The sequence below is a fragment of the Pseudorasbora parva genome, chromosome 7 (genome assembly GCF_024679245.1).
Source record: "Pseudorasbora parva isolate DD20220531a chromosome 7, ASM2467924v1, whole genome shotgun sequence".
Taxonomy (NCBI): Eukaryota; Metazoa; Chordata; class Actinopteri; order Cypriniformes; family Gobionidae; genus Pseudorasbora; species Pseudorasbora parva.
The window spans coordinates 20,455,130-20,726,712 of NC_090178.1; the positions used below are offsets into that span (position 1 = coordinate 20,455,130).

Sequence of the window (271,583 nt, forward strand, 5' to 3'; positions counted from 1 at the left end):
TTGCCTTGTTCAGCTACCACTTCAAGAACATCTTCTAAGGTGACACGTTTTTTTTCTTGCACCGTGAGAACTGAACATTGTGTCATGTTACTACTACAACGAGACTTAGTAACTTTTGAACTCGCTGGGGGCTCTTCTACATACCAAAGCTGTGCTTCATCTCGCACCTCTATCATTGTGCACCTAGGGTGGTCTCGCACGAATTTGCGAAGCTCTCTCCGCAGAGATGGGTCATGAACCCCTTCAATGAATTGATCCCTCAGTGCCACCCGTTCGTTTGCAATAGCACCAGGGGAACATTTTAAAACCAAGCTGAGGGCTTGTGACAGTGCATGAGAGAAGTCTCTTAAGCTTCCCCCCTCTAGTTGTCTTCGGCTGTAAAAACTGTGCAAAAGCTGAGGTGCACTGCGTCTGTCTCTAAACGCCTCTCTGAGGTACTCGAATACATCGTCAACCCCATCATCAGTAACACTGCGAAGACGTACCTCTTCCAAGGCCGTGCCCCTTAACAGAGACATTACAAAGTCATACTGATCCTGCTCGGACTGATGCCTAGCACGCAGCACCCGCTCGACTTCCTCTACAAAATCATCGACTGACCTGCCATCTTTCTCCATATCGCCGCAATATGGTGATATGTGTCTCTCTCTCGGGACGTACACATAAGACCGTTGATTAAGTGAGGAAATGGCCTCCATTGCTTGATCATGTTTACTTTGCAACTCTCTAATTTGTTCTGTCAAATTATCTCCGCTATGGTCATCAACTGGGTCTGAAATTGTGAGAGTTTAAATCTTAAAAGTCTCTTTTACAAAGCTCTGAAAAGGATAAGTGCTTGTAGTCCCTCTGATCCAATGCAACACCTGTCCAATAGTCTTTTGGTCCCTGGCCGATGAAATCTAGCTGGGTCCTGCAATGCTCCACAACGATCCGTCCCTCTGCTCCCCACAGCCGCCACTCTCCTCGCTTGCAGGAATCTTTAGTCTTATCTTCACCACTACCGCATTATCTCACTACATTTCCTTTATATTGCACACATAAAAAACTAACACTCTTGGAATACCCCACTCCTGGTACCAAATGTGGCCACTGGAAATGACACTCAGGACCAACAGATATAGGTGAGGTTCGTATTTTATTCCTTAACAATTGAGTTGGGGTCTCTACTTCTTTTATTTATAGTATGTGGGGCGAAAAGCCATAAGAAACCAAAAGGCAATGTCAGAATATCTTCAGATTTCACAACAAACGATAACCCCAAAAATAAAGACAGTATAAAGTACAATTTGTTGTCTCTTCTTGTGTGCAATAATAAAGGAACAATGCAAAAAAAGTACAACAGCAGTAATAATAATAATACGGTAGTGGCACTCTAACCAAAAAAAGAAAACAACATCTTAGAACTGCACAAACAGTTAGACTGTAATACCACTTACAAAAATACACTTAAAATAATATAGTGTGGACATTACTCACTTTTCCTGTGTTTCTTTTAAACACACTGATATATCACATCTTTCACGTGAACAGGCCTCTTCTATACAGGTGGTACGTTAGCTCAGCCACACTTACACATCTACGCAATCCTGCGTAAACATCCAACTCCCTATGGATATAAATTTACATTCAATGCAATCTTCCAGTAAACAGCTAATATACACTTTCATGAAAGCATTATGCATATATCCGTACCTGGACGATATCAAATTACACCTAAGCAGCAATTGTGCGCACATACAGCATAACTCTGTCCCTGCGTCCCAATTCGCATACTATCCATCCTAAATAGTATTCGAAAATAGAATTAGTATGTCCCAAATCGTAGTATGTTGAAAAGAGTATTCCAAAGATTCCCGGATGGTTTACTATTTCCGGTCCGAATTCACAGTATGGATCGATGGGCACTCTAACGGCTGATATTGCCCACAACCCATTGCGAGTTGGACGAGGATTCGATTAGAACTACAAACGCGGATAAAAAGCGTTAAAAAACTACAAACATGACGGATGTGCGAGTTCGACGGTTAAGTAGAGAAGTTTAGATAAAGGGGTTTGAGTGACCAACTATCAATATTTAACCTGACAAAAATATATTTATTCAGTGTTGTCACATTATATTTCACCCGCAGCAGCATTGAGAACTTTTGAAATGACACGTTTGGCCATTAACTTTTAAATGCATCATTATATTTAAACTGTAAACACATTAGGAGAGTCTCTGCATTAAAGACCCACAAATGGCAGATCAACGAGCGGCTACATTTCTCTCCGATACGGCAGGAGATTAAACTGAATGTGAAGGATTTGAACTGTGACGAATCTGACGATGATTGACAGGGCAGATAAACGGTGACGGGATGCACGTAACTAAGCGACAGAGTCCGTTAAAGATGGCGAAGTAGTATGTCCCGAAGCTTGCATACTTTTCTGCTACACACTCAAAAGTATATACTTTTTCTTCACAAAAAGAGTACATACTTTTAGGACGTAGTATAAGTAGGCGAATTGGGACGCAGCATGTGACTTCCTCATCGCGAGTGTGCGCCTGTGTTTGTCCCGACATGCGATGACGTCACCTGACTTTTCTTAAAGGAGCCTCGTTATTTTCTCTGCAGATATATACTGCACTATCATTAAAAGTATTTAAACTCCCCTTAACCATCACCTGGTTACATTAATAAATCACAATTTTTCCAAAAGTGGAGCTACTTTTCAATAACGTCTGGTTCTGTATTTGCAATGATAATCTGATCTAAATCTGTGAAACTCCAAATAAACCTTGTTTTATGGATCATGTAAAATTGGGATCTTAAATGACAATGTGTAGTTAGGTGCTAATTATTTCGAAAGGACATGATAGATTTTTTTTGTTTTGCTTCCATCATGTTTGCATTTACTGTATTTACATTTTCCACTCGTTTACACACCTATAGGGATGGATTTGTGGTAATCAACAGTTTGCTAACATTAAGTTAAAAACAACATCCTTAAAGGCTTGTTTGGAAACTTTTTTTTTTTACGGTCCACACTTAAGACCAGAGTTGGCTGTCACTCTCGTCAAAAGGCTCATTTAATCGCTGAAGCACATGTTAAGGACAGCATGACTGACCTGTCCAAATGGGACTGTCACGGGGTCTATCAGTATACAAATGCCATATAATTAAACCTGACAAATCAGCTTTTCTTGAGAGGCTGCAAAATGTCTTCAGTTTAGTAAACCAAAGAAATGTGTCTGTCTATCTATCTATGGGCCCTATTGTAACGATCTAAATGCATGGTCTGAAGTGCATGACACAGGTGCGCTTAGGGTGTGTCAGAATCCACTTTTGCTCGTTTAATGACGGTCGGCGTGCCAGGCGCATGGTTCAAAGGGGTTGTGCCTACTCTCATAATGAGTTATGGGTGTGTTTTGGGCTTAATGTGCAATAAACCATTCAGGGCCTCATATCCCATTCCTTTTTAAAGCCAGTTGCTCTTGCACCATGGCAGATTCGCTATTTGCATGACGGAATTTGCGAGTGGAAAGACTGAACGCTTCTCCAGAGAGGAATCCTTTTACTTTTAATATTTAAAAATGTTTGTGTTCTGCTGAGTCTCCCTGTGTGTGTAATAAGCAGAGTGTAGTGTTGTGTACCCACTTATAAGCACCTTTAAGTGCGCAGGATTAAAGGAACACTCCACTTTTTTTTAAAATAAGTTCATTTTACAAGTCCCTTAGAGGTAAACAATTGAGTTTTACCGGTTTGGAATCCATTCAGCCGATCTCTGTATCTGGCGGGAGCACCTTTTAGCTCAGCATCCATCATTGAATCGGATTAGACCATTAGCATCGCACGCAGAAATGACCAAAGACTTTATTTTTCAAAGATAATATTTTTCCTATTTAAAACTTGACTCTTCTGTAGTAACATTGTGTAATAAGACCAACGGAAAATTAAAAGTTGCAATTTTTAGATTGATATAGATAGGAAATATTTTCTCCTTCCTGCATAATCACGGAGCTTTGCTGCCGTATCATGGGTTCAGCGGTGCAATGATATTACACAGTGCCTGAAAGCAGTACACAGATAGGTAACTTCCAATGTGACCGGAACTAAGTTTGTGTAGTTGCAGAGAATGCACTTTTACGACAGTAGATATGTGATTATTACGCAGGGATGAGAAAATATATGAATTTAAAACTTTAACTCGGTTTAAAGGGACTTGGAAAATAAGCCCCTTTTTTAAAAAAAAAAAAAAAAAAAAAGTGGAGTGTTCCTTTAAATACCACAAAATTGTTTTATTTTAGACCAGGTTTTTGTCGGCCTATCTATCTATCTATCTATCTATCTATCTATCTATCTATCTATCTATCTATCTATCTATCTATCTATCTATCTATCTATCTATCTATCTATCTATCTATCTATCTATCTATCTATCTATCTATCTATCTATCTATCTATCTATCTATCTAGTATGTCTAATGTCTAATCTCATCTCATCTTGAGTTTCGTCAAATATAAAGCTAAAACAGCAAGTTCAGTTGATTCAAGTTATGATATTTTAAAAGGAGGGTAATTCAAGTGTTTTGTAATTACATTTTGTCTCCCTGGCTTTTTAATAGTCTATTTATTGCATCAAAGCAACATTCACTCATGCAAGCGAGACAGCGAGTGTTTTAAAAGGCAATGACTCCTCTCTCTATTGGAGAGGGAAAGCTTCCTTTCGCCTTGCATCTATGTCAGGCTCACAGATCAATGAGCAAACATGGCGATAGATTGTGTGGAGGAGGAGGATGAAGAAGGATGAGAGAAACTGGAAAAGGATGAGCAGAGGTCGGACACTGCTGCATCAGCACTCCGATGGACAACCATCCATCCTGGTCTGAAAACACACACACACACACTTTAAATACAACCTTATCTCATTAATGCACACATGACCTTCCGCACCGAAGCCCCCCTTTCCCCCATACAGTGCTGTAAACACACCAAGGCTGATGTGCAGCGAGTAATTTGTTTAAACAGAGCACAATAATGGATTGCCTAATTTGCCTTGCTGATGTAAATGAATGGATCAGTTAACTTACGGGTGTGGGAAAATTCTGTGAGTGGACCTGGAGGAGTCACAATGCAGAGTTCAGTATGTATGTATGTAACCTAGATTTCAAAGTGACTGTAAAATCACCCAGCACTTAAGGTAGATGGAACCTCCCTGTTTGAAAGGAGAGAAAGTATGTCTTCCCTTTTAAGGGAAAAGAGAGGATTAGCTGTTGCTTTGAAGGGATGAAAGAGTATGTTTCAAATAAGATTTGTTTCGTTCTACTAAATCACATCAATGATTCACCAAGGCAAACTAATAAAAGATACTTAACTTAAGAGATGGACCCAAATACCTTTCCAGTAACCATTTAGTCCATAACATGCTTCACTTCCTGACAATATTCAATATTTTTCTTAGAAGCCTCATTATTCACATGCAGGAGCTTTAAGATTTTAACAGCAGGTCCCCATTATGATGAGTAATCCAGATGAGTAATCCGAATTTACATCAGACAATCAGATTACATTATTTCTGAGTCCAGAATTAGATTAAATGGAATCTTTTGAGAACTGAAATTGGAAAAAGATTATATTGTATATTGTTTATTACATTCTAACATTTAGAACTAATATTTGTCTCCTTCACTAAATCAAATAAGCTAATTCATGATCAAATTTAGAGCCCTCTGCAACCACTTGTATGCGAAAACCACATACATCAAATTTGTTAAACCAACTTTTAAAATGATTAGAACTGCAAAACTAAGTGACTCTACAAAAGTACTCATTATTTCTGAGTTAAAAAAACAAAACAAAGCAAATTTGCGTGAGAACATTTTCTGAGCAAATAAATATGCTAATTATACAACAACATCATTAGTGAAAGAGGCCCTTTGTCTTCAGCGCTTTGCTAAGGTAATGTTTTAGAGCAGAACGCAACATCTTGGCCTTTGAGGCGATTATCTGTTCGGTGCAGCTTAATACCCAGTGTCTGTCCAATTCCCAAATGTCAAACGTTCAATTCCAAATTCACAAATGTCTCCTAACTCACCACAGACTGTTACACCACTGCGTTTAATATAAGAATCAATATTCAGGAGAGTGGCTGTGCGCATTCAGGAGGTGAGTGTTTTTAATTGATTCGCAACGACCACAGATAGACCTCGGGGAACAGAATCTGCTAGACAGCCAAAAACTCACCCAGAGTTCTTCATCCCTGCCCTCAATAATCTCTGGTAAGAGAGTAATGGAGTGATCATTTAATATGAGTTCTGACAGCCTTTTTGTCTCCAGTGCCAAATTGCCTCTCTCTCTCTCTCTGCATTATTGTGACGATGAAATATGACTGGTAAACATATTTGTTCAAAAAAATTACCCTTAATGCAAAACGAGCAATTTGGACAGGTGTACTAAAGTGTCAGGAGTTCGAGACAAAACACTTGTCTGTTTGCCAGTGCTGCGAATGCTCACAAGTCTTTGTTTTTATTTATTCATTTATTGTTCGTGTGAGAAAGACTGCCATTTTTCTCATATTATTCCAAGAGCCTACCTCTCGCTGACGGAACGACCATCTATCACAACCCTCCTCCGCTACCGTGTCCTCTCCCCTGACTTTGAGAAAGCACTCCATCATGTTTGTTTGTGTCCTGACAGAAAGCCACACTGTTTAACCAAACCAGGAAGTTGCACGGTTCCATTCCAAACTCTTGAATAATGCAGATGCAATAAGTTGCGCATGTGATAATTGCTACTCTCGATCTTAGCGTATTGAGCACTGAAGAATCAAAATAATTTGAAAAGAGGGAGTGCGGCTCCCTAACTCTTTATATTGAACGAGAGGCAATTATACCACTGTGCATCAACCCAAAACAGAAATCAACTGGAAAGAACTGTGCTAATGATTTACAACACAAACAGTAATGATGCACAGATGCAGAAATGTTATCTGCCACCTTGATTCATGTCAGCATCACCAAGATCAATAACTTCCGGTCTTAACTATCATTTCCATTATCATTTCTCAGAAGTTGCATCACAGCGGCAGACTCCACTACTATATCGCACATTCACAGCAATCTTCGGGGATTACACTCACTTCGCTTTTCTGAGGCTATAGCTACTCTAGTTCCCTTCCCGCTGCAAGTTGTCCCATCCAACTATTGCTATCTGCCCACGAATAAAGTAAAATTGCTAAAAAAAATGTAATCAGATGCACTTTTGCAACTAAGTTTACTGAAAAATATAACCAAGGGACTAGACTCTGTGATTAATTTCAACATACAGAACATGTATATATATAATTTCCTACCATTTTGAAAAGAGAAAAGAAGTAGCACTGGAAATCTGCCAGTCTTTTATGCGGAGAACTCGCCTAACATATCTTAACCTAAGTCCACATTTTTGTTGCAGATGAAATATAACATGGATAACATCAAATAAATATTTTATATCAGTTCAAATATTAATTATTAATCACTCAAACCTCTTTAACCAATTTAACTTTCACTTACGCACACCACCATGTGTTTGTAGTTCTGCACTGAATCCTCCTCCAAAGAGCAATGGGTTTTAGGCAATATTAGCCACAATAGTGTGCACAGAGCCACACTTCGAAAGTCTACCGGAAATAGTAGACCATCCGCGGACTTTTGGCATACTCTTTTCAACATACTATACACTTCTTGTAATCTCACATACTATTTGATAGTATGCACATTGGGACACAGGGATATAAAAAGGAAGAGAAGCGGGAAAATGGGGAACAAAGGAAGCGGGAACGGAACACAGGTCCAAAGTCCAAAAACAGAGCATGATCGTTACACATCTTTTTCCTATAATTTTTTCCAATATTATACCCATACCCAAAAAATAAATCCAAACCAGTTCCATTACCATTATGTAGATTTGGTATTGTCTTCTCATAATGGTAAAATGAAAATTTTTCAAGAGTAAAAAATTGCCACATACCCCCTGACACCCCCTTCAGAGCTTTCACTTTGAAAACTCTATAATGCCACATTTTTTATGCATGTGTAAAACATATGGTTGGAGTATTATCTGCCATGAGTTGTCCATCCCTCACTACACCTGGCTCCACCAGTAGCAGAGTGGTGCTAGCCTCCAACCCTATAAAACGTGACTCCATGCACTCTTTTTTTCCCTTTCTGTCTTCCTCACACTGCCCTTCAGTACTTCCAAACTGGATAATGCACTGTAAATGTCATAAATGTTTAGGTAGGAGACAGAGCTGCACTGGGGTTAGTATGTCTGGGCGGAGGTGGATTTAGCTCTGTTGGGGAATCACATCTCCATTGGATATTAGATGACATTTATTGGAATGCACCTGGCGTCATGGGAACCGTCAATCAGATGCGAAGCACTTCTTTCCTAAGCTGTTTACTTGTAGCCACAGACACAAATCAATCCAGTATTCAAACATGCACACAGACACAGACACAGAGACAAAATCATGATATATGATGAAGTCTGTTTGTGTTTGTATAATGTTTCATTTAGCTTTCCTGTTCTGTTCTAGTTATTTCTGTCAGTTTGTTAATTGGTTCAGGTCTCATCTATTCCCTAACTGTTTGTTTCTATGGTTTCTAACTGATTAGGTTCCTCAATTCAGGTGTTGTGTAAAATATCTAGTTAGTTTCTCCCCCTGTTTGCTATTTAAGCCCTCTGTTTCAGTTAGTCCCTTGTCTTGCTTTGTTATTGTCCATGTGTAACGTTGGTTGTTTTTATTCTTGGTATGCTCCTGTTGGTTTTGTTTATTCTTCAATTAAATGAATATTTTTTTCATTGTTGTGTGCTCCACTATACAGTCACTATCTGTGACAATATCAAAGTGGCTTATAAACCACAAAGATTTTTCTTATACAATTTATATGTTGATGAAATATTTCCTTAATTTCAACAATGTTTGTTCTGTTAGGCTCTTCATAATGGCCTTTTAAACTTGGTGAGTGCTCATATTAAACCTGTCTGTACTGTATAATTTTAGAGGTACTGGGTCCAATTCAATTTAGATTTACATTTTGCATGATTCTCTTCACTCCAACAGTATTTTTGTTAAATGGTAAATGGACTGAATTTATAAAGCGCTTTCAACAGACCTATGGCCATCCAAAGTGCTTTACATTTAAGCCTCACATTAACCCATTCATACACAGACAGTGATGTCCGCCATGTAAGGCACCATCCAGCTCGTCGGGAGTAGCTGGGGTTAGGTGTCTTGCTCATGGACACCTTGACACTTGGTCAGGTGGAAGCGGGGATTGAATCACCAACCATGTAGGTTTGTAGACAACCTACATGAATCACTGAGCCACTGCCGCCCTATTATATTATATGCAAGTGTGGCGTGGTGGATGAGCGAGAGACAAGAGAGGACTCGAGACCTCTCACTCCTCCAACGTCTCTCACTCATCCACCTCGCCACATATCCTCATTGCCCCTCGCAAGCCGGAGGAAACACCCGAGATGGTGCCTGCCTAACCCCCCCTAAATGGGTTCCTGCGAATTGGGTTCGGGGTAATTTTGGTGGAAGCGGGTATAAAATGAAAATAATGCTGACAACCGTCCTTATATGCATCCAAGCTCCCTCATGAGAGGACTCGAGAAAACAGCCACCTTCCACCTCAGAAACATCACTAAGCTACGGGACATGCTAATCTTTTCTGATGGAGAAAAGTTAGTTTATGCATTTATGACCTCTAGACTGGATTACTGTAATGCATTACTAGGTGCTTGTCCTGTATCATCAATAAACAAGTTACAATTAGTCCTAAATGCAGCTGCTATTTCTTACAATGTCAAGAATATATAACCCAAGTTTTCAGTACATTGGTTACCTATCAAGTTCTGTATCGGTTACAAAGTATTGGTACTGACCTAAGGCCCTAAATGGTTTAGCTCCTGTATTTAACCAATATTCTATCGCCCTACAATCCATCACACTGTTTAGGGTCTGGACTTTTATGATGGCCTGATGTTGATAGGAGTTGTGTTGTATTGCTTGAGGCAAATGGTGGTCACACCAGATACTGACTGGTTATCGGCAAAGGAGAAGTGCTAACAGCAACAACAAAAAAATCTGATTTAGACAGATTTGAGAATAATATTTAAGAGAAAAAGGCCTTAGATGCTTGAGTTTAGCTCATGAACAAATTGAGGCAAAAACAACAGTGTTGCGTTTATAATTATATTCAGTTTAGATTAAAGGTGGGGTAAAGGTATTCTGGTAAACGTTGTTGATATTTCAAATCACCCCCCAAAAGGGTCTCACCCATAGATATGGAGCGTTCGAATGAGGTATCTACGTATACATAGCTATGGGCGAGACCCTATTTTGATAGCTCCGCCCCACACATACGTAACCCAGGCAACGACTATGGCAGATTCTGTGTGTTACTAATCCAGGTCGAATATTCAATGAAAAATTTAAGTCACCCCTTCCATCACAAAAAGTTCTCATGAACAACTCGATCCAACGACAATCCAACTAATGACATGTTACAATTATGACCAGATTCGAGTTATATAGCCATAACAAAAACAAACCCATGACAATTCGATAGTACACAAGCACGGCACTCCAACTAATGAACATAATAGAATTATGAAAAGATTAGAGAGTTATATCGATAACAAAAAACACAAACTGTTCTCATGAACAACTCAATAGCAAACGAGCACGACAGTCCAACTAACAACATATTACAATTATGACCAGATTAGATAGTTATAGCGATCACAAAAACACAAATTGTTCTCATGACAACTCGATAGTACACGAGCACGACAGTACAACTAACAACATATTACAATTATGACCGGATAAGGGTTATATAGATCATGAAAAGAGGAAACTAACATATATTAGGACTATAGTATCTTACTTGTCGGACACATTTTGTAAACTGACGCTTTGAAACAGTGAGGAGATTTAGATGCTCCATAGGGTGTGGAAATGAATGGGTCTTTATCATCACTTGAGTGAACATGACACAACCATATTCAAGCAAAAGTCAGCATATATTAGTTCTCGGCTAATGTCCATCATTTGTGTCATGTGTTTTGAATATTGATGTGCACTGAGCGCTCTCTTCTCACCATTATTAGTAGACACGCCCCTTACCTACTGATGGCTATTGGACTTGGCCCAAGTCCGAGGACACATAAACCCCACCTTTAAGGACACATATCTTTAGCCAAGCATTCACCTAACACATCTTATAACCTTGAACTCTATTTATATCAGATCAAATGTACATGATTTTTTTTTATAATTGAAATGTTATGAACAACTAATTATTTTTCAATTGCTTTTCTGTTTGATCTCTTATACCCATCCTGAGTTAACCAAAGAGTGCATCGGCTCCAGTTTGGATCTGGCCTCTTAGGATGACGTCAGTTGCCTCAACACCTGTGAAGAGATGACTTCAACTCCTGCGAGGACTTCAAATGACGCAAAAACTTAATTAACATGCTACATTTTCTATTGTAATCATTATGTTCACAACTTGTAATAATTACTTCAGTGAGCTCATTGTTTCTGCCTAAATTGTATAAATTATGTAAGCTACCCAAGAGATTTAAATGTGTTCATTTCTAAAATACATTGCTTGGACACAGTCACCTGTTAATCAAAATGAATCTGAAGTAAATATGAATTGAATGTGAATCTAAATGAATGTGAAATGAATGTAAAGTGAATATGAATCAAAATGAATGTGAAGTTAATGTGAATTCATTGTGAATTGAAATGTAAATTGAATGTGATTCAAAGTGAATGTGAATGGAATGTGAATAAAAATAAATGTGAATTCAATGTGAATTCAATTGTGAATTGAAAGTGAATCAAAAAAAATGTGAATTGAAATGTGAATCAAAATAAAATGAGAAGTGAATCAAAATGTGAGTTGAAATGTGAATTGGATGTGAATCAAAATAAATATGTGTGTGTGTGTGTGTGTGTGTGTGTGTGTGTGTGTGTGTGTGTGTGTGTGTGTGTGTGTGTGTGTGTGTGTGTGTATGCGTGTGCGTGTGTGTGTGTGTTCACATACAAACAGTGGTGGGGTGAAAAGTCTCTTCACTTCACTTAAAATTCACCATGCTAGCTACTGGTGTTACAATTATGTTTGGTTTTGTCTTCACCTGTGCTTGTTTTTCTCTTATTAGTTTGCCATCTCCACCTGTGTTTTATTAGTTCCCTCCTTCACCCTGTGTATTTATACTCCCTGTTCTGTTCAGTTCTTCGTTGGTTATTGTTTGTATACATGGTTGTGTTAATGTATTCTAAACCATCGCTGCATGTTATTTGGATTAAAGACTCTTTGTTACCATCTTATACTTTGTTGTGTGCTTTCTACAAAATTAGATTGTAACAACTGGTAATTTAGCATTTAAAGTATATGCATAAAAAGGACGTTTACCTGAGCCCGATCTCACGAAAATGCGTATAAATAGTACGAGTTTGCAATCTCGTGGAATGTATACGCCAAAATGAGTTTTTGCGTGCATATGGTACGCGGTTTTTCGTGTGCATATGATATGCACTTTATGGCGTATTATACATACGAACCCCCCACCCCACCACCCTAAACCTACCCAAGAGCGTGTCATATGCACATCATAAAGTGCGTATCATATGCACGCAAAAAACTGCGTAGCATTTGCACACCAAAACACATTTCACACTCGTACTATTTATACGCATGACCATGAGATTGTGTTGGTTTACCTTTATCATTTGAAAATGAATATTCTGCATTCTCTTTTCAAACACTGTCAGACATTTTTATTTGTAACATTTAAGAAGACATACGAGAATATATGAGTGTGTAAATATTTGGAATTTAACACTTCCAGATGCAGAGGTGGGTAGTAACAAATTACATTTACTTCGTTACATTTACTTGAGTAAATTTTTTGGGTAACTTGTACTTTTAGAGTATATTTAAAAATGGGTACTTTTACTTTTACTCAAGTACATTTCTTGTGAAAAAGCTGTACTTTTACTTCGTTACATTCGGTGGCGTTCCTCCGCTACTGTCAATGGTGATAATTAATTATATATTTTAAAATAAGTTATGACTTGTTCGCAAGTCTCGCGAAACGTTGGAGAGTCTGCTTCGCGAGAGGTGGATATTGTCACCCGCATAAAATAAGCGCGCGTTTAGTCAGAAGATGATGGCCGAAGCAGAGGGACATGTGTGAGCTACGGCAGATCACCCGTACGTGGCCTCATGTTCAGCCTGTTTTCAGTCCAAGATGTCAAAAAGAACAGTTTCATAATTTAATGCATGCTGTGTTCACCAAAACGAACTGACATCTCAGCATACAATAATTCCAGCTCCAACCTGAAAAAACAGCGGTAAGTGTAACAATGATGCCTATATTTGAACACTATTAATGGTATTTGGTAACTATGGGCACTTTTCCTTTATTGTAATACTATTTCACACACTGTCCGAGTGTTTTCCTCATATGCGCCCTTGTGCAAGCATTGACAAATCGTTTGAATCCTCCGAACACACGTCCACAAACAAACGTTCACATCTGCACATTTACATATCTTTTTTTTCTCACAAAACGAGCAACCTCATTGGCAAAATGTACCTGTGGCAATGTTTTTGCAAACCACAAAATACGCACCAATACACACTGCAGGAATTCCAACAGAAATGAACACTATAGGCAGAAAAACTGCATTTTTTTAGTCTGGTTTGTAAACTAAAACATTTTGAATTTTGCGTCACAGCTCCATGTTCTGCTTTTCTGATTCACCAGACTTGCTCGATAGCTCAGCTGATACAGATTTGTATTTACAATGCGAAAAGCTTGAGAACGAACCCCATGAAGAACGAGTCATGATAAAAGAGCTCAAAGACAAGTTCTAAACACAAGCTAAAAATACATGGACACAATTTTATTTTTGTCACATTTGCTGTTGTTAACACTTTCGGGTAGGTTTAGTGTGGGTGTACGTTAAAAACACAACGTAACAAAACATGTCAGATTCACGCAAATCTGTTCTGGAAAAAAATAAGGTTTTAGCGCCACCCAGTGGACATTTCACTTTGAAACTGTCGCAATATGTACATATTGGTACATACTTTGTGGTTTGCATAAACGTTGCCATAGGTACTGATGAGATCAGGCTAAAAACGAAACAAATTGAATAGCCTAATGTGACATCTTGCATTTATACACATATCCGGACAGACAACAGTCTGCAGTATATACATACATTTAAAAATGGGACTGTATTTTTAAGAATGCATATACTTATAAAAATATAAGAACAAAGTATGTTTTAAAAAGAGCTGTGGTTAGCCCAGCACACCATTAATTTACACGGTTTAACCATTAAACACACACACACACACACACACACACATATATATATATATATATATATATATATATATATATATATATATATATATATATATATATATATGGAGGTGTGTGAAAGCTCTCTAAGTAGTCTGAAATTCAGGGTTTTTGGATCTTATCAATCAGATCGAAAGTAACTAGTAACTAAGTACTTGAGTAGTTTTTTCATCTAATACTTTTTTACTCTTACTCAAGTAACTATTACGATTGTTACTTTTACTTTTACTTGAGTAAATATTTCCGTAAGTACTTGTACTTTTACTTGAGTAAAGATTTTGGCTACTCTACCCACCTCTGTCCAGATGTCATCTTATCAAGGGGGGAAAATTCCTGACATTGACTGGAGAAAAAATATACCAGAAAATCAGGTCACTAAATTATCGGTGACATGTAACACATTGAGGAACCATATCATTATGGAAGTCTCTGGCCTATTTATCTAATTGGTTTAATTGGTGTAATGTGTGCAAAGCAATTCATCCCAGAAATTTGAGAGCTGAATCTCAAATTTCAGTTCCTCTGGTCAATCTATGTTTTTACTATTTTTATAATGATATTAAATGTCTTGGATTTTATCCCTGTATGAATAATTCCACAGATTCTTCCCACAAACACTACTCTGACTCACAATTACTTGATCTGCTCTCTAATAAATGCACTGTTATGAATCCTGTGTGAGCCTGCCATCGACCCCCTGCAGAGACCGTTCTGGTGCAAAGCCTGAATGTTGTAACATCAACACGAAGAAGCCTGCAGCTTAGAATAGCCCCTGCATCTTGCATTATCCCAAATTTACAGTGTTTATCCGACAGCCAGTCGTCCTGAGAGGCAAACAAAAATAGAGCCACAAGGCTGAAATGGCTTATGAAATAGAGACACAGTGGGTTGTTATTTATGACAGAGTATCACCATGTTGCCAGGCAGCCCCTGCATTCTGTGAAGAGGTCTGATATGTTCTCTCTTCATGCTGATAAAGAGTGATTAATGAAAGAGAGAGAGAGAGAGAGAGAGAGAGAGAGAGAGAGAGAGAGAGAGGGAGAGGGAGAGAGAGAGAGGCGTGCAGCATTGTGTCACTGTCCTGTCATGATCGACCAATCACCCCCTCCATTACAGGAAAGTGAGTCCGTCACATACCATTACCGTATTATTGACCAATTGAAATTCAAATGATCTTTATCATGAATAATAATGTTACTTGATGCATAACGTTCCACCATTTTTGTAAATATATAATTTCGAAAGAAGTTTAGTGGGGTAGGCTGCTATGACACTGCATTTACATGCACTCTCAAGGGAGAAAACATCAAATTTGAACTTATGAAATTACACAAAACATAACTAGAATTAGAATATACCCTAGTTTTGATAACTGTAATTCTTTCAGTCTCTTTGTTTAGAAAACTGTCCAAATTGGAATAAAATGTCTCGATTCAATGCTAGACTGAGAGAACGATTAAGAACAAATTGATTCATTAGAATGAATCAGACTTTTCAGTGCCGACAGATAAAGAGGCATTTATGATGAAACGATTCATTATAATGAATCAGACTTTCCAATACTACACTTCAGAGAAAGCCATTTAGGAGGAACTATTCACCAGATTGAATCAGACTTTCCAGTGCTACATATATGAGAAGTAAGAAGATGAGTTTAATAGATTTTTGCCGGTGTTGTAAAAAGAAGTTAAGGATGCACAGAGTACTTACCAACATGATCATAATTTTTGAGAGAAATAGTAAATGTGAATGCTTAAACAAACAAGTTAATTCATTTAGGATTAGAATGAATTCAACCCAAGCGCTAGTGACGTGAATGCTTATGGTACTGTTTATCATCTGTCCATCATAGTATAAAGCCCGCCCTGACAATTTCATTGGTCGCAATAGAAGCGCAAAGTTGCTTGACAATGGATCAAGTCCAGACCGAATTTCCCGAATTCAAATGTCTTTGGGCTAAATTCGGCTGCCATCCAGCCTAATGAGAGAGGGTTGTTTGAATAAAACTAGAACGAACCACACATTCCATTGCTACATATATGAGACAGTCATTTAGAATAAAACAAGACTCACTAGACTAAATCAGACTTTCCAATGCTACACATCACGAGAGTCAAGTAGGATGAATCAGTTCACTAGAATGAATCAGACTTTTGTTGCTACAAATGAGGGAGAAAAGGTAATTTATGATGAACTGATTCACTACAACGAATCAGACGTAGCGCTAAAACAACTAACCAAAGATATGTAATGTACTTCCCACATATTTCATGACCTAACTCGGGTCGCTCCAAGGAAACCTACTAGTTAGTTTGAAGCAAAACCAGCAGCTTTAATACTAACTGCCACATTTATACAATCATGTGTTGGACGTAGAGTTAACTGAATTAGACAATGTTACAAAACAATGCAATTAATCGTGGCATTTTGCTTCCCTTGTGACCCTTAGAGCAAATATAAAATAAATATTTGATGACAGAACAGATGGCCATGAATTCATCCCAAAGTCTAAAAGTGAGACATGCAGTAACAGCATCTCTAAATTTAAAAACAGCAACTTCTCAGTCTCGAAACAAGTCTTAAAACCGCTCTAAGTTTATCATGCATTTTTAATGCAGCTAAACAAAAACATCTGAAAATACCTTCGAAAAATGCAGTCCTCAATCCCAGTTTGCCCTACTACATCTATTTGTAAACCTGCTGAGGTGTAAATCACTCAGCATATGGTTTATGTCAGGGCCTTAATATGGAACTGCAGTTTCTCAATTTCTCATTCCAGATTGACGACTTCATGTTTAATGAATAAGGTATTATGTGATCTTATAAATAACTCATAACCATAACGTTGACATTCACCCTAGTCCCGCGGGTACGTATGGATCGGACATTCAATTTTGTGCAAATGTTGACTCGGGGAGGTTCTTTATGGGGCTAGAAATGTTGCTTTGTTGATACTGAATTCTGCTGGAAGGATGCCTGGACTTTTTCTCCGCGGTGGCCTGCTTCCTCTCCTCCTTTCAGAAAGAGGCTGGCAGACAGGCATGCTCGACACTTCAGAGAAATTCTTTCATTTGGAGGCAGTTTTGTAGCTGGCAGTTTGGCTGTCAGTTGGGGATCGGTGACCTTGCTGAACGGGTTTGCCGGCGAGAAGGAGGGACAATGTTTCCTGGCTTCTGCTGCGGCCTGTCAGACTGTTATCAATGCAATTGAGCAATGGACTGCAGGGAAACGGGCTTGAATAACCCAGGAGGGGCCGAGAAGGGCCCATGGGAGGAGGGACAGGGGTCTGCAGGTGATCATACCAGGCTGTGCGCTGTTTTGTTGACTTTCTGGCTGTCAGCCACTGTAATGAAGTTAAATGAGCAAAACATGCCCGCAGAGAAAGAGAGAGAGGGGGAAAGGATGATCACTACAGCCGAACAAAAAGGAAGTGGACAACAGAAGCGAGATGGAGGCGAATACAGTCAATCAATACCCCTTTTACTCTCTCTCTCCGGCCTCTCTGTGCGCTTCTATGTGTCATTTCTGTGAAAAGAAAAGTCACCTTTAGATGCTTAATGGGATATTTTAACAATAGGGATTCACAGTGCAGGCAAAGACTTCCTTTTGTTGTGCAGTTATGTGGCTTCAACCAGAAAATGTAGTCAGCCATTAGAAGAAAGGTTGAAAAAGCCATTAAAACAATTGCATTCGACAATTACCTTAACATAAAAACTAGACTGTCCGCTTTTTTAAACTCGCAATTTTGAGCGTTGAATTATTGGATAACTGCAGAAAACACCTTGAAAGCTGCATTTGTTGGAAGTTGGGGGTGGGGGGTGGATGGGATTGAAAGTTACAGAGCTTCAATCAAATGGATGTGAAGTGATCTTGAGAAGCATTCAAAGAGCATTCAACTCATACAGAAATGAAAGCTTTAGCATAAATTCTGCTAGGAAGACTCAATTACTGCGTCACTTAATGCCTTCACTCTAATCCAATGATATTCTCATGCTCACGGTATAAAGTAGGGGTGTGCATTGGCACTGCCTTCACGATTCGATTCGATTACGATTCACCAGGTAACGATTCGATTCAATTCGATTCTACGATGCATTGTGATGCATCAAAATTCTACTGCACACAAAGCAAATTTTTCATTAGTCATGAGGCAATACAAGCAGATATTAAACAACAGATTGTATTGGCTGCTATGTGTCTCCTTTATCTTTGACATAAAAGTTCTTAAATAAAATAAAATGTAATTTAAAAAAATTAAATAAAATGCAATTAACCCTTAAATGCATGACTGGTACACAGAACATTCTTACATATTCAGGTCGTTAGCGACCCAGATCTATATTTAACATGGATAGACCTCTAGCTGTCGTGATAATATATAAAACTCCTGATTTTAGAGTAACAGCTACAGAAGAATAAAATAAAACCTATTTCGTTACCTTTTGGAGCTTGGAAGGATTCAGTTTGAGCAGATGTTTAATACCATCATCATATGACCTCGTCAGAGCTCGTTTACCAGTATATTCAGCATCTGCCTCATATTCGCGATCTCCAGCTTATTCTCCAAACTCATTTTCAATGTCTTCAAAATCAATATTTTGATCACTGACAGCTTCTTGACCACATCCATCATCAAGAGACAGTGACACTAACATATAATTGTGTTTAGTACTTGCTCTCTGAAGTAAATCACTAAGCCATTTCAAGTTTTGCAGATTATATTATTGTTTCGTTTTCTGTCAGAGGTAACTATGAGTGAAACGTCACTTCATCGTTGGGTATCAGACATTGCCACCTTGTGGAATAAAGGTGAACTGCACCGTATTTCGTCATTAAAGATTAATTTATTATTGTGCAAAAAATATATACGTACAATCCTACACACCTCGGGTTGTTAGCGCGTTTTTAATAACCCATCTATCGCGGTCATCTCCCTCTGCCTCAGCCATCTTCCTTGTTGTTGTTGTTATTCTCCCGGAACCGGAAGTATTTGAAACTTCACAACTTTATCGTCCGCCAGAAAATAAACAGTGACATAATCGATTATGGCACTTTGCCGCATCAATGCTGAATCGTTCATGCCCCGCATCGCGATGCATCGCCGAATCGATTATTGTTGACACCCCTAGTATAAAGGCTCTGTACTTACACGTTTAATTTTGCAGATACTAAAGCGACGATTACCCCCATCCTCCCCACCACCACCAGGATGGCCCTGTCCATACCCTGCCGGGGGTTCGGCTGTGCCCCTGCCCTCGTCTTCAGGCAGGAATTGCAGATCCGAGACCCTCGGATTATGCTCTTCGGACGGGGCCTACGCCAAATGACACTATCAGCTTGCTGAGCTGTTAATAAATGCACTATTGTCAATATATTTCTCCCGAGTCTTTTTGGTAGAAATGTAATATATGTACATATATGTCCTATATCCGAGCAGTGATGTCATATATGTTTCATATAAGACAATATGTTATTAGCACATATTTACATCCTCATGATATATGAAGATATAGGTTTATAACATGTATGACATACCCATAGAAGAATTAATATAGTACTGTATATTAAAAAGATTTATATGATGACTTTTTATATGGTACTGTATGTTAATGCAATATACAGCTCTTGAATTTATTTATAAATGCAAGTTTATTTAAACAACGCATACGCAAACATTCAGTATGCTTAGGATTTTATATGTATTTCTATAGTATATAGTGTATAATACCTATAGTAAAATTTGTATATATGCATATATTACAGAAATTAATTAATTTCTATATGGTACTGTGCAGTATGTTAAGATCATATATGTAAAAAATATTTATTTGTAATAATAAATATTACTTTTAATAAATATCCCCCCACCCACCCCAGTTAAACAAGGATATCATGTCAATGACAGTAATTTGTCACATGTATAATTTGAACATATATGATATATGGAATACAGTTATATGTCAGTATATGGAATTGTATGGAATTTCTCATGGTTTCATTGCTGTGCGTGTCCATTTATGTTTTTACTTTATATGAGCATATTGGGATATTTCATATATGAGATATAAATATATATTATATATATATATATATATATATATATATATATATATATATATATATATATATATATATATATATATATATATACATAAACATATATAATATATAGGATACATTAATGTAAATATTTGGAGTTGTTCCAATTTTGAAAAGGTTTCGTATGTTTTTACTTTATATGTGCTTATATTGCATATCTTGATATACAGTATATTAAATAGGGATTATTGTCTATCACTTGTCTGCAGTTGGTGTCAGCAGAAGTGATAAAGGGTTTCGACTTCTCTAATAGAAAACAACCTTAACTTTGTGACCACCTCAGAAGTCCCTCTTTGATCATTATGTTCCTGGGGGTTACTGGCCAATTATCAGGCAGTACAAACAGCTTCCTGGCATTCGCTGTCTCTTTCTTGGTGGTAAGTGAAATTGACAGCTGCAAGAAAGAAGCAGCAGGAGGTTACAAGATTTTTTACAATCTGATTGGCATTATTCCTCCATCTCTCTCTCTCTCTCTCTCTCTCTCTCTCTCTCTCTCTCTCTCTCTCTCTCTCTCTCTCTCTCTCTCTCTCTCTCTCTCGCTTACACCTCAACTTTGCTTCTCCATCATCTCTGCCTCATCCATGAGACGTCTGGGATCAGCTCATTTAGTTTTGATGAATCAGGATTTTATGCTTCCAGGGGGAAGACAAATCTTTGAATAAACTACATGTATCAAAAATATGAAAAAGCATCTCAGAAATTGGACCTGGACCTAAAAAAACACACAAAATGGAGTGCAAAGGAACAAAACACAGCACTAACAGTGAACCATGGTCAAGGTGGATGTCATATTTAATTTAAATGTGAATGAAAATAAGATCTATTCAATGGGTTGCACTGTTGTGTGTGTATAGAAACAGTGGTGACACTGCGACAGGGTCATGGATGGCCAAGGCTCACTGATGCACGTGGGGAGCGAAGACTGGCCTGTGTGGTCCGAGCAAACAGACGAGCAACTGTAGCTCAAATTGTTTAAGAAGTTATTGCTGTTTCTGATAGAAAGGTGTCAGAATACACAGTGCATTGCAGTTTGTTTGGGCTGCATATAGCTGCAAACCAGTGCCCAACAGTGGACACGTGAGCATCAGAACTGGACCACAGAGCAATGGAAGAAGGTGGCCTGGTCTGATGAATCACGTTTTCTTTTACATCACATGCATGGCTGGGTGTGTGTGCGTTGCTTATCTAAGGAACACATGGCACCAGGATGCACTATGGGAAGAAAGCAAGCCAGCGGAGGCAGTGTGATGCTTTGGGCAATGTTCTGCTGGGAAACCTTAGGTCCTGCCATCCATGTGGATGTTACTTTGGCACATACCACCTACCTAAGTATTGTTGCAGACCATGTAGACCCTTTCATGGAAACGCTATTCCCTGGTGGCTGGGGCCTCTTTAAGCAGGATAATGTGCCCTGCCACAAAGCAAAAATGGTTAAGAAATGGTTTGAGGAGCACAACAACAAGTTTGAGGTGTTGACTTGGCCTACAAATTCCCCAGATCTCAATCCAATTGAGCATCTGTGGGATGTGCTGAACAAACAAGTCCGATCCATGGAGGCCTCACCTCGCAACTTACAGGACTTAAAGGATCTGCTGCTAACATCTTGGTGCCCGATACCACAGCATACCTTCAGAGGTCTATAGGAGTCCAAGCCTTGACGGGTCGGGGGGCAACACAATCATAATGTTATGCCTGATCGGTGAGTGTGTGCATGTGTGTGTTTTATATATATACAGTCTTGTTTAAAACTAATAGCAGTACAATGTGACTAACCAGAATAATCAAGGTTTTTCGTATATTTTTTTATTGCTACGTGGCAAACAAGTTACCAGTAGGTTCAGTAGATTCTCAGAAAACAAATGAGACCCAGCATTCATGATATGCACGCTCTTAAGGCTGTGCAATTGGGCAATTAGTTGAATTAGTTGAAAGGGGTGTGTTCAAAAAAATAGCAGTGTGGCATTCAATCACTGAGGTCATCAATTTTGTGAAGAAACAGGTGTGAATCAGGTGGCCCCTATTTAAGGATGAAGCCAACACTTGTTGAACATGCATTTGAAAGCTGAGGAAAATGGGTCGTTCAAGACATTGTTCAGAAGAACAGCGTACTTTGATTAAAAAGTTGATTAGAGAGGGGAAAACCTATAAAGAGGTGCAAAAAATGATAGGCTGTTCAGCTAAAATGATCTCCAATGCCTTAAAATGGAGAGCAAAACCAGAGAGACGTGGAAGAAAAAGGAAGACAACCATCAAAATGGATAGAAGAATAACCAGAATGGCAAAGGCTCAGCCAATGATAACCTCCAGGATGATCAAAGACAGTCTGGAGTTACCTTTAAGTACTGTGACAGTTAGAAGACGTCTGTGTGAAGCTAATCTATTTTCAAGAATCCCCCGCAAAGTCCCTCTGTTAAAAAAAAGGCATGTGCAGAAGAGGTTACAATTTGCCAAAGAACACATCAACTGGCCTAAAGAGAAATGGAGGAACATTTTGTGGACTGATGAGAGTAAAATTGTTCTTTTTGGGTCCAAGGGCCACAGGTAGTTTGTGAGACGACCCCCAAACTCTGAATTCAAGCCACAGTACACAGTGAAGACAGTGAAGCATGGAGGTGCAAGCATCATGATATGGGCATGTTTCTCCTTCTATGGTGTTGGGCCTATTTATCGCATACCAGGGATCATGGATCAGTTTGCATATGTTAAAATACTTGAAGAGGTCATGTTGCCCTATGCTGAAGAGGACATGCCCTTGAAATGGTTGTTTCAACAAGACAATGACCCAAAACACACTAGTAAACGGGCAAAGTCTTGGTTCCAAACCAACAAAATTAATGTTATGGAGTGGCCAGCCCAATCTCCAGACCTTAATCCAATTGAGAACTTGTGGGGTGATATCAAAAATGCTGTTTCTGAAGCAAAACCAAGAAATGTGAATGAATTGTGGAATGTTGTTAAAATCATGGAGTGGAATAACAGCTGAGAGGTGCCACAAGTTGGTTGACTCCATGCCACACAGATGTCAAGCAGTTTTAAAAAACTGTGGTCATGCAACTAAATATTAGTTTAGTGATTCACAGGATTGCTAAATCCCAGGAAAAAAAATGTTTGTACAAAATAGTTTTGAGTTTGTACAGTCAAAGGTAGACACTGCTATTTTTTTGAACACACCCCTTTCAACTAATTGCCCAATTGCACAGCCTTAAGAGCGTGCATATCATGAATGCTGGGTCTTGTTTGTTTTCTGACAATCTACTGAACCTACTGGTAACTTGTTTGCCACAAAGCAATAAAAAATATACTAAAAACCTTGATTATTCTGGTTAGTCACATTGTACTGCTATTATTTTGAACAAGACTGTGTATATATATATATATATATATATATATATATATATATATATATATATATATATATATATATATATATATATAGTCTTACACCTATTTATTTTCCAAGTTCGTCATTCACCTCTTTTTAATTATTTTCCTTGCTTGACTACCCACATTGATTTTGGTGCTGTTAATATATTTTTCACCATGGACTTTACTAAACATGAGTGCAAGTTTTTTTATGATAATTTGTCCAGACTGGCTAATTCACTTAATAAACTGTGGCCATGATTGAAAACCAGGATGAATTAGCATACTCTAATTGAATGCCACGCCCCTTTGAGTGTTTCACAGATGAGGGTGTTGAACTCTGAAGGACACCTGTAGTATGACTGACAAGGTGAGATGAAAGCACCTGCATCCACATCCTGACATGACCTCCCATGACGGAAAGCAGCGAGTGTGTGCTTACACTCAAAGGTTGAAAGTAGCCAGCGGTCTCCCTGGTCTGCAGTCTTAATAATGTTATTGTATGGTTACCTTTCAAAGTGATATCATTCTCTCTCTCTCTCTCTCTCTCTCTCTCTCTCTCTCTCTCTCTCTGAGCGGATGCTGTGAGTGAGTGGGCGGAGTTTGCGTGTGAGCGAGGTTGCTGCAGTGAGTGAGTGTGCTCTTTCTTTTTTCTTTCTTTATTGTTTCTTTACTGTTCTCTGGTTTCCTGTTTATACGTTTACTTGGGAATTAAGTTAGGAAAGCTTAAGGAGGGTTTGGGGTTGTGGAGCGCTGTCAGCCAGCGTTTGCTGGTCGGCAATGGCGGGTCCACGCCAAACAAAGTTTGAGCAGCTTTCTCGTAGGCATGGGATAAAACTCGCGCCTGTGATGAACTGCTCTGTGGAAGATTGTAGCCTGGCTGTTGGTGAAGCTGTGGGTTTCGACAGTATTATGTCGGCTTCACGAATGAACAGTGCTGTGGTCATTTTCCTGGATTCTATTGAGAAAGTAAACAGTGTAGTTCAGAGCGGAGTTGTCATTCAGGACACTTTTACACCGGTAATGCCGCTCGTTCAGCCGGCAAAAAGGGTAACGCTGTCTAATGTCCCACCTTTCATTAAAGATGAACTCCTAGTTAATGAATTATCTAGACATGGAAAGATTGTGTCCCAAATGAAAAGGATTCCACTGGGGTGTAAATCACCTTTGCTTAAACATGTAGTATGTTTCAGACGGCAGTTACATATGATCTTAAAGAGCGATATGGATGAGCTGAACGTCACTTTTAAATTCAGAGTCGATGGCTTTGATTATGTTGTATTTGCATCGTCTGATACTATGAAATGTTTTGGTTGTGGGCAGGAGGGGCATGTTAGGCGTGCATGTCCTGAGAGAGAGAATGAATTAGACTCTGAGTCGGGCCCGAGTAGGGAAGCAGTGCGGGATAGCGCGAGTGTAATCGCGACTGATGATGATGATGATGATGGTAATGTTGCGGGGCGAAGCACAGAAGGTGAGAGGGAGGAAGCCGGTTTAGTGCTTACTGCTGGTGTAGGGGAGAGCACAGAGGAGAAAACTAACACAATGGTGACTGAGTTGGTGGAGGAAAGTTCGGAGAGTGGGGAGAAAGAAACGGTGTCTGTTATGGAGGAGGAGATGGGGACTGACATGTGTGATGAAACACTGTTTAAAATACCCAATACTAAGAGGAAAAGGGTTAGGAAGAGTACAGAAGCAGCCAAAGTGAGCAGACTAATGAACATAGAGTCTGAAAAACACTCTGATACAGAATGCAGTACGGTTGATGATTCTGACAATGATTTAGTGGACAGCAACGAGAGACGCAGTAGACGCAGTGATTACAATTTTGACAAAATAAGGTTATTTCTGCAAAAGACCAAAAATATGAAAAATGTTCAAGTTGAAGACTTCTTTGCTGACCGCAGGAAGTTCATCCACTCAGTGACAGTGCTAATGAGAGGTGAAGGAGGGCAACAGTTTACAGTGCAAGAAATCTATAGATTGAAGAAATTTGTTACCAAACTGAAATTAGAACTACAATCTGAGGATGGTTTTGAAACCACATAATCTGTACTTTTTTATGCTTTTGTTTGGTTTATGTTCCCTCATACTATTTTTTTATAATGAGTGCAATGAGGGTGAGCTCTCTTAACTTGAACGGGGCCCGAGATATGCATAAAAGAGCATTGTTGTTTGAACTTATCAAACAAAAGAATATTGATGTGATGTTTGTTCAAGAAACACACAGTGACTGTAATAATGAAATAGAATGGAAGAAGGAATGGGAGGGTGATGTGGTTTTTGCTCACATGAGCTCTACCAGAGGAGGGGTGGCTGTTCTCTTTGCTAAGAATTTTTTGCCTATTTCATGTGATGTTAAACATGTGGTTCCTGGCAGATTATTATGCATAAGGGCTCAGTTTGAAAAATTCAGGGCTGTTTTTATTAATGTTTATGCTCCTACAAATGGAAGTGAAAGAGTAACTTTTCTCAAAGATGTTGATACTGTCCTGCAGAATTGCGGTTCTGATGATTTTTTGTTTTTTGGTGGCGATTTTAACTGTACAGAGAATTATAGAATGGACAGGAATCACACTGAACCTCATGCTGCTTCAAGCCGGGTTTTAAGTGAATTAATTGAGACTCACAGCTTGTGTGATGTATGGAGGGAGCTAAATAATAATGCAAGACAATACACATGGGTACATAATAGAGGAAACCTTATTTCCTTGGCCAGGTTGGACAGGATTTATTGTTTTAGACATAATTTTAATATTGTGAAAAGATGTTTTATTACACCAACTGGTTTTTCTGATCATTGTTTAATATCATGTGATGTATATATAGCAAATGTGAAGTTAAAGAGTGCATACTGGCACTTTAACACCTCCCTGTTAAGTGATGTTCATTTTAGAGATGTGTTTACTTCCTTCTGGAATAATTTTAAACTGAGAAAGCATTGTTTTAAAAATTTGCTTGAGTGGTGGGATTGTGGAAAGGTTGAGGTGAAAGCTTTTTGTCAACAGTATACTTTCAGTGTTTCTCGGGACATCACTAGATCAATGGAAAAACTTGAATCTGAAATAATAGAAGCGCAAGGGTTAGCAGAGGTTACTGGGGAGGGAAGACATATTGAGACACTTAAAACTAAGACGTCTCTTCTTGCTGATTTGCTTGGCATTAAAGCGCAGGGGGCTTTGGTCCGTTCTCGTTTTCAGAACTTAACACAAATGGATGCCCCATCAAAGTTTTTCTTTAGTCTTGAAAAAAAGAATGGTCAGTGCCGTTATATTCACTGTCTACGCTCTGAGAATGGGCAAGAGCTAACACAGACATCTGATATCAGAAAACGAGCTGTACAGTTCTATGGCAATTTGTACAGCAGTGAATACAGAGAGGACAAGCAGTTATCTGCTAGCTTCTATGAAGGTCTGCCAGGTGTCCTGGAGGACTCAAAGGCAGAGCTGGAGAGGCCTTTCTCTGCAGAGGAACTTCTGAATGCTCTGAAGGGCATGGAGAGCGGAAAAGCTCCTGGGATGGATGGACTCCCAGCTGAGTTTTATAAGGAGCTTTGGGCTGTGCTGGGCGAGGACCTGCTGGCCGTCCTAAATGAAAGTTTGTCTGTTGGCTCTTTGCCCTTGAGCTGTAGGAGGGCAGTAATTACACTGATACCAAAAAAAGGTGACTTACAGGAGATTAAGAACTGGAGACCTGTGAGTTTGCTTTGCTCTGATCTTAAAATTCTTTCTAAGACCTTAGCAAATAGACTAAGAAAGGTGATGGGGCAGGTCATTCATGTTGACCAGACGTACTGCGTGCCAGGCAGATCAATTATTGATAATGTTAGTCTCATACGAGATGTTTTAAATGTTTCAAGTCTTTTAGGGGTTAATTTGGGTTTTATCTCTATTGACCAACAGAAAGCATTTGATAGAGTGGAGCACCAGTATTTATGGGACACCTTAGAAGCATTTGGTTTTAGTTCTGACTTTATTGGAATGATAAAAGTGCTGTACCAGGACACCGAAAGTTTGCTGAAGATCAATGGTGGTTTGAGCGCCCCTTTTAAAGTCACTAGGGGGATCAGACAGGGCTGTGCACTGTCCGGCATGCTCTACTCATTAGCTATTGAACCAATGCTGAATAGATTAAGAACTGTGATTAATGGTTTAGTACTGCATCATGATATTCAACATCAAATTTCTGCTTATGCTGATGATGTCATGGTAATGGTAAACGGGCAAGAAGACATTAATAAATTGGTTTCTGTCATTAATGAATTTGGAGTTATTTCAGCTGCCAAAGTTAACTGGGAGAAGAGTGAAGCATTGGCTGTTGGGAAATGGGAGGGAGGACTTCCAAAATTACCCAGTGGGATGGTTTGGAAAAGAGAAGGATTTAAGTATCTTGGTGTGTATCTTGGTGATTCAAATACCCAACAAAAGAATTGGGAAGGAGTTTTTGAAAAAATAGAAGGAAAATTAAAGAAGTGGAAATGGCTTCATTCACAATTGTCTTTTAGAGGGAGAGTTTTAATTGTCAATAACTTGGTTGCCTCAACACTGTGGCATAAATTATCTTGTGTGGATCCGCCTGTTGGACTGTTGTCCCGATTACAGACAATTTTAGTGAACTTTTTTTGGGACAGTTTCCACTGGGTACCTCAAAGTGTGCTTTTTCTTCCTAAAGAGGAGGGAGGACAAGGACTAGTCCATTTACCAAGCAGACTTGCTACTTTTCGTCTGCAGTTCATCCAGAAATTTCTGACTGGGCCTGTGGATCTGGTGTGGCGGAAAGTGGCAGGAATAATCCTACACACAGTGGATGGACTCGGACTGGATGCTGCTCTCTTTTTAATGGATGTGAAGCAATTACGACTGGCCGGACTGTCTCAATTCTACTGTGGACTTTTCAAAGTATGGGGACTTTTCAATGTGTGCAGGATGGAGGATACCAAATCTTTGTACTGGCTGTTACAGGAACCTCTTATTAAAGGAGCTCGTATGGACATTTCGGGTGGGAATGTCCCAGGACTTGTGCAGAGACTGTGTGCTACCAAAGCGGTGACATTTAAGCACATAATTGATGTGGCTGGACCCGAACTGAATGATATAAATGCGGTGGCCAGTTTGTTGGGTCAGAAATCAATTCGCCACACGTCAACTGTAGTAGAGATGTGGAAAACAAGGTTAACAAATGAGGAATTGTCTTTGATTAAGGAGTTTAAAAATGGAAGAGCAACATTTGATGTAAGAGACCCTTTTCCAAAGCTTGGGATGACACCAGACCTTAAAGAATTATCTGGTCCTTTGTTGGACCTTAATGGACTACAAGATCTGGTACTGAAGGAAGTAGGAGGGAAAGTGATGTATAAATGCTTTGTTAAGGTTTTAAATAAAGCAACATTAAATGGGAGGAATGATACAGTTTGGAGAGAGAAACTTGGGTTGAAAAAAGAAATTTGTCCAGTGTGGAGGGTGCTGTACAAACCACCATTGACAAAACGATCTGGTGATTTACAATGGAGGATTTTACATGGGGCTATAGCGGTTAACGCTTTTATATCAGTCATTAATCCCGATGTTGATGATAAATGTGTATTTTGTGGATTGAGGGAAACCATTTTTCATTGTTTCTTAGAGTGTAAAAGGCTCTGTGCACTTTTTGACTTGTTGAAGTTATTGTGTGGTAAATGGGGGCAACATTTTACTTCAGAGGTTTTCATTTTTGGGGCTGGGTATAATCAGAAACAAAAGATAAAATGGCAATCGATTAATTTTCTCTTTGGACAGGCAAAGATGGCAATTTACAAAACAAGGAAGAACAGAATTGAAAATAGGTGTGGTCAAGAGATTACATCTTTATTCAAGGCTTATGTCAAGTCAAGAATTGTTGTAGAGTTTAAGTATTATAAAGCAATGAATGATACAGAATCTTTTAAACTACAGTGGTGTTACAATTCAATTTTTTGCACAGTATTGGAGGAAGAATTAATTTTTGATCTGGTTTGGATTTGATGTGTTTAATATTTATGCTGTGATGATTGAATAAAGTTTTTTATTAAAATCAAAAAAAAATCTCTCTCTCTCTCTCTCTCTCTCTCTCTCTCTCTCTCTCCCCATCTCCATCTCCATCTCCAGCATCTTTTGTTGGCAGGAGTTAGTGTTCTCCTCATGGGTCTCTTTGATGCTGGACCCCTTTTGGCAGATGGATCCATCCTGCCTGGCACGATCAGTGCACGATCAGTGCCGTATCTTATTCCTCTCTTTCCATCCTACGTTTTTTTTTTTTTTTTTTCAGATGAGAGGGTTTTTGGCGGTGGAAGGGGTGAACAGCAGAGGGAGTGTGAAGTAGCTTCACCCTCCCTTTAATGAGGCTTGGAGAAAGAAAAAAAAGTGCTTCTCGAATCAGATTCCTTCCTCCTGTGTGATGAGAATGAAGCCTGCCCTGGCCGATAACTAAACAAAAAATGAAGATTCTCGCTGTGGAAGAGGAGCTACGAGCTCAGGTGGAGATGAAGGGTTCTGAAATAGCACTGATCATGCACCCTAGAACAAATAGAGCGCTCTCTGACTCACATCTGCCTTTTCTCTCGCAGCAAACTTTCTTTCCAGAATCTTTAAACTGTGTTTTACATCACTTTGCTTTAAGCCTATAAATGGAGGCTTTTATCTATAACATCTTATATTTGTCTTGTAGTTTTAAAACATAAAAAGTAAAGTTGAACTTGTATGACTTTCTTTCTTTTGTGGAACATAAAAGAAGATATATGGAAGGTACGTAAGAGTTCCCGTTGACTTCCATGGACAAAAAGAATACCGTGGAAGTAAGTGGGAATCAAAACTGCTTACCAGCATTCTTCAAAACATTTTCTTTTGTGTTCCACAGAAGAAATGCATATAGGTTTGGAACGTCATGATAGTGAGTAAATGGAATAAAAGTGAGAATTATACTCAATTCTACCAGACAAAATTCATTTTTTTTAACAGGCAAATTTACATCATTCAATTTTTTTTTAAAGTTTTAGAAAAAAGTATCTTATGCTCAGGAAAGCTATAGTAAAATACACTGAATATGGTGAAATAATAATGTAACTATTAAAATAACTGTTTCTAATATTTTAAAACTTTCTTATTCCTGTGATGGAAAAGCAGAATTTTACCTCACAGATGCACACTTCATATGCACTTTCGGTCTTGTAGTCTTAAAATGGCCTCTGCGTGCGTGTGTCCGTTGAGTCCACAAGACTGCGGGGTGTCCCATTTGTCATTTTAGGTCTCAGAAAGGTGCTCGCGAGTGCCCCCTTTGAGGTCAATATTCACATAACACTTCTGCCGAGCCCGTACTGATGCGGGTTATGCAGCGGACTTCTTCCCAGCAGTCAAAGCGGCATAACGTTGTGAAAGTACGGGCTTAGAGGAAGACCGTGAGTAAGGGTGTGCGTTATTGACCAAAAATGATATCTCAATATTTTCTGTGATTTTCTCAATAACAATAATTTTGCTGAGCGTGTTATTGTGCTGGTATTTTGGTGCTGGTGATCAGCTGACTCCTTAAGTTTTAGATATTCTTCATATTCTGTGTGGTGGTCAGTTCACAGCAGTGACAGAAATCATATTTTCCAAAAAGTTTGGACTGTTTAATGAGCTTAGAGGTGACAAATAACCTGCAGTTATGCATAAATAATATTTTGATGTTTTAAACACACAACATTGTATACTGATATTTGAAATTATTTAAAACATAAAAAGATACTTTAAAACCACAAATAGGCTGCAGCAAGTCACTGTTAATGAGTGAGTCATTGAGATTCAACCGATTAATTCAAACAACTGATTCATTCAGGTACAAATCATTTGACTATCTTAATCTATCTTAGTCACTGAATCATTGATTCAACTGATTCGTTCAGAAAGCTGATTCATTCAGTAAGGAAACACCATGTGTTGCTCAGAGACGCGATAATTACAGTGCTGTGACTTTGTTTTGAACTTTTCTCGTAGGTGAAATAGAGTAAAAATGGGCAATATGGTGTCTAAAATTTAAGTCACTTAATATTAAATTCTTGTTTAGTAAACATGTAAAAAATAAATATCACATAAATATAGACACAAACAGTGAAAGCGTGCACCCGCACTAGTCTAATCTTCAAGACGACATCACATGTATGCACGCGCACACTCTAGGTGTATGAGGGATGTACTCAATAATGTCAGATTGCACATCGTTAAAACAACAATTATGATATCGCAGACGATATACACTCACCTATAGGATTATTCGGAACACCATACTAATACTGTGTTTGACCCTCTTTCACCTTCAGAACTGCCTTAATTCTACGTGGCATTGATTCAACAAGGTGCTGAAAGCATTCTTTAGAAATGTTGGCCCATATTGATAGGATAGCATCTTGCAGTTGATGGAGATTCGTGGGATGCACATCCAGGGCACAAAGCTCCCGTTCCACCACATCCCAAAGATGCTCTATTGGGTTGAGATCTGGTGACTGTGGGGTCCATTTTAGTTCAGTGAACTCATTGTCATGTTCAAGAAACCAATTTGAAAGGATTCGAGCTTTGTGACATGGTGCATTATCCTGCTGGAAGTAGCCATCAGAGGATGGGTACATGGTGGTCATGAAGGGATGGACATGGTCAGAAACAATGCTCAGGTAGGCCGTGGCATTTAAAAGATGCCCAATTGGCACTAAGGGGCCTAAAGTGTGCCAAGAAAACATCCCCCACACCATTACACCACCAGCAGCAGCCTGCACAGCACATACTGGAGGTTTTTCATTTTTAACACCATTTTTTGTAAACCTTCGAAATGTTTGTACATAAAAATCCCAGTAACTGAGCAGATTGTGAAATACTACCAACAACTATGCCACGCTCAAAATTGCTTAAATCACCTTTGTTTCCCATTCTGACATTCAGTCTGGAGTTCAGGAGATTGCCTTGACTAGGACCACACCCCTAAATGCATTAAAGCAACTGCATTGTCATTGGTTGATTAGATAATTGCATTAATGAGAAATTGAACAGGTGTTCCTAATACTGTGTTCCTAATACAGTATATTGCACACCCCTATGTGATTTAGGGGCCCATTTGGGACAGGGGGTGTGTCTCAATCAGCTCTCTAGTTCAGTAGTCAGGGCACTGATCAGGGAGTCAGCCCATTGACTTATGTCCTAATCAGTGCCCTCACTAGTGAACTAGGGAGCTGATTGAGACGCAGGGAGGGTCTTAGTTTGCTTTCTTCACTGCCATACACTTCCTGGTCTTATCATGTGACTGCTTGCCCACCGGTGTGTCCCTTGTAAGACCGTGTGTATTTTAGACCATGTGTATGTTTGCTATGGGCTTTTTCAAGTATTTTTCCCTGTAAACTACTGTTGGGGAGTGTCTGTTTTCGAGCCAAGCCTGTTTCCGGTTTCCGAGCCAAGTCCGTTTCCGTTTTGTATTTGTTCACGCTGTTAATAAACTGCACTTGGGTTCATCACTACAACTTGCCTCCAGTGGATTCCTTCATTACAACAGTAAATGTCTGGCACACTGGATGTCAATGATTAGAAAATGTGATAAAACTAAATACAATTCTGTATAAAGTCTGAAAGCAACCAGTGCACAAATTTAAACATTGTGTCAGAGGCAAACATTTATAATAAAACACAGCAGAATACTGCTCAGCGTTACACACTCTGTCAGCACAGTTGAGTTTCGACTTATAAACCATCAGAGTATTTTCTACGGGTGGTGAACATCTGTTCTCTCAGAGCAAAGGATTCAAAAGGTGCTTTGAGGGGAACAATCTATGATTTACTGTCCATTCCAGGCAATTAGGCATCAGAGAGAATAAAGAGGGATTCTCATTAGCTACATGAGCTGCAGCAGAAGCGATTAAAGGCTGCGTGGAGTTCTCTATAACCTCCTCATTATTGTACAGTACGTGCTTTTCACTTCATCAGAAGCACTAGACGCTAAGTGAATGTTTTAAGACAAAAGTGCATTGCAAATCATGTCTAATACCTTCTGCAACACAGACCCTGCTAGACGCTTTGGTGCTAACGGTTTAGAGCAAATACAGTGATTGTTTGAACTGTGTGCTAAACATGCCTAAATATCCATGTGTGCTGTTTGCAAGAGAGCTGTTTGCCTCCTCTAATGAAATGCAAGTAAACACCGGTGCACAGGGTAGACGGGGAGTCCGCGCAACTCTAGCCCTGGGTCAAATACCACTGAAGTTCAAAGACTCACAAGTATGACTGAAGCAAAATGCTGACTAAAATCAAAGAAAAAAAACCTGACACAAAAAAAACGAAAAAACAAAGAGCAATATTTCCCAAAAATGGTGCACAATAAAACTAAATTCAGAATATAATGTAGATTATAAACTACAGATGGATGGATGGATGGATGGATGGATGGATGGATGGATGGATGGATGGATGGATGGATGGATGGATGGATGGATGGATGGATGGATGGATGGATGGATGGATGGATGGATGGATGGATGGATGGATGGATGGATGGATGGATGCCATCCCTGTAGTCAATACTGGCTCCAAACATTTTACGAGCATTTTACATTTTCTGCCATTTCTCACTCATTCAGTGCTAATGGAATTGTCTCTGCGTGTACATCTTTGTAAAGCATTATCAGTGATAACATGAAAAAAAAGAATCCTTTTTAAAAATAAATAAATATAGATTTTAAGATAGTATACATAAAAAATATATAAAACTTTCACAGTGCTGCACATCCTAGCTGTCAGAAGAAATCAGTTTCTCAATAATGCAGCCTCACACTCTTTTGTCACCTTACAGAGGGTCTTTCCCAATGCGGCAAGGAGATAGAGAGGAATAATATAGAAAAAGCAGATAAACAGAGAGGAAGGGACAACAAGAAACAGCAGGCTTGTATCTCTGGTTATTTTAGTATATTCCATCACACGGCAGTGACATAACATACAGCCCTGATCCAGGACGAGCCAACTTGCACCCTAATTTAAACTTTCCCCACAGAGAAAGAAAATACAGGTGTCAGACAGGCAGTGAAAAAGGGCAAAGCCAATTATTATGTTGTCCTTGTAGTGTACAAAGTAGCTCAGAGACAGCAAGAATTGATTTGGTTCAGGTTTGAGGTTAACAGCCTGACATGCCTGGCCCTTATCGTATGGGTCAAATCAATGACAGAATAAGTCGTGAACAGATTTGCAATTCATTCGCTAATTTACAAAATTACTAACTCTTAATACATTATTATTTTTATTATTATTATTATTATAAACCTTTTTAGGAACATCTTTTTTTATTGTATTTTATTTAAGTAAAGGGAGAATGGGATTGGACCTTTATTAATTCATCTACCAGGACCTTTCATCCATAATGACTTACAAATAAAAATAATACTAGCAGAAATGAGCATAGCAAATTTAAATTACCTACAAGAAAAGTGCATGACATAGGCCTGGCTCAACCCTGAGTCCACAAAAAACTCATTGTCACAAGCGAGTACTACCCACTACACCCAATACTCTAAATACTGGCTCTTTGTAACAAGTTTAATTCACTAATCGTTTTGAGCTAATTCAAGGAGAAGATGTAGAATACTTAGTTCACAATTATTTCAACTGTGGCTTAAAAACTGGCTCCCAACCACCAGAGGGAGCCCTTAACAGAATATAATCCCTTTGGACCAAGGAAGTTCCTGCTTTTGAATATGCTTCTATACTATATGAAAAATATCTGAGTAGTACATCCGAATTCATAGTATTCACTTACATAAAATACCCCGATGACTTATTACTTCCAGTGTGATTCTGCAGTGCCAGAGGTTGTCTTATTATTGGGAGAAATGAGGGTCTGTGGGTCTACCATTGGATAAAGGGTATAGTGACTAATTTGGATCACGTTTGCCTTGATAAACAATCAAATTACATCCTTGATGTCACTGAGTTTCTGTTTGCAGATACCATAGAAGTGAATGATAAGTGCCAAAAAAGCTGAATCATACATGTCATGCAATTATCCATGACTTCTCTTATTAAACAGAATTTTTTTCATAATTTTCTGTGTAAACTCTAAAAATAGACAATCCAAAACTAATGTTTAAGAGCAAACATGTTGAAGATTAGCCGATGGGTTGTCGATTCAAGTGATAAGCTATTTCCTCACAAAATGTATAGCACAGTGAAGCCTCTCCTCCACTGACATTCTTTTAAAAAAAACAACCTCTTGTCTCCTTACCTGCATACCAAAACGTTAGCAGGCGTTAGGCTTTTTTTTTTTTTGGCTAAGGTCGCAGGCTTGCCTTCAAGTGGCTTTAGAAGTGCCAATCCACTGGACACTGTACTGCGATGTACCATGCGATGTACTGACGCTACAGGTAATATGGCAGACTTAGTGTGTCAGAATTTAATTTATACTTTATAGAACATGATTGTTTACGCTGCAAAGTGCTATACGTGATTTTTGACACAGTGAGTTATCTGTTATCATTCACATCATCTCAGACAGGAGCGTCTCTCATTTCGAAGGTTATGTGTCTTTCAGAGGTTGCATTTGTCGGACGAAGACCTACATCGTTGAGGTTGTCTCGTTTCAGAAAAGTAACATTAAAGGGGGGGTGAAACACTCAGTTTCAGTCAGTGTCATGTCAATCTTGAGTACCTATAGAGTAGCATTGCATCCTGCATATCTCCGAAAAGTCTTTATTTTTTTAATAATTATATAAGAAAGATGCGCTGTTCCGAGTCTTTCCGAAAAAAGCGGGTGGGGGGGCGTGTCGTGTGAGCGGAGCTAAATAATGACGTGTGCTCGCTGCTGCTATTGTGTTGAGTCGAGTGCGTCGTAAAGCTGTGTCATCCCTAACAGCGGGAAAAAACTTTATTCAAAATAAAAATATGGCTTTTAATCAGATACAGCCATACATCTATGATCCGGAATCAGACCCAGAGGCTGCAGTTGAACAGGAGCAGCAGCAAAAACGACTAGAGCAGGACGTCTCTATGTGGTACAAGTTATACACTAACTATATAATATGCTTAGCGGCTTGTGTTATTTACATATTTATACTTGAATTATATCGTCGTATTTTTGTCTTTGAAGGTGTACATGTGGGAAGTGCAGTTGTGCACGTGTGTTTGTGTGTTTACGCGTGGTTTGTGTAGACGTTATTAGGCGGACTGGTTTTGTACGGCAGGCTAAGTGTTTACATAGAAAGACACGGAATAGTAGCGCATTTGAATGAAGAAGCGTGCTTATTTAGTTCAACATATTTCCCCCCTCTTTGTGTATTGTTGTTTGGAGTGCTTTTACAATACACAAACATAAAGTTACACATATAGTGGCCAGCTAAACAAATGTACACGCACTACACATCGCATGCTCCATTGATCAATTAACTATACGTGATCATGTTTGGGCTACTTGATGAGCATAGGCAAAAACACAGACATTTGAAGCAGTCTCACTCACCGCCTGCGGTTCTAACGTTGGGACTGCTCCATCCTTCAGCATTAGGCGATCGGGAAAATCCGGCGTCGAGCTGGGCCTTGTTTATGAAACAGTCGGCACCGAAATGCAGCGAACAGATATAAACATTCGCGCAACTCAGTTGCTGATCCGGAAAAGCAAATTCCATCCACTGTTGCCTTAACGCGGGGTTTTGGGGGAATCTGTGCAGGACTGTCTTGGTCTGGCAACCAAAAACGCACTTTTTTGGTGACATTGTTAGTTGTGCACATCACCTGTCCAGCATCCTACAAGCCAGCGCTTTGATGGGCGTAGCCTGTTACTTTCGCTCTCTCCCTCTCTCTCTCTCACACGCTTCCGGTAGAATTGTCCGTAAGGCCCATACAAGGAAATTCCGCCCCCATTAACGTCAAAGGGAACGCATGATCTCAAAAAACTTGCCGAAACTTATGACTACCCGGAAGTAGTATTTTTGACAAAGAAATACTCCCATCAAACGTCCACCTTAACTTTTGAAACTTTGTCTATGTTTAGTATGGGATTCCAAGTCTTTAACAGTGTAAAAAGATCAGTATGCATGAAACAGCATTTCACCCCCCCTTTAATATAATTAACTGTTATAAATCATGGTCATTTCTTTTTACTTTAGAGAATGTAATCGTTACTTTTTCTCTTCTTTAAGTTATATTTTTGGGCTTTGTTCCCTTAATTTTGAGAGAGCAGTAGAGAGAAACAGGAAGCAATAGGGGAGGATAGAGGACAGTGGGACTGGGAAAGGACTATGAACCAGGACTCAGGTCGCCCGAAGCACCGTTATGCTATATGTCCACGTGGCTAGGGCTCCGACATGGTTACTTTTCTGAAATGAGACAGCTTCGATGATGTACACGACCGATAAATTCAACCTCCGAAAGGGCACAGCCTTCAAAATGATGCTATCATATTGAAAATATTTATGGTGACATCATAAATTGTCAAAGGACTGAAATGCTCTAAATTCTATGCTAAATGAGTCCTTCTTTGCTGAAGCAGGCATACCCTGGCTTATGCAACACTTGAAATCATGGTGGCAATGGATTCTGGCTGATGGAACCTTGCTTGGTATTGATGGCAAGTCAAATTTTTTTGTCCTCAGGTGGTTACAGTTAGTGTTCCATATTGATCTCAGTTCATCTTTAAGATTCAGAGGAGCAGCTGGGCTAACAGCAGCATGGTGACAGGTGTGTATTGAAAGGTCAGTGAGGAGTCTCCTACCTGAGGGAAGCTGGAAAGGTTGGTGCTGCTCTGCTCCATCAAATATTAATCTCAGTAACGCTTTCCCATCGGATTCAACCCCAACAAACAAATAGAGCAGCTTTCGATTATGAATCCAATCACAATGGGGGAAAAAGAGAACTCCAGAATGGAATTAAGGGGCTTTCGATTTGATGGTTAGCTGGGGTTTGAAGAGTCTCTTTTTTTTGACAGCAACATTATTTAGGGTTTTAAAAGCAGCATTGATCTACAAAATTACAGATGAAAATGATTGTTGACAAAAAAACTAATTGTCAATAATAACACAAAAAATACATCATGACGATAATTATACGATTTTTACTGATGTGACTTGTTTTCAGAGATAGAAATGTAGATAGAATTGATTTAAATACTCTAATCCAGCGGTAAATTTAGAGTCCGAGGAACAATAATACTATTGTTTAAAAAATACAAATGCTAACTTCAAGTAAAGAAAATTCAGAGTTAATTAGAATTCAACTAAATGCTCATTTAAAATGTATATTATATGACTATGTACAATGTACAACTAATAAGTTATAGGCTATTTTCTGCACTGGTTTTGAGGCTCTCACCTGAACACTGGGTTTTGATGGCCGTGCAGCCCTGGAGACTTGGAAGTAAACGCCCACGGCTAGGATTGGATAAGATTAGCATATTTAATGAGCTTCAGCTTCCCTGTTTAGTTCAGTTCACATGAGGGAGCGGCAACCGGAAGCAGCAACCGGAATAAACATCTTTATCAAACAGACACAATGATTTATTTCTCATTCACCTTCCGTTTGGTAGCCTGTCTGGAAAACAAATAGCCCAGGGACATTGGGCTTTGTGAGCCCTGGTCCATGTCTGAATTCAGCATGTTAAAGGTATGTTCTGTTTGACACGTACACATAAGCAAAATGATCTATAACAATGCAATACTAGTACTATATTACATATAAAAAAACATGTTTTACTCACATAAGTGTGTTACACCCTTCCTGTCAGATCCAATATAGAAGAAACAACATTGTGTTATAATCTCAAAAGTCTGCAAATTCTAGCCTGACAAGCCAGACCCACATCAAGATGTTTGGTCTGGATACTCCCCATAGACAGGGCTCAATCCGAGGGGCGGGATAAACGGTTGTCTTTCAAACTCCCTCTGCACGCGATAGGATAGCGCTACACCAACCAGAGCAACGAAGGTGAAACAGAGCTTGTTGATAGATTAAACATTCGCCGTATCCGGTCGGCAAAACTCAGAACACATCTTCATTTTTTAAGAATGACTTCAGTGCCGTTCTTTGTTCTTTTCTCAGAGAAAAGCTTAACTCCAAGTATTTCAGAGTCGCAGTCAGACCAGTTTCTGTGTTTACTAGAAGCACGCAAACGCAACTCGGCCATCGTCATTATGGCCCCGCCCACCGACTCTATATACGATGTGATTGGCCCGGCAAGAGTTAGGCGAAAACAGCTCAGAAGGGTATTGAGAGTCGCGGGCAGATTAAATTTGCTGCCGCTAGGGTGCGTCTAGATTTCTAGGCTATGCAATTCCAGCATCGACCGTAGATTTGTTTACAAACGATTCCACAGTGAACTTAAGTGAATATGTCTTCCCAACGTGAGCTGGAACTTTATTAAAAATAAAGTTTAACCACACATTTCTAATATTTAGGATCCAAAGGAAGCTTATGCAGCAACTGTTCTTCCACAACCAGGAATAACGCAATATCTAGCTATCTTCTTCGCAGCTCCATGAGTCGGTGGGCGGGACTACTGAATTAGACGCGCTGTAGAGGCGTGTTTCGCTGCGTGATGATGTAAAGATACGCACAATCGTTTTCTGGGCCTGGTGTCTATAAAAGCTTTTCTTTGACTAACAAGGACATTTTCAGCTATGAAACTTACAGGATATTTATATTATCATGACCTTTTATATATCAAAAGGGAAAGTGAAAGTTGATTTCTCAATTAATCACCCCTTTAATGAATTTGCAATGTACACATTAGTGTTAAAATTGGAGACAATACATTTTTTAAATAGATCAATTATTGTATTTAACAAGGACAAACTGATTAAATACATACATTTATAATGTTATACAAAATAAATATTGTTCTTCTGAACATTCTTTTCATCAAAGAATCCTGAAAACTGCCCAACTGTTTTCAACATTGATAAGAAATGTTTCTTGAGCTCCAAATCAGCATATTATAATGATTTCTGAAGAATTATGTGACACTCTAGAATGCAATGATGCTGAAAATTCAGCTTTGTCATCTTTAAATTACATTCATAAATATATTAAAGTAGAAAAAGTCATTTTAAATTGTAATAATGTTTGAAAATATTACTGGTTATCAGATAAATTCAGCCTTAGTGAGCAGAAGAAACATCTTTCAAAAAATAAAATGTACCAATCCTAAACTTCTGTAGTGTAAATATTCAGACTACACACAGCCAGGCTTCAAATGCATCACTCAATTTTACAAAACCAAGAAATAGAGCATCAATCTGTCTATCCGGTCTATTTAAAACAACCCATGATCTAATGACAAAATGTACTATGAGATTAATAAACTATATGAGCAACATTATGCCTTACATGTACACAAACAATGAAGCAAGACCTCAGGTAAGTAAGGTGCTCAGCACAGATTTGAAGACCTCAAGCATTCTTCCCCTGAAAGACTACATGTGTCCGAGTTTCAGCTGAAATGTTTTTCATTTGTTGCCATTTGGGACAACCCGATTAGTTTGACACGTAACACATCACGTAGCCTGAGCCACTGACCTCCTCAAGCCAAAAATAAAAAATAAAACAATTCTGTGCAATAGAGAGTATGATTTTTCATTTTGCGCGGGTAGCACAGTTGCTGTTCATTTCACTGTTGTGGTTTCATCCTCACAGCTGTCTGTTAAAGGTCAGAGTCATAAAGGCCCAGGCTCTGTGCCCTTACCATTCAGCACGAGCAGAGGCACCTATATCGTCTCAATGACTCACACAGGACTCTTGGAAAGGTTACAACCAAATGCTAAGGAAGAAAAAGGAGGCAGACTCAGGGCTCTCACAGAGAGAATCACAGAATCGCTCACTGTAATGTCAGTCGGCTTAATAACATACCTTTGCTCCATTTGCCACATTCTCTAAATATATTCATTCCGTCGCTTCACAAAAAAGACTTATGTTGTTTACATGATAGAGAACAAGGATTACTGTGTCATTTATGTGCCACTAACATCACTACACACATTTCTAACAATTCCTTCATCAGAATATGCTTAATTACATATTATGCAGAGAGAAACATAACTGTGTATGTTACGAGGTGGCGATTTCTTATACATTTATATGATGTGCATCATACAAAAACATATGATTATTAGGAAAAAAAACAAACATGAAGGTCCGCCCCAACCCATCTCTAACATAGCAGATTGTATGAATGAGACTGTATGAATACGAATTGGTATCCAATTCAAAAAAGATACAAACTGCATGAGAGTTTGTTGGAAAAGCAGCAGGCTACATCAGTTCAACAAAATGGTAATCATTAATGTTGTCAAAAGTGCCGAGTTCGGTACCAAGTTGTTAAGAATGTGACGATACTAGCATTTTCAGTTTGCATTTTGAACACCACTCAGTGGATTCTTAAACACCTCTGATTGGCCATTGTGATAATGCTGGTATCATCACATTGCTATTACCAACTACAACTTGGTACCGAAGTAGGTACTTTTGACAACACTAGGTTTTGTCAGCGATAACGAAAATAAAAACAATTTTAAAGGGATAGTTCACCAAAAATGAAAATTCTGTCACCTCACCGTCATGTTACTCTAAATCTACAAAGGATAATTTAAGGAATGTTTACATACAATGAGTCCAAAAAAAAAAAAAGCTGGAGAGCCTATGATCACCACCAGAGGGCACGGCTTCCATATCCTGTGCTATCTCATCATGAACGCCATTTCTCACCCTGCGTCCCAATTCGCATACTATCCATACTAAATAATATTTGAAAATACAGTAAGTATGTCCCAAATAGTAGTCTGCTGAAAAGAGTATTCCAAAAATACCCGGATGGTTTACTATTTCCTGACTGGTTTACTCTAACAGCTGATATTGCCCACAACCCATTGCGAGTTGGACGAGGATTCGATTAGAACTACAAACGCGGATTAAGTGTTAAAAAACTACAAACATGCCGGATGTGTGAGTCCGACGGTTAAGTAGGGAGGTTTAGATAAAGGGGTTTGAGTGATCACAATTATCAGTATTTAACCTGACTAAAAAATATTTTCAGTGCTATCCACAATATATTTCACCCGCAGCAGCTTTGCGAACTTTTGTATCGATACTTTTGCATGGCCATTAACATCATTATATTTAAACTGGAAACACATGAGGAGTCTCTGCATTAAAGACCCACACATGGCAAATCAACATGCTGCTACGTTTCTCTCCGATACGGAATTAAACTGAATGTGGAAGATTTTAACAGTGACGAATCTGACGATGATTGACAGGGCAGCTTAAACGGTGACATGATGCACATAACTAAACGACAGAGTCCGTTAAAGATGACAAAGTATTATGTCCCAAAGCTTGCATACTTTCCTGCTACAAACTCAAAAGTATGTACTTTTTCTTCACAAAAAGAGTACACACTTTTAGGTTGTAGTATAAATAGGCGAATTGGGAAACATCCAATACCTGCTTTCATCCAGCATCAGTATCCAATACCTGCTTTTATTATGTTTGATTACATTCAGCTGTGTGTCATTATCTGGTAAGTTAAAGGGATACTTCACCGCTTTTTCATATTTAACTATGTTAGTCCCTTAACTAAAACAAGTTGATGCATACCTGTCTCGTCTCAGTGCGTGCACTTAATCTCTCTGACACATGGTGACCATCTGATAGCATTTAGTTTAGTCCACTAAGCCCAGTTCATTCACTATGGTACAGAGATCAAGTTAGAAGCGACCAAACACCTCCACGTTTTCCCTTTTTAAATACAGTTACATAAATAGTTAAACGACCTAGTAATGTGACATAAAATAAAACGTGGCGCTTTTCTAAGCGGATTAAAAAGGAGAACTATAATGTATGGCGGAACTTCTGAGAGTACTTCGACTCGGCGCAGTAAAAAGTCCCGGCTGAAAAATCCTCCCTCACATCTCCCCCTCCCCCCTATTGACAGAAATGAGAGAAAAATGTACTTTATTGTTAAAAATTACTTTACTGTATTTGCATTAACATAGCCTAATAAAATACTCCTCAGGCTGGTAATGGAAAATAACTCTTTTTTTTTCATGGTGAAAACATGTTTTTTCTTGTATAAAATCTTACTCAATTGACAGTTGCTACACTTGCATAAAGCTGACAGTGAAACCTTTAATCAACGACTGTATATTTTAGAGCTGTAACCAATGAAGTGGAAATGTGCCACATAAGTGTAAAAAAGCATATTGATTTACTGCTGGAAAGACGCTGCACCAACGGCCATTAAAGTTGAATGTAGAGTATCCCTGCCATATATTTAAGATTCAAAATAGAATATGGTACAAATAAAACCCTTGTTGTTGCCCACTGCAGTTTAATATGTCAATTTGTAGAGCTCACTCAGCCAAAGTAAGCCACGGGGAGCCTGGGCTCGTTGTGTTTATAAAGTATCATATAACAATATGGTACTCAGAGTGGATATGATACAGTATGATTTCCATTCGCATATGATTTTGTTCTCTTCTTACTAAGTGAGGAAAGAGCCAAGTATAACATACAAATGTTGTTATAAAATATCTTATTTCATCCTTTAAAAAAACCTGCATAAACAAAAATAAAGATTAGCATTTCCTTAGTAGAACTTGAAGGGCTGCATCTCTGAAAAATAAATCCCACTTAGAGACATTCTGCCGCTAAGATAGACGTCCGCTTCCTCCTCTCTCCTCTGCACATTGAAAACAGCTGAATGATGCATAAGATCCAGTCAAATATAACCTTAGAATAAATGCAATACCGATTCAGGTCTTTCTTATAACGTGAGCAGAGGGACGAGAGAAGCCATCCCGTCAGCCTTCCTCCAGCACTAAATAATGGATTGTGGGTAGGTAAACGTTGGCAAATCCCACATTCTTCCAGAAGCTAGACAAAGAGGTCATTGCACATGCTCCTCGGGGGTTTAAATTGGAGAAAGAATTTGCCCTTTCATCCAACTCACTCTCTTCCCTCCTTCATGCTTGTGCAATCCAGATGTAAGAGCAAAGAGACATCAATATAATGGATTTACAGATCATACGCTACTGATAAGGATCAAATTGGTATTAAGCATTCAGTTCTGTATAGGAAACATGCAATCTTTACAAAATACTATGTGAGCAAGTCTAAGAGTGTTCACACAAAGGTAAAGGTCATTAAGAAGGACATTCACAGTCTCGGTCTTATAGACGGCACACCTGGAGACCGTCAACAGAATAAAATCCTTCTGTCTGATGCAAACTGCAATTTGATACAAAAATTCTGAATTGAAGCGTCATCAGTTTGAATTTAAATTTAATTGGCCACACCCCACAGGAACTAAACTGGGACTTTAATTGGAATGAAAGAAGATTCATATACTGCAATTCAGTTGAAAACAAACAATTCAACAAGGAGATGCATTCTGTAAAAGGAAGTGTTCTTCCACACTGCTCCATAAAAGATTATTTGTCAAAGGATTTTGTCAATTCAATCTTTAATGCACACAGCCCTATGTGCTACAATGCATGGTCAGGGGAATGTGCTGTATTCATCAACTGGTTTATAGTGGTGTGTGGCCAATGAACGGTAAACCAGGAGAGATAACAGCTCAAGGACATCCAATGACAGAGCTTAAAAAGAAGGCTCCAACACGCACAAATACACATACGCTCAGACACCAGCGCTCTCACAGGATAAAGCCTATCTAAAAGAAAGCTGTGTATGAGCAAAGGGAAGGACTCTCAGACGGACCCCTGAGATGATAAGTGGGATGCAGCCGGTCATTTGCAGCATGTTGGAGCTCAGTTGGCAAAGCGTCTGTGAGCTCCCACAGGAGACACACGGTATATTAATATAACCTACCAGTTAAGATGGAAAAGAGTTTGCTCTGTTTACTACAGAATCAATGCCTTTACAGTTTAACCTTGTGTGAGATACGAGGTCACACTGAGGCGAGGCAATGATGGAACAAGAGACAGAGAAACAAAGTGAAAGACCATTTATACTGCATTTATCTCTCTTGATACCAATGCGAGCATGAAAGACATGGATTGGGCCTTAAAAGGATTGTTCACCCAGAAATGAAAAATCTGTTATCATTTACTCGCCCCCATGTGGTTTCAAATCTGTATGCATTTCTTTTTTCCATAACACTTTATTTCACAGTGTCCTTGTTACACATTTTGTTACTGTAAAAAATAAATATAAATTATGCATAATTACATGCAACCAAACCCTAATCCTAAACCTTTAGTCAGTACATTTTGTTAAAGGTGCACTATGTAGTATTTTTGCAGTAAATATCCTAAAACCACTCGGCCAGTGTTATATATTTTTATTAAAGGGGTACTTCAGCGCTGGGAAGATGAATCTGTATTTAAACTGGGTCATCAATGCAGTAGAAATGTGAAATTATTTTTGAATTTGGTGTCTTCTAGACTGAGAAAAGACAGAAAATGTATTTTTGTCCCATGGGGATGAAAGACTACAATTCCCAGAATGCTTCGCTGCCCTGTGAGGCCATTCCCATACACCACCAACTTCATTACTGTGACTGAGTTAGAGAAGACACTACAATTAAAAACTGAACGTGTCTGTTCAATATAATGAGTGAGTCACCGCGCGAGTGTCACAGCACTGAGCACTAACTGCAGGAGTGATGAGAGCTGAGGTAATCGCGACTACATTCGCGGCATACATTCACACAGGAGTTCAGTCTGGCACGCGTTTCAGTTCATGCCTTTGCAAGCTTAACTTTCATAGAAATGAATTTGAGAAGTTAAAAGACTTACATTGCTCACCATAGCTCCGTTTAAATGATCCTGTCTGCAAGCTGAGCTCTCCCTGCCAGCTGAGTGTAATCTCCCATCCCCCATGCGCAGATTCAAAACATGCGGAAATGGCTCCCTCTGCTGGCTGTAGTCTTTAGCCTCTGGGCAAACATTCCTCCTATGATGCAAAAATCGTCATTTTGCATCATAGGAGGAATTTTTCCAGAAATAAAATGCATAAATCTCTTGTCTCAGGGAGATATGAAGGGGGAAAGCACAATAATTTGAATATTCTCCAGGGTTTCTACTGATACAAAGCCATATGCTAATCGCTGAAGTAACCCTTTAAGGGAGTTCTTACAATACCCCAAATGTTTCCAACTATATGTAAATTGTGAGAAAATAGCTATTTTCACCAACGAGCCAAGACGTCTGAGAGAGTCGCCTGTCAATTGTGTCATATCTGCGTTACCCTCGGTTTCAGAAACGCTTTACTCTTAGCAGTGTGCACGCTCACAGTGAACATCAGAACATAATGTTAAACACACTTAAATGTATCTAATATGATAAACAGAGCTTTGTTACCCCATACTCATGACCGGAAAAGCGGAAATGGCACCCACGATTGTGTCCCGTCAAAATAAAAGTCATAATGTTAACATAACATATAGGGGTGTAACGGTTCACAAAATTCACGGTTCGGTTCGATACGATACACTGGTGTCACGGTTCGGTTCGGTACGGTTCGGTATGTTTTAGATACAGCAAAAAGAAAAAATTGGCAGATAAATTACCTTTTTTTTATTTTTATTAAAACTAACAAAGTATGATTTTTTTTTTTTTACATTGAACAATGATGGAGATATACTTTACCCATCTTCTATGTAGTTACAGGAATAAGACATTAGCTCTTTACATTAGCGTGTGCGGTGCGTGTTGCGTTGCGTGTGCGTTGCAGGAGCCCCACACCCTGTAGTGCTTTCACATATGCTGCGTTTGCAGTCCGCAACTGATCCGCTGTTGCACACCACAAACACAGCATTGATTCATTATTTTTTATTTAAAATCCAAAAGTTTTTACTGAACATGGCTCTTCAGAATTCCAAATCTCTTTGTTTACTCTTTAATAGAAGTCAGGTTACGTTGCCTACTACATTTAAACAACATTTTATTAAATTCATTTATTCATATTTATATACTTTAGATTTAGCTCACACAAGTGGCAAAACATTTAAACATAGGTTATAGCCTTAAATCACAAACATTTTAAATTAGAAACTTACAATAGTCTATTCAAAAACAGCCGACTCTCGTCTTTTCTTTCGTTTTTACACCCTTTTAAAAGAAATCCTGCAGGTCAAAAAGAACTTTGCTTTTCACCTCCAAGAAAGTACGAGTGCTATCCATTATGGCACTTTTTTTTTTTTTACCTAAATGCCAGGAAAGGTGTCGTTTTGTTGCTTTACTTGAGAAAAAAAAGCCATGTGTTGACTTTGAAACAAGAGTATATTTTAAATGATCTCATCTGTGGTGAAATTACTAGATTTTCGCGTCAGTACATGTTTATTTTAATGCGAACAATGTTCTACCACTTTAATGCAGCAACGCAGCGCAGCAAAAAATAGACTCGGTACGAAAACGATCTGTGCACTGCTGCACACGCAACGCTCCTGGAACGGACTGACGGACCGCATCCGCGTGCAGTGTCAAAGCTGTCATCCGTTAACATGGGTACTGAAAAAAATACACACGCACTGCAGACGGAGTGTGTGTGAAACGGGCGTAAGGTCTCATATCCGCGGCTATAAATGGACCACTCGCCGCGGTGATGTCTTTTGCCATTTGAATAAGTTGGAAATGTCTGTCTAAATGCTGCGGGGATAGTTTGTGGCTGTTTCTCCTTTCTATCGTCTTGTTGTCGGCGTAAATGAGTTGATTGACATGACATTAATTATTCCCGCTGCTGTACCATCAGCAAATGCGACATACCGTTGTTTTTTAATCCATCAATCTTGCCAACACCATCATAGCTTACAAAGAATCCAAAGTTCACCCAAACACCAGACCTGTTGGTTATTGGAGGATCTTTATTTCTGGTTTGTTAAACGCAATAGCCATTTTGCCACGAGCATTCAGCGCGTAGCCTACTGAGTAAGCGAGCACCTGACTGAGCAGCCTAAAACATATTTAGTGTTTTGTTTTTTTTTCACTTCGGCGGTGTCAGGGGGCATTGCCTGTTATGTCGTTTTGGTTATTGGGCTACCTTGTTGAACGCATATTATTATATTTCACACACTTTTTTATTTTCCAAATTTAATTAATTAGTCCAAGAACCGTTCGGTACATAATGCGTACCGCGTACCGAACTGAAAGCCTCGTACCGAACGATTCAATACGAATACGCGTATCGTTACACCCCTAATAACATAATGTTGCTAGCAAGGCATGTGTTTGCGTAACAATCGCTCCATTGGCCTTGCTCAGCTCTACAACACTCGGTCCTGCTCTGCTTCATACTACAATAACGTTAATAACCGAATCCATGAACATGATTTCTGCCCGAGTCCTATTTTCCACTGGCTGTGAGGTGAAGATGGTATTTGGGAATACGTTAGACTATTTTGCTGTGCCAATACTGTAAAGGTGTAAAAGTGTTTAATCAGAATTGTTTTATTGTGACCTAGCTGTGATAAACCCATCATAAAAGTGGTCTATCCAACATGATACAATAATCATATGCACTGAAATAAAATAATCTAGAATTCACTTTGAAACCATTTTAACTTAAAAATTGCTCAATTTTACAAATAATTACAAAGCAAGCAAAACATTGAATTAGCTAATCTTTTGTGAGTATATGAAATAGTAGTTTCTCATTAAACACAGTTCAGTAATCTCTGTTTTATTTACAAATTCAAAAAATGCGTACAGTGTGGGTGTAAGAATTAAAGAATTAATTCACCAAAAAATGATTAATGAATGACAACAGAAGTTTTGGTATTTTCATCTTTGCCTGAATGAAATGAGGAGAGGCGACATGGTTTTATTATCTCCACTGTTAAGAACAGTTATGTAGTGGGTTACTTAGGAATTTGCTTGAACAAACCATAAAACAACTGCACTATGTCACAGCAACTGGTTAAAAATGTGTGTGGCTGCAAGCATTTTTTCTGAATTATTCAGAGCCTTGGAAATTCGATTTGAGTGGTAGAGTAGAGGTGAACATTGTTTCTTTTTCATATTGTGTAAATGATATTAGTGTCAAAAGGTTTTGTACATATCCAGCATTCCCTGTGATTAAAATGCCATCAAGGGAAATGTTTTTTTTTTTTTTTATGTGCATGTGTGTGTGTGTGTGTGTGTGTTTTGTTCTTTAAGCTGGGCTGGCCCCAAGCATTAAATAATGTCAAAACAGACTTGTGTAATGAGCCCCATATCTGCGGATGAAATATTTAATATGTTTCCCCCTTGGGCAGCTCATCTTTAATAAAAGAAAGCGGTTTTGTATCTGTATTTACATAAAGACAAAGAGAGAATATCTAATCTTTATCAGAATTACAATAAAGCAGAACTTAATTATTCCTCTCACATTGTAAGATTGCTTTTTGAACACTTGCTAGCTATGATTACAATTCAATTGGAACTTATTACTGGTGAGTAATAATCCTGAAATCTTGAGCAAAAACTTGATTGTGGAAAATGAGAAAAATATATTATGCATATAATTATGCATGACATTTGCAATGGTATAGGAATAACAATGTATGATAATGCCGACTGGCTCATCTAATGTCTCAGAAATGTTTCATTCATTTATCCATGAAGAAGATTGAGATTTAGAAGGTTGACATTTACGCATCATCATAGCCTAATTATCACAGAGAGACACACTCATAACCGAAGCACATAATATACACAGATAAATATACAGTAGTGGAACAGATAAATATAGAAGTAAGTGATGTCTGGCCTAGAAATATTGTCATTTTCACCCTTTATTCAAATATTATTTTAAAAATGTTAAAGTTTTTGTGAGCATATTTCTAGCATTTTCTAGTATATTGCTTAGTTGTGCTTGAAGTCATTTTTTTTATTTATGATAACACAATGAAACATGCAAAATTGTGTTTTTGACACAAAAAATTGACATATTTTTTTAGCCAGGCAATCAAAGAAATGATAAACATACAAAAACAAGAAAATCTATTAAATAACTGAATATGTTGTTGTCAATGCTTTTTCTTGTGAGCTTTTTGTTTTATGCATTTTTGTCAAATAAAACCTGTAGCTGTAGTTTGCCTTTCTTGTCAAATATTTTTTGTCAGATAAACATCTAAACAAAGTTACAATAATTAACATAAAAAAATTGCATTGAAAAAAGTTATGAATGCCATTACATTAATTATAAAATATTATACTGAGTGGGCATTTATTTTAGGGATTTTTTGTTTTAATTAATTAATCAAAACTTAAATTTCAGAAAAACTGTATTTTTGGGTTATTAAATAAAAAATATTGATATATCCCAGCTGAAACACCATCTTAAACCAGCCTAAACCAGTCTTGGTTGATCTCACAACTTGGCCAGGCTGGGTTGTTTTTATTTTTTTGAGAATAGGGTTTGGGCAATTTGTTAGCTGGTCAGTCTGGGAGACCATCTGAAGACCGGCTTGACCAGGCTAGGAGACCAACTTAGACCACTTCAAACCAGTTAAGACCAGCAAAACATTTGGTTTAGGCTGTTTGTTGTTGTTGTTGTTGTTTGTATTTTGAAGAGCAACTGTTAAAAAAAGATTATTTGGAGAGGAGTATTTGGAGAAAGTATCTGGTTGTTAATAGATGATAAGATGAATCAGTGGATAAGTGGAATCAGTGATGAATCACCTACACCAGTGGACTTAACGGGAAACTGACAACACTGTAAACTAGAGATGCACCGATTGCAATTTTCTTGGCAGATTACGATTTCCGATTTTTTTTAGTGAGATCGGGCAATACCGATTTTTGCCGATTCCGATTTTATTTCTAAGAACTATAATTGACAGCATTTACAAAAATCCACTTTTTCTTTAAAGCAAAATTTTATTTTTATTATAAAATAAATTAGTAAACATTAGGATCTTCTCTCACTTAAACAACTCTCAAAAAATGTGTCCTGTGCCAGGATAATCAGTTTATCAGTGAAAATCAGTTGCTTTATAAAACAAAACATTATAAATAGACCTTTTTTCTCTTTTTTACTTTTACTCTTTTTTGTCTTACAAAAGTCAAAAGATCCTACACTCTAAAAAATTCTGGGTAAAAAACAACCCAATGCTGGGTCAAATATGGACTAACCCAACAATTGGTTTGTTTTAACCCAGCGATTGGGTTGTTTTAAGCTCTGACATCTGCTTAGCTTTAGCAGTTACTAACTTACCTTCTTCAAACTGGTCATATTCCACCTGTTGATGGAGTTAAGTGTCTAATTAGGTTTGTAGGTTTGTCAAGTTTCACAAATGGCATAATTATTGTCTTCTTCGCTCACTGTGACATCAACGTCACGGCCGCGCTCGCGCCCACAGCCGCATGTAGAGGGATCGGCTCAAAAACGGCGACACTCAAAATAATTAATTTGTTTGAGCAGAACCAAATCAAATTACACAAATGAGTTCAATCAAATTAACTTTTATAAGTATTCAGAACTTTTTATTTTGCATTCATAACTGACACATTTTAAGTAATCTGAATTGCTTCATTGTTCTGAGTTTTATGAACTTGTTTCTTCTAATTTACACAAATGTAAATTTAACTGAAACAAATCTGGGATTTATTTCCCAGCATGGTTTCTAAAACAATCAAAGAGAGAGTAAAAGTTCAAATTATGAGTTAAGGTGGAGATTTAGAGTTTTTAATGTTTTGCTATGTTAGTTTAGATGAGTTTCTGATATGTTGGGGGGGGGGGGTAATTCATTCAGCAAGAGCTATGCAATGCTAATGCTATTGAATTAGCTAGTTTCCACTACTGTACAATATACTGTATTTAAATTGATCAATTGAAATGCATGAACTAACTTACTCAAATACTTACAAACTATTTGAAGAGCAATAATGTATAAATGCATGCATATGCATATTCTACTTAAACTTTACATTTCTAAACATTTCTGTAACTTTTTTTTAGTTTTTTCAACCTATTCAGGTTTATAGTGCATCTACAAAAAATTATTTGAGTAACAGTTAACAGAATGTTAAAAGCTTGGCTAAAAAAAAAATATGTGACAATGGTTCTATGGCTTCTTTTGTTTACATTATCCAACTGCTATGAAATAATTTTGTCTACTGCAAAGACATTCAGACACTTTTAAGCGATAGCATAAGCATCCACTTTTTAGGGCCAGTGTACAATGTAAACTCTGTCACAGGCCATGCTGATGATTTGGAAAGAGCTGTAAATCTCCTTTTTAATGTTCACTTTCCTACACAGCCCAGCAGTATCATAAACTGATTGGTTTCCCCGCATATCCAGCTGAAGAGAATTAGATTTGATCCCTTTTTCCCGCTTTGAATGACTGAGTGTTTGGCCCAGAATAATGTGCCATAAAAGAGCTCAGCAATGAAGAAAACGGTTTCCTTTCCTTTTCAACCTCACAAACGTTAAACACCTTGACAGCATCCTACAGTGAAAAGAAATGGGCTGGAAAATGGGAGTGTGACATCCAGACAGATGGTGTCAGAGTCCTGGCACAAGCTAGAGGAAGAGGGCATATGCCCACATTTGGACTGGCACAACTAGATCTACTGGCAGAAACAAGCACAGTCGAACATGCAGCAGTCAAGCAGGATTTATCACACCACCCAGTGTTTCAGAAGACATAGACCCCTAAACACCACAATCTGCATGTGTGTGTGTGCATCCTGTTTCCCCGTTGAAGGAGATTTTGAGCTAGTCTTAATCCAAGTGTGACAGAATTACACAGATTTGTGAGGCAGTAACAAAGCGAACAGGATCTTTGCAAAGTAAATGAGTGTCACTCTTGTCTTGCCAACGACTGAGAAATGGTTCCGTTGATTGCCAGGAATCATCACAAACACATTTACCAGTGACTGAAACGCTCTGATCACACAGTATACGCAGAAGGATTCAGTCCCCAGAGGGCTATCACTAGGACACTTTCATCTTCATAGAGTGAAGAATAACGGTGCATTTTCAATGAAATGTCAACAAAAACTACAATCAAGAAAGTTGGAAAATTCAAAGACATCACAAAAAAAAAAGCGAAAGAATAATGGTAAACACATCTTCACATGGAATAAGGTGTGAATCTTGTCAATTAGATCATTTCATGTAACATTATAGATGGTGTTACAACATCTAACATTTACACTGTCATATAAAATAACATCAAATACGGTATGATTAACACATCTGCTCATCAGCTGCTCATTCAATTTTCATTTGAGTTTAGTTTCTGAAGAATCAATATCTGCAAGAACATCAGGGTGCTTTCACACATGACTGCTTTCCAGGAACATACTGTGATTTCTTCCTAAATATGTTAACAGAACAGTTTGATTCAACACCATGCGCTCAAATCATAAATCACACATCATTTGACATCTAAATATGACATAGCAAAATCCTGACTTCATAATCATTTTCTTAATCAGTATTTGTGTCATTTTTCAGTAAAAATCATACTATTTTTCAATCCTAGGAAAAGCTAATTTTCATATTAAGACTTTTATCTTAAATTACATTTATTTGTCTTATACCCAATTTCTCTTTCTTTTTTTAAGCACGTGCTTTACTAAATTATTGAACTTATTTTATGTTCAAAAAAGGCAGATGGGGTAATTTTCTAAAAACAAATATATTAGTTCTAAAGTAAATCTTGTATTATGGATATCTTTTTAATTTTTTTAAATGAAGATAATACATTGCATTTTTCTTAATCTGCATTGTGAGGGTGTAGGGGAAGCATTGAAATGTAGAGCTGGAAGTAAAATGGTATTATCCTGATTTAAGGTTAGTTTGGACAACAGTCTATTCACCAAACAGCCTCCACATTTATTTAAATGACACCTGCACAAAAGTAATCAGGTCCTCATTTTAATCATTCAGCAGCTGAATTCAGCCAGACAAAGGGTGAAGAGTAGGCCCGCTGTGAGCAGAGAAATTAGAAGCCTCCACATCACATTAATGCTCCTTGCCAGGAGGAGAGATCAGCCGAGAAGAGCCCCTCAATGGATGAGTGGGGTCCAGATTCCTCCAGGACCGCAGTAATGTGTGCCTGAATCCAGATTAGGAGCATCATTGACTCAGCATGCTTGGCTGCGAACCAGAGCTTCTACAACGCAACCAAAATGCACTGATGAAGAAAGATCCAGCTTCGATGACACCCTCAAAATGTCCCAATCCCTTTTCTCTTTCCGTTGCCCACTTTGACCTTTATCTTCCTTCATCTCACTCTTTATCTTTCCACTTCATTATGTCTTTCTCTCTGGGACGCATTCTTTGAGCAGGGAAATAAAGGCATGAGATCTATCGGGTGCCAAACTCACAGAAGGAGAAAAGGCAAATGGCTGTGGAGAGAGAATGACAGAGAGGAGGGGGGAGGGGGGCAGACATTGCTGCAGGAAGAATACAAGCACATTAGTTCACAGCAGACAGCGTTTCACAGGGCCCGCTCTTCTACACTACATCACAAAGGTCTGCAGGCGAAGCAACGGTAGGAACCCGAGCCACAGACAGGAGGTGCAGGAGAGATCATCAGTCTGTCTCTGGTTCTTCCCTCCCCGGAGCACTGTTGGCTTCTGGGGGAAAAGCAGACATGCGTGTCCAAACATTGGTGATTTTGGTTGGCGGGCGGAAGAGCAGAGATTGAGCCCTTTAACCAAAGACTCGATCACAAATTGTCACACATAACCGATCATAAAGAACCACTGTCAAAATAAGCAATGCGATGAAAATGCAAATGGCCAGGAATTTTCACTTCAAAATCAGCCATAGTGAGCAGGATGCTATAGAAAACAGGTGTTTTACATGAAAAATGTACAACATTCCTGTTTTCACAGACAGTATTAGATTAAGCCAGGAGTAGGTCTTAAGCCGGGTGCACACTGTACGATTTTGCCCACGATTTGGCCGTCTGAGACAAAAATCCTAAAAGATCCTCTGATCCTAGCCTAAAATCTGACGTCTTTGATCGTTAGTTTGACATGTTCGCCAGCAGCCGATTAATGATCACTGCTTACATCGGGGATCATGTTCGTACAGTCTGACAAGGAACATTTGCAAAGGATTTTGAAAAATCAGCAGGACCCTTTAGTTAAATTAGAACATGTAATTAGCCATATATATATATATATATATATATATATATATATATATATATATATATATATATATATATATATATATATATATATAGGCTCCATGTGGAGTATGTTTATTATGGGTGGATGTGCTTTTTTGAGCTTCAAATGGACCCCATCATTGCTATTATAAAGCTTGAAAGCATCAGGATATTTATTAATATAACTCTGATTGTGTTCATCAGAAAAAAGAATGTCATATACACCTAGGATGGATTAAGGGTGAGTAAATCCTAGGGTAATTTTCATTTTAAAGTGAACTAATCTTTTAACGATGGTGTCAATTTCAAACCAATTCAAGCTCGATTCAGACTCTGACCATGTTAACGAATAAGAGGATCATGCAGAAAGGATTTCAATTACAGACTTTTCAAACACAGATTTCACAGGGACAGGAAGCTTCAGAGTGGTATGTTGTTTAATTTTCTTATAAATACAATATTTTCCACCATTTAATCATATTTGTCAGAAAACTATGGTATTACAAACAGTAATCGATCACTAAAATTATGGATAATTGTCCTAAGGGGTGGCAAACAGTCTTACAAAAGCAAGAGCTTACAAAAGCTACAGTAAAAACTAACATTATATCAATACTGTAATGTTAGTTAGCAGGCTGGTGGAGGCAAACCTTTGCCCGTCGTAGCTATAATAGATAATATTATATATTTTTACATAAAATATTACATAAAACATAATTTTTATTATAAAAACCACTAGGGAGCTCCCGAAGTGCGGTAAAGTTAGTTTTCCTTGCCTTTTCTATAGATTTGCCAGTCTTAAAAAGATGTATATTCAGTTTAGATTTGAAGTATTGATTTTGTTGTGTTGTGGCTTTTTTGTTGTGTTGTGGCTTTATTTTGTTGTGTTGTGAACTTATGTATGCTTTTTTAATTGTGTTGTGTTGTGCACTCCTGGGCCACCGTATAAAACGCTTTCAGGGGTGGGAAAAAAAACAGTGACAGAATATTATTATTATTATTATTTTTTTTATTGACTATTTAAATTTGCAGCAAAATTGTGATATTAGTCTGAATTTATTTTAATAGCATAAAAAAACAGCATAAGGCCAAGAGTGACCCATTCAGAGCTCTTTTGCCAAATTAGAGTAGACAAGTGACACACAGGGTAGAATATATGTAAATAAATTCACACATTCATGAGCGTTACACCCTGCAAACTTTTCTGCCAGACAGTGCATAGTTATTCATTTTCTATTTCACTGATGGCCATTCCGCTGATTAAAACTCAGTTACAAACTCCTGGTACACTGAATAATAAACTAGTATTAATAAATACAGCAGAGTCTTTGATGTACACTATAAAAGTGTTGAAAGTGAAAATCTCGCTCACACACAGATCCAGTTTACATTTGTTTTGCCGAAGCAGTTGCAGCTTAGCAGCGGGACAATTCCTCCTCCCTCTCTCTCTCTCTCTCCCTCTGTCTGTGCCTGAGGGGTAAAAGATGACAGCACAGCCCATTTTTTCCGTTATACTATAAAAGTCTACCTAAGCAAACACTCTTGGGAGCCCTTCATTTCCGAGGTAAGCAATCCCACACTATTGCACACTGACACACACACAGACACAAGTGAGCCCTTCATCTCAGGAGTTCGGTGTCAAACTCAGCTTTTTATCGCAGTGCTAAATTTATACATTTATATAAAGAAGCTTAGGGTTTTCTACCCAATAGGGATTTGCAGGAGGTAAATATGAATTCATAGTTTTTGTTTCTTGAGGTTTGAAAGAGCAGCTAACACTTAGCCAGTGCTAAAAGCGCAAAAGCTTTAATATTGGCTAATTAGCTGCTGACAAACTTCTCACAAGTGGAAATGTACAAACCCGATTCCAAAAAAGGTTGGGAAACTGTACAAATTGTGAATAAAAAAGGAATGTAACAATTTACAAATCTCATAAACTTATATTTTATTCACAATAGAATACAGATAACATATCAATGCTGAAAGTGAGACATTTTGAAATGTCATGCTAAATATTGGCTCATTTTAGATTTCATGAGAGCTACACTTTCCAAAAAAGTTGGGACAGGGAGCAATAAGAGGCTGGAAAAGATAAATGTACATATAAGGAACAGCTGGAGGACCAATTTGCAACTTATTAGGTCAATTGGCAACATGAGCCTCTCAGAGTGGCAGTGTCTCTCAGAAGTCAAGATGGGCAGAGGATCACCAATTCCCCCAATGCTGCGGTGAAAAATAGTTGAGCAATATCAGAAAGGAGTTTCTCAGAGAAAATGTGCAAATATTTAAGTTATCATCATCTACAGTGCATAATATCATCCAACGATTCAGAGAATCTGGAACAATCTCTGTGCGTAAGGGTCAAGGCCGGAAAACCTTACTGGATGCCTGTGATCTTCAGGCCCTTAGACGGCACTGCATCACATACAGGAATGCTACTGTAATGGAAATCACAACATGGGCTCAGAAATACTTCCAGAAAACATTGTCAGTGAACACAATACACTGTGTAATTTGCCGTTGCTGGCTAAAACTCTATAGGTCAAAAAATAAGCCATATCAAAACATGATCCAGAAGCGCAGGCGTTTTCTCTGGGCCAAAGCTCATTTAAAATGGACTGTGGCAAAGTGGAAAACTGGGACGCCATGTCATCCGGACTAAAGAGGACAAGGACAACCCAATTTGTTATCAGCGTTCAGTTCAGAAGCCTGGATCTCTAATCGGTAGGGGTGGGCGATATCTCGATATTTAAAATATAGAGATATTTTTTAAACTCGATATGGATTTTGACATATCATATATATAAATATATTGTTTATATTGCATTCTGATTCCGCCACTTTGCTTGTTTTGCCTTCTCTGTGCTGTGCTCGACCCCGCTCGCGCGCCTCCCGCCTCGTTGCCCTTCCCCTCGCGTGTCGTCTCATTGAACGCGGCGGCGTCCGCAACAAGGTGAGGATTATTTATCAAGTTGACAAGTGTGCACGTTATTCAATACTCAGTTTAGAGTATTCTAACACAACTGCTTGCTAAAATTCATAAAGAAATATTAATGTTCATCATAGTTCAAATCGCAAGTTTCACCCACTGTCAGGTGATTGACACTATTGGTGAGAGACGCACTCGCAGTCGCAATCATCGGTTTATGATTTGTTTCTAACTGATCGCAGTTATTTGAAAACTGATATTTGTCTGATGTCAAAATGATCGCATATTATTTAAAAACATTTAGAAATGATTGCAATATCGTTATTTTTATTTTGTCAGCTTTATCACGGGATTATGATGAATAGGTCTATTCATGTTTTAACCAAGAGGGAAATACGAGACATTCTGGGTGTCCTATGAGATACAGTGCTCTTCTGGAAGTTGTACTATAGCCATCATATTATCGCCTACCTTCTGACATTCATATTTCGTTCTGTAACTGGAAAAGAAGTGAATATCGGCTCATGTGTACATGATCCGCATGATGAGGCGCTCAGTCACGCTTTAGTAAAGAGCGCGACATCTAGCCTATACTGTTTGAATTTTGGTACAAATTTAACAGGAAGTGGTGTTATGACAAAATCAGTTTATTAATATCTCAGGCATTCCCCCATCTTTCTGCAAAATGCTTACTGTTTAAGTGTAAAAAAGGGTTTTGATTCGTCTTTTAAAAGCATGAAATAACTGAAAAGATATGTAGGCCTATTATTTATTTTATCTTACAGTTAAATTATTATTATTTATGTTAACAGGGAGTTTTCTTTAAATGTCACAAAATCACTTTGTTCCTTTGTGAACTGACTAGCTCTTTGCACTTCAAAAAAAAAAAAAAATTGTGCTATTTGGCATATTTGTTTTTGCTGTAGTTTTTGGGGGGTTATTTTTCCTGTAAAGATATCGAGATATAGCAAAATATAGAGGGTTTTTTTGCTCCATATCGCCCAGCCCTACTAATGGGGTTGCATAAGTGCGTGTGGCATAGGCAGCTTACACATCTGGAAAGGCACCATCAATTCTGAAAGGTATATCCAAGTTCTAGAACAACATATGCTCCTATCTATATGTTTTGTCTTTCAGAGAAGACCTCGCTTTTTACAACATGACAATGCCAGACCACATACTGCATCAATTACAGCATCATGGCTGCGTAATAGAAGGAACCGAGTACTGAAATGGCCAGCCTGCAGTCCAGATCTTTCACTTATGGAAAACATTTGGTGCATCATAAAGAGGAAGATGCGACAAAGAAGAATTAAGACAGTTGAGCAAGAAACCTGTATTAGACAAGAATGGGACAACATTCCTATTCCTAAACTTGAGCAACTGGTCTCCTCAGTCCCCAGACGTTTGCAGACTGTTATAAAAAGAAGAGATGCCACACAGTGGTAAACATGGCCTTGTCCAAACTTTTTTGAGATGTGTTGATGCCTATGAAATTTAAAATAAACTTATTTTTCCTTAAAATTATACATTTTCTCAGTTTAAACATTTGATATGTCATCTATGTTGTATTATGAATAAAATATTGAAATTTGAAACTTACACATCATTGCATTCTGTTTTTAATCACAATTTGTACAGTGTTTAAAAAACTTTTTTTTTTACAAACTTTTTCAGAATCGGGTTTGTAGAATAAAAGTGCTTGACAGTGTTTTGTGGGTCCACTATATATGACATATGGTTATGTTTAAAAATCATGATAATTAAAGAAATGTTTAAATACAATTAATACAAAATCACAACTTTGAAAAAGCATTTTCCTGTGAGATCAGGTATGCATTTCAACATTTACGAATAAGCCCCATTCACTTCAACTGCAGTGATTTGCAATTTTTAGTTTATTTCGGTTGAAACACTCTTCACATCCTTACAGCTATCAATGACAGAAGTGGCCCAAAATACACTATAAAAAATCATCTGTGGTAGTCTCAGGACCAATCATTTGGTTTGAATGGAATGATACAATGTCCAACCTGCCTGTCAGTGTATGTATACTCATTCTACTCACACAGACACCATACGTCATCAGCATGTTTAAGGAGGCTATGCAGTTATGGACAGACAGTCACCGAGCGCTGCAAATAAATGCACTTTAAAATGGTGGCAGGTCTTAAAGCGAAGTGGGACTCTAATGCTATAGCCAGCACTGCTCAGAAATTACCTACCCTATCTTTAATTTGTACTCAATATTCCTTATAGAGTGCTTTTTAATAGAGAAACAGCCAAACACATTCACAACAGCTCTAATGTGAGCCTGTTGCTGGTGTGATTTGAATCTGCAGGTTGGCCTTTGTTTTAGCCTGTGATTTGCATATGTGGATAATCTAATATCCCTGTTCATACTCCCTGGAGTCGCTCTGCAAGGACTGGCTGACCTTCCTACACCTACCATTACTCAGCACTCACACACACATACACACTCAGACACACTATCTGTTGTTGGTGACAGCAGGAGGAATAATAGGGACACAATGATTGCTCCACAGAGCAATGGATTTAAAGAGCTCTTTTTGAGGGGGAAATATTTCACCTTACTCCATTTACCAAGTCTGGTCAAGGGCATTTAAGATGTTACATTGTCTACAAAGAAAGCATATTCAACAGCTTTACCTGATGAACTGACAGAGGAATTCTGACAGTGCAGTCAGTCACTTCAGAGGCAGGAGGAGGAGACATGACAGTTGTACATCCCCTATTGAAGTAGACAGGAGCATAACCTTTGAGCCATACCTACCTAAATTATCTATTTGCAATGCAATATTTATCGTATCACATGAGCCTTCAGAAAATTGAATTACTTTCAAATTAAATAAACACAATTGTGTTGCACGCACACGCACACACACACACACTTATATACCGATCAGGCATAACATTATGACAGGTGAAGTGAATAACAATGATTATCTCTTCATCGCAGCACCTGTTAGTGGGTGGGATATATTAGGTTAAGATGTGTTAGAAGCGGGAAAAACTGGCAAGCGTAAAGATTTGAGCGCGTTTGACAAGGGCAAAATTGTGATGACTAGACTACTGGGTCAGAGCATCTCCAAAACTACAGCTCCTGTGGGGTGTTCCCAGTCTGCAGTGGGCAGAATCTATCAAAAGTGGTCCTAGGAAGGAACAGTGGTGAACCAGCGACAGGGTCATTGGTAGCCAAGGCTCATTGATGCACGTGGGCAGTGAAGGCTTTAGAATTGCTTAAGCAAATTGCTTAACAAGTTAATGCTGGTTCTGATAGAAAGGTGTCAGAAAACACGGTGCATCGCAGTTTGTTGCGTATAGAGCTGCATAGCCAGGCCAGTCAGGGTGCCCATGATGACCCTTGTCCACCAGAGAGTGCCAATAGTTACTTTGACACGTACCACCTTCCTAAACATTGTTGCATACAATGTACACTCTATCATGGAAACAATATTCCCTGTTGGCTGTGGCTCTATCAGCAGGATAATGCACCCTGCCACAAAGCAAAAATGGTTTTGAGCTTTTGACTTGGTCTCCAAATTCCCCAGATCTCAATCCAATCGCGCATCTGTGGGATGTGCTTAAAGAGGTCAGATCCATGGAGGCTCCACCACGCAACTTACAGGACTTAAAGGATCTGCTGCTAACATCTTTGTGTCAGATACTACATATCTATATATGCACTCACCTTAAGGATTATTAGGAACAATTTCTCATTAATGCAAATTATCTAATCAACCAATCACATGGCAGTTGCTTCAATGCATTTAGGGGTGTGGTCCTGGTCAAGACAATTTCCTGAACTCTGAATGTCAGAATGGGAAACAAAGGGAATTTAAGCAATTTTGAGCGTGGCATGGTTGTTGGTGCATTTCACAAACTGCTCAGTTACTGGGATTTTCACGCACAACCATTTCTAGGGTTTACAAAAAATGCTGTGAAAAGGGAAAAACATCCACTATGCGGCAGTCCTGTGGGCGAAAATGCCTTGCTGATGCCGTCTTTCGGATGAGACGTTAAACCGAGGTCCCGACTCTCTGTGGTCGTTAAAAATCCCAGGATGTCCTTCGATAAAGAGTAGGGGTGTAACCCCGGCATCCTGGCCAAATTTGCCCATTGGCCCCCTTCCACCATTGGCTTAATCACTGGGTCTCCTCTCCACCAATCAGCTGGTGTGTGGTGAGCGTTCTGGCGCAATATGGCTGCCGTCGCATCATGCAGATGGATGCTGCACATTGGTGGTGGTTGAGGAGATTCCCCCTTCTATGTAAACCGTTTTGAGTGCCTAGAAAAGCGCTATATAAATGTAAGAAATTATTAATGTTACTTTAATTCAGCCGATCAAGCACATAAAATAAAATATAGGCTCGGTGCGGAAACGATCGCCGTACTGCTCTATACGCACCGCTCCTGGAACGGTTCGCCGGACCGCGTCCTCTGTCATCCGTTAACATGAGTACAGGAAAAGATACGCACCGCATATGCACGGCAAACAGAGTATGTGTGAAATGGGTGTCGCTTGTAGCAGCACTCCGGTCTACAATTAACGCTCTGAAAGCTGTCACAGTTGCAACGAGACGGCGCGGTGTATCATCTTGATAGCACAACAACTCTTTTTACTTCTGTCCAACTTCCAATTTTTTTTCTATTTTTGGTAGCTGGATATTTATCATTTGTTGCGTCTCAATATGAATGAGGATACGGTTATTGATAAATTAAATTGTTATTGTTGTTCATTATTATTTAGGGGGGCTTAGGAACATTTTAGGGTAGCTTCAGCCCCGCTAAAATAGGCCTAAAGAAGTCCCTGGAGTTCAATGTACTAAAATGGCCCCACAGTCACCAGATCTCAACCCAATAGAGCATCTTTGGGATGTGGTGGAACGGGAGCTTTGTGCCCTGGATGTGCATCCCACAAATCTCCATCAACTGCAAGATGCTATCCTATCAATATGGGCCAACATTTCTAAAGAATGCTTTCAGCACCTTGTTGAAGCAATGCCACGTAGAATTAAGGCAGTTCTGAAGGCGAAAGGGATTCAAACACACTATTAGGATGGTGTTTAAAAATAATCCTTTAGGTGAGTGTATGAAATTAATACATATGAGAGTAATAAGTCATATTACTATTACATTTATTTACTCAAATGATGTGTGATGACAGATTCAGGGTATTCTAAATGAACAAAATGTGTCAAATGATTTGTACTTCATCCTTTAGTCAGTGAGTATGCAGTGAACCCCAGTGCAGTGAAGCAACAGCGAAATAAGACTATAATGCGTTGCACAATAGAAAAAAGGCTCTTATGATTGATTAATCCCTCCCACCAACACTGCCACAGGTGATTATGGGGGGGATTGCGTTTTAACACGGCAGTTTGCTTCAGATTTAAGGAATTAAAAATGTCCATTAAAAATGTGAGGCTGATTGCGTCTGTTTAGGGGTTGAGTATGCGAGTGTATGTGTTTGTGTGTGTGTGTGTGTCCACACGCATTTTAAAGGCAGATGTGCTGGAATCGGTATGTGTATTAAGCCCACCTTGCTCATCCAGTCCACAACAGCTGTGGCCAAATGAACTTCACTAATGCAATTACAGAGCAGCTGTTGCATCCAGATAACACAAAGGTGCAGACAGTGTGTGTGTGTGTGTGTGTGTGTGTGTGTGTGTGTGTGTGTGTGTGTGTGTGTGTGTGTGTGTGTGTGTGTGTGTGTGTGTGTGTGTGTGTGTGTGTGTGTGTGTGTGTGTGTGTGTGTGTGTGTGTGTGTGTGTGTGTGTGTGTGTGCGTGTGCGTGTGTGTGTGTGTGTGTGTATACCAGTGGAGGCATCAGTATACATAACCAAGCAAGCAGTGGCCCCAGAAGGGCTGAAATTGGATTAGTGTCAGCCTTGATAAGACGAAGGACAGTAAAGGGAAGAGTGAGAAATTGAAGAAAAGAGCATCGGCTGTAGTAATTTCATTTCCAGATCAGGTGGCTGAAGGTATAAAGGCACTGCTATGGTGCTCCAGTGCAGTAAATGGAATATTCATGCACTGATTGCTTCCCTCTCTCCTTCTGTCTGTCTTTGTCTGTATTTCTTTCTTTGCACTCCTTATCCTTCGTGCATTGTACTAGCTGTCATTCAGACACTGTAATCTTATTGTGTTCCTGCCTATGGCTCAGAGCTGAGAGATCTGCTGCATAGCAGGCCCAAAGGGAGGTGCTAGCCAACACTGTAGTAATGGCTTTTGGTAGGCTGAGGACTTATGGGTTTCTCCTTGGTGTTTAAGGCCTAGCTTAGTAAGCATCATGTATTCTCAGCTGCCACCCTGCTGGAAAGTCCAGGTTTTACAAATCACAACCAAACAAATAAATTCAAATGCCAATATTAATGTTGCTCAATGCTCAATACTGACAGTATGTCATCTGACTCTCACATAGAGGAAACTCTATACTTTTGGTTCTTTCGAGGTGAAATGTACCACAATAATTTAAAAGAGTGCTGACATATTTTTGTAGGCAAAAACCTAAAAAACATATTAGCATTTTAGTAGTTCCAGTTCCATCATCCTGTAACGCCGCATCAGCAGGGGGAGCCCTCTCCCAAGTACTGACTTTGTGCCACTCCCTCTGCTTCATTGGTTACTTCCTGTTTGGTGGACATTGAAGCATGGCCATGCCATCATTCCTATGCGAAGTATTGCCAGTTAACCTGCCTTACCGAGCATTTCTTTCTACAGGTCCTTCTCAAAAAATTAGCATATGTGATAAAAGTTCATTATTTTCCATAATGTAATGATACAAATTAAACGTTCATATATTTTAGATTCATTGCACACCAACTGAAATATTTCAGGTCTTTTATTGTTTTAATACTGATGATTTTGGCATACAGCTCATGAAAACCCAAAATTCCTATCTCCAAAAATTTGCATATTTCAATAAAACAATAAAACGAACAATAAAAGAAAAGTGTTTTTAATTTAAAAAGTCAACCTTCAAATATTTATCTTCAGTTATGCACTCAATACTTGGTCGGGAATCATTTTGCAGAAATGACTGCTTCAATGCGGCGTGGCATGGAGGCAATCAGCCTGTGGCACTGCTGAGGTGTTATGGAGGCCCAGGATGCTTCGATAGCGGCCTTAAGCTCATCCAGAGTGTTGGGTCTTGCGTCTCTCAACTTTCTCTTCACAATATCTCACAGATTCTCTATGGGGTTCAGGTCAGGAGAGTTGGCAGACCAATTGAGCACAGTAATACCATAGTCAGTAAACCATTTACCAGTGGTTTTGGCACTGTGAGCAGGTGCCAGGTCGTGTTGAAAAACCAAATCTTCATCTCCATAAAGCTTTTCAGCAGATGGAAGCATGAAGTGCTCCAAAATCTCCTGATAACTAGCTGCATTGACCCTGCCCTTGATAAAACACAGTGGACCAACACCAGCAGCTGACATGGCACCCCAGACCGTCACTGACTGTGGGTACTTGACACTGGACTTCAGGCATTTTGGCATTTCCTTCTTCCCAGTCTTCCTTCAGACTCTGGCACCTTGATTTCCGAATGACATGCAAAATTTGCTTTCATCCTAAAAAAGTACTTTGGACTACTGAGCAACAGTCCAGTGCTGCTTCTCTGTAGCCCAAAGTGGCTTGACCTGGGGAATGCGGCACCTGTAGCCCATTTCCTGCACACGCCTGTGTATGGTGGCTCAGGATGTTTCTACTCCAGACTCAGTCCACTGCTTCCGCAGGTCCCCCAAGGTCTGGAATCGGTCCTTCTCCACAATCTTCCTCAGGGTCTGGTCACCTCTTCTCATTGTGCAGCGTTTTTTGCCACACTTTTTCCTTCCCACAAACTTCCCACTGAGGTGCCTTGATACAGCACTCTGGGAACAGCCTATTCGTTCAGAAATGTCTTTCTGTGTCTTACCCTCTCGCTTGAGGGTGTCAATGATGGCCTTCTGGACAGCAGTCAGGTCGGCAGTCTTACCCATGATTGCGGTTTTGAGTAATGAACCAGGCTGGGAGTTTTTTAAAGCCTCAGGAATCTTTTGCAGGCGTTTAGAGTTAATTAGTTGATTTAGATGATTAGGTTAATAGCTCGTTTAGAGAACCTTTTCATGATATGCTAATTTTTTGAGATTTTGAGACTGGAATTTTGGGTTTTCATGAGCTGTATGCCAAAATCATCAGTATTAAAACAATAAAAGACCTGAAATATTTCAGATGGTGTGCAATAAATCTAAAATATATGAAAGTTACATTTTTATCATTACATTATGGAAAATAATGAACTTTTATAAATTTTTTGAGAAGGACCTGTATATTGTTTTGCTATCTTGTTATTGACCATTGCCTGTTTCTGCCTTTTGGATATCCCTTTGTATAGTTGCCTGAATTGGACTGCCTTATTGTGTTTGAACCTCTGCCTCCCTCACGTGTTTATGTCCATTGCCTGTCGATTTGGAATTGTTTGCTCTAGCCTGCAAATAAACATAGCATATGGATTCTAACGCCTCCTCAGCGTCCTTACACATCCTAAAGTCAATGGGTTTTTGTATAAACAAAATAAAGTCTGTGATATAAGCTTAAAATATTTTACATTTTATTATTTGACATAAAATTTAGTAATAACAACTTGTAATATTTTAATTTTTTTACTTGTCTTACAATCATCACATCGAACATGTAAAGTCTACTTACTAGTCTGCTTTTACAGCCTTGTTATTGGGTTTCCATACTCTTGCCACAAAACTTTAGGTAAATATTTTTATAAAGACTGAAAGAGTAGTCAGAGGCGTTATGATTTATGGTGCTTTATTTGTTTTGTTTTTACTTCTGACGATTGTATTACGCTTAAAATTTCACAAAATGTGTATTTATTTGTGAATATTGTTCTTGATGTAAAAAAAAATCATGCACTTCTGTTAGTCAAATAGCTTATTTTCTGCAATAATCCAAAAACCAATGGAGTTAATTTACTATAAATTAAAATGCATAAAACTTTTTTAAAAAAGGCTTAAAGATTTTCTCTAGTGCATGTAACCACAGCACTGCTGATTTTCAAAATATCAGAATGTCTGAGGATTTGCTAACAATTCACATTGCTAACAATTCAATAAACAAGATGTTAGTAACTTAAATATTATAAAATGTATTCAGTTATTAACTATTTTTGCTCCACCAACAAAATATTTCTGTGAGTATCCGAGCAACACACAATAGTAATATTTACTTCTTGAATGAATTAAACGTATAATTAATTGGATCATTTTTATGAGTAATTTATTGAACAGATTAATTCAAAACACGGATTTATGAATTGGTTAAATCAATCATTCAATGAATCAATCATACCCATGTAAACAAGTCATCAAAAAAAAAAAATCATTAAAGTTCTACACTTTACAATCAGAACAGCAAAACGTATTTTTCTGAGGTTCTCACCATCACCTAATATATGCCACTTGCAAAGAGATACAAACCAATAATACATTATTAATGTGAAGCTCAAAATGCTGACAAAGGTATGAGACTCTCTCTCCCCTGAAAATCTATATCTCTCAAATAATTACTATGGAAAGCTGATTATGTGGATTTATAAAGTATTTCCCTATGAAGTGCATTTTAGGTTGGAGGGAGAGATACAGGGCAAATAACTTCAGTGCATCAAATATGAATCACTCTGCTCACAGCTGATTGGCTCATGCCTGTTGGAGATCTGTGATCGAGAACATAAACTGCCCCAGAGCACATACCCACCTTCTTAGTAACGAAAATAAAGGTCTGGCTCAGTGAAAGTGATAGTGTGCTTGCAACTAATTTGATCTAATATTCAATTTTTCAAAACTTTTTTTAAATTTGATTTTTACAGAGTTAACATGTTCTCAAAGTCTGTGATGAGCTTTGATTTTTTTGTTAGCGAAATACCAGTAGGCCCTAAATAATTAAATGAGCGCCTGAAGTTAGAACTTTTTGTACATTCATCCAGATTTGGGGGGCCTGTATAAATAATAGAATTTGGTGCTCCAGTGCAACTGTAATAGGTTAGCTTTGTTCTTAAACATCTAAAATATCTAATTACCTTCTAATCTTATGGGTATAAACAAAACTTAATTGAAGTAGCCATTGCAGAATCTGAACTAAAATAATGCTGCTTATATGAACCTTTTACTAAAATGTGAACATAATGAAAAGAAAATGTATTGCAAAGTTAATCTTTAAATATCAATACTAATATAGAAGTTGTATCTTCTATAATTGAAAGCGCAACTGAAAGCAAAGGCCATATTGCATATTAGTAATGTGATTTTTTTTTAAGCTGTCTGCTACATCATCAATCTGATATCCATCAACCCTGAGAAACAAACTGTCTTCATGTGGTATGGCGCGATATAAATCAAAACAAAATCTGTTTCACATCATTCTAAAAGTCTGACAAGCAAATGTCAAGGTCACACCAGCCTCTCCAAATCAATACTGTTATCAATAATTTTATTAAAAGCACAAGATGAATTGTCTGTGCTTCGCTTGGGGTTTTGCATCCCATGGTAAGATAGTGCACTTCTACAGTTCAACATCACTGGAAGATCAATCCATGAATATGAAACAAGCATTTGGCTTCAGAGCTAGAAGTGAAGTGATCATAGACTTTTTAACTGCTTGTGTGGTTAGACATGAACTCTTGTGGCCGTAGATAAAATTATGCTATTGATAGGCATGAACGTTAAGGTCTCTGTGAGAATTGTAGATGATTGAGGGAATTGGGGGAAGAAAGAGGAGAAATAGGAAACAGACGCAGACGGTTATTCAGGATTCAGCTATGGGGCATAATGGCTTCGGGCTCATCTGCCAAGAAATTTCCATTTCCACAACGTGTGAATTATCCACATTGCCTTTGTATGGTCACGTTCCTATTAAATAAGCTGCAGACTCAATCCTATCTACAGGGACCACACAAATGATTTGCCAAATAGTGAGTTCATATTTAAAAATGTGGCAATATTTTTCCGTGAAGTCATTCTGGTGGTAAATACGTACACTCATTGAATTAACATTTATGAGTGAATACATATTAGATATGATGATGACATTTGCATTCTTCCCACTGACATGGCTTGAAAGTATCTGGCCTTATTATGCATGAAATCCATCAGTGTCAGACCACAGGATGTGCCGCCATGTACATGCATTAGTAATATTTTTGACTGTAATGTAAACAAGATTCATCCATCATTCAGCAGTGGAGCAGCAAACACACATGCAGGCCGACAAACATAAAAGCATTATACAAGCACTTGAGTTCACATGTACCAGCTGTATGTTGGAGATTTTTGAAGGATCTTTATATGATTCCTTCCTTCTTGTTTTATAAAACAACAAATCAATAAAACATCTTATGTAATTCTTTAACCTGCAATAAGAATAAAACAACAATTTTGCTGAGGTTTTGAGAGCATTGGCTTTGGAACCATAAGCATGCCATCCTCCCACACGTTCATGCACATGCATTCACATATGCTGCATTCAACCTCACCACGGCATCATGGCTCCTCTGAGAGCTCCTGATTTGCCTCGCAGATATTCTGACATGGGATTCTCGAAAGATTTTTAGCATAAAGCTGAAATGCTAATGCAAACAAATGATCGAAGTATTTATTATGCATATCCTCAGAGGCTAGAGTAAAAGTAACTCGCTAGATGAAAACGAGGAAAGGTTCTTGGAGACAACATCTCTAAAGTATTCATTTGAATATAACTGCATATAGGGGAGATGAGGGGGTAGTTGTCAGTCGGATTTTACTGAATACTTTAGGGTACGTTTATGTTTGAATTTTCTGTATAGACACATCCTGAAACGTTGTGGCTACAAAAAAAAAAAAAAACGATATAACCACTATTCTTGTAATAATAGCTGGTTATATACTAATGTCAAATGGAATTGAAGTTTGAACAATATAAAATTGACATTAAAGGTGCAGTGTGTAACATGTATGAGGATCTTGACAGAAATGCAATATAATATACATATATAACGGTTTTCAGTGGTGTATAAAGACCTTACATTATGAACCGCTATGTTTTTATTACAGAATGAGCCATTTCTATACACCGTGGGTCCCATTACTGTGAAATCACCATTTCACGCTGCCATGTTTCTACAGTAGCCCTAAACGGACAAACTGCTCTACAGAGCGCAAGCTACTCTCTGCTGTCTCAGGCCCCGATCACACAGAAGCCGTTTTTAAGGTTAGAAAACAAACTGCACTGCCTTTTTGGTTGGCCTTTTTTCATATCAAAAAGAGAAGAGCGCTGCAGGGTTTTTTTTTTGTGTGTGTTGCTAGAACCCCAAATCAGCTGTCCTGTCAGTCTAATAAAGGTAACGGTCACCACAACGGAAAGCCCGCCTTTCCAGTCATTTGATTGGGCAATAGAAAAAAACGCGATGACCTTGGGCGCTTTCCCACTGAGAGTTGTTGGGGATTTTTTCAAATTCATGCTCCTTTTAAAACGCACGGCGCAGCAGGTCATTAAAGTGAGGCGCCAGAACAGCGCACATAACGCTCTCTGCCAACAGAAATATTCTCAAAAAAGGCGCCTATCGCTGCCTGAACGCATTCTGTGTGATCGGGCCCTCAAACGACGACATCTTGGTCCTGTGTCGGCCACCGTAGCTTCTTTATGTGCCTCGAAAGGGAGGGGTGAGTGTTTGCAATTCGCAACCTCACTGCTAGATGCTGTTAAAATGTAAACAGTACACATTTAAAATAAATTCGGAAATATCTAAATGTACAAAGTTATTTTCCCCCCTCTATATACTATATTTTCTATACATATATTTCCCTCTATATAACATGTAGCCTAATCTTCTTTGTACAGGTTGGTAAATAAGTAAATAAATAAAACTGTTATTATACAGGAAAAAAGATACAATTTATTGAAACACTTGAATCTTGACATCTGGGCAAGTTTGTCACAATGGACACAATGATTGTCAATCAGTGTAATTTTTTGTGTTCTCGTTTACTCAACAGCTTCAGCTACTGCAAATAAAGCGGTTATAGCCTACAAATGAGTCAAGGACATTTGTTTACAAAAATATTTTTAATTATAAGAGTTTTTAAAAAAGTGTTTAAAAACAGCATCTAACATTCACTGTGATGTAGCCCGTGCTGTGTGACTACCCCTGATCTGCCCTATCTATCATGTTTATCAAAGGAATTGTGGCCTACTGTAACATATCCTGTACCCTCATGCACAGTAGAGAAAGAAGTACGGTAAGTAAACACAAATTAGATACCTAAAGGTGACTTTTGGATATGAAAAATGGTCTTTAAATAGACTATAGAGAGATAGAGGCTGATAGGTGCTGATAAGGTTTTCTTGGGTGACTGGAAACAAAGACATGCTAATTATTGGCTTGCGGTAAAACTACAGGAACAATTCACGCTTCTCTGGTCCATTCCCCACACACCACTAATTGCACTGTCAGGCGTTCACAGGTTCTCATACGCTCATGTCACACGCACGCACATGTAGACATACATACATACATAGGATAAATGTGATGTAAGCCATTTCTTGTTTTTTTTGCAAAGCAATGACAATGAGTCGTTTGAAAGTAAAGGGCACCAACCTAGTCGTTGTTATGCTTTCAGCGGTGAGTCAAAACATAGCGTAACGACAATGTGTCAACAGTGGCCCCTAGCGGATACTAAAAGTAATGCACAAAGACACAACAAGAATCGACTGTTGTTGTCGTGTTTATAGTTTGAAGAGAGAAGGAAGTCGTTAATTTATACGTTTTTAATTAACTATTTTGTTTACTTTAAAGTTATTTAAAATCCTTAAATAAACAATGGAATAATTGATTCCCTCAAATTATCCACTATCCACATAAATTTGGACACGGACATTAAAAAAAACACATAAATAGGCCTTAAGGATATATGCATGCATTTCCTGTAGTTACAAGGACAAGCAGTTTTTTCTTTCTTGTCAAACAAGTAGCAGCTTAATAAACCTAATAAATCACGTCTTAATTTATACACCAAAAAAAATGGTTTCTACAATGGTTAGCTGATGATTAGCTTAAATTAGTCAATACAAACAATAGAAGTCGATGGCAGCAGGTCGTCCATAATAGAAAAACAAATCACAAATGCGCCCCTCTGTGTGTGTGTGTGTGTGTGTGTGTGTGTGTGTGTGTGTGTGTGTGTGTGTGTGTGTGTGTGTGTGTGTGTGTGTGTGAGAGAGAGAGAGAGAGAGAGAGAGAGAGAGAGAGAGAGAGAGAGAGAGAGAGAGAGAGAGAGAGAGAGAGAGAGAGAGAGAAGGGGGGGGGGGTTGTTCGAAAGCAAGTTTATTTAGAGACAAAAAAATTCTAATTTCAATCATTATGGCAAAAATTATGGTTAGGGTTATAGCAATGTAAATGAGAAGTATGATGATTGTACATGCTTTAGTGTTGTTTAGCACCTGCCAAAACCATACCCCTGCTCTCTTGTTTTAGCCCATGTGGCCATTGTACTGACAGTGCATTGTATGAAGTGCTTCAAGTGCCAAAAACAGGTGTTTAAAGACACACACAGAGAAAGCGAGATGGGGGGGGGGGGTCTGCTTTAGCTAAATTCAGACTCATCTACACATTACACAGGACTGAGGGTCTGCAGGTAAGCAACATACATTTACTCTTACTTTTCTATCATATATTTATCATATATTAAAATATATAGCTGTTAGAGGAAGTTGTACATTAAATAGCCTCTGTCACAGTGGAGTTTATATAACAGCATCCCATCGATCAACCAGAATAGCATTTTACAAAAACAGACCAAAAAAAAAGAGCATGACTAAAAACGGGCTCTTAGACTCTCTCATAGATTGCTCCAAATTCTCAGCAGCAATATAATATCTAGCGAACCTCTATTTGTTTAAAACAGGACAATATATTCAGAGATGACTTATATGTTTTTCGAGTCCTATAAATCTCTGCTTGTTTATGCACCTTATCTCTTTAGCCATTATATAGATTTTTGCCATATAAAAGCCTAACTAAAAGCTGAACTAAAACCTCCATGATGTCCATGAAGCATCTTAGATCTTGATATTGTGCTCTCTGCAGGCTGATCAGATTTCTGTGGTAGCACAGTGGAGGTTTCAACCCCCCTGAAGATGTATGGCCTTTATTTGGAAGCGGTGAATGACTACATTAATGAATCATATGGAGAGGATGTATGGAGGCTAATCGAGGCTAGAGCGGAGATCCCACACCTCAAATTTGTTCGACACCAGATGTACAAGTAAGTCCTGAAAGTGCAGTGTCGCATATCTGATGAATTAAGTGTCAGGGATTGCATCTGGCTAATTTATCAATGCTGGTGTTTATTATTCCAGCGATAATCTGATCCTAAGATTGGCAAAGGCTGCTGGAGAGGTTTTGGGGAAAACTCACGATGAACTGATGTATGCTTTCGGGGTCTACATGGTCAAGCGGATAGGAAACGTACTCGGTTACTTTCGTAACCTCGGTTCCCTGAGAGAGAGGAACGAGTATTACGTATGGGAAAACTCCTTTTCTCGAGAATATGAAGCAAAACTTTAATAAAGGTATCCATGTAAAGCGCAGTGCCGCTGAACGGCCATAACTCAGCGCGAGGAGCGCTCTGATTGGCCGGGCCACGGCAACTGCATGAACCTATGGTGAGGCGGCTGAGAGGAACGAGCCAATGGGGGGCGTTCCAGAAGCCCGCCGAAAAAAGGTGCTTATATTTGCATACAGGAGGCTATATAAAGCCCTGATTTCGCCATAGGTGTCAGGTTTTTAGATCGACTGAAGCGATACCTGAGAAGCATAAACACGGCACGGAACGTAATACTCGTTCCTCTCTCTCAGGGAACCGAGGTTACGAAAGTAACCGAGTACGTTCCCTTTCGAGAGAGGTTCCTCGTATTACGTATGGGAACACAATGTAAAGCGCCGTGTGTGCTGACTGACCCAGTATACCCAAGCACATGTAAATAACCCCCGAGACACCGAAGAGGCGGCTATAAGGGGGGATGAAGAACCGGAAGAGTCGGTTCATTTGAACGGCTGATCGGACAGAGTCGGTTCATTTGAACGGCTGATCGGACATAGTCGGATCTTATGATAAATGAAAGTGCTTAAGGACTGAAGTGTACAGGCCAAAACTAAAGGCAATCTGTTTACCAGGGTCAAGATAGAGCCTAAATGGAGAGAAGCCCTGCTTGTAGAGCTGGAACCTCCAATTTATAGAATCTGATAAAAGTGGACGGAGAGGCCCAGCCTGCCGCCGCACAGATATCTTCCAAAGAAATGCCACACGACCAAGCCCAAGATGAGGCCATGCCTCTAGTGGAGTGGGCTTTAACGCCTATAGGGCAAGTCAGGTTTTTAGACTCATATGCCAGCGAGATAGCGTCCACTATCCAGTGTGAGAGTCTTTGCTTCGTGACAGCACAACCTTTAGTGCGGCCGCCGAAGCAGACAAACAGCTGGTCCGACTGCCTGAAGGGGGAGGAGCGCTCCAGATACAGTCTCAGAGCTCTGACCGGGCAGAGCAGATTCGCGTCCTGTTCACCCTGAGATACGGGTAAAGGAAGCAGAGTAATAACCTGTGCTCTAAAAGGGGTAGAAAGCACTTTGGGTATAAAACCATGTCTCGGTTTAAGAACAACTTTGGAGTTGTTGGGCCCGAACTCGAGACAGGACGGACTCACTGAGAGTGCGTGTAAGTCACTCACACGTTTAACCGAGGCCAGAGCCAGCAGAAACGCAGTTTTGAATGATAAAAGCTTTATGGTCGCGGTCTGGAGAGGCTCGAAGGGGGGACCCTTCATAGCGTCTAGAACCACCGCGAGGTCCCAAATAGGGACCGAAGGGGGGCGAGGGGGGTTCAATCTCCTGGCCCCTTTAAGAAAACGTACAATGAGCTCACTTTTCCCTAGTGAATGTCCAGCGACCTGAGCGTGGTTAGCTGCTATGGCGGCGACATAAACTTTGAGCGTGGAGGGGGAACGACCCGCGTCCAGTAGCTCTTGGAGAAAAGCGAGCACTTCTGTTATCTCGCATGAGCGTGCGTCGATATTTCGGACGGCACACCAGTTAGAAAACACTGACCACTTCAGAGTATAGAGCCGTCTCGTCGAGGGGGCTCTAGCTTCCGCTATGGTGTTCATAACTCTGTCAGAGAGGTTTCCCGATACCAGTTGATGGGCCATACGTGGAGGGCCCATAGTTCGGGACTGGGATGCCAGATCCCCCCCTTCGCCTGCGTGAGGAGGTCTTTCCTCAGCGGAATGGGCCATGGGGCTGTGTCTGACAGCTGGATCAGATCGGAGAACCACGTTCGGTTCCTCCAGAGCGGGGCTATTAAAAGCACCGCGGATGCTGTCTCCCTGATTTTCTTGATGGTTTGTGGTAGCATCGCGATCGGGGGGAAAGCATACAGCGGGAGACTGGGCCAGACATGGGCCAGGGCATCCCTGCGTTTGGAGAAAAATATTGGGCAGTGAGTGTTGTCTTCTGAGGCGAAGAGATCCACTTTCGCTCTGCCGAAGGTGTTCCAAATTAAGAGAACCGTTTGCGGGTGAAGAGACCATTCCCCTGGGGGAATGGTTCTCCTGGATAACATATCCGGACCCACATTCAGAATACCTGGCACGTGAGCCGCCCTCAGGGAGCTCAGGTTGTGCTCTGCCCATAAAAGGAGATGCTTCGCCATGCGGTGAAGGGAATATGATCTCAGGCCACCCTGGCGGTTTATGTACGCTACCACCGACATGTTGTCTGAACGAACCAAGACGTGGTGGTTCTTTATATGTGGAAGGAAAGCTCTCAGCGATAAGGCGACCGCTTTCATCTCTAGACAGTTTATGTGCAGCCGCTTCTCTGTTTCCGCCCACAGGCCAGAGACCGGCTTGCCCTCGTGTAGGGCTCCCCACCCCCGAGTGGAGGCATCTGTCGAGACCACTTTCAACTTCGTGACTGTGCCCATAAGCACGCCCCTCCGATACCACTCTGTCCTCGTCCAAGGAGCCAAAGTTTTGACAACGCTGTGGCTCACTTTGACGGGAAAACGGCCCCATTTCCATGCATAAGGAGGGACACGGGCGCGTAGCCAACGCTGGAGGGGACGCATGTGTAGCAGTCCCAGCCTGAGCACTGACGATGCCGAGGCCATAAGGCCGAGCATTCTCTGAAAGTGTTTCAGGGGAACGCGAGTTCCGGCTTTGAATGAAGTCGCCATGTTCTGGACGGATAGCGCGCGCTGTGACGTCAGCCGCGCGTTCATGAGTCTCGAGTCTAGAACAAAGCCCAGAAAAGATATCTTTTGAGTGGGTGACATCGAGCTCTTGGCGATATTGATCCTGAGACCCAAACAGTCTAAATGGTTGAGGAGCCAGGATCTGTGTGTTAGTAGTTCTGCTCGAGACTGGGCTATCACTAGCCAGTCGTCGAGGTAGTTGAGCACCCGCATCCCTTTCAGCCTGAGCGGGGCTAATGCCGCGTCCATACATTTCGTAAACGTGCGGGGCGCCAGGGATAAGCCGAATGGCAGGACCGTGTACTGATAAGCCTGCCCCTCGAAGGCGAATCTCAAGAATGGCCTGTGGTGGGGGGCTACCTGCACATGAAAGTACGCATCTTTCAGATCTATCGTGAAAAACCAGTCCCCAGGGCGAATGTGCGCGAGGATCTGTTTCACCGTTAGCATTTTGAACGAGCGAGTCATTAGAGCTTTGTTCAAATGCCTTAGATCTAGGATGGGCCTGAGCTCTCCGTCCTTCTTCGGAACGAGAAAGTATCGGCTGTAGAAGCCCGACTCGCTTTTGGAAGGGGGAACGGGCTCCACCGCTCCCTTCTTTACCAGTTTCAAAATCTCGGTGCGAAGCACGTGACTGACGCTGCTTCTCACCGAGGTCTCGACCACGGCGCGAAAGCGCGGGGGCCTGCGAACGAACTGTAGCGAGTAGCCCCTTTTTACTATGTTCATAACCCAATTTGATACCCCGGGCATGGCTTGCCAGGCCTGAGCTCGACACGATAGCGGCTGGAGCCGGCGCGGATAAGGGTCGCCTACTAGAGGGAACTCGGTAGCGCTGCCATTTTGTGCTTGAGACATAGAGGGGGTAGTGCTTATGTGTGGCGGCGTGCACTGTGGAGTGGGCGCCGGGACATTTATAGCATGGGTGGGAGGGGTGAATGAGTGTAGGAGTGCAGACTGATGTGTGGGCACATTTACTACAGAGAAAAAGCTCTTTTTGAGATTTATTTGGGTCGCCGTGATAACGGCGTTTGTGTGCAGGCGAGTGCGTTTGACAACGGGCTCGTTGGCTGCTAAACTGAGGTCGGCAGTCACCTGGGTGCGGGGAACTGGGAGACCGGGAGGGAGAGATGGGGGTCCGGCCGAGGCGAGACCTGACCATCTCCTTTTTATCCCTGCGGCTAGGACGGCTTCGGAGGCTCGGGGTTCAACACAATCCTGGGTCGAGGTCCCCGGCGTTCAGGCCGACTGCTGCGGTTCGCGGAGCGGGAACGTTGGCGCGGTCCAGAAGAGGAGCGAGGCCGGGAAGGTGGCTCTGCCGGCTTAGCGGGTTGAGAAGGCGGGGGTCTACCTCGAGAGCGTCTCTGGCCTGAAGACGAGCTGGAGCGCTTAGGCAGGAAATGCCTCATAGCCTGCGAAGCCTTCTGCGCTTCGGTGAAGCGCTCCGCGAAACCCACGACTGACGGGCCGAAGAGACCGGTAGTGGAGATGGGGGCGTCCAAAAAGGAGGCTTTGTCCGCGTCCTTCATCTCGGTCAAATTCAGCCAAAGGTGCCTCTCTAAGACCGTCAGGTTAGCCATATTTTTCCCGATGGCTTGTGCAGTGGCTTTAGTGGCGCGAAGGGCCAAGTCCGTCGCGCTGCGGAGGTCCTTCAAAACATCGGAGTCGGGGACAGACTCATCCAAGGAGCGGAGAAGTCTGGCCTGGAACACCTGAAGGATAGCCATGGTGTGAAGGGCCGCGGAAGCCTGGCCAGCGGAGGCATATGCCCGGCCAGCGAGAGCAGAAGTGGTGCGGCAGGGCTTGGACGGGTGCTGAGCCCTGGACTGCCATCCTCTGGAGGAGGAGGGCGGGCAGAGGTGCGCGGCGACAGCCTCCTCGAGGGGTGGAAGAGACTCATAGCCTTTTTCCTTAGCGCCGTCGACAACGGAGAGCGCTGGGGAAAAAGCGGATCTGGCGCGAGCAGAGTAGGGCGACTTCCACGACTTCGTAAGCTCGTCGTGTACCTCAGGGAAGAAAGGCGCGGGCTTCTGAGGAGAAGAGAGGCGGCGGCTTTCCAGGAACCACTCGTCCAGTCTGCTGCGTGTTGGCTCATCGGGCTGGGACCACTCGAGCCCGAGGTCTTCCACGGCCCTGGAGAGCACGCGGATGAGTTCCGCGTCGACGTTAGTTTTGGCGCTCGTGGCGGTCTGCGTCGAAGCGGGGGGCTCCGAGACAGAAGTTGACCACTCGCTACCAGAAGCGGCTGTGGAGAGGCTGTCCTCATCATCCTCTGGCGGCGGGCCACCGAAGGAAACCGAACAGGCCGCTGCATGAGAGGGACGCTGTTCCTCCTGGGTGAAGGTGACCGGCGATGGCGAGGCACGCGGGGAGTCATCCGGCGTGCAGTCGCCAGACCGTTCCGGCAGCCTCTGGTCGCGGCGTTTCTTGCGGCGCGGCCCAGCGGCAGGAGGAGGGACCTGGTCGAAGGTGGCGAGGCGAGCCCGAAGGGTCTGCAGCGCCATCTCATCGCACTCGGGGCAGCCGCCCTGAGAGAGTGCGAGCTGCGCGTGGTCCCGTCCAAGGCATGCCACGCAGATGACGTGACGGTCGCCGCCAAGGAGAGGAGCTCTGCAAGAGCCGCAGGAAATGCGAGGCATTTGAAACAACGCCCCGCGCTCTTTTAGGAGAAGAGAGTATAAAAGGATACGATCGCCGGATGGCGTAGCTGGAACGGCAGAGAAGGCGGAGAGGGAGTCCGTCGTCCTCAGCTGCAGGTTCCGCTGGTGCCTTTTCGACGGCGGTTGCTTCTTCCGGAGGTCAGCGAAGGTATCGCTGAAGGAGATAAAATCTGACACCTATGGCGAAATCAGGGCTTTATATAGCCTCCTGTATGCAAATATAAGCACCTTTTTTCGGCGGGCTTCTGGAACGCCCCCCATTGGCTCGTTCCTCTCAGCCGCCTCACCATAGGTTCATGCAGTTGCCGTGGCCCGGCCAATCAGAGCGCTCCTCGCGCTGAGTTATGGCCGTTCAGCGGCACTGCGCTTTACATGGATACCTTTATTAAAGTTTTGCTTCATATTCTCGAGAAAAGGAGTTTTCCCATACGTAATACGAGGAACCTCTCTCGAAAGGGAACTATGGCTATGAGAGGATCTTAAAGGTGATTTTCAAGCACGGTAGACTCTGTATGTGACAGGTACTCATTTAGGTAAACATACATTATCATTCAAAAGTTTTGGGTCAGTGCGATTTCAGTAAGTGTTGAAAGTAAAGACTTTCACATAAACACAAAAATAGTATTTCAAATAAATGTTGTCCTTTTAAACGTTCTATTCTTCAAAAAAAATGTACTTTGTTTCCATAACTATAACTGTTTTCAACATTGTTAATAATGTTTCTTGAACAGCACATCAGCATATTAGAATGCTTTCTGAAGCATCATGTGACACTGAAGACTGCTTCAGAGTCTGAAAATTCAGCTTTACCATCACAGGAATAATAAAAAATAATAAAATAGAAAAGATTCATTTTTAATGTTAATATTTCACAATATTGCAGTTTCCTCTGTATTTAAATAAATAAAGATTCAATGAGCATAAGAGTACAACAAAAATGTAAATCTACTTTAGTTATATATATATATATATATATATATATATATATATATATATATATATATATATATATATATATATATATATATATATATATATATATATAAACGCATATAACTGTTTTAGCCTATATTTAAAAAGAATTATGATTTATTCTAATATCGTTAAAACAAGTTTAAAAAAATCTCTTACCAACCTCAAACGTTTTTTTAATGGTAGTGTAATGACTTTTTACTTCTGTTTTTCTTTATTGGGCATTTCTCAATGGATAATTGTAAAATTGTACAGATATTTTACAAAGCTTTTATTTTTCTTCTAATGTCTGTGTCTCAGGTACTAGGGCGCAATGTACGAGATTTCATCAATGAGCTGGATAACCTGCATGAGTACTTCCGTTTCTCCTTCCCAAAAGTCCAGCCGCCCAGTTTCTGTGTAGAGGAAGAATGTGAGACAAGTCTTACCCTTCACTACCGTTCAACAAGGAAAGGATTCACACAGTTTGTCAAAGGTAATAGTGCAAAATGTTACATTCAATGCATGACTGCAAGTGTGATATTGATTTTAAACAACAGTACAGTTCAATAAATAACAAATCAATAACATACATTCAGACACAATATTGACAGTTGCTCCGCCATCCAAAAAATGTTCCAAGTAAAGTCAAAGCAGAATTAAAAATGTAGCATCTCAGAGCAACAAAAAGTGATGTTTCGCTGCTGAAATAATCGAGTGCATGATTTTATCATATGATTCATGTAAGTCATGTGTTACGTTCCCGAATCAATCAGAACAAATCAGTTGATTGAATGATTCAATGAGTCATTTACAAAGACAGTTTCATGTTGCCACCTACTAGCCTGACATGGTCATACTCAATTCTAGTCAGAATATGAGTCTGAAACTGCTCCATTGGGCTGTGATTATGGGGCGTGTTTCAACCCTCAATTGGATAGAGCTACAACCAATCAGGTGTGTTTCAATCCTCAGTTGGATAGAGCTACAACCAATCAGTGCAACGAAGCGACACATTATGCTAGTTGTTAAATGTCAACAGAGCTCAACTGCACTGTGTTGCCAAGTCCGCGTTTTTTTCCTGCAGGTTTTCTTCTATGTCAGCGGGTTGAAGTGACTATTATGTGATATATATAGCCTGACAAGCCTGACCCACATCAAGATGTTTGGTCTGGAAACTCACCATAGACAGGGCTCAATCCTAGGGGCGGGATAAACGGTTGTCTTTCAAACTCCCTCTACACGCGATAGGATAGGGCTACACCAACCAGAGCAACGAAGGTGAAACAGAGCTTGTTGAGAGATTAAACATTCACTGTATCCGGTTGGCAAAACTCTGAACACATCTTCCCTTTTTAAGAATGACTTCAGTGCCATTCTTTGTTTTTTTGTCAGAGAATAGCTTAACTCAAGTCTTCCAGAGTCGCCGCCATTCGCCAGTTTCTGTGTATACTAGAAGCACGCAAACGCAATTCGGCCGTTGTCATTATGGCCCCGCCCACCGACTCTATACACGACGTGATTGGCCCATCCAGATTGTGAGGAATACAGCTCAGAAGGGTATTGAGAGTTCCTAGACGACACTTGCGGGCAGATTCAATTTGCTGCCGCTAGGGTGCGTCTAGATTTCTAGGCTATGATATATATACACCACCTGATGATTTCATTGGTCCGAACAGTTTCTGTTCGGGGATAATCACTCCTCTATGGATCGAGGCCAGACCAAACCGCCCAACCTAAAAATGTTGTGGTCGGGGCTAAGTTCGGCTGGCATCCAGGCTAGCAACCTATGGGCATAGCAATGAAACCAACAAAAAGAATCACCGGAAATGCAAAGTCAATGCCCAGAATGAACATTTTTATAAAAATAAAAAGTCAATTATTGCAAGCCAAGTATTGAGATTTCTGCCTGATTACACCAAGACACAACTAATATAATTTACATCCAATAACTGTACATCTGAGAGAAATAGTTCCCCACTGAGCCTCCTTATGTTTGCTTAAAAAATCTGCTTTATGCATAATTTACTGAATGAACGGTTACCATATTAACAGGATGAGCTTAATGGTGACCTCTGCATGCGTGCTTTCTGAAACTGTTTGCATATTAAAATTCTTGAGAGATGTGTTAAAATAATGATCTCAAAGTGAAGTTTAGATAATTGCAATGCCATAAAATGATGTTTGACTAGATCTAACACAATGAAAGCTGGTCAGCAACAGTGTTTGTAGCCTAAGGCTGTTTAAAATTCAGAAAATGTCTGTCGTGGCTTCTCTGTAGGGCAGCTCTCTCAGGTGGGCCGACAGTTTTACAACACAGACATTGAGGTGGAGATTCTGTCCAAAGAGGAAACAGAGAAAATGACATATGTGGTAGGAGTCCAAACATATGAGATATTTACCTTTCTTCTGTATCCACAAACCCAGCTCTTTTATTCTTTATTTCTCACATTTCTGATCTTCTCACTCTCTCTGAAGGTGTACAAGATGAATTTTGACAACGCTGCATTTAAGCACCGTATGCCCCAGCAGAAAACAGCTCCAGGCTATGAGAAACTGCCCATGAAGCGAGGAATCTTTTTTGACATGTTCCCCTTCAGCGTGATATTCCGCAGGGACATGATCATGTATCGGATCGGAGACGGATTGAAAGAGGTGTTTTCTGATCTGCAGGGCAAAAAGGTCAATGAGGAGTTTACACTGGTGCGACCCATGCTGGAATTCAGCTGGGATAATGTGAGTGAACGGGAGGGTAGGAGAATAGATCCAAAGCCAAAGTAGCATGAAAGTAACAACCAACAACTTAAAGATGAAGCAAAAATGTTTATGCTTTCTTTTCTTGCTCTTGGCATTTGTGTCCTGAAAAGGCGTTTTGTTGATGTGTGCTCTTTCAGATCTACACCCACCTCAACAATGTGTTTGAACTGCTGTCTAAGGCTGTGGTGGAGAGCAAACAGAAGGTCAGCATCCCTAAACTCAACAAAGAAGAACCAGAGGAGAAAGAGGAGGGTGAAAAACCTAAAAAAGAAGAGAGAGGTGCAGTGCTTAGATTCTGCTTTGGTCCAAACATAATCTGCAGAATGTTTTCACAATTTTTACACTGATGATGAGGTCAGTGTGGTCAAATGTGTAACATATATTATCATGTTTAAAAATAAAAATAATAATAGGAGTCAGTGACGTAACACAAATTTTGGTCCTATATTTTTTTTCAATAATACATTTAAGATCCAACAACAATAATAATAAGAGTACCTTTTTACTTTTAAAATATTACCATTCAAACGTTCAGTCAAGCAAGGATCAGTAATATACAGCTCTGGAAAAAATGCGGAGACCACCTTACATTGAGAAATCAATGTGAAGTGGTCTCTTATTTTTTTCCAGAGCTGTATATTTTTTATTTATTTTATTTAATAGTGACAGTGTGTGTTAATGAACAGACATGATTATACATGAATGTAAACACACCGGATTGTAGCCAAAGGCTAATTTCCATCCGTTGTCCCGGGGAATGAGGTCACAGAGGGCCACTGCACCATTAAACATTATTGCGCATCCTCAAACTGCACGCTCCACATTATTGCACACACCTCACATTACACACTACTTTATATTGCACAATTCACAATATTACACAATCCACTCGTTACACTCATTATTATAGTACAAATCGTAATTATTGCCCAATCACAATAATGCACAGTCATATCAACCGCAATTCAAATAATATAAAATTTCTACACACACACAATCAGCCCATACATGCAGTTATGTCTCAAAAAAAGATTAAATGGAAATGTAGATTGCTACTGAAAATGAGCGCAAGTTTGGTTTAACCAGAGTCGATTCTTCATCTGAGCTTTAAAAGAATCATACGTAGAACTTTCTCTCAGTGCTAATGGAAGGCTATTCCACAGATTCCCACCGTGAACAGACAACACAATCTGTCCAAAGGTGGTGGGTCTGTGTGGTATTACCAGGTCGCCTAGTAGAAGCTCACGTGATCCTTTCTTAACCATCTTTATGTTTGATCAAATCATTCAACAGTGGTTGTGCAAGGGAGTGTAAGACCTTGTAGATCAGACAAGCTCTTTTAAGGTTAATCATGATGTTAAGATCCAATAATCTATGTTTTTTCAAGATATTACAGTGATGGTAAGAAATCAATTATTTTTTAACTTTTTTTATAAAGATATTCAATGGTTTTAAGTGTCAGAGTAAAAGGAAGTTTTAGCGGCACTCATGGTTAGATTATTTTGAATATGTTTGAAAATTACGATTGTTGAATTGAATTACTTGTGCCAATTTTTTACATGACTTTTAAATGACAATGTTGGATCCAGGGTAACTCCAAAGTACTTCAATTCTGGAACAAGGTCAAGTTCTACTCCATTTATAAAAACATTTGTTCGGTTTAATTCAAAATTACTTTTTGAGAAGTACATACAGACCGTTTTTGTGGTGTTTAACAAGAGGCATGAATCCTTGAGTCAGCTATGCACAAACGACAATGCAATTGTGAGATCGTCACCAGCTTGCAGTATATATACAGTACTATATTGTCAAAAGTTTTGGGACTTTTCCCTTTACATGCACATTTAATGACATCCCATTCTTAATCCCTAGGGTTTAATATGGAGTTGGCCCACTCTGTGCAGCTATAACAGCTTCAACTCTTCTGGAAACAGTTTCCACAAGGTTTAGGAAAGAGATTATGGGAATTTTTGACCATTCTTCTAGAAGTGTATTTGTAAGCTCAGACACTGATATTAGACCAGAAGGCCTGGTTTGCAGTCTCTGCTCTAATTCATCCCAAAGGTGTTCTTTCGGGGTTGAGGTCAGGAGTCAGGAGTTTCGGGGTTGTGCAGGCCAGTCAAGTTCCTCCACACTAAACTGACTCATCAATGTCTTATGTACCTTGCTTAGTTCCCACAAAGTTGGGGGCATGAAATTGTCTAAAATTTCAAGGTATGCGGAAGCATTAAGAGTTCCTTTCACTGGAACTCAGGGGACAAGCCCAACCCCTGAAAAACAACCCCACACCATAATTCCCCCTTCACCAAACTTTACACTTGGCACAATGCATCAGGCAAGTTCTCCTGGCTACCGCCAGACCCAGACTCCTCCACCGAATTGTCAGACAGAGAAGTGTTATTGGTCACTCCAGAGAACACGGTGTCACTGCTCTAGAGCACTATTCTTGCTAATCTGAAGGCCACGTTTGGAGGTCTGTAGCTATTGACTCTGCAAAAAGTTGCAGACTTTTGTGTGCATTAGCATGTGCTGACACCACTCTGTGATTTGTGGACTACCACTTTGGGCCTGAGTTGATGTTGTTCCAAATTGCTTCCACTTTGTTATAATACCACTAAAAGTTGACTGTGGAATATTTAGTAGTGAGGAAATATCACAAATGGATTGTACAGCTGGTAACCTATCACATACCATGCTTGAATTCACTGAGCTCCTGAAAGCGACCCATTCTTTTACAAATGTTTGTAGAAGCAGCCAGCATTCATAGGTGCTTGATTGTATACACCTGTGGCCATGGAAGTTTATTTTATTTATTTATTTATTTTATTTATTTATTTATTTATTTGATTGGGACAGTGCATGTTAATGAACACAACATGGAGTACATGCATGTAAACATGCCGGATTGTAGCCGAGGGCTAATTTCCATCCGTAGTCCCACGAGCTAAGGTCACATAGCTCACAAAAGGTCACATAGCTCACAAAAGTGATTGGAACACCTGAATTAAATGATTTGGAGGGGTGTCCCAATATGTTTGCCTAATATAGTGTATATTAAAGAAATTAATACTCTATTCAGCAAGTGCAATTCATAGGTGCTTGATTTTATACACATGTGGCCATGTAAGTGATTGGAACACCTGAATTAAATGATTTGGAGGTGTGTCCCAATACTTTTGCCTAATATAGTGTATATTAAAGAAATTATTCAGCAAGTGCAATTCATGTATTAAACTGATCAAAATAGTATATATATATTAATTATATATTACTATACTGTACAGAATTCTGCGCTCACATAATCCATGCCTAATAATAGCCAAAGCCTACCGTGCTGTGTGTGACATTTAACCATCTAGCCTCTATACAGATAAAAGCAGATAATGTTCTAGAACATCTCATGCTGACTTTTCATTGTGCCTCTGCTGTTCTCACAGATATTAAAGTGATGGAGGAAATGAAGGGGACAGATCAGGAATATAGCGGCACGCTGACTCAGTACAACAGCTCATCTAATTCTGGAGGAGAGGACATCGAGCTACTGGCTTTTCAGACTGTCACCGGTTAGACACATTACAGTAAAGTGATGCTCTGAATGACCTCCACTGGCATCTTTCGAAACATTGTTTTACGCTGCAATGAAATGATCACATTTAGAAACTGTCATCGCATTCAAGAACACTTCTGTGGCACAACACTGATCCAAGACAACAATGAGAAATTCTATCAATTCATTGAGATTACAATCATTATTCAAAGTGTTTTGGGAACCAAAATGGACTCAGAAAGTGCCTCTAGCCTTGATCATCCATATGAATGCAAATCTTCTGTCTATGCAGTGAAAAATTAAACTTCTCTCTTGTTCAGGTAAGTGCAGTGAAACCATATTTGAAGACATGCGAGAGCCCCCTAAAAAGCCTCTCCACCTCAAGGGCCAGATGAAGTACGTCTCTCAGTGGGACTCCCTCATCTTTCTAGGAACTCCCATGTAAGCTCTCCTAAACTCACATTTACAACAATGTAGTCTGAGCTAATAGAAATCAGTAGTTTATAGTTATTGCCACATACAACTGACAATCAAGAGTTCTCTGCCAAGTCATTTCAAAGGCACTATATCCTACACTCTCGTAGCTTTTTAAATCATTTCGTTTAAAATTACCATTTTCCACTCTTTCTGACTCTTTCTGACTCTAAGAATTAAACAGGTTCTCAACATTTTGTTCCAGAATCCAACTTTTACATTGGACATCATCCAACACTGCAATAATGTTAAGCGTACAAAAGCAAACAAATATGCCCTTAAAATCTTGCTAAGCCCATTTACTTTGCTTGGTTAGTTGGCGTTTTATAATCTGCATTACTGTATTTTTTCCACTACTGTCCCCCTAACATTGGACACATCTCCCCAATCAGAACAGACCTTTAACCTATAAACTATACAATAGCACATCTAACTCTTTTATTTACATCTTGTTTTCCATGATATTGACCCATTCAAATGTGTACTTTAAAGTCTACGATTGTTAGATTTGTCTGTAGAAAAACAAGCTGTTATAAAAAGGTTACAGCTATATATGGAGAAGTCTTTATTAAAATATATTCGCCTTTTTACAGTATCGAGACAGTGGAGGACATGATAAAAATGGGTGTTTATGTCAACGATTTAAACCTGCACGACTCAAGCAGAGAGCTTATCCTGGCCGGAACACAGCAATCAGCAGAGCTGCAACTGGTATAAATATCACACTGCAACAGGTATAAATATCACACTGATGCCACAGAGCCCAAAATCCCGTCCTTAAAGAGACACATTTTATTTAAAATGCAGGAGTGATGTAGCAAAATGTCCCGTATGGACTGACTCAAGTCTATCAAGCCAATTACAGTAATAAACGAGTCTGTGGCTGTGGTTATTTTATCAAGAAATGACATGCAAATGACAGGCCGACCACTGACTGTGCCTCCTACAGGAGCAACAGAAGTATGCACAGCTGCAGGAGATCATTAAAAAGCTGGATGAGGAGAAGAAGAGAGGAGACTCCCTGCTGTACGCCATGATACCCAAAGCAGTGGCGGACAGACTGCGCAAGGGAATCACAGCCTTGGAGACATGTCAGGTACACACAAACCCACCCATTAAACCCACTTCTAAACACACATGGCACAATGAAACACTCAGTTTAAAAGCACTTCACTTAGTATAGTCTGGCTTTTGAGATCAAAATCTCAAGTGGGTTAATGAAATACGATGAAAAACACTCTATTTTTCCTCTAGTGCTGTCCTGCTTTTATTAAGCGCTGTTCTTGATCTGTTATCTCCCCCCAGGTGTTCCCAGACGTGACCATTCTGTTCAGTGACGTGGTGAAGTTTAATGAGATCTGTATCCACATCACACCCATGCAGGTGGTGGACATGCTAAACGAGATCTACATTGTTTTTGACACACTCAGCGAGAAGCACAATGTTTATAAGGTAACATAAGGAACTCCAACAAAGGCAACTTGTCCACTGACTCAACATGTATGTTCTTTGACCTAAAAAACAATCCTCTATTTTTTTCTTCACAAGGGAGTCACGATATATCATGACCATATCAGTTATCAGCCTATATTAGATTATTCTATAATCTAATACAAGCCGATAAGTATATTTTCTATATTAATATATTTAAAAATGAAAATGTAAAAATGGAAATCATTATTCCGGTCTACATGATGCTTCAGAAATCATTCTACTGATTAGGTGCTTTTCTTATTACTATCAATGTTGAAAAAAGTTGTGTTGCTTAATATTTTCTTTGATGAATAGAATTTAAAAAGAACTGCATGTATTTTAAATACAAATATTTTATAATGTTATACATCTTCCCATTTAAATGCATCCTTGCTGAATAAAACAAAATAATAAAATAAAAAAATCTTAATCCTTTGGCGAATCATGAATAACAATTTATTACACCGTGCATTATTAATGATTTTAATATCGACCCTGGCCTGAAAATAATTTTGGATGTAAATATTGGTAAATACGGGAAAATATCAGCTCAGTGGTGTCTGCCAGAATTTTTATATCTATACGCATCCCTATTTTTAGCCATCTTTTTCCTAATTAAAGTGACAGTTCACTTTGAAATGAGCGGTTTGTGTGAGAAAACAAACAGTATTTATAACAGTATAACGAACCTCTTGTACACCACAGGAAACACGCACGCGCGCCCTCGGATCAGTCGGACGTAGTGGTGTACAAGAGGTATAAACGATATAAATACTGTTCGTTTTCTCACACAAACCGCTCGTCTCGTGTCTTAGGCCATCAGTGTGTACTTACGATGGGGGATTGTTTAATTTGGACTTCTCTGTGTATGCTCTTTGAGGTGGTGACCATAGACCTGCAATATGTGAGGCACAGACAAGAACGGTTTGACCTAAAATGATCAAAATTGAAACTACTGGGGAAACAAATACTCCTACATCTCGGATGCCCATGAGGTAAGCTAAACCATATCAAAATTTAATTTCAAAGTGAACTATCCCTTTAAAGGTGCACTGTGTACATCAGGGCTATTCAAATCTTACCCTGGAGGGCCAATGCGGTGCAGAGTTTAGCTCCAACCTTAATCAAACACACCTGAACTTGCTAATCAATGTCTTCAAGATCATTAGAAAATCACAGGTGGGCGTGTTTGTTCAGGGTTGGAGCTAAACTCTGCACCGCATTGGCCCTCCAGGGTAAGATTTGAATAGCCCTGGTGTACATTTTAGCAAGGTGAAGTTGTGAATTATAACCGTCTACCACTCACCCCTCCCTTTCGAAGCACGTAGAGAAGCTACAGCGGCCAACACATGACAAAAATGTCATCCTCTGAGACAGCAGGGATAGCAAGCGCACTGTACTGTAGAGGAGTATGTTCGTTTAGGGCTGCTGTGGATTTATGGCGGCTCAAAATGGTGATTTCACTGTAAGGGGACCCGCGGTGTATATAGATAGAAATGGCTTGTCCTAAGGTGATAAAAACATAACGGCTCATTAAGTAAGGTCTTTATATTCCCCTGAAAACGAATTAGTTATGTATATAATATTGCATTTCTGTCAAAAGATCCTTATAAATACTACACACTGCACCTTTAAGTAATTCTTTAATCTTTATTGTCATTATTCAAGCCCTCAAAATTGAGTGTGTAATGAAACTCTCAACTAAAGGCTTCAGCATACTCTGCAAGAACAGAGAAAAAAGTTTTCGCTCCCAGGGGTGCGAGAACAAAATTACATCATTTTGTTCTCGCAGCCCTGGTTTGGGAGTTCTCGCAGCTTGTTCTCGACACATCTCCTGAGCAGAACTTTTTTCTTGCGGGTGTCCGAGAACTATTGTGTGATTGGTCATTTAAAGTGGGCGTGGTTAATGCGGAGAAACGCAGATGTTCGGCACCTGCTTTTCTCGTGAAGTATGGCATGTACTGCCAGAACGAACTTTGTTCTTGTTCTTGCCACCTCAAGAAAACGAACAAATTTCTTTGTTCTTGCAGAGTATGTTCCAAGCTTAATGCTCTTGCTCCCTCAGGTGGAGACCATTAGGGACGCCTACATGGTGGTGGCAGGTGTGCCCAATAAAACCACATTTCATGCCCACCACATCTGTGACATGGCTCTAGATATGTTGAGCTCCATTGATCACCTAAAAGACCCCTCCACTGGGGACAACATCCAGATCCGCGTTGGTAGGTGCACCCGGACTCACACACTATCACATAGCAAAACAACTGCAAACCTTTCATCTGATTTTTTTTTCTTTATGTATTTGTTATTTATATGCTTGCCACACAATGTAAGAACATGATTTATAGCATGATGCTCCAGCTTAATGCTTTTGTGTTCACGCAGGAATTCACTCTGGAATGGTGGTGGCAGGGGTGGTGGGTCTGAAAATGCCCAGGTATTGTTTGTTTGGAGACACGGTGAACACAGCTTCTCGGATGGAGTCAAATGGTGTGGTGAGCCACTGTTTCAACTGTTTCATCATTAAATAAATGAATCATTATAAATTATATTTTACAGGAAATACAGTTAATTAAACAGCTAATTGTGCTCTCTCTCTCTCTCTTTCTGTGTGGCTAGGGCATGCAAATCCACATCAGTCAAACCACCAAAGACCATCTGGAGCATGAGCCGTACATCATTGAGGAACGTGGAAAGATTTTTGTTAAGGTAATACATAATTATCATACCAACATCTTCACTGTTATTATCAACAATGTTATTCACATCAAAACTTCCAAAACTATGTACACTTTTAAAAAGTTCAGATTTTTTTTCCCTCACCAAGGGTGCATTTATTTGATCAAAAATACAGTAAAATAGTAATATTATGAAATATTATGCTAATTTAAAATAACAGCTTTCCATATTTTTGAGACGCTGAGACGCTGGTTTCGAACCCTGCTCCGAGCAGAATGAATAGTAAGAGGGCAGCTAGTAAAGAACTGTTAGTAAACCTCACTTCACTAGCCTCAAGATGCAATCTACAGGCTCCCATGCCGGAAATGCCGGTTCGAATCCTGCTCGAAGCAGAGTTGAACCCGATGGGTTACATAAGCTTATATCCAAATGTACCATTCTCTCTTTGTGTAAAACTTTAAAAATAAATCGTTTTTAGCACTTTATATTACTCATACCGCAAGCAAATAAAGTTGTGTTAAATCAACTTTAATCCCTCTTGATTTAGGGGAAAGGTTATATGAAGACATATTGGCTGAAAGGAAAGAAAGATCTGTCATTTAAGACTCCAGCAGAGCTCAGATACAGCAGTGAGCAGAAGGACTGATGACAGAAGCTCAAATGGGTAAGTTTGAAAAACACAAGTCAAAGCACAACAACTATGTGATCTTCTACACTGCTGAAAAATACATTCTAATTCTAACTAGGTTTACAAAACTTGAAAAACCTCATAGATGACCAAAGTTAGCTAGTCAAAAAAGCTTAGTGGGGACACTACTAGCAAACACAAAACATAACATATGCAGGTAGCTTGTTTTGCTGGTAAGCACACATTACACGATGGATTAGCATAAAATGTCCATTTAATATTGTTATATATACTCTGCTCTGTATGAATCATTTTGATGCCTGAAACATATAACTCACCTGCCAATCATTTGAGCAGACCATAACCTTGTACCTTTCAATTCATCATGTTTTTCCATCCATCAGAAAAATATCCTGACAAAATATCCTGTTTCTGTCTAATTCCATCTTGAATATATTTTCGTTCAGGTCCACTTGCACCAACAGCAAACATTCCCCATCTAACCTGAACACCCCCATTGAGGAGCAGGCTGAGGGCAAGCCCACTCCCACTGACCTGCCCCCTGATGCCCTACCAGCACTAGAGGGAGCTCCAGACCCAAACACATTCACCAATGAGTCCCAGCAGGACAAAGAAAAGGTTAAAAAGACAAAGAATAACAAAGGAGGGAAGGCAGAAAATGCTTCAGGCAATGCCCAGGAAAGCTCTCCACCTGCTGGCGGCCAGGAGAATGCAACTCCAAAGCTTAACAACAAAAAGCACAGTTTCAGAAGCCAATACTCACGACTACCAGTGAGCATCCCCATGCGAAGCACAGCCTGCAATCTGCTGTAAATATCCGGGAAAGATTTATAAAATAGTACTTATTATATTAGTAAATCTTTCAAGCTTGAATTTCATGGACCGATCAGGTAATGGTCAGGCATAACCTGTTTTCACCAATTGCAACATGTTACGAACAACATAAAAAAAAAAAAAATGTGATTTGACAGTTTACATTTTATGTCAATTTTAGACTTACAGCCAGGATAGGGGTCAGGGTAAGGGGTAGGGGCAGAGATATGGTTATGGATATATTTACAGACAGGAATTTTGCTCCTGGATCAACAAAATATGTTGACCCAGGAACACGCATCAAAATCAGGACATGCTAATTGTCAAATAGCTGCATCTGAGGAAGCAAATTCTGGGAATGAATCTGGTGGATAAATGTGAATAATCAATCTGACTGCAGTACATAAACCTTATTTTTCATGTAAACTTCTTCTTATGTGCCAAAAAATACAGGTAACTAAATTCCATGATGTATTCGGATCCCAATTTGACAGTAAATAAATAGAAAATAAGAGAGGTCGTCCAAAGTGCAGTTCGTCTGCTATTTCCTCTTTGAAAAGTTTGAATAACTATTTGAATCCTTTATTTAAATTAACAGATGTGTAATGCTTAAATCAATCTATAAGAGCATTTGCATGTACAGTAACAACCTTTATGTTAAACTTTAGAGAGGTTCATATGATACAGTACATTGCTAAATCCCTGTATTCATTTAGCCCTGTAACGACAGTGAGTTTGTTGTATCTCTTAAATGTTAAATGTGATTGTTTACGGTTTATGTTTGAATTCATTTTTAACAATCATTTTCAAACACATACTTTGCTTAAGTAAGAGCAAATATATCAGATAATCCTGTGACCTAAATAAAGCATTTGAACATGCACACCCGAAAACACACCCACGTTCAGACAGGCCTACGTACACACACACACACACACACACACACACACACACACACACACACACACACACACACACACACACACACACACACACACACACACACACACACACACACACAAGTAGACACAAATAGATAAAAGATAAACCAGGAAATAAACACGTTATACTTAGAATGAGACCTTTTTCTGTCTCCTATGCCATATTAACTGTTACACTGTAAAAAAAAATATTTTAAGAACAAGCTACCTGTTTGCCTTAAAATTTTGAGTTCATTGAAATTAAAAAATCTGATTTAATACAATAAACATTTTTGAAAATTGACTTTATTCAAATATTATTAAAAGTTTTTGTAAGCATATTGGGTAATTGTTTGTGTTTTATTTGTGATGATGCTGTGAAACATGCCAAATTGTGCTTTTTTCATGATTTATCACATTTTCATGTGCTTCAGATACAATAATATTTAGAGTTTCTATTTATAAAACCAATTTCCTTTATTGCCTCAACTCAATTTTTTTTATTTCAATAAACTCAAAAATTTAAGGCAACCAGGTTACTTACTTTTTTTAAGTTAAACCAACAATATATTTTTTACAGTGTAAGTAAGTGCATAGTCAAACAAATGTAGAACACACATAATATACAGGTATAAGTAAATGTAACAGAAACGTGAAAATGTGTTGATCATTCGTAAAAGTTTTTTGTTTAACCAAATTAAGGCTGACATTTACACTATCACAGACATCACAAAGCATGTTAAATTCATCGAGTTGTAGCTAGCTGAATATCCATTGCTTTATCTCTGAAACGCATTACACATTTGCACACACAACATGTCAGATACCATTCGGTGATAAAGAGGAAGCCATCAGGAAACCACTTAAGGGACACTTCCTGTCTGTTGCCTTGGAGACTAGCTTAATTCTTACTTTGCCCAAACACTCTAAGCTTTGCAGAAAAACACAGATGCCATGTTTTCAGTATCAATCTCACAACCGAAAGAGAAAACTATTGTAATTCAGCCGATGGATCTAACCTATACTACGGGTTGTAAACAACACTTTTATTTTAAGAGCCGAGCCAGATACATCGATTCCTTTTGTAGTCCATTATTATATGCATTAGGGCTTAAGTCCAGATGGTTTCCATTCAGATAGCAGGCAGATAAGCAGCCATTTTTAGTATGGACATTACCAATGCACTGACATTAGCCCTAAGGGTGTCTATTACACAGGGCTAATTCATTGTACAGTCCATTTCTAATGTTAGAGACTAAACAATGAAGTTTGCACAAGAAAAGGACAAATAAAGTGATGTTATCACCCAGCTCTCCATCAGTCTCTGTTTGTGTAGTATTTGGTTGTTAGGCCTCTAAAATAAAATGGAATATATAACATAATCAACTGCTTAGGGACATACATTATTTGTTCAGTTATCAAGGGATGTTCCCTGGATCAAGAGCATTTTTAACCTTGTGGAAGTTTAGAAAATAAGCTTCCATTTGAAACATTTTCACACTTTTAATTTGTCTACTAACAATATGTGATTATATACATGCGTTACTGGAGAATTCTTAGATTTACAAAGTATACAAATGTTTAAACTTTTATTGGGAGCACAAAAAAATCCTTAATGCCTCTAATGAACATGCCGATTTGTTATCTACTTATCAAAGTTTTAAAATGTAATATTTTTATGATGCATTTTCTTATTAAACTAGACATAAAAATTGACACCGCTGAAAACATTGAATAGCTTCATAATATAAAGAAGTTAAGCTGAATCTTGCTGGCACATAAATGTCAACGAAAAATCTATGAACTGAGCCTCATGCAATTTGCATAAAATCAATGAAATTTCTGTTTGCTGTGTTTGATAGGTAAACAAATTGTCCTCCTCATGCAAAGTAAGATTGTTATTCAGTAAAAATGTAATAATTTTGTAGGCGCAAAAGATCAGTAAGTAAACACCACTGCCTGATGGAAAATAGACCACAAAATGAGGATTGGACACTAAATATATATATTAATTTAGTGTCCAGTCCTCAATTCCTCAAATCGGATTGTTCGGCCACATTTCTAAGAGTGCTGCTATGCAGTACAATACTGGGACTTTAACCTGTTTGTTATTGTTTGCAGCACTCCAGACCAGAAAATATGGCTTAATATAGGACGTAATAAATTAAATGTCACAATCTGAATCCAGTAATAATGTTAATGGATATTTTATTGAAAAACATAGCCATGTTTGTGATGACTGTGGCTGCATACCAGTTCAACTGATCACAAAGAGACCAAAACCTCCCCTTTCACTGAGCCGCATCCAGGATTACTGCTGAATTCTTTACAAGGGTTGCACTTGTTAGGGCAAGCAGACACACCATGTCAGCAGCTAACGCACTGACAGGGTGGAGAGAGAGAGAGAGAGAGAGAGAGAGAGAGAGAGAGAGAGAGAGAGAGAGAGAGAGAGAGAGAGAGAGAGAGAGAGAGAGAGAGAGAGAGAGAGGGGTGTGTCTTATACATTTAGTTCCTCAAGGAAGTACAAGTCAAATTATCTTGTTACAGTGGTCTTGTTACAGCACAAAAGAGTTTGTAGAGGAGTTTTCTTTTATTTCACCTGTCTGAGGAGATTATTTCATCACTCACACGCTGGATTTCAACAACCTGGTTTGAGCGCAGAGGGAGGACAGAGAGTTTAAACGGAAGAGGGAGAGTGAACGAGAGAAAAGCCAGGTGAGTTTGTCTTGGTCTTGACCTCTGCCCTCTCCTCCATCATCTTAGAGAGTTCTGTGATTATGTACACATAAAATGATACTTAAATGGATTGAAAGTTTGCCACACTCTTCCAGAAGATTTTTTTTTTTTTTTTTTAAAGATGTCAGCATTCTGTTTTAACAGTAAGAGCCTTTAATTTTACAAATTTGCTTTGGTTTAAAAAATATAGAGGTTTGTAGATAATAATGTCAAGTTGAAACTTGTTTTACATTACAACCACTCCCATGTTTAACAACTAAAACACACTGGAATAGTTGATTTTCCATCCGGTGGACCTTTTATAAACAAAACAACGTCCAGTCTCTTATATATGAAGAAAACACACCTTCTATACATAAATAAAGAGTGTGATGCCTCATGTTCAGGGTCAGCAGTGTGCTAACCTTGGTGATCTCAGGCTTTAGATAGAATGTGAGCTTTTTTGTAGTAGCATGTGTTAGGAAAAATGAGCTGTTGTGGGTTTAACTGACAAAATCTGGGGGGAAAGCTATGCCAACAACCCCAAGTTTCACTTCCCTTATGATCAGGTTTGTACATTGTTTGGTCATATTAAAAAAATAACTTCTCTGCATGAGTGTTTATGGTTTTTTACTGGATTTTTACCGCATGCATAGAATGAAAATGCCAGTAAATAAACTGTAAAACAAAACACAATACAGACAGTAATAAGGAAGGTTTTGCACAATACGTGACATCATCACATACTCACATCTCACTGTTCATGTAGTATGGGAAAATACTGAGGGAAAACACATGGCACAAGAAAAAGTTATTAGAGAATACCAGGTTGAAAAGACCAGCATATGATGTGTTTTGCATGCTGACCCATCGGGTTCTGAAATGCTGACCTGGCATCTTAACTAGCTTAACCAGCTGGGCTACCTCAGCCAACCAGTTTTATCAGAAAGGTCATGTAAATTAGTTTTTGTTAATGAAGAACATCATTACACCATCTTTCAACTCCATGCTGGTTTAAGATAGGGTTCTCTCAGCTAAAACTTACCATCTTAAACCAGCTTAAGCTGGTCATACCTGGCCGGCCGCCCAGGCTAGTCTGTTTGGCTTGTTTTATAGGGAGACCAGCTGTTAGCCTATTTAAAAACGTTTAAGTTTAATATCAGTAAACCATCTTAGGCTGGATTAAGCAAGAGTGTTTATCATTTCTTCAAATTAGCCTAGAGCCATTCAGAAACAAAGTGCTCCCACTCACACACTTAAAACAGGACTTTCCACACTCTCATTTTTATGAATTTAAACGTCACATTTGACCCTTCTGAATATAAACCCACAAAGAGTGGGCTGCCAAGTCCTATGGATCTCAGGTGCAGGTTTTGACAAGTCTCTTCTGTGCTGTCACTAGGGCTTGGGCTGTGACTTGCTGCTTTTGTAATGACAGGGTGACTACTGTGGTCTTTAGGATGGAGGAACAACATGATTCCTCACATCCTGTAAATCCCCTGGGCTTTACACATGTGCACACACAGAGAGAGAGACAGCCACAGGCTATGCGCTGAAGCCATCTGAGGAATGCTAAATATTTACCTTGTCTGTGATAAACCTTTATATTAAGAGAGTGGATACAGATGGCCATTTCAGATTGTAACTGAAGAGGTATAAAGTTTAGCTTAGAGTCTTGGACTAAAAGTCAATAGTAATCAAATTAAGGTAAGGTTGCTTATATCTTATCTTGTCAGGAACGAATGAGCTTAGTGTGGGCCTAAAAAATCTATGAGCAAAAGTTATCTTAAAATTCTTTAATAAATATATAGCCATTTTATTCATTAGTAAATAATATGATTTAATATATTGCATTAAATATCATAATACGCTTGATCAAATAATATTAAAATTCAATTATTATTCATGAATAAATATAATTTTATCAAATAATATTAAGATTAAAAATCACTTTAAAATATGAAGAACTGTTACAATTATTATTTAATATCTCTTTTTATTATTAATTATATCAACTATTGCTTCAGCCACATAATTGACTGTTCTTACAAAAATTGCTGTTTCTTTTTTTAAATCGTATATGGTAACACTTTATTGTACAGTGTCATTGTTACATATGTTACATACATAATTAAATGCAACTAAACCAAACCAATCCCTAATCCCATATAGTACAGTAAGTACATATTATTACTTAATATTACACAGCACTTAAATGTATAGTTACAGTGTAACAAAGACAACTTCAAGTGTTCAAGTGTAACCTCATAAATAATATAATGAAGAGAGAGAGAGAGAGAGAGAGAGAGAGAGAGAGAGAGAGAGAGAGAGAGAGAGAGAGATTAAATATATCATAAAATATTAGTAATATGTAGTTAGATTATGAATACATTTAGCATTTTGATCCATATATATATATATATATATATATATATATATATATATATATATATATATATATATATATATATATATATATATATATATATATATATATATATATATATATATATATATATATAAAATCAAAAAATTTAATTTATACATATTAAAGTACATATAAGTATGTAGTGAGGTAATGTAGAGTAAAAATTGCACAGAATAACTTCAAAAAAGGAAATATCAAGCCCAGTATAAGCCTGATCTGGTCAGATTTAATCCCAAAAAAAATCTCTAACAGTTTTGCTCTAATTAGAGTAAATGAGAAGTAGTGAGTGTTAAACCTATATGATTATGCTGCTTTCACAGTTCAACTGAAGTGAACAGCATGTTGATTTGTTCAAATCAGTATTTATGTAGTTGTTTTGATGTTCCATGTCACAGAACGTAATGCACCCAGTGCTTCTAATTGAATAGAGTTCATTAGGAAATGAAACTCTAACTGCATTAAAATTTAATCAGGTTGGCTCGCCATAAACAGAATTGGATTTAAAAAGCAAAACAGAGCTAATGCGGCCTTGAAATATAACTCACTTTTGACATGTCTTGATTCATTTAAAAGACCACAGTGCATGTCATTTGCATGTTAATATAATTTGCAGTTATTGCATTTGTTACAGAATTACTGCACAAATTATGAGTAGGGCCTACTCTATTTATTTAAGAATTTTTAATAAATGCTGCACAAAAATATAATCAACAATGACAAGAACAGTTGCATATGCAAATATGCAAGACCTCAAAATTGCAATAATCCACCGAAGAACATTTCTAAGCACATAGATGCCTGTATCATGATACAATCCGATTCATGTAGGAACTTGTTAGTACTATGCAATAAGTATTTGTTTTCATACATGTCTTTGCACGCTCTCCTGACTATAAAATATGTGAAGCAATCCTATGTCTTCATCCGCCAAAACGCATAAAGTGCACGCCTATGATAGTTCAGCTAATATTATTGCATTTAATTATACTGCACAACAATATCAGGTAAATTTGAACAAGATGAAATACTGAATGTACACACACTGATCACAGATGTTTGGATGTCATTGAGCAGCACTGAGAGTCTAGCGCTGGATATGATGACACGTCATGAGAGTCTTGAGAACAATTAGTGTTGTTTATGAGATGTGTGGGCAATGATGAGGTCCTATATGGCATGTGCTTTCCCCTGAAGAACAAAGTGTTAGAGACTGTAAGGGGACTTCCCCACGGTGAGAGTTCTCCCAGGGCTGACACTCTTACCAATACATAAACTAAAATAAAATTCTAGGGAAAATTCACAATGAATCATATGAATGTTTCATAAATATCAGTCATATGCATGTCATTATTTTTTAGACTAATATTAAATCTGTTATTATGCTAGTATCTTAAAGGGTTAGTTCACCCAAAAATGTTTTTATATGTTATATGTCATTATTGACTCACCCTAATGTCGTTCCACACCCGTAAGACAGTTTAAGATATTTTATTAAGATAGATTATTTAGTCGGACAGCATATCTAAGTGTATGCACACTATACTGTCCATGTCCAGAAAGGGAATAAAAACATCATCACAGTAGTCCATATGTGACATCAGTTAGTTAATTAGAATCTCTTGAAGTATGGAAAATCCATTTTGGTCCAAAAATAGCAAAAAATATGACTTTATTCAGCAAATAAAAACGTTGACATTTGGCGATCTGAATTATGAATCAATACGCTGATTCATGACCGTTTTAATCTTAATTTGAGGTTTGAAAACAAACGCGGAAGAGAAGACAATGCTGAATAAAGTTGTAGTTTTTGTTATTTTTGGACTAAAATGTATTTTCGATGCTTCAAGAGATTCTAACTAACTAACTGATGTCACATATGGACTACTTTGATGGTGTTTATTCCCTTTCTGGACATGGACAGTATAGTGTGCATAGATACGCTGTCGGACTAAATATAAAATATCTTAAACTGTGTTCCGAAGATAAACGGAGGTCTTACGGGTTTGGAACGACATTTGGGTGAGGAGTTAATGACATAAATTTCATATTTGGGTGAACTTAACCTTTAAATAAAGAAAGAAAAGGTGGTACACTAAGATTTAGCACACCAGGAAGTAAACCAGAAATATCAGCATCTTAAATTCATATTCAACTCTCCTTTTCCTTTTTAAGATATGGAGTCGTTCAGCTCAAAGGACATGGCTCTCAAGGCCCAGAAAAAGATCCTGAGCCAAATGGCCAACAAGTCTGTGGTGCAGATGTTTATCGACGACACAAGCAGCGAGATTCTAGATGAGCTGTACCGTGTGTCAAAAGAGTACACTGGGAACCGCTCAGAGGCCCAGAAAGTGGTGAAAGACCTCATTAAGGTGGTGGTGAAGATAGCGGTCCTTTTCAGGCACAATCGATTCAGTGACGAGGAGCTCAAGCTGGCCCAGAGTTTCCAGAAGAAATTGCGCCAAGGAGCCATGACAGCCATCAGTTTCCACGAGGTACACAACATATTGTTCCATGAAATGAATTCTAATATCTTTGGATTTAAACAGGCAAATACTTTGACTGGATCATTATTGCAGTGATTATGTTTCTAGCATGTTATATGTTTGACAATAGTTCTTCTAACCCGATTTGATGGAGTGTGAAGCTTTTCATTGGTTTTCATGGTCCACGCCATGGCCATAAGCCAGAATGACAATGTCAAGATTCATCAGGCTCAAATTGTGAAAGAATGGTTGGGAGAGAGCATGAATAACCATTTTCGCATATGAATTGGCCCCTCTGAGTTCAGACCTAAATTCATTGGAAGTATTTGGGGACTTTACAGAGTGCTTGACTCTTGCATACAAGATCTTGACCAAAAAATGCACCTCTTGATGGAAATCAATATTTTGATGTTATTTCCAACAAGAAGTGCATCATAGTACATACCAGGCCCATTGCCAAGCAGGGGGCATTGGGGAGCAGTGCAAACTCTGTTTTCATCCACCAATTGCCTGTATAGTTAATAAATAAAAAGCGAACCAACAACTTCGGAAATGGATTGTAATGCGTAACAAACCCACTTGCATGTTTCCATGGCCTTTGAGTGAGGCTGAAAGGCTGCTGCGTCTTTCTATTTTTAATACATTTCTTGACTACATGTTTTAATTACAGTAGGCCTATACAGTTATTGTATTTGTGGCTTTAAAGCAATGGCTATGCTATATCGTAAAAAGTGTCATAAATGAACATGACTTCACTGGAGCTGAATCGCAGAGCTGGTGCAAATGTATCTATATTGATATAATCAGATCAGACGTTTTCTCTCTAAAATGTCATATTTGGTGTGTGTGGTTTTTTTTTTTATATGTGCATAGCACATATTCACATGCTATTCATGTAAATTGTGGTTAGGTAGCCCTAACCCACTCTTGAAAGCTTTCTGTCATGCTAAATCCTGCATATAGTATGCTTGCTTTTCTGTTAAAATTCTGTTAAAACAGTGGTAAATGTAGAAAACTGGTAAATGTAGAAGCTTTAAGAACAAATAATTTTTCTGTTTATGCTGGGGTGTGTAGGTTGTGCGGTGACATGAAACTTGAAACTATTTTAAAGAAACCTAAAAATGTTTTTAAAGGGGAGGCGCATATCCACATGTGTTGGTTCACCCTCTGTCTATAATCATAAAAAATCATATTTTGTGTTTTGGTGTTGTTTTAATATAGAACTTGCTCTATTTTAGTTATATTAGGATAAATACAGGATGTTGTTTTTGTGAATGTCTGTTTGGTAGATCATAAAAAAGTGTGCCCCCCTATGAAAAGGAAATTAATGGCCCTGATACATATACATATACATATACATAAAAAGAGTTGCTGTTATTTAAATAGATAAATTCTTAAAAGTCTATCACTGGCTATACAGGGTTTGGACAATGAAACTGAAACATGGCCAATATAGTGTAGGAGGATTCATGCTTATATATTCATGGTCTGGTGGCCAATTTCCACTGATTTGAAATTTTTCAGTATAGAGTAGAGTATGAAAGTTGAATTAGCTGAGCAACAGCAGAGCAGTACAAGAAATATTGCAATCCACACATCATAAAGGGAGACATAGAGATCAAAAGAGGACAAATTGTTGGTGGAGTGGTAAGATTTGCTGGCTCATCTGTGACCGGGACAGGAAGTCTTTGAGGTGTATCGAGAGCTATCCAAGGTAGTAACTGTCGACGCAAGAGGAAGCTATCTGAAATGGATTTCCAGGTACTAACCCGGATGGTATCCAAAAAAACATAAAACCATAGCTGTCTAAATCACTGCACAACTTAAATGCACACCTCGACTCTCGTTTTTCCACCAAAACTGTTTGCCGGGAGCTCCAGAGTCAATATTTATGGTTGGACTGCTATAGCCAAACTTTGGTCACATGCCAAATGTAATTTCATTACAGTGCAAATCTAGGGCTGTCGACAATGTGAAACTTGTGCTATTGTTCTCTAAAGAGACCACCTTCATTGTCTTTCCATCATCTCTAGAAGTTTCGTGCCACCAGAGTGAAGCAGTGATGGTTTGCGATGCCATATATCATGGCATTCCCTACTGTGCTTGATGGGCTGGGACTACCGAACCATTCTCGAGGACCATGTGCTCCTAATGGTTCAAACATTTACCCTAAATGGGGTGTTGTGTATCAGCATGATAATGCACCTATACACACAGCAACAATTGTGACAAAATGGTTTGATGAACATAAAAGTGAAGTGGCCTGTACAGTCACCACATCTAAATATTTTTGAGACACTTTAGGGTGTTTTGGAAGAGCATGTCAAAAAAAAAATTCTTCTAGCAGCATCACATAGTGACCTGGCCACTGTTCTGGAAGAGGAATGGCTTAAAAGCCAGGTGTTTAAATTTCCATTGTCCAACCCCTGTATATATATTGACACAGAATAAAGAACCATCTAAAGTTTAGACCGTCCAGAAGTATAAGTCTGCATTAACCATTGAAAACATTTGGGATTTTTATTGGGTGCCACATGACACAGTGGGAATAGAATAGAATAGAATAGAATAGAATAGAATAGAATAGAATAGAATAGAATAGAATAGAATAGAATAGAATAGAATAGAATAGAATAGAATAGAATAGCCATTTTCAGTCACAATATTTAAAACACGGACAAAAATGTTGACCATTTGACCATTTTGACCACTACCGACTTATGTAACATGGGTGCACCTTCTGGTATAGTGGGGATAGGATGATATGATATATGACAATATGATACAATAATTCTCTTTACAGAAATTTAATGATTGATTGATGTTAAGTATTTGCCAATTGATGATTAAGTGGCAAAAAAAAAAAATCTTCCAGCTTCAAACAAATCAAATGCTGCGGTTCTAAACAAAGCCATATTTGTAACCAGATTTGTACTTTCTGCTAAGTAAAGTCTCTTCTTTCTCTTTTCAGGTAGATTTCACATTTGACAAGGCGGTTATGTCAGGGATCCTGAAAGAAAGTAGGGACATGCTTCTGAAGCTTGTAAATACTCACCTCACAGCAAAATCCCACGGACGCATCAATCACGTCTTCAACCATTACGCTGACCCTGAGCTCCTCACCCAGCTTTATAACCCATCCGGACCCCTCAAACCCCACCTCACCAAAATCTGCAATGGGCTTAACAAACTGCTGGAGAACGAGACGTTATGAGGGTGGCAAAGCACTGACAGACTTTTGCAGGAATGGCATGGAGGGCCACCCGTGATCTCAACTGCATACAATGCAACCGAAAAGACAGAAAGTGACTGACTGACGGCATCAGACTTCAGTTCAACCTTTGAAATAGTGTTGCTGTGCTGTTAATGAATATTAGATCATTCAGTGGCCTGATAGTGTTAACACAGCCACTAGCGCTGCCTAAACGAGCTCAGAACAAACATAAAAATATCGTCTGAACAATTTTTTTAAGCTCCGAGACTCCAGCTGTGTTGGATGGAGATTTTCAAGACTACTTTTGTTTTTTTTAATAATGAGGTCTAAACCACTGGGGTTCTGCCACTGTAATTCAGAGCACATTGTATTGTGTTCAATACTGTTAACATTGTTTTGAGCGGAATATTTACCTCCCTGGACCACAAAATAACAAGAAACAGAACACATAAACAAATGTTTTAGTCACACTCTTCATACTGCCATCTAGTGTTACCCTGTGGTTATGGCTATGATATATAAATCTAAGCGTGGCACTACAGTCAGCAAATATATTTGATATATCTCTAAAGGCGGATCTGTTGTGTTCTGAAAGAGAACGACCACTAAATAAATAATTACAGCCCTCGCTCATTTCGTATTATGTAATGTGCATACAGTGTTGCAATACACTACATCTAACATTTTGTGGTCAAAAAATGTTTGTTTTTTTAAGAAAATAATACTTTAAGCAAGCATTCTATTTTAAATAAATGCTGTTCTTTTGAATTTTCTATTCATCAAATAATCATGGAATTATGTATCACGGTTTCCTTGAGCACCAAATCAGTATAATAGAATAATTCCTGAAGGATCATGTCTGACCACTGGCTGCTGAAAATTCACAGGAATACATTACATTACAAATATATTAAAAATGTTATTTTAAATTGTAATAATTTACCCTATTTTTTACTGCAAGCTACTGTAATGTATTTGTATTGTAAATGTATGAGTGACGCTATGACTGATTTTGTGGTTTAGAAAACATAATTCACACCCTAATATGAACATGACCATATTAGGTCATGCATTAACATCTAAAAGTTTTCCGGGTTAGAAATACACATGATTGATGGAGCACTGCTTGCAGTTGTGACTAACTGAATAAAAACAATGTATGATTTAATAACAATGTTACAACTTAGACAAGAAAGAGACTTCCGTTTTTAAGACAGAGTTTGCAACTAAAAGTGTGAAACTTTATAATGCGTTTTTGGCCATTCATTTACATGACAACAGCAATTTGGGGGCCTTTTCAAAACCGGTTTCAAGTTTTTGAAAAAGTTACTGCTATCATCTCCGTATTAACTACAAAAACACAGATTTGTGAAAGCGGTGATGGCATACACATTACATTTTCTTTACAATGTGACATTGCAGACTTCTGGCTTGTAAAAGCATACCGGTAATACAAACTTAAGTCGTCTTCGTGGCTGTGCGAACCAGGATCATTTTGACAATGTTGTCATCTGTATTCAAAAATAATAATTCTATTTTTAGTAAATTGTCGTCGTGTAAACGTACCCTAAGATCATCTTTACGTACCCTTAGATATTCTTTGCCACTGCTTATCCCTCAAGATTTCAAAGACCAAGAATTTCAAAGACCAAGATCAATTTGTTTATGGCATTTAATCTGGTTCACATTACATTCATTTACTGTGAGGTGTTGCGTTCACATATCACTGATGCAAATCACAAACCGATCCAGTAAAAGAACAAAGGTTCTTTATCATTTGTAAACCAAACTGAAAAAACAAGCAGGAGACTGCAGTGCAAAACTATGCATTGAAAGATGCAGATGTCCAATGGCATATTCCCAAATACTTTTTCAATTTCCTAAAGCTAAAGTACTTCTATCAATTATTTGTGAGGTAGTATTAAATATCAATTAGCATGTGCACTATTTTTTTAAATAGTATTTAGATTTACTTTGCTCAAATACAGTCGTCCACATCACGCTCCTATTGCTTTGGTTACAGCAGAATTATAATTCACATTATTACTTTTAGACATCAGGCTAGAGTTTTTACAGTGCTCATATGTGTGCATGTCTAAAGCTAGTAGTTTTATAATAATAAAAAAAAAACTGGACTATTGCAAATCCCTCCAGGAATCTCCATCACATTTTAAAGACATGAAACCAGAAGAGGGAGCCCTCTAAAAATTCAATTTGTATGAATAAAACAGAAAACAGTCAGAAGAGTCCTGGACCAGAATAAACACCTGCATCAGAGCTGGAAGATTTCATCCTCCATATTCCTCAAATTCCTGGTCCGCCTGGTGATGGTAATGGGAACAGCTCCCAATACGGCCTGCTGGGGGGATACTGTGTCTGACTTCAGATTGCTGTAATGGAGTTGCTCCATAGAAGAGAATCTTTAAAATGCAAAAGTTAAAGTTTTATGTGATTTAATTACTGGACATGTTATAAGTATGAAAAAAATACATTCATGGCTTTCTAAATAGGCTAGGTGTAACCAGTTTAATGCATCAGCTGATGTTCATTGTAATCCCTCCTGAGTCATATGACTCATTGTTCTTCCAATTAATTTAAATTTGCTGAATGACTCGACTGACTGCAAACAAAAGGTTTGCAATAAGTCAATTCTGTAATACCAAATCTGTAATATCTGTCAATTCTGTAATACCCTAACAATAATGGCAGCAGTCATAATTTCATTTTGACAACTTACTGTTTCTCTCCCTCCTGGCAGGTCTTCACAGCTGCTTGTTTTGACTGACTGATCAAGTTGTCTATTTTTCTCAGGTACTCCACCGGTGACAGATCAGCATTCATTTCACATCTGCTAGAGTCTGTTTGGCTTTTGGGTGTCTCATTAGAAATCTCGGTATGTGTTCGTGCTGGACCTGTCTCCTCCTCTGCCAACTCCACTCCATTTGTGAAAGACACAGACTCTGTCAGTATGGGGATGAAGAGGGACTCCTTCAGGAATATTGAATCATTTGTGTACAGTCTGTTTGCCCTTTTGATTTGCTCCATCTGTAGAGAAATTAAAAAATATATTAATAATGATGTAATAACTTCCAACTAAAAGTTCAAAAAGTCAGTAGGACATTATTCCTTAAATACCTGCTTTCTGATTAGCCTACTTACAGACACGCCATACTTCAGTGATAGTCCTTGCAAAGTTTCACCGGGCTGAACTTTGTGTTCAATCCGTCTCTGTCTCACGGGTGATAATGAAGATGACACCAGGCTGCCGTAGGACCGGGTCCGCTGGCCGCGCAGGAGGCCGTGAGACCCGGTCAGCGCCGCTGAGTGATCCGCGGACATGACCCGAGCTTCCAGAGGGATCAAGCGTTTATTTAATAATGACGTAAGATGAACTTCAGCTGACCATCTGCGGCTGCTGAACACACGACGGCAGGACTCATAACACCTTGGTATGCGAGTCAAATTAACAGGGATAAATAAAGTCTGCAGCAATAAACATGAACAATCCCTGACTTATGTCACGCACTTGAAATACACTTTTTAGCAAGCGACATAACGAACCGATATAAGTTAAAGCTTTTAACGTCACTTAACTAACTAAAAAATCGCACTGTGAGAAATAATAATTCAGTCTTAGAGAAGTGTTAACAATGTTAACGTGCTTCGCTTAATTACAATGGCGCCCCCAAACTTATCAATTCAAACATTAATTAATACATAAACATATAGAGACATATACGGTAGACGTTACATTCTAAATCGAGACACTTTTGAAAATTATCACACACCCTTAGCAAATTAGCTTAGCTTTCGTTGCCATAGCGTTAGCTAAATATAAGATCCGCCCATGTTGCGTTCGTTTCGGCGAATCGGTTCTTTTGGACAAAAAAATGTTATAATGATTCATCATCAGTTATTTTCCTTGGCGTGTAAATTAAACATGTTTCCGCAATTTAAAAAAATAAAATAAAATAAAAAAGTAATTGCGACTTTTTATGTAACAATTCCGACCTTTTCTCGCAATTGCCAGTTAGAATGTCAGAATTGAGTGATAAAGTCAAAATTGTGATACATAAATTCACAATTCTGAGTCTGTGTCCCCCTCATAATTGTAATTTATAACTGTAAACTCAGAATGTAAGCTCGCAAGTATATTTTAAATTGTTTTGGGTGGAAACCGTCTGTCGGACACATAGGTCGGACATCACAACAACCGATTCAGCTCTGAACGGATCAATTTCAAATGAATCGTTCATTCTTGCGAACTGACTCAAATAAATGATTCATTCATGCATCGGACATCACTACCCACAATTCCACAGACAAAAACAGGAAGGAAGGGGTGGTTTTAGCTTTAAGTAAGACTGATTATCGGTTGTTGCAGAGAAATAAGAAAAAAAGTATAGTTCCTAAAAGTATAATACTGCAGGTCACCAAACATGTCTTTCAAACGGGAGGGTGATGATCAAAGTCAGCTAAATGCACTGAAGGTATAACAAAAACAGAAAACAGACAAATATGTGCTGTTTGCACCAGCCAGTATTCATTTTCTCACTGTCCTTCTGTCTATATTTCTCTTACAAGAAACGACGCGTTGCAGATCTTCTGTCAAACTTTATCCCACATGATGAAGCTGTTTTGATGAAAAACGGAAGGTGGTTACTGTAGTGCTGTTTGGTTGAATTACACCAAGAAGTATGTTACTGAATGTAATAACCCATTGACTAAGTAATCTGTTATTCCTCATTGCAGATACAGCTGTGTTGTATGTTCTCATTGTCCTGTATTTGACACTGTTGAAATGCTCATGGTGCACAGGAAGGGAAAGCGACATCTTGAAGGTGAAATTCGACCTATGCATTTCCTTAACCTCTGTTTAAATTGGTGTTCAAGTCCTCTTTGGTCTATTTATTTATAGGAATGAAATGGTTCTACGGCAAAAAGAATCAACTGAAACGTGAAATTGATAAAAGGAGGCATCAAGACTATGTCAAAGCAGAAGATGATCGACAGGTATCTGAATTAATTTTCTTCAATATACAAAAGTCCATTCTTCTATCTTGTATTTGCAGATTTAATTTACTTTTTTAAAAGATAACTTTTTTTATCATATCAGATTATAAATTGTATATTAATTGGAGTGAAAAGTTTATACAAGTCTTCGTATTGGATGTTTTCAATGGACACAAATTTGCTTATGTGATTAGTGACTTAAAATGGTGTGCAGACTTGTTTAATTTAATTCAAGTTTTATTTACAAGTTTTGTTTTTGAATCCCAGATTTTCATTGTAGTCCAGACTTTCAGACCGCACGGTACTCACACATAACAAGGTTATGTACATTATTGCTTGTCCTCAGGAACCCTCCAGTTCAGCTCCTCTACTGAGCCAAACGCGCAAAATTACCCATCATGCCTTACTCAGAACAGCTCCATACAGTAGCTGCCACAGAAAGGCCAGGTAATGTCTGTGAGCTGAACTTACATGAGATGAATAATAAAACTATTGTCTTCTGTAGAGCTGCTTTACAGTAGAATGTGTCTCATCTTTGTATGAAATTGTTATTTTCCTGTTCATTACTGTGATGCTGCTTTGAAACAATCTATAATTATAAAGCAGTATATAAAGGTGACTTGACTTGGTTAATTTATCTTCATTTGGCACTTATTTTATCATTTTCTGCATCCATGTAGTGAACGAACGGAATCGTCAGGATGTGGCCAAGAAGATATAAATGATCAATTCAACAATATCAACCCTCACACATCTATTAGGACAGGAAGTATTGACTCCATGTCAACAACTAGCACAACAGGTACAGGAAAAGTCTTTTTATTTTCTTGCAAAATACATTTTATGCTTATAATTCCTTTTTATTTTCCATATGCATTGTGTTAATTGTCACCTGTAGTGCATCAGGGCCAGACTGAAGGGAAAGAACAGACAAAAAAGAGAAAGAAGGGGTCCAGCATTGTGACCTCCATTGATTGTGAACCTCTAACAGAGGAGAGACGCAGAGAAATGGACCACTACCTTAAGTTAAAGAGGTATTACAACACAATGACTCACATTTAACTCGCATAACTGACTATAGAACTGGGGCCAGTTGCATAAACACATCCAAAATGTTAAGACTAGATGTGTCCCAATTCACTTACTTGTGCACGATTCCTAGCTATTTTGTAGTATAAATATTAGTGTGGCAATTAGTGTTAACACTGAAAATTCCTACAAGAAAAGTGCACTTTATAGACACAGATTATTAACTTATTTATTTACTTATTAACATGCATTCAACAGTTGCAGTTTTAAACTAGTCTGACCAACTGGGTGTAATCTACCTTTTAATGCAGTTGACTTAAAGATATAACCATTCTTAATGTTAAAAAAGATGACCAACTGACTAAGACTAGTCCAAGCTGTTTATAGAAATGGCCACTAATGTTGCCATAAAAATAAGAAGTGCTGGGTAGTAACAGATTACTGATAATCTGTAACTGATGACAGAGTAACTGATACTCTGGATTACATAATCAGAGTCCAAAAAAGAAGTACTTGTCATTAGATCATATTACATTTTAAAATACTCATATTCAGACTACAGTAACTTAAAAAGTCTCTGATGTGAGTTAATGGTAACATGGCATGCAGGTAAGCAAATTTGATTGTAAACAATATTTTTTAGTAAGTGTTTCATTTTATTGTTTTTATTTTTTAATTATTTATTTTATATATTTTATATATTTTATTATACGACTTTATTTCATTTATTATATTGATTTAATTACTAAATAGTATTTAATTAAACTTACAAACCCTTGCAGTTCTCTCATGAACCCGGTCTGGGAAACCCTGACCCTGCACCTTATGTTGTTGATAACAAAGAATGGAATATATTTTCTTTGTCTTTTTATTATTGTTTTTTTATATCAATATGGTACAATATTATTCTACTGATTATTCTACTGTGATAAACAAGTTAGGTCAAAAGTAATCTAAAAGTAATACAAAAGTAGTCTACCTTAAATATGTAATGTAATGGGTTGCTAACTACACTTTCTGTCATGTAATTTAGAATCAGTAACTGGTTACAGTTAGTAAGTAATCTACCCATTTCTGCAAGTAGGTATTAGAAATAAATGTTCACACTCACAGATCATTGAGATTATTAAATGAATGTATGATTCTTATTTATCAAAATTTAGTGAGAGAATGTGGCCATTCTGTTTTTCTCCTTTTTTCCTCACTCCACTATTCCAGTTCAGGGTGGCTGCAGGACCGAAGTGGTAAATGGGTAAAAGATGAGAATGTCGAGTTTGATTCGGATGAAGAAGAACCAGCTCTGTTGCCTCCTTGCAGTGAATCTTCATCATAGCAGACTCCACTGAAACAGCTCCGTAATCTTTGGCAACTGCCAAAAAAGCTTCAGGCTACATTTAAACTGAACTTTGTGCAAGATAACGATAATGTTCTCAATATGATATCTTTTACGCATGATCCACTTTATATGCAACAGGGTTGAAACTTTAAGACATTCTTTTTGGAAAAGATATTGTGGTATAAGTACCGTGTACTTGCCATCTTGTTTAAACAATTTGATTCTAGGATATTTTGTAAAATGTCATAAATAAAGTTATGACCTCCTCAATCTGTTCAATCTAATGTGGTGTATTTTTACAAAAATCATTATCATTTTTCTTTCCATGTGTGAATGTTGGTTAAATGATTGAATAGGTCCAAATCTGTTCCAAATCGAGAACAGAATGTGGAACGGCTGCTACGTACTGTGGTTCCTTTGCCAAATGCCACCAGGGTGATCTTGGCATAGTGGGACCGCATTCTGCAGTAGACCTGTGAAGTTTAGTCACACACAGAAACCGATAATTCACTTTTGTGACTGCTATCCCTTTTTACAGATTCTTTAAAAACTGTACTTGTTATTTGGTGAGGCCTGAGAACTTTCATAGGTTAGCAGCTGTTCCAAAGGGGAGTATAAATCTCTCGGAGGAAGGAGGTATATTTGGAGCTTTGTAACTCAAAGCCATCAGCCTGGGTTTCATGACTGGTTGCTTTGCATGTATAAATAGGTTAGTGGAGGGGGAGCAGGAAGCACAGACGTATAGTTCCATCTGTTTTATGCCTCTGAGTTTTCGGTCATTATTTGAACGAGTTAATCATATAATCAAAAGATATGAAATGACTCATGCATCATTTTATCTCCATCCTCGATTAATTTAATAATGCATAATCTAAATCGTCCAGAGTCCAGATCTTCAAATGATAATGAAGCTGTTTTTACAGTCTTTGAGAATGCATTACAGTGTTTACACTGCCTAAAAGTTTGTTTTTTAAAAATCTCAACAAGCCTGTCAAAAATACAGGAAATATTTTAAATAATTAATTCTTAATGTATTTAAAAACGCAATGTATTTCTGTGATGTCAAAGCTGAATTTTCAGTGTCATGTGCCCCTTCAGAAATCATTCTATGATTTGGTGCTCAAATATTTCTTGTTATCAATGATGAAAACAGTTGTGCTCCTTAATATTTAGTTTGAAAAAAAAAAATCAGAATTATTTGATGATTAGAAAGTAAAAAAAAAATTTTGTTTTAAATAAAAAATGTCTGCAACATGTAAAAACGTCTTTACTGTCACTTGTGATCAGTTTTATGCATCTTTGCTGAATAAAATATTTTCTGACCCACTTTATATTAGGTGGCCTTAACTACTATGTACTAACATTTTAATTAATCATTTGATACAATGCACTTATTGTGTAAATAAATGTTTTTTACATTGTACTTACATTTTAAAAAATGGCACTTCCCTTACACCTAACCTTAACCCAAGCCTTAACTCTACCCCTCCGTATCCCACCTCAATATCAGCAAAAGTGCTTTGCAATACAACTTGAACACAGTAAGTACATTGTACTTATTTTCTGATGTAAGTACATAATACTTAAGGCCACCTAATATAAAGTGGGGCCATATTTTCTTAGGAAGAAAAAACTCAAAAGTTTTGAACAGTAGTGTATGTAAGTGCTTTGATAGAACAAACCTGAATTAAATTGTGCTTTTGTAATTTAATAAAGCTTTGAAGTCTGATTAGACAACATAGATTGTAATATTTTATTTGAAATATTTACAAAAAAAACTTTGCCGGGAGCACCATATTACCAGAAACTAGTGTCTTTTCAAGTTTGCAAACTGAGGTATTAAAGAGCAGGTCAATTTTATTAGATCAGAGCTTTTGATTAGATGAAATCCACAAAAAGCAAAGAAGTCTTATCAAGCTGGCGATAATGATATCCACAATGGCCGTCGGTGAATGGGAAAAGCGTATCAGGGTCATCTGTTGTCATGGCTGTCGCTGGAGTGTCTGTAAGACTCCAAGAGTGCACATGGAGAACTTCGATACCTTCTAGATGAATAAAATTGTATCTTCTTTTCATCTTACTCTCTGCTGACGAACTGGATATGGGGTAGATACAAAAAAATACCAAGTTCAATGCATCAACAAAAACGAATAAAATTCCTGTTTCAGCTGCAGACACAGAACACTCACGGATGTCATTGTTTCTGGTGATGGCTATGGCGGCTCTTGCACGCGGGCCCTGCTGAGTGAAGTGATAGCCAATCTTTATGATGCTGGGGTTATTCTCCAACATGGATGCAATCTCCATCTCAACTGAGTCGCCCAGTTTCTGTCTCTGTGAGAATCCGCATGAACAATTTATTTTTACGATTTAAACAGCATGCCGTCAGATGTTTTTGGCAGTATTTTTGCCTCTTACTTGGTTGTCAATCTTAATCTCAGTCAGGGTGGAGTTCTCTCCCAGTGCCTTGACGATGGCCATCATGCCTTGTGCAGTAATGAAGTTGGACTCGATGTTGAGGCTCTGCAGGGTGGAGTTGGACTGTAACATCTCAGCTACAGCCTAACTCAAAAGAACAGAGCAAGAGAAACAACTGACATCGACTGTCCAGCATTTCCAAAATACGTACAGAAGAAAACAGAAGTGAGCGATGATTTTATGATGACTGTTAAAATGAAAGAAAAATACACTACAGTTTAAAAGTTTGGGCTCGATGAGATTTTTTTATGTTTTTGTCTCTTATGCTCACCATGGCCGAAATTGATTTGATCAAAATGCAGTAAAAACATTAATATTGAGAAATATTTTTACATTTTGAAAAGTTTTCTATTTTCATTTATTTTTTAAGTGTAATCTCTTCCTGTGATGGAAAATATCATTTTTCAGCATCATTACTCTCACATGATCCTTCAGACTTTTTTTATTATTATCAATGTTTAAACAGTTGTGCAGCTTTATTTTTGTGAAAACAGTGATGAATTTTTTGAGGATTAACATCACTTTTGATCAATTTAATGTATCCTTGTTAACAGAAAGTATTCATTCTTTTAAAAAAAAAAAAACATATTATTTAGACTAAATTGATTAGTTTAGATTAGTAAAAGATTTTAATTTTATTTATTTATTTATAAGTTTAAAGCAAAGGAATGAGAGAATGAAACCGCACAGGCTTCAGGACTTACAAAGGCCACAGGGTCATTACTGCGTGTCCCAGCGATGCTGAGGCTTTGCACGTGTGTGTTGCACTTCATAGCCTCGAAAATCTCTTTCAGTGTTGGGATGGGAATGTCCTACATCAACATAATCACCCATTAATAAATCCATTCTGCTCAAGCAGAGAAATGCACCAATTTTTATGTTTATTCATTCTAATCAGCAGTTTGCAAGAAAACAAATACTGAAAGTGTAAATGAGCAGTGTAAATCTGTTTATAATATTTATCTTATGTCTAGTCTGTAATGTAATTATAATTATGCTTATTGAGTTGTCAGTGCTGTTGGCATGTTTACCGGGATGTTGTTGAGGTTGACCTCAATAAGGCTGCTGTCATTTTTCTGGATGTAGTGGAGAGTTTCCTCCACATTTGTGTCATTTGGAGGCTCTTCAGGATAGATCTTATACACATCTGGTTTCACCACACCTAAAAGAGAATAGACCGACCAGCTTATGATACAGAACTTCATACTGTGAATATAGTGGCATTGCGTGAATTAAAAAAAAAATCACTTTGTCAAACTTTTGTTTGAAATTAAATGGTTTAGTGTTAAATGTGTTGTATGTATACATACTGTTGATGCCTTCTGTGTTTGCAATCTTGCCAGTGGTGTTCAGGGCATCATAATATTGCTTGTTGCTCATAAGTGTGTACATCCCCAGGATGGCTGTGAGGATATAAGCATTGCATTAGTTAATGATTTAAATACTCCAATACTCTCAGACTAATGTTTTAAGATGCCATTGAATATATGAATATATTTTAATTAAAAACATAATCATAATAAATCATTAATAATTAAAAAATAAATAAATAAAAAAATAAATTAATTAATATATATATATATAAATTACATTTAAATTATTTAAAAAATATATCAATTGAAATATATCTAAAATGAAAAATAAATGGAAAATGAATAGGCTACATGTTTAATAAATTAGTAATGGTTTTTATAAGTAATCTTTTCATGGAATAGCTTGTGGAGTGGACTGCAGAGAACTGTAAATGTGTAGTTGAACAGCAGGTGGCGCTAATTAACCAGTAAACCCACCATTAATAAACCTCTCCATGTTTCAATTAGCAACTGTAGCTTCACTGGTTTAAAAAAAAAAAAAAAAAACACTTCACTGGTTATCAAAATTGAGGCAATAGCAGATGATATTGTTGTTTGAGGTCCACCTATAAGGTTAGTAAGATTTTTACAATAAAAGAAACTAATTTAGAAGTATAATTGGCTATTTTTTATCCTGTTTTTGACTCTTTCACTACATTTAGATGGGCGTGTCTCATAAAGTACTTGGAAGTGACCGCCCACTGCTATGATAAGCTATGCTGTGGGTAACAGTCTTGCATTTTAAAATAATTTTCATTGTCCAGGCTACATGGGTGGAATTGTTTTAAACTTCCCACGTTTGCCATAGAGTGACATGGGGGAAGATGCCCCCTTAAGAACAATGTGCATTTTACTTTTAAGTTTAAAATGTGAAAGATGATGATGACACATTAGCCAATGTTTTATTATAGGATAAATAGAATAATTTGCTAATTTATAGCACAAAATATTAAAAGACGGGTATAAGATGGCCCCTACTGAGGTAAAAAGCATCAAGCATTAAATGCTAAAAAGCATTAAAGCATCATTCATGTAAAATACTAAATAAACGATTGTGTTTAAAATTGAATCAATATTCAATAACTGAATAACCCATAACACACAAAGCAAAATGGTAAAATATATTTATCTGTAAGGTACAGTTATTTTATGACTTGTATGCAGATATACAAATATTTAGTTATTTAGTTGCCCATATTTTAATGGAATATATGTTATAATATCTATGAAGGCAAATTTAATAATTTAATAATTTCACTCAACTAACCTATAGGTTTTAATGAATGCAAAGATGGATGATATGTATGTCTAATTCATGGGGAAAAAAATAACTATTAGCTACAATAATTATTAAATAAAATAAAAAATAACACAACAGCATCCCACTTGAAGCCTTCTGTTCCGATTTATCTTACCCCAAAGGTCTAATTTGATCTTTTTACATTAAAATAAAAACTTTTACTTTTACTTCATAAATCTAAAAACATTAATGTGTCCACAAATCCCTCATTAACAAAAAAACATTGATAGTCAACATAATACAATGTCATATATCACTGTTTACCAGAGACACATCTAATCAATTAACCTTTTCGACTGATTAAATCTCACGAATGATGATATTCAGATGAAATTACAAAATTGAAAACAGTGTATCCTAGCCTAGAAATCTAGACGCACCCTAGCGGCAGCAAATTTAATCTGCCCGTCAAATTTAATCTGCCTCCCCGATTAAAAATTTAAAGTGTCGTCTAGCAACTCTCAATACCCTTCTGAGCTGTATTCGCCTAACTCTTGCCGGGCCAATCACGTCATGTATAGAGTCGGCGGGCGGGGCCATAATGACGACGGCCGAGTTGCGTTTGCGTGCTTCTAGTAAACACAGAAACTGGAGAACGGCGGTCTTTCGAATCAGCTTTGACCGCGACTCTGGAAGACTTGAGTTAAGCTATTCTCTGAGAAAAGAACAAAGAACGGCACTGAAGTCATTCTTAAAGAGGGAAGATGTGTTCGGAGTTTTGCCGACCGGATACGGCGAATGTTTAATCTCTCAACAAGCTCTGTTTCACCTTCATTGCTCTGGTTGGTTGTAGCGCTATCCTATCGCGTGCAGAGGGAGTTTGAAAGACAACCGTTTATCCGCCCCTCGGATTAAGCCCTGTCAATGGGGAGTTTCCAGACCAAACATCTTGATGTGGGTCTGGCTTGTCAGGCTAAGTATATCCATTTAACCATTTACATTTATTGTTTACATCTCTTTAGTTTTCTACTACATAACATGCCATGTGCGAATCGGTGGGCGGGGCTAAAGAGGCAGTGAGGTAGAAGTAAGTGTTGATCTGCTTCTGCAGAGGCGGTCCTTTGTCCAATTATAACCATTACGCCATACTGAGACAAAATCTGAAACAAGTCGTTTTTGGAGCTTACTTTCAGTAAAAGCTGTTTTTGACTATCTTTTGAGTTCTGAAACTTTAAGGATTTTGCAAGGAAAATTAGATTTCTCAGTTCATGACCCCTTTAGGAATAAAATGGAGTATTACAGCTATCTGTGTCTGTACACTCTCCAGTTAGCTGCATCTCAGCAAAAGCAGACTCATCCATAAAATCACCAACGGCAAACCCCTATTGACAGTTTAATCCTGAACTGGACGTGTTCCAGAGTTAAAACTGTTCTGAATGAGGGGCTCTGCTGAATAATCTGCACCCAGTGACACGCTCCAAAACTCATGTGTGCTACGTCCACAGCTTTAAATGCCCTTAAGGGCAAAGGCTTATTATTAAGTGCTCACAACCCAGCTCAAGGACAATTAAGGCTGGGACACACCAAGCTGACGGTCGGGTGTTTTTGAGTGTCGATTGGCTTAGTTTTTTCTGTGTTCCGCACCGCCGGCTCTGGTGGGACGCCGTCTGGGTTTTTTGGGCTGAATCAGCATGTTGAATCGACACTGTGCCGTCGGTGACTATTGACTGGTTTCCATCAATTTAGTATATTACATCAAGAAGAATGTGAATTCTTTGTATATTGCATTTTTAACAGGAAAAGTAAAATATTTGATATTTATGTTCGGCTAAATACTGCCAACACACAGTCACAGAGTGTTTCTAGCCTACAGACTACTTGCAGCTAAACATTTTCACTCCACCTCCGCTCATGTTGACTAGTTGGCTGTCGCTCATTTTATTTTAGTGAGCTGCTGAGCTTGGGAAAATTGATACTGCATGGTATAATTCTGTGTATGACCTACTCCATTCATAGTTCCACATACAATACAAGTCAGCTAAGCTGTTTTGTATATATATATATATATATATATATATATATATATATATATATATATATATATATATATATATATATATATACCTTTAAAAAAATGTCATATGAGACACTGATTATACAAATAAAGTTTGACTGACAAATGTTATTCATGGGGTATTGGGATCAGCTGTTTTCAATAGCAAATAGAGGATTAGTCCTTAGTCAAGGATCAAATTTTGGATTACAGTCAGAGCCGTTACAGGACATTACAGGTTATAAAGTAAGGATTAGTTGTAATACATATATTTAGAGCACTCTGGACCGGATATCATAAGTTATTTTATGTCATGTGAATAGAAACAACAGGACCAGAGCAGATTGTCATGCCCACCTGCAATGTCACACATTTCAGCATCTGTTGCATTCCTCAGTGCTTCCTCCAGCTCAGGTTCCAGAGTGATCTGTTCCTCCACAGGGATTTGTCCTGACCCTGGTTTAGGGACAAAGGCTTTACCTACAGACAGCAAAAAGAAAGAGAAAGAGAAATGCTCACTCGCTAAAATAAGAATAAACAAAGGTTAACAAACAAACTAATAAATATTTATAATATTTATAATATACTCTTTCTCTGCCATTGACGAGCTGACTCGTCATTTGTGAGAATACACTTCCCTGCCATTGACGTGTTTTTACTATAGATTGTATAAAACAATGGATGTCGTGTCCGTGATGTCACCCGTAGATTTCTGAAGTGAATTTTTGAAGCCCAAAGTGGGCGGAGCCAGTCTGCATCATCTTGGCAGTGTTCCACGCCTGGATAACCAAACATGGGCAAAGAGGCGGAACATCCGAAATCACCCCCCATACCCTAAATAGGGCACTATGTGGTGTCCAAAACCATAGTGGACGTTATTGAGTTCACTCATTCTATCCCACCTTGCACTGCAATAGTTGGGCAGGAGGTTTATGGGATTGACTCCCTTTTGGAGCAGCCTAGCAGCCACTCGATGAATTACAGTTCAAGTCACTTCCGTGTTGGATTCAAGAGAGAAAACAGAATGTTTCCACAAGTACAAGTAGGGGCGCTATTACACATCTCCTGAACGAGTACTGAATCTCCAGATCAAAACACAGGGGGGAAAAAAGAATTAACGAGCAACCTCATATGTAAGCAGATGCACATTAAAAATGATGCGATCATCAACAATTAACAGCATATAAATAAAAAACGTCAACCCAGAAAATGGATAGGACTGTGCAAACCTTGTGTTGATAGACTCAATCTACTCCATATGTTTTGCTTATCGTACTGAATCTGGTCCAGATGTAGTCTTTGACAAAAATTCATTTTTCTCAGCTTCTTGCTCAATATGTTGCTTTTTTATGAAACTTACCCACATTCAAGTGTTGATAAAAAAGAATGCATAAAGTAAAGCTAGAATAAAACTTTTGTTTTATTTTGTTTTGTTTAAAAGCAGAGGTTCTGTTCATTCTTTTGATATATTGTATGTTCAAAAAGACACTGGCTAGCATTCAACAAAAATATTCTCGGGGCCATAAATTTTTTGTGAAAAAGGACCAAAAAAACGTTGGCATGGCTGGCAACTGACACTGACGGGAAAGAGTTAAAAATGTGGCTTTATTCTTTATGCGTGTTTGTTTACTAAGGCTTATCAGATATTGGAACTGTTGTGTTATTATCAGTCCAGTGGTGGTGGTACCTCTCCTCTCCCCTGTAAAGGGTACCAGATCATCTCTGTCCTTGTGTTCCATGGCCTGCTTCTCCAGGTAATCCATCAGGGCGAAGCGATCAAAGGGGCCTGTGGGACTTTTCTTGGTCTGGTCACGCTGGCGGAAACCGGCTGGGAGCATGGCATTCTGAAAGGTCAAGAGAAGTGTATGAATTTTAAAACCATCAATGCTACACTCACCTGCCTGTTTGTGCTGTCTACATGTGCTCATGTAGAATTTTGAGCTTAGTAGATTTTAACTTTAATAAAATGTATGTTCAATGATTTAAACAGAACCCATTGTGTATGATATAAGTTTCACATGATTTCTGCAACCAATGAATCGTCCATTCACATATCAAAATTTGATCTGTGAATCATTCCAGAAACATTTGTTTTAAATAGAAAGATCCGTTATCATCTACTCACCCCAATGTCACTACAAATTCGTGGGACTTATTTTTCTCAGTGGGACACAAAATCTATTTTCAAAATGTCAAAGCTGCTCTTTTTCAGCAGCAATTATGCTTATTTATTATGCAGCTCACTGGAATCATTGACTCTCATTGGTCAACCGCAGCATTCAGCGGTCACATACATCCGAATATTCGCTGTTGCCCATGGCATCTCTTTATATCAGACCACTCTTCAGCTGAAACAGCGCTAGTTTCATGTCTCTCATATCACACAGCAGGCTCTTTCTTTTTTGTTTTATGCAAGCACAACATACATTCAATATTTTCTCATCTTGTCTACAACTGATGTCTCCTTGCAAATAGAATGTAAAATCCAACAGTTGTCTAACAATTTTTTTAGCTAACTTTACTTACCCAAGTTTCACAGACAAGGCTTAAACTAGTCCTGACCTAAAATTCATGTCTGAGCTTTAATTGAAAGCAACTTGTACTGACATTTCTTTAAATATGTCAGTGCCATTATGTCTCAAGATGCACACCGGTAATGTTTTTTAAGGCACGTTTATAAAACCTAATTAAATGTCTGAACTGAACTAGGGCCTAATCCTGGCTTATTCTAAGTCCTGTTTGTGAAACCGGGCCATAATGTCTTAATTGATAAAAAAAAAAAAAAAAGTAATTTGTACTATTTACATACTATGCCTTGTTTACTCAAGTTTAGATTAATTGATTAGTTTGAGTGCCGTTTTGTCAAGCAAAAAAAAAAAAGTATTTAATGCGCTGCAATTCTTAATAGAGTTTTTACAGTTATCTTGCTCTGAACTCACCATTATGGTGATTAGTGTTCCCTTTGGTTGGGACTTGGGACGTTTAGGACATTTATATTATTTAGTGCTGGGCAATCAATTAATCACATCCAAAATTAAAGTTTGTGTTTACATACTGGTACTGTGCATATTTATAATGTAAATACACACTCCTTCATGTGTATATTTAAGATATGCTTACGGTATATATTTTTATATCATTTGTCTTATATTTAAATATTTTTATATAAATATTTCATATTTTACTTAAATATATGCATGTGTGTGTATTTATATCTAAAAAATTATTATACACAGTACACATATATATTATGTAAACACAAACTTTTATTTTGGTTGCGATTAATTGCGATTAATTTTATTGTAATTCTCTTCTTATTGATGCAGCGATGCAACAAGAAATCACAGTTATTTGGTTTCAAAGGAAGGGAAGTAATAAATAGGTTGCTTTTAAAAAGTGACCTAACTTCTAACTAAATCACAGATTATTTTGCATGTTCAATAATCATCTTTTAAAATTGCTAACATTTATGTATTAAACAGCTTGTGAAACTTGTATTTGGGCTGATATAATCTCTCTTGCAATTGACCATGCTTGAGTCACACACACAGACTTCAATATTAATCATACAAAACACAACAATTTAATGAATTAGTAAATGATAAAGTACTCACTACACTTTTTTTAGTTATTAGAACTCTTGTGTAGGTGAACTTTACAACCTAAGATTTTGAAGGTAACATATTCCTATTTTACTTAGTTTTTAAGGCAATCCGTTTGCCTGCTTTTTGAAGTAAGTCTAACTAATTCGATTTTACAGTGTAGGTACATGTGGCAACATGTGGTACATTGCTCATGCAAAAGCTCCATAACGTACTCAAATGATACCTAGCCATACTTGAAATTTAAACAGTTGCACGGCATAGTACCTCAGGGTCCATCTCCTGTAGTTCATACTCCAGCTTCTCCAGCTCCTCTGCGCTGAGGCCCTTGAGGATGGCATCCTCGTCAATGTCTCGGGGATCGCTCTTAGACATGCTTGCTGCTTGTTGGTACTCTCAATTCACACAGCTCGCCCAGAGACAGCGGGCCCTGAGAGGGAGAAAATGTTAAGCCAGAAACTTGCACAAAAAAAACACCTCGTTTTACTATATTTGGCTTGCAAATAAGGCACAATAATGGCCGCTTGCTTTATTCAGTCCCTCAAAGCTTTCTGAGATTGAATAGGAAAACCTGATTTCCAGTCCAAGTCACCTTCAGCCTGGCCAAAAGAGCCAGCCACTGAAAGTCCACGATTGGGAACCGCTTACAGTGTTAAATGCCAAAAAACCCTTCTGAATAAAAAGGACAAGGCTAGCATTTGTGTACAGGAACAGGGTACAGTGTACTTGGGAATAGAGATACGCCTTTCCGACAACACCATTTAAGACACACTGATCATATGGGACATGAAGAACTCACTGCTTCTTTGATTCAAAGGCACAGAGACAGAGAGAATCTTGTCTATTTTTAGTCTCTGAACAGCAACGCTTGGGTTTTGGGTTACAGTAAGGAGGAGAAGGTTAGAACTGTGAGGAGTTATCACTAGCTCACACTCATGTGAAGGTTGCCCATTCTACCGCCTGTGAAACTGGCTGATAGAGCCACGGGCTAGTCAACAGTTTCAGACCACCACACCCAAACTAGATCTGCAACACAAACTATACAGCCTAACATGTTGTGTAACATATTCAACTCAACAGTCTGTATCAACAGAATGGTCTTAACTTGTTTTTTTAAAAAGCTACAGCTCTTCAAAAATGTTTTGATTGTAATCCTCTCAAATGCTTCTGATATGTAAATATGAATCAAATAACTTTTTTTAAGATGGGCGATCAATGTTAACAATCATGTGGTAAAACCATTTAGAGGCCAATGAGGTCATGATCTATAAATATATGCTAATAAACATTACTGCTGAATTTCACACAATGAATCACACAGATCTGTTATGTTCCACGCTTTCATGAACACACACTCCTGAAACTTGCTACAATCAAATAAATATAGTAAAATAAATTAATCAGCAGATTATTAGAGTTAATTGGGATGCCAACGTTATATTAGGGGTACTAAGAAAACAAATGCGTTTTTGTGTGTGTTTTTGTGTGTTTATTTGTGGTTGTCTGTCTATCCGAGGTGTTAGACCAGAGTAGCATGGCTCTAATTTGTAAAGCCAGTGACACAAACACAGGATCAGAGAGCTTAGAACAGAAAATATAAAAAAGACATCAGAAAACTCAGTCCTCATGTCATTTTAAGAAGAATTATTAAATATATAGTAGGAAGTTTAGTTTATATTAATTATATAGCTCACCTGGACTAACAGTAAAGACTCTGAGATAGTACTGAACGCTATTCTTCCAAAGCACTTTACAGCAGATATGAAAAATTAACAATTTTTATATATCTAATTGTCCAATCCCAGTTTTAAACAAAGGTTAATGACAACTATTTTCTAAATGGCCTTGCCCTCAGAAATGGACAATGCATCAATGCACTAGTCTTTCAGGAACCGGTCAGTCTACAAGATCGACATCTCAGGGATTATAAATAGCTATTAACTATTGTCGCTTCAGTCTTACAATAAACATACAGGCCAAAAGCAGGCCTTTTGTTGACCAGGTGTCCTCTTTTTATGTTGTGCGCATGTCCCAGAAAAAAAGCGGCGGTCTGCCTGTTCTTCACACCTGTTCTCTCAGCTCTTAAGTGACAACAACACTAGCCTAAAAAAAATATTAGCTGACTTTCACCTGTTCAGGCTCGCTGGTATGCAGAGGGTCTTTTAAATGAGTCCTTCAACATGGAATCCTTGTTATTTCCCTGTTGGTTTCGCCTTTGTTACATATTCAGGTCTTTAGCGACCCGGATCTATATCTAAAAAGGATAGATCTCTACCTGTTGCAATCATATAAAACCCTCCTGATAGTAGCAATTACAGAAGAATAAAATAAAGCATTTTTCATACCTTTTGGATCTTGGAAGGGTTCGGTTTGAGCAGATGTTTTATATCATCATCACTGAGCCTTTCAGAGCTCATTTCCTAGTACATTTAGCATTTGGCTCATATTTGCGATCTCAAACATATTCTCAAAACAGCATCTTCAAAATCAGTATTTATCACTGGCAGCCTCCTCACCATATCCAGCATCAAATGACACTAATATTTGACTCTGTTCAGTATTTGTTCTGCAGTAAATCACTAAGCCATTCGAAGTTTTGCTGATTATGCTTCATGTTCTTTTGTTTTCTGCCTGCAGTAACTATGAGTGAAACGTCACTGCATCTTGTGGAATAAACATGAGTTGCACTTATTCAGTCATCAAAGATTCAATTTTTGTTGTGCAGAAAAAAATATATACTTACACACCTCGGGTCATTAGCAACCCTATACAATTAAATAAATGGGAAAACAGGCATTCTTCTTGTTATATTGTTTACAATTAATTGATTGAGGAATACTAAGAAGATTCACGTCTAAATTAAAAACATAATAACCGGGTCACTGAACACCCATGGTATGCGTTTAAGGATTAGCTAAAAAAAAATTGTTAGTACAGTAACTTCAAAAATCATTAAGATACAACATTCAAATTATAAGTATTCTTAGATATTTTAAATAAAGAACAGACAAACAGAAAAACAACATTGACAGAACTACACTCTTTAAAATAAAGGTTCCAAAATGGGGTTTGTAGCGATGCCATAAAAGAACAATTTTGGTCCCCAAAAGAACATTTCAGTGAACAGTAGTAAAGGTCCATTGTTTCCTTTAGTGTGAAGAACATTTTTAAAAATCTAAACAACATTTTGTGCAATGGAAAGATTCTGTAGATGTTTAAGGTTTTTCATAGAACCATTGTTTTTAGAAATGCAGGTAGAACTTCTAAACTCTTAAAAATAACATTTCAAGATGGTTCCATTGAAACTTTCTATTGTACAAAAGATTAAAAAAGGTTAAAATCTTGAATGTTTTTTCTATGGAATTGCTGTGAAACCCGCCTTTTGGAACCTTTATTTTTATTCCTTAGTCTCTACTATTGTAAAAGATGGCAAATATCTTTAAACCTGTCCTTCAAACTTCAAGGCATCTCCAAAAGCAACCTGACTCTTTTGACTGCTCTCCTTTAAGAGGCCACAAAGTCATTATCGTCCATATGACAAAAACTTTGGTTCTGTCTCAGAAACCCAATTCTCCCTCTGGTACTTCAAAAGGATGCAGAACAAATATCAGGCACTGACACATCAGATACCATATCATCCACCAGAAAAAGTGATTCTACCAAGTGGCCAGAACTCTTCTGACATGCAGCAAGAGACTAAAACAACTTTCTTATTCAGATTCAATTCAGTTATGGAGCATTTTCCAGCTGACACACAGCTCATGAGACTTCACACTATTTGTAGTTTGACTTCACCAAGTCTAACCACCCAAGTGTAAAATTCCAAATCAACCTCAGATTAATTTTAGCTTCACAAGTCAGCTACTTCCAGCTGCGTAAATCCTCTCCGCTTGCAAGCTACAGTGTGCAGTAGCACTGCAAGCAAAGACAGCTGGGGAAATAATGGCTGTTTTGAAAACAAAAATATGTATAAGAAAATTGTATTACATGGCATTAAACAAGAAAAAAAAAAACAGTTAAAAAAGAAAAGAAAAAAAATCAACAGGTGCATGCAGGGAGACACTGGAAACCACTTTTCCACAAAGCCTTACTCCAAAACAAAATCTACCCAACTAATCTAACTAGATCTAGTCTCTAACTAACTATAATGGTCTATCAATTGGACCTTTAACCTTTTACTGTACACTTTATTTGATTGCTTCATTACAATCATAAAATAATAATTCATGCAGTTATCAGCTGAATGCAACCAGTTTCTTTTTCAGTAAAATAAAGCTTTAAAACTTTAAAACTAAAAAAAAAGCAAAAAAATGTCGTTCTGTTGCTATAAGAGACACACATACACAGATTACCTACCCTCACTAGGACTCAGAGCTGCTGATCTTCTGTAGCCTACACTCTATGCTCGAAATCAGAGACCAGCCCCTCGCTCGCTCGCCCCCTCCCTCTCTTCCCGGGTCCCCCCCATAGCCCCCCCCCCCCCCCCCTCTTCGCTGTCTGTCCCCCTATAACTCGCCTGCTCGCTGGGTCAAGATGAGACATGGATACAGGCTACTCTTCATGAGGTCAGCATTACATTATTTTGGTTGTGAGAGATTAGTGACTATGAAATGAGAGAGAGAGAGAGAGAGAGAGAGAGAGAGAGAGAGAGAGAGAGAGAGAGAGAGAGAGAGAGAGAGAGAGAGAGAGAGAGAGAGAGAGAGAGAGAGAGAGAGAGAGAGAGAGAGAGAGAGAGAGAGAGAGAGAGAGAGAGAGAGAGAGAGAGATCATCCATGTAGTCTTGTAACTCAGGTTTATTCATTATACGTGTAACATTTTGGTGGAGAGGAGTGACCTCTAGTGTATAAAGTCGGTATTGCAAAAAAGAGAGACCCGAATTTGAAGATTAGCTTTCTCTGTTGACAGATTTAATGGCGAGATTTAAACATGCCCGTATCAAGTATTAAGTTGGTCCTCTACAAGAAAATGTTATAGACAGACAACTTTTTTAAATTATTATAATAAAAAATAATAGAGACATTCAATAGACTACATGACAGCATGTTGTCATTACTGCTCTTGTCACTAATATGAGTACATTATGAATGCATATCAATAAATAATAAATTTTGAAACAGTGCATTTAAAAATTAAATAAATAAACCATTTAACAACATGAATGCATTATAAATACATATCACTACATAATCAATTGCATTTAAAAAAAATTAAACATTAACAAAAATATCAACATTAAACCTTTAAGCAAATAAAAAAAAACATTAAATAATGCATGTTATTGCACTTACAAATACATTGGTATGTCACCAAAAACATTTACTATGGTGGTTGGTTGGTTTGATGGATCCTCTCTCTCTCTCTCTCCTCTCTCTCTCTCTCTCTCTCTCTCTCTCTCTCTCTCTCTCTCTCTCTCTCTCTCTCTCTCTCTCTCTCTATATATATATATATATATATATATATATATAGATATAGATATAGATATAGATATATAGATATATATATAGATATATATATATATGCCTCTTTCTCCCTACTTATCCATCTTCTGTATTGCTCTACATCCCTTGTTTAATAATGATCTTCTGCCGCAGATTCTTTGCAGTGGTGTCGGCTGGAGTCGCTGTTCCAGTGCAGGGCAGACCGTGGGCAGCCACATACTTTTTATAGGCCTCCCGGATGATCCTAAAGGCTTGTACATTAGCGTATGGAATGTCTGTGATGGGGTCTCGGTAGAGCGCAGGCTTATGAGTAACAGGGCAAACCTCCTGGACAGGAATTCGAGGAGCTGGGGACTGGGGAAAGAAATGCTGGAAAGATTCATCATCACTGAAAGTGATGTAGGTGCGGGAGCATTTGGCGGGCCCTGGCGGCACAGAAATGTTAGCAGATAGGACACTAGGTGGTGCAGTAAGGGTTGATTCCGACTGGGAAAGAGCTTGTGGAAGGTGATGGCCTGGATTCTGCTGGGCATCTTGGTCCAAACTGTCAATGAGAGGTAATGATAAAAAATATAAAGATACACAGTGCACACATTTTTTCTCATGAAAAGTTTACTTTACCCCACTTTATATTAGGTGGCCTTAACTACTATGTACTTGCATCAAAAAATAAATACAATGTACTTATTGTGTTCATATTGTATTGCAAAATACTTGCTGATAGTGAGGTGGGATACGGGTAAAGTTAGAGACAGGTGTAATTTTAAGGGTAGGGTTAAGTGTCAACATTGTTATTATATATGTAATTATGAAAATTAATTACAGATGTATTTACACGCAGGTATTTTTTAAAATGTAAGTTCAATGTAAAAACATGTATTTACACAATACGTGCATTGTAACAAATTATTAAATTAAATGTTAATACATAGTAGTTAAGGCCACCTAATATAAAGTGGGTCTGAAATTTTTTATTTAGAATGCATATAGGAAAATTATTTGTAGGGTTCAATTTGAAATTAAAAAAAAGATATATCTTTTCATTAACCATAACAAAGATGTCCATCTTTATTTTTTAAACAAATGTCTTAATTATTATTAATTCATTAATTTAACTTGAACTTAATTAATAAACAAGAGTATACTTTATTTCTGACAGAATTATACATCCCTTTTTAAAGTTTTTTTTAATCCTGTACATTTTAAGTACATTTAACATGTTTGATTAACATGTAAGATTTACATGTAGAACTCGACAGTACTTTAGAAAAATGTTTAAAATAATGTACGTACACATTAGATGCAGAACAAAAAAAGTTGAGTAAAGAGTTCACCTCTAAATTTAAAAAAAAAACTAACAAAAAAAAAAAAACAATCATAAACTTCTTTATACTGTCTTTTTAGGACAAATGAATGAATGAAAGTATTTGTAAAATACTTCCGAGACTTTATCAGCCCAGTTTTAAGTGCCAGGAAATATAAAGATTAGATACAGTAGATATAATTGTATGCCCTACCTAAGATAATGAAAGTCTAAGTCTAAAAAGCAAGAACAATAAAAGTCACCTCTGATAACAGATCACTCTGAGTGTAAGTGTAATTGTAAAACACATGTATTTTCTGTAAAGCTGCTTTGAAACAATGAAGAGCGATATACAAATAAATGTGAATTGAATTTTTTTTTAAAGTCAAAAGCAAGATAATTATGCTTAAAGACATTGAGAAAGCAGTAGAAGTACCCCTCTACATCCACGTTTTCCTCTTTAAGAGTCACGTCCGACACCAGGGGCATGAGCACCGAGTGATATCGGATAACAGAACCCACACACTGACGCTTCATATGAACCTGTCGTTTCTTGTCTGCCTCCAAACGCTCATAGTTTTCTGCAACAAAAATAAATAAATAATCACAAACAGCAATTAGCATTCCAGGCAGAACAATTCGCAAAAGTATCAATTCCTCACCCAGTGATCGAAGATTAACCTCTGCTGTGACCTTGGCTTCTGCCAAAAGCTCTGCCTGGGTCAAAGGTCTCTCGTGTCTAGTACCCTTCCTTCGACGTGGAGCGACCTGCCTCTCCTGCAGCCTCAGGTACGTCAGCCGAGTGTGTTCGGTCGTGGACTGACGTACAGACTTCCTGTCTAAGACAAAATGATTTGGATATGTTTACTAACATCACAACACAACAGTTTATGATGTTGTCGCCACGTGCGTAAACCGTTGGCTTTCCAGGAGGGGATGTAAACTTGACTCATTGACAGCTTATTGATGGAATTTGTATCTTTAGTAGTCAATAAACACATTTGATTGCAGTTACACCGTAAATCATCTAATTCACAGGAAGCAAAACAATGATTACAGGACCTGATGCTGTTTTGTTTGTTTGTGTTTTGTTTTTTGTTAATAATTATGCAATCAGAGGTTCATAAAATGCATTATTATTTTTGGAAACATCTGTAATCATTAACATCTAATCACTTCTTGTTGAATGTTGTTGATGGATATTGTTTACTTTCTTTCAAGAAACTATTTTTATGGCATATATTTTTATCACTTCTTCCTAAGGAGGGAGGGTAAATGAATGTGTAAAAAGTATACTCTTTGTATATCATTGTATAGACCTAAATGGTAACACTTTACAATACAGGTGCACTAATATGCATTAATTCATGTTTAACTAATGCACAGATAATCATGAGTTAATGCATGGCTCATGAAGAACTAAACCATTTATTAACGATTACTGCATCAGCAACTAATGAAGATTCTATTTGATTAATAGATTAAGTAATATATGAATTGCTATTAATTAAATATGCCATCATGTATTAATTCCATAATAACATATTATATTAACTAATAATGTAAATTAATGTTTTATTACCATAATGGGTCAAAGCCATACATTTAAACTTCCAGTGGTCTGCTTTAATGAATCATTAGCTTACAATTTGCAACAGTATCATTATGCTATAAGTCATGTGCCTCAAAAAGTATATGTTATAAGGGAATTAATACAATTTGAAACATTTAAAGTGTATGTAAGATTGTGGGCAAAACTGGTACTGCAATAACTATCCCCTCTCCCCCTCCCCCTGACTCGAGGTTGCCAGATCGGCTGCAGGATCCAGCAGGAACATTTGTAGCTCCAGCTGTGGTAACTAGAGCAGATCTGGCAACCCGGATGCAGAAACACTACTGACTTCATGATTGGTAGATAGATGGAGGGTGGAGCTTCAGGCCAAAACACAACATGTCAACATCAGGTGAGGGCAGCAACAACAACTTTTAAATGACAATATCCTGGCCAGACTACTGTTGTCAGTGATATAAGGATTTGAAATTAACAAGATTTCTTAATGTCTAGTGACATATCAGGGCCATTTTATGATTTATTGAAATACATTTCTTACATACAGTTCCTTTAACTCATGATTATCTGTGCATTAGTTAAGCATGAATTCATGCATATTAGTGCACCCGTATTGTAAAATAAATAAAAATGGTCAAGCACTCAAAATCACCTTTATCAATTTACACAATGCAACAAAATTGATCATTCAGATTAACTGATGTAGTTACAATTTTTTTAACCAATGAACTGAAGTTCTTTCTGTTAAAGGGAATAAAACATTATAGAATATATAACTTACACTGATCATAGATCATTTGCTATGTATGTTTGATTATGTCACTTGCTGTGTACAAAATGTGTGAAAAAAGTGAAGGACTCTCACTCTTGCTGATGTCCTCATGTAGTTCAGGGGGGTTGTATTTGTCGATCTTTGTCTTGTCTGTCCTCCTGGGCAGTTCAGCCAGTTTCCGTTGTTTTGGTTTCGGCCGCACCACTTTAACTGGCTCCTACACAAACACAAGCTTCTGGGATTACAAGGGGTGTAAAAATTAACATTTTGTCATTATTTACTTCATGTACAGAATATACTGGTCACATTATTTTTATTTTTTTACAATTACAAAGAATAAGGACTGAAGCTTTCTAGCTTCAAAAAGGATGCCAAAGCACCACAAAGAAGTATAAGTAGAATATACATGACTCATGCACTATATTCCCAGTCATCTGAAGCTATGTATGATTGCTTTTTATGATGCTTTTATGATGCTTTATCTTAATAACTCTCCTATACCTTATAGGCTTTGGTCACCACTCTACCCTTCCGGCGCGGCCCATCCTCCTCCTGTTCGCTGTCAGGTTCATCCCCTTCATCAATGTCAAAGTCACTGTCCACCTCATCTTCCGTTTCAGACAGGTCACCCTTATATTCTTCATCACCTGATTCCTGCACAAATCAAGTTTTGAGGACTCAAAGTCAAAGATGAGACTCTAGACAGGGTGCACATGACATTACATATTAATTCTACATGGATAACATTAATTAGAATATATCATTTATACAAAATAAACATTATCTCATTTATTAGAAAAATTGATTTGATTTAAATGAATTAACTGTCAACACAATGAAACTCTGATCGCCCTTGAGTATAAATGTATACAAATATACATGTAGTAAAATATATGCCAGCCCAAATATTGTATTTTTTTTACAAAGATGCATTACAATATGTGTTGTGAAAAGCTCTATACCATATGAGATAATATATATTGTAAAAAAAACATTCATTGAGTTGAAATTAATTTGAAATAAAATGAAATAGCCACATAACCAAAAAGACAACTAAAGGCAAAATATTCATTATTTGGTAAAAATATACAAAAATGCATTTAACCAAAAAGACAACTAAAGGCAAAAATATTTATAAATTGGCCAAAATATACAAAAAAAACTGATATACTGTACATTATGAGTTAACATTTTTGTTAATTTTAAGCATATATGTGGAATAAATAAAAGAGACTCCATGTGACATAGCCTGACAGTCTCAAGACAATACAATTCAGGGTGACAGGGCACATTTTTACAGGTAGAAGTCCAAGGTATAAATGCATTACATCAGCGTGAATATGTCAACACTAGTCCAAGACAAGCCGTCCGGTGATATCATCACTCACGTCGTGAAATCCTCCATAGGTGGTCTTGTAGAACTCATCCTCCTCCTCTGCATCCAGCAGTCTGGACATGCGGTTTCCCGCAGTCTTTCGAGGAGCCCTGCTGAAAGCTAAACTCATCCTGGCATCTAAATCTACTTCACAATTAATCAGATATGTAAAAACAATAAGACACGTATATATAATAAAATGAATAACATGAGAAGTTAAAATAGAGCAGGTTTAAAATAAGACCAGATTTCAGGATATGACTCAAATCTGTTGAGCAAAGCAAAATATAACTGTATCATCAGATTAATAAATTAAAGGTTTTTACATTATTATAAGATAATACCAGCATGACAGCTGAATAAACGTCAAACGCACTAGTCTAATGTGGCAGTTGGGGAGTAATCGATGAAGCGATCGTGTTCCAGACCAAAGTAATAGACCTGATTCATTGCACCGCACGGCCACCAGGTGGAGACAGAGGTGCGGTGAGTCGGCGTCTGAACGGTCTGAACCTATTAACTCTGTGGTCTGAACTAAAGTACCCTCGTGTTGGGAAATAATTATTCAAGCTCATCTTCTGAAAATTTATGACACCAGACCAGATATCACACAGCCTATTAAAATGACATCGGTAAAGTATTGGCTATTCATTGAAATATATAGCCGTCATTCTATTTAGAGGTACATTTCAGGTCAGCCAAAAAGTCAGAAAATTTGTATTCTTTTTTGACCAATAAACTATGTGGTTGAATAATATATGCCCTTAATGGGCTAAATTAATTATTTGGCAAGCTTAAGTTCTAATTACTTTTTTTTAAATGTTAATGAAAATCAACATTTGATTCATTATTTTCTCAACTGTGTTACGGACAAATGCTGTGTCATAAACCCACAGTATGCTACATTTTTCCTTACCAATATTTCCATCTCAAGAGATATCCCTATATATTATTCTGGCGGTTTAGTTCACATTTAAAAGATTTATGACATAAAAACCACACATAACACAGTTGACAGACCAAGTAACACCAATGACCGGAAACATTAGAAGGAAAAGAGAAAACTCTTAAAAATGATAACTTTCTTTTTTAATTCAACAAAAATAAGTACAAGCAATTAATAAAATTTAAATTAAATTGTCAACTATGTGAATCATTGTCAACTGTTACAGTTGATGGGTAACACAGTTGACAGGTACCAGTTGACATTTCGCCCATTTTTGGGTCTTGTGCAAACTGCTGGCCTTGGATTAGTTGGTGGTTGACCTAGATGAATTTATGTTTTTATATTTTATATTCTTTTTACATATTTATAAATATAATATGTGATGCAAGTTTACCAGAATATGTTGATAACACCAGTTGACGGTCAATTAACCTACTTTATGTGCCGACAATAATATAGATCATTGAAGAGGAGAAGTTATCATTTACCACACTGTCTTCAAATTTACCTCCAAAAAAGGAATGACTTCATTTGATGTCGGACATGTGACTTTGGAACAAACCATTGCTGATTTATAGGGAGTAACACAGTTGACACTGATTTCTCGGACACACACAAAGTGGATGATATAATGTAGATGCATGATCAAAATATTTTTAAAAACAACTCTCTCATAATTTAATGATTATTTCGGACAAATATTTATAAGAGATATATTCAGAAACATGCATTTTAGTGCTAATCTGAAGATCAAAACCTCACATTTACCAAATCGGACAGCACAAAAACAGCAAATTACAGTATAGAATATGACATTTTTGCAAGATAAAAGATGGGTATCTGTTAGATTTTTATTTTTAATGAATAATAAATGCCCCTGATATACAAGCAATCAAAAACATTGTCTAGGGACTTTACCTTTGAGGTGTTGAGGGGAAAATACCATGGTCAAACCCATTTTGATTTAAAATCTTTGCAAAAGTCCACGGGGGAAAGCGAGAAATATTACAGAGAAACTGAATTCAAAAACAAAAACACTTTGTCAAACTGTAATCCTTTAAATTAGATGGGCTTTACATTATCACAAGACTAGAAATTTAAAATCTGCATTAATTAATCCTCATGTTGGGAAATTATTCAAGTTAATCTTCTAAAATATTTGACAAGATGCCACACATGCTTTTTAAAATGGCATGAGGAAATAGTTATGAAGTTTTCTCACCCAGTATCGGAAATTATTTGAGAGTGATTTGATAAAGAGATTACAAATTATTTTTAAAAATCTAGACTCAAAGAAAAGCAGCATTTACCAAGTGATATAACATCATGTCAGGCATAACCTAAAACATACACCCCTAAAAAATAAAGGTGCCAGGAAGAACCAAAAAGGGGTTTTCACAGCAATGCCATAGAAGACCCATTTTTGGTTCCCTGAAGAACCATTTTGTTAAAGGTTATTTAAAGACCATTAAAGAACCATTTTATATTCTAAAGAACCATTCGTTTCAAAGAAAATGTTGTGCAATGGAAAGTTTCTTTGGATATTAAAGGTTCCTCATGGAATACAACCCGCCAAATAACTTTTTTATTTTTAACATATTTTTAAGAGTGTATTTTCACCAAAACTGATTCCAACAAACTGAATAATTTGAGATATTCTTAAATAATTTGCGATATGGTGTGATAGGGGCTGCTGTTCTCTTTGTTGTTAAAGTTGTGGCCATGGATCATTGGTATTCAGGGGTCAGCGGCAATATGGTGTTTCTATAGTTAATAGGGGAAAATATAAACACTATTTTATCTGTCTATTTATATGACAGAGTGGATATGTTATGCTTGACAAATCTTGTCAACAAAGTATGAAGGTTAAATAAGAGTAGAACATTTAAACTGTTTAGTGCACTTTGTCAAATGCTGTGAACTTCATGATATATATATATATATATATATATATATATATATATATATATATATATATATATATATATATATATATATATATATATATAATTTTTATGAAACTTGCTTACTCATTTGGACGCAGCCTTTCAAGAATGTTATTGAAACCAAGATTAAGTTCTTCAAATTTTTATATTTTGATGTAGTATAAAACACAAACAAGAGCAACATTCCGGCAGCATTCCATATGATTTTGCCTTTTGACATGTCATGATTCAGTTGAACAATTTTAAGATGTTTAAAAAATGCCTTCAACATAATCTTTTTTCCAAGAATAGCAATGCAAGTGACTGATTTTATACGTTTTGCAGAACTGTGGAAATGGCCACTCACTAATCCTTAAAAGTCTCTTTATGCAGGACTTCAGATTAGCCCAAAATGCGCTTTATATTATGAGAAATGCCAAATATTTTAATTAAATTTAATCATTAATACAGTGTCTAGCGACTTTACCTTTGAAGAATTGAGGGAAAAATACCAAGGCCAAACCAACTGAATTATTTTTCCAAAAGGGGGTTAAAAAAAAGAGAAATGATACTCATTACCATATTACATACTGAAGTCAATACAAAACAACAACACTTTGTCAAACTGTAATCCTTTAAATGAGATAAGTGGCACTCATCACATGACTATAAAGTTAAAATCTACCTTAATTAATAGTATCTTGGCAATGATTAAAATAAAACATCCTTGGCTTGCAGGAAGAATTCCCCAAGAGATCAAGATCATGTGATTTCCATGGTTCTGTATTTGTTTTCCCTTTCCTGGTGTGGGAAAGATTAAAGTACACTATGAAAGGCCACCCATGCAGATCTCCTCCATCCAACCACACACACACACACCCACACACATGTTGGTCTTTGTGGTTTACAGGGACTCTCCATAGACGGAATGGTTTTTATACTGTACAAACCGTATTTTCTATCCCCTTACACTGCCCCTGCCCCTAAACCTACCCATCACAGGAAACATTCTGCATTTTTACTTTCTCAAAAAAAACATAATTTAATATGTTTTTAAAGCTATTTGAATTATGAGGACATTTGAAATGTCCTCATAAACCACATTTATAGTGTAATACCAGTGTAATACCCATGTAGGTATACAAATTTGTGTCCCCATAAACCACATAAACAGGCACACACACACACAAAAAAACCCTATCCAAATTTCCCTTGATGGCCAGGGATGGCCAATGTGCAGGGATTTTAATAAAATATTTAAAGTATGTAATTTCCCAAAATGGTGCTCATGGTATTTTTTAATCTTTGAATTTAACCGACAATACACTTTTGCCAGTCTTTTTCTGGGAACGTAATGAATGCAGCACTAACAGAACTCAGTTGTCCTTGGAACAAAGCTGCAGTGTATGTTCTGAGCAAACATTCAATGTCATTCCTACTCAACCCATTTACATTCATTTGAAAAAGGTAAAACATGTGCACACCCACATGCTCCATCTTAACTACAAAGTTTACATACTTTAAACTTTTGTTGTGTTCTAAAGCATTTGTTTTGAAGGTGGTTAAAAAAAAAAAATTCTCTGGCATGCATTCATTTCCTCCCACGCTGAAGGTTATTTACGGTAGAGGTGTGCCAGCATTGTTTTAGGGATAAGGAATCAGGAAGATGGTAATTCTGGGACACTCCTCCGAGATATGGAAATCCAATGCAGATGTAAAGCTTCCCTGTGCAAGATTACCACCATTTTTGACTCAGGACAAAATGTCCTAGAATCGTGAAACAGCTGATTCTAGAATTTCTGTGTTGAGAATGAGCAGGTTTCGGCTTTTACGAAAGAATGGCGATGTCGTCAATGAGAGCTTTGTGTTGAGAATGGTATTTGGTTTCTTTTCTCTTTGATGTCTGGCTTTCGTCTTCCCTGTTTCTCTCTCCCTCTCTCCCTCCTGCTGTCTCTGTACTACACAAAAACATTTGTGAAACTGAGAAGGGACACGCTCATTTGCAGAAGAAATGAAAGCGCTCCGTGACAATATTGCATTATATTGCATCGACATTAGTGGCGTTACAGACTGGAGTCTGTTTGTTGTTGTTGTTGTGCGACGCAGAGCTCAAAGGCTCTATCGTAGGCCGTGTGATTGGTTCCATGTGAAGGAAGTTGTTGTTAGGGCCACTGAATACAGACATTATTCTCAGAGCTACAGAGGGAAAAGATCTCACAGCTTTGGAATGTGAAAACATGGGGCTGCTGGGAAGCGGGGCTTATGAGGGTGTTACATATCCCATACCCCCCTCCTCATCTCTTACTGGCCTATCTGGAATGCAGACCACACGCCGAAGCCAGATTTTATCAGAGGAAATGATGAATCATATAAACATCAGATAGAAATTGGTTTCTGTCCAGCATTAGTCAATGAGTATAGAGAAACACAATGCAATAAGTTCAAAAATTAGTCCAGTTTGACTTGTTTGACCCAATTAGTATTAATAGGTATTTTAAATCTCAATGGGACACGTATGTTTTGAGGTATTTGGGTTATATAAGGTTGTTGAGTCTATAAATTAGGTTGAATCTGCTTTTGTTTAAGCTGTCATTCCCTTCTGCCTCAGTGTCCATGTCAAAAGCATTACATCGTGACATTACATAAGGCCAGGTTTCTGTTTGGGCATGTTTGGAAACTGGACTGATGTTTTGACCTGAGAACAGAATGTTCTTGTCTGAATCGGCGGTGACGCAATGTCTCGGGCGTCCAGCCCACCGCTCACATCATGACCTCTTTTTACTTGAAAGAGAGAGAAGAGTAGGTATACGTGCTTAAAAGCAGTCATTTGTGATTCAGATCAAGACATGCATCAGCATCTTTAAATTGCAGACGTAAATCACTCATGTCATGAATGCAAGTCATTCATGTGGCATTTTTCAAAAAGGGTACATTTTTGTCGTTTGTCAAATGGTCTATGAAAGCAAGTGCATTTAACCTTAAAAAAATGTTAAATATCAACCTCGGGTACATTTTTTTGTACTTTTTTAAACCATTTTTTTTAACCAATTTGGGACATGTTTTTCAATAGATATTTTTTAGCAATAAAATTTCAAATTAAAATAGTCAAAAGAGTAACTGGGTGGCAAATTTAGTATAAAAGTTAAGCTGTTAATCATTTGTAGTGGACTAGTTTGTTTGTAATAAACTGAGACATACAAAACATACAAATTTGTGGTCAGTATATTTTAAATCTATTTTGAAAGAACTCTTATGCTCACAAAGGTGGCATTTGTTAGTGTTTCAAATACAGTAAGAATAGTAATAGCCTTGTGAAAATAGTTATAAATATTATTTAAAATGTAATCTGGCAAAGCAATATTTTCAGCAGCCATTATGCCATTATGTCTTCAGTTACATAATCTTTCAGAAATCTTTTTAACATGCTGTTTTTGTGCTTTATACACATTTCTTATTTTATTATCCATATTGAAAAATGTTGTGCTGCTTTACTGTCACTTTTGATTAATTTAATGCATTCTTAAACGGCAGTGACATGCTCCCTAAACATTAAAATGGTTATGTGAACAACTGTCTCCCTTATCAGGCCAAAAAGATTTGCACACTTAATAACACCTCTGAGAATAACAAAATTTATCACTGCAAACATTTGAAACTGCCAAGCAGGCAGTAAACCCATTTACCAACATGCACCGCATCACTTTGCTCATATAAATTTTCATTAAATGATACGTCAAAGTGTGAAAATATGCCATAAATCAGTTTAAAAGTGTCGGGCAGTAAACACCACAGCAGGGGATTCAGGCACATGTGACTGAAAGGTGGACAATTAAAATGACAAGACGTACTCAAACAAACATACATTGATATACAGCTATATGTCAAACATTGTCTGGCTATCACCAGAACAAGCTAAAACTTTTAAGATTGAATATTAGTCTGGGGAATCTGCTCTGTATTTTCTACTGCACAAGAGGTGTGATCATATGTCTCTGCAGGATAGTAATAGGTGTTACCCAAGGGGGTAATCTAGCACTCGGAAAGCGTAGCACCCATAGGGGTGGCCATTGCTAACCAAGCCATCACCTGCTGTTAGCATCCCATTGACTCCCATACGTTTTTGCGTCACTTTGACAGTGAATAACTTTACATCTGAGGCGTTTAAAGACTCCATTTGTCCATTGTTTATTTATAAAGAAACACGACAATGTATAAAAGGCTCCATTACCTTGTATCTTACACTATCGCCCCATAGAAGCTGTTTTTTTTTTTTTTAAATAGGCTAACGATTGCGTCATAACCAACCCAACCCGACATAACCGACCCGTCGCACAGTAGAGAAATTACCGTATAGACAGGAGGAGACACTCGGGAGCAATCTTTTACTGTCTATGAGACAGTCGGGGGGACGTGGAGACATAAAGTCTGATGAAGTCAAGCGAGAAGAATGGGGAGAAGCCCATGGTGAGCCAAAAGCAACGGGACAAAACATTTAAACAACGTGATTCAGATTTCCCTTTCCACAACTACTAGAAGACCTACAGCTGTCAGACAGGTTAGCTCACGTCACATCTACGTCGTCAAGCTCAGTCTGAGCCTGCGCAGTTCGCTCAGCCATCAGGAAGTGAGTGCTTCTAATTGACTTCATTTTCTGCCGTTGATATCTATGGGGTCGCTGTGTTCATTTCTTTTACGGTCTATGGTGTTACCACATCAGTGGGCGTGGCCATAAACAGAGGTTTAGGGGTCGGTCGGAAGGGGATCATTTTCATTGCGTGATTTATAAACACCCACAAATTTAGAGACCTTTTTTCTGCAGAGATCTACTCATCAATGGGCAGTTCAAATGACTGTACACAATTGAATAGTCCTTCAACCAATCAGACCAACAATCCACCGCTTCTCTATCTATCCTTGTGTTAAACCCGCCAACAGTGTGCCAGGTGGATAAGTCGGTTTGTGATTGGTCCTCGCAAATTTGTAACAAAAGCAGGATAAACGTGTACAGGTTTCCAGCCTAGGGCAAAATCAAATCACCGGCAGATCAGGCTGGGTCTTTGTCAAGCACATTCTGTTCTTAATTGCACATCCTGTCATGGCATACGTGCAGACATGAGTGTTGCAGCATTCAAATCAATAGTGCAGCATTTTAAATCTCTCCACCAGTTTGTTTCTGTGAATAAACATGATTGATTAGAATTTAAAACACTTAAGTTTTTATACATGTTTAACATACTATATTGTAATTCATTGTTAATCTCCAAATTAATAAAGAAAAAACATTAAGACAGTACATTTTACATACTTGTTTAATAGCATATTCTTATGAACGAAGGCCAGTATCATGTAACTTTTAATTTAAGTGAACTCAAAACAATCCTCATAAACCCATAATAAATGTCATCTTTACCTGTGGCCTTCCTACCCGTCTAACAGGTAGGAAATATACAGAAATTGAATAAAGTTATCAAACAGTCTGCACTGCATAAACTACAAATTAAATATAGATAAATCCTTATTAAAGGTACAATAATTATTTATGCAAGACAATAGTGATTTATTTTCTCTATTCCCTTCTCTGATTAACACATTAATGACAGACAGCATTAGTGGTACTGTCACTTTAAGATTTGCGGCTGCTGAACATGACGTGGATCTCACATGCATCACATTCAGATCAACTCTTTATGTTCATTTAAGATTTATTAACTCATTTAAGACTGGTGCTCGAGCCCCTGCCCCTTTGAAAGTGAAAGTGCTCTTTTCGATCGCACCACAGTGCCCCTGCGAATGTGATTTCCAACAGGGGGGGGGGGGATTGGGGGGGGGTACTGACCTGGCCCCCGCGGAGGTCTGTGCACATTACCGCAGTCAACGTCTGAAAAAACATTAAAATGTTGTTTTAAATTAAATAATTAAGTAACCTGGTTGCCTTAAAATTGTGAGTTTATTGAAATAAAAAATGTGAGTTTATACAATGAAGGAAATTGGTTTCATATAATTAATTCAAAATATTATTGTATCTGAACCACATAAAAATGTGCTAAATCATGAAAATAGCACAATTTGGCATGTTTCACTGTGTCATTACAAATAAAACGCTCAATTACCAAATATTCTTACAAAATATTTGAATAATATTTGAATAAAGGTTGTTGATATGTAGGTCGGTGTGAAATAAACGGTTATGTAGAAATTAAGCTAAAGTGCCAATCTCCTCCCGAAAATCCAGAAAATTTCCATTGGTGCCTCAGTGACAACTTGACTCAGTGAAGCTGTCAATCATGGAGTCACACCCCCCGTTTATATAACATCAAATAACTAACTAAAACCAAATTTATTTAAAAAACGAACACATGAAATGAAATCAGCGTGATAAAAACTGCCTAAAATGATAGAAACCATATTTGGGAAAAATTATTCAAAGTGTAATTTGATACACGAATACAAGCAGGGGCAGGGGATATGAGCTATACTGGGACCAACCACCTGGGGGGCAATTGATCAAGGCGTTTTGGTTTCATTTTTTAACACGAGTGCTGCAGGTGAGGACATTTACAGACAGCGCGTTATCTTTTGTCTTTTCGTTTGAATGGTTTAAAATCGCTTACATGAATGTGATCCAGCCAATCCGAAGAATGACAGAAGAAAAAAACGATGCTGTTAATTGCGTTAAATATTTTTAACGCATTTAACTGTAAAAAAATGATTTGCATGCATTAACGCATTAACATTGACAGCCCTAGATTTTATTGTTTACTCCAGTTAATGTCATTTTGGTCTTTAAACAGAAAGAAGTAAAGGTGTATTCTCCTTTATAAAGGCACATAAAAGGGTGTACCACATGCCAATCATTCCTTACCTTATGACATTATTGTTTAGAGGCAGATACCGTCCAAACTAAACCAAATGCCTAAACAACACTCACAGACTGAAACTATGAGCCACTAACCACATCGTCTTTATGCATGCCTCTGCATGCACTTATCAGTCAGCTTGTTGTTTGTCACATTTTGATTTAAACTAATTCTGATGGCTATTCCTTTAACGTTATGTTTGCCATTTGTTCTTTCGAGGTGAATAGTGTCTATTAATTGAATATACCAATAAATGTGCATTCTAAATAAAATCTTTACACAGAAGAATTTGATCTATTTAGCAAGGCTATGTGAGTAATGTGTTTGACAATGATGATGACGAACCGAAAGATGAAAGAATGGTAGTCACACAAGAAGTACATTCAATTCCTTTTGATTAAAAAACTTGATACAATCGCAAACTTAAGCAATGAAACGAAAACGAAAAGAAAAAGGCTGACTTTCGAGATTTCTGGTAGCTTTATCATGTCACTGAAAAGTTATTGTTTGGAAAAACTCCCCCAGTTGAAGCAGCCAGCTTTTATTTCCCAGAGAGGCGTGTAAACAAGATCAATGAACGCCAGAACACAATGACATCAAAACATCAGGCTGCGGCTTTCAACGGATCAGACTGTGCCATGCTGGTAACTTTAGCTAACAGGACAAGCTGTGTCATGCTGTAGGTGACATTACAGGCACAGTATAGCAGGAGTGTGGCAGCACTGTGTACATTGTAAATATCTGTGGGGGAGTTTAAAGAGAGGAGGAGCATTTAAAAACTTCAGGCCTACTTCCAGTGAGTGCACTGAGATATTGAGATGATTGAAGTGAAAATGACAACAAAGCCCTGCTGAAAATGCGTTTCTAAGTAACCGAACCCTGCATGGGAAAAAAGAGTTCAGAGAGATCATCTGAAATAAGAGTCGGTCGTGGGAACAGAACAGTGACAAGTTCTCACATGTTTATAGTTACTGTCAAGTTCACTGACAAGGTCAAGGTCAGTGTCCTATCAGAGGATAAATATCTTGAGCTCAAGGTTATTTGGTTCTTACAACATGGTAAAGTATTTAAATCATGATCATATCAGAATCCATCTATATTCTATGCATTTGAGGGCAAGAAGTCTTATCGTATAATTAGTAGGTATTCATTTTCTATGGGGGGGGGGGGGGTAATTTTTTGGGAGCTGATAATATATCCATAATATATCCATGATAATATTCTCATGAACCAGATATTGGTTTTGTTGCCAACAATGTGTTATGAGGGGGTACTAAAACTTCAAGGGGCATTAGAAATAGTTTTATTTTGACAATCATCAATCACAAATGGTTGAAACCAATCACAAACATCAAACAATCAACAAAAAATACTACTAATTACAACTAACACCTCATGTATAAATGTTAATATTCATATAAGCCAGGCAAACACATACACACGTTACTTTGCTGACTGTCCCCTGTCCCACTGTAACTGATTCACGGATCCAGTCTTCCTGACTCTCCTCAAGCTCACTGTCAGAAGGAATGACCCTCGATCATGTTCCTTCTGCCCATAAATTAATGTTCTTGTGTCCATTTTTTGCAAGTAGATAGAAAAACATTGACTATTGGTGCGTTCAAGTCATGTCAGAAAGATTGTACGAGTTGAACGCACATGAACGCACACCAAAAAGTCGTAATTATGAGTGGGAAGCAATGGCGGAAGCAAATAGTTTTTAATCATGATAATTGGTTTCTGAATGCTGACAGTACAATGTAGTTTGTATGCATTATGTGTACAGATAATGAAAAAGAGAGAGATAAATTTTGCCATAAAAGACTATCATTTAGCAAGTTTATGAGCTGATAGGCTTGAATGACCAAACAACGTTTCCCACCATTCTGTGTGGCAGCATAATAATAATAATAAATTACATAATGTGCCTTCATTATGTTTTCCGAGCTTCAAAAACAAACTTCCCAGGAGGATTTGAATGCACTACATGGTTCTAACCCTATGATATTGACTGAACAAAAGTGGCCAAACTGCACAATGTTGCCCTGAGGCAACAAACAAACAAAAAACACAGCTTTATAAAAACTAAATAAATCTTTAAACAATCAAACATAATTCTTTACATACTGATGCACATTAACATATTCTCTGTTTAAAATTATTTCAAAATATACATGTTAAAAAGGGATATTTATCTTACCAATTGGTGGCACTGTGTCCCATGTACGGCTTTGTTTCATTAAAGGACTGCTCCACCCCAAACAAAAGGCAACGCCCACTAAAATTGCATATCATTGAACAGACATGGCAGGTGATATTATTGTATATTGTGACGACTCCTGTGTTTAGTGGGGTTTCCCCAGGCTGAGGAGGATGGTTTGCTGGCTCCGCCCTCAACTGGCTGTTCTCAGATAGCTTGATTAAGCACACCTGTTGCTGACATCCTGTTGGGCCTTGTTAAAAGGAGTCTGAGGAAAAGGCCCAAAGGCGTGGCAGGCTGGACTTGATTATTGCTTTGTTTGACTTTGATTCTTTGGTACATCCAACACTACAACAGCACATTACCCTTTCATGCATTCCTTACACAACACACTGATTCCTGACTGTTATACTTAATACTGTCTCTTTTCTGTATAGTTCTATTTTGTTAATAAATTTGGTATTTTATTTCGGCTTTCGTGTGTGTCCCAATCTTTGTTGCGTCCCTATGAGCCACGGGGCGTAACATATATTAAAACATTTATAAAATTAAAATTAAAGGGGCGGTGCTGCCGGTGCATGAGAAGTCCAAACAAGTAGTTTTCAAACAAATACCATATACGTAAACATAAATTGCTGTCATTTGGATTTAAATTAATACAAATTAATAAATATATAGACATTTACTTTCTTAGCACACATTATTAGTCTTGTGATTAACAACTTTAAAAAAAATCTGGAATGGCATTCCTTATCTGATGATATCATTTTGACGGACTGGACAAAACATTCTTAACCACTACCCACCAACCAAAATCAAGCCCCGCTTTTTATGAAATATTTTGTCTCCCTCTGAAATACATCATAATACTTAAGTTGGTTGCAATGTCTGGTTCATGCAGACTTTAAAGTTTTCGCAAAAAAAAAAAAAAAAAAATTTGAATTACAATGTACAAAATATGCAGTTTTTTCTTGCAGTGCAAGATATACACTGAAACATATTACATAATTATTATAGTGTAATAGGTTTGTATAATTATATCTTTACTATAACATTGATATTTTTGAGCCCCTAAACCTATAACCATTCCTCAATGATATTAAACAATGCAACAGGCACTCAGATGAATGTACAGCAAATTTATCATAGTTAGAATATACTATAGTTTTTAGACTGGGTAAACCCAGCCTGATCAGGATGGAAACCTGTACATTCATTTATCCTGCTTCTGTTATACATTTGTGGGAACCAATCACAAACTGGCATATCCAGCTGGCGCACTATTAGCAGGTTTAATACGATGACAGAGAAGCGATGGGTGGATGTCCGTTGTTCACGCCTCTTGTGGTCTGATTGGTTGAAGGACTATCCAATTGCGTACAGTCATTTGAAATATGCTCGTTGATCACACCTCTTGTGCAGTAGAGAACACAAAGCAGACTTGCCAGACCAATGTTCAATCTTAAAAGATTGGTGATAGCCAGACAAGATTTTTACCACGCCTAACATAAATCATAATGAGGGCACGTTATAGCATGAATGTTTAAACTCTTTAATCTGATTTGCCAGCAGTGCATCTGAGACTCAGATGCACTGAAGGTTATCTGACACACCTCCACTCAAGTGGATAAGGTGAATCAAAAAAAAAAAAAATGTTTATGTTATATAAGTTGCCGTGGAATTTACTGTTTCTATATACACAGATATTTACTGGCGGTCAACAGTCCTCTGGAACATTGTTCACTACTTTTCTCAAAAAACAAAACAGAAAGGAATTTGCGTAGGTAGGCATTCAAAACTTGCAATAGCAAGTTTTTGGAATGTACAAAACCCCTATTTGATGGCAGTGTTTTTGCAACAGAAATGTTCAATACAAATGTTGTATATTGATATATGGATGAGTAAAAAATAAAAAATTAAAACTAAGACACCTGCAAGTTCCTCAGAACCTTTGGCCTATTTACAGCTTTATGCATGCAAAACAGCTGACATGCCTTTTTCTTTTATCCCTTTATACTTATTGTGTTTACATTGTATCACCTGCAACATAAAACCTCCATCTTCTGAGGAGTTAGTCAAAGCAAAATGTTTCTTTATTTACATTTCTTCTCAGGCAAAGTTTTACACGCCCTGGAACAAACATGCTGCAGCAAGCTCTTCCTTGTTTACTTTTTCCAGGACACTTTGGCTGCATTGACAGAAATGCATGGGTATTTTGAAATTCATGATAGAAAATAATTATAAATGCATAGACATCACACAAACATTTTTTTTATCTCGCCCACCACAGATGCATCATGCAAAATAATTGCAAATAATTTTATAATCATTTCCTGGATGCAAATGATTGTTTTGTTTATTTCCTTGTACACATTCCTAAAAGCTACTGGTATGTAATGAGCTGCAAAGAGCACACATATAGACATAATTAATTAATAAAGAAGTGTGAATTTCCAGCATCACAAGTACAAAATATATGTTCTAAAAACACTTTGCTAATGTTCCCATTATTAAATTATGAAAACATTATTTCTGAATGTTACCTGAATGTTTTTTTGTTTTTTTTAAAATGTTTTAAAAATGTTTTTTCTTTGGTGCACTGTGTGATTTAGCGGCATCTAGCAATTAGGTTGTGAATTGCAATTGCCCACCACTCACACCTCCCTTTCGAAGCACATAAGCTACAGTGACCAACACAGGACAAAACTGTCGTCGCCTGAGACAGCAGAGAGTAGCTTGCGCTCTGTAGAGCAATTTGCCCGTTTAGGGCTATAGTATGCTGTAGAAACATGGTGGCGCAAAATAGCGATTTCACTGTAAGGGGAGCCGCGGTGTATACACTCAAAAAAATTATAGGAGACTTCCTGTGACGTCATGGTTGAGGCGGCAGCCTGATTTTTACACTCCCAGAGGAGAACTTGTAAAAACTAGCCAAACTTTAAATATAAACCTTATTTTCTGCAAAAAAATACTCACAATAAGCAATCGAAATGGCCTGCAATCGAAAAGATACAGACAAGAAGGGTAAATTATCGAAAAAAGATGAACAACCGAACCCAAAGGACGAGGGAGGAGAAGAGCACATGGCGGCAGTGCTAGCCGAGCTGCGAATACTAAGAAAGGAGCACGCTGAGGCCTCTAAAGACACTAAAGACTCCTTAGCAAGAATAGAAGCCGAAGTAGACGAAAGGATCACAAAATTAGAACAGCGTGTGACTGAATACGAACAGAGGCTGAGTGATGCAGAAGACAAATCGCAAAGAAACGAGCGAGCCCTTCATTACTTGCTACAAAGAGGGGCCAGCTTGTCCGCAAAATGTGAAGACCTAGAGTCCAGAGCCAGACGGAATAACGTCCGCATATACGGCGTGAAACAAGATGAAGAAACCAACAAAGACATGCTGAGTTTTGTAAATGATCTCATCCGAACCTCGCTGACATTACCAGAAGAGCTCAAATTAAATATAGAGAGAGCACACCTCTCGCTGACTATGAAACCGAAAGACGCAGCGAGCCCCCCGAGATCCATTATCGTCAGATTTCTGGACTACAGAGTCAAAGAAACGGTAATCCAAGAAGCATGGAAACATCGCGGAGGAGTGCCATATAACGGACAGAGGATTTTCTTTGACCAGGACTACACGTCAGACATCCAGAAGAAACCCAAGCAAGTAAGAGACGTGATGAAATTGCTTAAGGAGAAGAACATCAAAGCTCAATCACCATTTCCTGCCAAGCTGAAAATTCACCCGAAAAGTGGAACGAAAACCTTCACGACCCTCGCAGACGCGGCCGCAACGCTCGGAGAGCTGGGTATCCAGGTTCAGTTGAACGAAAGAGAGTCACTACAGGCGGAACTTTTGAAAAACAAATGGATCGAGGCTTCAACGTCAATCAGAGCGAATTCAATGACCAACGCGGATTTGAAGAGCATTCTCCATGGTGGCCATCGATTAACAAATTAAACATTTCTGAACTGTGAGTAAAATAGTGATTTATAAAAAAAATAAAAAAAATAAAACGATTTAACTTACCCTGTAACACATGTTTGGTTAGTGTTATTATTTAAAGATAACTAATAGGAGAGGACGGGTTCTCCTCAGTAGAGCGGTTTTTGTTTATTTATTATTATTTATTTATTTATTTTTCTTTTCTTTCTTTTTCGTCGACGTCTACACTAGGCCATATTACAGGCAACTTATCACGCGTAAGCTATACGATAGTTGCAACACCACTGTGTGCACATCCCCAGAGAGACCGCGGTCACAACCCTGTCCTTGTTGAGACTGAGTTTATGCTTCTCAGAACAGCTGGGTTTTTGGAAGTTGTTTATTTTTTTCTTGTTGTATTTGTGAGTTCTTGTTCTCCACAATGGTGGAAGTTATATGTTATTCGTACAATTAAGCGGTCACATAAAACGCTTTGTTAACACGGGTATGGGTCTACATTTGGAAAAGTAATGTCAACTATAAAGGTCAAAATCATGGGATACTGTTATCCACATGGATAAACTGATTGTAGTAAGCTATAATGTCCATGGATTAAAAAAAGAAAATATTCAATCAACTCAAAAAAATTCAATGTTCAATTGCACTATTACAAGAAACCCACTTATCAGAGAATGAGCATATTAAAGTAAGAAGGGAATGGGTTAATTCAAGGAACAACTAAATCTGGAAAATAAAATAAAGCTTTTAGAGACACAACACAAAAAGACAAGAATGAGCAACATTACCACAGAACTAAAGGAGGCAAGAAAAGCCTTAGATAAACTCCTGTCATATAAAGCTGAAGGTGCTTTAAGATTTTCTAAACAGAGATATTACGAAATGGGGAATAAAGCTTCTAGCATTTCAACTTCGTAAAGCTCAAGCTAATTGTACTGTATCCAAGGTTTGTCATCCTACTGAGTAGAACAGTATCTCAACCCAAAGAGGTAGCAGATGCCTTTGCATCATTCTACCAAAATTTATATAAAGAACCCAGATTACAAACATCGGGAAAGGATACTGATACTTTTCTTACTGACTTAAATCTTCCCACACTATCAGAAGAAACATCTAAACAGATGATAACATCAATTACAGAAACAGAAATAAGAGAGGCTATAAAAAGATTGAAAAGCAACAAATCTCCAGGAGTTGATGGGCTTCCTGGAGAATTCTACAAGTGCTTCATAAATGACCTTGCGCCTGTACTAACTAAGGTGTTTAGATATTCTCTCTCTAAGAATATTCCTCCTGAGACATGGTCACAGGCCATTATATCTGTGATCCATAAAGAAGGGAAGGACCCAACACTCTGCGAAAGATATAGACCCATTAGCCTGAATATGCAATGATCAGAAAATACTGACAAGTATTTTAGCACAGAGAGTTCAAAAACATATCACCACTTTAATTAAGCCAGATCAAACCGGATTTATTCCTAATAGCCAACAATATAAGAAGAACCCTAAACATAATTACTTGCGCTAAAAGAGTCAAACAAACATCAATGTTAATAAGCTTTGATGCGCAGAAAGCATTCGACACTGTAAATTGGGATTTTTTTATACAGAACGCTATCAGTAATGGGATTTCACCCAAAATTTGTAGATTGGGTCAAAGTTATTTACAGAAATCCAAAATCTCGCATCAGGGTAAACGGATGCTGCTCTGAGTTCTTTGACCTACACAGGGGGTTAGGCAAGGGGACGTTCAAGTCTTAGTCCTCTGCTATTTGCGATAAATATTGAACCCCTGGCAGCATCTATAAGACAGAATGAGGAAATAAAAGGCATAAAAGACATGGGAAATAAGAAGCACAAGCTATCTCTTTATGCAGACGATATCCTGACCTATATAAGGGATCCAGCTCTTTCTGTCCCTGCACTGCTAGACACCTTAAAAAAATATGGAGAACTCTGTGGTTATCAAATTAACCAATCGAAGTCAATGATGCTAGTTGGACATTGGCCAACCCAATTATCAGAAAGGCTTGATTTCCACTGGTCCCAAGGATTCAGATATTTGGGAATTACCATAACGACAGACTTATTAAAACTTTTTACAGCCAATTACGGGAAATTACTGGGCAACAAAAAAGCGGACCTTAGTAGATGGGAAATTCTTCCACTCTCCCTGATAGGAAGAATAGAAACTATAAGAATGAACATTTTACCAAGGTTGCTCTTTCTCTTCCAATCACTACCCATATATATTCCTGCCTCCTTTACTATATTAGATAAGTGGCTATCCAAATTTATTTGGCAAGGAAAGCGACCCAGACTTAATTTTAAAAGACTGCTTTGCCCAAAGGAAAATGGAGGCCTGGACTTGACTAGCCTTAAAACATATTATTGGGCAGTTCAACTGAGATCAATGGCTGCGTGGATGTTCCAAGATACTGACACTATATGGGTCGGAATGGAGCAGAGCGAATGTCCAAATTTCCCATTAGATTCAGTTCCATTCCTAAACCAAGACATATGGGGGAAAAAGAAGATTACTAATGTATGGAGTAAAAACACCTTAAAAATATGGTCAATTGTGAGGAAGAAACTACAAATTTCCATGACTATTTCCAGAGCTATAAGGATAGCAAACAATTGTGAGTTCCCCCCAGTTAGGCTGGACAAGGGTTTCCTGAAATGGACGGAAAGGGGTCTGGTGGTTTTGGACCAGCTGTTTGACCAGGGTATTCTCACAAAAATGCGTATAAATAGTACGAGTGTGCAATGTCGTGGAATGTATACGCCAAAACTCATTTTGGCGTGTCTATGGCACACTGTTTTTCGCATGCATATGATACGCATTTTATGGCGTATTATACATACGAACCCCCCACCCCACCACCTTAAACCTACCCAGGCGCGTGAAATATATACGCCCCACTACCCTAAACCTACCCAAGCGCGTGTCATATATACGCCATAAAGTGCGTATCATATGCACGCGAAAAACAGCGTATCATATGCACGCCAAAATGAGTTTTGGCATATACATTCCACGACATTGCACACTCGTACTATTTATACGCATTTATGTGTGATCGGGTTGGTTTGACGGAGCAGCCTTAAAATCATTTGAACAACTCAAAGATAAATATGAATTACTGAACCAAGACTTCTTCAGGTATCTACAAGGCATTACCTCCAAAATCATCAAGAACGGGAAAGGCTCTCTCTACCAACGAAAATAGAGCGTTTCTTCATATCAATAACAGAAGGAAAAGTAAAGTCAAAATTCATCTCACATATCTACAAAATATTGTAAGAAGAATTTAAAGGAAATAATTTAGATATTAAAGAAAAATGGGAATTAGAAATGAACACAATATTACAGACAAGCAGTGGGAGACTTCATGCAGTCAAGGACACGGGGTAACCAGTAGCCCTAATTGGAGGGAATTCGGATGGAAAATCAAAATGAGATATTTTAGAACTCCATTCATAACATCAAAATGGAGCAATAATTCATCTGACTGTTGGAGGGGTTGTGGCCTGGTGGGAGATCACACTCATATATTTTGGGACTGCCCAAGGATATTGATATCCAAATGTATATGTGGACTGCAGAGATAAGGATTTTTCCCCACACAGGTTCCTTGTTGGGATGAAAGATATCCATGGACTTTAGACCTGTAGATCTGTAGACCCGCCCATGACACTTTACTGCACTATAAATACTGTACCATCAAAATGTTAATCCGTGACATACTGTATGACAGCATCTGACAATATGAAATAAAATAAAAGTTTAAAAAAAAATGATTCTAGCTGTTTGCTGAGTTAATTTAAATAAAATAAGCTAAAACAACACAAATCTTTCATTTTTTACTTGTGTCATTTTACTTGATTTTATTAGGGTAAATTAAATAAAATTTGTTAAATGTTAAGTTAACCTAAACCATTTGTGTTGAGACTACATGAATCATTTATGTTGCGCTGACTGAACTGGGCAGTGTATTTCTATTTCCCAGCATGCTTTGCATAGGGATGCCTCAGGAGAGTAAATGTTGAAATGAAGTGCTGTTTAATGTGTTTTTTAGTGAAGGGAAAGACCTGTTAATGTTTGATGTTATATTTGACAGTTATATTGGACATTTAAAAGTTGTGTTATGTTGTTTTGATTTTTTTGAGGTAACCATTATAGTGAAGTGTAAACCTTGTGGTTTTGAGCTGTGCTATTCTCAATGAGCTGAAACTGTGCTAATGCCAGTGATGATAAATGCTTTATCATTGCTTGCGTGTTACAATTAGCAAGTGATCAAGTGATGTTGACTAATAGTTTTTATAGAAATAAAGAAAACTAAATCATGTGACACAGTTCCCATGGAATAAATGTGGCCATCAGTTCTATTTCTCTCTATCCTATCCTACTTTATCTAGTTGGAATGCCATGATTTTTAGTAGTTTTGATTAAATGATTTTAAGCTAATACAACAAGATTACAACAAATTTGTTTAGTTGAGCTGACACTATTAAATTAAGCTGTGCCCAACCATACACTCTAAAAAATGCTGGGTTAAAAACAACCCAAGTTGGGTTGAAAATGCACCAACCCAACAATTGGGTTGTTTTAACCCAATGGTTGAGTTGTTCTTACCCAGCAATTGGGTTGTCTTAAGCAACATTTAACCCAACCACTGGGTTAAAACAACTCAACCATTGGGTTAAAACAACCCAATTGTTGGGTTGGTGCATTTTCAACCCAACTTTAACCCAGCATTTTTTAGAGTGTAGTAAATAAGTTGATCCAACGTAAGTACATTAAATTGGAATTACAGAATTGCATAATGCTGAAATAAAGCAAGTTAATCATGTGGAAATACTTTCCATGATTTTTTTATGTTCATTCAAAGAGTAATTTTTCTGAGTGTAGACAGTAAAAGAAATGGACAGAGTGTTCCCATAGACGTCAACGGCGGAAAATAAGGTCAATTAGAGGCACTCACTTCCTGATGGCTGAGCGAACTGCGCAGGCTCAGACTGAGCTTGACGACGTAGATGTGACGTGAGCTAACCTGTCTGACAGCTGTAGGTCTTCTAGTAGTTGTGGAAAGTGAAATCTGAATCACGTTGTTTAAATGTTTTGTCCCGTTGCTTTTGTCACACTATGGGCTTCTCCTCATTCTTCTCCCTTGACTTTATCAGACTTTATGTTTCCACGTCCCCCCGACTGTCTCATAGACAATAAAAGATTGCTTCTGAGCGTCTCCTCCTTTCTATACGGTAATTTCTCTACTGTGCGACAGAGTCGCGTTGGTTATGACCCAATCGTTAGCCTATTTTTACAAAAACAGCTTCTACGGGGCGATAGTGTAAGATACAAGGTAATGCAGCCTTTCATGCATTGTCGTGTTCCTTTTATAAATAAACAATGGACAAATGGAGTCTTTAAACACCTCAGATGTAAAGTTATTCACTGTCAAAGTGACTCAAAAATGAATGGGAGTCAATGGGATGCTAACAGCAGGTGATGGAACGCTTTCCGAGTGCTAGATTACCCCCTTGGTGTATATAGATGGAAATGGCTCATTCTAAGGTAATAAAAACATAATGGCTCATTATGTAAGTTCGTAATACACCACTGAAAACATAGTTATGTATATTATATTGCATTTATTTGAATAGATCCTCATAAATACTACACACTGCACCCTTAAGAGAGCATTTCATTTTAGCATTTGCAAACTTTATAGGAATGTTACTTTATGTTTTTTTGGTGGGCATCCAACTACAATGTTTAAGAAAAATAAAACGCTCAATGAACAATATACAGTCTTGTTCAAAATAATAGCAGTACAATGTGACTAACCAGAATAATCAAGGTTTTTAGTATATTTTTTATTGCTACGTGGCAAACAAGTTACCAGTAGGTTCAGTAGATTCTCAGAAAACAAACAAGACCCAGCATTCATGATATGCACGCTCTTAAGGCTGTGCAATTGGGCAATTAGTTGAAAGGGGTGTGTTCAAAAAAAATAGCAGTGTCTACCTTTGACTGTCCAAACTCAAAACTATTTTGTACAAACATTTTTTTTTTCTGGGATTTAGCAATCCTGTGAATCACTAAACTAATATTTAGTTGTATGACCACAGTTTTTTAAAACTGCTTGACATCTGTGTGGCATGGAGTCAACCAACTTGTGGCACCTCTCAGCTGTTATTCCACTCCATGATTCTTTAACAACATTCCACAATTCATTCACATTTCTGTGTTTTGCTTCAGAAACAGCATTTTTGATATCACCCCACAAGTTCTCAATTGGATTAAGGTCTGGAGATTGGGCTGGCCACTCCATAACATTCATTTTATTGGTTTGGAACCAAGACTTTGCCCGTTTACTAGTGTGTTTTGGGTCATTGTCTTGTTGAAACAACCGTTTCAAGGGCATGTCCTCTTCAGCATAGGGCAACATGACCTCTTCAAGTATTTTAACATATGCAAACTGATCCATGATCCCTGGTATGCGATAAATAGGCCCAACACCATAGTAGGAGAAACATGCCCATATCATGATGCTTGCACCTCCATGCTTCACTGTCTTCACTGTGTACTGTGGCTTGAATTCAGAGTTTGGGGGTAGTCTCACAAACTGCCTGTGGCCCTTGGACCCAAAAAGAACAATTTTACTCTCATCAGTCCACAAAATGTTCCTCCATTTCTCTTTAGGCCAGTTGATGTGTTCTTTGGCAAATTGTAACCTCTTCTGCACATGCCTTTTTTTTAACAGAGGGACTTTGCGGGGGATTCTTGAAAATAGATTAGCTTCACACAGATGTCTTCTAACTGTCACAGTACTTACCTGTAATTGCTGGGTTTCATTTGTTTTCTGAGAATCTACTGAACCTACTGGTAACTTGTTTGCCACGTAGCAATAAAAAATATACTAAAAACCTTGATTATTCTGGTTAGTCACATTGTACTGCTATTATTTTGAACAAGACTGTATATTTGTGCTAACATTCTACAAACATTATTAAAGACCATATAACTTTGAATAAACACTTTTAATGTTTGGAAGAATGTTTGTTTAAAACTTTGAAAGAACCTTGCCAGAACATTTCTGAGAATGTTCCCTCTTGGCTGGGATCTGTTTCTCTATTTTTATTTTTATTTTTTTTGGCAACATGTGACAAAAACTCCAGACATTTTCGATCTTTGAAACATAGAAAGGAGAACTGCACGGGTAGAAATAAAATTCCAGAGGACTGCTTTTTTCTGTTTCCCCTTCCAACATGATCTCATCCACTAAAAAAAAATCCAGTAATTCATGATTACTATCTGTGTTCATTCGGTGATTCTTAAACATTTGATTCTAATTGGACAGTTTGGGTATTACGATTAAACAGATAAACCTCACCAGACAGATCAAAGTACAAGCCACATACAGGAGTGTGTCTAATGGATCATTCTTAAACGTCATCCCTCTATGACAACAGCTGTCAGTGTCTGGTTGTGTTTTGGGGTCATTCAATCATCTTTTTATTATTTGGTTGGTTACAGGAGCAATGTGCTCATGAACTGGCTTTTTTTTAAAAATTACTAATGATATTTGTGTAGTTTTTACATTCAAAAACATAACTAATAACTAATAGACTGTTTTCTACACTGGTTTTGAGGCTCTCTCCTGAACATTGGGTTTTGATGGGCGTGCCGCACTGGAGACTTGGAATTAAACGCACATGGCTAAGATTTGCATATTCAATGAGCTTCAGCTCCCCTGTCAGTTCAGTTCACATGAGTGAGGGATTGTTTTGAAAGCGGTAACCAGAATAATTCTTCTCTCACATAGCTTGCAAACACCTTTATCAAACAGACACAATAATTTATCTCTCATCAACCCGCGATTGATTGGAATATTATTTTTGTATTACTTGGCCCACCAGATTGGTGGATATAACCACGTACCGCACACACACACACACATACACGTGTGTGTGCCCAGATCAAAAAAGGAATATTATTTCACTATTTGAGATTCACCGGCCTGCCGACGGGCGTACGTATTGGTAGCCCGTCTAGAAAACACATAGCCCCGGGTTACTATTACATATAAAAATTTACTCACATAAGTGTGTTGCACCATTCCTGTCGGATCTAATATAGTAGGCACAACATTGTGTTTTAATCTCAATATGTCTACAAATCCAGCTCGACCTGAGACTTGTTTACAAAAGATTCCGCAGTTAAATGAAGCGATTGCGAACATGCATACATCGTCTGGCTGCCTAGCGCGATCCGAACAGCTCCATGAATCAATGGGCTTGTTTTTATTCTGTAGAGCCGTGGTTCGTCTCATGATTACTTCAGGATGAAACACATGATCGTTTTCTGGGCCTGGTGTCTATAAAAGTTTTTCTTTGACTAACAAGGAAGGTTTCAGCTCTGAAACTTACAGGATATTTTTATATTACCATAACCTTTTATAAATCAAAAGCTCAAGTGAAAGTTGATTTCTTAATTCATCACCCCTTAAATCTGCAATTCATCCTTTTTTTATTTCTCGGTGAACAAAATAAACAAAAAAGTATACTCTCACAAACAGAAACCAACATAATATAAAACAAATATAACAACATAATATAAAAATAAAACAGTAGGTTACAAATATTTGCAGGTCTGATTAAAGTAATGCAGTTTTGGACAGTGGTAAAAGTACTAAGAAGTTAATCACCCCTTACCCGAATCTTTTATAAGGAAAAGTGTAACTCAATATATTTCTACGTGGGCGAAGGAATTTACCTCAAAGCATTTGGGAACTGAAATGCAACGTGAACGCTATTCAAAAAAAAAAGAAAAGAGAACTGGACACTATAGTATTGGTTTTTATTTCTCAGAAAACAGCACGATGAGATACACAATGAAACAGATAGTATAGAGAACTTAAAGTGAAAGTACTTAAATTAATATAAAAATGATTTTCATAAATTACATCATCCAAATGCTGAAAAGGTGCATATTTTATTTATTTTTTATCCCTTAAAAAAGCACAGGAGCTAACAGAACAGAATATAATAGTGCTTGAATGAATAAAAAATAATTTACATAAATCTTAAGTAACAAGCCATTTTGCAAGAACACTGTGACATCACACAATGTGTTATAGTGGTGATTTATTGCTAGATCATTTTCAGGCCATAATATATATAATTATATATAAATATACAGATATTATATCATATATATAAAATTTGGAATTAATTAATAAAGACTTCCGCAGAAATTACAATTGAAGTAACAAAATTATTTCAAATTATTTCATAATATGCTCTATTTACACTGTAAAAAGTGATCAGTTGACAACTTAAAAACCGTGAGGAACCCGTTGCCTTAAAAAATTATACACGTCATGTGTAACTGAAAAAAAATATTATGTAAATAACTTAACTTTTTTCAAATACGCATAAAGTTTATCACTTAAAAATGTCACGGCAATGTGTTTCCTTAATTTTTTAAAGGTAAATCAACTGATCACTTTTTTCAAACCTGGTGGTATTAAAAAATACAGCTGGAGTTGCCATGGTATAAAACAAATCGGTAACGATTTATTTTGACAGTAGACTGTCTGCTTAATATCTGCTAATTCTATGATGATCTAGCGTTGGGAATGTTACTTTAGAAATGTAATAGGTTATAGATTACAAGTTACCCTGTTTAAAATGTAATACATAGTGTAAATATGTCAAGTACCTTATTAGTAATGTAGGCTAACTGATTACATTTGATTACTTTTTGATTACTTTTCTAATTTCCAGCACTGGAACGCATTTTTATCACTTGCAAAGGTGGCAACTTGCAGACTGGTTAGCCTGAAGCTTTAAGCGGATTGCCATGCGCACCACATCTGCATGGATTGCCATGCAGATGTGGTGCGCTACAAATTCAAACAAGAGAAGCAATCAAAAGCATCAGAATAGGCATCACTTTACTAAACGGCCTTTACTAAAAGACATCATGCACAGGCAAAACAACTAAATATTTTTATATATCCTAGCCTTTTAAAGAAAATATTCAAATATAACCCTTTTGTAATCATTAACATTTTCATAAGTAACTGTATTCCACATTTTTTTCTCAGTAACTGTAACTAATCACAGTTACATTTTTTTAAAATTAAATTATGTAATCTGGTTACTCCCCAACACTGCCCCCAGACATTCTACTGACAAGTAACCTTGCAGTGTGTCAACTTATTCTAACCATACGCCTACCAGTCTACTAATACACCAACACTGTAATGAGAGTCTTCAATAATCCATCTTCAATGAGTCAATCTTCAATGAGATTGAAAATGTAATCCATCTTCAATGAGTCCCTTGCTACATCTGTGGTCCCAACCTCATTCAAAAAATCCACCTTCATCCCTGTCCCTAAGAACAGTAAACCCTCTTGCCCAAATGACTATCGCCCAGTGGCTCTCACGTCTTTAGTCATGAAGGTCTTTGAGAGACTCATCAAAAACAACATCTGCTCCTCCATCCCTGACACCTTGGACCCTCTTCAGTTCGCCTATCGTCCCAATAGATCGACTGAAGATGCCATCTCTCACGTCCTCCACTCCTCCCTCACACACATCGACAGCAAAAATGGGAACTATGTAAGACTGCTATTTATTGACTATAGTTCAGCCTTTAACACCATCATTCCCATTAAGCTAACTACCAAACTCCTGGATCTCGGACTGAACTCTTCTCTCTGTCACTGGATTGAAGATTTCCTCACTGGCAGACCTCAGGTGGTGAGAGTAGGACAGTTCACCTCCACTTCCATCACCGTGAGTGTGGGAGCTCCACAGGGCTGTGTCCTCAGTCCCCTGCTCTACTCTCTCTACACGCATGACTGTTTGTCCACACACAGCTCCACCTCTGTCATCAAGTTTGAGGATGATACTGTTGTCCTGGGCCTCATTTCCAACAACAATGAGACCGCATACTTGGACGAGGTAGTGCAACTGACATCTTGTTGCCAAGACAACTGTCTCCTTCTGAATGTGAACAAGACCAAAGAACTGATTGTGGACTTCAGGAAGAGACAGCAACGGTCAAATTCCCCTCTCATGGTCAGCGGGACACCAGTAGAGAGAGTGAACAGCTTCAAATACCTGGGTGTGAACATCTCCGAGGACCTGACCTGGACTGCACATATCCAGACACAGGTGAAAAAGGCCAGGCAAAGACTGTACCACCTGCGCCAGCTGAGGAAATTCCGGGTCTCACTGAAAACTTTCTATTCTGGAGCGATAGAAAGTTTACTGACTCAGTGCATCACAGCGTGGTATGGTAACAGCACCAGTTACGACTGCAAAGCCCTGCAAAGAGTGGTGCGCTTGTCCGAGCGCATCTCAGGGTCAGCTCTCCCATCTCTGCAGGACATCTACATCAAACGATGCAGAGGTAGAGCTACAAAAATCATCAAGGACATTAATCACCCGGCCAACCCACACTTCACCCGGCTGCCTTCTGGTAAGCGCTTCCGTAGCCTGATGGCCAAAACTGAGAGACTCAGGAGGAGTTTCTTCCCACAGGCCATCAGACTCCTGAACGCTGTCACTTAAAAACATGTGACTTCACCTCACTTCAGTACTAACAAACTCACATACTGATATTGCACTGCACTTTATTCTTGTGTTCCATGTAACTACTCATTATAATGCTGTTTGCACATTACACTCCTGCACTTCTGTTATCCACGTATTTATTTTTATAGTCTCCAGTTTACTTTATCTCACTTATTTTATTCCACGTCTCTTATTTCTTTTACTTGATTTATTCATAATTCTACATATGTATATATATATATATATAGCACCTTTATCCTATTCCTATTTTATAATTTATTGTGCTTTTTTTGTTAATTGTTATTTGCTGTCCATGGAGCGGACCTGTTTACATTTCACTGCCGGTTGTATTCTGTGTAACTGTGTATGTGACAAATAAAACACTTGAACTTGAAGAGAGATAGTAAACATGTAGGTGCAACATTATAGTCAACAGAATATTTTAAAGGGACAATCAAAATAAAGGGAAACCGAAAAATTATACTGAATGCACAACACTTTTCACAACACCAGTCAGTCTCATATGTTCTGTTTAGGAGTCATTCAATTATTTTGACAATGAATGTGTGGCATAGGTCAATAACACTTTGGCCTTGTTCAACTCTTTTGCAGTCTAAACATAAGAACAAACCACATTGTCGTCTAAACCTGTTGCCTGCTGCAACCACACATTGTAGAACTCCTCATTATGGCTGTAAACATGTGACTTTAGAGTTAAATCTCTCTACAAACATACTGCCGTCTAAGATATAGCTTTGCATGCAATACCTGACACTTCAATGCTGTTCTATATAAACAGTTGTTTTAACCACTAGCACTGGAGTTCTCGGTGTGCATAACAATCAAAACACACAAAGGCAAAAGATTATTCATTATCCGCATTATATTTCAACAGCCACTGAAACATCAGCATTACCACAAAGTACAAAATCCGCAGTTGCTTCACCAATGTAACGGTTCGAAATGTTCAAAGAAAAAAAAAATTCTGGAAAATACAGTTTGTTCTCAAATATAAATCACAACATTGTACCATCATTGGTATAGCTAAGCTTACCCTAACAAAGATTTTGTATATCCTTTGGATTATACATTTACATGTGCTCAGAATAAACGATCCAGTAAGGAAGCCTCCATAAGAGGAAAAAACGTGAGAGGGCCAGATTAAGGGAAATCAGATCAGATAAGATTTTAATCACATGATGAATGCCAGACCTCAGCCTTCCACATGTGACTTATGAATCTTTGCTCATGCATTTGTGTACAAAGCAAGGAACACTCCTTGCAAGACACACGTCAGGCGACTCAAAGGCAATAGTGAGTCAGGGCAATTTATTTTCCAGTACGCTGACTAATATAAACCACTAAGAACTGTTTAACCATTTAACCAGAAGATTAAAAAATAATTGAAATATTTATTAAACACATAAATCACGCGTTAAAAAAAGTCACCTGAATGGTCAGAGGTTGGCGCACAATTTATATGTATATATTTATTTATTTATTTTTTAAAGCTTTTGACAGAATGTGGAAGTGACGTGTTCCCCTCATGGAATCATGCTGTAGGGGAAAGGTCATAGACCTGATGATCCAACAATGACCTGCCATGACTAGCAAAACCAAGTTTACCAGAACATGAAAACTAAACACTGGGAGCTTAAAGGGGGGAAACATTCAGTTTCAGTCAATCTCATGTCAATCTTGAGTACCTATAGAGTAGTATTGCATCCTTTATATCTCCGAAAAAAGTCTTTAGTTTTATTGTATTTATAAAAGAAATATGGGCTGTACCGAGTCTTTCCGGAAAAAAACGAGCGCCTGGCGGCGTATTGTGTGGGCGGAGCTAAAGAATGACGGGTGCGAACAAAGCGGTGACGTCGTCAAGCGTGGAGAAGCCCATGGCTATCTATCTCAGCTAATAGATATATGATCCAGAATCATTCGGAGCCTGAAATAAATTGAACAGGAGAAACAGCAACAGCAGGACGTCCGTCTCTGTGGTATGTACTGTATTTAGTGGCCTGTCAACATTTGTGTGTCTTTACTCGCAGTTTATGATTCGGTTTATGGACTATTGTATGCGACTAAACCTTAGCAGTAGCAAGCAAAACGGTTTTGCACGTCAGACTAGTGTAACGTTATACATAGAACAACAATGAAGTAACCGGTAGCGCATTTGAATGACGAAGCACGCGATCATGTCGTTTACTGATGTTTACTCACGTGACGATAGCCGACAGGATAGACATTTGAAGCAGTTTTACTCACCGGCTGCTTCCAAAGCAGGACCGAACCTTTATAGCTGGGACCGCTCCATCAAAAACACACTTCTTTGGTATGATGAAGAATGTGACCAACACAATGAACTCTTTAAACAAGATTCATGTATGAATAGTACTCATCAATGAGTTACATTGTGCCAATGGGTTTCACTCTGCCAAACCAAAAACATTTCCGCAATACAGCGAAACCTCATTCCAAAGGTTGAAATGGGAGTTTACACAGGAAATGTAAACTCTTTGGCAATTCACACGACTCTGCTACAATAAAATGAACAGATGAAAGCTAGAAAACCTTTGAAGCTAATAGCAATGGGCTAAATAAAGCCAAATACTTTGGACTTATGATCTAGCCACAACTGTGTATTATAGGTTCTTTGTGGTGAAGGATTAAATTCAATCATCTAAGGAGGAAATTCAATCGAAGGCAAAATAAAGCAAAACAAAAAAACAGTATCAGCTAGTTTAATTAGCAGATTAGAGAACAGTATAGTCACAGAAAATGGTCAGTGACCAAAACATGTTGTCAGATTTACCTAAACATCTCTAGGTTTAGACAACATTTAGCAGCCGTGTGGTAAGAGAGATAGTTCACCCAACGAAAAAAAAAAAAAGAAAGAAAAAAACCTGTCATCAAGTTGTTCCAAACCTGTATGAATTTCTTTTGGAAGAATGTTAGTAATGTTTGGTTACCAACATTCTTCCAAATATCTTCCGGTGTGTAAAAAAATAAATATAAAAACACATATGGAACAACTTGAGGGCGAGATGACTAATTAAATCTAAAATTACATTTTTGGGTCAACCATCCCATCCTGCTATCATAGTCCTAAATTAGGACTCAAAACAGAACCACCATGAGCTTTTAGATAAAAGCTTTAAAGCTTATTTATCAGCTGAAGCCAGCACCTTGAGTTAAGTGCATGGATGCGTGTGCATTATATTGTAAAAATAATTTCTGAAACAGGAAGTGACACCATGAAAACTTGAAGGTGTTGTACTACAATGGGTAACTACATAAGTTTGTAGCAATTGCAAGAAACAGTTGTGAGCTTTGATGTATGACAATATTGTAATTCCCAATTCAGATAAGTTTATGATTATTATGTTTGTATGCTTAAACACTGCTGGAAGTGAATTTCAAATGATTCTTGTGTAAGCTGCACATAAGGAAGAAAAAAAAGTAATTGAAAGCGTTACTTGTGATTTAGATCAGAGCATCTGGATATTTGGTGAAGTCCTGTGACAGCACTGACCGTGGAAATCCACTTTACGACGCGACTGAAGCGATGTTGTGAAGCTTCCCGTCATTTCTGCGTTAAAATCGGTTAAAATGCAGCGCTGCCTTCCCGGAATGCTGTGCTGAAGCGTTGAAGTCGCTTGATGTCACTTATAGGAATAAAGTGGAGTGCGGCGCAGACTATAAAAACATAAGTGTTCACGGACAAGTAGATCTGCAGCTGAGCGAGTGTTTATGGGCGTGCATTTGCTCTCTCGCTCTAGTCACACGCACGCACGCACACTACAGGGAGAAGAGCCCGTACAGCCCATACAAGGACCTTCCGCTCTATTAACGTCAAGCCGACCCATACTCGAAAAAAACTCTCCGAAACTTGTGAGAAACCGGAAGGAGTATTTTTGACACAGAAATACTCCATCAAACGTCCAACATTAGTTTTTGAAACTTTGTCTATGTTTAGGATGGGAATCCAAGTCTTTAACAGTGTAAAAAGCTCAGAATGCATGAAACAGAATTTCACCCCCCCCCCCTTAACAAAAAAATAAACTTAAGCTAATCTACTTTGCTTTTATTTAAACACCAAATGTTTTCTATTAAGTATTTTCTGCCAGTTTCATTTAGACCAGATTTACAAATGTTATTTTTTTATTTTTTTATTTAATGTATAACAAAATTCCTCTCATTTGAATCAATTTTATTTGTTTATCTAGTTAATTCGTTTTATCTGATGTTGGACGAGAAGGCCTGGCTCACAGTCTCTGCTCTTCATCCCAAAGGTGTTCGGAGCTCCTTTATTGGAACTAAGGGGCCAACCCATGAAAATTGACCTGAAGAGTTGATCCGGCTCTATGATTTTATGTGGCCCACCACTTCGTGGCTGTTGTTCCCAATTGCTTCCACTTTGTTATAATACCACTAACTGTTGACCGTTGAATATTTACTAGTGAGGAAATTTCATGATTGCACATGTGGTAACCTATCACTGTACCATGCTTGAATTAACTGAGCTCTTGAGAGCGACCCATTCTTTCACAAACGTTTGTAGAAGCAGTCTGCATGCCTAGGTGCTTGATTTTATACACCTTTGGCCACTGAAGTGATTGGAACACCTGAATTCAATGATTTAGAGAGGTGTCCAAATACTTTTGGTAATATAGTGTATATTTTTTGCACTGCTTTTTTCTGAACTTTTCCACAGACCTACTAGCATTCCCTGCATCTCTGCTAGAAAACCTGCTTTAATAATGCATGCTCCTCTTCCTATTGTTCCACATTCACAGAAGTCAATAGACAATACCTCTAACAAAGCAGTTTCTAATAATAAATGGAGTCAGGATTAGAACATTCATGTTTGTACATTCAATATTTATTTGCACTTTATTCTTTACATTAAGTGGAATTTCATCCACAGTAAGTAGTCAGTATAACATGGTGGTCTAGAATGTTTGATTCTGATTGGCTGATGGGCTTTCTAATGTTTTTCAAATTACAGCATGGCTATAAAGTAGTTTTAGTCTTGACCACACTTCAGTTCCATATCACTTTATCAATGTATTCCGGTTATTTTAAAGAACCTATGTCAGTAAAAGATCCACAAAAACACTGGCCAAGCAAATAAATCTATCACAAAAATGAGTGGCTTTTAAACCCTTATTGAAGATGTATGTTGTGTATTTAATACCAGTAAAAATACCAGGACTACCATAGCACAAGACTGTACAGATTAGTACATGTGTTGTCACATGGCTTTACCTGTATTCCACTGAGTTTAACAGCCATGTGCCTCCTGGCTCAGGTAACCACAGCAGGTGCTTCTGCAGTGAGCTGTAGGATCAGGTGAGGCCCTGTGTGTGTCATTACCATAGTCCTCATTAGACCCCACGGATCGCCTGTAACCAGACACGAAGCCAATCTGAGCAAATAAGCACACTCAAACAAATATTGTTTAGCTTAGCCAGAATGTGAATATATTCTGGTTTCAACTACAGACTTCTTGTTGAAACACAAACTTTTTAGGACATTTTTTGTCTGCAGATTCTTTTTCTAATTAACTCTAAAAGTTGGAAGTAGACTAAATTGTTTTACATGTTAAAAAAATCCTTTATAAAAGATATGTTCCTAAGGAAATCCTGGTTATGAGTTAAAGGGATGGTCCACCCAAATTTCTATAATTTACTCAAATTCACTATAATTTACACGCTGTCATGTCACTCCAAATAGGTTTGACTTCCATTCTTCTTTTGAACTCAAAAGAAAAAGAAATGTTTTCATGAAACTAGGGGACTTTTGTCCACATGGACTTTCATTGTATATACAAAAGTTTAAACCCCACAATGGATAGAGAGTCAAACATGCTTGGAGCATCATGACAGTTAGTAAATTATGGTATAATTTTCTTTTTTTGGATGAAATACCCCTTTAAGGCATTCATTAGTTTGTCAAATGTGGGCATGCATAATGAAAAGATTTCTACCCAGGTGTGATATATAATCTGTCACAAATAGATCTCTTCCAATAATGGCCTCCTTTCATCAGACTTTTGTTGTATCCCCAATTAAACACACCTGAACAAGTCAAGGTTTTCAGGATCATTAAAAACCTCCAGGCAGGTGTGTTAGAGCTGAACTCTGCGGGATAGTGACCCTCCAGAAGCAGGATCGGACACCCCTGCTGTTGACATATACGTCATAGACGTCAGAACATCTTCCTTGTCATTGGAACCTCACTGGAGATCCATTGCCTTGCTCATGGTTCATGACTTTCCCAACAGCCATTTTCCTTATCTATGCGACACACACATGCAAAATAGTAAGATATTTCCGGAATGTCAGCGTATTATAAATTTCCTTTTTGCTATGGAAAAACATTTCCTGTGCCCTTTTATAGGCAGTGGAAGTCATTCATTAGGGTATCCCCATGCAAGCCACTAACATCTGCTTTCATTCACTGGGATTTGACCCAGACATTTTTTTGAACAATATAAACTGCTGAAGTTTCTTTGAACCTCATGTGATTTTAAAACTAAGGCAATTCAGCATTAAAACATGACCCGTGGATACAGAAGTGTAGTCAGACAAATAAATCATATGGTTCTATGACAAAAATTACTTCCACATTAAAAAAAGCAAGCTAACTGGCTATATCCAGCGCCTTCAGGAAAAAATGACAGAAAACGAGATTAAGAAATCAATTGAGAAACTTCCGTTTCTAAGGATTAGAAATTATGAACAATGAGGTCTTTTGTCATGCTTTCAACACGTTCTACACTTAAAAAGCAAATGCATTTATGCTAATGTAGGTTTCAAAGAATAATCTCAGCCAGATATTGGTTAAAAAAATAAAATTCTATTTGAACCAAAACCAGATACAAACATTACTTCCACATTAAAAAAGCAAGCCAAACTGGCTATATTCAGCGCCTTCAGGCAAAAAGTACAGAACAAGGTTTAGAAATCATTTGAGAAACTTCCCCATTTCTAAGGATTAGAAATGATGACGAACAATGAGGTCCTATAAGTCATGCTTTAAACACATTCTACAGTTAAAAAGCAAATGAATTTGTGCTAATGTGTTTCAAAGAATAATCTCAGACAGATTATGGTTCATAAAATGAAATTCTATTTGAGCCAAAACCAGATTTAAAAAAAAAAAAAAAAAAAAAAAAAAAAAAAAAAACATACATTCTGAGTTCACAGTGGCTGAAAGGTTTGGTTACAATAGTCACGACAGTGACTCATGATGACAGCCAGAAGGAAGGCAAGGGGTCTGTATATTTATAATGAAGTATTAATATACTTGGGTCCTGAATAGAGAGTGAGTAAACAATGTGACCAAGCAACACAATGAACTCTTTAAACAAGATTCATGTATGAATAGTACTCATCAATGAGTTACATTGTGCCAATGGGTTTCACTCTGCCAAACCAAAAACATTTCCGCAACACAGCGAAACCTCATTCCAAAGGTTGAAATGGGAGTTTACACAGGAAATGTAAACTCTTTGGCAATTCACACGACTCTGCTACAATAAAATGAACAGATGAAAGCTAGAAAACCTTTGAAGCTAATAGCAATGGGCTAAATAAAGCACATATACTTTTGACTTATGATCTAGCCACAACTGTGTATTATAGGTTCTTTGTGGTGAAGGATTAAATTCAATCATCTAAGGAGGAAATTCAATCTAAGGCAAAAAAAGCAAAACAAAAAAATAGTATCAGCTAGTTTAATTAGCAGTTTAGAGAACAGTATAGTCACAGAAAATGGTCAGTGACCAAAACATGTTGTCAGACTTATCTAAACATCTCTAGGTTTAGACATTTAGCAGCCGTGTGGTAAGAGAGATAGTTCACCCAATGAAAAAAAAAAAATGAAAGAAAAAATACCTGTCATCAAGTTGTTCCAAACCTGTATGAATTTCTTTTGGAAGAATGTTAGTAATGTTTGGTTACCAACATTCATCCAAATATCTTCCGGTGTGTAAAAAAATAAATATAAAAACACATATGGAACAACTTGAGGGCGAGATGACTAATTAAATCTAAAATTACATTTTTGGGTCAACCATCCCATCCTGCTATCATAGTCCTAAATTAGGACTCAAAACAGAACCACCATGAGCTTTTAGATAAAAGCTTTAAAGCTTATTTATCAGCTGAAGCCAGCACCTTGAGTTAAGTGCATGGATGCGTGTGCATTATATTGTAAAAATAATTTCTGAAACAGGAAGTGACACCATGAAAACTTGAAGGTGTTGTACTACAATGGGTAACTACATAAGTTTGTAGCAATTGCAAGAAACAGTTGTGAGCTTTGATGTATGACAATATTGTAATTCCCAATTCAGATAAGTTTATGATTATGTCTGTATGCTTGAACACTGCTGGAAGTGAATTTCAAATGATTCTTGTGTAAGCTGCACATAAGGAAGAAAAAAAAAATTTGAAAGCGTTACTTGTGATTTAGATCAGAACATCTGGATATTTTAAATTTTACTTTTAATAAAAAAAATACTTAGATTTTTCTCCAAGACATTAGTTGAACCAGATTTTAAATACACCAAAAAGGATTTTGAAGATTGAAAAGAAAAACATATATTCAAACTGCTCTCTCTCTCTCTTTTAGAGTCTTTCAACATCCGCCACAATGTCCATATGTGGATTCACCGTATCAAATAAGCAAGAGCAGCTCCAAAAGTAGCCACACTACCAATGGCCATCAGTGTGTTTCTCACAACCGCCTCTGTATCCGGGACATGAAAAAATTCCACAAAGCCATCCTAAGGAGAAAAATATAAACACACTAGGTGATTACAGGTTACAAACAAAGGACAAACAAAATCAAAACAAGCACATATGCAGTCCTGCTGAGATAATGGGAACAAAATCAAACTCACCCATGCTTTGTTTTTGAGCAGCCAGTCCCGCTGGGCAGTGAGAAGATATGAAGCGATGAATTCCCCCACCAGACTCACACACTTGCCATGTCCTCTATCATTCTGATGCTTGCACAAAATTGCCCCAAAAGTCAGCAAGCTTGCAATACGGCCCCAGTTTGTGATGCCATCGCTGAAGATTTCTGCTGCCACAGTCTTGATGAAACTCACATCTTCTCCATTCTGCTCCAGATTCAGTCGTGCAATCATACCTGAGAGAGTCAAATGTTAGCGGAGTCATAAATGTGGAAATACGTGGCATAAAGTGGAGCAACCTGCCAGGCCAGGTGCGTGTGCAGAGGGTGAGGCTGTTCTTATCTACCACTAAACATTATGAAACCAAGCGAAAGGGAAACAGTAGAGCGGTACATGTTCAAATAAATAATTAACTCATGAAATTACCTTTGTAAGCGATTTCGTGCTTTACCACAAGACTTTCCACAACCCGCTTCATCGTTGACAGAACCTGTTTTTTTCCTGTTTTAGAATGAGGCAGTCCTGAAAAGTTTTTAAAGAAAATGTCAATAGTTTCTCTTGTTTCCATGTCAAGGGACAAGTAATTGTCTAGTTCCTCGCAATCCGACCCAGGCGAGGATGGTAACGAGCCTTGGAGCCCGTCCCCCGTAAACTGGTCCTTCGGGTTTAGCTTCGGCATTACCAGTGGCTTGCCACCAAACCCGCCAGAGCTGTTGACGTTAAGACTTGTTATTCCAATGCATGTTTGAAACATGTCGTTTGAAACTTTACTCCCAGGGAACATCTTCGCAAATTCACATCAATGCCTTTAATCCAATTTATCGACGATGCATTTAAGGGGGAACGTCTTCTTTTTTGACTTGGCTTGAATTTAAACTGAACGCAATCCTTCTACATTTTTCATTTTCAAGACGGAAGCGTAGAACAGGAACACGTCTGGATATTTATATTACTCGAGAGGGGCGGGATTTTGGTCTTTTGGCCAATCAGTGGTGACTCACGTAGAGAACGCAAACTGCGCTTTCGAAACGAAGCCTTGGGTACAGCTGGTTCTGCACGTATAATTCGTCCAACATTCGTGCAAAGCCCATGTAGAATTTGGAATGAGTTCTCGTGAACAATAGTATTTAAAATAATTTAATGTAATAATGTTTAACAGTTAAGAGCGTAGTATAGGACTAACGACCATTCTGTTTATAAACGACCAGAGAGATGTTTATGAGAACAAGATATATGTTTGGGTTTAAAAAATGTCACGTTTTTCTGTCATGGGTTTCAAACAAACAAGAGTGGCTCCCCCTAGTGACAGATAGTAAAATAGAATTTGCGGAATATAATTCAACCATAGACTGTACAAAAAAATTTTTCAATATGAACACAAGCGATAATTATTAAGGCTAAACTTCTCATGGTTCGTTTTTTTTCTTCTTTTTTTCAAATAGCTGATTTTTGTATTTGGCTACATTAAAAAAGGCACATTGAAACTATAGTAGCCTAAAGACTGCGATGGTTCAGCTCCAAAGTATACTAGATTTCTCGATGTTTTAGAGGGGAAAATTTAAATGAATGACTATGAGCGATATACTCGCCATGCACTTGGGTAAACTGTCTTTGTTTACTTTTTTTGATTACATCCGTTTGGCAGATTATTTCTTCAGCAAAACAAGAATTGCAGTAAATAGTCTTTAAAACTGTATCTTATGTAATCATTAGCATGAGTTATCATGAGTTACTTGCACTATAATACAAATATATATATATATAGAGAGAGAGAGAGAGAGAGAGAGAGAGAGAGAGAGAGAGAGAGAGAGAGAGAGAGAGAGAGAGAGAGAGAGAGAGAGAGAGAGGATCCATCAAACCAACCAACCACCATATAGCCATAGTAAACACGTGGAAGTTATCATTTCGTTAGAAAAAGTACAACTCAGTGGTTTTTGTATTAATGTAAAACTTTATTTTGAAGTTCAGACAGCTCCAGTATTCATTTTAAACATCTATCTTTGCTTCGTGATTATCCTTCCATGTAAATATAATTGTAAGGAACCTGATGATTCTGGAAACCTCTGGAAATCCATTATCAAACACAAATTAATTAAAGCCAAACATCTGAAACAATAATGCATATACATATGGGGATGATAAAATAATTACACACCAAATGCTTTATAGTATGCAAATCATGAATACATTTAGTTTGTTTGTTTGTGTGTATATCAAAAGAGTCTTAAGTTGTAGGTCTAGTTAATATGTTACATGAATATCACATTGCAATATAGGTTTTTAGTTAAGACCTGTATGAATTTAATCCATTCAATTACAAAGCTTTCTTTAATTACAATGCAAGAATCCTTGACCCCCATATTTACATTTCTCACACTAGATTTGATGATATTCTTGTCTTGTTGCATTTAAAAGCATGAGAGAGAGAGAGAGAGAGAGAGAGAGAGAGAGAGAGAGAGAGAGAGAGAGAGAGAGAGAGAGAGAGAGAGAGAGAGAGAGAGAGAGAGAGAGAGAGAGAGAGAGAGAGAGAATATTAACAAATAAAAAGATAAAACACAAGCTTTGTGAAGATTGGAAAGAACATTTACAAATTCAACTGAGACAGATAATGCACGACAAAATGCACAAATATGACACCAGATGCACAGTTTGACTATTTACATTTTGGCTGCAGCACAAAATAAGATTATCTCCTAGCATTGTGCAATAACGCATTCCTCAAAGGAAACATTGTACATCCACACATACCACTGAGTGACAAATACTAAGTGCAAGACCATCATATTTCCCTGATGTATTGCCAACTGCCCCCAGCACCTCAACCATATATGGAAAAAACACATTCAGTCCCTTAAATGCAAGTCACCTTTTAGTCAAATTTACATAGTGATGGTACAGTACTTCTTTTTTTTTTAAACCAAGAATAAAATGCATTAATATACATGTTTTTGTTAGCTTCATATGGCTAAACAAATTTTCTACCAGGCCACATATAGGCAGGTATGTGGTTTTAGAAGGGGTAACTTGATTAAACTATGTAAATCCTGACTTGGACACCTGGACTGTAAACCTGCCTAGGTTGAGTCTAGTTTTCCCCCTGAAGGGTATCTTATCATCATACTAGGACTACGCAAAGAGTGTACAAAGGCTTACCACCTGGAATAAATGAGCTGTTAAGATCCACTACAAAGTTTCAAATGATTTACCACAGCCCTGCGCAGTCTTCTTTAAACTTTGAAGAAGCTACAGAGGTTTATTGATTCATGTCCTCTGAAGAAGGACACTTTGCTAAATGATAAGAAACGGTACCACAGTTAATAATAATACTAATTAAAAAATGGTTCATAGGATATAATATTAAGTCCTTTGTATATGTTTGATGTTGGTTTGAAACCCAATAATCTGTATGTCAAAGAAATCTATGGATACTTTCCAATATTTTGTATGCATGTAAACTATATGCAATTATTCGTATCCAAATTGAAGCGGAAACATTGTACTATTTAGATCTGAACCAAAGGTGCTGTTCTATTCTGCTAATTTCCCTCTGCACCTCATTCCTTAAAACATACAAAGATATTTAGGACCAAACTGACTTTTTAAGACGAACAAGATGATTGCATCTCAGATTATCAAAAGGGTCATATTATGTGCATCATACTACATATACGTGTTAATATAATAAAATAATCCCATTAATCCCAATAATAAATACACTGCTGTAGTGTACATGAAAGCAGAATGACTCCAGATGCCCATAAGACTTAACACAAATAGCCACTACTTTTTAGAAAAATCCAAAACTTTTGACGCTTAATGTATGCTAAGACTAGATCAATTTCTTAAGCCCCTTTCCTTATCATGCCACATACAAAAAACATTACTGCTCTTGGCTATTATCAGTGAATTACAACATTCTCTGTTTACACCCAAAAGCTGCGATTACAATAATCTAATCCGCCTGATTGGAACCGCTTGCTCAGATCCTACCATGGAAGATGAAGGCTAAGAATAGTAAAACAATCCAGTCATAAGCAGCTGTTATTCGGTTAAACAGAGCCTTACTTAGAGAGTCAGAGGTAGGAGAGTGTAGAGCCTACCAACCACGCTTTGACACTATTGCTCTAACCACTGACTTTTTCAAAGAAATTCTCACAAAACATTCATTCTTTTGTAATTGCGAATGATTAGAGGAGGGCACATGTACATCTGGGGCCAATGGCTGTCAAGTATTATCTATGTAAAACAATGCCTTTTAAAACAATCTTAAGTGACACTTTTAAAAGCATCTAACATCATTTTATAAAGTCTTTAGGGTTTTGTTCATAATATGACTGATGTACAGGGTACAGAGTAAAGTGCATCATGCTCCACTGGGGTCTGGAATACCGAGGGTTTAGTTTTTCCCTACCATATGTGGGACACTGAGGAGGGTAACAGAGCTAGGTTGGTTAGACCTACTGAAGTGAAACGAAAATGACAGCAAAACTCAATAACAACCAAATGAAAACAAATGAAACAAAAAAAGAATTATAACCAGTCCTGGTGAAGCTGGTCTGGCGGGGCTGGGGAGGTTTTGGAAGTTTGCTCAGAGGGTTTATTCTAAACCTACGGATGACGTTAGCCAGCCAGTTTACTTGTAACCAATGAGGACTTTCTCTGCGGAAGGTCTTGCGGGGTTGGAATGTGATCCCCGGTAACGATGTTCTTGTCTGGACCAGCTGCGGCAGGCAACTGTTTGTTCTTCATCTTTGCCTTGGCCATGTTGTAATCTCCTGAGTCAAAATACTTTTGCTGGAGACAAAAAAAAGCACAAACTTAGAACACATTACATTTTAATGAAATAAAAAAGGGTACTGCTTGTTTTGGCTATGTTGCAAGCACCAGGAACGGGATGTCACAAGTACCGGTACTTTGGTACCAAGCCGGCACTATATATACTATTGTCTATGAATATTTAACTGCAAAATACTATTTCTATATGACTCCTGCATGTTCTGCATCTCTGTGTGAATGATGCGCAGATGCACGGTTTCGTTTCCAGCTAGCGACCGTGTGCACAAACGCACACACACTCAGATATATGTCCACATACATGTGACACTCCCTGTCTTTTTAGCCTCTGCCGTGTCACTTTATGATGAAGATATCAATGCATAAACCGTCACTTCATGGATATTAACCTTTTCATTTGAGAAAACATGATATTGTCATATGATGAACACAGACACTCAAAAGGTCTTCACGGAAACCTGTCAAAATAATAGTTTGGTTTAATTTAAAGAAATTGACAGAAATATATTAGGCTTCTGTTAGGCTACAGTAGATTTAGCTATGACTCTATGTAATAAGAATAGGCTACTACTAATAATAAAAAATTATTATGCCAAGCTTATTTTTTACTTGATCTGTTTTTATAACAGTGTTTAGTTTTAAACAGCATGTAGCCTTTAAATACTTATGTATTATTTACTTATAAAGATTATCATCATAAATAATAAACTCTTTTAAAAAAGAATTAAAAAACTTTTTTAAATAGCTAAATGAAAAATCTAATAAAAAAAAAACATTTAGCTGTGGTACCGAAATTGGTACAGAGAACCGTTTTTTTGGCATCGGTTATCCATTTTTATGGTATCGGTACAAACTACTGGAATTTTGGTACCGTGACATCCCTACCTGGAACTGTATGAATATGTCTCTTGGTAGTTGTACAAACTGTAGTCAAAAAAGTATGTTAAAATCTTTAAACATACCCCTTTCTGCAGTCTCTTCATCAGGAAGTCAGAGCCACCTGGCTTTTGACCCAAGCTAGGATACTTCGCTTTCAATTTGGCCTCCTCTGTCCGCACTGGGTTCGAGTTTGTGTCCTGGGATTCCTGAAAACATTTTTTTGAATCAGTAGTTATTAGACATCAGTTTCATAGTAAAATTCTTATATGTACGCTGAAAGTTTGGGGTCAGTAAGATTTTTTCATGTTTTCGAAAGAAGTCTCTTATGCTCAACAAGACTGCATTCATTTGATCAAAAATACAATAAAAAGTACTAATATAGCACACAATAAACGTTCTATTATGCCTATTTGGTGCTCAAGAAACATTTATTCTCATTAATGTTGAAAACAGTTGTGTTGCTTTTTTTGTGGAAACCCTGGCCTAATACACTGGGGGTTTTTTTTAGGATTCCTTCCTAAATAAATGCAAAATGCAACTTTTGATCAAACAATACATGCTTGCTGAGTAGGTTTATGTAAACAGTCTTTATTAAAACAATGCAAAGCTGTTTACACTCATTTAGTCTTACAACTATGACAATGAGGAAGAAGACGGAACAAACTAATCAACACTCAAAACTCAAACTAATAAATCTCACTCTCAAAATATAATAAACACAACAATAAAACAAAACCCCTTTCATCATGATATCATTCTTCCTGTAATTCTCAAAAGGTGTGGTCCTTTAATAACATTTCAGGGCAAGGTACAACATGAATGTTTAGCTTGCCATTAGATTCCCAGGTGTTTTTTATAACAACTCTCTGAAAGTGACTTCACTATTGCTGGATAGGGAAATTATATTTCGGTTTCAATTTGAATGCAAGATAAAGTAAACAAACACCACAATCTGGAAAATCTGTCACAATTGAAACCATTCATCAACAGTAAGATCTAAATATGTCTTCAGGTCTTGCAATAGCATAGCACAGATATTGAAGGTTACAGAAAGACACATTCTTGAGGGACCTAAAGTACATATTTTTCACCCTTGTTTGTGTGGTTGCATTTCATCATCCTCTGCTTTGCCCTAAACTAAGGAATGGTGGTTTGTTTAGACTGAGGCTTGGATAATTGTAAAGAACAAAACACAACAAAAGGTCTAATGACATAGACTGCAGTGTATACACATTTAAGAATACTTCCATTATGAATACATGGCTTGAGATTAAGACCATTTTTGCAAATAACTAGACCGTGTCAAAGGGGGCATATCTTGAATGTAATGCTTTCTAAAAGATACATTTGCATTCAATTGTAGCAGAAGGCAAGTTACAGAAAAACAGGTTTGTAAATCATCATGACACAGTATAAGTTCTGCATGCTACACCCTATGAGTCTATGTGAGTCAAATAATTCATAAAACGGCACTTTAAAAAACAAAGGCAGTATGCTGTTTGAGTTTATTCCACTCTACAAGGACTCAGAAAATGGGATTTCATTTTCCCCCAATGGTATAGATCAAAAACAGGTCTAGCCAAATTTATAATAATAATAATGTGTTTCATCAAAAGAGAAATGTTCATAACTAAGTCAGTAACTTAAAAATATAGATTGTTCTAATTTAATACAGAAAACTAAGCCTGGTTGACCCTTGGCTAACTGAGTCGGTCATTTTACATCGTAAGACATGTCTGTTTATGCAACAGACCCATAGAGAAGAAACATATTCTTATGATTAGGTCCAGTATGCTGATTCACAAGGATCTATAACAAGTAATTTATGAGCTACTATATTCAGCACCAGATGGGGGGAAAAGTGCAAAGAAGGCTGTTTAATTCCTACAGTACTCTTAAAAACTACATGGTCGTGTCCTCAATCTCATTTTATAGATACATGACATTTTAGCTCAACACTGTCAATAAACAGTTGTCTCCAGATGTTGTTATAAATTGAACATGAACAACGAAATGGAAACATCTAGGGTTTTTTTCTACAACTGCTTTCGAAGTATGGATTGACAACTTTGCGGAAATATATGAAAATGGGCGCCCCAGTTATTTTTGTTCATACAACCCAACTGACACCATCAGGTTAGAGTAGGTGTGACAAAACTGAAGAGCGACAGAATGCACCTATCAAATGCTGCTATTTCGTGACGTCTGAACTCAATGACCAATCAAAAGGAGGCTCATGCTTGTGAAATGTTCGACTATCACCTTGTTTAACTCATGCAGGTGACAGCTCAGCAATCAAACAGCACAGAATCAGAGAAATTTCTGTTGAAGGCGTCAGTGAGCAATAAGCAGTAATTTTAATGAAAATGAATTAAGGCATAAGGACATTATAGTGGATGAAATTGACAGAGACCGTAAGAGACTGCAACGAACGAGGCGCAGCCCTAATATAATCCCCACCTGAGTCTCCTCCATCTGCTCCGATTGCGTCTCCGTGTCCTGGTTATCTGATGACATGTCCGTCCGGCGTTTGCTGCTTATTAAACGTGTTGGGAGTGTAAATTTTGCTGTCTATTCGTGCCCGATCCGATCCACCCACGGTGTTCAGTATCAAAATGGCGTTCGCTGCAGCGACGTCACGTTGGGGGACGGTCACGCATAGCATAAGCCAATAGAAATCTGGTTTGATGTTTGACAGACAGGAGAACCAGCAAGTAGATTTCCAATAGTCATATCAAAATAAATCATTGACCAATGGTAAGCTACAATGCCTTTGCAACTGGGGGTGATTATAAAAACTCTCAATAGGTTTTCAATAATGAAAATGCAAGAGATTCCTTTAATTGTAAAAAAAAAAAAAAAAATTGTAAGGCCTCAGCCTAAATAGACTTCATATATAATCCATCAATCATGTATTTTTAATACATTTCTAATATGTATGTCATAAAAAATGCAAACTTCAAAAAGGTGTGAGAATGCAAATTATTTAAAAACGTCACATAAAGCCATAGTACGCGGTTGCTGTTCTCAAATTATGAAACAATAGCTTTTGTATAGCTTTTTTGCAATAAAATGTATAGCTTTTTTGCCATAAATTGAATGCTGAATTATTTGCATAATTATATTTGTCTGCATTAAATAACTTCACATTTAATTGCTTATTTATATTATACTTAGACATAATTAGACAGGAATAAATAAAAGAGGTTACATTTTAGTGTATTCCTACTGCTAATGTTTCGACAATTTTCTTTTTTGTCGTGACGTTACGTACGATTTTATGGCGCGAGACGGCGCGCAAAATTTGATTGACAGTTAAAACGTCGGTTGAGACGAGACAGGCAAACATAATTGCTATTATCCATGTTTAGGATATATTCGCCCTTGGATAAAGTCGTCTTTATTGCCAACGTTATTTGGTAAGATAATTATATATTCTTTACCCGGCTATGTGTTTTTAACTGACAGAAACTTTGCTGCAATTGTAACCAAAGTCATCAAGCGAGTAACGTTAACACATTAACGTTATATTTGCAGATGCTAATTTTGGGGTTTTTGACTGATCATCTGTAATCTGTCACGATCATCATGGCATGTGAACAGAAAATGCGCTCTCTTCAGGTAACGTTAAGATTTGTTTCTCGAAACCAGCACAATACCACTAACGTTAGCAGTCTGAAACGAATTTAACTTTAGCTTGTCTTGGTTTTTGCTGGCCTTCCGTAAGCTGACTCTACAGTGACTTGTTTACTGAATGTGTTTTAACAGTAACTTGTTTACTGAATGTGTTTTTCCAGAACTGTCAGATGCTGCCGGATGTGGTGTCCACCGATCAGCAGTCGTTGGTACTTGTGAAAAAACTTCTAGCCATTGCTGTCTCGAGCATCACTTACCTCAGGGGTCTTTTCCCAGAAAAGGCCTATGGGCGCAAATATGTTGGAGGTAAAAGTGACATATCCCAGCAGCTAACATATCCTTCATTATTTTATTGTCATAACATTTCATAATCTGTTTTCCCCCGTTTGTTTCACAGAACTGAAAGTCCTCATACTCCGAGAGCATAGCTGCCCTGGTGCTCAGCAGATAGTGCAGTGGTAAGTGGACAGTTGACACACATGTATTAAAACTACATGAAGAGTATCTCACCATCACTTTTTCAGGTTGCAGGGATGTTTTGATGCACTTCAAAAAAGATATGTAAGTCTGTTCTTTTATACTCTTCTGTAGCTTTCTTTTATATTTCTTAACCAGTTATATGGCTGATCCTCATCACTTTTAGTAACCTTTGAACGCTTTGCATCTGCTTTGCTTTATCAGCTGCGCATGGTTCTTCTATCAGTGAGTATTAATTAATTGATTTGAAATCTGTCAGTAATCAAAATCAATGTATGCAGCAGAAGTATCTAGTTTATAATACTGTATAATAAAATAAAAATGTGACTATTTTTACTTGCAGATTTACTGTGATCCAGACAATCCACAGGTGATTCGATGTTCTCTCTTTTTTTAATGAATGCCATAAAATATTACTTCTTTTTTTTACATAATACAGATGAAATCATTTCATGATGATCTTGTTTTTGTATTTTAGAATTAGCCTTTTTACTTCTTTCTTTTGTTTTCAGAAAGTGACTGAATGTTACCAGTTTAAAATCAAATACACAGAGAAAGGACCTCAGATGGACTTTGAGAGGTGGCATATCTATTTGAGCAGTTAAATTATCTATTTGAGCAGTTCACAATAATATTCTGTCATGATTTACTCAACCTCATGATTTTTTTCTTCTGCTAAATACAAAATAAATTAAAAGAATTGTGTTCAGCAGAAGAAAGAAATTCATACAGGTTTGGAACAACTAGAAGGTGAGTGAGGGATGACATAATTATTTTTTTGGGTGAACTGTCCCTTTAACAAAACTATTGATGATGAATTACAACCCCAAAATACTCAAATATTGCAGGCTAAAATACATTACTTGCATAGCATGCCCTAATATAATTTGTCAAGCATTATTATTCTCTACCACATATCAATGTTTCCTTTTGTGAATATAAATATCTCTTTTCAGCAAAAATGGGCAGAACTTGACTAAAATGGCCTGTGACAACACCCAGAAATCCAGTATGCTGCTAGTGCGTAAACTTTACATGCTGATGCAAAATCTCGGCCCTCTGCCTGACGACGTCTGCCTTAACATGAAACTCTTCTACTATGATGAGGGTAAATCTACGCCTGCTATCTACAGACTTTACCACTCTCATGAAGTGCACTGTTTGTCTCATATTTTTATTTTGTATGTGATATTTGTTTAGTTTTTTATTGCTTTGCCAAACCATGGCAAAGCTGGCCTTTAATTTGGCCCTATCATATCCCTGAAGCATTTCCTAATTTCTAATTTATCTTTTTGTGTCATTATTAACATTTTTGTTGTGATGCACCAATGAGTTTCCATTGCTGATTGTTTTTGCAAGCAAATTGGTAGATTGGAAACTGATCTTAAACAAAAAAATATCTCTAGCCATTTGAAATTAGAGTCAACCACTGCAATTTAATCACCACCCATACAAAGACGCCACAGACATATAGCTTATATAGAGAAGTTGTTTTTGTATAATTATAATTAATACATGAAAGATAATTTCAAGATTTATAGCAAAAACAGAATGGTCTGACTTTAGATTTGTGAAATGATGTTACATAAGACATTGGACCAAACAAAAATAGCAGGTGGACTGAATGAAAATGCAAATTCACTCTGACAGTAGGAGGAGCTGCGGTTTCTTTTGGTACCGCTGAACATAAAGTTATAAACACTAATTTTTATAAGGAGGTAACAGGAAGAGAAAATGCCATCAAAAAATTTCCAAAGCACTTATCCCCTACCCCCCAATTTAATAATCAGATTTTTTTCCCCTTATATTTCGAGCATCACGAACAGTGAGCTTGATGTGTGTGCCTGATACAGTATTCGCTCTGCTGGTGCGTCTGTTCTTTTACTCCATCTTTGGTGTGTCTCTGGTCTGTGTTAATGTCCTGTTAACAGACTTCCACACAAATGACATTTGGGGAAATTATTGCAATGCATTTTTTTGTGTGCAAGTCCCGAATAGAGATCAGCCAAAATAAAATTAAAAACCCTAATCCGGTTCCGATTTATGGCTGGTTAAAAGGTGCATCTCTACATTTTTGTTTTACATTGAAATATAGAGAATATTTGTTTATAATATTTTGTTTTGTGTTTTTTCTTTTATTAAATACATAGTTGAATATAATGCAACATTTACTTTTGGCCCACAACCCTCAATCAAGTTGATTTTTGAACTTTCATATTAAAACGTTTGGGCTCCTCTGGTATTGGGGTTGTATTATTCAGTGTCAAAGTGTATTTGTGTTTCAGTGACCCCTCTGGAGTATCAGCCACCAGGCTTTAAGGACGATGACAACACGACACTGATATTTGAGAGGGAACCAGTAAATCTTACAATGGGAGAGGTGGTCACACCTTTTCATAGCCTAAGAATGAACGTCACCACTGAGCGGAAGAGACTTGATCCGGTGAGATAAAGACACTAGGCACCTGCTGATTTGCCTAGCAGAAAATATTACATAAATCATGTAAAGAAGTGATCAATACTATACATGTATTTATGTGTGTTCACAGCCTGATGATGATGATGTGGAAGTATGTGTGAGTACAAAATGGTCTATGAAAATGTTTGAGGATGGGACGATGTCTGAAACTTCAGTTCAGCAGGTGGGGTCCTTTTAATGGTTAGCAGATATTTCCTTCCTTTTCTGCCTCAAATTGACAAAATATTGATATTAATCTCAAATGATGGACTTATTTGCTCACAGGAGTTGATGACAAAAGAGAATGTCATCACTGATGCGGGCATTGAATACTCAGGTAGGTGACTATTACACTCTGTGTCTGCCAGTTTAATGACATCATCATGAACCTAATCAAGGCAATCACCTCCAACTCTCAGCAACCATTATTCATGGTCTGTCACATTTACAGAAACTCAGGAGAACTCACAACAACCTCACAGAAACAGCAAGGAGGATCTTACAACAGATGCAAAGGTAACGCAAAAAAATTCCCCACACTCACAGTCTGTTCTAGTGATCTGTGTATAATTATGTTTAATTATGTGATGTTTATTTCATCTGGGAAAGAAAACTGCTGATCTTAAAGTGGACGCCAGGAGGACCAGGAGTGGACGCATTTTTGAGCCTAAGGTGGGAAATACAATGCCCATGGCCTGTATTTGTGTTGTTTTGTTGTCATGGACTTATCACATTTACCAGTATAATCACTGGAACTTTGTGAATATTTGTTTAGTCATTTCATTTAAATGCAAAATAGCCTCATGCAACATTTCTCATTCTGACAGCATCGTTCATGTTCTGATGAACTGTAGATCCCCTTACAAAAAAGTATACTTCAAGTTAATTTTATAAAGTATACTTATGTAAAGTTAAAGTATATTTAAAGTATACTTTATGTAGCCAGTATAATAATATCAATATGTAGCAGTAGTAAACTTCTGTGTAAAAGTGTACCTTTTTGATACAGCTTGGTACAAAATTGTCCTGCTTTTTAAAATAACATACAATTTAGTACATAAAAGTTTAACAGTAGTTTTCGTTAAAGGGTTACTTCAGCGATTAGCATATGGCTTTCTATCATTAGAAACTCTGGAGTATATTCGAATGATCGTGCTTCTCCCACAAACACAAAAGTGAGTGTTTCAACTTATCAAATTAATTCCTATTAAAAGTTAAGCTTCCAAAGGCATGAACTGAAACGCGCCAGACTGAACACACGCTGTGAATGTAACTTATGCCGTGAGCGTGGACGCGTTTACCTCAGCTCTCCTCACGAGAGCTTATTCAGCTCATTTATCACTCCTGCTTAGGACTGGGACGGTTACTGTGTTACCGCCATACCGCGGTCACGTGATGCCTACCACGGGTCTGAGATCTTCACTGACATCACCGCAAAAAAAAAAAAAACAAAGGTTTACTTTCCAGCCTTCATATTTTTGCTAGAAAAACTAGCACATTCACCTTATCTGTCACGGGTACAGAGACTGCGGGAGACAAAGATCTTGATAAACTGCGTTTATAGAGCACCAGAGACTGTGACTGAAGTGAAGTGCAGGTGGACAGGTGAATCAGGTCTTTGTGAGGGATGTGGGAATCGTTGGAGAGATCGCTGGAGATAGACAATGGAGAGTTTGCTGGAGACACACACTTGGCCACGGAGACACAAGGGGATACAGACTAGAGACTTGGAAGATCGCTGGAATGCTTTGAAGGAGTCCTGAGGTCTCAGGTCTGTTGGGGTGAGAGGCATGAAATTATTCAATCAGAGTGGGGTCAAGTATATCATTTTTGGGTACCCACGAACGTTCTTCTGGACCGTAGCCCTCCCAGTCCACCAAATACTCCAGATGACCACCACAGCGCTGGGAGTCCAGAATCATCAGGCTCTGTGGAGGGAAGAACAGAGGGATGGTGAGGTTTGAGGAGGGACACATGGAATGTGGGGTGGATGCGCAAGTGAGAGGGAAGTTGGAGTTGGTAGGTGACTGGGTTGACCTGATTCACGATCTTATAGGGGCCAATGAACCTGGGACTCAGCTTCTTGCACGGCAGGTGCATCCTGATGTCCCTGGTGGACAGCCAGACCTTCTGTCCCGGCTGGAAGGTGGGAGTGTCGGACCTCCGAAGGTCGGCTGTCATCTTGTGCCTACGCAAGGCTCGCTGAAGCTGATGGTGAGCTGAGTCCCAGACCCTCTCGCTCTCCCGGAACCAGTAGTCAACGGCAGGTACGTCTGATGGTTCTCTGGACCAGGGAAACAGGGAAGGTTGGTAGCCGAGTACCCACTGGAAAGGTGTTAGACCCGTGGTGGCTTGGTGGAGGGAATTTTGTGCGTACTCGACCCAACCCAGGAACTGGTTCACAAAGGCGGTCTTTCTCCATGGCCTTCTCCTCCGGTAGGAAAGGGGATAGATCTTTCCGGCTCACCCAGAAGCAGGTCGATGGCGCAGTCCCATGGCCGATGGGGAGGCAGCTTGGAAGCCCAGTGAGGACAGAAGACGTCTTGGAAGACGGAATAACATTAGGGAATGTGAACAGATCGCTGCTCCACGGGGCTTTCTACAGAGGTGGCACAGACAGCGATATTTCTGGAACGAGACATAATGGGGACAGGCAGAGCAGAAAGATATCCATCAAAACAATTTTCTCCCCATTTGAGGACCTCACCGGACTTCCATGAGATGACAGGATTGTTCCAACCACGGACGCCCTAGTACCACGTCAGCGGTGGATTCCTCCAGAACCAGTAAATGAGTCTCCTCTGAATGTAATAGCCCAACTTAGAGACTGCGGGAGACAAAGATGTTGATAAACTGCGTTTATTGAGCACCAGAGAGTGTGACTGAAGTGAAGTGCAGGTGGACAGGTGAATCAGGTCTTTGTGAGGGATGTAGGAATCATTGGAGAGATCGCTGGAGATAGATAATGGAGAGTTCGCTGGAGAGTTCACTGGAGACACACACACTTAGACACGGAGACACAAGGGGATACAGACTAGAGACTTGGAAGATCGCTGGAATGCTTCGAAGGAGTCCTGAGGTAAACAGAGAGTGTTAGTACCTTCTCATAGACAAGACCGGACAGTGACTGAAGGGGTGTGTGTGTCTTTTGGGCTGTGGTGGATAGGAGTGGTGATGCAGGTCAGGTGTGTGTGATTAGAACTCGGGAGAGGGTGTGCGCTGTGATTGGGTGACGTTGGAGCCTGGCGTGACATTATCGTGATTTTTTTTTATTTGTATAAAAATATGCAATTTACTATAGGCTATTCTGTTTATCGCTTTACATAAATATATTTTCTACTTAAAACTAAATTTTGTTATTACTAACCCGAACAAGGACTCAAACACGCTAGTTTGCACAGGGGAAAAATTAGCCTGCTTCCATTTAGGAGGAGTTGTGCACTTTTTATTTTAATATCTCCTTTCATACTATTTTCTACTTAATTAAAACTATAATTTTGAACTATAATATTGACTATATAATATTGAGATGAATTGAAATTCATCTCAAAGCGCAGAACGGCATGAAGCATCTTTGCGGGGCAATAGGCTATAAAACAAATATTTATTTTCTTATATTCTTAAGATTACCATTATTTACTTAAAATCATTTAAATGTTTTACAGGCTGTAGGCTATGTGCTGTTTCACTAACAGAAAATAAACACGCATGCTTATGAAATGGATGTTTGCGCGTTTATTATTGTAAAATGTACGCTATATATATCTGGAATACAGTACAGTATTTAAAATAGCATATATGTATTAGTTATACTCTCAATTTAATTTACAGAGCAAACTATAGAAAAAGATTAATGTGTGTGGCACTCACACCAAGACGCAAGAGGGGGTGCGGAGCCACGCCTGTTGCAGCGTCTTTTTTTTTTCTTCTTTTTTTTATATCACGGGTTTAAAAGCGGTTTACAGCTGAACCGCGGGAATTTCTTGCTTTTCAACCGCGGTAAAAAAAAAATCCATACCGTCCCAGCCCTACTCCTGCTGTGTTTGTGCTGTGACACTTTCTCAGCGGCTAAATCACATTCTATTGGACAGACACATTCAGTTTTTACTTATACGGTCTGTTCTATAACTGAACTGATTTTGTGAAAAAGAACACGGTGGAGAAAGTGATCCAGTCACAGTGATTTATGCCGCCTTCACGTGCTATCGGAAATTTGATAATTCCCACTTCTGATTACGAGCTCATCCCATTAAAATTTTTTGAATCATGCACAATTTTTACCTAGGGTAATTCCGAGAGCATGTGAATGCAGCATCAGTAGCGGTGGCTTTGGGAGTGGCCTCAAAGGGCAGCGAAGCGTTCTGGGAATTATTGTCTTTCACCCCCATGAGACAAAAATGAATTTTCTTATCTCAGTCTAGAAAGCACCAAATTCAAAAATAATTTCACATTTCTACTACATTAATGATCCATTTTAAATAAAGATTCATCTTCACAGCGCTGAAGTACCCCTTTAAGTGAACCAACCATCACACTTATAGTTTACTATGTATATATTATTTTTGCACTTTATTTATACAACTAACCTGAGACTTTACTTGACTTGAACTGGACATGGATTTGAAGACTGAAACTTTTGGGAAAAATGCAAGTCTTATTATGTAAACTATGTGAAAAAATATATAATGGGCTACTCAATAATAAGACTGAACACAACTACAAGCCTAGTATACTTCGAATACTTAATTATACTTTTAAGCATATCTCGATCAAAAGAGTAGACATATAGTCCATATATACTTACACTTCTCTGTCAGTACAAGTCAAGTACACTTATTGTATTTTCCGCACTATAAAACGCACCTGATTATAAGGCGCACCTTCAATGAATGGCCTATTTTTGAACTGTTTTCATATATAGGGTGCACCTGATTATAAGGCGCATACACTCTTAGAAGAAAAGGTTCTATCGGCGCTATGTATTTTGAACCCTTAAACGGTAATATATAGAAGTATATTTGAGTATACTCCAAAGACCCTTTTATCTTAAAGGGGGGGTGAAACACTCAGTTTCAGTCAATCTCATGTCAATCTTGAGTACCTATAGAGTAGTATTGCATCCTTCATATCTCCGAAAAGTCTTTAGTTTTATCATATTTATAAAAGAAATATAGGCTGTACCGAGTCTTTCCGGAAAAAACCGAGCACCTGGAGGCGTATCGAGTGGGCGGAGCTAAAGAATGACAAGCGCGCAAAGCGGTGACGTCCTCAAGCGTGGAGAAACCCATGGCTATCTCAGCTAATACAGATAATGATCCAGAATCAAATCTGAGGGAGAAATAAATTGAACAGGAGAAACGACAACATCAGGACGTCCGTCTCTGTGGTATGTAAGTTACTGTATTTAATGGCCTCTCCACATTTCTGTGTGTTTACTCGCAGTGTATGAGGACATGATTCGGTTTATGGACTATTGTATGCGACTAGACCTTAGAAGTAGCAAGCAAAACGGTTTTGCACGTCAGAATACTGTAACGTTATACAGAGAACAACAATGGAGTAACCGTTAGTATGGAGTAACTAGCATTTGAATGACGAAGCACGCGATCGTGTCGTTTACTGATGTTTACTCATGCGTCTGTAGCCAAAAGCAGAGACATTTGAAGCAGTTTAAGTTAACTCACCGGCTGCTTCCAAAGCAGGACCGAAGCTTTATCGCTGGGACTGCTCCGTCAAAAACACACTTCTTTGGTATGATTTGGTAAAGTCCTGACAGCAGTGGCGTGTAAATCCATTTTGAGACGCAACTGAAACGATGTTGTGAAGCTTCCCGTCATTTCTGCGTTCAAATCGGTTCAAATGCAGCGCTGCCTTCCCGGAATGCTGTGCTGAAGCGTTGAAGTCGCTCGACGTCACCCATAGGAATAAGAGAAGCGCGGCGCCACATAAGTGTTCACGGACGACTGGATCTGCATCTGAGAGACTGTTTACGGCGTGCTCTAGTCACGCGCGCGCACCCTACCGGGAGAAGAGCCCGTACAGCCCATACAAGGACCTTCCGCTCTTATTAACGTCAAGTAGACCCATACTCGAAAAAAACTCGCCGAAACTTGTGAGAAACCGGAAGGAGTATTTTTGACACAGAAATACTCCATCAAACGTCCAACATTAGTTTTTGAAACTTTGTCTATGTTTAGGATGGGAATCCAAGTCTTTAACAGTGTAAAAAGCTCAGTATGCATGAAACAGCATTTCACCCCCCCTTTAAAAAGGGGTCTATATATAGAACACTGCAAAAAAAATGCATTTCTTATCAAAGAAAAAAATGCTTCTTTTTTTTTCTTAGCAAAAACACTCTTAATTTTGAGGTTTTTTCCCCCTAAAATAAGACAATTACTTTTGCTTGTCTAGTAAATACTTCTTGTTTTAAGAATGTTTAGATGTTTGGACTAGAAACAAGACAAAAATACAAAGTAAGGAAAGCATTTTTTGCAGTGAACCTTTTAGGGGTTCCAACTACGTAGCGCGGATAGAACCTTTCAAGGTTCTATATAGAACCTTTTCTTCTAAGATTGTAGAATAGAAGATACTGCAGTCAAACGTTTGTCTGGGTTTGCATAATGCAGCCACTAAATGGATGGAGCTGTGCTAAAGGGAATGTCAACAAAACAGTCAGATAAATTCAAACTTTATTAAGTGTTCTGATAACTCTGTTCACTCCCATGGTAACGTTGTTCAAACGTTGATGTACATATTAACAATATCTCCCAGCCTTGGTAATCTTTTGGCAGTTGCTGCGAGATGGTAGTTTGTGTGCAGATGGAAAGATGAAATGTATGAAATCTTTTCATAAAACGAAAGCACCAAGAAGGTTCATGTCCCGTGCTAGCGCTGCTGCCCTCATTCGAATAGTGTCTGTAGAGACGTGGTGCGGTTTTGTAGTTTACCAGTCATACTGAAACATTTAATTATTATTAAATTGTTTTTATTAGTTTTTCATACTGAAACATTTTGACAAAGCGCCTTGATCAATATATAAGGCGTTCCAGATTGTAAGGCCTTTTTTGAGAAAATGAAAGGCTTTTAATTGCACCTTATAGTGTGGAAAATACGATAAGTGCATTTGTAAGTATATTTCTGAGACGTACATAAATAGTAGACTGAAAGTATACTTATTTTTAGTTCAAAAGAAGTACACTAAGAGCACACTTGAATGAACTTCTTTTTCGACACTTCCTCTTTCTCTGCAGATCTCTCAGTTAGAGTTCCCGCTAAGCCAAGATCCCCAGCCATGTGCCCAGAAGAGACGCAAAGTCAGTGTACCCAAATAACACTGTGACTAGTACACTCACAATATTTCCAGTACAGTCACACAGCAACATACTGACCCATGGTGCATGCTGTTTTATGTCTTTTGGTTTGATTCATTCAATTGCAGAAAAGCTTTGTAAAACAAGTTTTATGGTTCAAGGGCATATGATAGCATATGATAACACTAAGGAGTTTAAAATGGTGTATTTTGTTGTTTATGTTAATATTCTATGAGGTACAATTAAATAGTCATAATTTGCTTTCAGTGTCATAATTAGCTTTTTAGTAGCGATGTTGTATTTTAGTCACTGCAGATAAGGTACCGTGTACAGATTTAGTTATTCCACTAGATGGCACCATGCACATTGTGTGTTTGTATCAAAATAGTGATTCCAATAAAAACATGCCGTTTTCTGTAGTGTAGCAGATTTTTTACGGATGTTCTTGAACCTGAGCGAGTTATTTAAATAATGCACTTTAATATGTGTCCAGAGGGATACATCATCTGAGCTAAATTTGGCTTTCTTGATGCTGGTCAAGCAACACCAAAAGCTCTGGTGTGAAAGCAAGGGAGCGAAGGGGCTTCTGCTGTCTCTAATCAGTGACAAATCAAGTCCCAAAGACAGTGTTTCACAGCCAAGCCTGAAACTGCAGATCTGGAATTGGAGCTTGAGACACTTTTGTCTCAGGCCAACTTATTGGTACTGGTTACTGAAGGTTTCCTCTTCAGTCTGATTGTTTAGTACAGTTACTTTGTCTTCTGGACAACCAAAGTGGCATACTAAAATAATCTATACATGCAGACAAATAGATGTTGCTCTTCTGTGACAATTTGTAAATGATGTTTAATAAATATATATTAGAAACTCTGCTAACATTTTTTAAATGTTTTAATCATTTTTTTTCTTTTCAATTAAGTTTGTTGTTTCTGAATGTTCTCTGAACATAATATTTTTTAAAATTTTCTTGGTTATGCAAACATTAAAGGAAACATTCTATTTTGCAAACATATTAGGAATGTTATTTTTGAATGTTTTGAAGCATTCTGAAAGGTACTATCATTTAAAAAAGATGTTACATTTAAAATAAAACAATTACTGTAAAATAAAAATGTAAAAAAAAAAAAAAATCCACGATTGATGTGTAAATTGATATTTTTTTTTTTTTTGATAATTGATGAATAGATAATGTTTTTGTGTTAATAAACATTATTAAAGACCAGATCATTTTGACGTTTATTCATAACTTTGAGAGAAACCTACCAGAATGTTAGCCAAAGACTGTTCCCTGTTAAATGGGGATATAAAGTGCAGAATAGTGAGTGAGTCCTTTTTTCACATGCAAAATTTAGCTAAATCAATTATAACATAAGAGGGATTTTTTTTTTTTTTGACAGCATCTTTTTCAAATCCTTTATTACACCTACTTACACGACTGCATCCCAGTTCAAAGGCTCCAACCTCTCAATTGGTACGCAGCTCATATAGCTGAGTTTTTATTTGAAAACATATTTGAGTTCTCCGTGGTAACAATAATATATAAGCAGTAGTCCCTGTTTACAAGAGTTTTCACTTTATCTAGCTCCAGAATATTTGTTGGCTCATTGCCTGAGTGTACCAAGAAGTTGGCCAGAGACGAAAGTGTCTCAAACTCCAATTCCAGATCCGCAGTTTGAGGCTTGGCTGTGAAACACTGTCTTCAGGACTTGATTTGTCACTGATACATTACAGCAGAAGCCCCTTCACCCTTTTGCTTTCACACTAGAGCTTTCGGTTTTTGACATCCGAGTTTGGTCCGTTTAGCATCTGCTCTTCCTTTTTGTACTCGTGCTGATGATGCAAACATATCGCAGTTTGGACCTAAAAAGTACAATGTAAAAAGAGACCTGTGGGGGAAGGGGGGAGGATGGAGGAATCATTCTCGAGTTTTGGACCAAGCAATCGAACCAAGTTAGCTGTGTATCTATGTGTAGGGGGTTATATCACCCCTCAGGGCTTCTGGGAAGGGGGGGCTTTGGACATTTAGCAGGGGACTGTGATCCCCTGACCTTGCCAGAAGGGTAGAAAATGTTTTGCTGCTGATTAGCAATTCTGCAGCTTGGCTAAACTTTTAGTACAATTTAATTTTTTTAAAGGATGGCAACAAAAATGTTTAAATAAGAATTTCACATTTTAATAAAAACAGAGAATAGTTTAGTTTGATTCAAATTAATATATACAGCAAGAAGTCAGACATTGTGATGGTCTGTGTTGTGTTTTTGTTCTTGCTTTTCCATTGTTCGTATCTGAAAGAGTACAACATTGAATAGCACTGTAGTTTTTTCATGTGCAATCATCATCAGACATGTTGAGGGAAAACACATATGGATGAAAACTGCAACTTTATCTCTAACCAAACAGCAAAAACATAGCAAAAGTTCTATCTTTTAGAATGGCTTCCACTTATACCGTGTTGATTAGTATCCAAAACGTGAGATAAAACGCGTATTGACCAAGCTAAATTCATGCTCGGCATCGCTCAACATGACAGAGTGTTTTACACGCGCGTCCCTTCTGAAATAGCAGCGCCGTACACTTGACCTTGGGCTGGATGTATGTGCCTGTGAGCTGCGGACCATCACTCCTGTCAATGGAGTGTGTGTCTGACCTTGGGCTGTAGTTACAGACTTGGCACTGACTAATTTCAGCGCTGGACTTCATATCGACACCGCAATCGCTAATATGTTGGATGATAAATAACTATTGACTGTGAAGTGAATGGAGCTCCTGGACAGGACGGAGCGGCTCGCTAACGTGGACCTCGAATTGAATACAGAAGCTGCCCACTCATAGATCCAGAACCAGCTAGTGCTATCTGTCTTACATTAGACTAGAACCAGTATTTGAAAATACAAAACTGATTTCCGGTCAGTATCTATAATTCACTTTTTTTGGCAGGTGAAATATTAAATATGAGAGATTTAGTATAGCTGTTCAGGTAGATCTTATCTACACAAAAAAAAAAAACTTGTGTTAAAATTCGTAGAACATTTATTAATTCATTAAAAGATAATAGATAATTACACCAAAAAATCTTTCTTTCAAACATCGTTGGACCCCATTGACCTTTTTTTGTATTGACAAACAAAAGTATATTATTATTATTTTCATCTTTTGTTTCCACAGAAGGAAGAAAGTCATAGTCATAGAATTTTGGTACGACATCAATGCGAGTAAATGATAGTTCATCCAAAATCTCTTTCAATTTTAAACATGGCCCAGTAAGTGGTTATGTAATTTGGCCTGAGGTAAAACTTTGGTACCTAAATTTACACTGTGTACCCTAATGTGATAAACATCAACTATGATTAATTCAGCAATGCATCTGTGTGCTTTGAGAACAAAGCAAACCCAATGAGAAGCCACTCTTAAAACAATGTAGGCGAGCAAAATCTCATATCGTAGAGCCAAGAATTTAAGAGGAAAAAAAATTCAAGGCACCGCGTCTGACAAATCTCAAGAATCCCGAATCACGCACCAAGACACAGCTCGTATTAGGATGCAGTGTGCGCGTCTGCTTCATAAAGTTTTGAAGTGTGCTGCCAAGTTCACTGCAGGCTCTTACTCTCACAACATATGCAGAGCGCTGGAGGCAGAGAAAACTTTCCCTCCATCACTCCTCTCTCCCACATGCCCGGCCCCACCGCGCCTGACTTCTGCCCCGGTAGCCGCTGTGCCTCTCCGAGTGGATGGGTTTTCATCTCGCAGGGATGCGAGGGCAGCCACTCCGCTCCCCCTCACACTCCATCCCCGCGGAACACAGATTTACATTTGTACTGCTGCACAGTTCTCAGTACTGCGGGCGAACTGCCAAATCCATGCAGCACAGATAGAAACGCAAAAACAGCTTGAGCGACTTCAGTCACGTCTCTAGAGATCGAGGACTCCTCAGTCTGGGATGACGGAAGTCTATGTGTGTAAAAAAAGATTTCTTTTTTTTTGCATTATCAGTAAACAATGTTCTCATATGGAGTGAGTCAATACACTCAAGTGTTTGCTTTAACACACATAGCATGTTTTGAATGTAGGCTATATAAAAACGCATAGATGTTTGCAATGTATTTGCACTCTGTATATAGCTAGTAATATAAGACTAATTTGACTCAAACAGTCATACCGCTCAGTAATTCTTCTTAAACTCGCACTAGGGTGTTGCCGGGGAGGACAGAGAAAAAGAAAGATGTTACCGACATCTCAATCATTTGAGTAATTTTTCTGAGCAGTGGCCATAAGCAAGGAAAGGGCCTTTGTCCTAGACCGCCTTTCATTTCCAGCACTGCAGGAATTGTGATGGCTGTGCCTCGGGGCAACAGAGGCACCTTAAGGAGCCCCACCTTTAAATCCAGTGCCAGTGACTCCAACCGTGACCTCTAGCTGCAGGGATCCCTCAGGCCAGATTTAAACGAGCTCCCGCAGGTCCTCCTCCGTGCTTCGCTCTCCTTCACAAGCTCTTACTGAAACAGTGCAGTATGGACTTCCAGGCCATTGTGATTTGTATAACGGTCAACGCAACGGCTGGACTAAACGGCCTTACATTAGGTAAATGCCACGTGGCTGCTCGCATATGCAGAGAGGGAGATGTTTGGGAAAAATAAGAGGTGACATTTTCCGTGCTGGGAAAATCGACATTTTGCGCGGCAAATATGGCAATTCTAGAGTGCCGCACAATGATTGTGAATAATACAGGCTAAGTGTCATGATGGTTCTCTTGTTTTTAAAAGCGTGCCTTTCGGTCAAAGAGGGAACTGTGGTTTTTGTGACAAAATGGAGCCAGCTGTCTTTGTATCTGGCTTCTTTCTTTAATTTTCCTTCCCTCTCACTATCATTACCACTATTACGGAGGCCATGAGAGACGCAAGGCAAAAGAGGCATACAATATCAGGTATTGATCCACACCCATCACCACACAGAGGGAAAAACGTGGGTTCAGGGGCTGCACAATTCAGACTGGACAGAGCGATCGATAGGATGCTCTATCAGCCGTTGCCATGGCAACTCACAGAGTAAGGACAGAGCCCCAGCGTTTATTTACACCTGTCTCCTACTCCCTGCCACCTCTAGTGACATCTAAAAAGGTTTACGTTTGATGTATTTTATTTATTAGGTCTTTTTTTTTTAATGCAATTTGCAAAGCAAGTAGATTTTGAAGTTCACAACATCCTTTTCTCATTGGCTACTGTTTGCCTCTGTTCTTTGCATGGGACTTAACTTTGCGTTGACCCCAATTTGTAGGTCAAGTAAACATGTTCAATACTGCAGCCGTTGACTCGACGAGGTCATAAAAGAGAGCCAGAAAAGAACAGGCTAAGGCTTTTTTTTTTCAATGAGCGCATGAGTGAACAAAACGCTGCAACAAAGAGCAGATCAGCAGACAACTTAACACAAGAATCCTCTTAGACGTAATCTTTGTGAATGCGGGTCACATTCAAGAAGTCAAGTTAATAAGTCATAACAGAACATCTTGTTTTTATGATAAAGTGAAATAACATACACAGTATGGAAATATACACTCAAACAAACATGTATTTAGACACCTTCAACATTTAATCACTATCAGTTCTTTTGCTATAGTTTAGAAAACTAATAAAATATGACAAGAACTCAAGAGTGTCACAACAAATTCATCTTGATAATGTCAGATAACTTTGATTGAAAGGTATGTAATGGATTACAATCAACCAGTCAACTCTTCAATTTAAGTAAACAATTAGATAATAACAATTTAGGTCAACCAATTACTAAGCAATGCTTCATGTTGTTGAGTCTGTGGTGTAAAAGCTTGTATTAGCAATTAAAGAAAAAACAATTAAGCAAACCATGGTCAGGTCAAAGTTTCTAAATAACACCCACATGTTTATCCATTTTACTGGTGTATTTACTGTATGAAGAATCTTTTGGTATAATATGTCAGAGTTTATTTTTCTATCCTCACTTATATAAATGAACTGTACCCACTAGTATCTGGTGTCTAAATAATTTTTGGTTTGACTGTATGCCTACACTCATGTTACGCCATATATATATATATATATATATATATATATATATATATATATATATATATATATATATATATATATATATATATATATATATATTAGAAGAACTATTTTCTCAAAGTGAACAATTAAGAACCAATTTTTCTTAGTGTAAAGAACACTGTAATTATTCAAAGAACTCTTCTCCGCTATAAAAGACCTTTTTAAAATGTTCCAAAGATGTTCAAAGTTCTTCATAGAACCATTAATACCAATAAAATAATTTATTTTTAGAAATCTACATCTTTAAAAGGGGTTAAAATAGTTATAAATAAGGATGAATCCAATTCCGATAAGCTGATAATTGTTTTTTTAATTTTATGACCAATAAAGGATAACTGGCTGTTAAAAATAAAACACTACAGACTAAAATCATTTTAAATGCTACAAGTGAATTTAGGCATTAACACATTATAATGTATACAGTTTTGGTGTTTTTAAAGATTAAATTAAGTGTTAGATGATTGCGAGATAATAAGCAGGGACAATTACATATCTAATATCAATGACAGATAAATAAATGCTAATATCATCTAATAACTGATATACTATATCCCTAGCTAGATAAATATAGACTCCATTACTTAGACTGTGTGATAAAAGGGTACCGGCACACCGGGATCTTTCCCCTCTGCTGTGTGTGCGTGTTTAATTGTGTAAGCATTGCTGAGGCCATTTTGAACTCCCTATTGCAGTGTTAGGAATTGAGGTGAGCCCCATAACCTCACATACATGCACAGCTCTGACCATCAACGCTCTCCCTACCCCCTTCAATCAATGGTAGTTTCATGTGGCCTCACAGCCCTGCAGTGACGTGTGCATGTGTGTGTGCGTGAGTGACCTATTGATTTATTGACTGTCTGGCTCAGCCCGGCCCATGGTACTGGACAGCCTGGAGCTGTGGATCATTGGACCCGCGGTTGCTGGGGTACTTTAGCCAAAGTAGCCGCGATGCTAAATGCCGTCAGGTCATACGTTTTGTCATAGTGCTTAGAAGAAAATGAATTCTAAGAAGGAAATCAGGTGGCCAACCGAAGTCAGTCATTCCTAGCTTGCTAATTGCCTCTCTGTGGGGTCTATGTGTGCCAGACCCGCTTCTTTTTTTTTTCTCGTTTCCAATTGCTCTCATCCACACCAGGCTATTAAGCTTTCCTCTCACTCACATGTACCCACACACACTGGGACACCCCCCGAGGAGGCAAGAGAGTGGCGAGTGTCCAGCTGTCCTCCACCCCACCCCGTTCTCTGCCTTTTCACTGGTCAGTGTAGGCAGATTGAGGGGGCCTAAGGCTGTGTGCGTGTGTGTGTTTGGGGAGGTGCCATTAGCACAGAACTAGTAGCAGCTGGCCTGAAAGAAGGGATTGAGTGTCACTGACCTGGCCATAGTGTCCAGCTGAGGGTCACTGCTCTGCCCTCCTTCGGGCACGTGCTGACCAACCATCTGTGTGTGTGTGTATGTATGTATGTGTGTGTGTACAGAACGGCCTTTTCTTTTTGAATGGAGCGACAGTTGCCTAATCTCAGAGCATTTTTGCGAGCAGCTGTCCTGTTTTACCTTCATAAAATGTCCCTAAAGGATCGCTAGTGTCATCATTTAGAGGGAAGACAATAAGACAATATTAGCATCCACAAAAACAGATCATAATGTTCTGTTTATTATATGCGCACGCTACTATGTCTGCTGCTTTGAATGCCTGGACTCTCAAAGATTTTGATTGTCAACATTTTTTGTTGTTTATCAGCTGGAAAAAGTCATTCTGAAAGTTATTCCAACTATATAATTCTAATGTTCCGTTAGTGTAATAGCAGTGGTGAGGACTTCCCAAATCTTTTACAATTAGAACGACTAGTAAATCTTTATCGTTATAGTTATCATCCTTGGTGTGACTATGAATGGGCCTTTTGAGGTTACAGTATTCCTCTTTTTATGCCTGGCTTCACGCATCAGCATTTCCGTGTCCGAAAGCAAACAACAAACGGTGCTAAGATACACTCGCGGCATGCTGTAATACTACCAAAAAGTAACCTGTATCTCCATACAAAAATCTCAGATGGCCAAGCAGTGATTCATCTTTTATGACTCATTAAAACACTGGTGTGTGAGATGCCGTGATATGAATAGATAGTGCTCATAACCTGCTGCTGAGATCATTTTCTCAGTTTAAAGGAGTAGAGGCTTGGACTCGGAAAGAGTATTCCTTATGTCACGACGACTTAAGGTCATTAATATTGTGATGCCTCCTGTGTAATCGAAAGTGATGATTAAACTCCTCTCGAATGATGTCAGGCTGAAAGTGTGGTAAGTGAATTTCGTCACATCACCACCAGATTAAAATATAGCACAGATGTAGTCGAGGTGGATCTGTTTTTCACCCTTATTTTCTTCTTCATCCATCCATTCAAGGTGCTTCAGGCCCCGATCAAGGCACAGATTAATGCTGCATCTGCACCAGTCCATTCTTTGGTCGCTTTCTCAACCCCCCTCTTTTCATTACCTCGTTCCACCCTGGACGTGCTGCCTCGGACTGTTTAAGGTGATTGGATCGTGCCCATCCTCCTCTCATGGTCAGTTGGGGTCAGAGGTCAGTGACCTTTTCTTGATTGGATGAAATGGAATGGTCATCGTTGCCCTTTGTTGTCATTCAGCGGAAAACAAAGAAATGTCAGCGTCAAAAGTGTGCGGGGACACTACTTATCCCTAACATTTTTTATTTTAATGCTGAGAGGTATTATATTTCAGTGTTTCCTGTGCATGTGCAAGCATGACAGTCAATTTCCAGTGCTTAAATGGAGGCTTAATGTATACAGTATAAAATGATGCCATGACATAATTCTTAAAATGGATGACTGTAATTCTGGGGATCTATATTAACGTTTCTTAGAGTGTGTGTAATATCTGCGATAGCCCCTGGTCTTTGACCTCTGACTACTAGGCCTCTGTTGCTAGGTGACTAGTGCATTTCTGATGGAGGTTTGGGTTGTGGGGTGACAGTGTAAAGGGGGGGTCAGGGGGCAGTGGTCACTCTAAACCTCCCCTGGGACACTCACACAAACACACACACACACAAGCCAAACTCCGAGAGAGCTCTGAGCTGAAACACAAGCTTGCATCAGTGCCAGAAATATGATAGGGCTTCTGTCATATCAGAGATTTCTGGAACATGGCACTTAGGCTTTTTCAATTAGTCATTAATAATTCCAACCATGTAAATAAGACACATTTGATAGGTAAAGCTTAATGGTCCTGTAAATGTAGAAATAAGAAAACTTGTCTTGTGCCTTTTACTTAAAGGGATAGTTCACACAAAAATGAAAATTCTGTCATCACTTACTTGCCTTCAAAATATCTTTTCTCATCTTCATATCTTCTTTTGTGTTCCGCAGAAGAAAGTCATACAAAGGCATGAGGGCGAGTAAACGATGACTGAATTTTGCCCACATGCCTAATGTCCTAAAATGACTAAAAATTACAAGAAAACGTTTTGATAGAAGAATTGCTTCAAGTGCTTTCATAAAATTAAAACCTCCAAATTTGCCCTATCTAGTTCCACTATAAGTTCTTTACCATAACATTGATTTTTGCTTCTTTTAAATAATAAAATTAATAAATAAAAGATGATACAAGTCAAATTTACTTTCGTGTGTGTGTGTGTGTGTGTGTGTGTGTGTGTGTGTGTGTGTGTGTGTGTGTGTGTGTGTGTGTGTGTGTGTGTGTGTGTGTGTGTGTGTGTGTGTGTGTGTGTGTGTGTGTGTGTGTGTGTGTGCGTGTGTGTGCGTGTGTGTGCCTGTTTATGTGGTTTATGAGGACACATATTTGTATAAGTACATGGGTATTACACTGGTATTTCAAATGTCCTCATATTTCAAATAGCTTTAAAAACTAAATGATATGTGCCTTTGAGAAAGTAAAATTGCAGAATGTTTCCTGTGATGGGTAGGTTTAGGGGCAGGGGCAGTGTAAGGGGATAGAAAATACAGTTTGTACAGTTTAAAAACCATTAGGCCTATGGAGAGTCCCTTTAAACCACATAGACCAACATGTGTGTTTGTGTGTGTGTGTGTGTGCCCTTGTTTATATTACATTGTGGGGACCAAATGTTCCCATAAGGATTGTAAAACCTGAGATTACCTGCATTGTGGGAACCAGCAAGCAGTCCCTAATTTTCAAAAGTCTTATAAATCATACAGGATGAGTTTTTTTGAGAAAGTAAAATTGCAGCATGTTTCCTGTGATGGGTAGATTTAGGGGCAGGGGCAGTGTAGTGGGATAGAAAATACAGTTGGCACGATATAAAAACCATTACGTTTATGGAGAGTCCCCACAAAGATAGTGAACCGCGCGTGCGTGTGTGTGTGTATGTGTGTGTGTGTGTGTGGGTTAGGGGAGAGAATAACAGTTTTTACAGTATAAAAATCATTATGTCTAAGGAAATAACCCATAAAATATGGGGACATTCCATAGGCGTAATGGTTTTTATACTGTACAAACCGTATTTTCAATCCCCTTACACTGCCCCTGCCCCTAAACCTACCCATCACAGGAAACATTCTGCAATTTTACTTTCTCAAAAAAATTCATCATGTATGATTTATAAGCATTTTTAAAAGTGGGGACATGGCCAATGTCCTCATATTTCACCCTCTCCTTGTAATACCGATGTCATACCCATGTCATTATACACAGTCCTCATATGTCATGTGTGTGTGTGTGTGTGTGTGTGTGTGTGTGTGTGTGTGTGTGTGTGTGTGTGTGTGTGTGTGTGTGTGTGTGTGTGTGTGTGTGTGTCTGTCTGTGTGCGCGCATGTGTGTGGTAATCAACATTATGCCACACTGTTTATCCTGTATCTTAAAAAAAAGCAATGTACATAGAAAAAAAAACCTTTATCTTTAGAGCAATGTACGATCTGGCAGCACAACATGCAAACAGTCAAAGTCAACTAAATGCAAACATAAGAGAACTTTGCTATTTACACACTGCAAAGAAACTATCATGAAGTAAAAACAAGACCACGGGTCTGCAGAGTGTCAGCTTTAAAGTCCATTCAGTGTTTGCATGTGAGTTTAATGTGCTGCCTCCCCCCCCCCCCCCCCCCCACACACACACACACACACACAAACACACACACACACATGCACTTTCTTCTGTGAGGGAATTCTCTTTATCCTCTGCCATTTTTCTCTTTTCACCCTTTTGGATTTGGCCATTTGTAGTAGAAGACCTTACCCTGGGGTGAGGAATACACATACTCACTAAGAGATATTTTTACTCTTGGTGTTGATGTTAGAATACAAGTGTATCACTTTGTGCTTTGATACAAGGAAGAAGAAAAAAAAAATCCTTTGTGTTTGCAGATCCCTCACATTTAATAAAGCAAATGCTTGAATTCCCTCTGAAATATCCATTTCAAATCTTCTTTAGCTTTCCTTAGATACCAGTAGACAAATCACTGAAAAGCATTACTGAACTAAAACCAAAGAAAGTATTCTCAGTTATATTTATTTCTGCTGATTATTTAGCCTCTGTGATTGTATAGGGCGTGTATGTGTGTGTGTGTGTGTGTATGTCAAAGAGAGAGGGGAGGGAGGCTGAGATGGTATCAATCGCCAGGCCATTGAACGTATTGATTAGTTACCTTTCTTATTAACATGCTGATTAAAAAGAGCAGGAACAGAAACCGCATCTAGCCACACACACACACTGAGACAGGGAAGACACCACATCGCCCGGCAGGAAAACAAAATGGATACAGGACAAATTGTGTGGAAATAGATGGACACTGAGGGGACTTGCAAAATGGGGGATTTCTGGGCTCTGGAGAATGATGTCTTATGGTAAAATTGAAGATGTGATGGAGAACATGGATGCAGCCATCTGCAGAGATGAACGGAGAAAGGGGAAGAGGGGAAAAAATGGAAGACCGAGGGGCAGGGAAAAGGATGCTGACCGACTGCAAGGAAATTTCAGAGCCTCCACCCACCCACAGAGCATCTATTAGACTGGATATACCCTTGTGCAGAACACACGTTCTTATAAACACACAAACAATGATGTGAGACCTTCACACTCACGAGCTGACAATGTGTGACTTTTGCATGGACAAAAAGCAGATGATGTGCTTGCATAGATGTGTATTTACATGTGCAATGCGTGTGTGTGTTTGAAGTTCTCTGCTGTTGCTGTTGTTTTTTTGTGCTTTAGTTGGAATGATTGTGCAATGGAAATGTTCAAGTGTCTGTATGTTGTGTTGTGACGCAGGGGCGGGTTTTTTAAGCATTGCTTTAGATTGGAAATGGCTGCTGCTTTATTTAATGCTGATACTTTTGATTTGGAGAAGGCTTTGCATCATACATTTATTTTAATAACTAAAATCTAACGCTATTTTTATTATTATACATTTAAAATCTCACTTTGAATGTTGTTAAATTATTATAAAAATTATTCCATTGTTTTTGTTTTTTATTCCAAATTGATTCATCTGAATTGCATCATGCAATGTTGCGTCAAACTCTGAACTAAGGGGTTAAAATGCTTTACTTTGTTTATATATGTAATGTTATTAGGTTCAGTCGGATTTAAACGCTATGCACTAGTATGTAAAATATTAAAAATCTTTTAGAAATTTATATTAAACATGCTGTATTATATATATGGCCAGTTGTTAGACGCCGATTGCTAATAATTCACAATGGTAATAATAGATTGCCATCCTGCATGTTGGCTGCACGCCCACGTTTCCCAATCGATAAACAGAACCAAATACACGGGCGCGCGCCTATTTGAATGCGGCTGAACACTTGCTGTGGCTCAGAGGTTAAATCGTAAAATCATAGAAAAGATTATCCTTTAACACTGTGGCTGAGTTTGTGAATGCGACTAGTGAAACGTTACTGAAAGCTGAATATGAGCATGACCTTAATAATAATTCAGCAGACTCCTCTAATACAGTCTTGTCTCCATATTTGTGAAAATTATAAATCTCTCTCAGGGTTTGTCTGAAAACGGTTATTTTCATATAAAACATTTATAATAAATACCTTTACATAAATAAAATAGGCTACCTACCTGTATGTAGGCCCATAGCTAGGCCTTTAATATATATATTTTTTTCTTTATATAATATCTGTGAAGATTAGTGAAGTGAAGGATTATTCTCCTTATTGATTGACCATTAGGCTTTCCGGACAAAGCATTAAGCTGTATGTATGGCATGAACGTACATAATATATTATTTTTAAACAAAATAATGCATCCAGTGGACATAAACGCCGGTATGAATATGCTCTTAGATGTAGGTGTATGCTCTGTAAATGTAAGATGTATTTATAGCTCAACTTTCCTGGTATTTTTTTTTAATTATTATTAATATTTGAATTTGAATATTTTTGTTTGAAATACAGATTTAAGCTTCAACTTTAAGCAAGTTTAAACTTTAAAAAATCTAAACCAAACAAAGAAAGTTAATTGTAGCCTAGCTTACCCCGAGATTCTTGGACACCGTAGATAATTCATAAATTCCTGTACTTTTTTTCCTGATGCAGTCTGTTAAACTGATCTTCAGAAAAGTTCATCTTTTTTTTTTATGCAAAAAAATTATTATTTGAAATATTTATAGATATATAATTTTAAAAAGTTACATTGTTATTAAATAATTCTCAGTTAGAAGTTGTAATTGTAAAGTTACAGTGAACCATTAGCTACAGTCAGGCGCGCAAAGTTTTATTTTTCATATGAATTTGTTTTTCTGTTTTGTGGGCCTGCTCTCCGTGAGGTTCGGGCATGTTAATTGAATTATTGACTTTTTTTATCGATCGAGTTCTTTTTATTATTCACCATGCGTCCTATTATTTTTGGACGAAATTAATTTCTTTAGCCCCTTCATATTTCGCGTCTGAATGCATGTTTTAGGTTGTAGTAAGTTATCGTTTGATTTCATTTATTATTTTTCTATTGGCCTGTGCTTCCGAAGCAAAAATATTTATATTGATATAAAATATTAGCCTAAAAATAAAACAGAAGACAAAAACTATTGCTAAAATGTAAATAACGTGTCGCACGGTTGGTGGCCTATTCTTACACACTTCTTGATTGGATGAAATTGGTTCAATTTAAAAAGAATATTTGTTGGAAATGTTTTTATTATTATTCAAGCTTGTTGCACAATTTCATGACGCATTCATCACAGTGCAGTAGCAGATTTGTGTTAGTTTTTATTTGTTATATTGTTTATGGTTTTGAAAAAGGGCTTTAATTATTTGTAATATTTTTCAGGCTCTAGCTTTATGATAGTGCGAAAGCGCTGCAATCAGAGGACAAACAGATCAACTTAAATGGAGATGGAAGGCTATTTAGCAAATTATAGCCTACTCACATGCACAAATGTTTTTAAAACTATATTATTTAAATAATTTTTCAATGCTTATCAGGCTAGAACACTGACTACTCTCCATTTTTCTATGAAATGTTTATATAAATATGTCTTATGTTATATGAAGCCGTCGTGTTTCAACAGATGCATTGCGGTGTGTCTTTTCACAAAATAAAAGAACAAAAAAATTATAATAATCCGACACAAAGGTTTCAAGAAGGACACGAACAAGACAGTTTGCAAATGTGATCAATAGTATTTATCTCCATGAGATTTATCAGGAGGCCGAAAATCCCAGGCATGCAAACGGATCTGCCTATAGGCTATACCTCGAAATGCAGATTACATTTCGTGTTGCATTGAATTGCAAAATTATTCCGTAGAAACAATACAAATAGTGTGTGTGTGTGTGTGTGTGTGTGTGTGTGTGTGTGTGTGTGTGTGTGTGTGTGTGTGTGTGTGTGTGTGTGTGTGTGTGTGTGTGTGTGTGTGTGTGTGTGTGAAGCTACACTTTGCAGAGTGCAATTAATATTTTTCTGCGAAAATGGTGGTTCTGTCGCATGTCCATCGTTTAATTTATTCAGTTTTACGCATTTAGACCACTGCATAAAACACATTGAATTATATAGGCTGCTATATGTGATATGAGCTAATGAACACCGTCTCTGCAGCGTCTCAAAGACAAGATAGTAAGATTCCGATGTGAAGGGGTTGAATCTGCAATAACTTTCTTAGAACACACACTGTTAGTATCTGTCTGCTTAGCTCTGTACATTTAGCCTCATGTACGTGTTAACCTGCAGGCCTCTTGATACACACCACTCGGGAGGAGGACGTGGCTCGACCAAAGGCTCAAAGAACTCAATAGACAGGTATAAATAATTTACTAACTCGCTGGCCGCTGTTTTGATTTCCACGGTTTGTTTTGAACAATGTTTGATCATTGATACGTGTCCCAGACAGAGAAAGGGAAAAGAATATGTGAATAATAATCTGAAATGCCTTACATGTTACCGAACTTGTAGCTCACAGATATGCTCTCTCTAATTAATGCAAAATCTTAGAAATTATATCCTATTAAAATGGCCTAATATAATAAACCTTATTGATTCCCTGGGGGAAAATGTAAAGCCTAGAGGAAATGTCACTGTAACACAACGATGAGGATACTGATGATCATTGGCTATTGTTTATCCAGCTATATTATTGTTTTTAATATGTTTTCTTGGTTGAGTTAATGTCACGGGTCTCCTTGAGTTTGCTGACACTATTGGATTTCCACGCTATGCTGCATTTTCTATATGGCCTAAAAATGCGCAATAACATTATTATAAGGTTTGAGGGAAATTATTATTATTTACTATTATCAGAATTACAAAATTATGAAGGATGTAGCTAAGTGTTATCAGTGCACTCTGAATCAGGTTGCTTTTATTCGAGTGTTCCATCTTCAATCGGGCTCTTCAGCCGCAGTGAGTGAACTTTCACCTCGACCCTTAAACAGACCTTTTTTTGCGGTAAGAGCTGACCATTTTACCTCCAGCCACACACTCTCCGCACGTACACACACACACACACACACACCCCTCCCTCCCTCAGCCCTGCTCGGCGCGGATCGATAGTGCAGCATCTGCTGCGGGAAGACAGCGGTCCCACATCGCACTGGAAAATTTTTCAAGCGCTAGAATTGCTCATCTCTAAAAATTAAACTGACAGACAGATATGATTAATATTCCAAGTTTCAAACACCTACTCACATCAACTCCCATCTCTCCCTCTCTCTGTCTGACGCACGCAAACCCACGGCGCATTAAATTGCGTTTTTTTAATGGAAATATGACAGAAGTGTAATTTTGTTGTTTATTAGGTCGCGTGCTTTAGGAAAGGGTGTACTCTCAGAAATAGGGTCATAGGTGCGCATTGGATAGATCAAGTGCATTGATCTTGGTTAGCACTTCTGTGATTGAGGAGCAAACTCTTATGTTAATTGTCCACTACACGGTAAGCTGACAGCTGATAACAACCGCTCTCAGTCCCTTGCTTCATTAATTGCCTTTAGCTTGGGAAAATAAAAATGTAGTTAACAGTAGCCTACATAAACGTTTTGGCCTTTTAATTGGATTAAATTGTGTTCAATGCATTTGAATGTTTTTATTTTCTACATGTATTATCAACAAAAATAAACTTCTCGAGGGGGCCGTTAAAGGCCACGTTAACGGTAGAAGGAAATACAAATATATTATAAAAATATAAAATTTGACATTTAGCTTCAAAATATCGTTGCGCTTATTTTCAATAGCCACAGCAAATGCAAAATCGCGTTGGCTTGAGGAGGTAACCATAGCAACAGTAGGGAGTAGTCTACTAAAATCATTAATTGACCGAGAACGTACTGCTACTAAATATCCATCATTTTATTAAATATTCACATTATAAATGTATGACAAAATAGGCCACTTGTATTTTGTTGATGATCTTGTGCTAGGTGCTCCAGCAGACAATTTGGGTTCCTACTCGAGAAACTCAGCAGATTGCGCCCTAAAATCTACTTAATTAATTCTTTCTTTTTTCTTCTTCTTTTTTTTTTTTTAAGTCAGCTTACTCTGTAATTCTATATAATTCGAACACTGTCACGAGCCCCACCTAAGACAATGGCTTCTTGAGGTCCGCAGGAGGGAAGGAGTTAACGAGGGTTGTAAATTCACCCCACATCTGTCAGATTTTAAGAGTGTGACGTACAGGGGAGGGGGGCTGGGGGAAGAGAGAGAGGAGAGAAAGAGTTGGGGCCGAGATCGATGAGGATACAGAAGGGCAAAACCACAGAGATAATGACAGCGACGGAGCGCGATGCTTAGCCATAGATCGGCGCTTATTTTTGTTTGCGGCATAGCGAAGTCCGAACATCGGACAAAATCATACGGCCTTACGCTTCATTTGCGTTGCATCCTTCACAGTTGTGGTGTGGTCCAGCGAGAGAGAATCTATAGCGGATAACGGCGGTGACGGACCGGACCGAGCCATTGCTTTTTTTTTTTCTTTTTCTTTTTTGAACACCGAAATGTGCTGATGAAACACAAAAGTCGCTGTTATATATAACCGATTGTTGTGTGATTGTAAATTCGGAATTTCTGAGGGTGTGTTGAATATCCCATCTCATTATCGGCTTTTGATTGTGTTTGGAGAGGCTGATTCGCTTCTCGCCGTCCAGTCGGATAAGCTACGTTCTGAGGTAAGCAATTCTAACTTAATTCGTTTCAACCTGTTTTAAAACCTCGATATGATTGTTTAGGTTAGTTTTTAATTAAAATAATTGTATTAAATAGATAGCCTATAATAAATAAGTATGCTATTATTAATCTAATAAAGTTACTTAACGGAATTAATAATCACGTTGGTTCAAGTAGCCTATTTTAATATTTGTGATGAATCAATAAAGCTGAATATATCACCAATAACAAATCAGTGATCATGGTCCTCCTGTCTATTTTTCAGCGTTGGTCATCAAGGCAAAAGCAAGACTCATGGATAAATACAGATGCATTTATGGAACACAGAATTTGCTTGCATGACCCAAGATGGTGCCGCTGTGATGAAATGTCTCTGAGAGTACACTGAAATCAGATTTTCAGATATAAACAGCATCAGGAACTGTTTTTATATTATATTACAGTAACCACACTCTTGACTGTTAGAACTAACACGTCAGCTGGAATTTAAAGAAGAAGCGGAGTAAGGAAGGTAACGACATGGATGGCAATATGGGTGAGATGTCCGTGCACAGCCACGTAGAGCTGGCGCACAGTCAGGACAGCCGAGCCATGTTGCACTCTCGAGATCTCACGGCTGCTTTCCCTCGTCCCTCTCTGGGAGGCCCCGGCATGGGCCTGGAGTCCGACCACCAGAGCCCTGCGTATGACCACAGCATGGCAACTCTAGGGTATGGAAGGGATGCACCAACCAGCTGTGGTAGCACCTACACCACTCTGACACCCCTCCAACCCTTTGATGACAAATTCCACCATCATCACCACCACCATCCCTGCCTGCCCGTCAGCAACGTCATCGGCAGCTTCACTCTCATGCGAGAAGATCGAGGTCTAGGAGGAAACTACTATGCGTCGTATGGAAAAGAGTTTGGTTTGGGACAGGGTCTGTCTCCACCTCTGGGCAGTGCGGGTCTGGAGACCGCCATGCATGGCTACGGTAGCCTGGGAAGTCAGAATGGACACAGTAGCCAGATGCTTCCAGGTGGCCATGAGGTCCATATGGGCAGCAATGGGGGTAACATCTGTCGAACAGCGTCAGACTTTGTGAGGGAGATGACACCACCCTCTTTGGGGGGCGAGCATGGGGTCAGCCACCAGCTAAACAAAATGGAGGCCCATCAGCACACTCCCACCTACCACCCCCATATATACAACCAGAGTTATCAGCACCACCTGCCCAGCCAACAGGCCTCCAAGCTTGGGGAGCTCCCTTCTTTATCCCCTTCTTCCTCCGGTTCCAGTCTGGGAAGAGAGGGCATGCTGGCTGGCTCACAGAATGGTGGCGGAGGGGAGGAGATCAACACTAAAGATGTGGCTCAGAGAATCATCACTGAACTGAAGAGGTACAGCATCCCACAGGCCATTTTTGCAGAGCGGGTTCTATGCAGGTCTCAGGGCACTCTGTCAGACCTGCTCAGGAACCCCAAACCTTGGGGGAAACTCAAGTCTGGCCGCGAAACCTTCAAGAGGATGTCCCGCTGGCTACAGGAGCCAGAGTTTCAGAGGATGGCGTCCTTACGTCTGGAAGGTAAAACACTTGGGCTTGTTTAGTTGAATTGTATTAGAACTGTATTGTTGTTGTGAAACAGAACAAATCCCACAAAAATTAACAAGTCAGTCTGGGCAAGTATTGTTAAAGACAGTGAGAAGTGATACATATATGATCAAGCGCAATCAAAATAAAATTCCCATTACAGTTGTACCACAGATACAACATTATTTTTCACCAACAGTTGATCAAATTACAGTTAAAATAAGCACACACTTTTTTCTGCAATAATGCTATAAAAAAAATTGTGAGATATTATTGAGAGATTTCACCTCCAACCCAGTGTTCTTGCCGTGTTACAATGTTTTGACATTGAAGAGGCTGAAACTTTAACTGTTGTCCAAAGCACACAAAGAGATCCAGAGAAAAACAGTAACATGAGAATGGACGATGGCGGGGGGGTGGGGGGCGGTGCGTTTGGCGATGCAGGGATGGGGCGGTTTTCAAAATGTCGGCTGGCGTGCTGCAGCAGCCACTGAGGATTGTGGGGTGGGAGACAAACACAGACACGCAGATTCACCCGAAATCTTTCCGAATCCCAAGCGATCAATCACCTAAGCATGAAATACGCTTCAGAATGAATTATTCTGCTTGCATTACCACTACAGATATTGATTGGTGACCACTGTGCCCTCAGTCGTAGGGGTGTTCCATGCAACGAAATACATGGAATCAATCAATGCCCTGTTGGCCTGAGTGGTACTGTGTCCTGCTGTTGTTTTTTTGTGGTAGCCGCTAAACATGCCATTGTGGAAATCTTCGTGATTGGTAAAAGTTCATACAGGATGATGAATGCAAACGCAGCTTTGTTGTTGTTTTCTTTCTGCGTTGAGTTGTTTTCTTTTTGCGCATAATTCAAGCTTGGAAATATTTTTTCTACATTTTAATTGATATTGACTGTGAATTTTCTGTTGGCCAATTGCTATTTGATGGATTTTTTCCTGAGGCTTTTTTTCACAGCTTCTGTGCACAAAAGCATAAGTGGACACCTCTGTATTTCCCTATATAACCCACTTTCCATGAGTGTTGACTTTTCTCACCATGCCCTTTGTTTAATTACTAGCTGGTATTGATTTCCTTGGGAAAGCAACGCAGAAGGCTCCTGCACACACCTCCTGTGAATAAGACGGCATGAGCAAACATTAGAATGCATGCGGCTACACGCCTCCTCTCTCAGAGGCAGCAGGAGTTCAACTTACCGACACATTTAATGATGATTCAGCTTAATGCAGTGATTTTTAACCCGTATTTACACAACAAATACCCATCCTTTTAAAATCCATCAGCACTTTTCAGATACTTGTTATTAGGAAGTTAAAACGATTAAATTTTTTAAAGAAGTTTTCATTGCAAACACAGCTCACACTGCATCCATGGTACAAAAAAAAAAACATTTTTAATATAATAATACCTAAAACCCCTATCCTGGTTTTCCAAGATATCACAAATCTATTCTCAGTTTTTCCTCAGGTCTTTTGTTTGGATGTGTTCTTTCGTTTGTTGTGTCTGTGTGTTTTCGCAAACTGGCTGAGCTTTGATTGGGAGAGAGATGAACAGAGAGAAATTCAGTCGCAGGGCAGGGTAGAGATCATTACTCTAAAGCTCGGCGTTCGGACAGCGTTGGGATTTCACACACAGGCACTGAAGCCTAAAGCTCTTGTCTTAAGGAATCAGAGATATAATGGGGCCTAAATAGTAAAGGCTCTTTCACTGATGCTGTTGCTTTTACATTTTTAGCCCCAAACTATTTTTATATAAAATGAGATAGTTGCATCTAGATTTCTGTCGCCCAGCAGAGATTGACAATAAATGTTGTTTGGCACGCAGAAGCTCCCCTTTCATCCAGTAGTAAAGGGGTTAAAGCTCCTCTATAGGTCGGGGAGTCTGAGCAGCACAGATTTAATCAATAATTTCTATCAGCCCGTGGCCGAAAAAAAATCAGCAGGGGGTGGAGTAGGCAGGGAGTACGGCTTCGGGGGGAGAGGGGGGTGATAGGCAATTGGGGGGTGGGGGTGGTTTATGAAAAAGGCTTTCGATCACGTTTCAGCTACATGAGACAAGTGGTATACATCATGATTAGGGCCTGCTCCCACGATCATAAGAACTCTATGGGGGGATGTTTATGTCTGGGAGTGTGGTACGAAGCTCAGGATTTATAGCATGGTAATTCCTACCTTTTACACATGATTACAACATCAGGAAACATTTAGTTAATGGTCGCCGTTGTACTGGCGAAAGCAGGTGGGGCCGACAGAGAGGATCGGGAGTTGTTTAAATATGAGACAGAGGTCAAATGCTGAATTGAAACATTAAAGTGTGTATTTTGAGGATAACATACTTTCTGAATGTTTCATTCCCTCTGGTTTGTTCGCCATCTATTGTATTTGTATTTGATTTAGATGGTTATTGTTCGGCACGTTTACAGTCTTTCTCCTTATCGCTTAATCTCCCTTATCCTGAATTTCCACTCGGGGATCAATAAAGTACATTTATCTATCTATCAAGTTGGCAGTTGTCTGATAGAGACTCTCTATGGTTTTCAGGCAATAGTCTGGTCAACACCCAGCACAATATTTAATTAAGCCTTATATTATATAACAATAATAGCTGTATATGATAATTATTAAAACATAAAAATGCAGTGTTTACCACATTAGCTTTAACTGATCTTTTGCATCTTTTGCTCTGTGCAGAGCTGCTCAGTTTCATTTTACATGCAATGGTTTCCATTTTAAAGATTTTTTTTTAGCCTTTGACCATAATTTCTTGATAATTTCCCCCATATTTTTCTACAAAAAGCAAAGAACTTAAATGTCATCCCTCAATCTGGTTGCAATGTTCAACATTTTAAAATGTTGCGATCTTTCAAATCAGAGATTTTTTCACTTGGTGAAACTGTCAACCATCACTTGCTCATCTTTTTTATTGTTTACAGTTTGAAACCTTTTCAAGAATTTCTATTATTGTTAAAGACATAAGGCATTTCTTAAAAATCTCCACTGAAACGGACTATTTATTTTCTCTGCAATTAAGAAAGTGTAGAGCCTATTAGATAACAAAGATAAATTGCTAATAAAGATGAAAAGACCTACTTAGATTTTCAGGTCTGGTTTGAAGACTGATGTTTTTCTCTCCGTGTCTTTTTTCCCCAGCTTGTAAGCGTAAAGAGCAGGAGCAGTCCAAGCTCGAGCGCAACCAGGGACCCAAGCGTACCCGGCTAGTCTTCACAGACCTGCAGCGTCGCACTCTCCTGGCCATTTTCAGAGAGAACCACCGACCGACCAAAGACCTGCAGATCACCATCTCTCAGCAGCTGGGCCTTGAGCTTTCCACCGTAAGCAACTTCTTCATGAACGCTCGCCGCAGAAACGTCAACCGCTGGACCGAAGAGGGCCGCCCATCCTCCACCGGCTCGTCAGGGTCCAGCACCGCATCTCCAGCTGTTACCTGCTCCACGGCGTGATTGGAAAACGAGCCGTTTTCCACTCTGCACAGCACAGGTTTACCTGTAGCTCCTAGAGTTTTTAATCAAGGGTGTTTTTGTATACAAATCAACAGCATATGAAACCAAAGATGAAGTCTTTAAGAGAGTGATGTCCGCAATGTCTAGATGAGACAGGATTTGATTGTAGTTTTAGCGTTGATTATTTTTAGCTTTAATCGCGAAGGACGAGCCCGACATACAGGGTTTATGAAATCATTCACGAATCAGCATATTGAGGGTTATGAATAGATATTAAAACTGTTTATTTTGTAATTCGTTACAGCGTCTAAAATCAGTGCAAGGTCCAAATGTTTCTGTTTTTTCTTTGTTGATTGTGATAGACGGAAGGTCAGTGGCAAAATGATATTTTTAGGGTTATCATAAAGATAAGAAAGTGAGAGAGAGCGAGAGACGATTTTGCAACACATGGACAATTAATGACCAAAGAAACAAAGAAGGATGCAAGCGAATATTTCAGAGATTCCTTTAAAGGGAAAAACTACTGGACAAAGAAGCTGAAACCAAAACATTTTTCGAGAGCTTGTTTTCTTTTTATACTCCTTCGTTACGAAATGCACAGGATGGTGTCGCATCCAGACAACATGAGGAAGAACTCAAAACAAGGTGGTGGGGGAAGTGCAGCCGTGACCCTTTTTTGCAACAGACTTTAAACTTGTTGGTGAATTTCTGCTGACAAAATGGCTGCAAAAAAGAATCCAGAACGCTCTCTTTTCTTGCAAATTCCATCCGATTTCAAAAATGATTTCTTAGATGTCACACTAAGGATGGAGAAATCTGGTTTTGGGGGTTTTTTTGTACAAATTTCAAGCACACAATCTGGCCGATGGCTGTTCGTACCAGAAAAAGCTCAAAATCTCAATGACACTGACGAAAAATACTTACAAAAAGCTTAAATTGAATATGAACTGAGAACCACTTTGTGTATTTATAATTATTTATGTATTTATTTCTAATCTTCTAGCTATTTATTTTATTTATTCGCTAGTTACCGTCAGTATTTATTTCACCGAGTGTTGTTTGTGTGTGAAAAACGACCCTGTCTCTGATAGGAGTCCCAATACCAAAGATGAATATTTGTCCTCCCTGAATGTCCGACGTTTCTCATCTCCTGACCGCTGTGTTAGTATCGCGATAGCTAGGCTGGCGTACCCATACATGTTCCTCCTTCACACGTGCTGCATGTTTAGACCCTTTAGGCCACAGCCTGACTGAACAGATCGAGACACAGCGTGATCGCAAAACGGCACACAAGTGGCTATGAAGTCGAGATGCTTCTATATTTAGGCTGTGTTGAACTGTGATCTCCTCACTGCAGTCCACATTTACTGTACGACGATCATACATGCTGCGCCACAGTCTCTCGGGGTGGGCCGTCGAGGGAGAGATCGTCCCCTTTTCAACGCTCTTTCTCGTTCCCCTGTGTTTAACCTTTGCAGGGCATGTAGTGAGGCCCCTTCCCAGCACGCACTTGAAAGAGGGCCCATGAAAGAGGCCATCGACTTTTGCCGACTTCAAAGAGGCCCTTTTTATCTGTGCCCTCTCGGCGGCTGGGGCCGGTGCTCGGTCGGGCCCATGGGCTTAGGGCGTTCACCAAGAGGGGTGGCAGATCAGAGGCTAGCTGCATTACTGAATCACTGCGAGGAAGGGGAGGGATGGAGAATGGGAGTTAGGGGATGGGAATTAAAGTTTAATGAGCAACAATTGTAAGCGTGCTGTGCGCAGGGCAAAGGGTGTCAAGCTTGTGCGTCTCAACTCTCCAGGTCACCCTGTTGCAGTGCTAATAGTTTACTAAGCCTCTCTTTTCGTAGAGATGTATGGATATAGGTTATTAAAATTTTGCAAAATTACAGCGGTAGATGGTTAGAGATCACTCGACGACCTGTAGCGTCACGAGGATCACATTTAGCAATCATGGCGGACGTAAGTTAGTGTTTGGCGCCTCCTGGTGGACACTTTGTTCACACAGACTTATTGTCAATGAAGCAAGCCACTAATAAATCGCGGTATATTCTCGTCGTTTTTAACCTCCTCAGATATATTTGAACGCGTGTAAATCTGAAATGATAGTTTCATTCTGCTATCTCACCGAGGGGAACCCGTTTGGCCTTTTTTGTTCTACCCGACAGCTCTAATTTCATCTACCTCAACTGTGTGTGATGTGTCGTATAGCTGAGATGTAACTGTACCAAAGATCCCATCCATTCAGGGAGCGTCTGTGTGTTACTAAGTTTTTATAGCCAAATGTGCTGGAATCAATCCGTGAACACAACTAAATCACAGCCCTACCTGCAGGCAGAGAGAATTTGTGTGTTGAGTGTTTGTGTGTGCGCGTGCGTGCGTGCGTGTGTATGTTTGTGTGTGTGAGAGAGAGCGATTGAAGAACATTTATCAATATAAAGACCAAATGGGAATGACAATCGGAGCAAGAGAGGGGGTCTTGCTGATCTTATGATTGCTTATCCCTCCAAAAAGAAAGAAAAAGAAATAACCAAAGTGTTACCGTGTAAAAGTGAGGATAGAGACCAAAATAAATGTTGAATATGCTTGTCTCTACAAATATGATGCAATTGTTCTAGCTGTGTCATATGAACCACCCAAATAAAAATATAATTTTAGCAAACCTGATTGTTGGATCACAACATAGGCTGTCAGAATTCACTCTCAATGCTTTTTGTGTGTGTGTGTTTTTGTTTTTGGCATCTGGAGATGCACTTATTGATGGTTCAGATAAGCAGACTGGAAAGGTAGCAAGTGTTTTCTTTTCTTTTTTTTATCTGTCACTCATCTAAAATCTCTTTCTGCTGGTGTGAACATTTATGTCATTTTATGCCATTCTCTCCCTTGTGTTACCTTATGAATGTGGCTAATCAACCAAAGGTGTAAAAATCACAGCAATCTAAATGTCAATCATAACTGGACATTGTGTGCTGATCTTGAAAAATCCTTTAATACCTCATGTGAAACTGTTCGTTGTGATGTTGCACTGAATAAAACCAAGTCATTTGTAAACATACTGAAGAGAGTGAAAGCATATTTAATTTAAAGCTTCAGAAATAGCCAAAGAAAACATTTAAAATTCTATATTTATTTTGTTAGATACTCATAAAATACATTTGGAATTTTGTTTAAAAGAAAATACAAATTAACACATATAACACACATTTACAGTTAAGAAATTACTCACAAAAATATGTCGCTTGTTTTGATTTGTTCATACAACAGTGTTTTAGTTACATAACAGGATAACAAGGATATAAGGCAATGCCACACATGTTGTTCTGGTTTCTGGCCATGCGGATGTAGCCACCATCTCCAAATCTAGTACCCCAACTGTCAAAGCAAAACAAAAAAATCAACATCTGCATTTATTCATCTCAATGTTTTGTTTAAAAACAGGTAAGTTATGACAACTAAATTTTCAGTGTGACTTTAACCTGTTTTTGACTAGCCAATAGTCCTGTCCACCAAGGGCACCGTATCCCACAACCAGCACTCCGTGGTTTATATTTTGGGTGCAGGATGGATCACTGTAAACTCCTGTGTGTGATAACATACTAGTTGCCATGAAAAAGAACAGTTATTTTGACCTTTAGTTTACAACCTGAAAATCTTAGGCCTAGTCCACACGTACATGGGTATTTTTTATAACCAGAGTTTTTCCTCCTCTGTTTAAAAAAAAAAACGTGTCCACAAAAGGAGAGTTTAAAAAAAACGGTCCACATGAAAACACAAAAAAAACGCCATAATTGGCTGCCTGACTTTCACATGGGTCCCATCCATGGCTACGATGCAGTGAGGGATGCCATAGGCTCGGTGGAACCCTTCTACAAGTTCCTTTATTTTGGACTCAGTGAGAGGTAACTGTACATACACTTACGGACTAATAGCTTCACACACTTGCCTAACTATTTTGTATTATAGCATTGTGGCCCCTCTGTTCTGCAATACAAAGAGATGTATCTGTATACATGTGATAAGCAATATTAGCAGAGTTATTAAAAGCTATGTCCGCCATTGCATAGACTCGACTCCTGTAAACAAAAGAGATAGTAGCACACAATCTGGCGTCAAACAAAGGAGAGAACAGTGCACACAAGGCAAAATCTCCAGATTCAGCATCTACATGACGCTGCAACCAGAGTTCCTAAAAATCTTCACCCTGGCCGGAGTTTTTAAAAAAGTCCAGTTTCAGTAACTAGATACTGCGTTTGCATGTGGACTAACAGCCAAACCGCGCAGAAAGAGGTCCGGATTTGAAAATACCCATGTTCGTGTGCACAGAGCCTTAATCTGGCAATCGGTTGAAATGTGTAGAGAAGAAATACTCACCACTGTGATAAAATGTGAACTTGGGGTGGGTGGCGTCAATGGCCACTGAAATTGGCCCAATGTTGGCAACAGCCTCTTTCAGGGCCTCTTCATCGCCCTCACGGACAAAATAGTAATTTGTACAGTTTGCTGCACGCTGGGATGGATTGTATCTGCACTGCCCTTGCTGTAGAACACATTTATTTATTAGTTTACACACAATGATAATGGATTGCAGCTTCTTAAAAATATACCAAACACTGACAAATCCAATGATAAAGGCCAACTCTTGTGGAAACAGTTCTTGTCACTTCTAATATGGAATTTAATTCCATGTTTCTGAAAGTATCACTTGTTTCTTTTCACTTGGACCTGCAGAAAACACCTTACCACTGCTTCATAAGGGTACGATGAATCAGAGTCTATTCCGCCATTATCAATGACATACTGGAAGGCATGGTTCATAAAACCACCACTGCAGCCCTTGTTGCCATATTTGGAGGAACAGTCCACCAGGTTCTGAGGACTGAGGTCGACCAGCTTTCCTGTCGTCTTCATCAGCTGACCTTCAAGAGCCCCGACAGAGTTGAATGCCCAACAAGCACCACATGCACCCTTAAAGCACAGAGAAAAGCATGAAGAAACTACTTAAACTGGACACACAAACTGCGAAAACTAACTGAGAAACAAACTTTTGCCTCCATGATAAATATTATTTATTTTAGGTTGGATTTATGGGAAATGCTACAAATGTGAAAATTAATTTTTTTCTTTAAATAGCCTTTGTCACTTGTCTATCAAAAGAAACAAAATGAGCTGTCCAACCAAATAAAAAGCTATACAGACACAAATCTAAATTACCAAATATCGAATTGCATTCGCAAAATATATATTGTATAATACCTGGTTCTTCACACTGGAGACATATCCCTTCTCTCTCCAGTCAAGAGAGTCTGGGACAGAAACACCAGAAGATCCCACAAACTCCGGCATTTGCCTCTTAAAGCCAGGAGGGACACGAGTCATGGCTAACGTTTGCATGATCTCCTCTGTTGTCTGTGATTTAACATGACAAACAGAGAAATGTGAGTTTCAGATGATGAAATTGTCACTTGCTTTGTCAGGCACCTAATGTAGTCTATGTAGCAAGAACCCTGTAGTCCAAGACTGCTTGCCGACTGAAGCTAAGCAGGACTGAGCCTGGTCAGCACCTGGATGGGAGACCTCATGGGAAAACTAGGTTGCTGCTGGAAAAAGTGTTGGTGAAGCCAGCAGGTGGCGCTCACCCTGTGGTCTGTATGGGTCCTACTCCTAACACCCCAGTATAATGATAGGAACACTATAATGTCAAAAAGCACCATCCTGCGGATGAGACGTTAAACCGAGGCCCTGATTCTCTGTGGTCATAAAACAAATCCCAGGATGTGGAAAATAAGAGGGGTATAACCCAGGCATCCTGATTAAATTTGCCCATTGGCCTCCGAATCATCCCCATATACACTATATTGCCAAAAGTTCTGGGACGCATTTGGAACTTTATTGACATCCCATTCTTAATATGTAGGGTTTAATATGAAGTTGTCCCACCCTTTTCATCTATAAAAGTTTAAACTTTTCTAGGAAGGCTTTCCAAAGGGTTTATGAATGTGTTTATGGGAATTTTAGCATTTGTGAGGTCAGGCACTGATGTTGGACGAGAAGGCCTGGCTCGCAGTCTCCACTCTAATTCATCCCAAAGGTGTTCAATCGGGGTAAGGTCAGGACTCCGTGCAGCAAGTTCCTCTAGAACTACACTTTGTAAAGTTAAAGTTGGCACAATGTAGTCAGCCAAGTATCATTCTCCTGGCATCCACCAAACCCAGACTCATCCATCGGATTGCCAGAGAAGCATGCTTCATCACTCCAGAGAACATCTTCAGACAATGTGAGGTCCAGGGGTGGCATGCTTTACACCACTGCATCTGATGCTTTGCATTGCACTTGGTGATGTAAGACTTGGATGCAGCTGCTCAGCCATGGAAACCCATTCCATGAAGATCTCTACACACTGTTCTTGAGCTAATCTGAAGGCCACACAAAGTTTTGAGGTGTGTAGCTATTGACTCAGCAGAAGGTTGGCGACCAGGGCTGGACTGGTAATCTGGCACACCGGGCATTTACCCGGTGGGCCGACTCACTTTGGGGCAGATCGTTTTTTGTGCCACTGACAACATGCAGCGACAGCGGTCAATTGGTTTGTCTTCTGAATTGACAGGCCAACGCGAGAGAGACCTCCCCGCCGTATTAGGCGTTTTTCTATTTATTTATTTATTAATTATTTGAGCGCATATGGAACTGCAAAATGCGAATATCCGCACAGCACAGCCGCTGACGAATGTACGCTGCGTTTAAATGCTGTGTTTAAATGCTGCTCGGCACTTTGACTCCAAGTTAAGTTTTATACAATCGTGTGATGTAGGAACATTACAGGTGGTGAATCAGCTGAAAACAGCCGCGAGCATGTATTCATGAGGAGGTAAAGTGGAAAACGGCAATACAAACAAACGTTTCACATTTATCTTGCAGCTACTAACAGCGAATAAATATGGTGTTTTGGAAGAAAAATGTATTAAAAATGTTGCTATTATTACATTGCAGAATATAAATCACTTTTATAGAGGCTGTTTTCGTATTTTCTACAGGTGTTTACAATTTTTTTTAAATTACAAATATAATCGTTTATTATGGTTTATTTTAGAAACCATATAGCCATATAATGAGGAGCAAGGTCTTTACAGTCTATGTTTTTTACCCTGTGACTGCCATGATCTTACATTTTAATGAAACTGGCCTACAGTTAAACTACAGTCCATAAAACAGCTTTAAAGTCTGGATCCCATGAATTAAGGACAAAGCTTTTTTTCTCTCTTTAAAAGTTTGATTTTTTTTTTTTTTTTAATAGATCTAATGAAATTTACTTAAATTATATTTCAATGATAGCCTCATGAAAGAAATATCAGTGTCTTACTTAAATTATGTGTTAACTTTTGAAAAATATGATTGTTTTTAAAGGGGTAGTTCAACCCAAAAAGGCCCAACCCATTTACTCACCCTAATGTCATTCCAAACCTAAATTAATCTCTTTCTGTGTAGTATAAAATAAAATAATTTGAGTCTGTTTTTTGTTCATACAATAGGGCTTGGGCACCGCGTTGCATTCTGGGACGTCGCGGCCATGTTGATGGCCTCGCGAATATAAACATACAGCAAGTCGAATGAGGAGAAGCAGAGTTGGGAGAAAGAAAAAACATGTTAAAATCCTGAAAGGGATGTGGAATTTACCGGGATACGTTAAATAGGGAAGGCAGGGACCGCTATAGAGACAAAATCGGAACTATTAAAGTTTTGGATCCACATGCATTTCCAAAGAAAGAGCGGAGCACAGACGACGACGAAAACTTTATTTTGTTGGTCCCCAACAGACATTCTACTGACTATAAGTAACTTTACAACTACAATTCAACTTATTCTACTAACCCGAACCCAACACATATAACCATAACCTACAGTCTACTAACAGTACAGTTAATACTCTAATTAGTGTTAGTTGACATGCTGTTGAAAACGTACATAGGTAGTAGAATGTTTAAAGTGGACAATCGAAATAAAGTCCAACCGAAACTTATATATTATTATTATTATTATTATTATATAAGAAATTGCTCTGCCTCCGTTTTTATTTGTTATTGCAATGTTATTGTTTACTATATTTATAATTTGCACTTCCTCCATTTCTGTATCTTTTGTTGTTATTTTATAGATACCTATTTATTTGCTTATATAGTATTGAAATAATTTATTTTTAAAAAAAAGTGCATTTATTATTGTTATATAAAGTGCACTCCGTTATATAAAGTGCAACAACTTGCACTCCGTTTTCTGTGTTCATTTTTTATTTGTAACCTTTTACCTTGAAGCATTCCACATTTCTGTGTTCTCAGGTTGCACTACTTGCAAATAAACACTAAAAAAACATCTGATTGTGTGACAATTCTTGCTTTTTGCACATCGTACTGTTATTACTTCTTGTCCGTGGTTGCGCCTCCAAGCATGAAAGCGGTGGAAAGTTAATCCATTTTCGACATTTCCCATGGTGATTATGTGTTGCGCTGTTACACCCCAAAATGCAGCAACGGTTTACCATAGTTGAAATAACGCCAAAATAATCAAATTAAGACACACGACTGAGAGGGAGTACGTCTATAAACAGTGCACAGTAGTCCGAGTAGTAGTAAAGGATGCCATCAACATGGCCGCCACGCCAAGTAATGACGTCATGACGCCCAAGCCCTATATTCAAATGGTAGCCTAACCAAAATGGCTTGGTTGCCAACATTCTTCAAAACATCTTCTTTTGTGTTTCACAGAAGTCATACAGGTTTGGAATGACAGGAGAGTGAGTAAATGATGACAGCATTTAAAATAAGTAAATATACTTTACTGCATCTTAGCTCAAAATAATCAGTGCTAATTTGTCAAGTGCATTTCTGTGTGACAAAAAAGCAATATTAAGTTTATCTGCATTTGCAGCAAATTCGATAATATCTATCATTATTTGTCCTTGTCCTAGTTTTATTTATTTACTCCAATTTAAGGCCCCAACCCCAGCAAAAACATTTACAGGGAACTCATGGGCCGGATGGGCTGGGTTTGCCAGGGCCGAATTTTAGCCCCAGTCCAGCCCTGTTGGCGACTTCTGCAGACTGTACGCCTCAGCATATGCTGTCCCCGCTCTGTGATTATATGTGGCCTACCACTTTGTGGCTGAGTTCCTGTTATGCCTAATTGCTTTCACTTTGTTATAATACCACTTAACAATAGATGACTGTAGAATATTTAGTTGTGAGGAAATTTCACGAATGGATTTATTGCACAGATGACAACCTATCACTGTACCACGCTTGAATTCACTGAGCTCCTGAGTGACCCGTTCTTTCACAAACGTTTGTAGAAGCAGTCTGCATACCTAGATGCTTGATTTTATACACCTTTGGCCATAGAAGTGTTTGGAACACCTGAATTCAATGATTTGGAGGAGTGTCCCAATACTTTTGGCAATATAGTATATTGAAGGTATGCAATGCATTGACGTCACTTTCCTGCCGGAACACGCCTTTTCAGCCGGGGCTGGGTGGTAGAAGAGCTGCTGCATGACTGGAGTTAATAGAGGAAAACCCGAGTAGAGCAAACGATTATCAGTTTAAACTAAAGGTTGGGCTCGATATAGTGGTCCTTACAACTTTTACAACTTTTTGCTCACAATACGCTATTATTACGAAATTACATTTCCTAGACAAGCAGTTATGGGCAGGTTTTCCCTCTAAAAGCAGAAGCAGCAGCAGGTGGCAGTGGTTTAAATTACACGCTATTATCAATTCCGTCTCAAGCTCGGAACAGCGATGTCCATGAGGTCCATGGACAAGCCTCCCTCTACCCCCTCCAGCATATAAAAAAACATATCAAATGAAAAAATAAATACAGTAAACAATGCTCAAATCTCACAGTAGTTTCAAACTAAAAATATAAACAAGGAAATAAAATAAGTATTGCATGCCAGGAGATTTTTGTCTGACAAAAATCATAAACAAAGAAACACAGAGGGACATTGGACTTACCATGTCACCCATGTGGTTCATGGCCAGGTCATATGAATGCATGCCCATGGAGGCCTCCAGGTTGTGAAGGGTGATAAGTTGAAGGTTTTTCTCCCATAACTCCCTCCTGCCCAGTTTCTCAACCTGCAAACATAAAAGAAAGACAATTCACCAGTTTAATACAGCAATATATAAAACTATTGACATCACTGATCAAATTATTTACATCTCACATGAATACAAATAAATTATTCTGCAAATAAGTTTTACCAGTTTGATGAGCATCAAGGAAGTGTTTGTATTCCTCACTGAACATGTGATAACCAAAATATGATTCTAGCAGTGGGTAAAATATCAGCTTTGGGATAATGTGGAAGTTGCTTGTGAAATGCATATTTGTCACCTCAGTGGAGTAAAACTTGTCATGCGTCTTCTTCCACAACTCCCAGTGCTGGTCTAGATTCGAGTTGAAATGGCCCAGTGCTGCGCTACACCACACGGCAAACAGCAAGCTTCCGAACATCATGGCCTGACAAGAGCAAAACGGCCCATGAAAGTTACTGACATGCATTAACACATCATTTTATCTGTTAGTACTGTGTTCTGTCTCTATTTGCTACATGGTCCTTTTTATTAAAAACAAAGACTGAATCCATAAACATATTAAGGATTATAAGTACATATACAGTATCATTCAATTGTATCAGTAATTGTATTATTGGTGTAGGATGGGGCAATTGTATATTGTATTATGTGTATCTGGACAAATTCAAAATGGGGGGGGGGGAATCCAGAATCATGAATAATCTCTTTTATATACTGTGTGTGTGTGTGTGTGTGTGTGTGTGTGTGTGTGTGTGTCTGTTTATGTGATTTATGAAGACACAATTTTTTATAACTACATGGGTATCACACTGGTATTACGGTATTACAACATAAACATAGTTTATGAGGACGTTTAATATGTCTGCATATTTAAAATAGCTTTAAAAACACACTAAACAATGTTGTATTAAAAATTTAAAAATGCAGAATCTGTCCTGTGATGGGTAGGTTTAGGGGTAGGGGCAGTGTAGGGGGATAGAATATATGGTTTGTACAGTATAAAAACCATTAGGCCTATGGAGAGTCCCTTTAAACCACATATACCAATGTGTGTGTGTGAGATAGAGAGGGAGGGAGAGAGAGAGAGAGAGAGAGAGAGAGAGAGAGAGAGAGAGAGAGAGAGTGTGTGTGTGTGTGTGTGTGTGTGTGTGTGTGTGTGTGTGTGTGTGTGTGTGTGTGTGTGTGTGTGTGTGTGTGTGTGTGTGTGTGTGTGTGTGTGTGAAACATGTAAAAAAGATTAATATTTCAAATAAATGCTATTCTTTTAAACGTTCTATTCATCAAATAATTCTGAAAACAAACATTCAACATTGATAAATATTGCTTAAGTAGCAAATCAGCATATTAGATCATGTGACACCGAGAGTGGAGAAGTGGATTAGCTTGCATTCCATTAATAAATTAACGCTTAAATCATTTGACAATAGACAAATATTCAATTGTAATGTTACCTGTCACAATGTTACTATTTTTCTGTCTTTTTAATCATATTAACACATTATTGGTGATCATAACTATTTTCTTTCAAAAACATTAACACATCTTGCCTTTTTTACAGTAAATAGTATATGTATAGTTATATACACGCAGACACATATCTATGGAGTGAAACACCGTCATCCTTTTCTATAAAGGAATCAAATCCAGACCACGTCGTTTTAATGCTCTTATAAAACCAGTGAATACCTTAAAATTGAAAGAGAAACCTTTGAGAGAGGAAAAATGTCAACAAAGAAGACGCAAGACACAAAGAATATAGGCCTACATACATATTAAAAAGATATATAAAAGTAAACGAGAAATGAATTCAGATGTGTCTTGTCTCACCTGTGAACTCTCGATCGTGCACGATCTCGCCGTCTGTAGAGGAAGTGATAATGAATGGAGTTCCTGGTTACTTTGCTTTTATTTTGTTCAATCACGTGCTAATCTCTGCCTATTGTCATATGGCACTTTTTTTGTTGGATCTTCCCACCCCACCCTACACACACACACTTAGGCTAGCAGAAAACCATAATATATTTTTGGCATCTTGAGATCCACTTATTGGTTCAGATAAGTTATGAAGGGGTACTTTGAAATATGTTTTTTTAAATGTTTTTTTTAATGTGTATTTTTTACATTTTTTTGTAACTTATCTAAAAGCGCATTAACTCTGCTGTCTAGTATAGTGAAGTTTTTCTTTAAATATTCTGATTTAGGCCATATAATCGAATCTGTATAAATTATTTTGACACAAAAGTGTCTTTCATATTATATTTTTAGTTGGAGTAAAAAGTGTTAGTTGTAATAAAAATAAAAAAGTTTGTAAAAACTTCAATACACAGGGAGAGTTCTTAAACGTTTTGAGGAGGATCAATTAGGATGAAAAGTACAAATGTAGGTGAAACCCCATCTAGTGGTGAACTCAGTATTAGCATCAACAAACCAAAGCCAACATTCCACAACAAAATTACAGCAAAAGAATTGTCTATTTTGATATCAGGGTGACTGTGATATGGTAATTGTTAAGTTTGCACACTTTGATCTTAAGACTTAATTATTACTAATACATTTCTGGATCAACTTAACCACAAGTATGTCTCATTCACCATCTGGAGGAGGAAAAGCCAGAGGTAGCAGAGCTAAAGATGTTGAGGTTCTCTTTAGGAGTGACGAGGATGGATAGGATCAGGAATGAGTTCATCAGAGGGACAGTACATGTGAGATGTTTTGGAGACACAATTAGAGAGGCCAGGTTGAGATGGTTTGGACATGTTCAGAGGAGGGAGAGTGAATATATCAGTAAAAGGATGCTGAGGTTAGAGCTGCCAGGCAGGAGGTCAAGAGGAAGACCAAAGAGGAGGTTTATGGATGTAGTGAAGGAGGACATGAAGGTAGTCGGTCTGAGAGAAGTGGATACAGAGGATAGGAATAGATGGAGGCAGATGATTCACTGTGGGGGACCCTGAAGGGAACAGCCGAAAGAAAAAGATGTCTCATTCACCATGATATCAAAATGGACACTTTTTTACAGCTCTTTTCTTTTTTCTATGCAACTTTGTTTAAATTCTTAATATTTTTCAATCATGTAATAATCTGCAGAAGAGACAAATGAATGTCACTGCTTCTCTCACAAGAAGTGAATCTCAGTTCCACTGATCCACAGCCTGTGATTGGCTGTTCACTACTAATGTCACAGCTTAAAACAAAAGGACAAAGCCTGAGTTGACAGAGAAAGCTGATGATCAGCATCATGGTACCAACAAAGCCTGAATAGATTGTTTCGGTTTTGTCAACTCAAAACTAATCCTGTAACCCCCCCAGCTCATGAAGTGTTTACTGGTCTGAGGGTGACATCGTCGCTCATAAGAGACCACAGCAATAACAAACCACAATGATCCAGTCAAGTCCCAGTGGATACATTTAAGCCCAATTTCTCTTCTTGTCCGAGAAGCAATTTATGGCACACCCCAAATTCCACCCGTGAAGGGCGTCACCAGCTACTAGAGTTAGAACCTTTTGCCACTGCGCCACATGGTTCACCATTAAATTGTCCCAAATAAGCCATTTTTATAGACAAGGTTATCCATCTATGGATTGACATCCAACAAATATCGGAAAAACTGCATAATATCAATGTACTTTTTTAATGTCCTTTACGCTTTTATTTTTATGAAAAGCAACAAAAAAACAAAACAAAAAACTGTTATCCTAGTTTCGTGCAATAGGCTCCTGGAGTTCTTATTTTTGAGCCACAAGCCACAAGCAAATGTAGGTGAACCACACCCACCCCCATCTAGTGGTGAACTCAATATTACCATCAACAAATCAAACCATTAAAAATATATATATAAATAAACAGAAAAAATATATTTTAGGATGGCTTTAATGAGATATGCGAATGGTAAGTGCACATTTGATCTCATCTGTGCTCATATTTTTTATTCATGTGTACCCTTATAACCTTTAATCAAAATAACTTGCTGCTACATCCAAAAACCTAGGCAGATGACTTGCCTCGCTGCCTTATCAATGACTTGTAAGGCAGCATTTGTGCATTAAGGTACCTCATGAAAGTTCAACATAACCGTTTAATGATCTACAGACAAATAGATTAAGATTTGATGAGAACTAAACATATTTAATTACCACATTAGTAATTTCTCGCTAGAAACTACACCTGAAGTGAAAAATGTTGGTAAATGTTAAAAAAAAAAAAATAAATAATCAAATGCTACTTTCCAACAGCATCGTTTTTCTTCTAGCACAACTGTCACAGAATGGAGCGCACAGGATTGTGGGATATCGAAGCCAGCAAAGTACATTTATGAGGTCTCTCAGGAGATAGTAAGTGACGATAACATTAGATTGGGACATGCAATGTGTCTTCCGAAGGCAGCATTTTTCAGGTTTCGGATGCAGCCGAACACACAAGCCAGAAGACACGTTAAAATTATATATTTATTTTATAAAAAAGATACACGTGTAGTAGAAGAAAAAAAAGGAAAAGTAAAAAACAACTACATTTACATCCAAGACGTTAGACTATAAAACAGTAACCTTCTCATTTGATACATTCACACGGTTTAACAGGGTTTCAGTTACATAACCGGGTAGCAGGCGTATGAGGCAATGCCACACATGTTGTTCTGGTTTCTGGCTATACGGATGTAACCACCATCTCCAAATCCAGGACCCCAACTGTCAAAGCAAAAGAAAACCATCAGCATCTGCATTTGTTCAGTTCAAAGAAGACACAGATGGTCTGCTTTTACAGCACTTTACAAAAATGTCAATTTCTCTCTCATGAATACATTTCCAGAACCAGACAATTAATGATCACAAAACTTCAATCATTCTTATTGAACCTGTTTTTGACCAGCCAATAGTCCTTCCCAGCAAACGAACCATAACCCACAGCCAGGACAGCATGGTTTACATTTTTAGTACAGGTTGGGTCATTGTAAACCCCTGTGGACAGATGTGAGACAGCGTTATAACATCACAGCCCAAACAACAAGAATTGGATCTGGTACTCAGAAAGTAGTATTTACCACTGCGGTACAGGATAAATTGAGGGCGGGTTGCATCAATAGCCACTGAAATGGGCCCAACAGTGGCCAAAGCTTCCTTCAAAGCCTCTTCATTTCCCTCACTGACGAAATAGTACTTGGTACAGTTTGCTGCATGCTGGGATGGATTGTATCTGCACTGCCTTTCCTGTAGGACACATTTATTTATTACAAAACACATTAAACCCATAATGACAATGGATTACAATATTGCAGAATTTTTTAAAACATGCTTCAAACTCTGAAAATGTAAATCCAGCAATGTAGAGACAAGTATTTATAGATCAGATCTCACAGTAAAAGGCCCTGTCAATTCAAATATGCAACCAAACAATTGTGCTTGATGTTTCTTCTAGTGTAATTATTAGTTGACATGTACATTTCTTCTTACCACTGCTTCATAAGGGTAAGATGAATCAGAGTCTATTCCGCCATTATCAATGACATACTGGAAGGCAGCAGTCATAAAACCACCACCGCAGCCCTTGTTGCCATATTTGGAGGAACAGTCCACCAGGTTCTGAGGACTGAGGTCGACCAGCTTTCCTGTTGTCTTCATCAGCTGACCTTCAAGAGCCCCAACGGAGCTGAACGCCCAACAAGAACCGCAAGCACCCTGACAGTAGAGTGAAAAACACGATAAAACTACTAAAACAGAAAACTTTTGGATTACAAAGGCTTTTGAGGCTGCAGTAACCTCATTCTGACAAAGCCGTTTTAGTTGCTGATTTCTGAATTTCCAACTCATTAAAGGGGAAGTAACCAACAAAAGGGGAAATAAATTCCCTTAGACACTGACTGGACAAAGCAAAAGAAGTGAAACTTTAATGTATGTAACAATTCTCTGACAGAGAAATGCCACAAGTCACATCATGAGAGCAATGCCTACACCACAATCAGTATCTCAGCCATTTTCCTTTGGCAAACTACATAATAGATTTATATAGATGAATAGCAACATGGATGCAAAGCAAACTGAGAAGATATCATACCAGCAAATATATATATGTTGTACATTAATACCTGCATTTTCACACTGGAGACATATCCCTTCTCTCTCCAGTCCAGAGAGTCTGGGACATGAGCCCCAGTGGAGCTCACGAATGTCACCGTTTGCCTCTTAAAACCAGGAGGGACACGAGTCGTGGCTAATGTTTGGAGGATCTCCGCCGTTGTCTGTGAATCAACACAAAATAGAAATATTTGAACATAATGAAGTTAGTTACACTATAGCTGTACCATTTCTAGATATTAGACATATAGTAAAATTTGGATCTGTGAACAAAATCTTAAAGGAACTGTATGTAAGAAATGTATTTAAATTAATCATAAAATTGGCCCTGATATGTCTAACGAGATTAAGAAATCATATTAATTTCAAATACTTATATCAATGACAACAGTAGTCCATGATATTGTCATTTAAAAGTTGTTGTTGCAGCCCTCAACTGATCTTGATGTTAAGTTTTGGCCTGAAGCTCCACCCTCCACCTATCTAACAAATACGGAGTCAGTAGTGTTTAGCAATCCGGGTTGCCAGATCTGCTCTAGTTACCACAGCTGTAGCTACTAATGTTCGTGCAGACTATCTGGCAACCTCAAGTCAGGGGGGAGAGGGGATACACCGCTCTAAAGCAACTTGATAGTGATTGCAGTACCAGTTTTGGCCACAATCTTACATACACTTCCTTTAATCTTACATTAGCTTCATGCTAGAAACATGGAAGTAAAGCAGTATTACATGCCAGGAGAGATTTTTTTTTCCTTGTGAAAACAAAGCTTGTGCTTGCAGATAAATCACGAATGAAAAACAAATACTCCTTCTCTGAGACACGCGTCCGCATGCGCACGCACAAACACACACACCATGTCACCCATGTGGTTCATGGCCAGGTCATATGAATGCATTCCCATGGAGGCCTCCAGGTTGTGAAGCGTGATAATATCAAGGTTTTTCTCCCACAACTCCCTCCTGCCCAGTTCCTCAACCTGCAAAACATATTAGAGGGATCACACGCGAGATACGTTTATCTGGGACTATATCACTGCATTTATTACAGATCCTCCGTAAATGCTACCTTTTTAAAATTATAAATATTAATACATTTCCATCACTGTATGGATACCATGAACATAACGTCAAGCTAATGGTGAAAATATTCAACAAGAACACTTATGCATCTGTAAGTAGGTGAAAGATCAGCTGTGGGATCATCAGACGGATGCTTTTGAAACTCATGTTCTCACCTCAGTGGAGTAAAACTTGTCATGCGTCTTCTTCCACAACTCCCAGTGCTGGTCTAGATTCGAGTTGAAATGGGCCAGTGCTGCGCTACACCACACGGCAAACAGCAAGCTCCCGAACATCATGGCCTGACAAGAGCAAAACGGCCATGAAAGTTACTGACATGCATTAAAACATCAATATATTTTTTTTCTGTTAATATACTCCAATTAAATTTGACACCTGGCCTAAATGTCACATCAGCCAGAAGTGATCAATCCAGTGAAGCAGACTTCTGAAACAGTCTTGTTTGTTTGTTATGTTCATATGTAAAATTAAATGCTGTCATCTTGATTTTAGGAAGGAAACTAATTGCGTAAAAGGAAGTAGCCGAAGTTTACCAGAAAGAAGTTAACGTGAAATTGGTAGGGGAAAAATCCTATCCTAAAAAAATCCTAAAAAAAAAAAAAAAAGTAAATCAATGAATGATAATATTAAAACAAGTGTAAAGATGGATTAGGGAGGCAAAAAGGGGCAATTTTGAACGTTAACCACAAAGGGTGCAAGAAAATTAACATGTAACGTTAGCCAGGAAGAAACGGAAATGGGTGTTTGATCGACTTCATCTGTTCCTTAATTCAACGACACATAAACTATAATCCAAGTAGGCTACTTTGAGCGTTTTACTTTTAAACGCAGACGACGACTAATAAAGCTTTGGACAAAATGTCAAATCTATTTGAGGAAGAGCTCATAAAACACAGCCTTAATTCAAAACGAAAGAGAAACTTTTGAGAGAGACAGCTATAATGCGTCTTTTATTAAAAAGATACGACGTGAAAAAGTAACGAGAAATGAATTCAGATGTGTCTCGTCTCACCTGAGCACTCTTAAGCTGCACTTCTCGGCGTTTGTGGAGGAGGTAAGGGTGAGGGTGATACGAATGTCTGAGTTCCTGCTTCCCTTGCTTTTATTTTGTTCCATCACGTGCTAATGTGCCTATTGTCATATAGCACAGTTCTATACTTTTTTGCTTCGTCCTGTTACTTAAGAAAAACATATATATATATATTTTTTTAAATAAATAAACAGAATAACCACATAGTTAAAACAATAATTCCTTATTCAAATATATTAATTACGCAAATTATATAAAATAAAAAATAAACAGTTTTAATACATATTAAATTCATTTTATACAATTGTAAGATGAATGGTGCAAACAGTTACCTAAAAATGTGCCCGGTGTGCTTGTTTAATTATAGTTTGAGAGAGGGTTTGCCAGTAGGCTACTCTTACTGATCTGCTTCTGTCAGTTAAAGAAATGTCATCTACATTGAGCAGAAGAAAAACACGTCGGTATCAAAATGTGTATACAGCTCACTGGGTTCTAAAAGTTTCAAACGCAAAGAAAACAATGTTTTATTATGTTTTGTCATGTCGTGTTTGTGTCGCCATCTAGCGAAATTTGTAGGGTAAACACCGGAAAAGAGGTTTGTTATTCGAGTGACTTAATTTGATTCACAGCAAATAATTTTGTTTCAGAAAAGAATATATAAAATTTGATAACAACGTGGTAGTTGAGGCCAAAAGCTATAATTATCATTTATTACATGAGATGTGAAAGCACGCAGAAAATAGGAAGACAGCCAGAGGAAATCATGTGGTTAAACATCATCATTTGATGATGCAAGCACATGACATAAACAATACCTGTCTGGTTTTGAAAATGTTTCTGCCATGAGGTTTATGTAGAAGAAAATGTTTTCTTACCAATGGCCAAATGTTAAAAAGCCACAAAACTTCTAGAGTAGAGCATTTTTATTTATTTATTTATTTTTCTTTCACGGGGCATTTTCTGGTCACTTACAAAATGAGTCTTCATCATGACTCGATAGATATGTGAGCTGGTGCTGATTTCGACTGAATTAAAATAATCACATTTAAAATGTGTGCTGATAAGGGGAAATCTTCTTTAACATTAATAGGACTTAATTTTTGTCTCTCAGAAAAGTTAATTTGGTAGATTGTTTTCAGAACTTGTTCAGGTCACATTTATGTGGTCTGTGGTTATACTTTAGAACTTTGAACAATAATTACTGAGGGTTTCAGTCATCCAGAAGGTAGGCTACACAAACAATAGTACGCAAAATTGTGATTTAATAACTTTTGTCAAAATGTAAAAGTTTAAATATTATGTATCCCTCTTTAGCACTAATAGTGGGTTATTAATTTCTGATCTTCTTTGTGTTCAGGTTGAATTTTTAAATAAAGCCAAAGTTCAGAGATGTGATTTTATAAAATTATTGATTGTATGTGGGTACACAAAAGGGCAAAGCATGGGTCACTCATCTGTTGATGAGGAACTAGTTCAGTTATGGTCATATGATTTCTTGCCATGGAACAAAACTGCCATCGTGTTTGTTTAAACAGCATAGTTTAGCTCTTAGTTCTATGTGCTGTATGATTTATTTTCTCGACTTCTCTTGGTTTCAACTTCCTCAAATACTGATGCTTTCTCTTCCACCTCAGCAAAACTAAAACTAAGTCTTCATAACCAAAGGAATGCCTTACGGATACATGATTTATAGAAATGTTCTCAGCATTCAAAATAAAGGAGGGTTGACACTGATACTTTTTGTCCTCTGAACTGAATTTTATTTTACATATGTTTCTGTACAGTTGTGTGGTATTGACTCGGTAGTAGTGTGACCTTTTTTAGAACAAACATTAGAAAATGTGTGATTTTAAGGTAAATAGTAAGATACTTTTACCCGAGTATGATGTACTCAAAATTAACAGATTTATTTAAAATGGCCATTAAAAAGCCTGTGGTAATTTATATAATCAAAATATAAAACAGATCTTAGATCCCACCAGGGGACTAAGAAAAAAAACGTACCGTACACTGTATACACAATATCAAAACTTCCCTTTTGAATTTCAAATATTGCACAAAACAGTTTCAACTGCATGATTTAACGAGATTAAAAGACATTTAAGACACAAGAAAAAATACACTCAATATGGTACTAAATTGAATTGCTTCTTTTAGAGAGTGTTTTCCAAATCATTATTACATGTTGGAGCACAATTATAGTGATAGAGTCCCTTTAGTTGTTGGTCAGCAGCAGACAAGTTTGGTCCCTTCTGAGCTCCCTGCTTCCAGCTCTCACATGACTGGGAAACTGGCCAGGCTGGCAATACCACATGCGTTGTTACGGTTACGGGCCATCAGGATATACCCCTTCTTTCCCCAGTCCTCACCCCAACTTCAGGAGCAGAAAAAAAACAGATGGATTAGAAGAAGACACTACTAAATGCACATTTATTTTATTTTTTTCACTTAACTTAAAATGTGCTTATTTTTTATATAAATTACATATACATACTCTATTTTAACTTGAATCATTTTAATTCAATCATTTATTTAATATTTTAATCAATACTCCTCTCTTGATTTTTTAATAGATTTTCCTCACCTGTTCTTTACAATCCAGTACTTTTTGCCTTTGGGTGTGACTCCATAACCAACAGCTAGCACTGCATGGTTGATATCATCCTTGTTGCAGTTGGGATCATAGTACACACCTAGAAAAGAGTTTTTGACATAGTACAGTTCAAGCTTTTTAGTTTTCTGCAAAACAACACAAAATATAAATGTATAAGTGATGTTAAGTACCGCTTTTGTAGTACAGGAAGGTGGACTGCATGGCATCTATACCCACTGACACAGGTCCCACCTTTGCCACAGCATTAGTCAGTGCCCTCTCATTACCCTGAGGAATCTCTTTATAGTTTTTACAACTGGCTGCTCTCGCTGAACTGTTGTAGGCACATTGCTGATCCTACAGGGGGCAGTAGTGAGAAAATATGATAGCTGTCAACAGGTAAATCATTGGTTGCCTGTATCCTTAATTCAAATAACTTAAGAAAAATTGAAAAAGAAGATTTGTTATTTAATTTGCTTAGTGAAAAAAAATTAGTCAGTTAGCATAAATAAATCTAGTCATTAAAATATGAATCCACATGAGCGGGAGTTTTGCTTGAGGGCCAAAAACTTCCCCGTGCAGATTATGATCATGTTTACAGGACGCTGTTTGGTTTAAAAGTGTGAACTGTTCATACAATAAAAACCTCTACATTCTTAGAAGAAAATGTTCTATATAGAAACTTAAAGACACTTCATTGAACTTTTCAGGGATTCACATATTTGGATCATTTTATGAATTTAGTTTTAATTATTTAATTTAGTTTTAATTCTTAATGTTTACTTACATTATATGAATTAAAAAGCTTGTAAGCATACTTTATCACTAGAAAAAACTGAAATAGCCATTAAACATGAAAGTACTAAGGACATTTTTCCTTATATACAACCTTTTTGGCAAGTGTTCTTTAAAATTGAGCCTAGAACCCTAGGTTTCTATATGGAGTCCCAACATGACTGCATCTTTCATGTTCCATGAAACAAAAGTCGCGATTCTCCTTTCTCATCTATTGTGACGTATATATCTGTATGAAATGGCTTCTGGAACAAGAAAAATATAGGACGATATTTGATTTTGTCCATCCCAAATTGATTGGATCATTGTGGTTTGCAACTCATAGTTTTTTATGTAATGTCACACCCGTATAAGGTATACACCCAGTACATTTTACCAGGTTTGTATTAAGTACTAATGTAGTAAGTATTGTGACATTAAAAGACCAAATTCAGAATGCACCTTATTGATGATGCATACTATGTACAGGCAAGCAGGTGAACCAGAATATAAATGCAACAGCCAGTTTGTTGTTTTAGCTGTTTCTCCATAGAAAACCATTATAAAGAAAACACTTAACCATTAAGTACATTGCGTTAATATTCTGGGTTTGTCTGCTCGCCTCTATTATAGTATGCATCAACAACAAGGTGTAAACTGAATTTGATCTTTTAATGTTTTAGTATATTAAAGCACTAATTATCCCACAGTTTACTCACCCCTGAGCCATTCTAGTTGTCTGTCTTCTTTCAACCAAACACAGAGTTATATTAAAAAATATCCCGGCTTTTCCAATCTTTTTAATCAGAGTGCATTGTACCTAGTTTTTTTATAGCCCAAAAAAGCGCATCCATCCATCCATCCATCTATCCCTCCATCCAAAAAAAAAAAGTAATACAAACATCTCTAAGGGGTTAAAAAAGGCCTTCAGAAGTGACGCATTTTTGAAATAAAAATATCCATATTTATATCTTTTTAAATATCTAACATAATATGTAGTTTAATTATGTCTGTCTGTCACCGGAACTAGACTTAAGTACGGCCGTTACCAGAAGTTTATTTATTACAAAAACTCTGACTGTGTTTGGCTGAAAGATTAAAGTCATATAAAACTAGGATATTTTGAGAGTGAGTAAATTATATGATTGTTTTATTTTGGAACAAACTATACCTTTAAGTGTTTTTTTACATTAAGCGTTTTAAAATGTAGCATGCATTTTGTTTTCATAGTTTTTCTTTTGAGACGGAACATTTTACGAATAGAAATTATAAGCACATAGATTAAAAATAAAACAAAAAAATAAGATTTTGACTTTATAGCATCTTTAAGGTTGATTAATACCATTCCAACATAGGGGTAGCTCTCCTCTGAATCAATGCCTTGGTTGCCTGCGACGTATCTGAAGGCATTTGTCATGTATCCTCCACCACAGCCGTCATTGTCTGTCACACAGTCCACCAGGTTCTGAGGACTGAGGTCTACCAGTTGACCTTTGGTCTTCTTCAGCTGACCTTCCAAGGCCCCAACAGAGCTAAAGGCCCAGCATGAACCACATGAACCCTGAGGGGAGCAAAGAAATACAACACTTACTGAGGAGCAGCCTAAACACTTTGATTTTTAAAAATAAAGGCTTCATCTTTTTAGCCACTAGATGACGCCCAAGTACAGTGATAACTGTATATGGCTTGAAAGTTATGGTTATATAACCTTCATTCTGTGAAAATTTGTGTGAAAGCACATTTGTTACTACCAAGAGTTAAGGTGAGGATGATTACGATGATAAGATTGAGAGATTCTCAGAATGAGGAATACTGGAATATTCAGGCACTTCCTCACCTGGTTCTTGACAGAAGTGACATATCCCAGTTTACGGTAGTCAATTGATTTGGGCAACTTCTCCACTGTGTCACCAGGCACGTATATGTTTGTTGGGTCCCGGTACATGGGCATTTGGAGTCCCATTACTTTCTCTGCCACTTCTTCTAGTGTCTGCAGAGAGATAAGAATTAGATAAAAAAGGATCTCACTTCTAATTGCTGACTAATTCTCAAAAAACATTAACAAGTTACATCTGATTTCACTAAACAGGCCTATATAATATATATTTTGTTGTCGGAGCATTCCTGTTGTCATAATCTTACTTGTCTGCAAACAGGTATAGCAAGAAAGATAACAAAAAATAATGTGTAATTGTAACACCTTAAACTTAAACTGGGCAGTTTCACACACACACACACACACACACACACAAACACACACACACACACACACACACACACACACACACACACACACACACACACAAAAATATAGATTTGAACATTTTACAGCAGTCAGATATTAGTTGAATAAGTTACCATATCTCATTGGAGACTTACCATATCTCCAAAATGGTTCATTCCCAAATTATAGGTATGAATCCCCAGTTCATACTCTTTGTTATGGGCCTCAATAAACAGCATGTTCTTCTCCCAAATTGCTCGTCGTATAGACTCTTCATCCTGTCCACCATGAAACACACATTTAACAATCAGAGATACCGAATGAAATGATAGCGGTAGGGTGACCATATTTTGTTTACCGAAAACCAGGACACTCGCCCCCGGCAATGAGATACTCAAATGATACTCGAAGACGTTTACTCAAAGATACCTTAATTTCAATAGCCTACATTTAAAGTATGCCCCCTTTGTATGGATAGAAAATTGTTATATTACAAAATACTATCTTTAACCAAAATGTCTATGTCCTGGGAAAACAGGATGTTTGGTCACCCTAAGCAGTAGAGCATATAAAAACCCACTACCAGAAAAAAAGGCAAAGCTGTCACTGGGGCAGTGCCCAATGTATAAAAGCTAAAAGGTACTAATAGGTAGGCTACTTTAAAAGTACTAATATTAACTTTTAAGGTACTATTTTTATACCATTAAGGGGTAAATAAGGTACAAAGATGCACCTTTTTGCTTTTGTACCTTGGTACTGCTCCAGTGACAACAACTTTGTATCTTTTTTTCTGCCAGTAGGCTACATTTCGATCAACAGTCAAAAAACTAATTAATGATATTAATTAAAAAATCTAGCTCAAACCTAATTTATTAACTCGGATAGCACCCTAAGGAAACAACATATGACTAATTTGTTATCCAGCTACTCACAAGGCCATTGTACTCCCTCCTATGGGTGATTTTCCAGCTGTCCCATGCTTCATCCAGTAAGAGATTGTCCAGGGTGTGAGCTAGACCGCACCACACCACCACAAGAAGGGGGATTCTACCAAATGTATACATAATGCCCTAAAAAAAAAACAGACATACAGTCAGAGGTGTAAAACCCACTAAATATGAGACATCCGCGTGTGCACAGTACGTGCGTGTTAACTGGAAACTACATGCAAAAACCAAACCCACCCTGCAACCTACTTAGGCCAATTTAGAGAAGCAAGGTCTGACTGGTAATACTGAAACGAGGAAGATTTGACTATAGTCTTATTTTGTTTAAAAATAGCGTTAAAAAATTTCATGTTAAAAGTTTCGTGAAAAACAAAAAGAAAGCGAAAGTAATTGCAACTAATCTGCACGACGAGGAAGCTCGGTTAGCCTACCTGGATGATTTCCAGAAGTTCAGAACAAAAGATGAATGCTGGTTTGAAACTGGCTAGTCGACTATACCCTTTTATATGCTGGAGTTTTGAGGAAGTTACCTCTTGTAGTGGGGAAGGGAAGAATTCCCGCTAGGCTACATCTGGAATCGCTAAAACACCAGACTAGCGATGATGTCAGGTGTCGAGTTACAGTTTTAGGAAAAGTGGGAAGTTGGGAATAGTGTGTCCTATGACCGCTTAAAATGTTATCTGATATTATAAAATAAATAAAATCCAAGACAAACTAGATTGTCAATAAAATACAATTATCAACTTTTTCATATAAAACAATGGCAGTTTTTTAATAATTAAAAATAAACTAATATTTGAGGTTGACAAAAAACATACTGCAAAACACAGGTAAACAGCATAGTTTAAAACATAATAATAATGCATATCTTCTGAACATTGACTCCCAGTCATTATTTACCTTTGTCTCATGGTTTCTCAATGGAATTAATAAAGTATAGAATATATCATATTGGCCTAGTTCTAATAGGGGGACATAGTAACGCAACATGCCCCACCTGCATCTACCTGCCCTTCTGCTGGTTAAATCAGCATTAAAAAACGAGCTCAACTCTTAAATAACAGATATACGATTAAAATAATATCAGATTTGTCTAGTTTTAAATAAAGAAAAAAAGAGATGAAAATTTAACTTCAGTAAGAAAATACATTTTGCTATGGTTTAATAAATGTTCAGTGATATCTTCCAAAGATTTTTTACATTTTGGCACATTTTTTTCTCTATATAGTGTTGATATGGCAACTAGTAAATACACTAAGTTTCTTCATGCTGACGTGTGGAAAGTTTTAAACCATGTTTGTTACAACTAGCCCCGTGTTAGGCTAGCCCCGCTCACCCTTATCTTAGATATCCCTTATCATTTTCAGCTCTAAATTATTTTAACCCATTCCCACTGGTGCCAGATAAATCCATTCATTTTTTACAAATAGTTTTACATTATGGATTAAGTGCAGCGTTTTAGACTCCCTTAAAGTCTTGGGAATGGCTTATTGACCCCAGTTTTTAATTTTAACATATAGCCTACTAAAAAACGTTCAGCTTTTCAGGCAATTGCATTTCTGGGATCCTGATGGATAGATGTGGTTAAGTATTGCACAATTTCTCATCTGTAGCCTTCAATAAGTTCATCTTAGGTCATCTCGCATTTTCAGTGGGTCAGGTTGTTTTTTAGCTGGAAGAAGTAGACATGTGACTTTAAACCCAACTGATTTGAATGGTATCAATAAATAGCACCTCTTTCTGAGCATCATTCTCCTGAGGCCCTGTCAGCTTGTCACTTCCTCTTGTTAGTCAACAACCTGAGTTCCCTGTACCATGTGTCAGTGTATGTGAGTGTATGTATCAGTGCACATGAAAATTGTCCCATGATGTCTACTAGGTATGCGGTCAGCACTAAGATATAAATGTATGTCAAAGGAAGTCCCCTTAGTGTTAGTTGCTCATGCTATGTGCAGATTACTCACAAACAAGCATGCTCATAAATATCACAGGCCAAAAGCAGCATAGCCTGCTGACATGGTGACAAAACTGTGCGGACTATATTTAACAACATAGTTAGCTTTTGTGTATGCATGTAGTCAAGACCAACTAAGTCGCAAGTACTACAACACTAATGCATTACGTACTTACTTACTTACTGCCTGTTATGCCCAGTGGGGCAGCAATAAAGGTTGCTTCTGTCTGTCTTTGGCCATCTTCTGCAAGCTTCCCTAAGTGTGTTGAGATCTGTCATTTCTGCCTTGTACGCCTCCAGGTTATCCTAGGTCTCCCTCTTCACCTTTTTTCCTCGGGTGTCCAGAAAAGTGCTGTCTTTGTCAAGTCCTGTTGGTCTTTTCGCAGGACATGGCCAATCCATCTCCACCTTCTTTTTCTGATGATTGTATTCATATTATTTTAGATTTCACCTGTTAAGGAGGTCCTGATTTGAGATCTGGTTTGGCCAGAATATTCTTAGGATCCTCCTTAGGCTTTTTGTGTGGAAGGTAGAGGGTTTCTGTAAGTTTGCCTCAGTCATTCTCCAGCACTCTGAGCCATACAACAGTGTATGTAACACGCAACTGCTGTATAGCTTAAGTTTGGTGTGCAGTGTACTGGCAAGATTTCCATACATTCTGCAAGTTGTTAAAAGCAGTTCTTGCCTTTGACAGATGAAGTTTAATGTCAGCTCCAGCTCCACCATCTACTCTCACTGTACTTCCCAAGTATGTAAATTGGTCTGTATCAGGTAGTGCTTGTCCTTCTAATAGTACTGATGGTGAGTGATCATTGTAAAGGATCAATGACTTCAGATTTTGTGGTGTTGGTTCTTAGGCCAATTTGGTTGGCAAATGTACTCAGTCTGGAGGTTTTCTCTTGAATATGCTGATGATGAGTATGTGATAACAAGACTAAATCATCAGCAAAGTCTAGATCTTCTAAGGTTGAAAAACACTTATGCATGAGCAACAAAAAACATGTTCCAGATGTATTCAATATTTCAATTCGTTGAGCGTTACCCTATGAACTAAACTGCAACACTTCAATGAACTCAACACCTTTTTTTGTATTGAAGTGTAGCAAGACTCTCTTCCTGTACCATTTTCTGCATTTAAGCAGAGTAAGATTAACGTAGATTAAAATGAACTTTCAGATACTTACTGTTTGTGCATCTCGATTAAAGCAAGTTCTTGGTAAAACACAGTGTTCACTGGAATTCATTTGATATTATTACATATTAACCTGTGATACCTGAAAGGAAGGATTGGCTCTGACACCAGAAACATTAAATGATTGAAGCAGCTTTCAGAAAAAAACACCTCTGCTTATTCATGCTTTACCAAAATGTTTCTTTGTTCATATTTCAGGTTTATCTGATCCTGATCAGAGCCTGTGGTGTGTGTAAGTGTTGTTTTTCTAAAGGATTAAGCCTTATATTTCTAGACAGTTTGTCAGTGCAGATATTGTTGAACACAATTTGTAGAGTAATTTCTGCATATCATGTACGATAGACAAAGAATTAATATTGCAAACAAATGCACTGCAATACACTGCTCAAATAAACATTACATATTCATTTGAATATATTATTATTGTATTAATATAGATTTAAATAGCTCCACCATCAAAACTGTTCAGTCATGTTTACACAGCAAAAGGAAAAACAATCTCTCCCTCAGCTAGCTGTTGGCAGCAAACTCCACATCTGTTTCCTGTAACTTTACATTCCAGTCTAACCACACAGCTAAAGAAGCCCAGAATGCATTGCTGCAGTCATATGTCTGATCCCATGACTATCACGAGACTTTTGATTCAACGTTTTTTTTTTTACAGATTATTGTTCAGAATGAGAACAAGAGAACCGTGCACTGTAAAAAGTAATTGTTGAATCTACTAAAGAAAAACTTGTAAAATTAACTGATTTTGGAAAATTTGTTGATTTAACTTGAATATCCTGAGTATTGTGAACTTCTAGGTGGATGCAACAGCTAAACTAAGCAAGTTTAGTACATAGTACTTAAGAATGTTGAGAGTGTTGTACTAAATGCATGTTCACACTGTTAAATCCAACAGCTGTTCTTAAAGACTTTTTAGTAAACTTTACTTAATGTCCAATAATTTAAACTTAATTAAGACAATTTAGTAATCTGAACTGTTTGCATGCTATGCCTTTGTTACTTAGAAAACCCAAGTAAACATTACTTGACTGGCTTGAGTACCATTTTGCCAAAGGAAAAAAAACACACAAAAAAACAGGTGGGCGTGCAGAAGGTTGAGGTGGGGCAATTCTTAATAGACTTTTCACTCATTTCCTCCACTTCTGCAGTCATCGTTCTTCTTAGATGCATTCACTCATTTTCCAGTCATCTTGAATGTTATTGAATAACAACTAAATACTTTGGGAGAGCATCACATAAGATGACTTCATAAATTAATGTTGATTTCCTAAAATTACTCACCATTATGGGGATCAGTGTTCCCTTTGGTTGGGCACTTGGAACTTAATTTATCTTAATTTATATTCCTATAAATCTCTTCCTATTGATGCGGCAATGCAACAAGAAATTACAGTTGTCTGATTTCAAAGGAAGGGAAGTAATAAGTATATATATATATACACATCTACACATATAGTTAAAAAATGTAATACCAATTAATGATCTTTTAACATTTAATTGGTAACACTGCTGACAAATTTTTAATTATGTTGATATAATGCCTCTATATTTGTGACATCCAACAATTGACTATTCTTCAGTCACACACAGACTTCAACATTTAGCATGCAAAACACAACAATGGTAACATGTTTTTTTTTACACTTAATAAGACCATTACAAGTTCATTTGCTGTCATTACTGGGGTTATACTGACAAAAGACAGCAAATTAAATGGTAAAATAAAGCCAAAAATAATAAAATGGAGTTACGATTGCCCTGTGATTAATTTATTCATGCTGCAATGCTGTCACAATTCACCAGTGTGATCACCACCAGAGGGCACTCCACCCTGGACTGTCACTCCATCACAAACTACATTACCCATAATCCTTGGACTCATTAGCACTCACTGTTTACACCTGTGTCTCATCACCTCATTACCTCTGCCTATATATACCTTGATACTCTGTCATTCATTGCGAAGTCTTGTTTAGTGTCACAACTGCATTTCTGAGCGTTTCCCTGTTTTCATGTATCTTGGTCTTTGATTTCTTGCCTTCTCTGTGGATTACCCTTTTGCCTGTTCCTTCTGTTTTGTTTGCCTTTTCGGACTGATTTCCTGTTATGACCTTTTGCCCGTTCTATTGACTACAACTTTGGATTACCCTTCAATAAATACTGCGTTTGGATCTTCAACCAACCTTCTGTCTCAGAGCAGTTCGTAACAGAAGACTTCGCCACCATGGATCCAGCAGTATGTCTTGTCCGCCTATGCCAGGGAACTCACTCACTCGAGGACCACATCATAGACTTTCTGAACATTGCAAACTTCACCAACCTCCCGGACTTTATGTTGATTGACTTTTTTTGCCATGGACTTAATAAACAGTTACAAAGCAAACTCGTCCGTGATGGTCCTAGAGGGTCCCTGAGTGAGTTCCTTGATTATGCCCTTCAGGTAAGCGGCTCTGCTTTCACAGTGGGTGTCATGGAGGAGGATTGTGACATTTCCACTGCACCTGCCGTCCCTGTGTCCTCGGGCAAGATGGCCGCCGAGCCTGTGTCCTCTGACAAGATGGCCACCAAACCTGTGTCTTTGGACAAGATAACTGCTGCTGAGCCTGTGTCCTCTGACAAGATGGCCGCCGAGCCAGTGTCCTCTGAAAAAATGGCCACTGAACTGGTGTCTTTGGACAAGATGGCCGCTGAGTCTGTGTCTTTGAACAAGATGGCCGTCAAACCGGTGTCATGGGACAAGATGGCCGCTGAGCCTGTATCTTTGGACAAGACAGCGGACCTTCCAGAGCCTTGTGTCGTCTCAGCGGACCTTCCAGAGCCTTGTGTCGTCTCAGCAGACCTTCCAGAGCCTGGTGTCGTCTCAGCGGACCTTCCAGAGCCTGGTGTCGTCTCAGCGGACCTTCCAGAGCCTGGTGTCGTCTCAGCGGACCTTCCAGAGCCTGGTGTCGTCTCAGCGGACCTTCCAGAGCCTGGTGTCGTCTCAGCGGACCTTCCAGAGCCTGGTGTCGTCTCAGCGGACCTTCCAGAGCCTGGTGTCGTCTCAGCGGACCTTCCAGAGCCTGGTGTCTTCTAAGCGGACCTTCCAGAGCCTGATGTCGTCTCAGCGGACCTTCCAGAACCTCCAGCCACTGATCAAAGTCCAGAGAGGGCTCCGGCCCGTGCGGCGAGTCCAGAGAGGGCTCCGGCCCGTGCGGCGAGTCCAGAGAGGGCTCCGGCCCGTGCGGCGAGTCCAGAGAGGGCTCCGGCCCGTGCGGCGAGTCCAGAGAGGGCTCCGGCCCGTGCGGCGAGTCCAGAGAGGGCTCCGGCCCGTGCGGCGAGTCCAGAGAGGGCTCCGGCCCGTGCGGCGAGTCCAGAGAGGGCTCCGGCTGGACCACCTGCTCTGCCTGCCCCGTCGTGGGGGTCCTCAACCTCACCTGCGCTGCTGTGGTGGTCGTCTGCTCCGCCGTGGGGGTCTTCAAGACCGCCTGCGCTGCTGTGGTGGTCGTCTGCTCCGCCGTGAGGGTCTTCAAGACCGCCTGCGCTGCTGTGGTGGTCGTCTGCTCCGCCGTGGGGGTCTTCAAGACCGCCTGCGCTGCTGTGGTGGTCGTCTGCTCCGCCGTGGGGGTCTTCAAGACCGCCTGCGCTGCTGTGGTGGTCGTCCGCTCCGCCGTGGGGGTCTTCAAGACCGCCTGCGCTGCTGTGGTGGTCGTCCGCTCCGCCGTGGGGGTCTTCAAGACCGCCTGCGCTGCTGTGGTGGTCGTCCGCTCCGCCGTGGGGGTCTTAAAGACCCCCACCGCTGCTGTGGTGGTCGTCTGCTCCGCCGTGGGGGTCTTCAAGACCCCCACCGCTGCTGTGGTGGTCTTCAAGACCCCCACCGCTGCTGTGGTGGTCGTCTGCTCCGCCGTGGGGGTCTTCAAGACCGCCTGCGCTGCATGAGTAGTCGTCTGCTCCGCCGTGGGAGTCTTCAAGACCGTCTGCTCCGCCGTGGGGGTCTTCAAGACCGCCGGCTCCGCTCCGGTCGCCTGCGCCACCCTGGTCATCTGTCCGGTCGCCTGCGCCACCCTGGTCATCTGTCCGGTCGGCTGCGCCACCTTGGTCATCTGCCCGGCCAGCTCCATCCTGGCCTCCTGCTCTGCCTGATTCTCCAGGCCCTCTTCCACTACATGGGCCTGGCCCTCCATCCCGCCCCCGGGTCCGCCTCCGGTCCACCTCCCTCCTGGACAATTTTAGGAGCGTCTGGAAGCCGCTCCTTTGAGGGGGGGATATGTCACAATTCACCAGTGTGATCACCACCAGAGGGCACTCCACCCTGGACTGTCACTCCATCACAAACTACATTACCCATAATCCTTGGACTCATTAGCACTCACTGTTTACACCTGTGTCTCATCACCTCATTACCTCTGCCTATATATACCTTGTTCACTCTGTCATTCATTGCTAAGTCTTGTTTAGTGTCACAACTGCATTTCTGAGCGTTTCCCTGTTTTCATGTATCTTAGTCTTTGATTTCTTGCCTTCTCTGTGGATTACCCTTTTGCCTGTTCCTTCTGTTTTGTTTGCCTTTTTGGACTGATTTCCTGTTATGACCTTTTGCCTGTTCTATTGACTACGACTTTGGATTACCCTTCAATAAATACTGCGTTTGGATCTTCAACCAACCTTCTGTCTCAGAGCAGTTCATAACAAATGCATTCTGGGAGTACACTTCCTCAGCTCACAGATAGAATTATGTCGACTTGAATGGTTTAAGTAAGATCAACTTGATGCAATTAAGCTACTTAACTGAGTGTTAAGTTCAGCTTACTTGAGACTTTTAAGGCAATCAGTGTCCACACATTCTTCTAGTAAAATGAACAAGCAGACATTAAAATAACTAGTTAAAAGAACTATTTTGTTTGAGTTCTGCTTACAAATATATATGTAAGTTGGCTAAACTTTTTAAACTGAGTTAGTTGTACTCAAGTTTTATGGTAACCTCTACAAATAAACAAATTAACTCTACAAAGTAGTAGTAAGTAGTATCAAGTCAAAAATGATGACCTAATTTGCTTGGAAATTTTGAGGCAATCAGTTTCCACAGCTTTTCTTAGTAAAGTCAACTTATTACTTTTTACAGTGTGCATCAAACTTCCCTTGTATACACTATTGTATATGGTTTATTCACTACCAGTCAAAAAAACGATCTTACCAGCTGTCCCAACAAAATCTTTTTTTTCTTTTTTTTTTAATTTTAGAGAAATAGTAAAGTTCTCAAAACTAAAAAATAACAGAAATGCAGGTGACCGAAAAATGTAAAAAAAAAAAGTAGTACTAGTAGTACTTTATTGTTCAACCTAAGCTGAAAATGTATCTTTGGTCTCGCCACACAATCACAGAACAGTTAACAGTACACAACATCCAATACATCTAACAATACAATACAACCACAATGACAAATTTTAAATATTCACATTTCTTACCTCTTATTCAAAAGACTTATAGCATTTGGTAGGAAAGTTTGTTTATATATTGCTTTAATTGCTTTTGGCACTCTACGACAACAACGTGATGGTAATAATTCAAAAACATGATTCAAGGGTGTGTCGAGTCTCTTGTTATAATCAAAGCTTTTCTCTGAACTGCAGTTTGGTGTAACTGAGCGACTGATTTTTGCTTTAATCTTATAATTTTTCCTGCTACTCTTATAAATCTGTCTAATTTAACTTTATTTACCGAAGTAACTTCAGTAATGTATAAAGCTTAACACTTTCAACTAACCTCATAAGGTGCATTCTGGGATGCTTTTTAGACATAAGCCATATTTTATAAGCAAATATTTTAATTTCACTATTATTTAATTATTTCAATTATTTTAGTGCTGTCAAATAATCCAGATTAATCACATTCAAAATAAAAGTTTGTTTACACATAATGTGTGTGTACTGTGTATAATTATGTATATTTTGATATACACACATGCATGTATAAGAAAAGAAAAATAATATATATTTATTTTTATATATAATATAAATTATCTAAATATAGATACCGGTACTGTATATACATGCAAATAATATTTGAATACACACATGCATATATTTAAGAAATATTATTTCTTAAATATATGCATGTGTGTATTCAAATATACATAATAATTATACACACTACACACACATATTATGTGTAAACAAACTTTTTTTGTTTGTGAATGTGATTTTGTTTAATCGCGATACATTGTTTGACAGCCCCAATATAATTATATTATATTATATTATATTATATTATATTATATTATATTATATTATATTATATTATATTATATTATATTATATTATATTATATTATATTATATTATATTAATTATGTTATATTTATTATATTATATTCATGATTCCAGCCTGTGTTTCCCTGTCTTGTGAGGACTCTTTTGTTATTTCCTGTCTGTAGTCCTTTGTAGTTTATCATGTTGATTAGTTCTCCCAGGTGTTTTCCATTTAGCCACTCCCTCTTGTTATCTTGTTAACCTTGTTTCCCTGTGTGAATATATACCTCTGTGTTTTAGTTGTTTTTTGCTGGTCGTTGTGTTCCTGTATGTGTGTTCCTGTCGTTGTGACCTGCCTGTTTTTGGAGAGTCGTGGTCTTGGATTTTCTGTTTATGTTGCATTTGGATTCTCACTGTGCCTCATTCCTGCTCACATGTGACTATTATTTTGTATTATATTTATTAATTATATATATTATATTTATTATATTAATTCTATTAAATTATATTATATCATAAAAAAGTGCTGCAGCTGAGGCTTTCCATTCATAAATCCCATCACTGGAGCTTGTTTTTGTTTTCCCAGTGCCACCATTGATGCACAGATGTCCACTCGATAGGGATTAGAGTTAAGACACAGAAGGCCTGGCAAACTATAGATTATTGCAGTGTGACAAACAGTCTTTGAAGAGCAAGAGCACATTCACAATTTCAAAACTGTACCATCTGCCACGTGCACAGGGATCTGAGGGTTTGTGATGGCAGGATTTGACCAATACAAATCAGTGTGCAGCGACTCTAAGCCAAGGTCAGAACAGCATTTGTAAAGGCAGGTCAGAGAGAGTTGTGTAAATGGATAAACGGAGGGAAAAGAGAGAGAGAAGAAAATATTCTGCTGGGAATGATGTAGTAGATTTCAGAAGGCTGTGCTGGGATATGAGATAAATACCCTTTTACAATCCTTTTTAAATGTACAACAAACAGCAGTAAGGCTTTTGTTTACAACATGGATGAAAAAAACCTAAAAGCAAATAATCCCAATTCCTGGCTGAATACCAAGGCAGCTCTGAAGATGTGTCAGAAAGGAGAAAACGCTCTGAATAAGAAGGAATTCATTGAAGCACTCTCCAGCAATTTTTGATATCATATTCATAGTAATACAATGAAAACATGTTTGATTATAATTTCACATATTAATGGACAAAGTTGAAATATGTTAACGCTAAATATCTTCATATCTACATATCTAAAGATAGCTGGTACAGTGTAAAAAAATACAAATCAAAAAATAAACTGTAATTTTCTGGCAGCAGTTTCCAGATTGTATCTGTTTAAAAAACTGTTGAATTAAAATCCATCTTTAAAACAAACCCCCAGTCATTTTAACTGCCTTAAATTATTTAAGTTCAAAAACTAATATTTATACTCTTATCGCTGCTCCCTTATTAATGTACATCTAGCACTAAACAAATAATATTTCTTAATATAAAATTAAACTAAACACTGCTCACATAATTTGAGTATCTGAAACTCAACTGAAGTAAATAAAACAATTAAACCAAAATAAATCAATAACTCGAATGGCCTCATGGGATAGTAAAGTGTCCACTTCAGAATCTCACCGGAAGAAGTAGGTCATCCGGGTACTTTTTGCCTACTTTTTTATGTGTACTGTGAATTGGGACATACTTCTTGTTTTTCTCCTACTATAAAAAAAAATATTAGTTTACGGATGACTAACAGCATGCAATGCGTTATTAATAAATTATGCAGCTGAATTCATATTATTTTCCTTTATTCTTAATTTGATGTTGTTTTGTTGTGACTTTAGCTTGTTTTATGTTTTGCTCGTTTTATTCAGAGTTGATCTGTTTATCAATTTCTTGATTCATATGTTGATTTATTTTTTATATCTGTGTTTTTAAATGCCTCAGACTTTTTTATGGATCTCTTGCTATACTGTTACAGGCTTGGTAGAGGAAAATGTAAGTGTATTAATGATAAAACACTTTTAATTAGTAGACTTTAAATGAGATCTGTGAATTAGGTAAATCAATTATTATATTATCGCTGCTGGTAACACTAGTTAGACAAAGGGTTTGGTAAAATAGGCCAGTCTTGTTGTGATGTATTACTTTCGTGAAGTTTAAAGAACTTCAAGAAATGAGGATAAAGGTGAATGTTTCCTATATTAGAGACTTTTCTGCACTCAGTCCCTTCCTTCATTTGAAATGTTTTCCCTCTAGTGGCCAGATTTAATTAAAATCCTACAGGCAATGTAGAGAGTGTCACTGTTCTCCCAATCCACTACTGTATGCTACTCCAGCGCTGATCTCTGTTGTATTGTAATAACCGTGTGTAAATCTGTTACCATTTAGGAACATCCTTATTGTGAGCAAATGGCTATGGCTTGTTTTTGCCAATGAATGCCTGATTCATTGTTTTTGAAATATATCACATCTATGTTATTCATTTGTACACTGGTGCCAAAATATGGTTCATTGGGTGCACAATTCTTGTTCTTTTCACTCTAAAATTAGAATAAAATAAAGGATGACATGTCTTTTTTACATTAATGGTGCTGGTTAATGTTGTGTGATGTCTGTTAAAAAGGCACTGAAGTTAATTAAGAATAATGTATTCTGAATGCTGAAGGCTTCTCATGGGTTTTTCACCATGAAGAGTAAAATCTGTCAAAGTCTGATTAACCACAGAGATGTTTTAAGGCAAGTTATATAACATTGTTGTCTCTCCACAGATGGTGAACTCCAAACTTTGTGCATTATAAAATCAAGGTGATGGATACTGTTCTTATAAAAAAATAAAAAAATAATAATAATAACACTATTAGTCCCTGGGAGATCTGACCCTGGTCTGCACACCTAAACAATTATCTTGTTTTTGCAAGCCAACGCCATTAAAATTTTATTTAAAAATGTAAGTTATCTTACTTTAATAAAGTTAAAAACAATGTATTATATTTTAAAAGGCAAGACAGTATAATTTGACTGAAAATATTGGTAAAATGTATTGGAAGTAAATACTAGGAATCGTCTAATAATATACAGAGAGAATGTACAAAATTCCTAATTTAACAAGGCAGTATATAGTGCAATATTTTTAAATGTGCAATATTAAAATAGCAATTTATAATAGGCCATAATAACGCTCTATGGTACAAGCCTAAGTGATCCCATAGGCTATTTACGTGAAAATCTGTGCACCCACTGCAAACAGAATTTATTTAAAACGTTGGTTGACTATTTTAAAATAATTTATCTGCATTTTACTTTTTAGTTAATGTTTATAGCATTTTAAGGCTAAATCTGTCATGTAATATTGTAATTATTTTCACTAGCTTATATTTTAAAAGGTAAAGGTCTGACAACGACAGATGCCAGCTTTTAGCCTATTAAAAAAAGTAGGCAATTTATTTATATCATATATATATGTTGTTTTAACCCAGCGATTGGGTTGTCAATCACAAATATTTAACCCAACCGCAGGGTTAAAAAACAACCCAATCGCTGGGTTAGTCCATATTTGACCCAATATTGGATTAAAACAACCCAGCATTTTTTGTGTGTGTGTGTGTGTGTGTGTGTGTGTGTGTGTGTGTGTGTGTGTGTGTGTGTATGTATGTATGTATGTATGTATGTATGTATATATATATATATATATATATATATATATATATATATATATATATATATATATATATATATATATATATATATATATATATACAAGTATTATGAATTATTTTGTATTATTTATTTATTAAAAAAAAAAAAATCGACAAAAATACCAAGCAATAGAAACCAGTTTAACACAAAAATTCACATTTAGAATGTGAGCTTTTGTATCGTAGGCTATAAATCGACTATAGTCAACATGTGTCCCATGAGATGTTTTCAACCATACAAGCCACGAGTCTCACTCTCACTCCAGCAACCATCTGCTGTTTTACCTAAATCCGGAGATTTGGCCAACCCGCGCAAATATCTGTCATTCTCTCAGAGTGCCCTCACGAGGTGTTATCCTTCATCAGCTCTGCTGAATAGAGCAGTAAACACCGATCTGCTCTCTAAAACCGCTGGGGTTTGGATGTTCACTCGTATTGAAACGGGCAGGTGGGAGTTGGAAGTTAGAGGACCGAGTGCAGAGGAGCGTCGGTGCAGATAACAGCCAACCTAAATTAAGGTTACAATTATCCTACTAGACCCCGGAGGGATGTGTCGTAGACAGAAGGAATTAATGAAGAATCAAAGCGATTAAAAACATTCGGGTCTTGTCTCAAGACAGGCTCGTCGTCTTTCTGAGCACAATGTTAGAGGACATTCTGCAGAAGTGAGGAACTGCGAGCCGAGATGGAAAATGACATCGAGAGCTATGACATCGATGCCATGCAGATATTGTGAGGGACGCGGGTGAGTTCTGCTTAGTGTTTTACTAGTTTACGTTGGTTATGTTCAAATCTGGTGTTCTTCAAGGTTATGACTAATTTTGAAGTTACTCTTTTCGTCATATTCAGACTTATTTATTAACGTCAAAACTCTTTTTTTCTACGTCATAATTTTGTAGAAGATGTACATTGTCTATTTGATGTTTTCTTATGTAGGCTATTTACGTTTCTTTTAAAAAATGTAACAAAAAAATGTATTCAAAATATACTCATTTTCTTAAATATCAGTGTGTAAAAATGAATAGTTAATTGAGATAGATAGATAGATAGATAGATAGATAGATAGATAGATAGATAGATAGATAGATAGATAGATAGATAGATAGATAGATAGATAGATAGATAGATAGATCAATTAGACTCAATGACTCTAAATAGATATTGATTGATTTGATTGATTGATTGATTGTTTGATTGAGAGATTGATTGACAGACCAATTAGACTTAATGACTAGATAGACAGATAGACAGATAGATAGATAGATAGATAGATAGATAGATAGATAGATAGATAGATAGATAGATAGATAGATAGATAGATAGATAGATAGATAGATAGATAGATAGATAGTTTCCTTGTTTGTCCCACTTGACAGGGCCAGATTAGAGTCCCATGAGGCAAATATCTTTGAAGGCTTTAGTTTTAGGAGGTAAGTAAAATAGCAGTCAGGGGCACTAGTGGTCGGCTGGCATTGTGCGCAGCATTCACATTCTCAGCTTGCGTGGTCACTGAGGTTTTGAAGGCCCCTGGCAGTCATGGCTGTCTTAATTAGAAATAATCAATCTGAGCAAGTTCTCTCTAATGAGATTTCAAACAGCATCCCGCATCGCCAATGATGTGCAGCACAGAAAATTCCTGTCGCACACTCGTGATCCAGCGCTGAAGAGGCGCAAGCTTTGGGGCCGGTCCAGATGAGCACTTTAATCAGAAGAGTTGTAATGCACAGCAGGGCCTGATTTATCATCGGTTGATGGGGCGGAGCGGCAAAAGCACTTACTTGATCACTGGTTTGTTTTGCTTGGTCACTCGACATTCTCATCACACCCTCATATGTATCGGCATGTGATTTATGAGGTCATTTTGGAGCAGGGTTTAATATCACCGAACAGGTGCAGGTGCCCTGTTTTGACCAGTTTTGCCTTTTTAATAATGCACAGCAGTTACATTTGGACTACATTTGAGATTTGGGGCCCCGGTAAATCTGCCGCACATTGTGAACATCATCCTGGTTCTTTGTGTAATCCTGCTGCCCTAAAACAGACCTATTTAAGACTGCTTAGACAATAAACTATCCAGGGCACAATATGACCCTGCTAATGGGTGTCCTGTATTACAGCACACAGCCAGATGAAGAGGTCTCACTGGCTAAATTTCCCTGTAGACCAGACCCATCTTTTTAGTAAAGAATGTTTCAGTTAAGAGCTGGATCTGCGACCCTGGATGAAAGGCAAACTGTCAGCACGGGCTTGCAACACCATTTGATGGATTAAAATCTGTGGACGTAATACATACATGGGTGAAGCAGATTCTGTGCTTTTCACAGATGACATATGGTCTTAAACCACATCCATATATGCGACCTCTCCACAATCGTACAAAAAATCAATGAACTCAGACTTGATTTATACTCTCTGCTTCAAGACATGTTGCATCAATGAAATGAAATCTGAATCCAGGCCTTCACAAACAAATTATCTCCATCCCCCACCAGCATGTCTACGGAATTTCAGATGCTTTTAATGCTGCATGTTTCAAAGGTTTTTATATATTCAGTTAGTTTAAATGCAAGCGTTTGCCTCTATTGTTCATTAAAAACTTGCCTGAAATTAACAATGAACTTGTGCAATGCACATATGCTGTGTCCCAGTTACGTTAATGCATTCAGTTTAGCCTGAGGTGACCTCACTTGTGTGTCCTTGAAAAGTTACTGTTAAAGTCATTTTAAAACACTCATGCACATACAGTAGGTGTGCTGCTTTTTGGCAGGCAGTGGGAACATGTGAGATGATCTCATGTTTATTTTTCCACAGATATCTTTCTTTTGCGTGACATTTGATTGTCTTTGGGTACAATGTACATGCACTGACCGAAGTGACCAGCACAAAGCTGAATTATCATAATCTGTCCTTCAGACTGTTGTGATTTAAACCCAGCGTGACCTCTCTCATCTGTTCCACATAATCATGAAAAACAGAGAAGCCTGAACATTTTGACCAAGCTAAATGAACAAAACATATACAAAATATTGGATATCGTTTTCTGTGATAAATATCTATTAATAATAAATATCGAATAACTAATAATGACTATACTACAATCACAAGACATCAATTCAAAAATAAGGGATGCACTGAGCTAATACTTTTCATGTTATAGCTGATAAAATATAAATGTTACAATATCAAAATACAATTTGATATTTGATACTATTTTGTCTAAATTATAAATTATAAAATAAATAACACTAACTACTACACTGTAAAATATTTGTGTTGGTTTTTGTTGGTTTAACTTAAATAAAAGTAAGTAACCTGGTTGCCTTAAAATTTTGAGTTTATTGAAATTAAAATTTTGAGTTGATACAATGAAGGAAATTTGTTTAATAAATAGAAACTCAAAATATTATTGTATCTGAACAACATAAAAAATTTGATAAATCATGAAAATAGTACTATTTGGCATGTTTCACTGCGTCATCAGAAATAAAACACACACAATTACCCAAAATGCTTACAAAATATTTTTAAAATATTTTAATAAAAGTTCTCAAAGAGAATCTCAAAAAATTTTCATTGTATATTTTTATTTTATTTTACTCAATTTTTTTTATTTCAATAAACTCAAAATTTTAAGGCAACCAGGTACCTTTTTTTCTAAATAATTTTTTACAGTGTACAAGTGAATTATCACAACAGCTGTACATTATAATTGTGATGGGGGTTGGGGTTAGGCTTATACTAAACTGTAAAAAAATATATTTTAAAAATAAGTTACCTGGTTGCCTTAAAATTTTGAATTCATTGAAATAAAAAATGTGAGTTAATACACTGAATATTTTTGAGAATCGACACACTGTAAAAAAAAATTGTTGGTTTTTGTTGGTTTAACTTAAAAAAGTAAGTAACATGGTTGCCTTAAAATTTTGAGTTTATTGAAATTAAAAATTGAGTTGAAAAATTGTCAAAATATTATTGTGTCTGAACCACATAAAAAATTGATAAATCATGAAAATTTGGCATTTTTCACTGCGTCATCAGAAATAAAACACACACAATTACCCAATATGCTTACAAAATCTTTTAATAATATTTTAATAAAGAAAATCTCAAAACATTTTCATTGTATTAACTCAAAATTTTAATTTCAATGAATGAACTCAAAATTTTAAGGCAACCAGGTAACTTTTTTTCTAAATAATTTTTTACAGTGCAACCTTTTTTTTAAAAATATTATTAAAAGATTTTGTAAGCATATATGGTAATTGTGTGTTTTATTTGTTTTATTAGATGACACAGTGAAACATGCCAAATTGTGCTATTTCATGATTTATCAATCAATTTTTTCATGTGGTTCAGATACAATAATATTTTGAGTTTCTATTTATTAAACCAATTTTCTTCATTGTATCAACTCAATTTTTTTTATTTCAATAAACTCAAAATTTTAGGCAACCAGGTTACATACTTTTTTTAAGTTAAACCCACAACATTTGTTTACAGTTTATACTATATGAATATTGGATATTTTATGATTATCCATTTATCCCTTTTCATTTCACTTTTAACTTTGAACATGTAAACAGTATTATTAAATGTATTAAAGAGTGTTATTAATATTTTTAAGTTTAAGTGAGCATTAGATGTCATCTTAAAAAATAGGGGAAATGAGCAGGCATATTTATCGGAAAAGCTAAGTTGAAGTCATTAAACCATAATTGAATCATTTAATTTCCTAGTGTACACAGTTGTTTGCTGTTGAATCCCTGGGAACGCATAATCTGATATGGTATGATATGTTAATGGCATGGTACACAAAAACAAGAACTTGGCAAACAACCACCACTGCCACAAAACACATACTGTATTACAGTCTGCAGTGTCCACTGATGTTTACAGTACACACTGTCACCCCTTTAGACTAAAGCAGCGAAATCAGTCACACTCCAACAGAGGGTGAGACTATAAATGCTGCTATTATATGCTATATTTTAAAACTCTGTCCTTATAGCTCTTAGCAAAGGCGGATTACAGAAGGATGAACAGAAGCGTCTTGTAAATTCACTGTGGGCTTGAAATACAAACACTTTGGAGGAAGCATCTGTGGTTTGTGCATCCAAGTGTGAACCTCACCTTCCCTGTAATATTTATTTTTCCGTTCCCTGGGCAAACTCGAAGGGAACAAATACTCCATGTCCGGAAGATCTGTCATCATATCCCATAGCTAAACAACACCTGTTTCTGAAAGCTTTTAATACTTGCGTTCATTCCCATGGCTTCATTCTGTGGAGGGGGTGGAAGGCCAGAAGCCATAAACAGCCCATTTCTCACTTTGTTGCAATTGTTGCTGTGAAGAATTAATGTGAGGAATTCTAATTGGAGATTGGAGAGTGGCTCGGGGTAGTTTTTTACCCGGCTGGGACGAGAATAGCATGGGCTCTAAGAGACAGGTGAACTACATTCCCTGGCTGCACTCAGAGGTTAGAGGTTATGCTCAACATGCAGGTTAGAGACCTCTGAGATTGTCACTGAAGAGGTCCTGAAATTTAAATATAAAATAAAGATAAAAATAAAATTAAATATCGTGATTTTGGCTGACATTTTGTGAATATCCTGTAATGTTGAAGGTTAATTTTAATTGCAAAAGACCTGGATTCCCTTATCTGTTTGCTCTGCACGTCCCTCCCCTGACCTTTTCACACTAGAAAAGCTCAATAATACTTATTTTCTTACTGTTATAAACCCTTCTGCATGCCTAGAGTCAGTGAAGTGTGAATTGGAGTCAGTCTTCAGAGGCTTTAACTGTTGTGGTTGCCTAATGGAGTCAGGGGAACAGCTACAGCAGCAGTGAAAAGGGTTTAATCCATTTTATAGAATCTGGCAGAGGTCCATGTTATTTATTGTGACCTAATGAAGCCTGTCTGACCCTGATGAGTTTTGATTGTTGACATGAAAGTTTGAATGTCAGGCCTGAAATTAGAAAACATCACATTATTTGGGTTTGTTCAGCTTAGTGAGGGCCGGCTAACAGTGATGACATTGCATCAGATCAGCAAGGACACACTCGATGTTTGGCAGTGTGTTGATTGTTAGATAAGAGCATTGCCAAAGCTGGTATGTAGACGGTCTTGGTATGTGATTGATTATGCAAAAATTGTACTATCAGGCATCTTATTGGGTTTGGGCCAAATATTAATTTTAACAATGATAATGAAAATAATATAAATATATATTTTTCTGTGGTTTTAAATCAGTAAATAAGATGGGACATATAGTAAAATAAGACATATGAGGACACAAATGTGTATAATGACAAACTTTAAAACAAAATATTTACACTGTAAAAAAAATTGGTTGTTTTTTGTTGGTTTAACTTAAAAAAGTAAGTAACCTGGTTGCCTTAAAATTTTGAGTTTATTGAAATTAAAAATTTGAGTTGATACAATGAAGGAAATTTGTTTAATAAATAGAAACTCAAAATATTTTTGTATCTGAACTACATAACATTTTTGATAAATCATAAAAATAGCACTATTTGGCATGTTTCACTGCATCATCAGAAATAAAACACACACAATTACCCAATATGCTTACAAAAAATTTTAATAATATTTTAATAAAGGTTGTCGAATCTCAAAAATTTGTCATTGTATTAACTCAAAATTTGAATTTCAATGAACTCAAAATTTTAAGGCAACCAGGTAACTTTTTTTCTAAATAATTTTTTACAGTGTAGAAAAAATGTTACCTGGTTGCCTTAAAATTTTGAGATCATTGAAATTCAAATTTTGAGTTCATACAATGAACATTTTCTGAGATTCGACAACCTTTATTAAAATATTATTAAAATATTTTGTAAGCATATTGGGTAATTGTGTGTGTTTTATTTCTGATGATGCAGTGAAACATGCCAAATAGTGCTATTTTCATGATTTATCAATTTATGTGGTTTAGAAGATACAACAAGGCAACCAGGTTACTTACTTTTTTAAGATAAACCAACAAAAACCAACAACATTTGTTTTTTACAGTGCATGGGTATGACATCGGTATTACAAGGAGAGGGTGAAATATGAAGACATTGGCCATGTCCCCACTTTTCAAAATGCTTATAAATCATACAGGATGAATATTTTTTAGAAAGTAAAAATGCAGAATGTTTCCTGTGATGGGTAGGTTTAGGGATAGGGGCAGTGTAAGGGGATAGTATTTGTACAGTATAAAACCATTACACCTATGGAATGTCCCCATATGTCACAAAAAGTGTGTGTGCGTGTGTGTGTGTGTGTGTGTGTGTGTGTGTGTGTGTGTGTGTGTGTACATGAAATAAAGTATATTTTATATTAATATATAAAAATATTAATACAAAATTAACAACTCATTTGAACCACAAATGCTAGAGCGAAAAGTTATTTTGTCCAGAACAAGAACAAATATTTTTAACGCAAAGGCAGTCATCAAGATTTTTGAACAATGAGAACAAAATCACTTAAGCTAAGTTTTCTTGCTTTTATTAATAGCAATCAAGATGAGCTTAGTTGTCAGACAGTGTGAAAATGTCATACAGGCAAGCAGCAAGACACAGAGCAGACCTCCATGACCAGATCCCGTACACCTGCTGCACTGTGTCTTTCACAAGTTGACAGAGAGGGTTTCACACCTTTAATTTGTGTAAGCCAGGATCTCTGCTGTGTGGAAAACCAATATGGTATCACAACATCAGAGCCAAGAGTTATTCTCTCTCCTTCCTTTTCCTAGATACAGCATTATGAGTCAGCTTATTTGGCCAGTATAAGGCCTTTGTGGAGACTGGGGATGACACTGGAACAGGAACAGGTTCAAAATAGAAACGTTGTGTGTAAACAGGAGAACAAGCGAAACCTAGACCCATGTGCATAGGCTATATATTAAGCATGCAAGCAGTGGGAGAGGTGTCATGCAAGACTGGATTCATTGAGATCATTTGTCACGACAAGGTAGGAGTTTGTACTCCTTCATTTAATTCAGTTCATTAGTATGCAAAGGACTGTACCAGAAATGTGTACACATTTTATGCAGAAGTATGAATTACTAAGCATTTTAATTCTAATTTAGGTTATTTTTATAGACTTTTATGTATTTAAAAACAGTTTCGCTAATGTGATACTTTAGATTTTCTGATTTTAAAAAAAAATCTTTTTTTACAGTTCTGGTAACAACTATCAGGCATGGAGGCTCGATGAAATGATATTCCCCGAACTTTCCCAATTAGCCTAGAGTCAGACAAACATTTCCCTCTCAAACGTATTTATTAAGAGTTTGTGATTTCCCAGCATGCTCTGCAGCATTATACAACTTTATTGAATTACAGTTTGTGGTTTTATTTAATGCTGCTATTGATTTTGTAATCAGTTCTACGTTCTTATGTATGTAAAGCTCATTTTGTACTTTATTAAAGGGATAATTTAACCAAATGAAAATTCCTTAAATAATTCTAAACCTATATGAGTTTCTTTCTTTCTTTTGTTGAACACAGTAAATTATATTTTGAAGAATGTTAACCAGTTTAACAGTGTTAAAAGTGTATACTTCCATCCATCCATCCATCCATCCATCCATCCATTCATTCATTCATTCATTCATTCATTCATTCATTCATTCATTCATCCATCCATCCATCCATCCATCCATCCATCCATCCATCCATCCATCCATCCATCCGAGTCATTGAGTCTATTGGTCTGTCAATCAATCAATCAATCAATCAATCAATCAATCACTCTATCTATCTATCTATCTATCTATCTATCTATCTATCTATCTATCTATCTATCTATCTATCTATCTATCTATCTATCTATCTATCTATCTATCTATCTATCTATCTATCCGTCCGTCTATGTCCGTCCGTCGTGCAAGCTATCTTTCCTTTTAGAGGTGAATAATTAATAAACACTGTGCATGATAAAGATAAATAAAAGATTCTGTGCTGCTAATTGACATTCAACAGGAGACATTTCACATTCAGTGAGCAAACAAACCCAAATAGACTAAATTACTGAGGAGAATCACACTTGTTGAAAGAACAAATCTCATTCTCAGACATCTCCATCACAATACCTTTATTTACTTTTTTTAGTGCAAAGCTAAACATCCTAGATGTGTAAGGTTCTCTCAAAAACCACTTTGCTGTAATGTTTTTTTTTTTTACAGTGCAGTTTTACTAATTCAGCGCATGTATGTTCATATAATGTATAGTGCGCTTGTTGAATTCAAATATTATTGAGCGGTCAAGTGTTTTTCTCTCGGCTCTGATGTCGTTTGACTCAGCTCTGTCCATTAAACTGAAGCAGAGTCAACGTCTGTCCATGCTGTGTGGGTAATTCCTAAATTTTGTCTCTGCACCTGCACCCTGTGACATGAGGTTAAGCTAGGTTAGTGAAAGTGCCCTGCACACCTGTCCTCTCACATCAGACCCTCTAAAGCTGTAAATTCAGAGGGCTGGAGGGAAATAAGCGTGTTACCGTGCAGCTGTCACCTGTCTCTTCATTTTTTATTTACTGTCAGGGTTATGTTTAGTTCTGTTTAGTTTTATTGTGTTTGGTTTCGTTGTCAGTCAGAACTTTGTTCCTGTTTTGCCTGTGTTTAGTTAGTTCCTTGGTTGTTAAAGGGTACATAACAGTCGGCTCGTCTCATGTTAATATTTAGTACCTATAGTATTTTACCCTTCATAACTCTGAAGAGTGTTTAGTTTGATCATATTTATAAAAGACAGATACACAGATACACCAATTCTTTCTAAAATTAGCCATTCTTGTACAGGCTTTTAGTGGGCGGAGCTAAAGAGTCACAAACATGCGCTCACACACACACACACTTAAAAACGCGCACACACAAAATACATCATAGCATTATCTCTGGATAACTTTTGATTCCATATACGTTTGTGTTGTTAAAATTATACACTTACGCACCAATTGCCAACAAAACACATTTGATGCAGTTTTACTCTCCGCCTGCGGTTTTGACTTGTGACCGGGAACAAACATACACACTTGCACAACTCCGTTGCTGCTCCGGAAAAACTAACTGCATCCACTGTTTTCTTAATGCTGGGTTATTTGGGAAGCTGAACAAGGTTATCTTTCCCTCATAACCAAAAACACATTTCTTTAGTGACATTGTTGATTTTGTTGTCTAAAAGCAAAATGACAGCCCTGCTGATGGTTTCCATAACTCGAACAAAGCTCGTGTATGGGCACGTTCTTGCTCTCGCTTTGATTGATGTTATGCACTTGTGTGCTCATCCAGGAGAAGTGCCCATACAAGGAATTCCGCCCTTTATGCCGTCACACAGGGAAAACCCGAAAAAAACTTTAAAAAACTTATTTGAATCCTGAGGGAGTGTATTTTGCACAGTTATACATCCAACTAGTTTTTTTATTTTATTTAATTTGGCCATGCTTAGCATTAGAATCCAGCTCTTTAAAGGGATACTTCACCGCTTTTTTCATATTAAACTGTTATTCCCTTAACTAAAACGAGTTAATACACACCTCTCTCGTCTGAGTGCGTGCTCTTAATCTCTCTGACGCGCGGTGACATTCTGATAGCATTTAGCTTAGTCCACTAAGCCCAGTTCATTCACTATGGTACCAAAAAGAGATCAAGTTAGAAGTGACCAAACACCTCCACGTTTTCCCTATTTAAATACAGTTACACAAATAGTTGAACGACCTAGTATGGTGACATAAAATAAAACGTGACGCTTTTCTAAGCGGATTAAAAAGGAGAACTATAATGTATGGCTGAATAGCACTTCTGAGAGTACTTCGACTCGGCGCAGTAAAAAGTCCCGGCTGAAAAATCCTCCCTCACATCTCCCCCTCCCCCCTATTGACAGAAATGAGAGAAGGAGCGGTGAAGTATCCCTTTAACAGTGTAAATAAGTCAGAATGCATAAAATAGTATTAGACCCCCCCCTCCCTTAATTGGTTCCACACACCGGATTCTGTTCAGTCCATAACCTCTCCCTGTGTATGTAAGCCCTGAGTTTTTTCTGTTCAGTGTTCAGCCTCATTTATGTTTATGTTTAAAGGAGCTGTATGTAAGAAATGTATTTCAATGAATCATGAAATGGCTCTGATATGTCACTAGACATTAAGAAATCTTGTTAATTTCAAATCCTTTTATCACTGACAACAGTAGTCTGGCCAGGATATTGTCATTTAAAAGTTGTTGTTGCTGCCCTCAACTGATGTTGATGTTGACATGTAGTGTTTTGGCCTGAAGCTCCACCCTCCACCTATCGACTAGTCACGAAGAGTCAGTAGTGTTTCTGCATCCGGGTTGCCAAATCTGGTCTAGTTACCACAGCTGGAGCTACAAAGGTTCCTGCTAGATCCTGCAGCCGATCTGGCAACCTCGAGTCAGGGGGAGGGGGAAAGGGGATAGTGATTGCAGTACCAATTTTGGCCACAATCTTACATACACTTCCTTTAAGTTTGGTGTAATGACTCAGCTACATATAAATTAGCTCAATGGGGAATTATGTTTTTATATTTAATTATTCATAATTAATCATAACATGTTATGATCAAATCTCTAAATCTACCAAAAGGGAACTACAATTAATTTCAAATTGACTGATCCGTTTGTCTGACGAACAGACAGTACAATCTTCTTATCAATTGCCATGAAGTTTTATTCTTTCTATCAAATCTTCAGGAAGATTATAATTCTGTCTGTGAATAATAACTGTCTGAACTGTTAGAATATTAATTAAAGTACTCAACGATACTATATGAAATATTAGATTTTGCTACTATATGTAGCAAAATATGGGGCCATATTCACAAAACATTTTATCTTACCACTAAGCTTCTCCTAAATGGCAGTAAATGTTCTCTCTTAAAACCTATTCATAAAGATGCTGAGAGCAACTTTTACTAAGGAATAGAGAAAAGTCTTAAGCGAAGAGTAAAAGCAGGATTGACCTCGTTGCTATGGGTGATGTCATCATGCTTACTATGACCACAGGGATTGGCTGATAGAGGAGGGATCTCTGTCAGTGATTTAATTATAGAAATTATAATTAACTCTCGGTCTGTGATACGGAGCAGAACTCTGGGTTTGGGTTTGAGTTTAAGATGTTTTGTGAATACGGCCCCTGAACATTAAATTGACTAAGGTTTTGTGAGCTCCAACAATGACAATCAAATGTGGATACAATGGTTTTATGAATAACTAAACAAAGAATAGATACAGAATAACGAAGAGTAATGAAAGAGAGATAAGGCCAAGGAATGGCAATTTCACGAAGTTAACCTGAGAGCCAGCAACAAACCTTAAACAGGGGCACAAGTCTTAAAACACATCTACATTTAGATAGAATTTATACTTGCATTGGGTTTGGTTCTGAGCAAAGCAAGAGGTGTGTATTATCGAGTTTTTCAGAGCGTTCGTGAGCTGAAGCTTTCTCTTGGTTCCCCCCGGAGGTCGGGTTGTCGATCCGTAGGAAGTTTAAAGGTGATGGCTTACCGGAAAGTGAGGGAAGGAAGTTTGTCTCGTTGATATTTGTGAATCGACTGAGCAAAGATGCGTTTGTGTGATTGTTCTTTAAAGCACATTAACATATACCCATTGTTTCTAAAAAAGACCAATCATATCTGTGGACTTTTGGGGGGTAGAAAATTCCTTTGTCTCGGTTTGCGACCTAACTGGATGCTTTATGATGGTGTCCGAATTAATGATGGATCTCGTAATCCCATATTGTGTATCGTTGATTAAGAAAAAGAGAGAGGAACATTTAGATACCAAACAAGCTTTGGCTTGTGGGTATGAAAGCAGCTATACCCATGAATACCATTATTTAAAATTACTTTAACATTACTCACACATCATGTCTAGTAGAGGAACATGCGCATGGAATATATCACATACATTCTGGAATAGTTTAATTATAAGGAAAATGAGGAGAATGTATGTACTATGTGTATTGGATGAGTTTTCCAATGAGTGGGAATGGGGATGCTTAGACATATGGAGAGATAGCAATCTCCTTTAAGTGTCCAAAGTGTTGAAAGGGGTTTTCTGGAAGGCCTTGGCCAAGCCACAAAAGTGACAAAGGAGGACATTTAACTCAGACTCCTCGGTGCCAGGACATCATTTATATGCAAAAGTCAAAAAGGCTAAAAGCTTTCTGAAGCTTAGAGCAGAATCGACTCATCGTGATTCAGTCCAGACGCTACAGTGGTTAGACTTGTTACATCTCCTGTGGTTTCCCTGAAGTGATTTTTGAGTTTATTAAATACTATTTCCTTGAATCTCCTTGTGTTTTGCATATACCTCATACAGGTTTGGAACAAAACTATCAGAAAAAAAGGTAGTGCTGTCACTGGGGCGGTACCCTAAGGTACAAAAGTGAAAAGGCACATCTTTGTACCTTACTCACCTCTAAATGGTACATATTCGTACCTTAAAAGATACATATCAGATTCAGTATTTTAAGAGTGCAAATTAGTGCCTTAAAGGTACATAGTAGAACCTTAAAGGTACATATTAGTACCTTTTAAGTTTTGTACCTTAGAGTACCGCCCCAGTGACAGAAATGTACCTTTTTTTCTGACAGTGAACATAAGGGTGAGCACCCTGTTGAAAAAAACTGCATATGCCGATTAGGTATGTCTTGAAGCATGGTAGCTGGTTTGAGCTGGTCCTTAGCTGGTCATGAGCTGGTTTAAGATGGTCAAGTGCTGGTCCTAACTTGCTCCAGCTCAGGACCATCTTAAACCAGCTCATGACCAACTAAGGCCCAGTATAAACCAGCTCAAACCAGCTGCCATGCTTTAACACATACCAGCATATAGAAATTTCATTTTTGGATGAACTAACCCTTTAAGCCACAACGAATTGTTACATTTAATGAGTGTTGGTTTAATTGACACATATACATTTTGCAGTTTCGTACCCAAACAAGTGTAGAACAATCCAATGTCCATCCATCAGAAATGGATGAAAAGCTGTTCTACAACTTCAGTTGTGTCTGGATCAGTCAGTCTGTCTGAAAGCAGAGGATTAAAGAGATTGTTAGCACAAATCATCATAAATCAGTCTCAATAATTTTGCTGTTTTTTTTCTTCTTTCTCTTCTCTCTGGCTTTAGGATTTTGGAATTGTTACGTGATGTCTAAATGTGACTAAATACATCTCCAACGAACACTGAGCCTGACATAGATACCATCCTGAAAATATCTGGTTATGAGAACTGGCACTACAAAAGTCTCTTGGTAAGTATAACTAGACAGATAAAAATATGAGTTATGGGTAAAGCAGCAATGTTTGTAATATAATTAAATGTATTTTTTATTTTAGATATATATTAGGGACTCTAAAATGTATCTAATTAATTAGAGGCTTTGTAATTAATTAATTGAAATTAATCGCATTTTAATTGCATATAAATATTTGACCTGAGAACAGTGAGAAGTAATTTTTCACATGGATTTTTAGTATACTATTGAATAATGACTGAATACATAAGCTTAATCAACAAAATATTGTTTATTTATTTCAGTCCAGCAGACCAGTGCAATGTTTGCCATTAAGTGTAGCAAAAGCATATTTGTGATATTTGAGGCTCGATGTGCTGCGGTGATACGCAAATTCCTTGTTGTATAGCTTGCACACAACCATGCTCTTGTCGACGCTTCCATCCTTTCGTTTTTTAAAACAAAATTTCCCATCCACGGGGCGTTCCGCGGTGCAAAAATAAGTGTGGTCAATAACAAAATGTCTTGGGTTACAAACGTAACCTTGGTTCACTGAGAAAGGGAACGAAACACTGTGTCCTATTGTATTGACACGGCAACAGTTGTATTGGTCTTCGACAGCCTATGACGTCACTACTAGTGCGACCGTTAGGTATAAGTAGGGTGCCAAAGAGAATGTTTTTCACTTCTTTGTCTGAATTGACCATTCGGGCAGGTCAGAAGCATGGCAGCGAGACAAAGTGTCTTGTTAAAGTTTTAAGGGAACCAATGTTACATTTGTAACCCAAATTGTTCCCTTTCAAATGGGAACACACACTATGGCCTATTACACTAATCGGGAACAAATACCCAATCCCCCATAATGAGGGGAATGACTAAGCACAAAGAATGATGACCTAACTTTCTAGAGTCAAATTCCCCAAAGGTACACACCAGTATTTACTCCCTACGGCCACTGCCCAAGCTGCATGCCTCAATGAAAAAGTTAACTATTACCATTCACCTTGCAAGATCAAACAGAAGGACTTTGACTCGGGCAGAGTTTAAAGGCTTGGAATTATTTACCTAATTAAAGATTCCTTTAAGGGAATACAGCCAGGGACCAAAAAAAAGGTGAGAAGGTATTGCATAACAGCAATAACCCCGATGCATCAGATTCTAGAGACAGACATCCTAGGAAGCAAGAGTCAACACAACAACCTTCCAAGTGAGAGGAGTGACATTTTTAATCTGAATGGGTTTTCCAGGATCTACAGAGCATGAAAATAGCTCTGGGGAAGCTGGGCATTAAGAATAATAACCATCAAACCAGGGGAGTACTAACTAAGCTCTTACTAAAGCAAGTCTATCAGGAAGGCTTGAAAAGAATCCTTCAACCTGATACTACTTTGCTTATAAGGATGCCATAGAAAAGCCTACCATTATCTGGCCCCAGGGAGCGAAGTACTCGGCATACCCACCGTCTTAACTGAGTGGCATACTATACAAGCTCAACCACAAAGACAGCTTCGTCATGGCAAGAGGAGAAAGAACTCTACATAACCATCCTCTCGACCAAGGGGAATACTGGCCAAGCTCTGGAACCAGTCATCAAGGAGGCTCCTGAAGAGTCTAACCCAACAACCTGATACTGAACTGCAGAGTTCTAGTAAGCAGAGTATGGTACTTACACCTATCCAATCGGGCGAAGTACTTCAACAAACTCAAACTCAATTACTCTCTATAACAAGGGGAAGCCTAACAACACTCAACCCTAAAAAGACAGGGGAGGCTCCTAACAGCCTACCAACCCATTACTACAGTCTGTATGAGGCTTTAAGAGCAGCGGCCTCAGCAGAACAACTCTCTAAAGTAGAGGAGAACAGATAATATCACTAAAGAGACTCACAAAAGAGTCATTCAATTCACCCTTTGCAAAGACCCGCCCCCTTAGTTACTGTTGCTATATGTCCGACAAGCGTTCGATACCCGCAATGGCGCTCCCACTGTCAATTCGTGCATTCCCAGGGGAAATAGTGAATAATTTATGGGAAAAACGACATGTTGATTTCATTCAGAAATGTCTGCAATATGCATTTTAGGGATATATTCAGGATGTGAACGTGACTCAAAATTTAATAAACAAAAAGATCGAAGCCATAGCCTACATGTCACAGGGTAAAACTGAACAACCGCATCACCTGGAGATTGAGACAGATGATAACAACATTAAGGAGCAACACTGTTCCTGTAAAGCAAGCTGGGTATATAACTCTCTGTTCACTATTATAATCATTAAAAGATAATATATAACATCATATTCAGTTATCCTTACTAGCGCTGACATAATGTTTAGGTCCACAGGTTTCTGTGATAATGTCGTTGGTCTTATCTATACCCTGGAACTCTGTAAAGCCCAAAATATTACCAGTATGACAGGCCAGTCCTCCACAAGCCTGCCACGACAGTGGCATAAACAGTGGCAAAAAAATGACAGCGCAGCCTGTAACAGCTGTTGTAATGTTAGTGGCGAAGGCGAACCAAAAACGGAAACCCATCTTCTGTCACTACAGCAATGACAGGTGTATTGTTTTTCACGATTTGTAAATAAGGATATAAATACCAAATATGATAAACCATGTGAATTACTATGGTATAAATTACTGTACAAGTAAGCTAGACTTGTATGACACAAGTCAGACATGAAGTTTGTATATTGCAGAGCATTGTCTGAAATGACAGATGAGGATTTCGGGCAGATTTCGGATGAAACTGTACATCGCCAAGCCTGTCAGAATACCTGCTGTCTGCATTGCAAGTCCCATACGAGCACATTTGAAAAAATGTTCACGTTAAAAAATGACGTCAGTCTACTAAGCATGGTGGTTTGTTTGTCGGACAAATGGCGGATAGCAACGGGGGGGCGCACAATATCGGCGTTGTGATTGGTCAGAGCACCTGTCAATCAAACTCGCAGCGAAGGGTGAATTGATATATATATATAAGGACTCAGCAGGCTCTTTAGAACAAGAGGAGTCAAGCTCAACCCTAGAGGCAGTTAACTGGCTATCAGAATCTTAAAGTATTGTCTATGCATAGTCCAAGCCTCAGTAGAACGATTCTCCCAATGAGAGAAGGCCTACACAGACTAAATACTAATCTAGAACAATCTGAGGCTCTAAAGTGAGCTCACCTCAGCAACCCCAGGCTCCTAAGTAAAATTAAAACAAAGACAAAGTCTTCCTAAACCCTGACAACCTCCTAGTTGTGATAAGATTCCAGGGAGCTGAGGCCACAAAATAAGTAATTCTCTGAAAAGAGAGGCAGCCTAATATTGCTATGATTAGCATAATCTGCCTAAACAGTGATAAGACCGAAGTCATGCTCATTGGTTCACCACACCAATTACGTAGAATGGAGCCACCATCCTTACAGGTGGATGACTCCATTGTACAATTTAAAGACAAATTAAAAAATCTGGGGGTGATATTTGATCCTAACCTAACGTTTGACTTAGGTTAGAAACACTGTGAAAGTATCCTTCTTTCACCTCAGAAACATTGCCAGATTGCGTCCAATGTTAACTTTTACTGTGGCAGAAAAGCTTATTAACACACTCGTCTTTTACTCGCATTGATTATTGTAACTCCTTGCTGGCTGGAATTCCAAAGACCAATCTCAATAAATTGCAGTTGGTTCAAAATTCTGCGGCACGCATTTTAACTGGAACCAGTGCGAGAGATCATATTACACCTATTCTTCAATCACTGCACTGGCTGCCAGTTAAATTTCGGATTGATTTTAAAGTTTTACTACTGACCTATAAAGCATTAAATAATTTGGCACCACAATATTTGACTGACCTTTTGACACCATACACCCCAGTTCGAAATCTTAGATCCACCAATGCTGGTCTCTTATCTGTCCCTGTGACTCGCCTAAAATCTATGGGGGATAGGGCTTTTTCAAATCTTGCACCTTAACTCTGGAATTCCTGTAGAGATACGAAATGCAAAATCGTTGCACATATTCAAATCCAGTTTAAAAACATTATTTTTTAAGGAAGCTTTTATGCAATTTTATTTTGCTTATTAATTGTATTTATTTATTTATTTATTTATTTGTACTTCTTTTTTGTTTTTGTTTTTTATATATGTTGTTATATTTTGCTGTGGTTTTATGTTCTTATGTACAGCGCTTTGAGAAGCTGCTTTTAAAGGCGCTATATAAAATAAAGTTATTATTATTATTATTATTATAATTTCTGAATTAAAATTGATATTGATATTTTGGGGAGGGATGAAGACAGAAATGTCAGTGTAATACAAATCTTGATGTCGTAATGAAAAAAAAGCCTAATTAAAAGAATGAAATTATTGGAAGAAAAAAAACTTGTATATAAGAATCTATTAATTCATAGAAAAAAATGTTTTGACAAAACTGCTTCATGTTTCCTTATTGTGGACATTTATATGTAATTTTCTTTTTCGCAGGAAGGAGGAAAGATGTTCATGGAGCTGTGTGGCCAGCGGGGCGCAAGGACAGTCCTGCTGTTGTGGTGCCTAAACCTATCAGCTGCTGACCTCATCTGCCCGCAGAAATGTACTTGTTACCATGACACGTTGGAGGTCAACTGCTCCTCAAGACACCTGACAGGTGTGCCTGAGGGGTTACCCAGCAATGCCAAACGCTTAGATCTTTCAGAAAACCAACTGAAAACGTTGGCTCGGCGTCAGTTCTCTGGTCTTTCAAAGCTTGAGGACCTGAACCTGAGCGGGAACATTATCTCCATGATTGAGGTGGAAACATTTCAGGGGCTGAAGAACTTGCAATACTTGAGGATAAAGAACAACCGCTTAAAGATCCTCCCGGTTGGGGTCTTCTCCGGCCTCTCCAACCTTCAACGTCTGGATATCAGTGAAAATGAGATCCTGGTTTTCCTGGATTACACATTTCGGGATATGATTAACTTACAGCAGCTTGATGCAGGAGAAAACGACCTGGTGTTTATCTCGCAACGGGCTTTTGTTGGGCTACAGGCGCTGAAGGAGCTGAACGTTGATCGCAGCAATTTGACGTCCATCCCAACTGAGGCTCTTTCGCAACTTCAGAGCTTGACCAAGCTGCGCCTGCGCAAGCTGACCATAAGCGTGCTGCCCAACAACGCCTTTCGTCGACTGCACCAGCTGCGCACATTGCAGATCCTCAACTGGCCTTCTCTTGAGACGCTAAATAGCAACAGCCTGGTCGGTCTTAACCTTACCACTTTAGTTTTAAGCAACTGTAACCTTAGCTCTGTACCGTATGCTCCGCTGCGGCATCTTGCTTACCTGCAGTACCTCGACCTGTCCTACAACCCGATCACCTCCATACAAGGCAACTTGCTGGGGGAGCTTCTGCGGCTGCAAGAATTGCACCTGGTAGGTGGGAGCCTGTTTCGGATTGAGCCAGCTGCCTTCAGGGGTCTGGTGCACTTTCGCTTGCTTAATGTGTCCTCAAATCGTCTGACGACATTGGAAGAAAGTGTCTTCCACTCTGTAGGTAACTTGCAGACACTGCGGCTGGACAGAAACCCGTTGGCTTGTGACTGCAGGCTACTCTGGGTTGTGCGACGACGACGACGGCTGGATTTTGATGGCCGACAACCCACCTGTTCCGCTCTGAATCAGCACAAGAAAGCATTCCGTGACTTTTCAGAGGCTGATCTTCCGGTTATATTTACTTGCAGACAAGCGCAGATTCTGAACCGCCAGCTGCAGGATGCAAGTGTGGTGGAGGGCATGAGCATACGGTTTGATTGCAGAGCCGACGGCTATCCGTCGCCTTCTATTACCTGGCTGTCATCCCAGCAGACTGCACTTAGCTCTGTCGGGAGAGTACGAGTGCTTGCTAATGGGAGTTTAGAAGTGCGTTATGCCCAAGTACAAGACAGTGGAACGTATCTGTGTACTGCAACTAATGCAGCGGGTAATGACAGCATCTCTGTGAGTCTGCAAGTGGAGGGGCTCCCACAAAACCGCACAGCATCATATTTCTCAGACGAGGGATGGATGGAAACTTCATTACCTCCTTCTACCAACTCCTCCGCACGGGTCTCAAGTCCTTACCCGTTTGATGCTAAAACCCTCATCATTGCTACCACAATGGGATTTCTCTCTTTCCTCAGCTCTGTGGCGATCTGTTTTGTGTTTATGTTCTTCTGGAGTCAGAGCAAAGGACAGATAAAACACACTGCCACTATAGACTTTGTTCCACGATCATCCATGGGTGGGGGTGGAGATGGTGGGGACACTGGGAGATTCACAATGAAGCTTATTTGAGCTGGAATAGAGAACGAATCGTCATGGTTACAATTAGTTGAGCCTTTAAACTGTAGTAACTCTCAAAGTTGCAGCTTGCCAACACAGCAAGGTACAAAGCCTTATGATGACATATTCTGCAAGCCTGATTGGCATTTGTGTAAATAGGTGTGGTAACTTATCTTTATAATAATCCTATTCATATTTTGCAAGCCTGATTAACATTAATGTAAGGTATGGTAACTTCTACAGTATTTTAGCTGACAAGTTAGGTTATATCAAATTTAAGGTAAGTAAATAAATGATTACTATCGAACAGTAAGATCATTTGTTTGTTGTTTGTCCAGACTTTGGAATTGCTCAATACAAGTGATCTTACTGTTCAATAGTAATCATTTATTTTCATAAAATATTATTATTAATAAAAAGTAACATAATACTAAATAAATACATACAAATTATATAAAGTTTATTTACTATTAACTATAATTAATAGTACGTTTTATTTAAAATAGTATTACAAATTTAACATGTAAGCTACAGAAATTTAATAATTAATAATAATTTCATTAATAGTAATTAATAATTTAATAATGTTCCACTAATAAATAATTAAGCAACTGTTGGAAATTATTTTGGTGATTTGGTTGATTTGCTGTGTCATTTTTTAAAGCTCACAGCTATTAGTATAATGAATAAAATCTCTTCCTTTGTGGGGGCTCAGGCACTGTTGGCCTTTAGAGATCTTCATTTCACTGCCAAATTAAACGTCATATGATGATGCATTTGACAACAGTTACAATGCAGTTTTAGATATTGTAACTTTTGTTGTACAAATGTATGCAAAAGACAGAAAAAAACCCATAGAATATGTCTTAACAGCCTAGCAACATCTATTGTAGTTTGTAACAATAAAAATGTTGCAACAGGAAATAAATGAATTTATTTAACTAATAATAAGTTTTTAAAAAAGTTAAGGATTTTAAATGGATGGTAAGTTATTGAAATGGTTTACTGT

General features: G+C 38.1%; 13 protein-coding genes, 1 long non-coding RNA gene and 1 pseudogene across 21 annotated transcripts in view; 6 read left to right on the top strand and 9 right to left on the bottom strand.

The window, feature by feature from the left end:
- LOC137082919 (uncharacterized) overlaps nt 1-1,750 on the bottom strand; it is a 7,153-nt gene extending 5,403 nt beyond the window's left edge. Inside the window, exons 1-2 of one of the 2 annotated variants that reach the window (XR_010906423.1) lie at nt 1,693-1,750; nt 864-1,606 (exon numbers count right to left, since the gene is read on the bottom strand). This is a non-coding gene — a long non-coding RNA (uncharacterized lncRNA). Of the gene's footprint in view, nt 1-863 lie in introns of both variants that reach the window. The other variant, XR_010906424.1, reaches the window with a different exon arrangement.
- Nucleotides 1,751-74,024: 72,274 nt separating this feature from the next.
- Nucleotides 74,025-93,188, top strand: LOC137082920 (soluble guanylate cyclase 88E-like; annotated as a pseudogene).
- Nucleotides 93,189-96,627: 3,439 nt separating this feature from the next.
- tnfaip8l2b (tumor necrosis factor, alpha-induced protein 8-like 2b) lies at nt 96,628-105,832 on the top strand. Its single transcript, XM_067449624.1, has 3 exons — nt 96,628-96,815; nt 101,416-101,735; nt 104,698-105,832. The coding sequence occupies exons 2-3, from the start codon at nt 101,418-101,420 to the stop codon at nt 104,938-104,940; spliced, it is 561 nt and encodes a 186-aa protein (XP_067305725.1). The 5' UTR covers nt 96,628-96,815; nt 101,416-101,417; the 3' UTR covers nt 104,941-105,832.
- Nucleotides 105,833-106,226: 394 nt separating this feature from the next.
- On the bottom strand, nt 106,227-108,803 carry lysmd1 (LysM, putative peptidoglycan-binding, domain containing 1). Of its 2 annotated transcripts, none has more exons than XM_067449625.1 (3): nt 108,076-108,803; nt 107,678-107,985; nt 106,227-107,360 (listed from the first exon to the last, which is right to left on the bottom strand). In XM_067449625.1, exons 1-3 carry the CDS (start codon nt 108,277-108,279, stop codon nt 107,213-107,215), a joined length of 660 nt encoding a protein of 219 aa, XP_067305726.1. In that variant the 5' UTR covers nt 108,280-108,803; the 3' UTR covers nt 106,227-107,212. The 2 variants fall into 2 exon arrangements, with proteins under 2 accessions (XP_067305726.1, XP_067305727.1); XM_067449626.1 differs by having other exon boundaries at nt 106,580-107,360; nt 108,100-108,800.
- Nucleotides 108,804-109,270: 467 nt separating this feature from the next.
- On the top strand, nt 109,271-112,578 carry scnm1 (sodium channel modifier 1). The gene is made up of 8 exons (XM_067449627.1): nt 109,271-109,430; nt 109,525-109,595; nt 109,693-109,781; nt 109,859-109,953; nt 110,300-110,400; nt 110,634-110,755; nt 110,852-110,987; nt 112,201-112,578. The coding sequence occupies exons 1-8, from the start codon at nt 109,380-109,382 to the stop codon at nt 112,313-112,315; spliced, it is 780 nt and encodes a 259-aa protein (XP_067305728.1). The 5' UTR covers nt 109,271-109,379; the 3' UTR covers nt 112,316-112,578.
- Nucleotides 112,579-114,057: 1,479 nt separating this feature from the next.
- On the bottom strand, nt 114,058-127,499 carry tmod4 (tropomodulin 4 (muscle)). The gene is made up of 10 exons (XM_067448502.1): nt 127,400-127,499; nt 123,311-123,473; nt 121,129-121,285; nt 119,799-119,921; nt 116,107-116,199; nt 115,828-115,958; nt 115,501-115,608; nt 114,737-114,880; nt 114,508-114,652; nt 114,058-114,413 (listed from the first exon to the last, which is right to left on the bottom strand). The coding sequence occupies exons 2-10, from the start codon at nt 123,416-123,418 to the stop codon at nt 114,391-114,393; spliced, it is 1,032 nt and encodes a 343-aa protein (XP_067304603.1). The 5' UTR covers nt 123,419-123,473; nt 127,400-127,499; the 3' UTR covers nt 114,058-114,390.
- Nucleotides 127,500-128,563: 1,064 nt separating this feature from the next.
- vps72b (vacuolar protein sorting 72 homolog b) lies at nt 128,564-168,147 on the bottom strand. 3 transcript variants are annotated; one of them, XM_067448505.1, is made up of 7 exons: nt 167,056-168,147; nt 166,244-166,380; nt 132,628-132,780; nt 132,220-132,343; nt 130,447-130,623; nt 130,221-130,365; nt 128,564-129,025 (listed from the first exon to the last, which is right to left on the bottom strand). In XM_067448505.1, exons 2-7 carry the CDS (start codon nt 166,268-166,270, stop codon nt 128,599-128,601), a joined length of 1,053 nt encoding a protein of 350 aa, XP_067304606.1. In that variant the 5' UTR covers nt 166,271-166,380; nt 167,056-168,147; the 3' UTR covers nt 128,564-128,598. The 3 variants fall into 3 exon arrangements, with proteins under 3 accessions (XP_067304606.1, XP_067304605.1, XP_067304604.1); XM_067448504.1 differs by having other exon boundaries at nt 166,244-168,147; XM_067448503.1 differs by lacking the exons at nt 166,244-166,380; nt 167,056-168,147 and adding an exon at nt 133,515-134,324.
- A 555-nt stretch (nt 168,148-168,702) lies between these two features.
- On the bottom strand, nt 168,703-170,827 carry mcl1b (MCL1 apoptosis regulator, BCL2 family member b). Its single transcript, XM_067448506.1, has 3 exons — nt 170,328-170,827; nt 169,887-170,137; nt 168,703-169,769 (listed from the first exon to the last, which is right to left on the bottom strand). Exons 1-3 carry the CDS (start codon nt 170,683-170,685, stop codon nt 169,653-169,655), a joined length of 726 nt encoding a protein of 241 aa, XP_067304607.1. The 5' UTR covers nt 170,686-170,827; the 3' UTR covers nt 168,703-169,652.
- Nucleotides 170,828-172,352: 1,525 nt separating this feature from the next.
- On the bottom strand, nt 172,353-178,199 carry ensab (endosulfine alpha b). The gene is made up of 3 exons (XM_067448507.1): nt 178,035-178,199; nt 175,658-175,780; nt 172,353-174,695 (listed from the first exon to the last, which is right to left on the bottom strand). The coding sequence occupies exons 1-3, from the start codon at nt 178,089-178,091 to the stop codon at nt 174,522-174,524; spliced, it is 354 nt and encodes a 117-aa protein (XP_067304608.1). The 5' UTR covers nt 178,092-178,199; the 3' UTR covers nt 172,353-174,521.
- Nucleotides 178,200-178,846: 647 nt separating this feature from the next.
- Nucleotides 178,847-189,870, top strand: hormad1 (HORMA domain containing 1). Its single transcript, XM_067449628.1, has 15 exons — nt 178,847-178,993; nt 179,112-179,195; nt 179,372-179,516; nt 179,608-179,668; nt 179,735-179,771; nt 179,892-179,912; nt 180,031-180,057; nt 180,200-180,267; nt 180,644-180,795; nt 181,973-182,130; nt 182,237-182,329; nt 182,431-182,482; nt 182,597-182,661; nt 182,755-182,817; nt 189,396-189,870. Exons 2-15 carry the CDS (start codon nt 179,163-179,165, stop codon nt 189,474-189,476), a joined length of 1,056 nt encoding a protein of 351 aa, XP_067305729.1. The 5' UTR covers nt 178,847-178,993; nt 179,112-179,162; the 3' UTR covers nt 189,477-189,870.
- A 16,807-nt stretch (nt 189,871-206,677) lies between these two features.
- On the top strand, nt 206,678-215,232 carry onecutl (one cut domain, family member, like). The gene is made up of 3 exons (XM_067448508.1): nt 206,678-207,128; nt 207,392-208,693; nt 211,867-215,232. The coding sequence occupies exons 2-3, from the start codon at nt 207,646-207,648 to the stop codon at nt 212,175-212,177; spliced, it is 1,359 nt and encodes a 452-aa protein (XP_067304609.1). The 5' UTR covers nt 206,678-207,128; nt 207,392-207,645; the 3' UTR covers nt 212,178-215,232.
- Nucleotide 215,233: 1 nt separating this feature from the next.
- Nucleotides 215,234-224,210, bottom strand: LOC137082927 (cathepsin S-like). Its single transcript, XM_067448509.1, has 8 exons — nt 224,093-224,210; nt 222,564-222,689; nt 222,182-222,304; nt 217,431-217,583; nt 216,918-217,142; nt 216,549-216,714; nt 215,654-215,756; nt 215,234-215,549 (listed from the first exon to the last, which is right to left on the bottom strand). The coding sequence occupies exons 2-8, from the start codon at nt 222,684-222,686 to the stop codon at nt 215,450-215,452; spliced, it is 993 nt and encodes a 330-aa protein (XP_067304610.1). The 5' UTR covers nt 222,687-222,689; nt 224,093-224,210; the 3' UTR covers nt 215,234-215,449.
- A 2,480-nt stretch (nt 224,211-226,690) lies between these two features.
- On the bottom strand, nt 226,691-230,919 carry LOC137082928 (cathepsin S-like). 2 transcript variants are annotated; one of them, XM_067448510.1, is made up of 9 exons: nt 230,774-230,919; nt 230,424-230,589; nt 229,567-229,692; nt 229,186-229,308; nt 228,343-228,495; nt 227,711-227,935; nt 227,302-227,467; nt 227,116-227,218; nt 226,691-226,948 (listed from the first exon to the last, which is right to left on the bottom strand). In XM_067448510.1, exons 3-9 carry the CDS (start codon nt 229,687-229,689, stop codon nt 226,849-226,851), a joined length of 993 nt encoding a protein of 330 aa, XP_067304611.1. In that variant the 5' UTR covers nt 229,690-229,692; nt 230,424-230,589; nt 230,774-230,919; the 3' UTR covers nt 226,691-226,848. The 2 variants fall into 2 exon arrangements, with proteins under 2 accessions (XP_067304611.1, XP_067304612.1); XM_067448511.1 differs by having other exon boundaries at nt 230,424-230,542; nt 230,774-230,910.
- A 1,267-nt stretch (nt 230,920-232,186) lies between these two features.
- Nucleotides 232,187-237,602, bottom strand: ctsk (cathepsin K). Of its 3 annotated transcripts, none has more exons than XM_067448512.1 (8): nt 237,411-237,602; nt 236,965-237,102; nt 236,188-236,310; nt 235,646-235,798; nt 235,151-235,369; nt 233,226-233,391; nt 233,026-233,134; nt 232,187-232,815 (listed from the first exon to the last, which is right to left on the bottom strand). In XM_067448512.1, exons 2-8 carry the CDS (start codon nt 237,094-237,096, stop codon nt 232,716-232,718), a joined length of 1,002 nt encoding a protein of 333 aa, XP_067304613.1. In that variant the 5' UTR covers nt 237,097-237,102; nt 237,411-237,602; the 3' UTR covers nt 232,187-232,715. The 3 variants fall into 3 exon arrangements, with proteins under 3 accessions (XP_067304613.1, XP_067304614.1, XP_067304615.1); XM_067448513.1 differs by having other exon boundaries at nt 237,510-237,595; XM_067448514.1 differs by lacking the exon at nt 237,411-237,602 and adding an exon at nt 237,217-237,235.
- Nucleotides 237,603-250,428: 12,826 nt separating this feature from the next.
- The window catches only part of lingo4b (leucine rich repeat and Ig domain containing 4b), a 21,509-nt gene continuing 354 nt past the window's right edge, over nt 250,429-271,583 (top strand). The window contains exons 1-3 of the mRNA XM_067448520.1: nt 250,429-250,787; nt 264,182-264,305; nt 268,760-271,583. The exon at nt 268,760-271,583 is cut by the window's right edge and continues 354 nt beyond it. Coding sequence (XP_067304621.1) covers nt 268,772-270,586 — 1,815 coding nt within the window. The 5' untranslated portion in view covers nt 250,429-250,787; nt 264,182-264,305; nt 268,760-268,771 and the 3' untranslated portion in view covers nt 270,587-271,583. The remainder of the gene's footprint in view (nt 250,788-264,181; nt 264,306-268,759) is intronic.

Coding starts and splice junctions, on each gene's coding strand:
- tnfaip8l2b (XM_067449624.1), top strand. CDS start 101,418: ATGGAGTCGTTCAGCTCAAAGGACATGGCTCTCAAGGCCCAGAAAAAG. Junction 101,736..104,697: donor CAGCCATCAGTTTCCACGAG/GTACACAACATA, acceptor TTCTCTTTTCAG/GTAGATTTCACATTTGACAA.
- lysmd1 (XM_067449625.1), bottom strand. CDS start 108,279: ATGTCCGCGGATCACTCAGCGGCGCTGACCGGGTCTCACGGCCTCCTG. Junction 107,986..108,075: donor GTAGGCTAATCAGAAAGCAG/GTATTTAAGGAA, acceptor ATTTCTCTACAG/ATGGAGCAAATCAAAAGGGC. Junction 107,361..107,677: donor TGCCAGGAGGGAGAGAAACA/GTAAGTTGTCAA, acceptor TGCATTTTAAAG/ATTCTCTTCTATGGAGCAAC.
- scnm1 (XM_067449627.1), top strand. CDS start 109,380: ATGTCTTTCAAACGGGAGGGTGATGATCAAAGTCAGCTAAATGCACTG. Junction 109,431..109,524: donor GTCAGCTAAATGCACTGAAG/GTATAACAAAAA, acceptor TTCTCTTACAAG/AAACGACGCGTTGCAGATCT. Junction 110,756..110,851: donor GTCAACAACTAGCACAACAG/GTACAGGAAAAG, acceptor TGTCACCTGTAG/TGCATCAGGGCCAGACTGAA.
- tmod4 (XM_067448502.1), bottom strand. CDS start 123,418: ATGTCTAAGAGCGATCCCCGAGACATTGACGAGGATGCCATCCTCAAG. Junction 116,200..119,798: donor TGAAATGTGTGACATTGCAG/GTGGGCATGACA, acceptor ATATCCTCACAG/CCATCCTGGGGATGTACACA. Junction 114,414..114,507: donor CACCAGAAACAATGACATCC/GTGAGTGTTCTG, acceptor CCCCATATCCAG/TTCGTCAGCAGAGAGTAAGA.
- vps72b (XM_067448503.1), bottom strand. CDS start 133,631: ATGAGTTTAGCTTTCAGCAGGGCTCCTCGAAAGACTGCGGGAAACCGC. Junction 130,624..132,219: donor ACATGAGGACATCAGCAAGA/GTGAGAGTCCTT, acceptor ATTTTGTCTTAG/ACAGGAAGTCTGTACGTCAG. Junction 130,366..130,446: donor GGTTAATCTTCGATCACTGG/GTGAGGAATTGA, acceptor TTTTTGTTGCAG/AAAACTATGAGCGTTTGGAG.
- mcl1b (XM_067448506.1), bottom strand. CDS start 170,685: ATGTTCCCTGGGAGTAAAGTTTCAAACGACATGTTTCAAACATGCATT. Junction 170,138..170,327: donor GCACGAAATCGCTTACAAAG/GTAATTTCATGA, acceptor TGACTCTCTCAG/GTATGATTGCACGACTGAAT. Junction 169,770..169,886: donor TGCTCAAAAACAAAGCATGG/GTGAGTTTGATT, acceptor TTTTCTCCTTAG/GATGGCTTTGTGGAATTTTT.
- ensab (XM_067448507.1), bottom strand. CDS start 178,091: ATGTCATCAGATAACCAGGACACGGAGACGCAATCGGAGCAGATGGAG. Junction 175,781..178,034: donor AGCAGATGGAGGAGACTCAG/GTGGGGATTATA, acceptor AAATGTTTTCAG/GAATCCCAGGACACAAACTC. Junction 174,696..175,657: donor TGAAGAGACTGCAGAAAGGG/GTATGTTTAAAG, acceptor TTTTGTCTCCAG/CAAAAGTATTTTGACTCAGG.
- hormad1 (XM_067449628.1), top strand. CDS start 179,163: ATGGCATGTGAACAGAAAATGCGCTCTCTTCAG. Junction 179,196..179,371: donor AGAAAATGCGCTCTCTTCAG/GTAACGTTAAGA, acceptor GTGTTTTTCCAG/AACTGTCAGATGCTGCCGGA. Junction 180,058..180,199: donor GTGATCCAGACAATCCACAG/GTGATTCGATGT, acceptor TTTTGTTTTCAG/AAAGTGACTGAATGTTACCA.
- onecutl (XM_067448508.1), top strand. CDS start 207,646: ATGGATGGCAATATGGGTGAGATGTCCGTGCACAGCCACGTAGAGCTG. Junction 208,694..211,866: donor GGCGTCCTTACGTCTGGAAG/GTAAAACACTTG, acceptor TTTTTTCCCCAG/CTTGTAAGCGTAAAGAGCAG.
- LOC137082927 (XM_067448509.1), bottom strand. CDS start 222,686: ATGATGTTCGGAAGCTTGCTGTTTGCCGTGTGGTGTAGCGCAGCACTG. Junction 217,584..222,181: donor TGAACCACATGGGTGACATG/GTAAGTCCAATG, acceptor GTTAAATCACAG/ACAACAGAGGAGATCATGCA. Junction 215,757..216,548: donor GTTCACATTTTATCACAGTG/GTGAGTATTTCT, acceptor TATCACACACAG/GAGTTTACAGTGATCCATCC.
- LOC137082928 (XM_067448510.1), bottom strand. CDS start 229,689: ATGATGTTCGGGAGCTTGCTGTTTGCCGTGTGGTGTAGCGCAGCACTG. Junction 229,309..229,566: donor ACAAGTTTTACTCCACTGAG/GTGAGAACATGA, acceptor TATGTTTTGCAG/GTTGAGGAACTGGGCAGGAG. Junction 228,496..229,185: donor TGAACCACATGGGTGACATG/GTGTGTGTGTTT, acceptor GTTGATTCACAG/ACAACGGCGGAGATCCTCCA.
- ctsk (XM_067448512.1), bottom strand. CDS start 237,096: ATGTATACATTTGGTAGAATCCCCCTTCTTGTGGTGGTGTGGTGCGGT. Junction 235,370..235,645: donor TCACTTCTGTCAAGAACCAG/GTGAGGAAGTGC, acceptor TGCTCCCCTCAG/GGTTCATGTGGTTCATGCTG. Junction 233,135..233,225: donor CTTCCTGTACTACAAAAGCG/GTACTTAACATC, acceptor ACTCTTTTCTAG/GTGTGTACTATGATCCCAAC.